Here is a 223,115-nt window from a genome sequence, read left to right as displayed (position 1 = left end):
AATAAACCAAACATACTGCATGTAGTATAAATATCAATGTTGTAATCACACTTGAGAATAAGATAAGAGATAGACTTGTCATTTTCTACAATACTCTCAGATATCAAAATAGTTTCCCTCGGTTGTACGTACAGACGAATGTTTCACGAACAGCTAATCAAATTTTGAAAGAAAATAACATAATTAAAAAATATGACAAGCGCATAAAACATTTTATGCACATACATAGTATTTGCACAGTCTGCTCCCTCCCCACATGAAATATTGATAATGATTGACAAACCTTTTGATCAAAAACTAAAAACAATATCTGAAAATGTCTGTATGACCCAAAATGGTGATGAACTTTACTGAAAATTTTACAAAATTTAAAAATATTTGGACAGCGGATTGAATTTCTGGTAGACCAAGGTGTGTTCAGTCAAATGAATCTTATTATAATTCAAGAAGGGTTGATGGGCACTCTCTATTGAAGATGGACATACAGTGCTTAATTTCAAATGTTAAATTTAACAGGTGTTAGTTTTGTCACTGATACAAATTCATTGTAACTGGAGCTACGTTACATTCAAAGGTTCTCATCTTCGGCAATAAAATGATACGTACACAGCAACTTTGAGAGGATATTGAATTGGGTTTAATATTATTAATATATACACATAATTATCTATCTTGTTCGTCAATGAGAGGAGTGGCATCGCCAGCTGCTGGTGTACTCGTAGGACTGTCCTCTGGCTTGTCTTCAGCTTGTTTTCGACTGGCCCACTGTGCTGCAGCTTTAGCCCAGTCCATAGCCTCTGCTGACTGGGTGGTCCTGCAATTTAATATAAACCAATTTATACTGACATGTGGGCAACCCAGAGAAAATTCTAATTCTGTAAGCTGCTTCAATTTCAAGCAAGACAAATTTTGAATTCTGCAAGCTGCTTCAATTTCAAGCAAGACAAATTTTGAATTCTGCAAAGCTGCTTCAATTGTGAGTGACAAATTTTTAATTCTGCAAACTGGACCAATTTTGAATTCTGTAAGCTGCTTCAATTTGAGTGAGACAAATGTTGAATTATGTAAGCTGCTTTAATTTTGTGTGAGAGAAATTTTGAATTCTGCAAAGCTGCTTCAATTGTGAGTGATAGAAATTGTGAATTCTGCAAACTGGACCAATTTTGAATTCTGCAAGCTGCTTCAATTTCAAGCAAGACAAATTTTGAATTCTGCAAAACTGCTTTAATTGTGAATGACAGAAATTTTGAATTCTGCAAACTGGACCAGTTGTGAATTCTGTAAAAGCTGCTTCAATTTTGTGCGAGTCAATTTTGAATTCTGCAAACTGGACCAATTTTGAATTCTGTTCTTTGTAAGCCGCTTCAATTTTAAACTCCCATGCTGCTTCTATTTCAAGCAAGACCAATTTTTAATTCTACAAGTGCTTTAATTTGTGAGTCAGACAAGTTTTGAATTCAGCAAGTTGCTTCAATTTTCTATAGGACAAATTTTGATTTGTGAGCAACAGAGAAATGGACGATGCATACCTTTGTGGAGTACTTCTGGGTCTTGTAATAGTTTGTACTGGTTGGATGTGTTGCACCGGTTGCACATTGCTAGGTGGTGGGGCAGTAGGAGCGGCAGTATGAGACGGCACATGTGCAGGTGTAGCCCAACTCTGTCTGGGTGTAGGCTGATACTGCGGTGTCTGAATGGGATTTGTCTGTGGCGTAGCCATAGGGTAAGATGGAGTCATCAGAGGCGTGGCGATTGGATTTTGTGGAGTGGCAAATGGCTGTAAAATAAAACCATAAAATAAGATATCAATATATATGTGCCTCCTTAGAGAAAAAAAAATTACAGGATGATAAAACCTTATTGCGAGACAGGTTTATCTCAGGATTAATTAATATTTGTAATTTTATACACTGCTACATTTAAAATTTTCTGTAGTCTTTGTCATGTGACTCGGTGTTCTCATAAATTTAAACCACTGTAGTGGTAAAAATGTACAAACTAATTTACATACATTTGCATATTATTTGCATAATTACAAAAAGAAATTAACCTATGATACTCAATAACACAGTGCACAAAATTAAACAGTAGTGTTACAACTACACATCAATTAGATTTAAAACATCAGCAGAAGCACAGCGGAAATAGCACTGTGGTCAGAAGAATGACTGCGACAGAGCAGACCAGTGTGGTCAGGAGAATGACTGCGACAGAGCAGACCAGTGTGGTCAGGAGAATGACTGTGACAGAGCAGACCAGTGTGGTCAGGAGAATGACTGCGACATAGCAGACCAGTGTGGTCAGGAGAATGACTGCGACAGAGCAGACCAGTGTGGTCAGGAGAATGACTGCGACAGAGCAGACCAGTGTGGTCAGGAGAATGACTGCGACAGAGCAGACCAGTGTGGTCAGGAGAATGACTGCGACAGAGCAGACCAGTGTGGTCAGGAGAATGACTGCGACAGAGCAGACCAGTGTGGTCAGGAGAATGACTGCGACAGAGCAGACCAGTGTGGTCAGGAGAATGACTGCGACAGAGCAGACCAGTGTGGTCAGGAGAATGACTGCGACAGAGCAGACCAGTGTGGTCAGGAGAATGACTGCGACAGAGCAGACCAGTGTGGTCAGGAGAATGACTGCGACAGAGCAGACCAGTGTGGTCAGGAGAATGACTGCGACAGAGCAGACCAGTGTGGTCAGGAGAATGACTGCGACATAGCAGACCAGTGTGGTCAGGAGAATGACTGCGACAGAGCAGACCAGTGTGGTCAGGAGAATGACTGCGACAGAGCAGACCAGTGTGGTCAGGAGAATGACTGCGACAGAGCAGACCAGTGTGGTCAGGAGAATGACTGCGACATAGCAGACCAGTGTGGTCAGGAGAATGACTGTGACAGAGCAGACCAGTATGACAGTAGGGCCATGCTGTCTGTTTGTATCCTTGGGAAATCACTGTGACTGTTCTATAAAACAGGGGTCGAAATAATCTGGTACACACTGCACTATGCACAGATTATAAGCTAGTGCAGGTAAACTCGTAATTGTGCACGCTGTGCATGTAGAAATTAACACAACATTTTCTCATATTCACTAAGCCTAAATTAAATTCAACCAACATTGTAAGACAACTCAAAAAGGAAATTCGTTCGTGATCAATCAAGCCCCCATAAATTTTATTTAAACTTTAAAAGTGGTGCATTTCACAACAAGTTAGTGCAGGTATATTATAATTCAACGTGCACACTGTGCATGCAGGTAAAAAATTGCAATCCATGTAAAACCATATGATTTCACATCTTTCAGTAAACTAAAAGGCTGCATCGAAGTTAGCTTTTCAGCTGTTTTTAAAACTACTTTGCTCATGAGGTGCTTCTAACAAAGACAAGTTGATGCCAAGGTATTGACTGAATAGTATCAGCACAGAATAGTCATCAATTGTGCCACCAAATCTGCTGCAAACAAAGTTTGTTATTAGAAGAGGTTGTGTATATGGAAAATAAATACTCACCTGGTTCCTTACTCCAGAATATGAACCATACTGACTGGTGCCAGCTGTAATCAAGGGTGTCTGATTTGATTGTTGCTGACCTGTCATGTTAGCAATGGCTGAATAGACATGAGGAGGGAATGCACTGATGGCTTTCTGTAAAAGACTGGTGTCCACATCTGTGAAGTAGAATTAATCACATTGTAAACAAATAATCAAAGTAACCAGCACAAGTACATAATAGGCAGTATAATTAAGTGGAGGAAAAAAATAACCAGTTTGATAAAAATGGTCTGAACATGTGTACTTAGCTGTTCAGTTTCAACTTGAAATCAACTAATATTCGCAAAGATTATTACTGTTACAGTATTTGTTCTATTAAAAGTAAATCTCAAATAGAAACACTTAAAATTGCATTTATTGTATGCTGATCACTATTATTTTGACCATGGATATGGCTGTTATTTTCATAAATGTATGCGCCGATTATACATAATTGTACTTCCTTTCTTTCTTTCAAGTTTGTTAGCCTAAAAAAAATGCAAACCTCATTCTCGGAGAACTTACTTGCTAAATTAAAGCTGCTTGCTGGTGTGTTTTCTGTCCTGACAGACATTGGTGTAGCAGATGAAGGTGTTACACCTGAAACAAAACAGTTTAAATTCAAGACATGTGACATACAACAATCGCACTTGGTAACTTACAATGTGATATTGATGACAGACACTCGTTGTCAATAGTGTTACATGATATGGACATACATCATTTACTATTTATTGAGGACACATTTTTATTTTTGGTCCACTTCATGGTTTGGTGACACTATAGAATGAATTATTGTTTAGTAAAATCTTTTACTGGCATTTAGATTCACTATTAGAGCATATTTACTGGGTTTTAAAACAGGAGGGTCGTCACCTGTGCAAGCATGGGAATTGAGTCCCAAGCGACGATAACACAGGCTAAAAACACAAAGGCTCATGGGTAGACCCTTGTTTGTAAACAATGGCAAGCTATGGCCATCTGACACATGCACAGGTGACAACCCCCCTTTTTAAGTTCACTAACTTGGCAGGAAAACAGTTAATTCTATTGTTATGTTCGAATTGATTTAATTTAGCGAATTTTACTTATCGGTGCAGGTTATGTAGCACTCACACATTTGAAGACGCTAGAAGCGAGTAGAAACAGTTATACTATTACTATTACCTGGTATTGGGTCCCTAAAGTGCTCTTTAAACCATTTCAACAGAGAGTTGAGTGATGACTGCATTCGCTGCCTGTATCGAAACCCATCGGGCGTAATCGTCACATACTCCATCCGTGGTTTAACCCTCGGTTGGTAAAAGAGTACAAACTTCCCCGGATATTCCCGTGCCATGGACATAAAATATGGAATCTTGGAAGGAGCTTTTTTCTTTTCAACCATAAGAATTTTACTAAGTATCTCCTTCTTGCCACCTTCTGTGTTTTTGTAATACTTGTGTTGCAGAACGTCACGAGCAAATGATGACATCGGTTGGATGTGTCTGGCGATGATTTCATCCAAATCCTCAAACTCCTGAGTTAAAAAGTAAAAAACAGAAATTGAGCCCACTGAATGTAGAAAACCGCATACGTAATAGTAACCGCACCCCCAATTCCGGCTTCGGGGTTAAAGAGTTCTTAACAAAAATTGAAAAATTGAAAAGTACCTATTACTAACCGCACCCCCAATTCAACAAGACCGTGACTGACTTCATTGTTTCAACCAGCTGTTCCAAAACAGCATTGTTCCTAATCCTATTCATTTGTTTCGACAACATGCCTAAAAATATTCACACCTATTTATTGTTCAGCGGTGATAAGATGTCAGACAGGCAATGAAACTGCTTTTGTTCTGGCGGCGACCTCTGTCAATACTCTTTCTGAATACGTCTGTGTTTCGTAAGTTTTAAACAATGAGCTTTTATCACCGTAAAAGTGTTAAACTGAGCATTGAAGAATAATTTATCTTTCGAAAACAAATAATTACTTAATAAAACGTTTTTTCGAATTTGGCCACAGATAAACAGCTAATTAATGACAAAATGTCGACCATTTCGATCATACTTTGTAAATATACAAGTATCTGATATGCATGGAATGTTAGATCATGAAAAATTGGTTGGTTGTTTCCTAAAACGTGACAAAACTTAGCAGTTTCGTCGAAAGTGGGTGCTAACTTGAGCAAGATGGCGTACCGCGCAATTAATTTATTCAAGTCCCTTTGTTATGTTGAACAGCGTCAACAGTACAATCGGCTCTCTAAACATAGGGCGGGCCTTCATAACAGCATATATTTACTTACGGGATATACATGCCTTCAAGTACAGATATGTTTGCATTACTCTCAGCCTATGGAGAGTGTACCGTTATCAGATTTGTTATAATCAGTTAGCTCTAAGTCAGCACTACCGGATTCGGCCGATACCCCGCCCGGGCGATCTTATGGAGGATTTGATTTTTTTTTAGAAAAATGTGGACCAAAAGATTGCCCGGGCGATGTTATGGCAGATATTACGAAGCCCATCTTGTCTGAAAAAATAACCCTGCGCTGATAAAAATGGTCTCAGAAAATGTTGAGAAAAAATAATGTTTCGCGTTGACCAAATATAATCATTCAACGTATAAATTCAAAGTGTTTTAACACGTTGGTGACAGGTCACATTTTACGTGAACAAGAACATGCACTAAGAAGGAAAAGCAAGCCAAAGTCGAAATGGGGTGCATCATGGACATGACACAACACACGATGCGACAACTGGGTGATCAGTGACATCATTTTGGGGTGCAATTGCACTTCAAGTACTTCTTTGCGAAACTTGCTGCGCGGCGATGCTGACATCAAGTGTATGTTGACCAAAATTTGACTCCAAATCACGCACTGAACTGGCGCGTTATCTTAGCAACCTTTTTCTTTCATGCTCCGCGCGTCGATCTAGTAAACTTATATCCGACGGTACTGTAATTACGCAACTTGTATGCAACTCTGTACTTTGAATATATCAACATCATTTACTTGGTGCACTGCTTTTCTAATTACGCAAATTTGTTTAAAATATTGTACTAGCTCTGAATATTTCAACTTTGTAATGTATTGCTTTCATGATAACTACGCAAAATTCATTTTATCTTTGACTATTGTTAGGGCACTGACCCGGGGTATTGGGTCTGTGAATATTTCAATATTACTGACTTGATAATGCGTTGCATTCGTAATAATTATGCAAACATAAACATGGGCGCATTTAAGTCATTAAAAAGGAAAGTAGTCGGGTGTCTACGGAAAGTCAAGAAAATATTTTAAATACTTGTGATTCATCGATGTTCCAATGGTGAATTATTTTATTCGAAATGAAGTGAATATGTAATATAAACCATACCGTGCGTCATTAAATTTTACTATAATATAATATAATGAACTCTGGGCAGCGCACTTCAATCGCATTATTCACGTACATTTCGACTGAACTCTACTAACCACGTGTTTGAATTACCTGCGGCATTGGGTAATGACCTCCAGAGTTCACGAACTGATATTTGAATTCGGACCACCCAACCCGTCGACAGAAACCGCTATATCCACTGTTTTTTTATCGGTGTCACCACTCTCATCTATCTCCGCCAATTTTGTTTTGAGTTTTTTTATTTCATCGGCGGCATCTTGAAATTCTTGTTCTAATAGTTTTTTAGCAACGTCCAAAACTTTCCGAGTGTTTTCTCTGAATGTGGTTCCAGATATAATAGAGGAGGCGGTAATCCCATATAGCTACGCATTGCGTGACGACCCTTTCCAATGCCACGAGCCGCGATCACCAGCTTACGATTCACATCAAAAGAACGTCCACTCTTTTTTGACGCAGGAAAAATGTCAGTCACGAAGTTACATTTTTTATTCCACTCTGCGGGCTGACTATAATATGAGCCCAGGCCACTTTCATTTAGATATCTTTTAACGGCGTCAGACATTTTTAGGCGGCCATTTTTTTTTCATCTTAGAACTCCTTCCCATGATATATTAGGTTATTAAAACACCGAGAAAAGCTTGAAATACTATAGTGTAATGTTTGTTTGTGCTTCGATCGCGTAACGGACACTACTTATAGATTACACAGGATATAATAAAGCTGGATGGTCAACAAATCAGTATGCAAATTAAATCCTTTGTCTTCAGTCTGTCATTCAACATGATATGTAAATGCATGAAGGACGTGTTCACCTACAACTAAGTTTCCGGGAATAAATTGAAATTACTCAACAAATGCATTGTGCACTGTAAATTCGGACCAAAGATAAAGAAAGTACACAATATAAGGTTGCATAATCCAGGATTTTTAGAAAAAAGTTTTTTTTTTCTAGTTTTTCCCCTCTCGCTACCTTAAGGGATGCTTCAGTGAAAATAAAACCCAGTGAATACTTTTTTTTCCCTATATTTCATATGCAACTCATCAAAAATTAATTCCAGCTAAAATAAAGTATTTTACAGTACCACATAACAGATCCAAATTGAAGATTCCAATTTAACCTTTCTTTTAAAACACTCAGAATTCTCAGAAGAAATAATATTTAATTTATGTTTGTCATTGTAGCAAGACACTGCATTCAAAAATATGATACAGAATATATGAAGATTTCATATGTTGCCGGCACATGGCAGAGCAGCTTCATACACAGCAAGAAAGGGTAGCGCGTGATAGACTTTGATAAACAGTTAGATTAAAGAGGCTGCCTACCTCATTACTAATCCACAGTGACTGTCCCAAACTGAAAGCGTTTTCTTTGCCTTCTTCTCTGACATCAATATGTTGACAAATACCATCGTCTACCTTCCATGTGACTGTCAAATGATCCTGCCCCTGAACCACAATGAAATAAAACAATATTGAATATTGTGAAGATTGTATTCATAGGTAAAAATTGCACAATGAATTAGTATACTTTCACTTCATAAAAAACAGATAACAAATAAAATCACTTTCATTGCATTGAATATTGAAATATGGTTCTTTACATATAGTGCAGAAAAATTTGAGCAAGACTGTCTGGAGCTGAAAACGTTTACATTTTTCTCGACAACGTTTTGTCTATTTTTAAGTATTTTTTTAAATTTGAAATAATTTTTAACCTGTGAAAAACATTGGTGCTCAAAAGGTTAAACTTTTTAACAAATCATTTATGTAACAGCAAATATAAATATCGTACTTAAAGTACTGTAAAATCATTTATTTTTACTGGCATTTAATTTCACTGTTTTAATGATTGAAGCTATTTCACTTGGTTTTAAGTTCACAAACTTGGCAAGGAAACAAGTTTTATTGATATTTCACAAGTTCACATGGATTTAATTTGGCAGATTTTACTTATTAGTGAAAATAGCGAAATTAAAAACCAGTTAATGCATTTACACTACACAGATACACAAGATTACTGAAATTACTAGTTACAGTAAAAAAATAGCTTTGAGAGTTTTTTACCTTGCTACTTGGTCTGACAATGACTTCACCTTGTTCCATGTTCTCCATCATCTTTTCAGTTTGCTTATAATCAATATTATGAAACGACGGATGAACAATAACTCTCTTTACGTAGGCTGTGAAATAATAGAAAGGCTATGAAACGGAAACCCAAAATAAACCAACAGTATGTCGTATCAGGAATACATTATTATCACTTGGATTTAATTTTTGCTGAAGAAATGATTAAGTGGATATACCTTTTTTTCTACATTTCAACTCGTGAAAAATTAGTGAAAATAAATTATATACAAAACACTCAAAGTCTTTTCAGCGAAAATTAATTCCAGCTAAAATAAAGTATTTTACAGTACGCTTTCATTTCAGGGTTGATCAATTTTTGAAGATCTTGCAAGATACAAAAATTCACAAAATTGTGTTGCAATGTTATTTTTTAAAAAGGATGAATGCTCCCAAATGACAAGATCGTAGCTATTTCTAGTTGGCCACAAATTACCAAATTGTAATCACTTCTAGTAGTCTCTAATTAATGGTTCACAGTACCTCGTCTTTGTTGCTTTTTATTGCCGACATCATCTTTGTTCGTGAGTTTCTTTTCGACATCATAGTCGTAATAAATATCTCTGGATGGTATCCATTCACCGTTTCTATCGGCGAGGTCAGAGGATCTACATGTCAGATCTACTTGTAATTTCTCTGTATCTAACTTAGTTACTCTGCAATGTATTGACATACCAATCTAGGAAACAAGGCAACAAAAGCATTATTTTAGCATAAATTCTGTTTTTTGTTTTAATTTTTCGTGCTGTAAATAGTTATTTTCATTCGTGGCACATATGAAAAAGTTAAAATACCTTACAATTGTTGAAGAATTTGGTAAAAGGAAAACCATATTTTATAAACGAAATAAATGTTTGCACCATCAGGAATGACCAACAGCCACATACAATTTGGTTTTTTTGAATGCCTTTCTTCACAACAGTCAACGAGCTGACCTAACACAATTGTACCTTGGGATTCTATTTTGACTCAAAATCCCTAAAAATCAGTCATGTTAGAGGGCATACTAGATACCACAGACTCAACTACAGGTTTTGTACACCCGGAAGAAATTTCAGGCAAATTCAGGGGTTATATTGATTAAGATTCCCGGCTATTTTAGTCAGGATTTATAGGTCGATGCCAAGAGAAAGTTTATTCAAATTTTGTCTGAAACAATGTCATCATGTGGTATTGAATTAGGTCAAAGGTCAAATTTCAAGACTTTTCAAAGCCTGGAAATGTACATTCCAGGATTTCCAGGCTATGTAAAGAACTCTGAATTACTCCAGTTTTGAGATATATTGTATATCTCACCTGTACTCTGTCTTCAGGATTCTTGACATTTTTATCACTAATCATTTTAGTCGGTATAAACCCAGTCACACCATTATCTAATCTTGCTTTGACACCGACGGCTGAACCAGGACATTTATTACCATCAAAGTGACTCCATACCTGCATACAAAATAGATGGAACAATCTTTAAGGAAGAAAGAATTTAAAGTTGTAATGTTGGCAAAATTGAGTGCAATAGCAATGGTACTTGCAAGATATCCTTGCCAATAAGCGAGCAGTTCTGTATACGGTAGTTCAGTTGTGATTGAATTTTCAACATCTTAGGCAGTCACCGAATCATCTGATGGATTCTCTGTTCTCTAACAGTTGAAGACTATATTACAAAACCAATATTCGATTGTGAAGCATTTTCCACTAAGACTAGTCTGAGATGCAAGCCATAGTTGTTTCCCGAATTAGGTCACTCCATTTTGAATTTAAAGGAGAAGCATGCATTTTGACAGATACAATGTAACTGGTTGATGAAAGCAAGATTTTAGCACTTGTCAATCTCAAGGTTTTCAATAAATGGATTTTATAATTACCCTTTGAGTGTCATTTTTCTGCATTTTTTTTTATTTTTGGACATGTTCCCCTATTGGCTATCTTGATTTGTAAAAAACATGGAAACATGTTGGTTTTTTTTGTGAAAGATGAGAAACGTTGACCCACCTCACTAAGCTCAGGGAAGGTATCTTGCAAGCAGAACGGACACTGCCATAAACCCGTTTCATCTATCTTCACGGGGTTGGCCTGATCCAGCTGCTCGCCACGGGGTCGCCTATGCGCTATTCCGGTTACTTTACACAGCACCATCTTCCCTACATAGAATGTTTCAGGAGTCTCTTTCGTCAACATGGCAAATCGTTCTTCTGGAGTAGGAGAGTGAAACGGTACTCGCAAATCTTTGTATCGACAATTCAACTCGGCTCGTATATCATACAATGTGATTCCCTTGTTGCCATAACCCTGGGAGCAAAAAAAAATTAATATCAGGTCAAAACAGATTAATACAGTTTATGTTTAAATAATTATGTCAAGTAATAAAAGAAAATTTGCCTATTTTTGTCATTACCAAACTGATCAAAACCGATTAATAAGATTTATGTTTAATTATGTCACATACATTTTATCAGTATACTGTGACTTCCCCAACTGATTTGAGAAATCCTGCCCTTCATCGTTTACTGCTTTTTGAAAGCACTAACCTGTCTTTCTAATTCCTCTGCAAAAGCATCCAAATCCAAATCTTTTAATTTATCTGGATTTTCCAAAATCTCCTCTAGAGCCCCGGCTGGATTATTCTCTTCTGCAGATTCATCGTACTCCAGTGCATCAACCGCCATTTTCCTGGCCCACTCGTAGGTCTCAGGATGCACACGTGATCCATCCAGGACTTCTATGTACGAATCAGTACTGAGAAAGATAGTAAAGAATCTTGGCTGTTAAGTGACGAATGATCACATTGAAGATCACTATGGCAACAATTCATCATTCTGAAAACTCGGTACAAATATAAAATAATAATTTTATCCTTTTAACAACAAAGTCAGCTTTGGCACATTTTACCAAGTTTTGATCAAGATCTGTGCCCAATGAAAAATTATGTCCATCTGAACAAATACCCAAAAAATGTGGCTTTCAAATACTAACAAACAAGATAAGTTGACACAAACAAAGACAACAATGACTCCCTAAATAATGTAACTGACTATTTCCAGCAAACTAGACTAGTTCGCTTGGAAAAAGCAAACCAAATCAGACCCTTAATGTAACAGTGAGTATTAATCAAAGGCATGTTTGCTATATTTATGTACAGCAAACTAGAGTAATTCCCTAGTTTGGTTGAAAAAAGCAAATCAGAATCTAGATTGGCTCTCTAGTTCATTTGTAAAGGGCAAATCAGACCTTCAAAGGTAACAAAGTGTTTACAGCAAAGTAGAATGACTTCAACTCACCTGTCACCCATAGCATTGGTGTCTATTTTAATGAAGCCAGCACAGTTTATGAATACTTTAGGTCCCATATTGCAAGCTGTCACCAACTGAGTTCGGTTTTCAAGCCTCATGTTGTTAGACTTCAATTGCTGTCAAAGAGAAACATTCTGATTACTATGACAAAAGTCACAAAAACCAAAAACTAGTATTTTAAAAACATTCACTGTACATAAATATAGCAAACAGAGTACCCAAGTGTGTGTGAATTTCTGGTAAGACCAAAAATTGAAGATAAATTTATCTGACATTTTTTGTTGTCTTACACAATATCAATATTCTACTCACTATTATCAGATGATTGATTAGGTGCATGTCATTCCTTGGTGCCAGACCTCATGGAAATTATACAATATGGGAATTGACTTACCCTTAGAAGGTGCATGTCTTTCCTTGGTCCCAGACCTCATGGAAATTATACAATATGGGAATTGACTTACCCTTAGAAGGTGCATGCCTTTCCTTGGTCCCAGACCTCATGGAAATTATACAATATGGGAATTGACTTACCCTTAGAAGGTGCATGCCTTTCCTTGGTCCCAGACCTCATGGAAATTATACAATATGGGAATTGACTTACCCTTAGAAGGTGCATGTCTTTCCTTGGTCCCAGACCTCATGGAAATTATACAATATGGGAATTGACTTACCCTTAGAAGGTGCATGTCTTTCCTTGGTCCCAGACCTCATGGAAATTATACAATATGGGAATTGACTTACCCCTAGAAGGTGCATGCCTTTCCTTGGTCCCAGACCTCATGGAAATTATACACTATAGGAATTGACTTACCCTTAGAAGGTGCATGCCTTTCCTTGGTCCCAGACCTCATGGAAATTATACACTATGGGAATTGACTTACCCTTAAAAGATGCATGCCTTTCCTTGGTCCCAGACCACATACAAACTGTACAAGCTGCTGGGTATGGGGATGATTAATACATTTATTTACATCCAAACCAATCTCATTGACACGGAAGACAAACTCTAAGTAGATGTAGTACAGTAGTTCCTCTTTGGGAACTTCATCCTGTTGGTATGAAAGTGAAGAAACTGATGATATAACTGATCCTAGTTTTGAACTTCACACATTATATTATTATAAAATATAAAAACGTTACCTCCAAACCATTTTTTACCATGTTTATCATACTGATTTGATTCTATTTCATGTTCTACTAACAACACTGGAACGAAAATATAATTTTATAAATTGTGTATGCATGTCTGTTTCATCATACGTATCTTAGAATTAAATTTTGAATGTTTGAAATGTTGAAAAAAAATTGTCATTAATTAACATCGTGTTTGATTCTGTTGCAGCATTTTAGTGAATCAGAAAGGCAGTTTACCACCTGAATAAACTCTTGGGTAAAAAATTAATGCTACAATCATGAATACTGTGTAAACCGATATAGTTTTGCAAAAAGACAAATTTTCATGAATTTTGCGCGACTGTGAAAAGTATGGAATTTTGTAGAGTGAAAATTTGTTTGGGGTCCGATCACACTCTCACATAATTAGTCTTCACAAATGCCAAAATATTCAAGAATTGCGATCATTTTAGCATGTAGCCACAACTTATGTTAGAAATTTACTTATTCTAAAATACCATAGAAATGCAGGCCAACATTCAATTAAAATACTGGCCCGAACATCTTTTTTTTCCCCCCAGGCGACAGTTCTGGACATTGAGTGTCACTGTTGTCTCTCCTGACATTTTTTTTTTATGTGAAAATTGCAAGAGCTAGTGCTGACACATAGTGCATTTTGCCACAGAAGTCATATTCATGTTTGAGACTACGTAACAGGGCTGTGTGGCCATCTCTCTGTCAAATGGAATTTTTTTAATGCGCTATCCTGGCGTCAACCAGGCTCGGTCGAACACAAGCACCTGCGGATTTTAACCAAGGTTCCCCCAAAGTCGCATTCGTTAGTGAATGAATCTCGGCCAGTGGAATTGGCCTTCCCATTGAGTCTGTGGCACACTCACCCAGGGTAGGGGTCGACCCTTTTATGTTCAGCTTATGGTAGGATTTGAACTTGGGTCTGCCGATCATGAGCCTGATGCGACAAGCACTATGCTACCAGTGACCGTGCTACCAGTGCCCTAACATCTGGAACCAGCTACCACAGATTATAAAGGACATTACCACAAGGAAATTATTTAAGTTAAAAATAAAACAAACATTAATTCAATAATCGTTATTTATTATTATTATTTGCTTTTATATGTACAGTTTTAGGTTAATATAAATCACCCTCTAAGACTGTAATTCATTTGTTTCTGAGGAATCAGACTATAGAGTAGTCCACGGCTATTTCTGGTTCCTATTTTACCTATTTGTTTTGGAAATTACAAGTGTACATTAATAGGTGAAATAAATATTTGATTGATTTGTAGAACAGATGATAGGGTGCAAGTTTTCACCACTCTTAATGTATGCAAATATGTAAATGAGCATATAGTTTCCATCAGAACTGTTTGGGTAGCCAATTACAAGATTGTGTCTAATTGGCTACCCAGACCTAACATCTAACAATCAGACCAATCAGAAAGCAGCTTGTTTGTAGACTTTTTTTTCGACATTTCAAATTTCGCCTTGTTCACATGCTTTGAATTAACTTGAACTGTATGGCTTTCAGGAGTTACTATCTAGAATAATCACCTGCATTCGATGAAACTGCAAACACAGAATGTCTTCATCAGAATTGCAGAGTCTTGAAAATTCAACCAATGGGTCTTGTAACCGCCTCGCGATAGACAACGCTTGACGTAAACAGGTTGGATATTCACGAAACTCATTCTATGAACAGAAAAATTATTGAAAAACCTCTTGATTGAAATGCAAACAAAGTATGATAAATTGAACACCATGTGAATCACGAATCTGTCTAAAACTGAATCCCATGTGAAGCACAAACATGTCTAAACTGAATCACATGCAAGTTTCTTCTTCACAAATTTCTAGTCCTATATAAAGTGAACACCTGCAACTTTCATAATCCTTGCATTCAGTTCAAGACAGACTTGCAAAAACTAAAAAGAGTAGCCTAAAAGTGATGAATTTCTCCAATTCAACACTGAATAGGAAGACAACATGACTGATCAATAATTTGTTTGCACAAAATTATATGAGAAATTGTTACATTTTCTTATCATGCATGGCACAGATATAATATGAAGCAAAAATATCAGCAAAGGAATTTCAAGAAAGACGAATTTTTACAGTAGATTTCTGGTCTGTAATTGGTTTATTAGAAGCACACGTCAAACAGAAGTGTATATGACAGACATTTACCAAAGCACTTTGACAGAGGTAATTTTTTTGGTAGATTTGCTGACTCCTTGCAGGGTAGACTTACCTCACATAGTTTGGAGTTACAATAAATAGTAGCTAAATTATTGTCTACCAATTCCACATTAATCGGTGGCAACTGCTCTTCCGATTCCAGTTCTGTCAGACACCGTTTGATGTCCTGAATTAAACCAATAGCTTCCCTGAAACATAAGATAAAAACATTATATATTAGCACATGGCCAACAGCCCTCGACCAATCAGAGTCGCGATAAAGTGTGGTTCTATTTCACTTAGATCAGGGCTGTTATTTCACAAGTTTGATTGCTGTCAAAATGTCATTTGATAGGCTAATACGAATCTTTTCTCGGCCAGTGCTAAGTCGGTTAGATCACGCCCCTGAGTGACTGAGAATTTGAACTCTGGCTCACCTCGGACCGTGATCTAACCTATACTTAAATGACACCAAATGTTAGCAAATTATTTGGTTTATTATATAGGGATGTAGGAGATGTATTTCAAAACATGGTTTTCCAAGCTGGTTTAATTTATATCTAATTCTGTTTAAAACACAAACTAATCGCTATTGCTTCATCAATTTATTGTAACAATTACAAAAAGTTGGGTTTTAGAAAAATTTATGTTTTAATCCTTTGACTGCCAAATGGCAACTTTTGTCATGTTTCACAAAACAAATTTATTTTTCATATTAAAAAAAAAGTTATTGAGAGTTTGAGTACATTCATTCTGAGGGTTATGAGAGAAGGTTTTAGCAGCTAAGTTTTTAGACTGCATCTCTTAGAAACTGATCAAAATGTACAAACCTAGACTCGGCACCAACAGCAATGACATGGGGTTTCTTTTTGCTGATAAAGTCTTTCAATTTCTCCATATCAGCTTCCTTTCCGTCACGTTCTCGTTTCCAGTAACTATTACGTCTCAGCATGATATCTGGCAATCTGATGAAATCCTGGACTTCGCCATCACCATCAATCAAAGCACCAAAAGCTGGTACTTTTCTGTATTAAAACAGTACCATATTATTCATTTTTATTATTAGGAGTGCATCTCACAAGGGTATTTCTATGGTCATAATAATATGAGCTTATTACGAGGATACCTCAAAGTATACATGAAGACAGTACAGCGGAAGTACCGACCGACGCGCAGCTGAGGGCGATGCGACTGCGTACTGTCTGAGTGCATACTTTGTAGTATCCTCGTAATAAACTTATTATACATCTTTGCTTTCCAAGGCTTATGCGCCATATTTGAAATTCGCATTTCCTAATATAGTAGGATGAAAATACCCTTTAATAATGCAAAATTACAGCATGGCCTAACTCATGGCGTTACGGTGACAGATGTATAATAATAAATCTTATTTTAATAATCCAGTAAACAATAAATACAACTTTTAGTTTAAGTGTGATTCTAATAGAGCAAATACTGAACATAACAGAATTCCAGTCACATTTCGTGTCAGACCACTTGAAAATGCTCAAATACTGTAAAATCACTTGGTATTGCGAAAGAAATTTTCCTGGAAAATGCTAAATTTTGTGACTTTTACTGGGGTCCTTAACCCTACGATTGCCATATTTGTTTTCTGCTCAAATTGTGAGTGAACATTTTTACAAATTTTTCTGTAATTTTCTGTTTGATAATTTTGAACAAAATGGTTACAATTTGCAATTGGCTAAAATTATTGATCAAAATTCTCTGGGAAAAAATATGAAAAACAATTATGTGTATGTTTTTTTGTGACGATGGCAAAACAGGAATTTTGTCAGTTACAAACTTTATTAAATCATGAATATTTTTTTGTGGTTAAAACAGTTTACATTATTTTGAACCAATGAGATTCTTGTCGTTACTTACTTATCGTCTGAGTAAGCGATTCCCAAAACTTTTAAACCCATGGGTCCTGGGCCATCCAAAAATTCATCATCATCGTCCATCTGCTGATCAGCCTGATATGGTGCTATCTTGATCCAGTTAAATGCTGTACGTGTTGACGCCTGCAATCGGGAATATGATATATTTTATTACGCTGTACGGTTTCAGAGAAGATCGCTAGATTATCAGACATAGTACAGGTATCTTTGATCACGGTGGTTTCACAGTGCTCAAACTTCCAAAAAAGTTTCTTTTTAATAATGACAATAAAAGATATTGTCCCATAATTATTAATATAAATAATGTTATATTGTTATGCTGTCCAAATTTAAATAAAAAAATTCATCAATTGAGTGGTGAGCGACAGATATATTTAGAAGACAGTTTTAGTTATTATAATATGAATAGCTATAAATCAGGATGAACAAAATGGTGGATTTGATGAAGTACTCAGACTTCAATTTACTGCAGGTTTCAGAGAAGATTAGTTACACAGACATGCGTCAATTGGTTATCTGCTCAGTGGTGTCAGAGAAGCGGTGTAATTTCATGATTTGGAATAGATCAGAATATTACCTTAATAATACAGTCTTTAGACTCTTTTAGTAATTTCCCTCTAAGTTCTTTTTCCATGTGAGGATAGAGGATTTTATTCAGTGCCTTCTCAATGGCTTCAGTTCGTAGTTTGTTCCATTCCTGTACCATGTGACTAAACTCATCACGGTAATAAAGCTGTTTAATTTCATCAAAGTATGTCTGGTATCTGTCAAAGTGAGAATTGTACATATTACATCATCATGTACATGTAATATTAGGAGTGCTACCAGTTTTGAGTTTTCTCAAGTGGTGCCCTTCTATGCTTAATCACATCAGTGTTCTGCCTTGAATACCAACTGTGTGATTGTAACCATGGTGCTCTGAGAAATGCCATGCTTGTCTGACACCGTCACACTCAAAATCATTACCACCTTTTTCACACCTTTACTACTGTCAATGATTTTCGCAGCTGTTGTTCTATGAGAGTTGCCTTTTTTTTTAGCAATGACCAAAGAAAGTCAGGAACAAGCAGCCTGTCGGCTGAGATAGCTCCGCTGTTAGCAATGCACATGGCAATTAAAGAACAGAAGATATCATTAGAAAACGAACAAATCTGAGAGAGGTCCACATGTAGTACCTATATGTATAATATATCAAAGCAATTGGACTTGCGGTTTTAAACAAGAAGTCGAAAATATCACTTTTTACCAAAAATTACAAAAATATTCATCAAAATTAGAGAATTAAAGATATCATTATGAAATGAACAAATCTGAGAGAGGTCCACATGTAGTACCTATATATGTAATATCAAAGCAATTGGACTTGCGGTTTTCAACAAGAAGTCGAAAATATCACTTTTTACCAAAAATTACAAAAATATTCACCAAAATTAGAGAATTAAAGATATCATTACAAAATGAACAAATCTGAGAGAGGTCCACATGTAGTACCTATATATGTAATATCAAAGCAATTGCACTTGCGGTTTTCAACAAGAAGTCGAAAATATCACTTTTTACTAAAAATGACAAAAATATTCACCAAAATTAGAGAATTGAAGATATCATCATGAAATGAACAAATCTGAGAGAGGTCTACCCAAGGTACATATACACCAAGTATCAAAGCATTCAGGCTTGTAGTTTTCAAGAAGAAGTCGAAAAAGTAAAACATTGACACGGACGACGACGGACGACGGACAATCACTCATATGATAAGCTCCGCTCGACAAAGTCGACAGCGGAGCTAAAAAGCTAAATTTATTTGCATAGACATATACTTGTTGTATCTTGTAGTCTATTTACATAAATCACTGATCACACCATAGCCCATGCAATTTATATGCTAATTATTATGCAAATTAGCCACCACCCACGACCACAATTCTGGGGAGAACACTGCACTGTTTACACTTAATCACAGGTGTTCTACACTCAATCACAAGTGTTCTACACTCAATCACAAGTGTTCTACACTCAATCACAAGTGTTCTACACTCAATCACAAGTGTTCTACACTCAATCATAAGTGTTCTACACTCAATCATAAGTGTTCTACACTCAATCATAAGTGTTCTACACTCAATCACAAGTGTTCTACACTCAATCACACGTGTTCTACACTCAATCACACGTGTTCTACACTCAATCACACGTGTTCTACACTCAATCACACGTGTTCTACACTCAATCACACGTGTTCTACACTCAATCACACGTGTTCTACACTCAATCACACATGTTCTACACTCAATCACACATGTTCTACACTCAATCACACATGTTCTAAACTATTCTACTATTTCCATCTACTCACTAAATTCGCAAAAGAATTTTACAAACAAGCAGCCTATCGGCTGAGATAGCTCCGCTGTTAGCAATGCACATTTCAATTAAAGAACTGAAGACATCATTAGAAAATGAACAATATGAATAGTATCAAAGCAATCGGACTTACAGTTTTTAACAAGAAGTCGAAAATATCACTTTTTACCAAAAATTACAAAAATATTCACCAAAATAAATAGAGAATTGAAGATATCATCACAAAACAAACAAATCTGAGAGAGGTCCACATGTAGTACCTATATATGTAATATCAAAGCAATCGGACTTACAGTTTTCAACAAGAAGTCGAAAATATCACTTTTTACCAAAAATGACAAAAATATTCACCAAAATTAGAGAACTGAAGATATCATCACAAAATGAACAAATCTGAGAAAGGTCTACATGTAGTATCTATATATGTAATATCAAAGCAATTGAACTTTTGGTTTTTAACAAGAAGTCGAAAATATCACTTTTTACCAAAAATTACAAAAATATTCACCAAAATAAATAGAGAATTGAAGATATCATCACAAAACAAACAAATCTGAGAGAGGTCCACATGTAGTACCTATATATGTAATATCAAAGCAATCGGACTTACAGTTTTCAACAAGAATTCGAAAATATCACTTTTTACCAAAAATGACAAAAATATTCACCAAAATTAGAGAACTGAAGATATCATCACAAAACGAACAAATCTGAGAAAGGTCTACATGTAGTATCTATATATGTAATATCAAAGCAATTGAACTTTTGGTTTTTAACAAGAAGTCGAAAATATCACTTTTTACCAAAAATTACAAAAATATTCACCAAAATTAGAGAATTGAAGATATCATCACGAAATGAACAAATCTGAGAGAGGTCCAAATGTAGTACCTATATATGTAGTATCAAAGCAATTGAACTTTTGGTTTTTAACAAGAAGTCGAAAATATCACTTTTTACCAAAAATATTCACCAAAATTTGAGAATTAAAGATATCATTACAAAATGAACAAATCTGAGAGAGGTCCACATGTAGTACCTATATATGTAATATCAAAGCAATTGCACTTGCGGTTTTTAACAAGAAGTCGAAAATATCACTTTTTACCAAAAATGACAAAAATATTCACCAAAATTAGAGAATTGAAGATATCAACATGAAATGAACAAACCTAAGAGAGATCTACCCAAGGTACATATACACCAAGTATCAAAGCATTCAAGCTTGTAGTTTTCAAGAAGAAGTCGAAAAAGTAAAACATTGACACGGACGACGACGGACGACGACGACGGACAATCACTCATATGATAAGCTCCGCTCGACAAAGTCGACAGCGGAGCTAAAAATAATTAAAGTTGTTTACAGTAGTTTTTGAATTTCGATTTCATTAAATTAAAAATCTAAAGAGCATAGTCATAGACAATAGGAATCACCATCTCCACATTTCTGTTATATTTATCAAATAATTCTTACCCTGGTTGTTCCTCCATGTCGATACCAATAGTTGTTTTAAGTAACTTATCTTCTTCTGCCAGATGAAGCTTCAAATACTGCTCTCCAGCCAAGTCTCTCACTGGTTTGTTTTTTAAGTATTTCATAAGGAAGCAGTTATGCGATTCATCAATTTCCTGAGGGTCAAAACAAACACACAATTTACAAAATGATAACCAAAGTATGGACGCATCTATCAAAAAAAAACTTTTGATATTTTGTGTTTTTTCACAATCATGTGTGTTCTATGATCAGGTACTGGTGTTCTACCCTCGGGTGCTGGTGTTCTACCCGCGGGTGCTGGTGTTCTACCCGCGGGTGCTGGTGTTCTACCCGCGGGTGCTGATGTTCTACCCTCGGGTACTGGTGTTCTACCCTCGGGTACTGGTGTTCTACCCTCGGGTACTGGTGTTCTACCCTCGGGTACTGGTGTTCTACCCTCAGGTGCTGGTGTTCTACCCTTGGGTGCTGGTGTTCTACCCTTGGGTGCTGGTGTTCTACCCTTGGGTGCTGGTGTTCTACCCGTGGGTACGGGTGTTCTACCCGTGGGTGCTGGTGTTCTACCCTCGGGTGCTGGTGTTCTACCCTCGGGTGCTGGTGTTCTACCCTTGGGTGCTGGTGTTCTACCCTCGGGTGCTGGTGTTCTACCCTCGGGTACGGGTGTTCTACCCTCGGGTACGGGTGTTCTACAGGGTTTGCGCTAGTGTCTCAGCAAGACGAGTCCCACTTACCAAATTTTAAGAAATTGAAATTTGACCCTGGATAACTTTCATAGAGATTGGACCCCAGCTTGCCTGAAAACCTGGGTCCCTCTTCAATAGTTGGAGCCCGGGAAGCAAAATATGGGGTTAACGCAATCTCTGTAATCTACACTCAGGTACTAGAGTTCTGCCCTCGGGTGCTGGTGTTCTACCCTCGGGTGCGGGTGTTCTACCCTCGGGTGCGGGTGTTCTACCCTCGGGTGCGGGTGTTCTACCCTCGGGTGCGGGTGTTCTACCCTCGGGTGCGGGTGTTCTACCCTCGGGTGCGGGTGTTCTACCCTCGGGTGCGGGTGTTCTACCCTCGGGTGCGGGTGTTCTACCCTCGGGTACGGGTGTTCTACCCTCGGGTACGGGTGTTCTACCCTCGGGTGCGGGTGTTCTACCCTCGGGTACGGATGTTCTACCCTCGGGTGCTGGTGTTCTACCTCGGGTGCTGGTGTTCTGCCCTCGGGTACGGGTGTTCTACACTCAGGTACTAGAGTTCTGCCCTTGGGTGCTGGTGTTCTACCCTTGGGTGCTGGTCTTCTACCCTTGGGTGCTGGTGTTCTACCCTCGGGTACGGGTGTTCTACCCTCGGGTACGGGTGTTCTACCCTCGGGTACGGGTGTTCTACCCTCGGGTACTAGAGTTCTGCCCTTGGGTGCTGGTATTCAACACTCAGGTATGAGAGTTCTACGCTCAAGTGAAAGGTTCCATCAAATAAATGACAGAGAAAAATAAAACATAGCGATATCCTAACTTGGTTTCTAGGAAACAATCGTTTTGAGATTTCCTCGTACTCTCCTTTGACAGCTATTTTCAGTATTAGCAACTTCATGTGTCTGAACTCAGCACAGCCACAAATTGCATTAATAACTATTACAGCTATGCTTTATATATTTAATCAAATTTAAATCAGAGATAAAAAGCAATCAGTGAACAAATCCAGCTACAAATCATATTCTTATGGCGCCCTCTGGTGGCCATATCTTCAATTTATTCGGATGGGGTACAATAATTAAAATTATCTGACTATAATTTCCACAATTTCGGCAACACTACAGTTTATTACTTGTATGTTATATGCACACATACAATTCTAATTATGGCGCCCTCTGGTGGCCATACATTCAATTTATTTGGATGGGTACAATAAATAAAATTGTTTATTATAATTTCCACTTTTTGGCAACTCTACAGTTTATTACCTGCATGTTATATGCACACATTTAATTCTAATTTTATTTCTTTTTTTAATTTACCACCAGATACGGGGCATGCTGTAGGCTATAGCCGCTAGCAGTCTTACCTTGATGCCTTTTTTGGTTGGAATGACTGATATTTTGGCTCGTTCATAATAGGTTTGTCTGACACACTGTCTTACCAATGGGTCGTGAGCCAACTGCATGGCTACCATGTAAATAGCTCCTCGTAAGACATTGTCTTCCGTGGGAAATTGTCTGCAATGAATTAAGAAATGCTATGTTTTATTTCTGTATTACAGATTGGATAGTTGGTTTCAACCATCCACAAACCCACTTGTCAATTTAAGCTCTTACACATTTGTTTAATTTCATGATAGACATATCGTTAAGTTTGAACATTTTACTGGGATCTATGGAACAGCGAGCCCAGTGACATTTTGTAAATTTACAGTACTTCCAGACATGGGCGATTGAGAAACTCAGCAGTGCGCCCTCTAACAGGAACGAATTTGTAGATTCTCAAGTAAAAATGGAATCCTCCAAAAATCAAATTTGGTCAGCCTGTTAACTGAAGAAGGATGAGAGGTCTTCAATTATTTGAAATCATTCTGTGGTGGCTCCCAGTGAATTTTGACGACACAAACTAAAATGCCTCTGATTTTTATACTTGTTTATTTTATCAAATCAGTCCATAAGTAAAATACACATATATAAATTTCAAGGTAATCAATATTGTATCTGTCTGAAAAACAGCATACTTCATAAATTTTCGCTATTTTCGCTGAAGGAATGATTCAGTAAAAATAAAATCAAGCAAATATACCTTTTTCCTGTATTTTTTAATTTCAGTGAAAATAAATTTCATACAAAACACCCAAAAAGTCTTTTCAGCGAAAATTGATTCCAGCTAAAACAAAGTAATTCACAGTAACTAACTAGTAAAAATAGACGTAGAGGGCACACTGAAACTCAGTCACAGACTCAATCTGGAAAAAACAGAGGCAGGGAAGAAAACTGACCAGCACAACGTTTAGCACTTCACACACAAACACATCAAGTGAGAAAGATATGTGTAGCAACTTACGAACACAAGTGTTCCTGCGACAATTCACTTGGTTCAGAAGGCCACTGATCTGTATCATGCCTCTGATAATTATCCCGCAAATTCTCGCCAAACTGCTCGGGTGTCAAACCAAATTTTTTGGCAACTCCGTCTGAAAGAGAATATTATCAGCCCATAACAAGATCATCCATGATGGGCTGTGAGATTCTATCACTGTGCTGCCGTAGGCATTATTGTACAGTAAATAATAATTGTAAATGCTAACTTTTTGACATGACTTTGCATAAGTACAAAGCACATGTGCTATGGAGGATATTAATGCTTATCTTAAACAAATTGAAGCAGATCTCTAACAGAAGCACAAATAATGCAACCCAGCAAGCTCAAATAACCCATAACATCGCCAACACTTACCTAGTCCAGCCTGCTCACACAGCCCGTACATTCCTTTCCGGGCAGCTTGCTTAATTTCTTTACTTGTACCACTCACATCCTCAGTCGGCTCTTCCTTGTCTTCAACTACAACCTCTCCATCTTCTCCATCTTCTCCCGCCTCCTCTCGTTTCACTTTCCTCTTCCGCACCTTCTCTGCATTCTGCATTTTGGGAATGTCCCTACCATAGTACAGCAAGAACTGCATGTACACATCTTTCAGCTCCTCGGGAGACTGCACAGCATCAAGCCTTTTTAGCAAATACAATTAAAAGATAAATTTGCTAAAGTGCACTCAATGATACAATAAACAACAAATGTGGGATTTCTTTTCACTGTTTGATATAAATGCCTAGACAGAGCCGTTAATTAGCATATAACTACCTAATTTGCATATTTATTATGGTACTTAACATAATTGTTGCCAAGCACTGTGAAACTACTATGCTTAAGCTTTTTCACCAGACTTTCTCGACCAAATTTGTTGGCATTTTTTTTAGTATTCTTCTGGAAATGAAATCTAATTTCAGAAAGAAAATTTCAGATTTGACTCAAAAAATTGGCTACTTTTGTCCCAATCTTCTAAAGGAAATTGCAAACTATAAACGAACTCAGTTGTAATCAGAGATATTCCAAGGACAAAATCTTGGTGGTTTTCACTGAAGAAATCTCCAGCCCATGAGAAATACGCATTTTGATCTTCACTGGAAAGTTTTGGGACTATTTTATTTCATTCATACTTTTGTAATGATGTTATACCACCCAAAAGCATGTAAAAAGTAGTGCCACTGGCCTAACTACAAAATGGTGGAATAAATAACAGGTCAAATTATTAAAGCTTTGTTAAATTTTTTGGTTCATGTTTTCTCCAGTCAACTTATCGCACTCACAATCAAATCAAAGAAAGCTTAGAAAGAACTCCCATGTGCTGAGAGTATTGGAGACACATTAAATATAATTCGAAATTACTTAGCTGAAAACTAATTATGCAAATCAGAAAATTAATATGACCAGATTTGAGTGTAAAACTAATGAGGTCTGCGCAATGTAACAGAAAATCTATGTCTCCAAGTTTAATTGAAATGTGATTAGAACCAAAAAATTATGAATTATTATGCTTATTAGGGAATTAATATGAACAGATTTTTACCCCAAACTAATTAGGTTTGTACATTGTCCTAGAGCATCTTTGTACTAAGTTTCATTGAAATGGAATAATTAGTACCGTGAAAACTCCAAAATTTCGACCCCTCTAAAAATTCGCCCGGCTATTTATTTGCCGGGTTTCGGTGTTTTATTTACCTCCAAATTTTCGACTCCACTAAAAATTGCCAACTCATTCTTATTCGAAAATTGCGACCAGTTTTAGTTTTCCCCCAAACGAAAAAAAAAAAACGATGTGAGCGTTCAAACGGGACCTTCCTCGAAGGCATGAATCCGGGTTTCTGATTGACTGAGAGATTTTTATTTTATTGGTAACGAAAATATATTCTAAAGAAACGAAGTTTCAAATAAAAACGAACACAAAAATCTCGGCATGCTGAGTTTCTGAATTGTTGATTATTACTGTACTCAGTAGTGATTATAATAATGTACACAAAATAAATGTGTTGAATGGTTATGAAATACAAATAAAAGTCAACTTAGTTTCATAGTAAGCGAATGATTCCGGTCTCGTATAAACGTTTGATGCTGTAGGATATCCACCATGTTCTCTTAGGTCAAATAGGTCAAATCGCTAATTAACCAATCAAAAAGCTGGATGATGCCAACGTGTTCAAATTACCATAGCTTATTTAAATATGTTAATGTTATTGAACGCAATGCGGAAGAGATTGATGTTGTAGTACGATATTTTGGCTTGGATTTTGATGCGAAAACGGCATGATTTTTTTTAAATAAAAAAATTAGTTGTTTTTAAAAAATAAACTGGTCATCTGAAGAATAATTTAACATTGTTCACAGTGATAACAGCTCATTCTCGAAAGGAAGCTTACCCGCTCACGCTAGTCACGATAAAAATCATACACGTGTACTCTTGAATAGACAAACGTCAATGACTACGGTAAAACTTAGACTCTATTTTAGCCGGCAGGATTGATTGAAATGTCCGAAAAATGACGCCAAAATACACCTTAAAAGTCCCATTTTATTTTCTTAAATCCCATTTTATTTTTTAATCCAAGGGCGAATTTACGGCAGAATTTGGTCCCTCAAATAAGGGACACGTGAGCTTTGATTCTAACCGGATACATTGCACTGGGTCGGGGAGATAGTTTGCTAAACTTCCATGCATCTTTTGTCCAATGGGTACCTGTACTTCGAACATTCGCAAGTTTTTCTAGGTAGTGCGAGACAGCTTTGTCTTTTGACCTATTAGTTTTGTGCTGACCTCTTCTCCGCGTCTTGATGTTTTGTTTTGCTTGTCATAATACTCACTGATTGATGACTTTGTTTAGATTTTGAGTTACAACTCGGCCACGACCTTTGCTTTTACCGTGAAACATGAGGAAGTTTACGTCAATTGACGGACATTGCATTTTTTAAAAACTAATGAAGCACACTGTCTATCATCCCCATTTTTTCATTTGCTGATTTCTATTCTGAAAAATTCGACCGTCCGAAAATGCACCTTAATTTTGACTCTAAAAACACGTCACATACCTAACACCAATTATTTAAAACCGGTCGAAATTTTGGAGTTTTTACGGTACTTTAGATATCAGTGTGAAAGCTTAAAATTGGTTAATTATGCAAATTAGGTAATTAATATGTACAGATTTTAACCCACAATTATTCAGGTCTGTCTATTGTCCTACAGCATCCATGTACATTCATTGATATGTGATGTATAGTACCTGAGATATCAGTGTGAAAGTTGGTTAATTATGCAAATTAGGTGATTAATATGCACAAATATTTACCGGAAACTAATTGGGTCTGCATAATTCTAGATTCATTGAAATGTGATGATTAGTACTTTAGATATCAGTAAAAAAGCTGAAAATTAATTATGCAAATTAGGTAATTAATATGCACAATTATTTACCCTAAAACTAATCAGGTCTCTGCATAGTCCTAAAGGATCTATGTACCAAGTTTCATTGAAATGCGATTATTAGTACTTGAGATACCCGTGGAAAAGCTGAAAATTAACTAATTATGCAAATTAGGTGATTAATATGCACAAATATTTATCGAAAACAATCAATCTCTGCATAGTCCTTGAGTATGTAAGTACCAAGTTTCATTGAAATGTAATGCTAACTACTTATATCAAATGCTGAAAATTAATTAATTATGCAAATTAGGTAATTAATATGTACTGATATTACCATAAAAACTATCAGGTCTGTGCAGTGTCGTATGACATCTATGTACCAAGTTTCATTGAAATGTGATGATTAGTACTTGAGATATCAGTGGAAAAACCAAAAATTGACTAATCATTATGCAAATTAGATAATTGGTATCCACGGATTATTACCAAAAACTAATCAAAACCTAGCATTAGTTCAGAGCATCTATGTACCAAGTTTCATCAAAATCCAATGAGTGGTTGTTTAGATATCAGTGGAACAGTCATGGAACCACTAAAAAATAGCTAATCAGTGTTTACTCTAGGACGCGCGATTGCGCGATTCCCCGCCTACTACACTTTGTGCGCCCTTAAAAAAATACTCCAAGGGCGAAAATCGCCCCTTTCTTCACTGCCCATTGAATTCTTTTAATGATGGTCTGTGCGTGTATTGGACTGCGACGCGCCGAGTAGCTTGCTGATACAAATAACAATCATCCTCCCACATATTTCGTTTAAAATTGTGCGTCCTTATATTTGAAAACATTACATTGTAACCTTCTTCGGGTATGCGTACGTAAGTTGGAATAGCCCACATTGAGTTTCTGAAGTGCGTGTGTGACAGGGCGACGCGTTAAGCAACTTGGCGAGGCAACAATAAATTGTTCTTCCCGCTTGTTGCGTGATTTAATTAATTATTTCGCGCGTCAGAATCATTTAAAAAAATATTTATTATTATATGAATTTGCAGCGTTATATGTAAAAAAACACCACTTGATGTGTGTGTCACGTTTAATAAATTACGTCGGGTTTTCGATTCACCCATGGAGCTCATGATGCACCGTTGTTTCACGGTTGACATCTCCGGTGATACCAACAGGAAACTCATCGTGCCAGCGATGATTTCGATTGAAGACCAACTTTAATCATGTTTATTCAAAAATAAACGTAACTACAGGCATATGACAAGAAAAGTGCTTTAACCCTTAACATGCTTCAATTTATCTGACCATAACGTTCCCCCCACTGCATTCTTTTCAAAAAAAATAAGACAGACAGTCACTGTGGATTCAATAATCGTAACTTTTTTATTTGCCATGCAAAAGTCAATAATGTGATATGTAAACATATCTAGAAAAAACAATCTTTCATAATATTGTATTGTTATGACCACTTATAGATTTTGTGGTATACATTTTGGGTATAAAAACAACAGTTTTAGTAAAATTTAAATAAAAATATTATTCTTCTATTATTTAATATTTATAAGTCAGATGGCTATCATTTATCTGAGGAATTTGTTGATATTCTGAAAGTATGCATTTAGAAAAAAAAATTCGGACCATATATACACAAATTAGCATATCATTTGCATATCATTTAGCACCAATGAATGACATTTTATAAAAAAAGACTACCTAAATAAGTCGTTATAGTGAATGAAATAACCAACACTTGGATTTGCAGTTTGTGATCATCAAACAGTTGCCACTCCTTATTGATGTAATTTACACAAATTTGGGACTTTATTTTGATGTAATAATGATTGTTTTTGGTAAAAAAAAATTAAGACAGAAATTATGTAAATGTCCACGAAAAAAAACTCATGGAAGTAAAATATATAAAATATTGAACAGAACTGTAAATATATTATATGAAGAATGTGATATTTTGATAACAAAAATTGCATTGTAATAAATAAATTTGCATATCATTAGCATACCCATTAGCACCAACAACAGCTGTTTTCATCGTTGCGTGCAAGATGACCATTTGCGTAAGCATTTGTCTGCTCAACAATGCAGATAATGTCCTCATCTTTAAGAAATAACTTGACAAAATCTAATGCGGTTGTGTTTTCCGGCAATTGAACATTGAGTCCCGGAACACCGGTGAACGGCGGTACCAAAATGTCGTCGCCACTTGCTTTCGATGACCAACCAAGACGAGTATCGTCGGCAACTTCCACTCCAGAATTTTGAATCTCCCACTCGGTATCATCATTCGGAATATCACCAAAATCGATCTCTTCCGCAGTAAAACCTTCAAATTCGTATTCAGAATCAGAATCTGCAAATATTTCGTCCCATACAGCTTGTATTTCAGGGTCATTGAAATGCAAATTTGGCGTCGCCATTTTGATTGCGTTGCTAGTCAAACATTCAAAGTTAGCGGTCGAGCTATGGAATTTGTACATGCAATTTGCATATTAGGCGGGGAATCCCCGGTTGAGGCAAGAATAACACACACATATACACAGGTCAAAGTTTATTTCATACGTTTTTCGGCTTTATTGATGATGTACTCCACATATACGTCATTCAAAACAACGCAATTTCTCAGAGGGTCGTTTACGATTATTCTCGTACTTCGCTGTGGGATTCAGACGCGCTATTACGAGTATTCTCGTACATCGCGTCTTAAGGGTTAAAACAATGCATGCAGATCGTAACACTTGCTCAGTCAACGCAGATAGCACCCCAGCGCGAAAGACTAAGGCGCCATGTTGTTGAAAGTTTGAAAGTTCATCGCTACCATATATGGGAGCAACAAGTGACCTGATGCGTGAATTCACGTTTTTAATTGGATAACTGCTTGACACGCTGTCAAGCCCGCCAGATCGGCACAGCTCTCTGATGTGCGTAGTTTAGAATTTCCGATTGCAACTAAATTAATTAAACAATGAGCTTGCATTATGTTTGGGGGGGGGGGCGAGTGTGTACCCAGTTTTTTTGGAATTTCCATCTTTGACGTAACTGGGTCACGGTGTTATTTTTTGGCTGATTTGCGTAATTTATACAAAGCTGTATGGAACGAAAGTGTTGTACTGTGAAGTTCTCGCTGAACCCACCCATGCTAGATCACGTCATAACAAATGACTAGTCTGTTTTCACCCGTAAAAAAAATAATTTGAAGAATAGATCGAAACAAATTGGCGTCGTTAACAACGTGAAGAATGAGTTTATCAATAATTTGATAGACAACATAAATGCACGCTTCCCGGAAGACAGTACCAGCGTCATTTCGGCATTCGATGTATTGGCAATGCGTCATCTCTCCTTGTACCCGCCGACCAGATCACGGCAATGAGAAATTGGAGACTGTGATCGCACATTACGGTGTTGATAAAGTAAACAAGGAGGGCCAAGTTTATAAAGCTCTTATCGATCCAGACGAAACCCGGCATGAGTGGTGTTTATTAAAAACACTAGTGATGCAGCAAGCTTACCCTCGTGACAATTTTATTTTACTGTGGAAATTGATAAACACGAATCATAAGGCCACGGTACCAAATTTAATAACTTTGGCAAAGGCAGCTGTTGTTTTGCCTGTGAATACAGCAATCTGTGAGAGGGGATTCTCTGCCCAAAACAAGGTGAAAACGTCCCTCCGAAATCGATTAGAAGAGGCTTCTTTGAATCGTCTGCTCACCATCCTAGTAGAAGGTCCTCTTGCGAAATTTGATGCCAGTGAAGCTCTCAAATTATGGCAAAGCAGAAAATCTAGACGTATTTTCCAGGTTTAGAGAAAATAAAAATAGAATACTAAATACATGTTTCAGCTTTCCCTTTCAGCTTTTTGTGTTTTGGCAATTATTACTACAATTGTTCATGAAACATATTGCACGTTGTGTTGACAGGATTTCTCTGATTGTATGGTAACATGTGCAGAATGTTATTAACATTAAATAAATAACAAATAATGAAATTATTGTGTGGACTATAATTATTATATTTGCAAAATTACATACATTTCAGAACACAAAATGAAGAACATAACAATTGGTAACAAGTGGAGAAAATAATGAACAATTACTGCCAATGTTTTATTAAGAAAATTTATGCTTATTAGAAATTCCCCCCTTGTTACAGAAAATCCCCCTCTATTTTGATCTGAAGGGACGACAATCCCCCTCATAAATACAAAGCTGGAGAAAACACTGGCTAATTATCATGCAAATTAGGTAATTAATATGCACGGATTTTTACCAAAAATTAATCAAATCTGCGCATATGTTCAGAGCATCTATGTACCAAGTTTCATCAAAATCCAATGAGTGGTTCTTTAGATATCAGTGGAACAGTCATAGAACAGCTAAAAATTAGCTAATTATCATGCAAATTAGGTAATTAACGAGCATGGATTTTTACCAAAACCTAATCAAATCTGCGCATTGGCCCAGAGCATCTATGCACCAAGTTTCATCAAAAACCGATGTATGGTTCTTGAGATAACAGTCGGACACACATACACACACACACACACACACACACATACACACATACACATACACACACACTAACTGCAAAGACTCCCATTTTGTGCTTCGCACATGGGAGTCAAAAAAGATATTGGGGCAGAAATATGTGAATCACGATCAATTTGATTGATGATCCTATATCGTAGGAATTCTTACCTTTCCATATCAGTCTCCGTTAAAGGCCTGATGTTATCAGGTAAGCTGGCGTCTACGTCATGAGGTATCAACTCAAACTGGTAATTCTGCATTTTTTCAAACAGTCGCTTCAGATTCAGCTTTCTGTTTCTTAGTTGTGTCCACTACAATGAAATAAAGCACTCCATTATACAGAGAATAATGGAATAACATTGAAAATTTTGTACAACTACAGATGGTCAGCGAGAAAGCCACACTCATGTAGTAGTTAATAGATGTAGCGAAACTTGAGCACACCGCTACATTGTAGAACATGTTGTGGATATGCCATTTCTATTTTAAGAACAAGTAAGATATTTGCTCTATTACTAGCACATACTTAATATAATATTGCATTTTTGATTTCAACATCCAAAATGAGTGCAATGTAAGCTTATGAGTTGATACAAATCAACTGTTACAATGTATGAAACAGCTCAATGTATAACAATTTTATACTGTTGTTAGATTGTACATTTTTATTATTATTGTGCCATGTGTTAGTGCCAGAAATTAAATGTTACTGTTATCTCTTCTAAATTTTTTTATGTGTAAATTGCAAATATATTCACACAATCACACTATACTAATTTCCCATTAGCAAAAACACAATATTCACACTTGCAATAGAAACACAATATATAAAATTATTGTAATTTTTATAAAAACACTGTTAAACACATAGTATGAAATTGTTGGTTTGTGCACTCCAATTAGAACAAATATGCTACTGTAGAAGTACTCATTTTCACTGGTATTTAATTTTACTATTTTGATATTTAATCATATTTTAAAGACATTTTTCAGTGAAACAGGTATTTGTATATGTCTATGTGGATTTAATTAGCAGAAACTAGCAAAAAGTAAAATTCAATGAAAAAGTAATGATTTTACAGTACAGTGCATGTTGACAGTGAAATAAGTGGCTTGAACACATGGAAAATACTATTAGTGGAAATAGCAGGGTTCTCCCAAGAGCATTACAGAATGTGGGTTTCGCTACTCAGTTAAGCTGATAAATAGACAAATTAGAACAAAAACAATACAGGCATACTGCATTATAATGCAAGTTACTGTAAAATGACTAATTTTAACTGGGTTTAAATTTCGCCGATTTACCATTTCAGGGATATTCATTGGGTTTTAAATTCACGGTTTTATCATTTAGATGATGTGTTCTATGCTAAATTTTAAATATTCACTGGGTTTTAATTTAGCGCATTTTCCAGTCAGCGAAATAAGCCAAATTAAAACCCAGTGAATAATTAATCCCTTTACAGTATCAGCTACTTTGAGCATTGACACCCATGGCAGAGATATGGACGTACCTTTTCATCCCAGTGGTATATCTTCCATAAGTCATATATATTTAGTTCAGGCTCTATGTACTCTTTACGATAGAATGCTATAAATGGAACCTGAAATATAATATATTACCATGGTAACTACAGTGAAATGTTTAAATAAGGCTTGACACTCACAAGATGGTGTCTAAAAATGTGTGTTCATTACTATGTACAGTACAGTACTAAGTGGTCGACAAACAACCGTTGAAAACACCATACTTGACAAATTACACAATGTTTTTTGCATCACTTACTTCAAATTGTTGATTTCTTATAAAGTTAAGCGCTTCCTTAATCTTGCTGACAGTACTGGGTCCTTTGCTTTCAAACGTAGAACTAACTTGACTTGTCTCTGAACGTAATGGATCAGACACATCCTAAGTGTGAAAACATTGAACGAGTAAATACTACTGAAGGTAACTGAAGTTATCATTGACAGAGCCTTAGAACCATTACAAAAAACGTCAGTCAGTCACATCAAAATTTAACTGAATATTCAATGATAACATGTGTAAGTTTGAGAGAAATTATTCAAGTTATTCTGGCCACAACGACTTGTAATCATTATATCTTACCAAATTATTTTATTTACAAGCAAGGTAATCAATTATTCACAATAAAACTATTAAATATTTGAAGGAAGGAAAAAATAGAGGTGAAACATTTTACCTGTTGGTACATTGTATAATGTAAATTACTTTATTTTGGTAAATTACTTAATTTTTACTGAAGACATTTTGGCATCTTGTATGAAGTATATTTTCACTGATTTTTGATGAGTAAAATATAGGAATTAAGGTATTTTCACTTGATTTTATTTTTACTGATTCATCTCTGCAGCAAAATAGTGAAAATAAAGTACTAAGAAAGACATAACAGTTCCCAGTGATGCATAATACATACAGTCAAAACTAGTTAGTACGAACTCTGTTACAACAAATTAACTGGGTCCAGTTTGAAAATCCATTATCCCTATGGAAATTGACAACACTTAGAACAAACTTGTTTATTACGAAAACACACTTAATACGAATGGATTTTCTCTGTAACACCTAACATTTCAATCACTCAAACAGCTGCGAAGTTCTTAAAACGAACCGCCAAATACACGGTGTTACGCTTCCGCTGTTGTAAATGGGGGTGAGCTGTGATGAGTAAATTTGGCCATTCACGTGGCATAAAAATCCTTTGTGTACGTGACTTTCGGTGTCTACTCTCAGCGCCTTGCTGCTCAAGTTTTTAATTTTAAGATTCACAATAAAAAAGTTTGAAGCATGGACACTATAAATTCTAGATAATTACTGCGATTACGAGTGAGATGCCAGTTTCCGTCCTGACTTCAAAATGTCAACATCTTGTGTCAAGTCATTGAACACCGGTTATAATGAATAAACTCACCAGGAACCTTGATATTCGCACTAACAAGGTTTGACTGTACTATTGATTTATTCTGACCACAGGCCAATCAGTCATCTGTACACAAGTTACTATTGAATTAAGTACAGCCCCTCTCATGACACTAACCTGCATTGTAATTGGAAGTGTCATGAATGCGTGTTTGTAAATCCATTCCGCTTCATCATCTAGTTCTTCATCTTTAGTCATTCTCACAGGAATCAACCGTAGCTATGGGAAACAAGAATTTATCATTATCTGACTTGACAGTTTTGGTGCTCTTGACAATATCTAAACTCACAACTATAGACCCACGATGTCAGCAATTCATCATAATGCACAAGTGAAAATATTAAGTTCTTGTTCAGTCACTCCAAACATTTCGATGCATTTTGAAATTTTGCACCTGTGAGCATTGCATACATGGAACAGCGAGAGAAAAGACCAACAAACCTGAACAGAATTTATATCACAAAATAAAAGTGAAACAAACATACTAAAAACACAGCATATGTCAAGCCAATGTGGATCATCACAAATATCATCAAAATATCTGTGTTAGAAACACCATTGAGCTGTACCGTGATTAAACATTTATTGATAACAAAACTAAGTTTTCAGAATTTTGGACAAAAATTACTTACATTATCTGGGGCACAAATTACTAATGCAGTTGCTGATGCTAACAGTGACACAGCTCCCGTCAGACAGATAAGACACTGTTACCTTGTTATAATGAACACATTTAGGATGAATTTTCCAATATAATGAACATATTGCATGTCTTCTGATCAAACAAACTCAATGTATAACCATTATAATGAACAATTCACTATAACAATTTTACATCCCCAAAAGAGTTTGTTATAACAAGGTTACAGTGTATCTCTCTTTCATTTCAGTCAAGGTAATAAATGTTATCTAAAACCTTACCTTGAATCTCTCTGGCATGTCAGCCGTCCTGATCTCTTTATCCAAGTCAGTAAAATGTCCTCGTTCTAACTCACTCGGTTCAAATACTTCGTATATACTGAGCTTAGTGGCTTTCTTTTTATCTTTCTTTTTAACTCTCGGCCTTACTTCACTCTCACCCTCCTCCTCTTCCTCATACTGGTCAAAGAGGGGCAGACAAATGAGTAATCATGATGAATTTATAGACATGGCTCCTGCAGATCTCATCATAACATTTTTATGGACTGATTGGTGAATTTAAGAATTAGTAAAGATGTCCCTAAATGGGCAATTAATTATTTCAAAACATACCTAGGTAAACTGGCTTACAATATTTGCTTTATTAGTAGCGTTGAATTATAAAGATTTTTCACTGGGCAAAATAGGTAGATAATACTTTGTAGTATATAATTTTTTAACTATGATTGTGCAAAATACTGCATCTGAGAATTAAAATGACAGACATTTACTCCATATTCAATCGATCTTCAAATATTCTGTTAATTCCCTTACCGCAAAATTAATTATTTGTTTGATTCGACCAGACAAAAGACAACCACTGACAATCAAATCAGGGAATGAGTTTGGAATGTTTTTGCAAAGACTAGCTAAAGAGATAAAAATTAGTTTCACAAAGAACAACCAAGATAACTAAAAATTATAAAATGCATCCGATTTTCAAATCTCTCTATGAATAATAATAAATATCAATCTTGATTTCAAAGTTGTCACTCACATCCTCGTATTCATCTTCCTCACTTTCGTACTCGTCCCCGTATTGATTAAACTCCTCAATGTCAAAATCATCAATACCAAATATATCCTGAGCTTCTTGCAATGCTCTGTAAAACAAACAGAATTAACATACATGTACATACAGCAAGTGGGAGGAAAAAATAATTTTGATGGGCGGTGGTTGTCGCATTGAATATGGATCCACTGAGATGTAAACAATGCAGTGGCTACTGTAAAAGGGTTAATTATTCACTGGATTTTAAATTTGCTTATTTCGCTGTCTGGAAAATGTGCCAAATTAAAACCCAGTGAATATGTAAAATTTAGCATAGAACACATTATCTAAATGGTAAAACCGTGAATTTAAAACCCACTGAATATGCCTGAAATGGTAAATCAGCGAAATTTAAACCCAGTGAAAATTAGTCATTTTACAGTATTTACATCAAATTATAACACGTACTGCAAGACAATCACCATTATTTTGAATTTTCAGCTTACATACTTTTCTTGGTAGCCTAGGTATAAATACATAATGAGTAACAAGAGTAAATTCAAAAAGACCTAATGAAATCAACTCAAAGAGTCTGGTGCACTTCTAAGATTAAGATTGATGGTAAATGCTTCATATCCATTATTAACTAAAACAAGAACCACTAGATCTACTTAGCCCAACCTCAAGATACATAACAGGTAAAATGCGCTAGAGGAAAAAAATTGCTTAGTATGCAATTACTGAATTAGAGACTTGGTTAAAAAAAAATTTCTTGCAGAAAGTTATTTTTGTAGCATCTATACAACAGTGTAAGAATATATCAATGTAAGTTATACACATCATTGAATAAGGTTACTGTTTTTGGGGAAAACATTCCATTTACAATTTAATAATTTCACTGCACCCATCAAAGCAAAAAAAAAAAGATTTTCAAATTACAGACTTACGAATCAGTGTATCTTGGTTTCCTTCTATCTTTTTTCCTTCTGAGTGGCTCTCCATCATCACCTACTATAAAATCATCATCCTCTGTAAAACAAGAAAAGATAGAACACAAATTAAATACAGTAAAATACTTTATTTTGCTGAAGGAATGATTCTATGAAAATAATATGGATGTACCCTTTTTTTCCTATAATTTACATTCAACTCATCAAAAATCGGTGAAAATTAACTCAATACAAAATATCCAAAAAGTCTATTTAGCAAAAATGAATTCCAACTAAAATTAAATATTACTGCCAAGTTCAGGTAAGATTTAATCATCACATGCTGAAGATTGCCATAAGAACCTTGACCAATAGTGTTCCCATGAGAGAAACATGAATTCAAAAATCACATGACTAATGATCAGATAAATAAACATATGGAGGCACTCTCAGATGGTGTCTAAGCTTCACACAAAAACCATTCCTTCAGTTTCATTGGGACAATGTATATGAAATAAGTGATTGTTCAAATTCATGTGAACAGAGGCAGATATGTATCAAACGTCCAGCGTTTTTAATGTTTTATTGTTGCCAATTGTTCTGACATTCCATTTGCTAGTGTTTTAAATAGTGTTCCTAAGAACCTCCATTCCGAATTAAGGTTAATCAACACATTTTGATGAATGTGGGTGGGTTCAAAGTGGAAGTGAAATAGTAACACAGAGCAAACTATTGAAACTTTGGTGTATTCACGAATAGGTCTGTACCCCCTTTTTTATCTTTTGGAAGTGAATCTCCAATAGAAGTTCGATTGTAGGCTGGAACATTGACTTACTGTGATACACAAATATATGCAATGCCGGTACAACACAAAGCAAATATGGCATTAGTCCCAGAGAGTGGTTAGAATCAGAGGAGTACCGGACTCTGCTGTAAATTTTGGGTTTTCAAAAAAATAAAATGGGACCAAGAAATCGCCCAGCAAAAAAAAAAATTGTATCAAGTTTTAGATTAGCTTCTGCAAAAGTTTCTTTCGTCTTGGGTGGTCAAACTGTCGGCATTAAAAGTCAACGTAGGTGGATTTTTCAATGAAAATAGAAGTCCAAAAAAAATATTTGATGATCATTTTTTTTAATTTTGAACACCGAATAAGGGCTCACCAAGTGTGAAATCGCAGAGGGCAGTTTTTTTGATGGGCGAATTTACGGCAGAATAAGGTATATAGCAGGATTAGTGAAATCAAGCCTTACCTGATTCCTCAGATCCTTCTGAGTCAACAAGATCAGCGTACTGTTTGTCTTCCTCGGCTGGCATGGCTGGAGCTATGGAATCCTGCAAGATGATTCACAACAATATTTACACAAACCACAAACAAACATGCAAGTGTATCAACACTCAATAAGCGAACGGGGAGCAACACTACTAATAAATTTAACACGATATGGGCCTTTAAGTGACCATTTTCCAACTGATTGTCACACTGCCATACTTTTTTAAAGTATATTTTGTGAGATCAAAGGTGTTGCTTCAATCTTAATGTTGCATTCCCATTTTGAAAATATGTGAAACATTACTCCTAGAATAATCTAGCTTCCTATTCTGCAGTTAATTTCTCATTACTCATCCACAATAGATATTGTAGATATTGGTGATGGGAAAGTACCTCACAGATTGCAATGTGGGACTGCAATTTTAAAAGTGATTAACCAGTAATATTGTTGCCTGTAGAATATAATAATTTAAGACAGACTAACAAATTGTTGAGTGTTTACATACTATAATGTATTGAAGTTGTCATAATGCTCAATGTACCAGACTCAGCTAGAAAATTTACCAGCCATGCAACAGTCAAACATCAATTACGTAGATTCGAACGCAGAGGATTGGGTAATCATTTTACATTACAGTACAAGACACATGTTTGTCATCACAAAGTATACTCATTTTATTAGACATTATACAACACACTACACAGTTTTTATATTCATATATAAAATTATCTATTGTGCATCACACAATGTCTACGCTATTCAGTAGACCATGGAATGCATGCATAGATAGATAAATGCAAGACGCTATAGACTGTCGCACTGTGATGTCGTACGTTTACATTTCTGCCAACCAGCATGTGAATAGTCGCTCGCTTATCAGCACTATAACCTTGCGATTTGCTGTGACAATGGTGCTCGTAAGCTGTTTAATAAACAGAGACACGTATGTATATTTAGGAGTACCGTAAAATCTGCATTAAAAGTCGCATTTTTAATAGAAGTCGCACCCATTCTTTTTGAACAATTGAGAATCAAAAATTCACCATTTCTCATATGTGTAGATGCTCTAATAGAAGCCGTATCCCTTCCGTTGCATTTTACGATTTTAATAGAAGCCGCAGCTTCTAATACAGATTGCACAGTAACAGCCATGAACTATGTCGCTAATTTATTTCAGATTGTGAATGAATGGTTCTTGCCAACCAGCCACTGCGTATGCACACAAAACTTAAACAAGTGCGACTGCCTATAAAACACCATCATGGCGTCAATACAATTCAGGGGTGACTAGTACTTTGTAATACATTCCCTAAGACACTGACATGACATGTAGTTTTAGTGTACAAACCGGTGGCTGTCTACCGCTGGTGAAATCCTTAGACAACTTCTGGATCTACCACAGTGAGTTTAATTAATTATAAAGAAGATTTTACAGTGTTAGTAGAGGGAACAACGAGAGATTAGTAGAGAAAAGATGAAGTGATCAAAATAGCTTTATGTGAGCTAATCAGAATTGGTGTGGAACTACCATACTCGTCCAGCTTAGCATCCAGTGTACCCAGCTTAAAAAATCATTTTTTTTAAGGGGCTGGGCACTTAATTGCGCAAACCCACCCCTAACTTTTTCACCACCGGACTTTCTCACCCAAATTTGTTGGCACTTTTTTCTTGTATTCTTCAATACGAATGTAAAAATTATCAGGGTATGGCGCAATTTTTTTTTTTCAAATTTTTGAGTGTGTAATATGAATTTAACTCCTTTCACTAATGCAACGGGTCATGTAAAATCATAGAGTAGTTTACTCGTTCAAACTTCATTCATGATAGTCACAATAGAAAAGTAAAACAATGTTAAATGACCGGGTTTCATGATTGATGGTTCAATTTGGTGTTTTGATGGGCGCTAAGCTGAAAGTGACCCCGAAAAAATAAGAGTGGGTGCTTAGTCGAGCATGGGCGCTAACTCAGACAAGTACGATAATAACACTCTTCATGGAAACATAACACTTTTATCTCATACAATGCAGTTTGTAAGTCATAGAAAAGAAAGACAAGAATCACAACAAAGACAGACACAGACTCAAGATCCAAGTGTGTTATTGTAACAATTCCCCCAGTGTATTGATCATCACACGAGATTGCAGAACGACTTTCTTGTTACGGTAAAAACAGCCAAAATTTTGTTATGGAGATGGCTCTGGATGTTATAAAATTAGATCACCTGAATACTGCCTTAAGTTAAAATATTTCTGATTACCAGAACTGTAGATAAACTAACAATAATCAATCATACAAGACACAGCAATAATGAAGTTGACAACGAAGACAACAATCACAACAGACATTATTACCCTTATTCAGTACATCAAAAACAAAAAAAGCAGAAAATCCCCAAAAATGATGTGCGAACTTACCCTCTCTTCATCCTCATCGGCGCCTTCAAACAACTGATTAGCGATGGCCTCTCTATCATCAACTTTCTCATCCATGTCATCCTCGCTTTCGTTCTCGTCACTTGACAGCTGCTTTAACCTTCGAAATTTGTTCTGAAACAAAAAGATTAACATGAATTCGGGTTTCATATGAATAAGAGCATGGGTATGCGAAATCCTTCTCTAGATTACAAAATCTATTTTCAGGATAACAGCTTTCAAGATCTTTATACGAGGAATCTAGCATTTTGAACATCACAGTCCATATTTGTCACCTTTTACATTTCCCATGTTTTTCTTTTTATATTTATTTCAAATTTTATTCCAAGCCAGCTTCAGATAACCATGCAATAACATCTTTCTTCCTACCGAAAATAACATTTTGCAAGTTTTTATGTATTCACTGGTCAGAATGTCTCAATTGTGATTTTAGGCAATTTTACCCCTGACATGGTCAAATTAATGACATACAATCTGAAACAAAATTTAGTCATTTTGGAAAGCACAAACGTCTGCAAAACTCCTACCCTTTTAATTTTAGTTCCCAAATTTTCTTCCAGCAACTCGTAATCTTCATCTTCAAGTTGATCGTCACTGTCATGGTGTCGCCTTTTTCGCTTCCTCTTTCTAATCTCTTCATCAGAAGAATCGGAAGATTCATCTTCATCTTCCTCCACAGGGTCATCATCAATTAGATCTTCTAAGTTCTTATCGAGATCTGAACACAAGAAAATTACAAAATGCATGCCGAGCATCAGTAGCGTAGTGATTGTTGGATCAGACAAAACACAATTCCTACCTCGGACTGAACACAGAAAAGCGAGAAAGTGCCAAAGCCATTGTACTCTGGACAAGTTTGCCTTCTACAAACTAAATGGAGAGGCCAAAGCCACTGGACTCTGTAAGAGTACCACAAACTCACCTTCTCCCTCCTCTTCCTCTTCTTCATCTTCACTGCCTTTGAAGTCATCATCTGATACCTCTGCTTCTTCTTCAAAATATTCCGCGCTCATGTTCGCAGACTTTCAAATGCTTTAATCACAAAAGCACTCTATGAAAGTCACCTGCAAACCAAATGTATAGATAATCTTAATATTGTTCTTTGATACTGCAGTTCAACTATTATTTTGGTATATACAATAAGAAACCACTACACATTGATATCAGTGTATTTAATTTTTCTGACGACGACCCATTCAAATGTACAGTGCGCTGTGAAACCAATTTTAATTTAAAATAAATGATCATCATAATCAAATTTGGTCATCAACATGCGAAACCAAACAATGTAAAAAATGTTGTCTATATTGCATTTCAAAGATACTTTGAAATAAATTTAGTATCATGACGTTGTTGCCACTTGAGAAAGTATAAAGCAGTAACTGATTCATAATTGTTATAGTTGTACTCCCTAGGTGACCCCTCGTGAGGTTGCATCTCAATAAGTCCCTATCCTGGGGGGTTGGAGCTACGTCACAGGACGTTTCACAATGCTAAGACGCGCACCACTGTACCATGCATTTCTATGGGCTTTGCGTGAGCTGCTGTGAAAGGCCGGTCGAAGATCCAGTGAAAATAACTATATTTGAGAAAACAGTACAAACTCAATTTCAAAGTATCCTGAACAACCAAATTTATATATGTTGCACAACGCAGGGCTAATCTTGTTACACTGCTCAGGGGAGTCTTAACAACCATCCCAAAGTACCGTTTTCTGGCTTTTGTTTTCACCGCGATGAATGCCAGGCGGTGAAAATGCCCGGATGTCTGCCCTTGAGAATATAATTGGATGGCTCCCAAACAAATTCTAGGGACTCCCAAATTTTATTTCAAGATTCTATTGGTAAAGATTTTTCATGAACCATTCAAAATCCAAAGCTCTTGTAAATGTTTAGAGGAGATATTTTCTACAGATCCTAAAAAGTGGGAATGCAACTTTAACAACACAATTTTTCTGATCACCCTACATATAATACAACAATCAATGTTCTTCCTGAACGGGGGTATCAGGGATGCATTGCCTAAATTATATTTCAGTGTTCTAATGTGGTAACAAATAATTTAAATTATTTTTCTTTTCCATGATAGTATTAATAGAATAATGCTAATGAAACTGAAAAATTTGGATAATAGCACAATTGTTGCACTTCCTAATGAAAGTCTTTAAAATGCATTCATTATGTCCATGTTTCATAGTAGATAATATTTGGTAATCGTAGTCCTAAGTATCTATTAAAAATAGCTAGACGTTTCAAGCTCTTTATCGATAGCATGTTTTGCTTCGTATTGCCACTTTGCTAACAAAATCCAGGAGAGAACACTGGTGAACAACAATGAGAATAATGTTCATAATTGACATTAATATTATTAAGTAAACACATGCCTCACCCCTTTAAGACAATAAAAGTATCAATTGCTGACAGCTTTTTCAAACTTGCTGCATAAGCACTTCTATGAAACAACGTAACAGTAATTATAAATGGGACAACTTATTTATTATATTGAACCAGACAACAGCAGTAAATTAAACTGACATAAAAACAATTACTTGATTGCTGCAATACTAAATCAAATCTCTACATTTTTAATCCCTTATCCTTCTAGTCCCATGTACTTTTACATTGACTTGGATTGGGGTACTTGTGATGGGTAACAGGCAACAGGAGGAGAGGGGGTTAATGCGAGTTGTTCACATTGGTGAACCAACACTGCCAAATTGAAACTGTCAAAGCAATTAACAATAATTCACACAAAGTGACGACCAATATGCTGGAGAAGCACTGGAGAGGCATGTTCAAGATTAGAGTTATGAGTGATGGGGCCCAAAGGAATTTGTACTGCAAAAAGAGCATAATGTAATGATCAAGAATTTAATTCAAAAGATATCAATGCGTTCTATTTCCATGTTTGAAATTTTAATGTTAAGAAAAATTAATTCTAAAGGTATCTTTGTTTCTCATTTAAGGTAGAGATGCAGTTTATTTGTGAATTTCAATCAAAAATAGTTTTTTTCATTTTTTATATAGATTTTTATCTAAAGAACATTCTGTGAAAATTTGACCAATGAATTCTTATTGGAACACCGTTAAAATTGCTGTTTATTTTCTGGTTAAAATAAAAAAACACTCGCACGTGGCAATGTTTATGTCCAATTGCCTAATTTGCATGAGTAACCAAATAACAAGACCTTTGATTGACAATATGCAAATCGAGATTGTACGGGTAATAGTTCATTCAATTCACGCGCGCATGTGCAATTATTCTCAAATCAGTTCTCGCTCGCTAGCAAACCAAACATTATATTTCCTCAGCGTGTTTTTCCTAATTTTTATCATTACATTATGCGTGGTGTGAAAAGAAAGATAGGTAGAAAGAAGATTCAGATGACTTCTATGTCGGAAGAGGCAAAAGCTACACTGAAGGCATCAGCCCACCGAACGAAAAACATCGATGTGAGCGTCCAAACATGGCTTTCCCTGAAGGCATGAATCCGAGTTTCTGATTGACTGAGAGATTTTATTTTTAAATAATTGTTCTCAAAAAATAAACTGAGCATGTGAAGAATAATTTAACATTGTTTACAGTGATAACTGCTCATTGTCGAAACGAAGCTTACCCATTCACGCTAGTCACGATAAACATCATACTCTTGAATAGGCGTCAATGACTACGGTAAAACTTAGACTCTATTTTAGGCATCAGGAATGATTGAAATGTCCGAAAATGACGCCAAAATACACCTTAAAAGTCCCATTTTATTTTTTTTCTAAATCCCATCCCGAATTTACGGCAGAATCTGGTCCCTCAAATAAGGGATACGTGAGCTTTGATTCTAACCGGATATATTGCACTGGGTCGGGAGATACAAACTTTTGTGTATCTTTTGTCCAATGGGTATTTCGATCATTCGCAAGTTTTGCTAGGTGGTGCGAGACAGCTTTGTTTGCAACCGGACGAACTCTGTTTAATTCAATGAAGCAAACAACTGACAATACTAAAATAAATTGCAGAGGTACGCTAAAATTAATTGAAAACAACCAAATAATTTCAATGAAAAATAAATCACAGAGAGAGGTAACTTGATACAATACGGCACAGTCCTGGTGTTGATGGACTGTGATTACGGTAACAACTCTTTTGACGCGCTGACCGCTTCTCCGCGTCTGATGTTGTTTTTTTTCCTTGTCATAATACTTACTGATTGATGATTTTGTTTTGATTTTTGAGTTTTTTAGCCTGCAACTTGGCCACGACCTTTGCTTTTTCCGTGAAAATGGGTAAGTTTACGTCAATTTGACGGACATTCCATTTTTTTAAACTAACGAACACACTGTTTAGCACTCCTATTTATTTCATTTGCCGATTTCTATTCAGAAAAATTTGACCGCTCGAAAATGCACCTTAATTTTGCACTCTTAAAACATGTCAGATTTCCAACACTAATTATTTAAAACCGGTCGAAATTTTAAAACTTTTACGTTAGGAGCTGGAGCTCTCTTCTTGCAAGCGACCGTCGCCGGTAGTGCAACAGCATGTTTTGTACGTACATCCGTGCGCTGATTGTCTGAGACTGTCTTAGAAAATCCCTGAATAAGGCGTTGCCAAAATCGGAAAAAATAAAAAAATGCCTCCTTAAAAAACGAACAGAATTCAAATATTTCTTTTAACAAATATGTTGCCGTGGGAAAAATGGGATTGGAAACGATGAACAAAACTTCTGTGCCTTGTGTTTCGATTTTAGGATTACGCGATTATTCATTATTGTGCGTTCGCTTCCTGGAGTTGGTTCTCAATACTACATAAAAATCATCAAGGATAAATAATTTAATATCCCACTTTGTACTCTTCACGGTAAACCATAGGCTCTGAAATACTCGTCGATTTTTTATTGAAAATACATCGAAGAGAAGCCATGATGTTTTGATCATGATAAAAGGCCACCTTCCTAGGACCGCCCCCTGTTTAATAATTCATGAGATGACGTCATATTTACTGGGCATTGCCACGTGTTTTTACCGACCCCATCAAAACACTGGTATGACTGACGTGTTTCTGATTTATAAATTCAAGAGCAGTTGTTCTGGTCCAACGATTTTACATAAAATGTCTATGTCTATACGTTAACTTTCAATTTCAATAGTCTAGAAAGTATGACAAAGTATGACAAAGCAGTAATTCCCGGTTTAACGCGCAAATATGCAAATTAGCCTTTTTCTCGTCTTCTATTTTTGGTGAATTCTTGGGTTTTAAATTAAAATAGCTGATAGACGCTTTGGCTATTTGCCTCGAAATTTTCACACATTATTGACAAGGTGTTCCCCCTTCAAAATGCGTCCGGACAGTTTATTACGGCGAGTGGAACAAAAATAAAAAGTCCGCAATTAACATGGATATATAAATTATGCAAAAATAGAAAAGAGTGAACTTTGAGGTCATGCTGTGCGACTTTGAAAGCCGTTAGAGAGATGAGTGGACGCATTTGAATTAGTAGTATACCAAGGTATCCAGTGATGTAATCTTACCCACAAACGAACTTGAAGTTTTTAAGCTAATTTTTTTTAAACCACTTTTGTCCAAAAAAGCATATTTTTGACCCAAAATCAAAAACGCATTCTGGATATTTAAAATAAAGACAAGTTTTACAAAGTTTGTATAATAAGCTTTCAGAAAATATATAACATGTTGGATATATAATACCATCTTCATTGTCTAATTACTCAATTAAAAAGCAAGCCAAATAAACTGCATCTCTACCTTAATCTTGGAATATAATATACAACTGTATATCTTAATTTCTAAGAAGAGTGATCAGTCCACTCACATGAATCAAGACCAAGAAAAGCTAATCATTCTCCCAATCCATACAATTTTGAAAAGATTTTAAAAGCACAGTTCTCCTGACCACTAAGTTCCCGGGTCATTTTTCAAAAAGCTGCTGTCGTATTATTACTGCTCATCTGTCAAGTCAATGTAAAAGTGCATGGGTCTGGCAGGGTAAGGCCATATACATGTACAGTTAAATATCAAACACGTCACCAATTCTTCGATATGGCTGTCCAGTTTCCAGGAATGAGCTGCATGTTTTATCATCATTAGACGCACAGAGAACAAGCAGTGACATAGTATCAATGTAGGGTCAGTTTTTATCATGAAATGGTGTCACAACAACAGTTGATATTATTAGGTATATTTTATTATTAAAGTACGTCATGAACTCACAGCATCATGTGCAAGCCAGTGGTATCGCTGTTAATATAAGCATTGCACAAAAAATCGTGCGGTCGTGGTCTTTTCGCGGCGTAGTAAACGGGATCACGATATTTTCATCAAGCACAACGGAGAATAAAAACATGCGTCTCAAAGAAATCACGCTTTGGGTTGAATTGAACTCTCTTCAAATGCTGATGGTTTACAGCCAGAATTCCATAAACAGAACTACCAAATTATACCTACCTCTGTCGAGCAACACGAGGAACCTAGCGAAAAGTTCCTCTTCCAAAAACTCTTCTTAGTTGCCGACAATTTTAGAGGTATACTATCAAAAACAATCTCGCTGAAAAGCGAGTACAAATCCAAAATGGCGGATCACAGTTTGCGCATGCGTACTTGTGTAACCTAGTATTTGAAGTTGACGTGTGAGGGCGCAGTTGACAATTGCTAAAACTATCAAATGTCGTGGTTATAAATTCAATAAAATGCATAAATAATAGCGAAATATTAGAACTATTAGTGTTGTCGATGATTTGATATTATACCATGCCACCATGTAATGGCGTATAACTACCTAAAGCTAGAAAGTCATTAGCAAATCCAAGACACGTGGTACAAGACAGTCACGATATTGTATCATGATGGGTCTGATAAGTGATAATTGAACTTTTGAAAAATATTTTGAAATCAAAAATTGTTCACGTGATAGTTGACGTAGATTGCCAATCAAAAGTTAAAAAATAATACCATTTTCTTTGGAAATAAAATGTAATATAAATATTGGGTCACCGGAGAAAATTCATGTACAAAACGAAATGAAAATGACATGTTTTGGATGTTATAGTGAATTTTACCTTTTTAGTATCCTCGGGGGCGAAGCTACGTCACAAGACGTTCCACGTTGCTACGACGCGCACCACTGTACATGCATTTCTATGGGCTCTGTGCGCGCTGCTGTGGAACGCCGGTCGAGCCGGTGAAAATTCGAGAAAACAACACAAACTCAACTTTGAAGTAATTCTGAACAACCAAATTTATATATGTTACACACGTAGGGCTAATCTTGTTACACTGTTCAGAGGAGTCTCAACAATCATCCCAAAGTACCGTTTTCTGCGAGTTTTGGGCCTTTGTTTTCACCGCCGCGGATTGCCAGGCGGTGAAAATGCCCGGATGTCCGCCCCGAGGATACCAAGGATATATCTCAATCACCATGATATCTAAAATTGTTTGTCAATCACATACAATGAAAAATCTAGATGTATTAAATAATTTTCCTCATGTATAGTTGGTTTTCGATGGCAAAATGTGTTGTGGTCTGTTTTGAAACGATTAAATATTGACGGGTTCTGGCACGAAACTTAAATTGTTATTGCTTTTGACCTCAAAAAGTTTCCATCCTACAAAAACGATTTTAGATTTTATTTTTTAATGAAGTCAAAAAATCTTGGAGTATTTGTAGTTGTATCCAATTATGGACAGAAATAACCGAAAAAGGGAAAAAACCCAGAAAAAATGGTTTGGAGTGTAAATCTGTGCGTCAAATGAGGTGCATTTGTAAACTCTTTTTCCACCCACCCGACAACCAACTGCTATGCAATACTACTGTCCGATTATCAATTTGTATTTAATGATGAATGTAGTCTGACGCCATGACCAATATTTATCAATTAAGTTTCAGTGGGGGGTAGGGGGGTTTTGAAAAAAAAACTAAAGGAATTAAGTTTTTATCCGACATCGATCTTTTGACGTCGTCCCTAAACATAAGCGCACTTGTCAAACAATCCTACATGGTGGTTACGACATATGTACTGTCAATCAACAAACGCGAAGCGAGGGGTTTTACTAGTATGTGTCGTCACGATTTGTTTAGTTTGGGCATAGTTGAGGGACTATGGTCTAGGCTAATTAAATTGTCCTTGTAAATAAACGTAATAGTCTATGTGTTTACATATGACCACCAACATTCTGGAACGCACATATTACGCGTGGCTTACAACTCTTCGGGATTACGTATAACTATTGCCCAAATAAGGCAAATTCACCTGGAGACTGCGTAGTACGTGCTTCCTGACTGTATATACTCAATAATGGCATAATGCTATACACTCACACCATGGACGTACTAGAAACGTACTCTAGTACGTCCATGCTCACACGTAGTGTAATGGCTATAACGAAAAATGAAACACAGTTGAACATTTACGACTGGACAGAAACGACTTTCGTGCGCACATATGATCTCCATGATTATTTTCGCTGTCATCAATGCCACGACGAATTTTTGGTTTGCAATATGACGGCAAAATGATATTTACCGCGGTCCGGGTGACTCTGATTTACATGTGTCTTGGTCATGTCTCGAGAAAGATTTTCTCACCACGATTACAAAGACACATCATCATTATTATAAACAAAATCCCGTTTTTCAAGCCACTTGTAATAGTATGATTATTTTGCCAATATCTTCTTTCGTAATTGAAATAACCTTGTTGACATATTAATTGAGAGTTTGGACATGAACTCGAGATGGTATCACGTGATCGAGAATTGGCCAATCACAGCACTCAATTTAGATGAGTGATCCTGGGTTATGTACAAGGTACACGTACACAAAACCGTTCGAATTATTTAATCCTCAATAATAATAATAAAAATATATTACGTGTCTTTCTAAATTGCAGACCATTATAGAATATTTTAAATACTCATATTGCGTTATATGCTAAGAATTCAAAGTAGTCTATCTAATATTAAATGTTTGGAAACATGATGAGTGTGGCCACGCGTCTGGCATGTAGGACGCGTTACTGCCGAGTTCTAAAACATAATCTGTGTTTGGCTTTCTGGTGTCACCAGTAATAATATTACAATTTAACTCAATACAGACGACAATGTAAAAACTTCAAGTCGAAAAGCATGGTCATTATTATAGTACATATAGGGCCAACGAGTTGAGAATGAAACACTTTTAAAATATAAAAGAGTGGTCAGTCTACTTTTAGAAATATTATTGTCATAGAAATTGGCCTAAAAGGAAGCTATTGTAATATGGTATCATAAAATAAAATTATTTTGTGTAATGCAGTGACGTAATTTCAAAAATTGAACAATTCCATAGAAGACAGTGTTAAGGAATAATTGCACTTTTCAAACCTCAGATTTTTGATAGAATTCAGGAAAACATAAAATAACCCATTATTCACAATATATGTTTGTTTTTTCAGCCTATGTCACCCGCCCACAATTTAAGATATGGCATAACATGATCTCTGCCATGGGAGCCTATCGCAAAGGCGTTATAATACGAACAAAATGGCCACAATCCACTAAAATACAGTTGTATTTAATTTTGACAAAAATTAAGCCGGTGACCCCAAACTTTTTTAAATTCAATTTCCATATATTACTCTGCGGTACAAGTTATTGCAATTTCGGTATTTGCATTTATGAGAAGGTTTCTGCCTTAACACTATCATAATGTTGTAGTTTCCATGGAAATATGTTCAGTACCGGGCCCGTACTTTGTATTTGCTCTTTGTCATTGAATTTTACGCACTTATACAATTTAGCCGCGTTAATCGTGATAATTCAGAGTAAACAGGCGGGTTTGGCTGCGTTGGGTTACGAGACATGATACTTGAAACCCATTCCACGCGTTAACTTCGATTCTACGTGATATCACGTACAACCAGACGAGAATCGTGACGTCAAGCTACAACTCAGTGAACACCGAGCTCGCAGTCAGATCCATTACCACGTGGATAATATGTTACACGACGTCGGCGTTCAGATTATGAACTACAAGTAAGTACAAACGCATTTTTTGGGGGGGAGCTGATGAGGGCGGATACTAACGAAGCATCTCTATTCGCGCTACGGAGCATCGCGACCGTGGATTGACACGGCGATGTGATGTCGGTTTCGTAACTCGCCATGAACGAGTAGAACTGGATAGCGCACACAGCATTCCAAGAATAGTTGACCCGCAGTCGGAATCTTGAAATAAATATTCGGTCTCGGTGGTCGGTCTAGGCCGAAATACCCGGTTCGATGATCATCGGGACCGCTACATGCAAAGAGGTTAATCAATATTCGACATATCCGCGTGTACAACTGTATTGAATTGCGATTTTACGGGAGGTCCAAGTATATATATATATGACGTAAATCAAAACATACATTTGCTTCATTTGTTCAAAGTTTCCGTCGAATAGACCGTATTTATTTTGGAGGTACCAATGCAGGTTGTTTTCACAACCCTGGTCACTTTTCCTCCCTTCAATTAAATAACTTCACTAATTCTAATATGTATATGATATATAAATTATTTAAATATCATTGTCATTCAATTGGTGGCGCTGTGTTCTCGTAACCCATATGAGGAAACCATATATCACTCAATAAGCACCAATCAGTCTATTAATACGACGGAGTTCAAGCGATGCGTGCCACTGATAGCGGATATTACTTAGTGAAGCAGACTTCTTCATATTTTTTCCCAGGGTGCTCACTCAACACGTTTAATTGTACTTTCCATAGACGCGTTGCGCGTTCCGTTGTACCATCATCACGTTTAAGGGAGACGGCTCTCTTGTATAATAATCCAGTTGGCTCCGCCTTGCCTCGGGAGACACGATGTGAAAATAGGGGCAGTTGAATACATTACTGTTTGTTCGACACAGGTATGCAAAGCATGTTCGTTTCCCGTACGTGTGCATGAGGCGACGTATTGAAGAATGTCATCGCCTGTAACGGGGTTGATGGCCTTTTAAAAAAAGATACCGTGTTAGCTCGCTGATCTCATTGAAATATGGCCCACTAATTGTTTATATGCAGTATGCCGATATATATTAGAAGATTATCGACAAATATTCAATAATTGCAGGGAATATATCGTGCCCGTCGCCAGAGATCCAACGGTCATGCGCAATCCGCCGCATCATGAGGTAAGGTACTTGCCGTCTGATTAACCAAGAAATTAACTTTATCAAAAATCCACATTCGTTCAAATCTTTAATCCAACTGTGAAATCGGGACACTGAAATTTTCTCGGTATAAAGGACTGGTCATTTTTTTTTTGCGATCGTTTTTTTTTTCCGATTCAAGCCTCGCCACCCCAGAGAAAATAAAATGACTCACCCTTGAATATCATTTGGTTAATATGTAAGATTTTGTTGTCGCGGATTGTAACATGATTACATTTATTCACTTGTTGGGGTAGGGATTCTGGATTCAGCCATCATTTCATTAATCCCATGAATCATTACGTCATTGCCCATGTGACGTCAGTAGCATGGGTCCGTACATATCATGCACGCCCTTGTCGCGTGTCGTACTCGATACTACGCTGAGCCACAACGAACACGGTTTAAGGTCAGGGGTCAGATATTTGTTCCAATTCATAGCAGAACGTATTTGCAATGTGTTAACATAAGATGACAGACATTATATTCCCAGACACATATCCGTATTTACGAGAATGAGAAGCAGCTGTATAATGCCCGTGATTTACCGGCGGGTAGCATTTTAATTATTTCCCAGTACTTATTTGAACTCATTGACATTATTTACTTTTATATGCTGTAAAACTTTGAAGTAGCTACATCCCGCCATTTTGTCGAATTTAACACATTGACTAAATTACCTAAAAAGACACGTTTTAACAGTTTGAGCTTCAAAGTCAACTTGTGTCACCAGTTACGAACTACAACCCGTATGTTTTATTTCACACAAATTTTACTCGAGATCTGTAACCAATGGAAAAAAAAGTGTCCATTTCTGGTTAAAAAAATTATCAAGCAATTTCGAAATTTGCGCTAAAATGTTGGCATGAAAAAATATGGCGTTCAAAGGACCTTCTGAGTTTGACTTACTGAATTATATTTTTACACGCATTGTACGCGTCACATGAAATGCGATGTGGCGACTGTTGCGCTCGGGAATATCGTAAAACACGACCCAACATGCGCATGCACTGTGAATTTATAGTACGTAATAGTAATATAAAATACTTTTATATGCGCCAGCTAACAACTATAGTTATTCCAGTTTACCAGATTTTTTTTATTAAAGCGACAACTTTCTCGCCCAAATTTTGCTGCATTTTTTATATTCAATGTTTCTGGAAATGAATCATAATTTTAGAGCCAACAGACACAATTTGAGTAAATTTGCAGTTTTCACTTTTTTGTTCAAATCTTTTGAGGTAAAGTGTAGACTATTAAACGAGACTATTCTGTGAATTGAATTGAATCATTTTGTACTATTGTACAAGAGCATGGCTTATAGTAACAAGAAAATGTTGTTCTGGCATCGAACATAGTAAAAAGAAATGTCAGATCTAACACACTTCGAATTATCCGGTACGCATGCGTATTGTACATTATTGCAGTTTCATGTACATGCATTTCTCAGGCTAAAATGCTGCAATTTAAATATTGCGGAGTTAATGTGCTGCAATGTAATGTAAACAGGACTAGCTTGAGTAAGTAATATTTTATTTAGAACGCCAGTATTTCTAGAACAATATTCACTATGAGATCAATAGGGAATTTTCAGTTTATGTTTTTATCAATGTGTAGCCCACGAAAACCGTGTTAGTTTCTCTTGTCAGTGGCACAGAATGGAATGTAATACAGAGGCGGCGGCACGACATTTTGCATGGGTGGGTGAGATCTTGTGCCGAGGGCGCGACCTTACTAGGTGTCCCTCTTAAAAAATTTGAAATATAGACCCTCAGAAACGCTATTTCCTTAATTTTGAGGGACAGTTGTTGCTGACACAAAGGGTTTCAGCTTGATTTTGGAGGGGCGAAATTTGTTTCGAAGGGGCGAGCCCCCTCTGCTCCCCTGTGCCGCCGCCACTGTAATACCAATATTAACATCAGGTGGGATATATCTGGTCAATTTGTAATTTGATGTTTTTGATTTTTAACTACTGATAGTTTGTTTAAGTTCTGTACACGAGTTTTGCGTGTTTATTACATTTTTCATTTGTTAAATATTCTTATGGAAATAAATTATTTTTTATCATCTGCATACATAATGAAGTCTTAATGATCTGATGGAACATGAACGTTATTTATGTCTAAGATGTTTAATAAGAATCCAAGATAGATCTCTGTGTAACTATATATGTAATACTTCTAGAAGAATTGATCACGTAGTATCAATGTGTAAATGGAGCAAAGGAAAAATCGATGTTTTTACAAAGTACGATTTCCATCGATCGAATTTCAATTTTCAATGTTAATGTTGTCTTTCTTTTTTTCAGTGAACTCGAGCGGACTGACTGACATTAATGGTGTTGCCAAAGGCAATAGCGGGGCTTGTATTAGGAACCGTAGTTGCTGCTGCTAGTCTAGCTGCTGAGTATTATCGTTCACATAGTAGCGGGGACAGTGGAGCTCAAGGCGAGAAAGAAGTTTCTGGCGAGGAAGCAGTGGACGAGAGTTCGCACGAAAGCGACATGAGCACAGAGGAAGGTCGACATGCCTCAAATAGTAGTAGTTTTAGTAGTAATAATAGTGCTGGCGACGTGCCCAGCAAACTAGTTAGTAGTGACGACAACATGGGATCTAAATGTTGTGGTGTTAAAAAAATAAGTAGAGTGGAGCCGAACATTGAAGAACGACAGGGAAGTCGGCGATTCAGCGATTCCCAGCGCCCGAAATCCAAAGCGGGGGCGTCAAAATCTGCAGCAGACGACATCGTCGAGCTGGACAATTTTGCGAACAAGAAAAATAATGAAGAAAATGAAGAATATTCACCACTTTTAGAAGAAAGTGAGGAGCTATCGCGCGGGAGAAAAGCTCACAATCTAACTTCGGACGATAAATTTGAATATTCTAGGCGGGAAAGTGACTCGGGTGCAACGGTCCCTCTGTTGGACGAAGAAGGTACGTCAGCTTCACTCGATAATGGAATAGAAGTAGAAATTGAACGCATAGAAAACAGTGATATTTCAAACTGTGTGATTGACGTGGACGGTCCAAAACCCCGTGAGATTTCCAGAAGTTCGAGTACCACGCACGAGACATGCGACGGGCCTATCACCGATGGCGAATCAAGTGATATACACAATAATAACGGTGCGGGTAATGACGTTATGCGCGATGATGACGACGCTTTTAATCGCCCATCAGAAGAAAGTGCTAGCGACCTGATGGCAAAGCCACAAGGTGCAGAGAACGAAACTGAAATGATATCCGAAGCTGATGACAAAATGTGCGATACGATAATAACTGATAACACATGTCATATGGGAATGAGAAATAATGAAGTTATAGATGTTGCAGCAGGTATGTAATATTATTGTCACCATGGTGATAACCCTATATTATTATCCAAGGTTAAACATCCTCCAAGTTCCAATTTGTTCAGGTTTGGGCGGAGTAAACATGTTAAATTTTATAATTGCACAAATAAGGGGTCGTCCATTTGAGATCTGGGGAGAGGGTTCGAGGAAATTGAATTTTGCAACTATTTTATTCACATATTCTTTACGACATTTTCCTATTTTTTGCATTACGTACTTTTTGTTTTTGTTTCGTTCTTGGTGTGTTTTTTTTTATTTCTGGAATCTCAGGTCAAGCTCAGAGTCTTTCAATGCTTCCTAGATGTTTTTTTTTTTATTTCCAAAATTTCCAGTTCAGTTCAGTCCCCGAATGCGTACGTTGTACTTCCAAACTTGGCGGAAGAGAACACTTTACTATTAAGTAATATGTTTTCTATTGCTTTGTTCTACTAGATCTGAATGAATTGAATCCAATCAGCAACGGAGTAAGTAGGAATACGGAATCTGTAGTCGTATGCGATTCAAACGAAGGTACGACTTGTGAGAGTGAAGGAGTAGAGTCGCCTGTAGGCTCGGGTGTTCTATCTACCAGTTATGCTGAGGGTGATTTGACAGTATCTGGTATGAATGTAGGGCTGGCGCTGTGTATAACTGGTATCAAAAACACGGATGATTCGGTGAATGGTATGGACAAACAAGAAGAGAGCAAAGGTGTGGCGGAAGAACGTGACTTACACACTGTAATAACAGAACGTACAGAACAAGCGTTTATGAGTGTGGCTACTGATAAAAATATTCCCGAGAACGCAAGTGCTGGAGAACTTCTCAACTCTGATTCTCGTGGAAACGATGAAGATGTTACAGATGTGTGCAAAGAAATACGCGACGCGGACGCGGACGGCTTTGGCGGAGAATCACATGGAGACACTCGAAATGATGGAGATGAACAAGAGACGCCGAACACGTTGGAAAAGAAGTGTGCACGTGTTGATGACGTAGACACTACGTCTGAGAATACGTTCTCTGCCATCTCACGGTCTGACATATACGACAACATCCACTTGGAAAGTGTTAGTGAAATCCAGGAAATTAAAAAAAGAGCAACGTCTGAAGACAGCAACACCATATGCACACTAAAAGTCGGGGGAAAGGAAGAAAATGATATAGGTGACGTCAAAATTACGTCAATTGGCGAGAATGAGTCTGGAGCTGATTCATGTTCTGATCACGATAGTGTAACTCAATCAGGAGCAATCAAAACAGGTGCCGATATATCTGAAACCCTCGCCGTTGCCAGGCAACCGCTGATAAACGAGGAGACAGGATTACCGTCAACTGAAGAGAACCTCAGGTTAGGTGAACACGATTTTGAAACTGGATTGAAAGCGCGACCTCAATGTAAAGGTGAAAATTTTGATAAGGGGGGTGATCAACAACAGGACATGAACACTGCTCAACATTTACCTGACGTTGAACATCAGCCTGAAATATTACACCCCTTGAAAGCAGTGCGTGATGTAGAATTCACGTCGCAGCCCAGGCTTACCACATCAAATGAGCATGCGCTGATGACGAAAGATGATCCCAACGAGGATGTACAACCAGAAACAGAAACTGGTCCCAAAAATTACCCAAAACCGGAAACTAATGACAGAGGGCGTAATGTGGTCTCAGGCGCAACTGAAAACACATATCAGTTACGCGATTCTCTGGAGAATACTAATAAGGACGAACCACGTGCCATGGTAACCAGTGATAATGTCACTTTACCCAGTCATGATGCCATAGTAACAACTGGTCACGACATGGTAACTAGTAGTGATGTCACGTTGCCCAGAGGTAATGTCACTACAGACTGTTTTAATCAGCCACAGGTGTTCGATAATGATGATCACGACATTGTCGCTGCTGTGGTCGACCAACAGTCTTCAATTGAACATAGTGATGAAAACGTGAAGCTATTAGACGAAAAAGTAATAGAAAGTTTAACAGATACAGTCGAACCAATGCCCATCGACAATCGTATGTGCGACGGCCACAGTCCAGAACCCATAAACGTAGCCGATAGTGATAGCGACATAAAGTTAGCGCCAGAAATTGGCAAGGTGACTACTAATAGTAACATATCACGTGGACAACTACCCAACGCAAATGACGTAAAAAGCGCAATTTTACTTGACAACGAAGACATAGACGCTGACGCCGATGTATCGATGTCGGATAGTGGCGCTCCCGTTAGCGCGCTGTCAGAGGCGGAGACAAAAACGATAGCTGAGGCTCAAGTCGAATCGCCAACTACAGAAGACACAAAATACAATATCTTAGAAAGTACAAATAATGTAAATGTAACAGTAGATTCAAAAGCGATTGATGATAGCCATGTTATCGGTGAAAAGCAGGACAATTCCGACGAAGGATACAAACGTGACATTTCGCTTGGTAGTACAATTGACGACATCAGCAGCATTAGTACACCTGTATTTGAGAGTGCGCCACCAACTGGTCAATCGTCTCCATACGTACCACCGGACGGCGTAACCAGAACCGAAGAAATTGCGACAGAGGCAATACCAGTTACATCGGAGCAAAATAGTAAAACAGGGGAATCGAGTGAGTTGGTACCCAGCAAGTCCACTGTCAAAACAGAGTGTGTAGAAAATTCTGGCGAGAGCCAAGATCTTCCAAGTAGCACAAATGATGCTGCCCGACCCGGCGATGAAGGAAAGATAATTGATTCTAAAAATAATAATTTACCAATAACGCCCAATGATAAGTGCATTTCGACTAATGAAACTTTAGAAACCCTTAATCGAAACACACATGAGGAAAAAATCGATGATGAAATTCGAGGTTGTACAGGAAATGACCAGATCACAAAAAGTGGTGTGGAAGACGTACAAACTACGGATGCATGTGTAATATTGTCTCCCGACACGGCAGAGCCCTGTGAACGCAATGATGTGATCACCAACGATGAATCTGCGGCCGCTACGTCTGCCCTCGATGTCACAAATACACCGGATACTGTAACGATGCAGGATCATAATAAAAATACACCGACGACTGCCCCAGTTAACGCGGAGAAAAATCCGGCGACGGAAAACAAAACTTTAGAAGAACATGGCAACCGCGTTGTCCGCGACAAAACGTACACTCGCGTATACACTGCCATAGAATCCGCATTTGATGTATCAGGGAGCGACGAGAGTTCCGGTGATACCAATAGAGTTTTGAAAACGCGAATAATAGAACGTAGCACTTCGCTTTTCGGCAAAAATGAGAAAACCGAAGTTGCCAATCGTCTGGTAGATATGCCGACTGAACAACGCGCAGACGATACCATTGAACCAATTCCGTCTGCTCAAATTGACCCGGCAAAACAACGAGCGCCAAAAACTGACGTAGAGGGTGCTAGTACACGAAATCCGGAAGAATATTTGCACATCGCCCGCCAAACTGAATATTCTGATAAGTCTTCGACTAAAGAAAATCAAAATGGCGAGCATGAAAAAGTCCAAGAAACCATAAAAACAATCGTAACAGAAAAGGACGGTGGATCCCCTGTGGAATCTAAACAAGTCGAAATTGAAGTTACAAGTAGAGAAGTGTTTCCAAAGGTCGTTATTACGCCTAATCCCACCGAACTACGAGAGGACGAAAGCGAGACAGAGAGACAACGGGCAAATATCATTGGAAATGAGCCTTCTGAAGACGTTTTAAAGACAATCCCCGCGGTCAGACAAGATTGCCTCAATATCAAAAACGTGGGCAAAGAACGGCGTAGGTCTCTAGAGATTAAAGAAGAGGGTTTTTCGATGGTGGTACTGAGTGCAGATGAGTGCGATGACGTCGATCCAGTACCGAGGAAAGGAGACATTGTGAAACCAGTTACGGTCAGAAATGGTAACAGCTGTAACGAGACTAAACGGAAGTGCCCGAGTGAGATTAATAATTCGGGAATTACAAGAGCAGAAAATAAATGTAGTCCTGAACTTAGCCCAACACATGCCGCGAAACCGGTACTTGAAAATACAAAGGATATCGCCATCATAAAAAAACAACCCGGGCCTGATGTAGATAAAAGACAGAGTCGTTTTTCCCAATTAAACTCGGGAACGCCGGCTAAAGTTGTCGAAACGATCGACGAGGCGGTAATGAGCGATATTGACAAGCCACCGGAGTTCCTAGAATTTGAACTTATCGCGATGGATAGGGACAGTGACTCAGACTTGGAGCGTGTCAAGGGAAACAAAGGTCATGCTACCGTGACGGTTGTCGCGTGTAACAGGGACCAAGAAGAGCCCGAATCGGATACCGCATATATTGCAGAGTTACGTGACTTAATGCCGATACCATCTGGTTACGACAGCGACATCGATTCAAGTCACCAAGAAAAGTGCGAGGACACGTCAAAAAAGCGCCGCCGACGGCGACATTCGATTAAAGAAGTGGGTACGGAGAAACAAATTTCTAAACAAATGTTACCGACCGACGAAGATGAGTTTCCTAAAGATAGGAAAAATTCCAAATCAAGTGCAAAGCAGACTAAAACAGACATACACCAAGTGGGGACAGCGCCGCCAACGTTAAAGAAAACGGAAAATTCGAAGAACGCAAAAGAAAGAAATGAAAAGTCGAAACAAGAAAAAATTATCAAATTGCCAGAAAAGGCTGAAAATGTGTCAACTGATAACAAAGGTGTATTACTAGATACGGAGACAAAGAAGAACCAATCATCAGGAAAAAAGACGAAACAAGAAAAGACGAAAGGACCAGAAGTGGACCATCGAAAGAAAATTGCACCTAAAACCGAACAAATGGAAGATATTGAACCAAGTTTCGGCGACATCAACGAAGTTGAGAACATAACTATTCCGCCCTCTGGTGGTACGGGGCGGAAAGGCAGGAAGCTGGCGAAAGAAGCAAAAGACAAACTTGATGGTATTCTTAAAAAAAGTGACAGTACGAAAAACGCGAAGAAAAAACCGCCAAAAGATGTCGGAAACGCCGTCAGAACATTGGCTCGACTGCAAGCAGAAACCCCCCAAGAAAGCAAAGACCCGACAACTGCGCAGACTCATCCAATGACAACGGATGCCAAGAAAAGGAAAAAGAGAAAAGCGAAAAAATCACCAACATCCGTAAGTGAAACGCCACCTGCGTCAGATGCGAGAGAAGTGAAGAGTGTGAGCGTGGGAGTTCAAGTTGATGACGTCATCAGTAGGAGCAAAGTGGCAGTTCGCGATCGCGGGGTACAGGTGTCGTTAGAAGTGACGGAAGAGGAGGACGACGTCGAGGACACAGCATCTGAAATGAGTGAAGACAGAAGAACAATGAACAGTGTCAGTAAGAGGTAAGCGACTTTCATGAAAAAGTGTTTCTAAAATTTGCTGGGAATGTCATGCAACGAACTCTACGTGGCGATGACTGCCGCGTGTGTGGCTGTCGCCGTATCTATTTTTAATTGAGTCGATACATGTAAACTAATGACTGGGTATTGATGTTACGTCACCCGCTCTGTGATCAAATTATGTATATATTTTTATATACGTTACAACTCTATTTATGGATTTTGTGTCGTGTTTTGTCAGTGGTTTGTTTAACAAAAAAGAGAAACCGAAACTAGAAAACGAAAGTACCGATCCAGTACATTTGTGAAGTGTCCACGTTTATTTTTTTTCCTTTGCAGTGAATCACAGTCCACGGAATGTGGTAATTACGTAACAGAATTCCCTTATCCGGCTGGCAGTATGCCCAGACTTATCGGCAGAAAGGTGAGTACGCCGTAAATACAGGTGTCTATAACTCAACTCGCATTCTGAACAAACACAGCACGTGCATTCACTAGCTTATGTATTGTGTACGTGTCTATAGAACACGGAAGTGTTTTGCTTTTCTTTTCTACGGTGGGTGCCACACGAAGCCTTGATCACAATATGATTTTTCACTTGGCAGCACGTGAAATGGTATTTATTCCGAAAAATGATGAAATATGCTCACAAACTTTGTTTAAATTTATGTTTATTTTTAGGGCAAGAATATCCGCCAGATAGCAAACCGTACTGGCACAGTTATAACCAATCACCCGTCAGATGTCAAAGAGTTTCACCTTATAAGAATCGAAGGTAGGTTGAATAAAGCGAAACTCGTGTTATACTCTTATACACAAATAGGTTCTTGTTGATGCATATAGTCTAGATTTGAAGAACATGAACAAAAACTCAGTACACCCAACGTGGCCAATAATCTTCCCAGTGACTTTCTGCGTTTTGTCAGGCAACTTCTAGAAGTATGAATTTAATTTTTGTGATGTATAAAATGCACGCACACGCGCGCATTCACAGCACTAAAACACCAAATTTACTTTTGTCAAATGGTGAAAAATGTGTTACCACATATGCATATATTAGTACAGTACGAATACACTCCTATTAGATATGCAGATTGACGTACAGACTTGGACGATTACTGTGTTTCAGAGCTAACGATATAACGGTCGCGGTAACGCAAATGTATGCGCCGAGGGCGTTAACAGGGTCTGTTTCATACAAATAAACTCTATCTCTGCGGTCCCAAAACGCACACACACTCACATTGGTCACGTGTTTCAAAACGCATACACTACAAAGAATGGCTACATTGTGTCATCGATTACTCAGTACGTCGACGACGAACGCAAGCAACAACTAAAAATCGACAGTTTCCCCGTCGCTGCTTTTTTAGTATTGCGGAGCACGATCAAAAACAGTTAGTCCGCCCTCCGGATCAAATTTTGATTAGTTTTCAAATCGTATATCTGCTGGTGTGGGTATTTGCTCGTGGACATTAACACGATTTACATTTCACGCTGAGCATGCTCAAAACACCCAAACAGTGAAATTACACGTCAGTGAAAATAACTTATTTTACAATACTCGTACTCGCACGACTGAGGGCAAACACGTACATATAACCACAAATTACAGAGAAGCTGACATTTATTTCATTTTCATCTTTTTTTTATTAGCTGAACACCCAAAGAAGCTCTGGATGGCTATGATGATTATACAGAAAGAACCACGGAGAGACTAGTTACCAAATAAATCCACGTCTCTGTGTTTTATGATCTCTGATAATAACAAGATAATCATCCATTAAAACTAAAAACTGCCATGGTAGATTATATATTCACACGTTAGGTTTAGGAACTTTGAAGAAATTTACAAACTCCAAGCGGTTGATAATTTGTCTGTTGTGTCATTTTCATGTTTGTGGCAACATTTGTCTTAGCCTCGAACGAGGCTGAAGCTTGCACACTTTTGCATTCGAGCATGCGCAATGTAACCGTCTTGGCGTCTTTTTCATTTACATCAAAAATGAAAACAGGTTTTTTTGTCCATTTATATATTTTTGTTGTGTTGAGAATTGAAGATTTGAAGTTCAAATATGTTGCATTTTATATTGAAAATTATTCGAGATTGCAATGTAGTACAGTTGCAATTTGCCACGACTGCGTCTCAAAATCTTGGCGCAAGTTCGTGTATTTGGTTGGAGTTTAGTTTATTCCCGCTGGTGCGTACTATATCAGCGATTGCAGCTTCTTTTGACACGCTCTCTGTAGACTTGTAGCTACTAGTATTTATTGTCCGATGGGTTGCGTACTTGCATAATAATGCTTGATATCTTAATCTACTAAATTTAACCCAAAACACTAGAGAATATTTCTCTCGTATCTTTGATTTAACCAAGGATTTTACTGAAACGTGGGGAGACAAAACCCAGTACTAGATTGAAGTGCAATTAACATTTTGTTATTCCACCTTTAGCGGAGATATAAGTGTAACAATACACAAGCGTTTCCAGAAAATAAATTTGGAGACGTTTAATTAATATACGATTACCCAAGAATGCATTGCTATACGCGGTACGCAATAAGCGTACTGGAAAACATGTCCTGCGACATCCGGGAACTCTCATGAATATAAATGCCTATGAATACATCACGCGATCACGCCGTGAAAGCATGATTTTTTTTCCTCGGGTGTTGAGGAATTGTTCAGTAGAAATACATTTCTCAGTGTCGCCGAAATCTTGCATACGTTATGGTAAAGCAGTAGGAGGGTCGTCACCTGCGCACGCGCGGGAATTGAGTCCCAAGCGACGATAACAACACGCGCTAAAAACACAAAGGCTTATGTTTGTAAACAATGACACGCTATGTCCATCTGGCGCATTCGCGGGTGACGACTCGCCCGCTTTAATTCTATTACATTGTATGGAATTTATGAAAATAATGCCAAATTTAAAATGGTTAATTTGGATTTGTTCTTCAAAATAATTGCTAAGCCAATGTTAACAGTGATTTGATGCTATAGTAATTTCGAAAATGTGGCATTTATCAAACATAACGGATCTCCGAAATTCTGTTCCGGTCGTGCTAACCCTAAATTTACTATGAGCTGAAGTTTATTTCAGTGTCAACAGAACTTGGCAACTTTGTCTAGAAAATCTGAAACTCGCTGCTTTGTGGAATATATGTGTGGCACATGGATTAATTTCTTGAAATTACAAATAACACCTTCCGATAAATAGCATCAGTGGTAGAATGTTTTGTGGCGTCAGAATGGGTGAAGGAAATGTTAATCAAATCGATGACGTTTTGGTTATGTAGTCGCCAGTTACGAATCAATGAAGTAAAATCTTAAAACTGGGGTGTCGTCACCTGCGCATGCGTCAGATGGCCTTAGTGTGTCATTGGTTACAAACAAGCGTCTATCTATGAGGCTTTGCGTTTTTAGAGTGTGTTATCGTCGCTTGGGACTCAGGTGCGCAGGTGACGATCCTCCCGCTTTAAACGTAATCTTAATTGATGACTGATCCAAAAGATATCGACGCTTTTAGCTACCTTCGTATCGCCACGGCTACTAACGAATTTCAGTAATCGTGGTATTGCCCATCCACGTCATAGAAGAGATGCGTCGCTAGAGGGCGCGATTTGTAGGAAAGGTGTGTCCATTGGGGGATATGTACTAGTATGTAGTTTACGCATTCTATTGTCATGTCTTGCCTCATAAATTATTCAAACTCATTAATGAGATCACAAATAATTGACCACCTTCTTGAGCGATGTATTTAGTTCTGTTTGTGCTATAATACTGAAATGGTCTTCAGATAAATGTATGTGGGCTTGTGATCTGCCGATTCGACCGTGAACTGCGCTTCCTAACCCAAATAGGTAAATCGAAATGCAAAATTTGCCAGGATTTGAATGTATCTTTTGATTTTCATTACATTTTCATAATAAATGGCTAATTATGCAGAAATGTTACTCTTAGTGTTTTGAAATGAAAATAAAGTGTTGATGGCGTGCGTGTATTAAAAGAAACTACCAGTTTCTTATCGCTGCGCATGCGTCAGTATGAAAGGTCTACACTTTTGGTTGTTTTTTTATCCAGATGTCACGTAAGGAAATTTTGTTTTGGGATTGAAGTCAACCTAGAGTAAATCTGAGTTTCATTTTGTCTTTGAGAGAAACAATACAACATGAAAATGGTTTAGCTGAAAACGTAGTGGTATTCGTTCATTCAACAAAATACTGAAAAAAATACTCTCTGTACATCTTTAAAACGAGTGCCAAGGACTCCTTGTACCTTATGTGATCGTTTTAATTTGGAGACTATCTTACTATAATGAAAATAACATTACATGTGACTGAATGAGTTTTGGAACAGTATCAATGTGTTGTATAGTACATGGACGGCCTTTGACGCTGCACACAGCCCGCAAGTTGAAATCTGTTGGAGTCCGCGGAAATACAAACCAACTTCTTTCAAATTATTTTGTGACTCTTTCGCTATTCACCTTTCAATGCCGCCGGTACAAGTCAACCTGGGGCTCAGACAGCTACAAGTCTGAGCCTGGGGTGAAAGCTATGTAAAAGGTTTCTTGAATTAGAAAGACTGGGTTAGAGGCTGTCAACACTACCCATCTGTTGCAGCTTGTTTATTTCCATCGGCATTACAGGCGAAACTCGAATACCCGATTTAATACCGCTTGCCGATTGCTTGTACTTAGTGGTCTGGTAGCAACATCGCTAAAACTTAAATCAGAGGTATTTTTTCATGGTTAGGGCGGAAATCCCAGTAGCCATATAGGTAATAGCCATATTGTAAACTCTACACTTTACACACAGGAATCGCGTAAACAGGACACTTTACACATATGAATATAGCAAACTTCACACTTTACATGCATGGATCTTTATTCTACACACTTTACACAATAGAACATTGTAAACTTTACACACAGGAAACTTGTAAACCCCACATTTTACAAACTGCAATATACACACAGGAATTATATAAACTCCTCACTTCACACATAGGAATATTGTAAACTCTACACTTTACACAAAGGAACATTGTAAACTTTATACACAGGAAACTTGTAAACCCCACATTTTACAAACGGGAATATACACACACAGGAATCATATAAACTCCTCACTTACACACAGGAATATTCTAAACTCTCCACTTTATACACAGGAATCGTGTAAACACGACACTTTACACACAGGAATATTCTAAATTCCACACTTTACACACAGGAATCTTGTAAACCCCACATTTTACTCACACAGAAATCCTGTAATCTCCACACCTTCCATATACATGAATAAAGTGAACTGCACATTTTACACACTGAATCTTGTAAACTCCACACTTAACACACATGAAACATATAAACTCCACACGGTAATTTTGTGTTCTCAACAATTTACACACAGGAATATTGTAAACTCCAAACATTACACACAGGAATATTGTGTGATATTGTGTATTCAACATGTTCCTATAGCGACCAAGAATTCAAGAAGCCCAGGTACACGGTACGTCACATATGCTGTGTGTTGTGGCGTAATGCCCACAATACACATCTGACGCATGAATCTGACGTGACCAGATAAAACAGCGCCACCAACAAATATGTTGTTTTCATGCATGACGTCACTACACAAAATGGCGACCTCAAATCAATGGGAAGGTAAGTGATAAGACACGTTGCAAGTTTCCAATTAAGCCGTGTTCAGTCATCGTTAAGGTTTACCTTTTGGGATATAAAGCATCAGCGACTGTGGTGGTATTACCGGGCTTCCTTCCTCATAGTAAAGGGTGGTAGTTGTAATTTGTAAAGCGGTGTTAAAATGGAAATGACAGACGTGTACATGTATGATGTTGTCGGAGACTTCCGGCGCAGCTTTGCAAACTATATTTTGTTTTGTCTATGTTGGTATACACAAACAAACAAATATGTCGCCCCGTCTTGGTTCGTAATACCGGTGATCTAAAGCTATAATATAATTATCGTGGAATTGTGAGACATGGACGGAGTATAATAGTATTAATTAGTTGCTAGTGTTTGTGTAGTCGGTCTGAACAGCCCCTGTATATTATTACTACAACGTGTTACATTAGTGTATTACGTGTCTCTTGCCTGCAGGTTGTTGACTATTTATAGTTTGGGACTTTAAATTATTGTCACTTTCATATTTTCTGCTTAAGTACGCAAAGACGGTTAGTATGATCACAAAAGCAGTGTTGATGTATACAGACTTTTATTTTCAATGGAAAATGCATTCTAATGCGTTCATCAGAACACTCCCTTGTTGAGTACCTGGTTCATTTAGTGCTTCAGGTAATATGGTCTGTGATCTGATCCATGTTTGCACTATGCTGGTCAATTTAAACAAACATTAAAAGTCAAAGACCCATCCTTGGATGACATAAATTACAGTACGCAATTGCTTATAGTAGAGTCATGAACGGTTACAATTGTGTTTTTTTTCTCAGACATGTATTCATTTGCCAAGTTTAATTAAAAGGAACACTAGCAGTATACTGCTATCATCTTGTAAATTTGAAATGAAAAATAATTTGCGTAAATTGCTGTTTTGGGAAGCAGACATGAAAAAAATATTTTAAAGAGAATTGCATTCATTCATGCTATAATGCATCAATAAGCTATAGGAATTTGTAGCAAGCTTGGAAAGCTAATTCCCTAATGACATGTCAATGTCAACATTTGTTCAGTTTATCAGCTAGGCATGTCAAGGCAGTGAATAACAAGGGTGTTGACACATCCCGGAAATTCACTCCACTTCTCCAATGTACCGGGGTACAGATATGCAGTTGTTGTGAAACTGAACTAAACATGTTTTTCAAAACTGTTGAACCAGTGAAAATAACCCAGCACAAACAATCTATCCATTCTAAACTTATTTCAGAAGAGTTTGTTACAAAACAAAAATGTTGTAAGCGTAGCCATGTTTTATTTGGTAATTGTCCTAGTGGATCTTGGATGCTGTTATTTGGGGGGGGTGCAGAAATTTTTTCACTATTTTAATGTTTGCATTCAACTATAATACTGTGATGCATATTTTTTCCCAAAAATACGCTAACGAATAAAGATAAAAATGTATGGCTCAGCAAGTACCAAATCATGTTTACACAAACTTGAAGAAATTCCCACTTAATAGTTTTTATAAAAATGTTTGAGATATTAGTTGATGCAGTCTCTCTGCTTAACTACCGAGTTTGGTAAAGGGAGAAATATGTCACTAGGAGTGGGGGCTTCAGGGTTGGGAAAAAATGTCTAGTCAGAGGAGCCATGAAACTGTAGGATCTGTATGCTGTGCAAGTCAAATACAAAAATTTGGCTGGTATAAAATTGATTTTTCAGCATTGTCAATATTGAATAATTAAAAAATGAAATTGCTTCCCATCCTTTATATATTTTTTAAAGAACGGAGGTCATTGTGTAGCGCCTGTACAAATTTCATATAAACAATGTATAAGCTGAAAATTACAACTATACTTAGTCTGGTGATACAAGCTCCATGGTTGAGACAAGGGTAGTGATTGGTCAGTTCTCACTCTGGTGAAAAGTCACATCATCTAAAGTAACATCCAGACAGCCATCATTGCAGTTTAAGTGTGGCAACAAACCACTTCTCTCACACATTGAATTTGTTCTGCAATTTTGAGTGAAATTTTTATGATATCACTGAAATATAAAGGTGTACATTGCAATGTGGCAGTTTTGTTGCATACTGGGCACACTCTTTTATTCAACTTTTTTTAGCCTGTGATGCATGCCTTTACTTGTACTTGGTTTGGTGCCTGAAACTAAAAGCAACAATACCTTACAAGTTTAATCTTCAAAGCAATATTTTCTGGGTTGTAATTTAATTAAAGTACAATGTAAATATCATTTTCAAAAAATGTAGTTGCACATGACAGAAACAATGCATGCATATATGGGGACTTAGATCTTTGCCAGCCACCCATGTACTCCATATATTGCATGATGACTACAGTATTTTCTCTATTAGAAGTGCGGGGCTTTCACAAAATACCTATTTAGTCCAGTGTACAAAATGCTATCAGAAACACAGTTTCTTTTATGTGTGCCTGTATTAAAGATGTCCTTCTAATAGAGAAAATATGGTACATGTACATGCTCTGTACTTTTCTCTGTTCCTGTTAGAAAATGATACTCTGTAGAAATATCTTGTCTTTATAAAAGTAGATACTTGTTGAATCATTAGTTAGTGCATGTCATGAAATGATGTTCTTGATTTCATTGAATCCGTACCCCAACCTCTTGCCAGATGCAGATTCTATGATTCTATGATTCTATAATTTCTTTATTAATTTTTTAATGAAGATTTGTTTTGTGAAAAATGACATAAAGTTGACATTGCCCTCAAAGGATTGCCAAAAAAATTGCTAAAACTAAAGTTGTAGCAGTTTTTTATTACATTTGGACATAATGGGTAAAAGGTGATAAAAGTTTGGTGTTCAAGGGGTTATAAAAAAAATACTTTATTCATATGGGTCCTCTGCCTCTTTTGGCATTGGCAGGTCCCCAGGAGGCCGTGTTTTAAACCATGGAAACCAAGAATTCAAGTGAATCAGCAGAAAACTTGAAGAAAGAGCCGACTCCAGCCAGTGCTTTGAAGATTATTCAGAATATCAAGACAAACAGTGACACCATGTATGATGAACAGGTGTATGGTGTGTGCCGTCATTTTTCTGCATGTCTTCCAACTAACCTGACCCATTGTTTCCCAGCTACAACAGTGACCTACCATCTATTTATTGACTAATAATGTATTTCTATGTACATGTGTTTCTGTTAAAGTTGTATTGCCGGAAACAATAAAAGGGTTGTTAAAAACCATTTCAATTTTGTGAAACTTTGCCAAAGTTTAAACCCGAAAGTTACAGCATTTCGCGAGTTGTACTGACTGAAACCGGATGTGTTTTGCAAATTTATTATTTTCTTCACTTGACGTCCACACTAAACACAACTGTAGGAAGTCGTGGTACGTAATGTTTAGCGCGTAAGTTATCTTGAATGCAGTGCAGTGGTAACACAAGTAAAAGAATTTATTCTGTTGAATTCATTACATTACACATATCACATGCCCCAAAACCTACAACATTTTGCTGTCAATAACAATTTAACAAAATGAAAAGGTAATCAGGTTAAAGTTGTATTATCGTCAGAACTTAAATGAAAGCCCCTTCTAGTTTGAGGAAATCAAATTTGATAGTTACTGCATTTCTGAGTTTTACTAATCAAAAATTAATGCATTGCCCTGTTTGACTGTTAATGTAAAAGGATTAATTATTCACTGGGTTTTAATTTTGCTTATTTCGCTGACTGGAAAATGCGCTGAATTAAAACCCAGTGAATATGTAAAATTTTGCATAGAATACATTATCTAAATGATAAAACCGTGAATTTAAAACCCACTGAGTATGCCTTAAATGGTAAATCAGCGAAATATAAACCCAGTGAAAATTAGTCTTTTTACAGTATTATTTGTCTTTACTACAGTTAATCCCATTCTATGAGTTTACAATCATGCACCACTGTTTGAATTCTGCATCAGGAGCATGGTAAACACAACTACTAATTTCATGTACAGACAGTAATATTCGACCTTTAAAGCTCAAACTCAAACGCAATGTTAACATTAGTGAAATAATCAAAATTTGAAAGGAGGAGCCTAATGGTTATACAGGAAACATCTTGTGTACATTACGGACTAATCGTAGTGGAAAATGCTTCACTTCAAATATTGATTTTGTAATGTGGTTCATATTTGATTGTCCGACAGAGACTCGCCATGTGATTTTGTGACTAAATTCCGCCCCAAGATGCTAAAAGTTGATGTTCGGTTATTTGATTGTACCTGCGTGTCAAGTATGGTTTTTGGTCAAAAAATGCACCTGTATTAGTTTCATAATCTAAATTCAAGATGGCAATTATTTTAGTGCTAAAAATTTATCAAAATCACGCATTTCTAACATTCCGGAACCTGATCTCAGTTGTTTATACATGTAGACATATTTTATTCAAACCTGGATATGTCCATTGAACTTAATAGATTCGTGATGCAAATAATTCTTGTCCCCCAGATCAGATTCAAAATAACCTACCAGTTCAATATAACATTTTGTAGAATGTCCATTGTTGTTTGCTAACTTGCTTGCATATTTAGCAATGTGATGTACATCAATGTGTATTATACAAGAAAATGAAAGGAACATCTTGTTTGGGTTTGTTTATTATAGAAATGTTTATTATTATTTGGGTTTGTTTATTATAGAAAATTCTTGTGGAATTCTTGAATTTACAAATTTTTTGTGTTCAAATTTGTTTTGTTCTTTTTGCGTAGAGCATTATCAAATAAAATGCAGAGGACACACAATTTTACAAATGCATATATAAATGTAAAATGCATACTGGTATGTGTCACTTATATCAGGTGCTTGAAGCATGACTCCCCAATCCCAAGAATAGACTGATATGTTGATTGAGTGGCGCCCTCGCCAGACGAATGGCATCAGACAGACTGATGCCTCGTCGGCAAGATCAATACTGTGAATTTGCAAAGTTCACGCCTTCTTGCAATGAGTTTCAATGAATATTCATTTTTGTGGTCATAGTAACACTGTCAACCATGAAATTAAGGTACTTGATAAGTAACATCTTCGCCAGCCAAGGGACGTTTTTTTCAGGTCATCCCTCCAAACTAACCCTTCGCAGATTGAACCACACTACAGTGTGTATTTAATGGGTGCCCTTAAAGACAAGTAGGGGATATGCGACAAAAATACCAGCCAATCAGCTATCTTGTATCAAAATACAGTAGAGTAGGGTTTTTTCAAAATGGCGACCCAAGCAGAACAGATCACCCAGTTTTTCAAGATAAAAATCCTCACCCTTGAGGCATTACTAGCTGCGAGGAAGGGAGTGGCAAATCACCAAAAATTGTGCAACAGTTCAACTCGTGAATATTCAGTCGAGTAGAGTTTCTGAGATTTTCTTTCAGAGTTGACAGTTTCATTACTTTAAGACATAAATATTAGTCATTTTGCTGACGAAATATGCCACAAACATCCTGCAATGTTTGCATAAAAAAATGCAGCGTCGGTTTAGAGGGTTTGGCATACGCTTTTACCCAGACTCACAAAATCTGTTCACCCTATTCTGCTCTTTGTCATTGTTTTTTTGCAGCAGGGTAACATTATCCAGTTGAACAGTGGTAGTTTTTTTATTCTTGTTTAGAATTTACTAGATAAGGTTCATGACAAACTCTAGTTTTCTGTTTTGGATTGTTAAGTTATGTGGTGTATCAGTGTTGGCATTGCCGTTTGTAAACTTTTCTCGTCTATGGCATCATAAATTATCACATGCATACATCAGTTAAAACTAAGCTCAAACTACTCTAAAACCTGTCTAAATCGAGATTGTAAACCAAACGCCATTTTTCAGTCCATGTTTCATAGATTTGCTTGTACATGTATTTACAAGACCTCTATAAATCAAAAACCATTTTCTAGTCTCTGCTCTATAGACTTGTTTGTGTAAGCGACCTCTATAAACCAAACATCTCTGTAAACTAAACGTCATTTTCTAGTCCATGGTAAAGGTGTTTAGTAAAATGTGTATAAAAAATATGTTTTGTTGCATGAAAATCACAATTGATTGTGATAACATGGTTACAATGTTAAACAAAAATTCATCATGTTGGCTGAGGGTGTAGATGTGCCCTTAGGCTTATGACCAGGGAAGTATGGTACTATTGGTAATTGAACTATCGGTAATTAAAAATGTTGATATTTTAGTTTTCAGTGTCCAGTATTGCCACAAGATCTCAACTACTCAGAACTATCGGTAGTTTTTTTTTTTTTAATTGATCTATACATTCTCGTAAAGTTTTAGAAATTGCTAATACTTTGTAAATAGATTGCTTACTACTATGTAAGGTCATATACGAGGAAAAACATTGGGGACACTTGCAAACATTTTTAAATGAGCTTATTTTACCCTGACTACCGAATTAATACATGGGACTCTGTATTAGGGAGAAAGTACTCGTTCAATTGTTAGAAGTTCTACATTTTTGGGGATACTGGTATTGAGAAAACAATATAAACAGGAACTACATTTTGAACAACTCGACTGTTTCAATAGTTTGCCCAATGCTAATACATGGGTGATTTGATAGAATGTGTTCTCACAAGAAAGTTCCTGTAATTTATCAACCTTAAAATTAGCAGAAGTGCAACTTCATTTTCGAATTAAAAAACTGACTAAATTTACCAGTAATGTTTACTCAATTACAAACATTCCATTTCCGTAAAAGCCCAGATTTCTTTGTACTGTTTTGATTTTTAAGTTCACAAAACTTGCACTTATTTGTTAAAATTACATGTTTGTTAACCTCAAAATTGTACGGTAGTGCATGTACACGACTAGTTTTGACCATATACAAAGCAGGAATTTTATGTAACTGCAGGCAATTTAGCCTAACAAGGTAGCGTAAATTGCGCTCTCCACGGTGCTCCAAACCCAACGCACCCCTGACAGAACGATGTAGTTTTTCATTTCCTCCGTTGATTTTTTGTTTATACCAATCAAATTGCAGGAATGTGAGATAGTGACAGCCATCAAGGAGTAACCATTCATGGCAGAGTTTATTTCTGCCCAATGTTTATCATGTTGTTGAAAACAGTCTGTGATTTTTGCTGACAAGGCAAACACGGCTTTGATTGACGGTGTTAACATGATCACCAAAATAAATGCTCATTGAAACAAATTGCAATATGGCGTGAACTTTGCGAATTCTCAGTATTGATTGGCGTTAGTGGGGTCTGATGTCGTTTGGTCGATGAGTGCGCCACTCACGCCTACATGTCAGGTTACATGCAATTCCAGTAGAGCAAATATGGTATACCAAAACATGTTCATTTCCATCATCACATCATTATGTACTTTTATAGTACAGTCATTTGTTTCACTATTGAATATGAAATGAATACAAATATATGTATTTAATTTAACTTGTCTATTTCAGAGTTACGAAAACAAGCCAGACAGCTTGAAAATGAACTTGACCTTAAACTGGTATCATTTAGTAAGCTAGGAACGAGTTACAGCCATAAAGACTATAAGAATGATAGGTACAAGTACGTTATCCAATTTGCATGTTGTCGTATTCAACCAGGTATCCACTCAGCTTTGCATGTTATCGTATTGAATCAGGTATCCACTCAGCTTTGCTTGTTATCGTATTGAACCAGGTATCCACTCAACTTCGCAAATCCATTTCTGACAATCCGGAAATACTGTAAACAGTTGTATATTTTCTTGGGGGACGGCAAGAATGTAATTTTGGCGGAAGTCGTTGTGCAGAATTTGGTCCTTCTCCTCGACTTCCATGAACATTTGTTTCGAACAAAATTAAATCTGTTTACAATTTTGCGTTGTTTGTGCGGCGCTTAACATGGGAATGACTTCTGTGGTCGCGAGTCTTTGTGTAGCTTTCAGTGCGGTTGCTTGTTTTTGTGTGGTGCTCAATGTGGTTAGGAATGTTGGTCATTCTGGTAGAAGCATTGCATAAGAAAATATATATATATGTTTCTGGCCACAATGTGTATCAAAATGTTTTGTTTTTAGAAAATCAATTTACTAAAAATGTGTTTTTGACCTATTAAGCTGAGTGACATATCTCTGGGTGTAAGGTATAGATACATGTGCATGCAATGTACAATGTGTTTAAATTAATAAATCTTCACCAGTGTCCTCCCAAATTGAGAAGGTGGGCAGGTACATGTGGGGATTTAACATCTGCCATCAAACCCAATCTTAAGTTCACGTTGCTTGTCATGCAGCTTGCTTTCAAATTTTGTGTACATGCATGGGACCTTGTAAAACTCAGCCCCTGTGATGACCACTGACGTGATGAACACTATACCAGCAGACACTTTTTTTCCCTCGTATATTTTTATATATCAGTGGAAGGTTACAGCAGGCAATGTGTTAATGTTGTCCAGTAAATATTTACTTTGTTATTGTTACCCATGCTTATTTGTCATCTCAACAGCTCTGATACGTCACCGTTGCTTAGTACGTCAAGTAGTGAACGAATGTTTGATACCATGGCGATGGAAATAGAACAGCTCCTAACCAAGGTAAGACAGCTGGTGAGAGATTCATTGAAATATAATTTTTAAAACGCAGTAGTTTTTTAAAAAAGTAGGCAGCTAACTAACTCTCCTCGTCTAGTCCAAAAAGATCATGATGTAGAAACTAAACTTTGATGATATTCGCCAAGGTAGAATACTGTATTTGCTGTATTAGTAGTGTTCATGAAAAATGAGTTTATGGTCAAATTAAGTCATATTTTAACGATCAGCATATCCAGGGTCCATAGCGTTGGGAAAATCTTTTGAAAGTTTTTGGATTTTTTGAGGTCTGGAAAGTCTTTAAATTTCTTCATAATTATTAATTCATTTTAGAAATGCCCATTTTCTCCAGGAAACTACCATATTCTCAGAACTTTGATGAGCTTCGGTGATGATGTTGGCCTGAATTTAAGGGTCAAAATGTCTTAGGGAAAAATGCAAGAAAGTTTTGGAAAATGTCTGGAAAAGTCTTGGAAGTTATTTGGCTCTTGGTGCTATGGACCCTGATATAGTAAATGCTTTTATGTGAGCGTCTTTTGAGATGCGCTTCGAATAGAGAAAAAAATGGTAAAGCTGTATATGCTTCTATTGGAGAGTCGCTTCTAAACTTTTCACCCCCAGTTTCCTCTTTTCATCACAAATTCACAAAATAGTCCAGTTTATAGTCTGCGCTTTCCTTCAGAAGATTGGGACAAAAATAAAGAAATTTTTTGAGTAAAAACTGAAAATTGACTCAAATTTTGTCTATTGGCTCCAAAAATAAGGGTTTATTTCCAGAAATATTGAAGAATAAAAGAAAAAAAGTGTGCAGAAAATTTTGGCGATAAAGTCTAGTGGTGAAAAAGCTAATAGAACAAACTTGGTAATTCTTTGATAAGACACTGGTTCTAATATACATGCTTCCTATACTGTCTTTCAGTTAACTGGTATCAACGATAAAATGGCTGAATACACCAGTAATATGGCAATGTCTACTCCAAGTGCTGCTCTTTTGCACACATTACAAAGACATCGAGATATACTACAAGACTACACCCATGAATTCAACAAAACTAAAGCCAATATCTCCGCATACAAAGAACGAGAAGATCTGCTTGGGTCTGTCCGACGGGAAATTGACACATATAAAAGTTCGTCAGGACTGAACAGAAGAACAGATCTTTATCTCAAGGAAAATGAACACTTGAGGAAGTGAGTATTGTATGGTTTTTATCTCTTGGTTTTATGGTAACTAGGGTATGTAATTAGTACAGAGATGAGAGAATCTATTGTTGGCTGTACCCCTTAGATGTTGACAGTAGCTACGTTCTCGCACGTCTAAAAAACACTGGTGTTTACACTGTTTTTTTGTTGTGCAAATATTAAATAATCTGCTGAATTGTTTGCTCGCGTTCTCACTTAGTAAAAACACCAGTGTTTGAGGTCCTGTCCAACCCCTTTTCAGCTGCTTTCTCTGCAATCACAGCATATACTCTAGCATCCCTAGACGTTTTGTCCATCATTCTTTGAATTTTTGATTCTCTCCATACAGATATCAGTAATCTTGTTTCTTCGTCTGACCAGTTCGACATTCGACCTGTAACGTTTGACACCATCTTGCGTAATGACAAGCATAAATAAGTTGGCGATAGAGGGCATTTGGCCGTCGTATTATGTTCACACGGCACATTGCGTTGTGCAAAAGCCGGTGTGACAACGCCGCTTAGAATCTGGTCCACCCCTTTTACGACGGTGTCAAAAATGCCGATGCCACAACTGCATATTCTGTTCACACACGCATTTTAACAATGTTCTCAAATAAAAGGCGTTGTGACAACGGCTTATTTCGTTCAGTGAGAACACCACTAGTGATACAACATGATTGCTTGTTTGATAAGATTGACATCTGAAAAATTCTAGATTATTTGATATAAACGTCAAATCAAGTTACGGGCAACATATATTTTTGTTTTTGTTGAACATCCACTATACGCGCACCCTTGTACGTGTATAGCTTTCTAATTAGATACTAATCGTTTGTTCCTCGTCTCTCGCGTAGCTCGACCATCTGTATCTTGAAGTAGGAAAGGCATTGACACACAAAGGTGATTTCACCTCAACAATACAAATATAATCTCTAAATACTTCTAAACTGAATATCGGAGAGTGAAATATTATAGCCACTAAAGGTCAAAATAAAAAAGTCAATCGTACGATAAAAATACAATATAACTAAACGGCGACTACATCCACATTTAGTTAATCAAACTTGAATTAACAGTTAACCAAACTTTGAGTTACATGCAACATAATTTTGTTTTTGTTGTTGTATGTTGCCTGTTTGAGTTACTAAACATATACATTCAACAAAAACAAAAATGTACGTTGCTCGTAACTCCAAGTTTGGTTAACTGTTATTTTAACTATGAGTTACAATTTTGGTTTAAAAAATATTGGCATTGCCATTTTTGTAACTCAATGTTTTCATAACTTAAACAATTCAGCATCTCGCATCTGAACTACAAATACTAGTAATTTAGCATCAGTAGATCCCGTGAGCAATGATGATTATTATTATTCTATTTACCGTGTTATCGTAAAAAAGCTCTTGATTTTACAATGTAGCTATAGGTGGGTATAAAAACTGAACATAATTGAAGTGATGTGTGAATTTATAAATTATTTTATTGGGTTTCAATTTCAGTATTTTTGTTAAGTCCATGTCTGTGAATAAGATCAAATATCACAACAGTGACATTAAATACAACTGAAAATTTATGCTTTCACAGTATGTTGAACTGTATTTATGATTATTGTTTCAATGTTATTCTTATTTCAGTACAGAGAGGTTAACAGATGATGCAATTAGGTTAGTATTAAACTTGGTATCTAACTAGTGAACAGGGGGGGGGCAGGTATGTGGAGGGTGCAAATTTTTGTATTCAATTTTGTATTCAATTTGTCTATCATTGATAGCAACTGTGTGTGTGTACAGGGTTGCCAATATGCTCTTGAATGTGAAATTGATTTTGTTTTTTCCTCACTTGATTTGATTTGATTTGATTTTTTTCCTCACTTCCTACTATAGTGTTGCTATGGCTACAAAGGAAAATCTGTCATCACAGAAGTCAACTCTTAAAAAGATATCAAATAGTGTGTCCAACATAGTCAGTATCCTTTTACTATTGTTGTTAGGACATTTTCTGTACTGTGATATTTGTTGTAGTTCAACTTGCAGTCATCTCTGTGTTTTGCAAACTTTATGTGAAGTATGTCAATGCACAGTCTAGTGCAGTGGAGTTTACATATGTGACTACCATGTTTGCTACAATAGAAGCTCATATCTAATAGAAGTCCAGATGACCCAAATATTGCGTTCATTGTATCTTGGATCGGTAAAATATCCCAGTCCTGGAAAAATAATTGTTCTTTATTGATAATTCCTTTTCTTTCTGAATCATGGTAATTTTCACACAAAATTATTTTGACTGGACTATACGAAGTGTATTCATTGCTATTAATTATTCACTACTTGTCATGAAGTTAGGGAACCCGTGAGTGGAACCTTCCCAAAAAGATAAGTAGGCATACATTTTCAAAAATAATACTGCCCGAATTGGGGGGGGGGGGGGTCACTCCTGTGTTAGCATTGCATAAGTCAAATATAAAGCTGTCTTCTCATTGGTTGGCAGCCCTCAATTCATGCTAATTATTAGCATAATCATTACCATAATACCTCGAAAATTGGGTGGGGAGGGGCACCGCAGAATAGACCAATACAAATTCATTCTTAAAACTGAATACTGTAAGAATGGCTAATATTCACTGGGTTTAAATATTGCTGATTTACAATTTCAGGCATAATCTGTGGGTTTTAAATTCACAGTTTTATCATTTAGATAATGTGTTCTATGCTAAATTTTACATATTCACTGGGTTTTAATTTAGCGCATTTTCCAGACAGCGAAATACTGTAAAATGACTAATTTTCACTGGGTTTAAATTTTGCTGATTTACAATTTCAGGCATATTCTGTGGGTTTTAAATTCACGGTTTTATCGTTTAGATAATGTGTTCTATGCTAAATTTTACATATTCACTGGGTTTTAATTTAGCGCATTTTCCAGACAGCGAAATAAGCAAAATTAAAACCCAGTGAATAATTACTAGTAATTCTTTTACAGTATCATATACCACAATAAAACATAAAACTGATTATCATATATTACAATAAAATTGCTTCTTTCATGTACGTAAGCACATGCATGGTAAATCACTATACCAACAAGTACTCTCAGACGCTGTATACTACAACTTCAAACATGCATTTTTTTCCATGCACCTGTTGAAAATTGTGAGCACATGTGTCAAGCAATGCTCTATTTCGATATAACTTTCCTACAATAAAAAATAAGCGTAACTTGTGATTTGTTGTTAAATTCACATGATAACTAATTTTCATGATTTTTTTCTTAACCGTTTCTCACAGACCGTTTTCCAATAATAAACAGTCTAGTGCAACGAATAAACCTACGAAAAAGACGAGACTCCATCATCATCGGAAGTGTTATTGCCGTGTGCATTATTCTTATACTCCTCTATGCCTTACATTGACCTATGTTTTGAGTCGCTGTAGCGTAATGAAACAAATATAATCAGTATGCTTAGTACTTTCTTAGAGGTGGAAACTCATTGTTTTCTAGTACAGTCAAACCTGTGTACATAGTGACAACCCAGGGTCTTCATTACAATGATCTTTATAGACTGGTTGGCATATGTTTTTATGGATCACAAATTTGTACATTTGACATTGTATTTGTCCAAAAAATAACCAGATGGTTCTGCAACTACAAGGCAGAAACTCAAAATCAAATATAATTGATTTGAAAAAATTAAAATTGTTTCATTAACGAAATGCTAATTATTATTTGGGTCTCTGAACAACACTGCTGAGAGGGCGGTCACATAAGACCTTTCTTTCTACATAGGTTGCTTATATGTTATCCTGGGGTACCTTGTAAAGTAAGCACTACCCGGTATGGGCAGATGGGGTTTATATAGAGGTGGTCCAACACAGGTTTGACTGTAGTTGCACTCCCCAACTTGAAACTATCATGAAAAAAAAAGTGTTTCGACTGTGATTGGCATTTGGATTACCTAACAACTGCAATCAACAAGGGAGTTTCATTTTTATATTCCAATGGTAGTGCAACACTATTAGAAGTACTGGGTATATGGTATATAGAGCTTGTTTGCTATTAAGATCACATGATTTAATCACGGGAACTGTTTAAGATTGATGACAGCAGGAATCAAGTGCCGGCTGCCTTGAGATTAGTGCCACCAATTTTCTAGTCGTCAAACTTCTGTTAATTTACACTTTATGACTGTTTAAGTTTTGGGACAGCTGGTATTTATGATGTTGCATGCTTATTTATCATTTTTGGGGGATATTTTTGTGCTATTTAATGTACAAATGTAGGAGGATGAATTTCAAGAAACTATTTCAGATATTAGAATTAATGAGATGGTCAGAAAGTATATTTTTATAAGACCATATTAGGAGAAATATAATGCGCTTTGTGTATGACCTTTGAAAAGGTCAAACATTCTGGTACAATGAAGTTAAAGCAGGGGAGTTGTCACCTGCGCATGCGTCAGATGGCCATAGCGTGTCACTGTTTACAAACAAGCATCTACCCATGAGCCTTTGCGTTTTAGCGTGTGTTATCGTTGCGCTGGTGACGACCCTCTCGCTTTAAACATTGCTTAAAATCTGATATAATTATTGAAATTAGTGTCATTGTAGGACAATATTGCTTGACAGTGCCAGGATGTGTGACCTTTGGGTGTAATACAAATGCCTAATTATGAAGCCAAATATGTTTTGCACCTATCAATGTTTTCCACAAAAGGAAGAAGTGGCAACTGGGGAAATTGACTACAAAATAAAGTCCCTTACTCTGGATTAGACAGTGTTTATGTGCCTGTATACAGACAAATTTAACAACTGAGAATGCTGCAAGACTGTCGGTTTATGCCCTGCCCGTGGATTGTTGATATATTGTCATGTTCCCAGGTGGGGAGTTTGATATGCTGAGAAAAAAAAAAGCGTTATTTCCACTTTTCAGCCTGCACTACCCTCCTATTAGAAAACTATATGTGCGTTACTTTCCCGTCCTTGGTGAGTCTTGGATCTCACGACAGTAAATGCTTTGTTAGTGTAATTTTGCTTGCAAATATTCAAACTTGTTATTGCTTTTGTCATAAACAATCAAGCCCGTGCTTTTTTGTTTAACAGACTAGCAAGTTATTTACATTTCAGTTGAGTATGATTATATTACAGTGGGGCCGTAGATGAATGAGTCCATATATTTCAAGAAGCCTTGCAATTGAGCTTTGTTTGTGTGCAAGTTGTGTCATTAAGAGACCAATACTGTATTTCTCCTATTACAAGCTCTGAGGCATGTACACGCCAAAAGTGGGGCAACTTTATATCTGTAGGTGACGGGAAATTATATTTGGCTAAAAATTATAGAAAAATACATACAGATTTGAAATGTTGTATTAAAATTTTGGCGGAATCAATTCTTAATTTATTTATTTATGCTAACCTTATTACAAGGCGTCCACATACTGTGCTTTACTATATAGAACCAGAGGTACATTACTTGGGGTTTGCAGCGCACATAGTACTGTATGGTGACATTATGTCAAGATCCCATTCAAGTCTTACCTCGTAGATAGCGAGACTGATGCTACGACCTACTGAAATGACATGACATGTACTAGTATCAATGTTCAAGGTTTGTAATAAAACATGTCTCACCACTATCAGTGAAAAAATGTAATACATCGAAAATGTACAGAAAATATAGTTCTCGTAATCAGTCATATCGCAAGCAGCTATTTTAATTACCTGGACCGCCCAGTATCCTAGTTACCTTGGGCATGCGCATTTGCATTGTTCTGAGTTGGGAACACTTATGAGAGAGCGAGATTGAAACAGGATCTTGATATCATGTCGCGCTACTTGCAAACCCCAAGTAATGTACCTCTGATAGAACATAATGTAAAGTTTAATTCTCACTGATTTTTATGGCATTTCGTGAAGATAACATTTCGCAAAAGTCACCAACACCCTATGTCATAGAACACTTGAGAAATTTTCACTGCTACAAATATTCATTGACTCGGAAAACTTCTCTTTTCTGAAATTTAAAGCAGTTTACAGTCCTAACCCCTTGAACACCAAAGTCAACAATCACAAAACAGACTACTATGAATTGTGTTCTATATTTTTTCAAATATTTAAATCAAGAACTGTACTCAATATGAAATTATGTCTATTTGATCCAAAATTATAGAAATATACATGTAAATGTGCAAAAAATTGTACACCAAAATGGCGGAAAATATGGCATTCAAAGGGTATAAACATTTTTCATTCTGACACATTGTCTCAGATTTTGCTCAGTCTGAAAAAATCATTTAAAATAAAAAGAAAATTAGTAATGAACATTTTGACAGTGGGCTGTGGCAAATCGTTTACACAGTTTACACTGCTTTTGTAACACTGTAAATACAAGTCTTAATAATAAATTGTCAGTGGGGGATATTGACAGTACTTACAATGCATAGATAAGCTTTTTTCTACATTTACAGGTGTTGCCGTTTTTGTATTAACATTGACAGCTTGGAAGTATTGGCATACAAGGATTAATTAACTTCAATGTGAAAACAGAATTAGCATCACAATGTGCCAATTATAATTTCGTGGTACACCTGATATTCAATTTGATCATGTTGGTCATGCACAGTCTGTGGTTTATGAATGCTTAAATTCGTACAAATCGAGTTCAGGTTTTTGCAGTATTTTGAATCTTAATATTTTTTGGCCAGGTCGTGGTTTGGTAGACTGATTGTTCAAGAACTATCTAATGACATAACTAGCTGTGAATGAGGATGAAAATGATTTGATGATGTACTCAGACACAGTCCCTCAATAAGAGGACAAAAATACTATGTGATGCTGAAATTTGCACATGGTCTATTGAAACTTTATCTTTCCAGCTTTTCTGTAATTGAACACTTGTATTGCCTTAGGACATGTGTAGCTTACAGGTATATTTTATATATGGACTTTACCAAGAGATGCATTTTAGGTTGTGAATGATATCTCATTTTGCTAGTATCACTTGTCAACTAACAATAAGTTGAAATTTATTGTATAATGCATTTTAGCAGGAGGAAATCTTCTTCGCATTTCTCTTGGTTCATTCCCATCGTCATGGTGCGAAAATTGAAAGTTATTAAAGTTCTACTGAGAGCAAATATTTGTTGACAGCTTGACCAAAAGTCAAATCTGAAAGTTGCAGCATTTTTTAGTTATATTAATCAAAACCTGATATATTACATTTGTTTAAATTGTGCAACTAATCTAGGAAGTACGTAATGTTTAAGGATCACTCGAACACAGTGGTAACATGGTTAAAATCTTGGCTGAATCAAATATTGATTTTGTTTTATTAACTCCATAGTCCATTAGGTGACTTGATGACACCCTAAGATACTAAAAATTCAATCACAACCAATATCATGGAAATGCTCAGTGATGTAATATGCTGTAACTTCTGATGCGAATATCTTGCTAATTATTAATAAAGTACACGTAACAATTTGACAAAGGCTTCAAGCAAAATTTGGCTGACGATACAACTTTTGTATAACCGCTTCACTGTTCAGCATGACTGTTAAATGCCTTGCCCGATTCCAGTGATTCTTGAAAAATGTGAGCACGCGTCTGGAGTTGGCATGGCTTTAACGCTCTAAGTACTTTTTGCATGTTCGAGTCGTTCCATATTAGATATATTCACCTGTATGGAAGATTATTTTTGAGTTTCTGCCTCGTCTTGTGTGCATAATTACCATCTTCAGATTTCACTTGCATGCAACTGGATATATTTGTGCAGCAGGAGACTAAGGTTATGCATGTATAACTGGTGCTTATCATTAGTGTAGAGGTAATGGGTGCTTTGACAGATGGTTTATTGCATGCTAAATAAGGAAGTGGAATCATTGTTGCAATTGAGATTATTTTAGCTGGAATTAATTTTCGCTGAAAAGGCTTTCTGGGTGTTTTTTATGGAATTTATTTTCACTGATATTTGATATTAAAGTTGAATGTAAAATATAGGAAAAAGGTATATTCGCTGGATTTTATTTTCACTGAATCATACCTTCAGAGAAAATAGCGAAAGTTAATTCCAAGCGAAAATAAAGTATTTTACAGTACTGGTACCATCTGATGTTTTGAATAAGAGGTACATCCCCCCAAACAGCATATATGAATATTCTTCCCTGAATACCAATGCTACATTTAGGTGCATGTTGCATCAAAGTAGTATTTCTTATTTGTGAAAGCTCCTCCTCTGTGTTATTTATATTTTATTTTACAAGTTACCAAGAACAATTATGTATCTATTGTATTGTTTTGAGATTCTTAATGTACAGAATAAATTAATGATGGGTATTTATGTCTGTATTTGTCTTGTATGTTAAGCTGGAAATGGACAGTGTTCTCCCTAGAAAAATTGCATCCAGTATCTGGCAATTTGTATAACAATAGAGTATGTCAATGACTTGTATTCTGCTGAATTGGTTCTGTTTATCCAAAATTTAATACTAGTAGTTGGGAACTCCTACTCTAGAATGCTCTGTAGAGAACCCTGATAGACCATATACATGACCCTGTGTTGGCTCTGCCTATTAGCCATGTAACCAGTGCTAACTGAAATCTAATGTGGCTAATGTGATTTATATTTTATTATCCTCAATAACTATATGTAAATTTTGAAATTACAATATCATGCAAAAAAAATATCTACCGGTACTATAAAGCAGAATTAAAATATAATGAGGGACTTTTTAACATGCTTTAAATTTAAATGTTACAACTTTTTTGTGGGCAATGATAACTTTGGCTAATAATATAACTTGCTCGTCACCACAGTGGAAAACCTTCAAAAGGTCTCACATTAGTATTTTCTGAGGGTATGGGGTTCACAATGCAGGTTTTTTCAATTATTTTCCACCAAAATGCAGTTTTTATTGAAGTTCAAGCTGTTGAATCTAGCACATGTATGCTCACAGGGAGCCCAGGAACTATAATCAACTGTAGTACGCAGTCTCTATGAGGGGGGGGGGGGGTATCGGCTGGTATCTAGTGTAAGAAATAGACAAGGGATGAAGGCTCCAGCCAGCTCACATTTTTTAAACTCGAAAAAACAGACGAAAAGAATGAAAAATAAAATCTAAAAAAATGTCAGATGGAGTCAAATGGGCTCCCTGTGGTATGCTATTAAAAATTATTCCCAGAAACTACCCAATGTGTAACATTCAGGGGGTAATGCTCATTGTCCAGTTTATACAGTTTGAGATGTGATCTTGTGGATCAATTGCTTTTACCATATCCATAACCAGGGAGCCCTCTAAGCCAATATAACAGGTCACTGATGCACTGGCGACACCACCACCCCCCTCCCGTGAATCAATGCTCACTCCCTGGTATTTTAAGGTTCGTCTTGTAATTCATGTCTGGTCATGGTATGTTCATTCTGTATCCGGATTTCAGTATACACATATTTACCATTATATTTAAGGGAGGAATTGACTACAATGAAAGGAAGATTGTAGAAAAATTGTACTAATTATTAGTTTCCCTCACTTGTGTTGGTAGTATAACCATCGACCTAAAAACAGTAGTTATTCCCGATGATTTTCCTTTACAAAAGTCGCCATCTCTACTTCTCCAAAGAGTTTGGGAGGATGCATTGCACATATATCTCACTCAAGTAGCTCAGTTGGTCCACTTACTTAGCCCAGAATTCAGTTTTACGTTCATGTAGACTATCTGGTTAGAACCGCTTGTGCGGAAACGAATCCCGTCGAACAACTTCTACAACGAGATTACTGTTCATTTCTATTCTTAATTTAATAATCAGGGGATAGCGCGTACGCAGTCCCCCACTAACATAAATTATGCGCCCGAGTCACCCACATTTGGGGTGATCGCAGGTGTCAGCCCAGCCGGAGTGCAATGGGAAGGCCTCTCCCTGAGGGAACCGCCTCCTTGATCACGGTTAACCCCTACGCCAGGTAAGTATGCTGAACAGTCGGACTCGATGGATACTAGTATGAATTGAAGCACAACTCAATCCCTGGTGAGTCGTGATTAAAAGATCTTTACTTTGCATTGACTATTTATATATTTATTATATATGTCATATGGCCATGCGTCAATATTTCTGACATTTTATGTATGATAAATAATGGAGGTAAATGGTTTTGATTAAACAGAAACAACATATTTCAACAAAATAACTGTTAAATGGCGCCCAAGGCATTCTGGGAAAATTATTACGCAAGTAGTTTTGTGACAGCGCCCTCGCCGCCAGTCGGTTCAGCTCGATTTTTATCTTTGACAGAACCCTATATGCGATTTTTTTCCATTATATTGGTATTCGTATTGATCAGAAAACTATAACTCTGGGTTATAAAAAGGAATATGGCCGCCAGTTTCCAGTATGCAAATGCACTCAAGCGTGAAACATCGCTTCGTAGTGCTCCGCAAAATATTTTTTTCGACAATCTTAACGCCATGTGGTGTGTTATTTTCATGCCGCGCACAAACATGGATATATTCGGGATACAATTTCGATGTTAATTTACAAGTTCGGAGCGATGCCATTATAATTTCCGCGTAAAAGCGACGGGAAACCATGATTCAAACAGTCGTTTTGGCTGTTCAAAATGACTTTCAGTCATGTTTATGTTTTCATTTTAAAAAAGCTTATTAACAAATACATTTAGCATGACAATAAAAAGGGCAATAAATTTGTATGCCTGCTTTATTGATCTTCGAAAGGCCTTTGATAGTGTTTGGCATAATGGCCTGTTTCTTAAACTTCTTAATAATGGTATTACTGGCCACATGTTATAACATTATTAAAACATGTATATATTAAAATTAAGTATAAAGTTAAATGTAAAGAAGGTCTGACAGAACCAGTTAACTCCAATATTGGTGTCAGACAAGGCTGTAATCTCAGTCCAACTCTGTTTAACCTTTTTCTAAATGACCTTCCCAACAGCTTCAATTCCGATTATGATCCTCAAATTCTTGAAAAGCCGCCTGTAAACTCCTTAGAACTGCCTTCTTTCTAGAACAAAGCATGGACTACAATCATGTCTGGATAACTTGTCAGAATATGTTAATAAATGGCAATTAACTGTAAAGCCAGAAAAAACAAAAGTATTAGTTTTTAACAAATCAAACAGATGTCTGAACAATGACACTTTCCTTCAAGAGGAGCAGTGAAATTGTGACAGTCAAAACATTTAATTATGATCTGGGCTTAATAATCAGTGCAAATGGAAAATTTAAAGAAGCTCTAAAGCACCTTAAGAGAGAGGCTAAAAAAACACAGTTTTCTCTCAAACTAAATTAGGCGCATTAAACAGTTTGTCCATCACCTTGTCACTATCACTTTTTAACAAATTAATAAGATCGATTCTTTTTTATGGTAGTGATGTGTGGGGTGACGTGTTCTCATCCAACTCACCAGTTGAGGACATGAGTGATCACTACTGTCGATGTCTTCTTCGAGTCTCTCAAAGAACCCCAATTATGGGAATTTACAGCGAGTTAGGAAGATACCCTTTGGATATATTTATTAAAAATCAATTAATAAAATATTACAACCGCATTCAAAATACTCAAAAAAAGTTTTTTTTTTATAGAAGCTTTTTCAGTTAATAAAAGCCCCAAAACCAAGTGGTATTTGAAAATTACAGACTTGCTGAAGATTATTAAACAGGAATGGAGCAGAGGTATGGCTTTATACGTAAAATTTGAGATCTATGAATAAATTCTGTCGATAAAAACAACTTGTATGTGCTGCGAAATGCCCTAAATATCGGTTATAAAACGGGCTTTGCCTGGCGTCATTTCGTGATAAATTAGCTTCAGCAGAAACAATTATCAAGTCCAACCTCAAACATGAATTTACACCCCGTGATATTCGTGAAAAACAAACTCAGAATTTACATAAAATTTAAATTCAATATCAGTATGGAACCATAGCTCATCAATATCAAAAACTTTAATTTGATAACTGGTCTGTCCAAGTTCCGTCTGAACATGGAGCTAGAAAAGAGAAGGAGTGATGACGCTATTCATAGACCGTCCACGCACTGGCACGCATCCTCCCGCATCGTCCCGACGAGTTCACGAACAGTTTGCGCATAGTTCACGACCCGGTCGCGAAATTTTGTCGTGACCAAAATGTTGAACATTTCAAAATTCTCGTCCCGACATGGCACGCAGTCACGACGGGTTACGCACACTTCACGCTAGTTTACGACTAGTTGGCGCACTGGCACGACTCAATGTCAGCGTGGATTTAGTAATGGATATTTACATTTCTGCGTTGATGAGGATATTGTCATAGTTTTTATATCGACATCAGTGCTATAAGTGGCCATTATTAATTTGGCATTCCACTGACTACGGCAACAATCTATGTGACATATTTCGAGTTTGAGTAGATGTAACCGTGATGTAACACTCACAGATATAATAGTATGGCCAGATCGCATTCTGTACTTTCATTTGAAGTAATATGTTGCCACTAAAGTTTATGATAAATTAGAGGGTGGTGGTCGCCGTGCAGCGCGTCTTCGAATTTGTGTACGTCACTAAGAGTCCCATATCAAACAGAGCGCGGCGCGACAATCGCCGATCTTTAAGCAGATAGGAGATTCCTACACGAGTCACATAAAACAACACTCTATCATCATTATAATAAGATATATTTTTTATTAAAATATAGTTGGACAGCTCCAGCCTCCCGTTTCCCAATTCAGATGTGTGACCTAAGATTGTCCACGCCAGAGACCACGCAAAATGGAGAGTGACGTCAGTCTTTACATTGACATGCCACGTGATTGTGATTACAGCATGGCAAGCAGCTTGGTTCCGTCTTCCAGTTTGTTATCGTCGTGTTGTCATTGACAATATCATCCATGATAAATATCAGTGCATTATGTATATCCACGAGTGCTGCCTTGTACTCCGCCGATGTTTGATTCAGGGGTGAACTCTCTGCTGGATCTGTGTCAATGTTAAATATAAGCGGAAGGCTATGCCATTGTACTGGACCTGTTTTACCACCGCATGCAGCGGCAGGAGCGAAATCCTGACCTGGAATAAATTTGAATTATGATTACCGATATATTACATTATGATTTCAATCTGTAATTTCAATCTATTTGTATTATTCAGTAGTATGCATCATTTATAATTGTAGAGAATGCAAAAACGGACGAAAATCGGTTTATGGAAGAACTTGGCTCCGAGTTAAAGCGGAGGAGCCGTCACCTGCTCATGCGGCAGATGGGCATAGCGTGTCATTGTTTACAAACACACGTCTGCCCATGAGCCTTTGCGTTTTTGGTGTGCGTTGTTATCGTCGATTTGGACTCAATTCTCGCGCGTGCGCAGGTGACCACCCCCCACCCCCCCGCTTTAAAGTTTAAACTTATTTATGTGGTCACGGTTACTAAAAAACCGTGATGTGGAGGAGTAACTAAATATGTAACAGTAATGAAAGTACTATGTGCAATCATACAGTTTAAACAGTGTTTATTTCCTGTGACCCAGGTTTATGGAACCTCAAATATTCCACCCTTTGTTGACTCTTACTGAATGGTTTTATATCCAGAAACATTGTGTATTCATTAACAGGGCATTTGCCTGACTATTTCGGATTAATGCCCTCACAGGTCACTTGCACTATTCGAAGATGCTTTATATTACTCGTGGCCAACATATGTATTGTGAGTGTCTGGGAATGTGAAACCAAATTGAATTTGGTATTTGTAATATAAAAATGTTATGGCGAAATGCAGAACCCAGGAGAGTCATCATGAATTACGTTCACAAAACATAATTCAAGAATCATGTATAGATGTTTGATCCATGAAACGAGAATGTATTGGGCCACCGGTGTTGAGGGACGGTGATAGGGCAAAGCAGGACGTCTATGAAAAGAATCACATTGCAGTGACGTAATGTATTGTAACGTGACGTCATGTGATGTGATGTAATTTGGCGTGACGTCATGTGACGTATTATAGCATGAATATAATCAGACTTCGACAGCGTAGATCGGCAACAAGATGTTGTGTCATGTTGTAAATAACTCTAGAAATCTTGAAAAAGTCTTCCAGTCAGAAGGTTAAATATTGAATAATTTTTCTCACCATTTAAATAAATATTATAAATTCAAGTTGGTACCTGTGAGATATAGCGCCTTGTACCTTCCTACTTGTACAGTATTCAAGTCACCCATGGTACCATATGAGGCACTGTTTGGATGAAATAACGCTTTATACGGGAATATAAACAAATATTACAATTATAAATTGTCAAATTAATTGTTCATTTTGTAGACTAGTAATTAGATTGTTCCTCACTGTCCTCGAACTCAAAACTACACGCACACAATGGTATATTCCTTTAAAAATCCAAAAATTATATCCAATTGATTGAGAAAATGACATTTTATTTTGTTTTATTTCTTGTAATAATTATACGAACAAATAATTCAGGCATTTTCAGTGATGCAAAAAAGTGCAACCGTTACGAAACCTACATAGTCTGATTGACTTTTTGGTCAAAACATATTTGTACACGCAGTTGTCCAGATTTCCCACAATACCTCCACGAGCACGCGTCAGATTACGTCATGGTCGCGCGAGACCACAGGGAGCCCAGGAACTACAACATAATTCGATCAAGCTGCCTCACCCAAGTAGCTGCGACATTACGTTATTAAATTGTAACAACCTTAATTTAGTTACATTAAAGCTTAGTGGCCATCGAAGTCGATACAATAATGTATAGAGAACACACGATATTATCCCACATTCACACATTTAGCTCCGTGTCCAACTGATTTCAAAACGACGAATCCTATCATGTGAAACGCATTCGTGCAGTTTTGTTTTTGTCTTTTCCCAGAAATGTCATTGTTCAGAACGATTATAATGCATTGCAGCAGAATATAACCATTGTTTTTATTCGAGACTGCTCAAACCTACATGTACCCCATATGAGATCGGTCTCCAAGGTGCGTTGTAAATTATGTGAACGTCCGCCAATGCGTGACGTGACGCACAAGTTTGGTGACGCACAAGTTTGGTGACCCCCTCGGCGTTTCCCCAGTTCAATCAAAATCGACGTTATTGGGACACCTCAATGAAAGTCATTGGAATGTTTTTTGAGATCTATAGATGCATCTCTCATGAAATATTATGCGGAATTTAAAAGGCTTGATTTTACATGAGAGACATCACTCAAATTCTTCAAACTACGCGATTTCGACAAATTTGAAACCAGAACAAGCTCAGTGCACAGACGAATGGTTATCAACGCAGTCGCCAAGTCGTCCATCCGCTAGTGATGATCATAGTGCCATCAAACAACGAAATGGTAGCATTGTGAAAAGACTTTTCCGTTCTCAACGATCAGCTTGCGATCATGGCGAAAGATACACAGAAACGCTGCGCTTTGCTGGTGAATGCAAACCGGAGTAAATACTTAATACGAACGGTAAAATAATAGTGTCATGTCATAAGCAAGGCATTTGTGAATATTATAGACAATTTCAATCTTAAACAAAACAGAGCTGACAAATACCGTCCTGGTGCAAAAGTTTCCAACCCAGTCGGAGAGACGGTAAAACAACGTAATGTGGTATTTCCTGAAACCGCACACCGAGACGCTCGTCCACTCGAACATGTCAATGTGACGCCAGTGATAAAAGCTACTCGACATCCAACCGCCACAGTGACCACCGGTGAATGCAGTACATTACCAATACCTATGGTATCTTGGAGCCGTAACTCCCCAAACACATGTACGACTGACATTACGCCTTCACATATAAACTTTCCATACAGCTATCTCACTGCTTCTTATTATCAACCTGGCACTGACTAGTTTCAATATTCACCAGGATACGGAAATATTTTTGACGCATCACAATTCACTTATCCACAAGTACCGTTTCCATTGTTGCCTGGCACATCATACCCGATGGGTTCACCAATGCCCAATGTTGCCCACACATCTCCATCACCATAACTTGCAACTGAAATCCAGCCGGTGACCAAACCAATTACCTCGAGTGTTGCACCCCAGTTGCCACCAGTGCCATCCACTGAACAATAGTAAACTAAAGTCTAAACTTCGTTTAAACTAGTTGCGAACGTTTATCTATAGATACTGATAATAGTGAGTTATTCTTTATATTACATTGACGGTGTATTACTGATCGAGATTTGTTTATATTAAATATAGTTTTTAAATATTCAATTGGGATTTCGCGGTCACATGACTTTCGCGTTCATCCCCTCGTTTAGGCAATTTTTATTTATTTTTCAAGAAATTTTCATCGGGTTTGTCAAGCCACAGACTCCATTGTAGAGCAACTAATTCTGTTGTTGATTTGTATCTATTTCAACAGCATTTAAAGTGCTCTATGTAGCTAGTGAGCATTGTTGCAATTGGATAAGATACCGATCTAGGTTTGTCGGTGAGGCAGCTTGATCGAATTCTGTTGTATAATCAACTGCAGTACGCTGTCTTATGCAAACCAACAATGCTGTTTTTGCACATGGTCAATTCACTCCAGTTATATGTCAGATGGCACATTGCCATGCGATAAATTCATTACTTTTACGGGTTCTATCAGTCTGATGGGATTGATATCATCAATGATATTCCTATGAAGTACAATTACATTCCATATAGTTTCTTTGCACCTACTTTACTTTCTATTCATTCTGAATGGACAGTTGGATGAACATACAATAGCCTAAAAGTAAGGGGGTATATTTGTACAACACCCTGTAACTTTGCATGATATGGGTCTATAATACTGTCTTGTACAATGTTGTAAACACATACTTATTGAAAACAACAAGATATAGTATTTTCAGCAATATGACTACTGCCAAATTGATTGTCGGTGGTGATACCTATCATTTGGGTCTTCCGTCAACACTTATGTGCTTTTGCACCATGAGTTGTTTCATGCACATCTTACCAGGTTTAATCATGACACTCTGTTTACAACACTAATTTACCTCATTATAATGTAAATGTGCATAACCTGTGTTTATTTTCATTGAGAGGATGATTGAATGCACGGTAGTGCTTTCAGCATCCTCTCACCAGTTATTTACAATGTGCCTCAAGATTTAATTGTGGAAAGTCCAATCATTTCCAAAGCATTATCTATTTCAACAATTTTCTTCCTGTTGAACACTCCTCTAAGCAACAGCTTACTCAAATCATTCATTACAATTATATAATCCTTACCACTTACTTGTTTTGTTTTTTTTATTTTCTTCCAGGCGAAATAATTCAACCATCACCTGTATCTTCCATTGGTTAAACTTTTTACTTTATTCTTACTCATTTTTTTTGTGTGTAAACTTGTTGTTTATTGTTGGTGAAATAAAAAATAAAAACTGTATTATTTCCTTGTTCATTACAGACGATTATTTTATTCACAATATTATTACATGGTTGTCTTCCAACTAGTCATGTTAGTGATGTCTAATAGCAACTGGCCAAATTACAATCGAGTGGTGGGTGGGTCACAGTCAAGTACAAATAAGCCATTCACTGCCAAAGAACAAATATAATAATTCTTTCCGATCAAGTACTTTATCCCCCCCTCTTGATTCAAATGACATAACCAAAAGACTTAAGACATCACCCACTTTCTATAACACACAACACCATATTCACATAATTGTTCATACATGTATACATTATCACAGCAAAATCAATTCCATAAATTTACCAATGGCTCAAGCAAATCATTTTCTCATATTAACTATAGCCTCTTTTGTTATCCATTTAATACTTTTGTCTTGTGTTTAAATTGCATAATGTTAGTCCAAAAATATCACCCTTTATTATTTGAACACTCTGGAAAACACAATCCTAAGGTCACTATTATATTGTGCATGTTCCGCTCTGGATACCAGCCGATACCCCCCCCCCTCCCGTTTCGCCGCGTGGTTGCAGATTTTCGATTATCTGTAATTAGCAAAACGAACCATTTACTGATTATATTGTTATTATTGGCAAATGTTTTATTTGGTTATATACTCTTACTGAATGGTGAATATACTGGTCAAGTTTCGTCGACAGTTGTGAATATTGTACGTGTCAGAGTGTATATAATAACATAAAACATTTGCCGAAAATAACGGGATTTTAATTAGTGGGTCTGACACGAACGTGTCTTGTTTCGCTGATTACAGATTTCGATTATCTGTAATTAGCGAAACAAACCATTTACTAATTAAAATCCCATTTTTTCGGCAAAAGTTTTATGTTATTGTATAAACTAATGAAAGCTAAATATACTGGTCAAGTTTCCACCGACAGTTGTAAATGTTGTACGTGTAAGAACTTTGTTTCGCTTATTACAGGTTTGTGATTATCTGTAATTAGTGAAACAAGCCATATACGTATTAAATATTATTTTCGGCAAATATTCTGTAAATATTGAACATATAAAACCCATATTCACTGAATATAGTTCAATTTTTATTATGTGTGTTATCCTGTTTCGTTTCGTTTCTTTGATTACAATAAGCCTTCTCCGTATGCTCATGTTGGAAGTGGCGGGTAAGTCCCAGTGCGAAAGTTAAGGCGGACGTTCGCGGTCTAGTCGGGGCTATGGGTACGCCAATACGGCGCCTAGGGCGGTGTATGAGAGTGGTTGTTGCGAGAGAGGGCCTACAGCGGGCACATCAACCCTGTGAGTTTATTTCTGGGACCTATTGCAGATATTAGCATTTTAAAGGGGGCATATTTGCCTCCCGCGCGGGCCTGCTCTGGTAGGTGAAAAACACCCCGCTTTCCCGCTAAATTTGGAACGCACATGGGGTAGTAACATCATATAGCCAGCTCACATTTTTTAACTCGAAAAAACAGACGAAAAGAATGAAAAATAAAATCTAAAAAAAATACCAGCTTGAAGAATATTAGTTGCTCCTACACATTTCGCCAAAGCCTTACCTACATTTTACCGATATCTGCAGAATAAATCAAGAAAACTACACAAATTGACTCCATTTAGGAATTCCTAACGATTTGCCCGAACGCACGGCACAGTTGGAGGCCTGTTCTGAATTTATCAACAACCAATCACAAAACTGGTTACAAACCACTGACAGTTCACAACACGGTTAGCCTCACTCAATAACAATAGTTTGAAATTACGTTTGCCTGTGCAAATACTTCATTCTTGACAGGCTATACTTACATTTCTACATTTATAAAATAGTACATGATAAAAATAATGCAAATATCCTCAAACAACTTATCGGTGGAAGCATGGAGTTAGAAAAGACCTCCATGGTAGAAGTAAGTAGTTATTCAATTATTTACTTCCGTGACGACGAGGTTAGAGTCACCTGATCAACTTGTTAATTTGTAAACAAGGCATGATCTACGGATACAGTGACCGAAGACACTGAGTAAGTTTATCTATTATTAGACTATCCGAAACGTTGCATAGGACATTAGGGACTCACCAGTTAATCTGGCCTGGGGGGTGCCGGGCAATTATAAGGGGGGGGGCTTTCCATTTTCTGTATATGAAAAGGGGGGCTAACAATTTTTCCAAGAGTGAAGGAGGGGGTGTATAATTTTGTGGGTTTATTCACATATATTGTATAGACGACGGCTGCTGTCATGAACATACTGCAATGAGAAAGAGTTATTGTTTGTTTGTTTTATTGCACAACAATAACTTAATCAAATTAGTATAAAACATTAAACTTCATTTGTAAACAACAGTATAAACCTCTGTAAATAGCATAAAAAACTTACTGCACTTTCCACTGTATGAAGAAAAACAAACCTTTTAAACAAGTTTGTGAAAAGCAAACACACTAATATAACACAAAATATAAAGATAAAATATATTTATATAGTGTAATATTTTGTATGTAAATAAATAAAATATATATAAAAAAGTTTTCATATTTTTTAATAAAACACAACTTTCTGAGGAACTGTAGATATTGAACCTAGGCATCTATTTTTGATCCTCTCCATTCCTATCAATCTCTATCCTCATCGCAAAGAATGTCAGTATCGGCACTATCACCAGGATCATTAGAACCACTTTCACAATTCTCATAACTCTCTCCACTGGAACTATCAGACAGGCACTCATATTTTAACTTCAGTTCTTCATACTTCATCATCTGCTGCTTAGCTGCAGCACAGAAGACATTGCGATGAATGAGGTATTGCAAATATACTGCATCCATCTTTGACAACTTCAAATTGGCTTCAGTTTGATCTGAGATTTCAAAATCTACTGAACCATGTATACCATCAGGGAAACATCTTTGTACAACCTCAGTGGATGTTATCCTTTGTAACAAAGCTGTAACTCCTCTTGCAAAACGATCTCGTTTTCGCTTCTTCGCTTTTCTCCTGTTTTCTTTTCTTAACAAGTCAGTGTTTTATCAAGATCTGCCATGAACTCAGTAGATTGACTGCAGTTCACTCACCATGCTGTCATTGTAAGCCGTCTGTTCAATAGCCCACTGTTTTAGGCGTCTTCCATAACTGGTAAATAAGTCAGAGTAACTTTCCCCAACCAGTGACAAACAGTGAGAGGCCGTACCACTTCTTAAGCGTGCATGAGACCCCATGTGTGAATAGTAATAGTGAAAGAAGACAGCCAAATGATTGGCAGCCGCGTTTCAACATCACGCAGAATTTCAAAAATGGGCTTTTATCTTTGGAGAATACTGAGAGCATCAAAGAATTTTCCTCTAAGTATGCAGTGGAAGAGCAATATGTCATAGACTATTTGCAACATCTTACCACACTAAAGCAAATGAAAACCATTAGGGGAAAAGGTAGAAAGAAACAACAAAAAAAGAAGCAGGAAAAAAGTCATAGTGATTATGACTGGATTTCTTTGGTGTTGAATGGGACACTAAAAACATTGACAGCAGCTGAGTTGGATAAGTACCTGGACCATAATAAGCTACCAAAACAAGGGAACAAACAAGACAAAATGAAAGCAATTACCAGTGATGTAATCAGAAAATCATATAAAGACCAAGCAAAAACACATAAAATCACTGAACATTTACAAACTGTAAACACCAGAATGTACAACACTGACGAAACTGACTCAGAGGACTCTGATGGTGATGATCTCGTTGACAGTGCAGAGGAAATAGAGACTGATGACTTAATAGTTCCTTAAACTGTAGTGACGAGGTCAGGGAGAAGAGCTGGAACCTGGAAGCATGCAACGATTCATTAATGTAAATCTTTATTGTTTAAAAAAAAAATCATGGGGGGGGGGGGCTACCATATTTTGTCTTTTTCTAAGGGGGGACAGCCCAATTTTTAATATACACCTAGGGGGGGACTTGTGATTATTTAACAATAACATGTGAAATTCACCAGCATCCCCTCGGTCAAATTAACTGGTGATTCCCTTATAGCCCTTCGTACAGTGCAGTACAGTACACGCAGCACTGTACGCAGGGCTAGGGACATTTTGCCTTGATCACAGGCGCTAGCTGTTTTTGTTTAATTGCGAAAACAAATAAATGTTAAATGTGATCCAGCACAGGGTTGTGCTTGGTATGGTGTGTGGACTGATATCTATCTCGTTAAGTATATATTTATTAATTAAAAAATATAAACAACTGATTAAAATAAAAAAAGGGACTACAAAACAAAATTGTGTGACAAAATAATGAATCTGAAGCAGTCTAATCCTAAACTCTTCTGGAAACTTTTAGAGGAATTGGGCAATCTTGATGACATAAAGTCTGGTAATGATAGCATTAGTTCAGATTCATGGCTTGAACATTTCAAGAGTTTAAATAGCCAACTCTGTACAGGTGATGATAATTTGCCGAATTACATTAATGGCAATATCAATATAATGGAGAAGTCGAATGAAAATAATCTCAATCTGGATTTTCAGTTTACAAATTGTGAGGTACTAAAACACATTAGGTTACTTAAATCAGGTAAAGCATCTGGTAATGATCGTATTTTAAATGAGATGCTTAAAAATGGTGCAACTTATATTGTTAACTCAATTACTAAACTTTTCAATCTAGTGTTCAAATCAGGAAAATTTCCATCATTGTGGAACTGCAGTACCATTACTCCTATTTTTAAATCTGGTAACCCAGCAGATTGCAACAATTACAGGGGGGTAGCCATTTCCAGTTGCCTATCAAAATTGTACACAATGATTTTAAACAGTAGACTAACTATTTAAAAGAAACTAAGCAAGATAAGGTTAACTAATTTGGTTTTAAGAAAAACCATCGTACCACTGACAATATTTATATCCTAAGGTGTGCAATTACAAAATATGTAAATAAGAAAATTAGAAAGTCTGGTAACTAACTTTTTTCATGTTTTGTGGATTTTTCCAAGGCTTTCGACTCGGATTGGTGTGAAGGTCTACTCTATAAATTACTTCAATTGGGCATAGGTGGAAAATTCTATGCTGCTATCAAGTCAATTTATAAAAATCCACGGTACAATATTAAATTAAACCGAGGAGTAACTCCATATTTTGACTCACACAGAGGAGTGAGACAGGGCTGTAATTTAAGCCTTTTATTATTCAATGTCTTTATGAATGACATTTACGATACTGTAAATCATTTTGACCCAGTAGATTTGAATGGTTATAAATTTAATTGTATTTTATATGCTGATGATCTGCTGTTACTATCTACTAGCCATGAAAGGCTGCAGAAGGGTATTGATGCTATTCAATTGTATTGTCAAAAGTGGAAACTTAAAGTCAATATCAAAAAGTCAAAAATTATGATATTCAATGGTAATGGCAAGAATCGTAATGACAAATTTAAGTTTTTTATAAATGGAACACAACTAGAATGTGTTGATTCTTACAATTACCTTGGCATTATTTTCCAGACTAATGGGAAATTTAATGAAACAACGTCGAGGTTACAAGACAAAGCCCAGAAAGCTTTATTTAAGTTATTTAAAATGCTCTGGGATTCTAATGAGTGTTACTCAGTAAGTCTTACAAGTAAACTGTTTGACTCTTTAGTTAAACCAATTATACTTTATGGTGTGGATGTTTGATAATTGAAAAAGTTCATGTTAAGTTCTGCAAAAGAGTACTTGGGGTTCATAAGAAGGCATCAAATTTGTACAACAGTCATGAAATCATATCAAAGAATGTCATGTAAAAACAAAAAACAATGCAATCATTAATGCAGCATTCGAAGAAAGCAGTGCTTAATACACCCATGACCAATGGTTTACCTTTGTACAAAAGCTGTTGAGAATTACTCAAATGGATAATGTAAAAATCAGTCAAGCAAATTTCCGTGACTTGTTCAAAGAGAAGATGAAGCTTATTTACATTAAATATTGGGGAAAAGATTTAAAGAAGATTGGCCATAATAAGTTAAGCACTTGCAACATATTTAAAAGTAATTATAAGTTAAATAACTATTTGGATGAAATTAAAAACAAGAAACATAGAATAGCTTTAACTAAATACCGTATTTCAGCACACTTTCTATCTATTGAGACAGGCCGTTACCAGGGTACTGATACAGATAATAGAGTATGTAATTTATGTAACAATGATGACTTGGGGAATTAAACACATTATATAATGCACTGTAAACATAATGATATTACTGGGCACAGGGATAAGTTCCTTAAATCATTGTATATTTATGCACCCAATCTACAAAATTGATGTAAGAAAGATTTGTTTGTGCAGATTTTCTCGAATAATGATTAATTTATCTATACCAACTTAGCTAATTTTTTTTTTCAGATATTGAAATTATTTTAGTTTAGTTATAGTTAGTTGTTTTGTATTGTTATATCTTTTTGTTTTTTTGGACTTTACTCAAGCTTTGTATTGTGTACGTTCCAAGTAAAATATCTTGTATATTTGTTTTCATTATCTTATTTACTTATTGACTCTTACACAATCCCCGGAGGGAAAGAAAATGGTCACAAAGTACAAGGAGAAATATATATATATAAAAAACAAAACAAAAACACAATATACTAAAAAAAAAAACAAATAACAAATACAATCACTAAATTACTAAATAAAACAAAATCTCTAAAATACAATCTAATATAAAATTACAAAATTGACAGCAGGCATTAAGATGTCAAGTAAGACCCTGCTTCCTGACTTCAAAGCTTTTACTTATGAACTGTGCTACTGGTATAATAATGTTTTCATTCTGTAACAATTCCATGAATTTTTTCTCTGCAGGTTTATTTTCAAATGCTGGGATCATATCCTTAGCTTTATTGAACAGTTTGGCACGCAACTCATTATATTTGTTGCATTCCAGCAGAAAATGCATTTCATCCTCAATTAGACCTTTGTTACACATGTCACAAACCCTGTTGTTTAGTGGGATTTTTTTATGACGACCCATTTCAATTTTGAGACTATGGTCACTAAGACGGAATTTGGTAAGCACACTACGCAGTTCAAAGTTTTTTAGCTTGACTAAATATGGCTCAAGTTTTAAATCTGATTTGATTAGCCGATATGTTCTTAGTTTGTTTTTCTCATTTGCTTTGGTGCGGTTATCATTATAGACCTCACCTTTCCATCTTGTTAGAAATAAATCCTTGATGCCTAAATCAATTTGTTTCATTTGTGCCGAGGTTAGTTTATCACCGTTGTTAACTGAATGATATAGTTGGATATTGTTTAATAATGATGTCACTTCTAGATACCATTTACTTTTAATGCTTTGGTTAACCACAAAAGCTTCCTTGAGTAACGCATTATTAGAATTCATGGCCCGACTGTAATATTTAATTATTTGTTTTTTTATAAATACGTCTAGGGGGTATCTGCCTAACTCGCTATACATGGCCATAATTGGTGTGTGTTGTGACACCCCCAGTAGATACCGACAATAACTTAATTGAACGTCTTCAATAGGTGATTTAGTGGAGAACTCATCACCCCAAACATCACAACCATAAATGAGGATAGGTCTGATGAGTTTGTCAAAAAGGGAAATTGAAACTTTTATACTTATGTTTTGTATTGAGCCAAGCTTTGCTTTCATTGAAAACAGAGCTTTTTGAGCCTTACGTTTAAGGTTTTTTAGGCCATCCTTAAATTTACCATTGGCACTAATGACTAGTCCCAGATAGTTATAAGATTTAACTGTATCAAGTTCGATACCTCCAAGAAAAAATGTATCATTATTCAAACGTCTGTTTGATTTATTGAAAATTAAAATTTTGGTTTTGTCAGTGTTGACAGAGAGCTTCCACGTTTTAGCATACAATGCCAAACTATCAAGACATGTCTGTAATCCCTGTTTAGTTTTAGAAAGTATCACAATATCATCGGCATAGAGTAGACAGCTGACATGCGAGTTTTCTAAATAAGGAGGATCACAGGTATTAGGATTGAAAATAGTGGGCAGGTCATTTAAAAAAAAAAGATTGAAGAGAGTTGGACTAAGATTACATCCCTGTTTAACACCAATATTGGACTGAAATTGTTTTGTTAAGCCTTCTTTACATTTAACTTTATATTTTACTTTACTGTACATGTTTTTGATAGTTTTATACATTTTTCCAGTTATACCATATTTGATTAATTTTTTGAATAGACCATCATGCCAGACACTGTCAAAGGCCTTTCTAAGGTCAATAAAGCAGGCATATAATTTTTTTGATTTTTTAATATTTGTGTTATTTTGTTTATTGGCGCACTCTGACTTACCACTGTAGAGATATTTATTTACCAGGGTTTTTAGTATGAAAAGATTGTCTGTAGTTCGACAATCATGCCTGAATCCGAACTGTCGACTGGAAAGAATGTTATTAGAGTCTAAAAATGATGTCAGCCTAATATTTAGAATACTATTGAATAACTTGCCAAGACAGCTAGAGATGGCAATTCCCCTGTAGTTGGCCGGGTTATTTTTCGACCCAGATTTGTGGATTGGTACCAACAGGCCAGTGCTCCAAGAATGTGGATAGTTATTTGAACTATAAACAATATTAAAGAGTTTATGTATTGCATCTAATAAGTGATGTTCACCGTATTTTAACAATTCATTGCAAATTCTATCTTCTGCCGAAGCCTTGTTACTTTTAAGAAGTCTAATGGCTTTAGTTATTTCATTTTTTAAGATTGGTCTGTCTAAATAGGGGTTGCTACTTGCACTCTTTTCACTATTCTCCAGTTCATTCGCAATCTCAGAGTTTGATGTACTGCTATCAGTATTAAGTAGGGTCTTAAAGTAAACCAACCAATCACCAGGTTGAACATTCCCGTTATTATTACTGGGGTTCTCGCCATTCATTTCACGAAGAATCTTCCAAAATTTAGATGTGTCTGATTTAGAATTTTCCAATTCTTTGAGTTGTGCAATCATTTTCTGATTACTTTTATGTTTGATTAGTTTTTTATACTGTTTACGGGTTTGAAAGAATTTCCCTCGGATATATGGATCTTGAGGATACTTTTGTAATAAACGTGATAGGCTCCTTAACTCCTTACGAAGGGACCAACAATCCTGGTCAAACCAGTTTTTTTTGTTTACTTTTGCGTTTATTTTTTTTAAGTTTAGGAGTAATTTTCTTTAGACATTTGTCTGCAATATTTGTAATTAAATTTTCAAAATCTGTGACTGCAGTTTCTGACTCATAAATGCTATAAGGTTTGCTCATAAAATTCTTAATTTCATTATTATTTAACTTTTCAAGGTTTGTTTGATAATTGTCCTTAGCCTGTCCTCAATTCAAGACACAGCCTGTGCCCTTGACCTTTATCTTTCTCTGTGGGCATTGTTATAGTATGACTCATCATAGTCCAAAGTATGGGCATTTACACTTTCTCTTAAATATTTTGATGATGTACACGTTTTTAAGACAATTTTAGGAATAAATAGATTATGTACATTATCCTTGTCTGTTGTGGAACTGCTGGCACTATAAATTGTCATGTAGAAATTATTAATATTAATTAACATATTCTTACGGGATTGCCTTTTACTAGTAAAATATTTGAAAATATTCAAGCAAACAAATTATAAGGTATGTGATTCAAATCAATGCATGTGGTTTTATTTCAAGCTGTTGTATGTTGGTCAGTGTAACTAGCATACTTGTTGCCTTGTGTTGAGTAGTGTCAATACAAGGACAATATTTATACACATGTATTGTACAACAAGATTCAACACCGTTTTCATTGGCTACTCTGCAGAGAAACATTTACTAAGATTTGCACAGGGGATTTACACCACATACATGTATCTGATGTTTGTGTTACATTGACCAATATATAAACATCACTGTTATTTTTATTTCTTGTGTTTAATTTTTAACTTTTCTAAATCTAAGTGTTTTTGGTCACTAATTATAATCAATTAAATTTATTGAATGCATTTTTCATGTTATTGTTACTACATAAAATTAATAATAAAGCTATTCAATTCATCACTAAACATATTGTTTAATTTGTTACATGTATAAGTGTCTTATAAGTGCATGTATAGCATGATTGTTTTATTGTGATACATTTGTATATCTACTCATACCAATTCTCCAACACTTTCCCAAACATAAGTTATTTTATCACAAATAGGAAATTCATTTCATTTCAGTTAGTTTTAATATTCGGTATGATTGGACTGGGAAATTTAAAAAGGGGCCTGGAAATCATGTATTTTTACTTCATTCCCATGTGACAACATTTTGTGTATCACTAATTATTAATGAATGGGTGTAAAATTGAAAGGGTGGTCCAGTACATATAGGAAGGGTCATTAAATTTGACAAAAGAATATAAGGGTAAACGTACCCACTACAAATAAATTGGATACATTTTGCATCTTCATTTTGTCTTTTTATTATTCAGCATAGAAACTCTCTAATGTATTAGCCCATTAGATATTGAACTATCACTGCTATTAATTCCAAAAGACCAAGTCAATTATGAAAGTAGGTTAGAATTAACAAATAAAAGGCCAGTGATCATTGCCACATTCATTTGCGAGATTTAAGTTTAAATACTGTAAAATACTTTATTTTCGCTTGGAAGTAATTTTCACCAAAGGAATGATTCAGTGAAAATAAAATCCAGCGAATACATGTATACCTGTTTTCCTATATTTTACATTCAACTTGTCAAAGATCAGTAAAAATAAATTCCATACAAAATACCTCAAAAGTTTTTTGAGCGAATTCCAGCTAAAATAAGATATTTTACAGTACATTGATTTTCACACAATAAAATATTCATTGATTGAAAAATATAAACGCAAGTTTGATCTGAACATGTTATGAATGAAATACCGACTAACTTATTGTTGATGCATTTCAATAATTCCAGCGGTGTACGTAACTTGCACAACACTCAATCATTTTGTTTCATGTGTGTTTCTTATCTTTCAATACATGGCATAACAATGATCACCCCTGAACAAAACTCCTTTTGTCACAAGCTCATTGACTTTATGACATATGGTAGCAGCCCAAATACACCTGTATAGTATTTAAAATACAACATTGTATGTACCAAGCATCTATGAATTTAGATATATTCCCATTTCCATTCAAAACCAAATGATCACAGGAACAGCAAAGGGCACTGGACATTTCTTTGGCAGGTCACAACGTTTTTATCAGTGGTCCAGCTGGCTGTGGTAAAAGCAACATGGTCAAAAATACAAGGAGAATGAAGTTCAGATTGTGTGCCCCTCTGGAGCAGCTTGTAGCGTGTATGATATTGAGAGAGAGGACCAGGCAAGGCCGAAACAGTGCACCACTACTTCGGTATAGGATTGGCTGACAAGTCGTAGATTTCATCATAGAAAATACAAAGGAGACAACATGTGGTAAAATTCAGCAACTCAAGGTCTTGATAATAGATGAGATTTCAATGATGAGTGCCAGAATATTTAATCTTGTATCAAAGCTAGCAATGCATTGCAGGGGTGTCAACCAACCATTTGGTGGAATGCAAGTCATTGGAGTTGGGGATTTCTACCAACTGCCTCCAGTAGCAGACTGTATTGACCCTGGCCAGTATGCCTTTTTGTCACCACTTTTCAAACCAACATTTAGGCACAACGTTCTTCTGCATACTGTATATAGACAGCATCAGGATGACCCAAACTTCCTGGTGAGTACCATTCATTCAAGTCAGATGACAATGGTAATCAAAGGCAACTTGACAAACTTTGCATTGCACAGAAAGAAATCCATGTAAAAATAGGAGCCCCTGTAATGCTACTCAACAACCTACATGGAGGATTAAGCAATGGTTCTATGGGGACATTTGATGGTACAAATGAGAATGGAGATCCCCTGGTTTCTTTGAATAATGGTGTCAATTGCTCTGTTCCAAGGAAAACATGGGCTATAAAGAATGACAAAGGTCGAGTTATTGGAACTTGCTGCCAACATCCCTTAAAGCGAACCTAAATGCGGCCTTAATTTATAGTTGTTTATATTCTAAACTGTATTCGAAATAATATTGCAGTGGTTTAATTGATGCTTGCAATCAAACACCATGGATGCCATTCATGGAGGGGAATAAATAACGAACGAACATATTTAACATCCGGGTACTTTTCAAAGCTATGACGTTTAAGTATCTGATCACATTCGTATACGCCATTGTACATAGCCGTTCATGCTGCCAAGCATTGTGTACTACCAGTATAAACTCAACTTTTATATGCACAATGTGCTTTTTAAAACTTGGGTTAGAGCCTTATGCGTTTGAACCACAGTATTCTGAGAATGAAAGCCCAATTGCGTTAAAGTACCGTACTTCCCCGATCGTAAGTCCCTCTCGAGTATGAAGCCCATCCCTATATTTTTACTTGGTATTGATGGAGTTGAGAGCATTCACGATTATAATATGCGTGTAAAAGGTGTGTTTCAATTCATAATAATCGTGAATGGCATGATAGTTTGTTTCATGCTTTTAGTTTTATGAGAAAACTCGCATTAATTTCAGAGTGCGTGGTGAACGTACACAACGTGGTTCGCATGCTTTCTATTCTGTCATTTACTCAGGATGAACCCCGATGTTGCAATTCTGGAGTAATCCCTATTTCTTTGAGTAGTAGTTTTCGAAAAGCCAAAAATGTGATCGTTAAGTAGTGTACCTGGTTATTGGGCATGGTTTACTTTGAGACTATCATGAAAGGCCTAGGGTTTGAACGATGAGACATGTTGGCGATCGAGAAAGGTGTTTAAATTCTTCCTCCACACTCAGTTTACCCACGATTACTATTAACAGTCAATTATATTTTGGAAATTGCGAATCGCCAGTTTTTAGGGAAAAAAATCATCGTTTTTTCGTTGCAATCAGTGCTACAGATCGCATTTTAACATTGCGGTAATTCACTTCCGCATTGCATTAAAAAATCATCGTCAATAATCGGAAAATTTCATCATTACGACACATCATTTTGATTGGTTAATGAAAGACATGACCTGTTATGTCAAAGGAAGTTGTTCCAGGTCAAATCGTGCTGAAAAACCTCATGGTGGAAAATTGCTTTGTGTTGAGAGTTTGCGTGTGATCGAAAACATACCAAAACGAAGATAATGATAAATGCCTTCGCCACTGTTTCCTCACAGACCCTACCCATTATTTCACCGTAAATTCAGATGGTATGTAAATCGTATTGTAATAAAATGTGTGTGTTTTTTATGAACATGTTTGTTTCTTTATTGTAAAGTGTTGTTCAAATCAATGACGCATTTTTTTCCAAAAATAGGTATTATTTTCCCGAGCCCGGCGTGGTGAACGAATAACTTTTTTTGGATAATTTTTCGTTGTTTACAAGATGGTTACAGTGTTTAACCCCAAAACAAAATCATTTTTTCTGAGTTGGTCCTCGAGTACAAGCTCATCCCTTACTTTTCCATTACGTGTTCATGCCTCCGGGCTTATGATCAGGGAAGTACGGTATACTGTGAAGATTCAGATCAGTCCAGTGTGAGTGATGAGAGTATATCGTCGACGATGCCCCTTGTTCGGATGATAGTTTTATTTCAAATTACATGGAAGTCTGTGAACAATCTGCTTGGTGTTCCTGTGACACTTGTCCCATGATTTGCCAGTGCAGCCCCGTGAATACATGGACGAAAATGTTTCCACCACCACCCTACAAACTCAAGATTGCATACTCCACCATCTAAACTAAATTGAATAATTTGCACGCCGCACAGTGCAGTACTGGAAACAGCATTTATTAGACAGACAAAAAACAAAACAAAATGCCTGTCTCGATCAATCGCACATCCATAATGTTTGTATGTTGATATGCTTGTAAATAACATTAACGTAAAAGTCGAAACAACCAAGACTAGAAGTCAAATCACCAGTCCAGCCAGCTATGGCTCCCTAAGTTGCTTATATTTAATCAGATACTATTTCGTCATCATGCTTTGTTACCTTACCTGTTTATACCTCATGAGGGCATTTTTTTATGGCAAGATGGCGCAAACGGAAGTCCTTCGCAGGTTTATGGTTTCTCATATTTAAATCATAACTCTGAAGATAATCATTTTTTTTAATTTTTTTTTTCAAATTTATAATCAATATACATAACTTGATAAATACAAACACCAAAATAGGCTCTATTTAGTTCCCCTTTAAAGCTGTGCTGGTCAATGACAGCACATAAATCACAAGGTCAGACTCTTAGTAACATAATAGTTCATGCATAAAATGAATTCTGTGCTGGGAAGTTGTATGTAGCACTGTCAGTGTCTCAAACAAAATTCAGACAAAATATTGAACTGAAGGGATTTGTTCCTTGGCGAATGCTGCCTGGTAACAAAGATGTGACATCATTTTATGCTTCCATGGTAAATGAGCAAGAGTTCTTGCCAGAGAGTGTTGCATGCTGCAATGAAGAACTTGCATGTAGCTATGACGTTGATGAGTGTGGAGATGTGAAAGAGAGTAGGACTGATGATGAAGAGGATGCAGACATTGAATCCTTTTATGAGACGACTCAAAATCAGGTTCCTATGATAGATTTAGAGGTTGTCTACACTGAGATGAACATAAGTGGTTCAATTCTTGAAAATCCACCAGGTTTTAATTTTGAATCATTTCCAGATAGTATCAGAGATAACTCTCCATTCAGTGATGAAGTGGAATCACTTTCATGGAAAATTAACCACCTTTTGGATGAGCTTTCTAAGACGCCATCAACATTTAACTTATTTATTAGAATACAGTGGCCGAAGATATATCGTAGTACAAAGCAGAGCATCGAGAAAAGATCAGATTTCACATCCTTTGCTTGAGATTTGCACAAGCTCACAACTGAATATGATTTGACAAATGAAGGTGCAGCTCTCTTTAGGATACCTGTCAATGACTTGAAAGTGGAACATCGCATATTGTTGACTAACATAATGTGGAAAATCAGTGATGTGCAAATGAATTTACTTGCTGACAGAATCACAGATAATAGAGACCAGCTGGCAGAGCCTGTTCTAAATGTCAATGATATGGGAAATGATGGTAAAGGTAAAATAAGATATGTAGGAAGATGGACACTACATAAAGTGTTAGAAGCCTCGCGCCAATACATTAAAAAAAATGTAACATCTAATGATAGAAAGGTCCATGAAAACGTGAAACAGGAATTTGCGAATAAGCAGCTAAATAATCACTTAATTGTTCCTGAATCAATTATAAGAAGAGACAATATACCCAGAGACACTGAATGTCATTGACAGTAGGCAGTTCACAAAACGTGGTCTTATCCATGTAAGTGATGAAGCTTACACATTTGTTATCAAGTTAGAACAAGAACGAATTAAGTTCTTAACTGTTAAAGAACTTGATAAAAATTCAGAAGAGCTCATTTCCAATGCTACTGAGCAAATGATCAACAATGATGAAATATAAGTCATCTTTGCTGGTATATTCACAAACTGCCCAGGAACCACATTCAACACCATGGCTATAAAGATTCTCTTCAAGCGTCTTGTCAAAAGATACATGAGAATGGGAGCAGGACAATTTTTGAAAGACTACAAAAGAGATTTACAACTGAAAAAAACAAAGGCTCATAGAGCAAAGATAGCTGCAAAGAAGGCTGAAGCAAAGGTACCAATAAGTGATTTGAAGCAAGACCGATCAGAAGGCAAGATAAACTCGCATCACCGTTTGCTTGCAATGCTCACTCAGCAACCAGACATCTTCAACAGTACACAATACACCAAAGAGCAGCAGCTCATTTTAGTAGATGTAGATGTAACCCTGGGTTTCTAGCATTTCTTGTTTTGTTACATTCCATCAGTTTGTAGTTTATATTTTTCCTTTCATTTACGCATTATGCAATATTGGAATAAAAACGAACGAACAAACTGTTAATTTTGAACTATGGTGGCGTAATCCCCATTTGCATATAGCTACAGGCAGTGTGAAAGTAGGTCGCCTGCGAGGAGAAGACCGGAGAAGACAGGAGAAGACCTGGATCGTCACCGTCCACAATAAAGATATCGTTGACATAAATTATGCCCGCTATAGTACAAGTGCGGTGTTTGCAGAGTAATGAACTGAATTTGATCGACTTTCTAGCTTTCCAGTGAGGGTTTCTCCGATCATCGACCATTGATTTCTTCAGCTGCGTAATTCTCCGATCGTCGACCATTGATTTCTTCAGCTGCGTAATTCTCCGATCGTCGAGCATTGATGTCGTCTGCTGCGTCATTCTCCGATCATCGACCATTGATTTCGTCTGCGGCGTCTTTCCCAGTGTATTAAACTGTTACAGTCACCACTGCCCATGGGCGAGCGGGTAAGGTTGTGAATCGTGTTTATCTGTCGTAATTCGTCACTGTGATGATAATTCGTCGATTCGGGACTTTTATTTCTGTTAGAGAAAGAACTTTTGTGTGACAATTTAGTGAAAATAAGTTTCCTTATTCAAATGATTTTGCAATTGCAAGACTTAGTCATCGAGCGCTCATAAAAGTAACAAATTTACTGTGTATTTTCGGTAATTTTTATTGATTCTATGAGGCAATAACTTTTGCCTGTGCTGGTCACGCGCACGACTAAATTCGTTGCTGTGACAACCGAAGTGGTCATATATGTCACGTGCAACTTGTGTTCCCGCAAATAACGTTGTGCGTTTCGATATATTTTTTCGACCTGTTGTTAAAATTACGAGAATTTTATCTCCGTCGAACTAAAAGACTTTTGGCTTTGGAACCCTTGGTGATACGTGACCACAGACCATTTCCTATTAATGTTTTGTGTGTACCATTGCTCTACCACTTGTAAAGTGTAGAGTTGACATTGCCCTATAATTTGTAACCATTGTATAAAAATATACTGTTACTGATTTTATTTACAAAGTCAAATAACAGGCTTTGAATTTAGTCAGTGATTTGTTAGATTAATAAGGTTAATGCATTAATATTTCTGAACAGTTGCTTGTTCGATTAATAAGATTAATGCATTAATATTTCTGAACAGTTGCTTGTTAGGTTAATAAGGTTAATGAATTAATATTTCTGAACAGCTGCTTGTTAGGTTAATAAGGTTAATGCATTAATATTTCTGAACAGTTGCTTGTTCGGTTAATAAGGTTAGTGCATTAATATTTCTGAACAGCTGATAGAATTTGTCAGTGACCTGTTAGGTTAATAGGTTTAGTTCTTTAATATTCTGTGTTGTGAGTTATATGCTCATACTGTTTACAGTGGGTATCGTTACTGTATTGTTTTATTGTTGCTATTTTGAATTGATGTCATAAATTTGATAGTGTGAAGATCAGTGTGTTTAATAAACCTGACATAATAAGTTAAACGTAATATATGGTATTGTCACCTCGTATGGATGAGTTGTTTGTGTGACAGTGTGTGTCCCCTATATGGTATATAGTGTTGATAGTGATTATTTATAAGATAGTGGTTTTTTCCCCTATAGAGCTAGTTTGATCTAGTGTAAACAGCGCCCTCATCACTGGTATATGCCGCTTACCAATCCAAATTGTGCAGCATCAGAAGAAGACTCATAATAGAGAAGTTGACTCAACCCGGCCTTATCCACAGCTCAAAATTGATTTTGTTATAATTGTTTTCTCCCTGACCCCGGCCTGACCTTCATCTGAGCTAGCCTGACGAGCCTGGGGCTACACATACAATGTGGCTGGCTCACGTCTGCTGAAGAAGAGTGAGTTAGGAAGACGTCTCAAAGAGAAAATACTTTCTACAGACCATTTACCTAATCCTGGTGTTGTAACAGCATACGAGGCAACTCCAATAGATGTACCTAATCGTTTGTTGATGAGGATACGCAGAATTTAATCAGGTAGAGATAATATTTATGTATACAATATCAAATTTTATTTAACGCTTATAAGAGGTTTACAAAATATGATTTCTACAAATCAGAATACTTTGAATAAAAAAAAAAAATGTTTTAGAAATGGTTGATGTAAGTTCCTGGTGCACCATCAATAAAATAAATACTGCATTTATCAATACCACATATTCAGGCATTTTGTTAGGTATTGAAGCTGGCTTGCATTACCATTTGCATTTTTTTTACATGCAAATTTTATTTCCACTCTTTTCTTTTGTATTGTATTGTATCAGACACTACAGCATAGCATAAATCTTTGTGAATTGGAAGCTCAAAGTGTTTGAAGTCATAGTTATCCGTACATGTAACATACATTATATGATATATCACTTTATCGCCATGTTAAACTAGCATTTCCCTTCTTACTAATTGTCTTTTGCCCAATTAGAATGCTATTTTGTGTTTTGCAGTACTTATCATATGTTGGATTTGTATTTTGACCATTAAATGATCTAACTTGGCAGAAAATGTTCTCAACAACATCCTGATTTATAATCCCCGGCATTATGGATGAACCAGGGAATAGTTGTAACTTGTAACAGACAATTTGCTTAAATCCTAATATTAATGACTGCATGTTGTAGTACAATTTACTGGATACAAATTGTTTAGATTCTTCTGTTTTATGCCAGTCATCCAAGAACGATAGAAACTTACCATCTACCTACATTTCAGATTGCGATGATAATTGTCTAACAATTTAATAGGTACCATTTACACACCGGCAATTGCTGTTAATTATCAGAGACACAAACACACGCGACACATTATAATTTACCTGCATTGTATAAAGCATCTTGTGATCCAATACGTTCTCGGCCGAGTGATTTCTCACTTTAGATTTTGCCGTTAGATTTCAATTTTGTTTGTCGTTTTCTTTCTTGAGTGAAGGATTTTCTTTTAAAGTAATATCTTTTTGTGTTGATACAATTTTCACATAGTCCTGGAGTATTATTTGCTATCAGTAGGCATTTTTCCTTTCTAATGAACAAGGTAGCTTCCTCACCTTCTTTCTGCCAAATATCTGCCTTCCCTAGACTTGGTACAGGTGAACTATTGGAAACTACAAGTTCAAATCCTCTGCAAATAGTGCCAGGCTGTGATAGCCAATCCATCATGACATTGATCTGATGCATAGTTGGCTGTCCTGATCTGAATGACAATGGTAACTTCAAACCAATCTCGTCCAACTTTACAGAGTATGGACCGTGTTTCACATGTACTGAAATCATGCCATTGATGTTTGTTAATTTCACTTCAGTGATGACTCGACAACCATTAACAGTTTCATTATATTTCTTGTTTATGTAAATCCAACAGACAGAATCGTCAGGGGGGTCAACACAACCACAGATCCAACCATTAGGAACGTACGACTTTACACTTTCCCATGTCATAGGTACATGTACATGATCACTTTTGTTGATTTCGGTAAGGTTTATATATACACGATTCTGTACTTTACCAGACAGTCGCGATTCTGTTCTTCGAACAACCCGCACTTGGTTACCCCAAATATCTTTGATAAATTTTCCAATTGATGAACAATTACTTGTACAAGTGGCATCAGTGTTTTTTTTTATCATTTGTATTTTACTACACAGTAGATTTGAACTGGTTTCACTGCCATTTTTGATACAAAAATTCTCCATCAACCTAGAAAGTAAAATGATGGTGATGATTTCTAACAATTTTATAACTTCAAATAACATATTACATACTACACATAGCTACAGATCACAGGGGCCTGACGATCTCTTCGTCTCAATGCATAGACGTCTATGGGACCGAGCGACTATGTCCCGGTACAGGACCTTGTCCTTGCTCAAAATAATAGAAATTATAGAATTAAAACAGTTTAGTAATGTAAAGCAAGCAAATGTTATTAAATTTAATCATCACGCTTCGAAACCACGAAAATCACTAATACTTGTTTCCGGCTGATCAGCTTGCACTATAAGACAAGGGAGGAAACAAAATGTGCACACATTTTTCTAGCTGCCGAAAATCATACCTCAAAATACAAAATACCTTGTCCAAACCAGTTACGAGTGATTATAAGACATTGGACTATCGCAAAATGTTGTCTGATTACATATAAATCATATATTTTTCCAGATTTTACGCATTTATAACGAAATTTGACATTTTTTATTCTCTGTGATACCAGACTTAAGTTGTGTCAATCTGCGCATGCGTTCGCGCCCTCAAACGACAGGACTGCATTTCCTTTCTTTGCTGCCAGAGTTTGAAATTCCGGGACATAGTCCCACGACCCCCATAGACGTCCACGCATTGAGACGAATAGATCGTCAAGCCCCTGTGCTACAGATGGTTTTGCTATATTAAATGCCTTGCCGGATTCCATGGTAACGGGATTTGGGCGTTTATTTATTCATTTGACAATTTTAATGTGCCCAGTAAGAGAACATAAATGTAGAATTGCACCACAACGAAGACGTAGAATAAAGTTACTCACCATAACTTGGTATGAGCGGTGACAAACTTGCATACACTGGGCAACGACATGACAAGTCGTTCGCTGCGTCTTCTTTACGAAGATTTGAGTTGATCATGTGACTGTGACCTCGTCGTCATGGAAGTAAATAATTGAATAACTACTTACTTCTACCGATAAGTTGTTTGAGGATATTTGCGTTAATTTTATCGTTTACTAATTTATAAATGTAGTGATGTAAGTATAGCCTGTCAAGAATGAAGTATTTGCACAGGCAAACGTAATTTCAAACTATAGTTATTGAGCGAGGCTAACCGTGTTGTGACCTGTCAGTGGTTTGTAACCAGTCTTGTGATTGGTTGTTGATAAATTCAGAACAGGCCACGCCTCCAACTGTGTCGTGCGTTCGGGCAAATCGTTAGGAATTCCTAAATGGAGTCAATTTGTGTAGTTTTCTTGATTTATTCTGCAGATATCGGTAAAATGTAGGCAAAGCTTTGGCGAAATTTGAAGGAGCAACTAATATACTTCAAGCTGGTATTTTTTTTTAGATTTTATTTTTTATTCTTTTCGTCTGTTTTTTTGAGTTAAAAAAATGTGAGCTGGCTGCAGCCTTCATCCCTTGTCGATTCATTGTATTTCTTACACTAGATACCACCACAGGGAGCCCAGGAACTATGATCAACTGTACGCACTCCCTATGAGCGCGGGGGGGGGGGGTATCGACTGGTATCTTCTAGTGTAAGAAATAGACAAGGGATGAAGGCTCCAGCCAGCTCACATTTTTTAAACTAAAAAAAACAGACGAAAAAAATAAAAAATAAAATCTAAAAAAAATACCAGGTTGAAGAATATTAGTTGCTCCTTCGAATTTCGCCAAAGCCTTACCTATATTTTACCGATATCTGCAGAATAAATCAAGAAAACTACACAAATTTACTCCATTTAGGAATTCCTAACGGTTAGTCCGAACGCACGACACAGTTGGAGGTGTGGTCTGTTCAGCATTTGTTAACAACCAATCACAATACTGGTTACGAACCAGTTGAGCAAGGCTAACCGAGTCGTGACCTCGATGTGGTTCGTAACCAGTCTTGTGATTGGTTGTTGACAAATGATATTGTAGTCATTATCTAAGCATATTTATATCATGATGTTTAAGAATATTATTATGGAAATAACGATTTCTACTTTTGAAAATACAAATCACAACTATAAAAATTAAGAGACCGATTGCTGGTGAAAAATTTATTTATGGTACGTACCATATATTTATTGCCATTTACCAATGTAAGGTCCCTGACTGCCAGCATACTGACACTTGATTACCCAGGGGCCATTGTCAGCTGCAACAAAAGCACATACATGGGTTGTAGTGATTTGACTAATCAAGAATTCAAGTTGTCGTAGTCAGTCATTTGTTTGTTTTGTTTTCGGGCTTGAACATTCATTATAACAGATGATCTGGTAGGGATGCTGTTACATCTACTTTACATGCCAATGAAAGAAGTCAGTGCCATAAATTCAAATTTAGAAAACGTCACATGATATTCAAATATAATATTAGATTTTCATTGTGAAATTTGACAGTAATAACCAATTTTAATATTTTTAGTTTTACTCATTCCTAGCGGGCCGTTTACCTGCTAGGAACAATGTATATCGCCATATGTAGGCAGTTATATTTACAACTTTTTGTTCTCTTCAAACTAAAGAAATTACATGTTGTTCACACAATTGCGGTGCCGTTATATAATGTAATACCAAAAACACTTCCCTTATAATTTTTTTTTCAATATGAAATTATACACATTCTCTTGCGAGTACACAGTTATAATATTCAGTGAAATATTTTGCATGTAATTATTTAAACTGTAACCATGTTCATTCATGTCAAGGTATGGTTTATTTCGACTCACATGTAAACCAGACCATCGTGTTGTCCTCTTTGCCAATAGCTCGCAGTGTAGACATGTCACCGACAATATTGTCCATTTCACGCAAGGTGTCACCAAAAAATCCGTTGACCGACATATTCGTGAACTTTGACCCATGACCCAGGGGCACGTGCATGTCAGTGAATGCAACATACACGAGGAATGGTTTATCACTATTTTGTCTGCGAACGAACAAAAAACAGAACAATTAGTGGTTTTACGTCATCTGGTATATTTTTTTTTATTTATGTTTACTTTTTAAAACAAATTTCGGATACTCACGTTTGTTTTAAAAAGTTTACTGTTTTCTCAGCATAACTAGCTGAAAGATTCCATAGGTCCAACGGCTGTTCAACTACAGTGTAATTTTCATACAGTGGTAAGGCGTACTCATCATTACTTGTGTACTCTCCGAAACTGTCGTACTCTGTATAAAACGATCGATAGTCGCCGTCAGATTAGTTTTACCCTACAGCAAAGGGGACAATGCATAGCCAATCATAGCCTATCAACTACTCGTATCTGAAGCCTCCGAGACCGACGCACAGTGCAACAAATGTGGACAACGAACACTGGAGGGCGACTAATAAATACAACTGGTCGTTTTATATGGCTACGTATTGGTAAACCTGATAAATACCACGTGATTTATTTATTTTATTTTAAGAACACAGTTTGGCGATTATTTTTTACGCAATGAAATTCCAAAGTGCAAACAAAAAAACCAGCTAAAATGACACAAACGTTAACAAATATAATGACTGGACAATTTAATCATGCGCTTTTTGGTAATATGATGTCTTCATACGCCCCCAATCGAGCATGCGCAGTACCTACCGTCCGTATGTAGTGGTGACCAGTGAAGATCCTTTGGGCATGGATTCCGAGATGGTATGTCCCTACCAGGCACGTCGGTACACCCAGAGCCAGGAATGAGCGGTAGACCAAAATAATAAAATAAAATTAAAATAAGTCCGTGCACATGTCAGAAAGGTATCAATTTTACCTCTGTTGATTGGATGGAAACTCCCATTATTACCAAGATGCCATTTACATGGAATACAAAAGAAACAATAGTGAAACCGGAAGTAAAAATTCATAAATGTACTGCACTAAATACTGTACATCTTTCGGGGAACTCGCGCCTTCTAGAGACGAATTACTTCTATGACGTAAATGAAAGGGAGGCAACATCGTGTTTGATCTGCAGTCGTCCGCCAATGAAATTAAACGTTTTTTAAGAGATTTAGTATATTCTAAATGAATACACAGCTGAACATAATTCTTTTAAATGATGTTGCTTTCTCCTATCAACGCCATTGACATTGTTGCATCACACGACAATTTCGTCGCTAGATGGCGCAATTTCACTCACCTATCATTGCCGTGTTGTAACCAGCATCGTGAAACACCTCGGCAAATGTGGTTTCATTCAGTGGTAGGCCCCCTACGGCAGCATTTGGAACCAGTCGTGTTCTGATGCCAAGGCGACTAGTCAGAAGGGACGCACGTGACGGTGAACAAATAGACGCCGCCGCGTGAAAGTCTGTAAATCTGTGAAATAATGTATTTGATCATAATGACCGAGTTTGGGAGATTAATCGTCACAAAACGAGATGCCAAAGTGACTGACGTATAATCTACCAAACGAGCTCATTATATTCTGTAAAATATTGACCACCTGTTGCAAGTTATTTTCAGTGTGTTTCAGTATTTCTTTCATTCGAATATGGTCTAGGCCATCGTCGCAGCAGTCGGCTATTTTACGAAAAGATCGTTTCAATGATTGTGTTACCAAAAAAATCCTCAACGAAACTTACACAGGAATATACAGGACCTATATTGTGCCTATTGCAAAACAGTTCAACCGACAACCAGTTATTGAGTGAGTTCTATGCGCGTGATTTTACTGTGCTCAAAATTTTATATTTCAAACTTCAAACATGCACACACAAAGTGATTTCTCGAAATGTATATTAATCAGGTAACTTTGCCCTGGTAAAGTTTATTGAAAACATTATGCACAACTTTGAGTAATACTGCTAGAGTACAATATCAACATTACTTGCTATGATCACGTTAGCAAATAAACCTGTGGTTACTTTCAGCAGCTTGCTGGACTCTGATCAAAACATGTCTCAAACTAGCATGTAGGCCATCGGAAAGCATTTTGGCAAATTTTACTGAAGACTGGTTTTTCATTGCTCGTGAATTTTAATTCATGCAAATGTTACGAATTTTTCATCCAGTCGTGTCATGTAACCCCCACCCCCGGCTTCTTTGACTTGGTGAGCTATGACATGAACCAGCACATTTTCTTCTGAGGTTGATGGTTGACCAGGCTGGGTGTGGGTGTAGACTAACGTGACTGGGGACTTAAAGCGCGGTAGTCGTCGCGATGCGCATATGGGTCTCATATAAACAAAGATGGCGACTTTGACTGTTGTGCAGATCAACGAGTACGAACTGAGACGTTTCCAAGCTTTAATTAGTCACCAGCGGTAATCAGTGCAAGTCGCGCCCAGGTCAAACCTCATACTTGTGATTTCCATTTGAAGAGCGCATTGGATTATGGGAAAATCAATGTGTTATCAACACAAATGTCGCACATGCGCAGCGCGACGACTACCGCGCTTTAAACGTCACTCAGCCTGGTCAACCAGCAACCAGCCAATGTGGGCGATCCCTGCAATATGACTCCTGAACCGCGTCTGTACGATAACCCGCAATATTTGTTAAATCGCGAACAGCTTGGCAACATGCGTGCCAAAATTAAATCTCAGATACCATCACCGTGACCTCGGCCATAACCCCATTTTCCCGGGTGCAAACATCCGGGTATTTTCATCGCATGACAACCACAACAGATGGAAACAACGGTCGAAAACTCTCAAAAAACTGTGCTTTAGGCTAGTTGATGAGACTCTCAGCAAGATTGCCCCTACATATGCAACATATATAAATTTGGGTTTGTCTCATAGTTGAGTTTGTGCTGTTTTCTCGCCAACACTTCGACCAGCTTCGTGAGCGTGACCAGCCCTTCGTGAGCGTCATCACAACATAGAACGTTCTGTGACGTAGCTCCGCCCCGAGAATACCACGTGTGACAATATTCCTGTTTCGTCGTCGTCGGTATCACCGCGAACACATTACCTCATTCCGCCTTCAGAGAGCTCATCCAAATTTGGCGTGTCTGAAGCCGTTTTGAGGGGATTCCAGTTCGCACCAAGATCACCCCAAGCCATGTCGTCTGCAAATAAAATAATAAAATTCGGTCTTTCATCGCCGGTGACTAAAGAAACAACGGTAAACAATGTGACAGAAATCAGTGTACTTGTCGGAAGCATCTTCCCCGTTCCGACATGAACACTGGTAAATAGCGTCAAAACAAATACTGCGCTAGCTGTTAAAGTCAGGTGACGAGTCACATGATGACACAAGAGGTCGCTACTATATGCGGGACCAAATCAAAGCAAGATCGTATTGCGAGAAAGGATGACACTCGTTGGAACTCGTGATGTCACAGTGTGAGGTTTGTTCAAATTTTAACAGTAAATAAACAAACGTTCACCTTCAAAAATATAGCAAACATAGTTTAATAAAGTTTATTCTCAATCAATGCAAACCGATGATGCGACTCAGTTCGAGAGCAAAAAGTAGGTGAAAATGATGACTCAGTACAAGTTCCAAGTTCCGTCTACAGCCTTGATGGCACTCTTTATACTGCTGATTGGGTAGAGTTGTGGGCGTGTTTGAAGCTGGCAACCGAGATTTGTTTTAAATGAATACAATAGCTTCCGGGATGGCTCCAGTTGGATCGTGTGCTGTAATAAAAAGTGACAAAGGTTCGATAGTCTATTTTTGAGTGCTGCGGTAAAACAAAACCTAGCAAAGGTTCGACAGTCTGTTGGTGAACAAGACGCTCACCAAAAAACTACAGTATCTTTGCCAGATTTTGGTTTTGTTTTACCACTTACGAACAATGTACTCTCATGTGACCAAAAAGACTACCCCCTTGCCACCTCGAAAACTCGTTCTTAAAATGTTTGGTTGTTTATCGGTTATTCATTGTATTATGTTCTTGTAATTATCACAACTATAACTATATAATCGGATATCAATTGACTGTAATGCATATTTCTACATGTTTGCATTGATGAGGACGTTGTCATAGTTACCGCTATCAATTCGACATTCCACTGACTACGGCACCGTTCAATGTGACACATGCCGAGTTTGTGTAGATGTAACCCTGATGTAACACTCACTGGTATATTAGTATAGTCAGGTCGCATTTTGTCTTTACGTTTGACGTAAATGATACGTGATGAGGTATAATTTTTATTAAAATATAGCGGGTCAGCTTCCCTTCCCCTTCACAATTTAGTACGCAAAATATTAAAATGTTTTACAATTAATTGCTCAAGCGGAACTTAACGCTTCATAAAACTATCTAGTAAAACATATCTGAAGTACGTGACCTAAGATTGTCCACGCAAAATGGAGAGTGGCGTCAGTCTTTACATCGACATGCCACGTGATTAGGATTACAGCATGGCAAGCAGCTTGGTTCCGTCTTCCAGTTTGCTATCGTCGTGTTGTCATTGGCAATATCATCCATGATAAATATCAATGCATTCTGTATATCCACGAGTGCTGCCTTGTACTCCGCTGATGTTTGATTCAGAGGTGAACTCTCTGCTGGGTCCGTGTCAATGTTAAATATAAGCGGAAGGCTATGCCATTGTACTGGACCTGTTTTACCACCGCATGCAGCGGCAGGAGCGAAATCCTGACCTGGAATAAATTTGAATTATGATTACCGATACATTTATCTTATGATTTCAATCTGTAATGTAAATCTATTTGTATCAGTATTATGCATTATTTATAATTATAGAGAATGCAAAAACGGACGAAAATCGGTTTATGGAAGAACTTGGCTCCGATTTAAAGCGGAAAGTCGCCACCTGCGCATGCGGCAGACGGCCATAGCGTGTCGCTGTTTAAAAACAAACGTCTACCCATGAGGCTTTGCGTTTTAACGTGTGTTGTTATCGTCGATTGGGAGTCAATTCTCGCGCGGGCGCAGGAGGCGACCCTCTCACTTTAAAGTTTAAACTTAGCTATGTGATGGAGAAACTGCAACATGTAACAGTAATGAAAGTACTAAGTGCAATCATACAGTTTAAAAGTGTTTATTTACTGTGACCCAGGTTTATGGAACCTCAAATATTTCACCCTTTGTTGACTCTTACCAGGGAGCTGCTCTTACTGAGAGTGTTTTATATTGTGTATTCATTAACAGGGGCCTAACTATTCCAATTGATGTATGCGCACGCTATATAGTTGAGAAGGGTTATGCGCACGCCACATTGGGTCGTATCTGGGAGCTCTCAAATAGGACCTCACGAATACGACCTACTTTACATATTACCCATATTGCATTATACAAAATGGCTGGTAGGTTAGTTGTTAGTTTTTTTCGGTTTCTTCGCAGTGTGTACTCGATGTTTTGCGTTTACCAGTAATCGTACGTTTTCCTGACGCAGTATTTGAACCAATATCGCCTCGCGAGATAGCGATTCAGTTTGCATGTTTATTCATGTTTATGAACGTAGGATTTATTGACATTTATTGGAATATTTATTGGCATCGGACTCGTTGCGTTGACCCGAATCTTCGACAGCTTGTTAAACGGAAGAATAACAAATAGATTTCCATACTCTTCAGGAGTAAAACAGAGCTGTAACTTAAGCCCAACATTATTTAATCGTTTTTATTTTATAAATGCTCTCCAGACATTTTTGCTATGAACACTTGTGACCCTCCAACCAGTCGGAGCCCAGGAACTTTGATCAACTGTACGCAATCCCTATGAGCGGGGGGGGGGGGGGGTTATCGGCTGGTATCTAGTTTAAGAAATAAGGGATGAAGGCTCCAGCCAGCTCATATTTTTTAAACTCGAAATAACAGTCAAACGGAATGAAAAAATAAAATCTAAAAAAAAATACCAGCTTGAAGAATATTGGTTGCTGTTTAAAATTTCAAATTTGATCATAGTTCCTGTGCTCCAACACGGGGGGGGGGGGCTCCTTTTACCAAAACCACCACCCCATACCACTCCTAGCCCAATTTAATTGCGTATGTCCCTTCTAAGAACGCCTATAGTTATCTAGAGGGGGTATAGGGAAGAAGGCTTATTACTGAAACAAACGTACACTAGTACAAGTTCGTACTAAAACAAACACTCAATTCTGTCTCAAACCTCAAAATAAGCATAGCTCTAAACCTATTTGATAAATTGATAGCACCCATCATTAGCTATGGGTGTGAAGTATGGGGAGAGGAAGTCACTAAAAATAGCGATATTATTGAAACTGTTAACTATTCTTTCTTCTGATTACTCCTGAGGGTTAAAAAGAATGCTACTAAGCTTGCAATCTTAGGGGAATTGGGAAGATACCCTCTTGCCATAAAAATTATCACACAAATAATTAAATTCTGGCTCAGATCAAAACTTCCATAGACGCCCAAGTTAATAAAAAGCACCTTTGATGAGGTCAATACAGTAAAAACTAGGTGGACAAGAAATGTCGACAAAATAATCAGTGACAACAATCTTGATAAGGCAATAAAACAACAAATAAAAAAAAAAAACCCACACCAAACCAAGACTATCTCTGCTTTACTGAAAGAAAATTATAAAATAAAATGGAAAGAAGCTCTATTTGATGACAACAGAGCAAATGGTGGAACAAACAAATTGGCAAATTATAGAACATTCAAAACACAGTTTAAAATGGAAAAATGTTTAATAACAATGAGTAATATTAAACTGAGACACTCCCTATGCCAGTTCAGAATCTCTGATCACAAACTTCATATTGAAACTGGCAGGCATTGCAGAACTCCAAGAAATGAAAGGGTCTGTAAACACTGTGCTAAAAAGCAGATTGAAGATGAGATACATTTCCTTATGGACTGCAGTCTGTACAATACACACAGAATTGAATTATTCAAGTACTGTAAGGAAATTATACAAAATTTTAGGAAGTTAAATGAACTAGAAAAATTCAATGCAATCATGAAATATTGTTGAGGAATAAGAACTGCACAATACATACAAAAATGTATGCAAATGAGATGTGAGCAGCTCCACCAAAATTAAAAATATTCTTTCCACCATAATTATGACTCTAATGTGATTTTAATGTGATTTTGTTACCTCTTAATAATATTAGCTAGTGTATTGTATTGTACCGTATAAGTTTATTATGATCTTTTGAGTGTTTGTAATAATATTTAGCTTTATTTAGCATTCTGTGTAGTTGATTAACATTACTGTATCTTAGTGTAGTTTATTTTATTTTATCTTATCTATTTTTATTGTTATATGATCATAGAACAACTCACTGTAGTTCGTTTTAGTGTTGAATAAATAAATTATTTGACAAATTAATTTATTTTTTAATTCAGCTAATCCTTGTTTGAGGTAGTGATGTCTGGGGGCATTGAAGCATGTACTGTTCCAATGTACTATTTAACATCTAGTATGTTAGCTTGTAGCATTTAACTGGTACAATTGTATAAAACCAGTTTAATTCCTCTCCAGGAATTTGACATGTTTCAATAAATGTAAGGTTATCCTGATATTACTTGTTCTAGACCTGAGTGTTTTGGGGTAAATTTTTTTTCTAAGATTGGGGAACACAGCATTAAAGAACTGGGTAATATTCTTTCCACATTAGACGTAAACAAATTTCACTGGCTAACTCAGGTGACTGTGTATTATTGTTGTTGTTAAAACAACACTTCATACCTTTGTAATTTTTAAACATTATTATCTTGGTATAGTAGTGGTTTATACCCCGGTATAAGGAGCAGTATAAATTTGATATCTTAGAACATAACATGTTTCTGTTTTAGCATGTTTGGTCTTATATTGCTTCAGTGATCAAAACATTCAATCCCATTCCTATACACAGACAGAACCTATATTTCAAAACTGTGATTGGAATAAACATCTTTCATGATGTTGAATAGTTCCTTAAAATAAAAGAAAGACAGTGATTGGTGTGCTTACTACAGGCTAATTACTGCAATGTATTTTACAACAACTTTCTTTTGGTAACCATCAGGTGCTACAAATTTTTTCTCAATAATGATCAATGTATGTTTCTAATTTGTGTTTATTGAAAATCAAATTATTTTACTAATAGATGTCATCTCTATTACTTATAATAAATAAAATGTGGCTAATGATTTTTATCAAATTTACCGCTGCATGTACATAAATCAGATTAAATTATTACCAGTAGCTGATTTGGATGGCTGATAGACAGTATGAACCTAATAAAAAGGTCTATGATTTAACAGTAGAACGTATAGTTTCCTTTCTCAAACAAGTGAATTTTTAACCTAATGAATATTTCTATTTAGTATCCACTGGAATTCAAACCAGTGAATGTTTTTTAAATACACAGTGCCCTCTATGGGTTGCTTGGAGAAAGATACAAAATCATTTGAACTACCCCCGGTAATTGAAATTGAAGATTGCATAGCAATTGTTAGTTTTATAGAAGTTCAAGAAAGATTAATGTCTGATAATTGTAAATGTAGTTCCACCTTGTTCAAATTCTACCATTTAAAATCATGAAGTGAAGAATATCATTTTTCAGGCATGCCTTAATATATTGTGTGCACCATAGTTTTGGAATCAGCTGTCCTGAAAATTCATTTATTTAATATTTTAATCATTCATATTGTGAAAGGTGCAGCATTTGAATATTGCATATATAAATACAATACTGTATCTTATTGTTCACATTTGTCCAGCCATCCCTTTGTGCTAGGCAGCATTATTCAATTTTTGAGACTAATTGAATCCCACATCCCAAATGCCTGGGTTGAGATTTCTCATGGAAGGAATATTGTTTTGAAATAGAAAAGTGATTGTGTTTACAAATCATTAACATACCATTGTAGCTATATAAGGGGATTATTAGGTTTGGGCCAATTGATATTTAAGGTAGAGATGCAGTTTACCAGACAGGTATTTTAATTAGTTAATTAGGCAACCAAGATGACCTCCCTTGTCCACATAACTATATATTTTTAGAAAGCTTATTGTATGAATTTTAAAATTTTGTAAGTATTTTTTTTATGGACATTGTAGTTTGAAATATGCACAAAAATGTTTTTTTTTTGGTCAAAAGTGATTTAAAACAAATTCGCTTCTAAACCATGTCTCTGTTTCCTGTCAAAATTGGTTTACGGGTACATCTGTTTACTATGAAGAAAGTTTCGTCTTGAAAACTGTCTACCTGGGCAGCAGCTCAAATTTCACTAATTCAAGTTTATGCATAAATTAACACCCAGGCTAGTTGTCTGTATGATTGTTGTAACACTGTTCAACCAAAAACAATGCCCCTACGGCGTTTTGAAGATAAACACATTGTCAATCATTTGTGAAAATTTCAAAACAAAAGGTCAAAGCGTAAAGTTTATAAGAGACAATTGCTAATTTGTATATTTTATAGTTAAGTAAAAATATATGCTGATTTACATTGCTATTGGATTTAACAGAGTTCCACTATAAAATGCTCGGCACCATCTAAAAAAAAATTGTTATATATATATATCTGTCAGATTTGTTAAATTCGTGTAAAAATATGGAAATTTAGATTTTAAGTGAATATTTTTGTCATTTTTGGTAAAAAATGTTCTTTTCGACAACTAGTTCGAAATCGTAAGTCCAAATGCTTTCATATTTCCAGCAATGATACGTTGGATGGTCAGATTTGTTAAACTGGTGTCAAAATAAGCAAATTTGGATTTTTAGTGAACATTTTTCTCATTTTTGGTAAAAAATGTTATTTTTGACAACTGGTTCAAAACCGTAAGCCCTATTTACAGAGAGCTTTCAACTAAATATAAAACATATTACAGCTTTAAAGTATACTTTGAATATGTAATAGCACAAGTGAGTTAAGTAACTGGTATTTTTGATGAAAAATGCGATGATTATTCTGCTTATATCAGGTCCCTTAAATTGCACACATAATAATTTGGACGGTCATTATAAATAGAACATTGATACAGTCATTAGAAACAACTTTTAGATCTTCTCAGCTTATTTCAGAAGCCACCACATATATGGCACAACAATTGATCTTGCATTCAGCAATGTCTTATGTAAAACTGGAGTACATTTGTAATTGACTCTTTTATACCTGATCATAAGATTATTACTGCACAGATTTATTGAACATTTGTTCTTGGGTGTAACAAAACAATTACATATATGTACAACGTATCAGGAAAGATAACATTTCAAAAACATGACCACAATTTTCAAACAAAAACATATTTTTTTTTTCTCGACTATTTCTCAGGTTTTTGCACATCCATGATTTCTTAAGTTTAGCCTCAATGATGTTTGTCCAATGAAATGCACTATCCTTATGAACACTATAAAAGTTCATAATTGCAACTGCAAGAAACTGCAACTGCAATGTTTTCTAAATGACTGACTATGAATATTACAACCACAATGCCACGTCACTGATTCTTGTTCCATGATAATGAAGACAGCGGACCTATTTCGACCGTCAGGTCGCTTGGTTTTCAGTAGATTAATGATTTATTTCACAGCACAAATCATCACTGTGTACATGGTATGCTATCAAATCACATATGCAATCTATAAACGACAACCATTACAAGTTCTGAATATTAGGGTAACATCCATGTGAAATATAGGAATCTGAGTCTTTGATTTGCACAGAAGATCTGAAGTTTGTGGACTCCTAGTGATACGTTACTCAAAATAGGGAATACTATATAATAGCTTGTGTTGCATGCTCGTTGAATTATGTTTCTTTATTATTTTACCTTTTGATCTTAAAAATTACATTATGTTGTTCCTGATAATAAAATCAACGAAGATCCCATAAATTTGCATGCACAAAGTTTCTTAAAAGTGGGAATAAATATAACCACAGTTTGGCAGTGCCATATTTACAATTAAATAATTGTATTTAATGTATTCATGGTCATTAAAGCGTTGCTGCGCATTCCCTGTAAACAAATGTGTATTTTACACGTATTGTGTATGTCATGAGTTCCATATTGATTAGGACAAGTAGTAGTTTGACCAGTCATTTTCATAAACAGATTAAACAGCAAATACAGTGTTTATGTTAGCAACAAATTTCTTAAGAACATTTCCCATCATTTCCTATGCTACTTGTACTACCAGTACTGCAGAATTTACAGTTGATGGAAAATGTCACTGATATTAAAATATACAATCAATACAGTTTTTCTCTATTGGTGCATTAAAGTTGTTGTCCCCTATTTCTTTTCTCTATTTTTTTTGGAGTATAAAGAAAACTGGTATTTTTTTTTTTACAAAATTGACCATCACGTTAAATGTTTGCAGTTTTCCCCATAGACCACCATGTAAACTGAAAAAGGGTGTATAGTAATGAAACATTTTATTTAGCCATTTCTGAATACAGTCTTGAAAATGTATTGGTCACCCTTAATTTCTGTGCAAATGAATTTATTCACTGATTTCACCTCAAATTTGGTTGTTTTCCAGACTTTTACAAAATTGTTATATAGGCTTGTACATATGACTTACATATGAACATCCATTTGTGATACAGACTTATTTAACATGGACAAACAGTGGCAATTTTAGTGCTAAAAATACATCAAAATTCCCTGTTTTGGCCATTTCAGAAACAGATCTTGGTAATGCATAGACTGATTACATTCAAACTTGGTACAATGAAAACGAATGGGACCTTGATGCACGAGACATGCAGATATAATTAAAAATGGCTTACTGGTGGCCATTTTGTTTTACCAAATACAGTTCCAGGTCTCTATATTGGAAACACTGGAATGGTCAAGTTCAAACTTTATACAAACACCATACAACATGTGCTACTACTTGATTCAAGATTTAGTACTAAAAATGCATTAAACTTATTTAAATTGGCCTTTCTGAACTAATATTGAACCTTGATGCGCGTCCTTTCCTTTTGATTTAACAAATATAATTCTGGTTCCATATCTTGAAAGTACTTGGATAGTTAACCTGAAACTTTAAACATGCACACAACTCGGGATGCATATTTTTTATTCATATTTGTTTTTGATTTGTTTTTTATTTTTAGAATAGTGTGTTTTCTTTTTCTTTTTTTTTTAAATTATAGTTTTTAAATTTCTTTTTGTAAGACCCTTTTTATTCTTCCCTGAGGATTTTATGCATCTAATAAATATTATTAAGATGACTGCAGAAGGCCCCATCTTGGATGGATTTTGTTTTTTATGCAATGACTTAAACTTCATAACCAATGAGGACTGTATAACTTGTTAATAGTATTTTTGGGCAGGCAATACAGTAAAACTTGGGTTTTATCTATTTATAGCAGTTTAATTGTACCACAATAAGTCAAAGGTGACATTGTACACTCTTTGCCCAAAAACAATGTTTCTGGCCAAATTATTTTTTCAAAATTGATGCATTTCTTTACTACCATGGCCAACTACAAAAAAAACCCATTTGACATGTAATCTTTGACTGATGTGCATGGTGATCTGAAACATTATTTTGTTTTGTTGAGCTTAAACTATATATAAATCTTAAAAAACATGGCTAAGAAAACAGAAATTCTGTGGAACCACAGATAAATCATCCTTGTATATATCATGTGTGTTTGACATTCTGAGTGCATGCTTTTCTAGTTTGTATGTTACATTAGTATAGGAAAATGCAGAAAGTATTTGGTGTCCCTTGATGCCCTATTTTCACAGGTTCGTACAGAGTCCTGTCAGGAGCACTAGTGCATATAGAGATAGTCACAGAGTGTTATAATGAAGACATTGCACACTAGACTTGATTAACCTATTTAACAAGTTTATAATTCCATAGTTTGTAATAAAATGTTGAGATGACGATACGATAAGTATCCACCACATTCCAGTATATTACTTACATGCACTGTAGGCAACTTTAATACAATTATGAGGGTATTAGTGACAACTGATTTTCATGGATGTCAGTTCAAATTTAAATAGCTAATTATTGCTACTGCAGAACTGACACTTGCCATATTAGTCATCTAGAAGGCAGCACATTTACAGTTTTCAATTTTTTTGGGAAATTATCTTTACCTACTTAAGATACTTGATGAAATTTGTGGTGCAAATTTTCACTGGCCCCTTAAATTAGTTGCTCATAATTGTGGATGTACAGTTATTTATATTTTGTGGACACAAATCTCAATTGTCAGTTTTGCACCCAATATGTCACACAAATCATATGGACATTCAGAACCAAGTTTATTTAGTATGGAATAACACTGCAACCATTTACAATTATTATAAAACAAATTGTGTTTTATTAGAGAACCTGTATAATATAACTGAGGATGCTGATAAAGAATGCCATATTTTTTCCTTTATACTGTAAAGGGGGTAATTATTCACTGGGTTTTAATTTAGCTTATTTCGCTGACTGGAAAATGCGGTAAATTAAAACCCAGTGAATATGTAAAATTTAGCATAGAACACATTATCTAAATGACGAAACCGTGAATTTAAAACCCACTGAATATGCCTGAAATGGTAAATCAGTGAAATTTAAACCCAGTGAAAATTAGTCATTTTACAGTATTCTTTAGAACAAGCTGTATGGAAACCAACATTACTGCACTGTATACTGGATATAATATAAATTAATACTGGCTAACCTGGAATTATCAACATTGTATAGATGTGGGTGCAACGTCAGGACAGACATTTTGCCAGATTATTTCAGTTTATAATGAAAATATTTTTTTGATAATCATCTTATAAGCTATTTTCATTTGTTAACTTGAGTCTCGAGTCCAGGAAATAATTCCCTTCCCTCGATGGGTTAAATAAAGTGACACTGAAACATTACAATGAAAAGAAATTGTTTCAGATGATATTTAAATGTTTTTCATATTAAAAGTGCTGATAATACCATGAACTAACAAACATTCATTGTCAGCTGGATACACATGAAGCTCCATGCAATACATAACCCCCAAAATAGCTTACTGCGGAAGCACCCAACACTGTTCTGTACACTGTTCTAATACATTTGGAGTTATTGCTATATATCGGTACTGATAGAAAATTGCGTATTTCTAAAGATGCAATACAGTACAATTGATTAACTCATAACAACCTACTGAAGGAGGTTAAAGGTTACAACAACAACCAAAATTACAGAAAAAAAATTAATCAAATTACAATGGCTAATAGTTTAAAGACAACCAAAAACAGACTAAAAACAGAATAAAAGTTAGTAACGGAAATATATAATAAAGTAAAATAAAACACCAAAAAAAAACTATAAACTGAATATAAAAACAAAAACCCAATGAATAGGTGTAAAAAAGAAATAAAAGAAAAAGTCAATGACTAAGTACCAGGGGTAGGTGCTGCTGTCTAATAGCAAAGCTGTATTTCAGATATTGTGCCAGAGGAATTGCTAAGTTATTATTTGACATTATTTTTATGAATTTATTTTCAGGTGTGAGATTAGTAAAGTCAGGAATAATCTTTTCAGCTTCATTGTATAAAACGACCCTCTCTTTACTATATACTGGGCATATTATGAGGAAGTGATGTTCATCTTCAATATCATTTTTATTACACAATTTGCAGATTCTGTCGCTACTTTTGATTCTGTTGTGTCTTTCTTTTTCAATTTCTAAACTGTGATTGCTCAGTCTGAATTTAGTTAGGGTACTTTTCAGTTCTTTATTTTTTAGCTTAATTAAGTAGTTTTCCAAAATGAAGTTTGTTTTAAATTTTTTGTAAGTCCTCAGTTTGTTTTTTGTATTAGTGTTTTGTCTGTTATCATCATTAATTGAGTTAATCCAATGCTTTATAAATACATTTTTTATTTTATCGTATATCCGTGACATTTGTGACGATTTTAGCTCATTATTGTCAATATTTGATAGTGTTGTATTTGTAGATTTAAATACAGTTATTATTATTATGCGTCTTATATCTACTTCAAACAAAAGTAGCCGCTATTCATGATGAGAACTGGAAAACCAACTGTAACTTGGGTAGCTGGTAAACTGACCTAGCTGATGACAAACCACTATCAAAAAAACTTTCGACCCCATGTAGCCACGTACGGCCGTCAGCTATATGAACTGTACTCCGTCTACAAATGTTCATCTGCCGACACGTTATTGGACTTTCCCACCCACGATGACAACCAATAAATCATGTTTGTGACGTCTGGTCTGATTACACCCAGCAGCACAAGCTCTAAATCAGGGTCATATATTGCAGATTTGTATTAGAACAAATAATCGTGCATGGGCATCCTGTCTTCTAAGCTTTGTGAAAGCATAAGGTTTTGAAAGCATTGTGCAAATTTACAACTTTATAGCATTTCACACGTAATGCGCCATATACTGTAAAAGGATCAATTGTTCACCGGGTTTTAATTTGGCTTATTTCGCTGAATGAAAAATGCGCTAAATTAAAACCCAGTGAATATGTAAAATTTAGCATAGAATACATTATCTAAATGACAAAACCGTGAATTTAAAACCCACTTAATATACCTGAAATGGTAAATCAGCGAAATTTAAACCAAGTGAAAATTAGTCATTTTACAGTATGTGTATCGATGTCGCCATGCCAACGTTTCGTTTCGTCCTAGTTGTGATATTTATCTGTAAATGTCAGACCATTGGTCTGAGGTTCATCGCAGACTCTATTTAAAAGGCTGCGGTTGAGATTTCATGTTTATCCGTCGAAAATGGCAGTTACTTATCACACAACAAAAACTTATTAGTTACGACAATATTTTCTTGACATTTTATGGAAACAATTCGTAGTGTGCATAAACCTTAAAGAAACATAATAGACAAAACAGTAAATTTTAATATTACTTGTTCGTGCTGTTTTGCAGCACTGCGAAGGAAAATGAAAGATTACAACAATTAGCACATATGGCTGGAAGTTACATTTGTGTAGACAGGTTTCAACATTTCATCAGATAATACAATTTATATTCAATCATCTAGAACAAACTTTTCCAGAGAACACACGCGCACAAAGATTTTGTGGTCTCGTATTGGGGGGGGGGGGGTCACAGTAATATAAACAAGGATACATTTTGCCGAGATATTCAAATCAGTCGCTATTATGATTTACAGAGGCGGCGACACGAAATATCCCATGGAGGGGCAAGATCTGCTCATCACCCCTCGCTTACTAGGAGAACCCAGGGGCATACACTTCCTTGAATTTTGAAATCTAGACCCTCTACAACCTAAGCTATTTCCTTCATTTTGAGGGGCAAATTGTGCTGGCACAAAAGGTTTCAGCTTGATTTTCGAGTGACGGCATATTTTACATGCCCCTGAAGTGGTTCTCGTTTTTAGAATATTAGAAATAAGTATCGGTCTTATTTCTGATCAAGATAGGTATGAATATCGGTAGTATTTTCCCAATTTGGTGTATTTATGGTTCCGTATATGAGCGAATATCCCCACCTCAGATTCCGGCCTCATATCCCTAGGTAACTGTTTTATTCGAAATAAACAGTGAGGACAGAAATGGTACTTTGGTATAAATATGGGTATAGATTTTGCCACTATCCGGTTATAAAATTGGCCACACTTTTGAGCACTCAGGGGCACTTCCCTACCCAGCTATGTATCAACTGCCCCCCCCCCGCGTGCATGCCCGTGAATGTGGTTATGCAATAGAAAGTAATGTCTACACGTAGGTAGGGTTATTAAAATCGAGAAAACAAAATACGGGTATATTTTTTCCGACATATAAGATAAACGGAAAAGAGGTTATTAATCAATCTTCAAGTTTTACATTTTTGTAATTTCTTCTGTGTATCTCTCCGGCGAACCTACCAGCGAATCTCCGGTAAGGTATACTTAGTAGTACGTGACGTTCAGAATTCCCCCGCCCCTGAATAATCGCGAAGAACAGACTGGCGTGTTAACTGCATAAATATGTATAATTTCCTTCCTGAATACAGAACTTAGTTGATCTAATCGTTAAGGCGTATGATACATTTTGATGTGAGTTAATTTGTAATGAATAGTTCAGCCAAACACTGAATTATATCATGATGGTGGTATGATGAATTATATTTTTTTTCAAAATGATATTTCTGGATTTCATAGAAGTATATTTTCATTTTTTGGCCGGCTAATGTTGGATGTGCAAACCTCATTCGGGAACATGTATATTCGGTGTTTAGAATAAAGATGGGCAAAATGCTAACAGGGCAATCGTTTTTATTGATGTGTTGAAATTACGCCAATAGGGTATGCTTTTGATGTTTTTGTTAATTGAATGTTTTTGTTGTTGTTGTTGTTTTTAAAAAATTGTGTACGTATTTGAAATTTATTTAAAAAGCTGGAGAACCCTTGTATCATCAGAGGGACTGTGCATCATCATAAGAATAGCGGATTTTGCACGGAATAATGTTTACTTTCTCACTTGACTGAACGCTTAAAACCCAGAGTAAAGAATAAACTTTATAAAATAGTCGGATGGTTGGGTGATCTACTAGTATCACATGGATATGTGTAGTATAGTCAGATGTTTGAGGTTATATACTAGTATCACATGGATATGTGTAGTATAGTCAGATGGTTGAGGTGATCTACTAGTATCACATGTATATGTGTAGTTGTAGTCGGATGGTTGAGGTGATATACTAGTATCACATGGATATGTGTAGTTGTAGTCAGATGGTTGAGGTGATCTACTAGTATCACATGTATATGTGTAGTTGTAGTCGGATGGTTGAGGTCATATACTGGTATCACATGAATATGTGTAGTTGTAGTCGGATGGTTGAGGTGATATACTAGTATCACATGGATATGTGTAGTTGTAGTCGGATGGTTGAGGTGATATACTAGTATCACATGGATATGTGTAGTTGTAGTCGGATGGTTGAGGTTATATACTAGTATCACATGGATATGTGTAGTTGTAGTCGGATGGTTGAGGTTATATACTAGTATCACATGGATATGTGTAGTTGTAGTCGGATGGTTGAGGTTATATACTAGTATCACATGGATATGTGTAGTTGTAGTCGGATGGTTGAGATCATATACTAGTATCACATGGATATGTGTAGTTGTAGTCGGATGGTTGAGGTGATACACTAGTATCACATGTATATGTGTAGTGTAGTCGGATGGTTGGGTGATATACTAGTATCACATGTATATGTGTAGTTGTAGTTAGATGGTTGAGGTGATATACTAGTATCACATGTATATGTGTAGTTGTAGTTAGATGGTTGAGGTGATCTACTAGTATCACATGGATATGTGTAGTATAGTCGGATGGTTGAGGTGATCTACTAGTATCACATGGATATGTGTAGTATAGTCGGATGGTTGAGGTGATCTACTAGTATCACATGGATATGTGTAGTGTAGTCGGATGGTTGAGGTGATCTACTAGTATCACATGGATATGTGTAGTATAGTCAGATGGTTGAGGTGATATACTAGTATCACATGGATATGTGTAGTGTAGTCGGATGGTTGAGGTGATGTACTAGTATCACATGGATATGTGTAGTTGTAGTCGGATGGTTGGGTCATATACTAGTATCACATGGATATGTATAGTGTAGTCGGATGGTTGAGTCATATACTAGTATCACATGGATATGTATAGTGTAGTCGGATGGTTGGGTCATATACTAGTATCACATGGATATGTGTATTATATGTACATGCCGGATATTTTGTCTTTTACGCATTGATGAGTCTGTCACAGGGTTCACAAAGAATCACGTGTAACTGCCTCTTAAAAGAAAAATAACATTGCATACTCCGAGGTTAGTATTAAAGCCAATCGGCGAATTTTGCAGGGGCTTATTGCCAGTAGCCCATATTCTCGAAACCGTGGCGAAATGAAACATTAAGCTCAGTGGTTAGTTTACGCATCTTTTAAATGTGTTTTGATTCACAGTGCATTCGGCAATCAACTGCAAGTCAGTTATGTGAATATGAATTGCATTCACTGGCAGCCGTACTAATGAACAAGTTGAAATCGCATTTAACGGTAGAAATATGATAATTCTTAAAACATCTACATTTCTATGAAAGGCCTCAGTACTCTATATTGTTTTAATTTTTATGTAGCCGTTGTTGTATTTTCTGATTTAGTAGTAAGTGCAATGTATATTTCATTAAATGAGTGAAACAAAGACGTGGAATTCATCACCTAAACTGAGTATAATAATTTGTCAAAATAGCAATAGAAAATAATATTTCTTTGGCATTACCCAATCTCATTTAATATACTTATTAGACAACAGAAAGACAGACAATATGCAGGGTTACATCCTTAAATGACGATTCACCGTGAATGGAAGGGGTTCACTGCTAAGTTGAAGCTCCTTGTGTTGGAGAGGTATAGGTACATTCTGCGCTACGGAGTTCTCATTTCAAACTGTTTAAGCCCTCTTTTCAGTGTAATGTAGAACTATGTCTTATTATGACAACACATCTTCATCAAAATGTCGAAATTTGAATATCCATTTTAGTACAATTTACCCAAAATGGAGCCTGAGTTTTAAGACCTTTTCTAATATAAATAAGAAGTGGAGTTTAGAACACCTATTAAAACATACCATCTTACATATTTCGACATTGATTTTGCAAATAAAACATTCGCTTGAATGGTATCATCCCACTGCTGTCATTTGAAATAAAATTTGCACTCTGAGAGAATTTATAAAGCGTTATTAGTGTACTGGAAAATGCCATTCTCTGTAATAGCACGGACTGTGACAAAACGTGAAACCGCGAGTTCTATATAAGTTTGTTGAACGTAAATAATCCCATTACAGCATTAAAACATGAAATTTAGTGCTGATGGTCAATTCAAATAATGGGTCAAATATTTTTTTAGTCTATGAAGACGAATCATGTATATTTTATGTAATAGATTGAGAGTTTCCTGTCACCCAGATTATTTGGAAATCTGTTTTTCAAAGCTAAATTTAGATAGCACCGCAGTTCTATTCAACCCACACATTTATAATTATAAGCAAACGCTGTTTTATTTTAGAATTATCTTGCGAGCATCATTGTTTGTTGTCATCAGAGTACTTCGCTAGGACCTACAGGACTCTATAGTAAACGTGTCGCTCTCCATGACCAACTTCTACAAAGTACCGAAAAATCTAATTGTTGAAAACATCACTACCGGTAAGTTGAAGATTATGAACTGGAACTCGAAGGCCTCAAAACACATTCTGTGCCCAGGAATATAACGGCACACGGCGTTTGAATCAGTCACAGTACCGACCGTTACATCGCGAGTCATCGAATAGTAGCACCGCAAACCAAGGGTCATTCAATAACCAAACACTCCCTTGCTCCCTTGCTCTGTCCGACTGTGTGCGACCCGAGTCCACGTCGCGAGCTCAGTTTCTATTTACGAAATACCAAATATATTGATACTAATGGGCCCGGCAACGTTAAATTATAATGTGCCACAACGCCATTGAACAATCAATACGTCACTTCCTGAGTCCTATTCGTGAGGTCGTATCTGTGAGGTTCTATTCGTGAGGTATATAACGCCCTCACAGGTCACTATTCGAAAATGCTTTATATTACTCGTGGCCAACATATGTACTGTGAGTGTCTGGGAATGTGAAAACCAAATTGAATCTGGGATTTGTAATATCAAAATGTTACGGTGAAATGCAGAACCCAGGAGAGATATCATGAATTACGTTCACAAAACATAATTCAAGAATCATGTATAGATGTTTGGTCCATGAAACGAGAATGTATAGGGCAAAGCAAGACGTCTATGAAAAGAATCACATTGCAGTGACGTAATGTATTGTATTGTAACGTGAAGTGATATGATATGACGTGACGTGACGCCATGTGATGTAATGTAACGTGGCGTCATGTAACGTATTATAGCATGAAGGGAATCAGACTTAGAGATCGTAGATCGGCAACAAAATGTTGTGTTGTAAATAATGCTAGGGATCTTAAAAAACGTCAGAAGGTAAAATATTCAATAATTTTCATACCAATTAAATAAATATTATAAATACAAGTTGGTACATACCTGTGAGATATAGCGCCTTGTACCTTCCTACTCGTACAGTATTCAAGTCACCCATGGTACCAGATGAGGCACTGTTTGGATGAAATAACGCCTTATACGGAAATATAAACAAATATTACAATTATAAATTGTTGTCAAATTAATTGTTAAAAATCCGAACATTATATCGAATTGATTGGGAAAATGACATTTTATTTTATTTCTTGTAATAATTATAAGATCAAAAAATAATTCCGGCATTTCATTATGCAAAAAAGTGCAACCGTTACGAAACCTATATAGTCTGATTGACTTTTTGGTCAAAACATATTTGTACACGTAGTTGTCCAGATTACCCACAATACCTCCACGAACGCGCGTCGGGTTACGTCATGACCGCGCGAGATCACACCATGATCACGCGAGTCATGTATCCTGACAGTTGTGCGACAATAGAGACATTAAGATGCGCATACGAGAACGGAACGAGAACGGACACGTCACTGCTTTGTGCATGACCTCCGCGCGAACCAATGACGTCATCGGTTGCCTGGTCGTTCGGCAGTCGTTTTGAACGTGATCAAGGTGATTCACTCGTAGTTGATTTCCGAGAGCTTTTCTCGTTGTCAATTTTGAATAATTTTCATTGACATTGATAAAACGTTTTATATTAGAGTGTTTTTGAATATTTATGATGAAATAAGAAATATTGGATGCATTTTAGCTGACATTTATACCCAGTGAAAACGCATGACATTGATCTGCTAAAAGAGGATTCGGCAAACAGGCCTAGGACCTCAACAGAGTGGATGGAAATAGTGAGAGCTCTGTCAAATGTCTGTGAACTAACTACTAATTCTGACTCCGGACGTGAAATGACATAACAAATTTTATTAGGTAGTTATTTTCCCCAATGAGAGACGGATTGACATGGTTCTGGTTTCAGTTACGTTCCCGTTGTGGGCGCTTGTACTTAATCGTTTTCTGACACCCGAGAACGTAACGCAAACGCAATTAGAACATCACGTTACGTTCCCGTTACGTACGCAAATCTTAAACTCTCAACTGTATCGTTGAATCATCTGTACTTGGAACAAGAATGGTAATTATACGCAAAAAATAACCATTGATCATGAAATATGCCTTCTACTTACCCTCCCATCATAGATTCGTTTACCACCGAATAACACTTCTGTGATATCTATACCATCAAAATTTCTATTAGCAGGCATGGCAACACCAGCTATGGTTGCTATGGTAGGGAATATGTCCATTGCACTGAGTAAGGAATCCGATACTTGCCCTGGTTTTATACGCCCAGGCCAGTAAACTAACGCCGGTTCACGGTGACCTGCTTCCCACGGGGTCAGCTTCCCGGTGCTTCCACCACCGCCTAGTACATGATGCATGAAGAGAATTACGTAATTGGGTATGATATAATAATTGTAATACAATGACGCGAGTTAAAAGCTATTTTTACGATGAAATATGAGTGTGTTATTTGTATATAAATTATGTATATATTCATTACCATATTGTAGTCATTATCTAAGCATATTTATATCATGATGTTTAAGTATATTATTGTGGAAATAACGATTTCTACTTTTGAAAATACAAATCACAACTATAACAAGCAGCCTATCGGCTGAGATAGCTCCGCTGTTAGCAATGCACATTTCAATTAAAAAATTGAAGACATCATTAGAAAATGAACAATATGAATAGTATCAAAGCAATCGGACTTACAGTTTTTAACAAGAAGTCGAAAATATCACTTTTTACCAAAAATTACAAAAATATTCACCAAAATAAATTAATTAGAGAATTGAAGATATCATCACAAAATGAACAAATATGAGAGAGGTCCACATGTAGTACCTATATATGTAATATCAAAGCAATCGGACTTACAGTTTTCAACAAGAAGTCGAAAATATCACTTTTTACCAAAAATGACAAAAATATTCACCAAACTTAGAGAACTGAAGATATCATCACAAAATGAACAAATCTGAGAAAGGTCTACATGTAGTATCTATATATGTAATATCAAAGCAATTGAACTATTGGTTTTTAACAAGAAGTCGAAAATATCACTTTTTACCAAAAATTACAAAAATATTCACCAAAATTAGAGAATTGAAGATATCATCACAAAATGAACAAATCTGAGAGAGGTCCACATGTAGTACCTATATATGTAATATCAAAGCAATCGAACTTGCGGTTTTTAACAAGAAGTCGAAAATATCACTTTTTACCAAAAATGACAAAAATATTCACCAAAATTAGAGAATTAAAGATATCATTACAAAATGAACAAATCTGAGAGAGGTCCACATGTAGTACCTATATATGTAATATCAAAGCAATTGCACTTGCGGTTTTTAACAAGAAGTCGAAAATATCACTTTTTACCAAAAATGACAAAAATATTCACCAAACTTAGAAAATTGAAGATATCAACATGAAATGAACAAACCTAAGAGAGGTCTACCCAAGGTACATATACACCAAGTATCAAAGCATTCAGGCTTGTAGTTTTCAAGAAGAAGTCGAAAAAGTAAAACATTGACACGGACGACGGACGACGATGACGACGGACAATCACTCATATGATAAGCTCTGCTCGACAAAGTCGACAGCGGAGCTAAAAATTAAGAGACCGATTGCTGGTGAATAATTTATTTATGGTACGTACCATATATTTCTTGCCATTTACCAATGTAAGGTCCCTGACTGCCAGCATACTGACACTTGATTACCCATGGGCCATTGTCAGCTGCAACAAAGGCACGTACATGCGTTGTAGTGATTTGACTATTCAAGAATTCAAGTTGTCGTAGTCAGTCATTTGTTTGTTTTGTTTTCGGGCTTGAACATTCATTATAACAGATGATCTGGTAGGGATGCTGTTACATCTACTTTACACGCCAATGAAAGAAGTCAGTGCCATGAATTCAAATTTAGAAAACGTCACATGATATTCAAATATAATATTAGATTTTCATTTTGAAATTTGACAGTAATAACCAATTTTAATATTTTTAGTTTTACTCAGTCCTAGCGGGCCGTTTACCTGGTAGGAAAAATGTATTTCGCCATATGTAGGCAGTTATATTTACAACTTTTTGTTCTCTTCAAACTAAAGAAATTACATGTTGTACACACAATTGCGGTGCCATTATACACTGCTATGCCAAAAACACTTCCCTTATAAATTATTTTTTTTTCAATATGATCGTATTATACACAATCTCTTGCGAGTACACAGTTATAATATTCAGTGAAATATTTTGCATGTAATTATTTAAACTGTAACCATGTTCATTCATGTCAAGGTATGGTTTATTTCGACTCACATGTAAACCAGACCATCGTGTTGTCCTCTTTGCCAATAGCTCGCAGTGTAGACATGATGTCACCGACAATATTGTCCATTTCATGCAAGGTGTCACCAAAAAATCCGTTGACCGACATATTCGTGAACTTTGACCCATGACCCAGGGGCACGTGCATGTGAGTGAATGCAACATACATGAGGAATGGTTTATCACTATTTTGGCTGCGAACGAACAAAAAACAGAACAATTAGTGGTTTTACGTCATCTGGTATATTTTTTTATTTATGTTTACTTTTTAAAACAAATTTTGGATACTCACGTTTGTTTTAAAAAGTTTACTGTTTTCTCAGCATAACTAGCTGAAAGATTCCATAGGTCCAACGGCTGTTCAACTACAGTGTAATTTTCATACAGTGGTAAAGCGTACTCATCATTACTTGTGTACTCTCCGAAACTGTCGTACTCTGTATAAAACGATCGATAGCCGCCGTCAGATTAGTTTTACCCTACAGCAAAGGGTACAATGCATAGCCAATCATAGCCTATCAACTACTCGTATCTGAAGCCTCCGAGACCGACGCACGGCGCAACAAATGTGGACAACGAACACTGGAGGGCGAATAATAAAAACAACTGATCGTTTTATATGGCTACGAATGGGTAAACCTGATAAATACCACGTGATTTATTTATTTTTATTTTAAGAACACAGTTTGGCGATTATTTTTTACGCAATGAAATTCCAAAGTGCAAACAAAAAAACAGCTAAAATGACACAAACGTTAACAAATATAATGACTGGACAATCTAATCATGCGCTTTTTGGTAATATGATGTCTTCATACGCCCCCAATCGAGCATGCGCAGTACCTACCGTCCGTATGTGGTGGTGACCAGTGAAGATCCTTTGGGCATGGATTCCGAGATGGTATGTCCCTACCAGGCACGTCGGTACACCCAGAGCCAGGACTGAGCGGTAGACCAAAATAATAGTCAAATCCTGTCATGATAAATGGGAAAAAAATCGATAATTATTCTGGAGGATGGCTAGAGATTCAATCTGATTAAGATAGGATCCTAGTTAGAAATTAAACTGAATAAAATAAAAATAAAATAAAAATAAGTCCGTGCACATGTCAGAAAGGTATCAATTTTACCTCTGTTGATTGGATGGAAACTCCCGTTATTACCAAGATGCCATTTACCTGGAATACAAAAGAAACAATAGTGAAACCGGAAGTCAAAATTCATAAATGTACTGCACTAAATACTTCTTTCGGGGGAACTCGCGCCCTCTAGAGACGAATTACTTCTATGACGTAAATGAAAGGGAGGCAACATCGTGTTTGATCTGCAGTCGCCCGCCAATAAAATTAAACGTTTTTTAAGAGATTTAGTATATTCTAAATGAATACACAGCTGAACATAATTGTTTTAAACGATGTTGCTTTCTCCTATCAACGCCATTGACATTGTTGCATCACACGACAATTTCGTCGCTAGATGGCGCAATTCATAGGAAATGTGTCGTTCGCCATATTTCACTCACCTATCATTGCCGTGTTGTAACCAGCATCGTGAAACACCTCGGCAAATGTGGTTTCATTCAGTGGTAGGCCCCCTACGGCAGCATTTGGAACCAGTCGTGTTATTCCGTTTCTGATGCCCAGGCGACTAGTCAGGAGGGACGCACGTGACGGTGAACAAATAGACGCCGCCGCGTGAAAGTCTGTAAATCTGTGAAATAATGTATTTGATCATAATGAACGAGTTTGGGAGATTAATCGTCACAAAACAAGATGCCAAAGTGACTGACGTATAATCTACCAAACGAGCTCATTATATTCTGCAAAATATTGACCACCTGTTGCAAGTAAGTTATTTTCAGTGTGTTTCAGTATTTTTTTAATTCGAATATGGTCTAGGCCATCGTCGAAGCAGTCGGCTATTTTACGAAAAGATCGTTTCAATGATTTTGTTATCAAAAAAATCCTCAACGAAACTTACACAGGAATATACAGGACCTATATTGTGCCTATTGCAAAACAGTTCAACCGACAACCAGTTAGTTAGTTTTTTTTTGCGAAAGTGAATTCTATGCGCGTGATTTTACTGTGCTAAAAAATTTTATATTTCAAACATCAAACATGCACACACAAAGTGATTTCTCGAAATGTATATTGATCAGGTAACTTTGCCCTGGTAAAGTTTATTGAAAACATTATGCACAACTTTGAGTAATACTGCTAGAGTAAAATATCAACATTACTTGCTATGATCACGTTAGCAAATAAACCTGTGGTTACTTTCAGCAGCCTGCTGGACTCTGATCAAAACATGTCTCAAACTAGCATGTAGGCCATCGGAAAGCATTTTGGCAAATTTTACTGAAGACTGGTTTTTCATTGCTCGTGAATTTTAATTCATGCAAATGTTACGAATTTTTCACCCAGTCGTGTCATGTAACCCCCCCCCCCCCCCACCGGCTTCTTTGACTTGGTGAGCTATGACATGAACCAGCACATTTTCTTCTGAGGTTGATGGTTGACCAGGCTGGGTGTGGGTGTAGACTAACGTGACTGGGGACTTAAAACGCGGTAGTCGTCGCGTTGCGCATATGGGTCTCATATAAACAAAGATGGCGACTTTGACTGTTGTGCAGATCAACGAGTACGAACTGAGACGTTTCCAAGCTTTAATTAGTCACCAGCGGTAATCAGTGCAAGTCGCGCCCAGGTCAAACCTCATACTTGTGATTTCCATTTGAAGAGCGCATTGGATTATGGGAAAATCAATGTTTTATAAACGCAAATGTCGCACATGCGCAGCGCGACGACTACCGCGCTTTAAACGTCACTCAGCCTGGTCAACCAGCAACCAGCCAATGTGGGCGATCCCTGCAACATGACTCCTGAACCGCGTCTGTACGATAATCCGCAATATTTGTTAAATCGCGAACAGCTTGGCAATATGCGTGCCAAAATTAAATCTCAAATACCATCACCGTGACCTCGACCATAACCCCATTTTCTCGGGTGCGAACATCCGGGTATTTTCATCGCATGACAACCACAACAGATGAAAACAACGGTCGAAAACTCTCAAAAAACTGTGCTTTAGGCTAGTTGTTGAGACTCTCAGCAAGATTGCCCCTACATATGCAACATATATAAATTTGGGGTTGTCTCATAGTTGAGTTTGTGCTGTTTTCTCGCCAACACTTCGACCAGCTTTTACAGCAGCTCCGAGTCGCCGCGCAGAGCCCTTCGTGAGCGTCATCACAACATAGAACGTTCTGTGACGTAGCTCCGCCCCGAGAATACCACGTGTGACAATATTTCTGTTTTGTCGTCGTCGGTATCACCGCGAACACATTACCTCATTCCGCCTTCAGAGAGCTCATCCAAATTTGGCGTGTCTGAAGCAGTTTTGAGGGGATTCCAGTTCGCACCAAGATCACCCCAAGCCATGTCGTCTGCGAATAAAATAATAAAATTCGGTCTTTCATCGCCGGTGACTAAAGAAACAACGGTAAACAATGTGACAGAAATCAGTGTATTTGTCGGAAGCATCTTCCCCGTTCCGACATGAACACTGGTAAGCAGCGTCAAAACAAATACTGCGCCAGCTGTTAAAGTCAGGTGACATGTCACATGATGACACAAAAGAAGTCGCTACTATATGCGGGACCAAACTGAATCAAAGCAAGATCGTATTGCGAGAAAGGATGACACTCGTTGGAACTCATGATGTCAGTGTGAGGTTTGTTCAAATTTTAACAGTAAATAAACAAACGTTCACCTTCAAAAATATAGCAAACACAGTTTAATAAAGTTTATTCTCAATCAATGCAAACCGATGATGCGACTCAATTCGAGGGCAAAAAGTAGGTGAAAATGATGACTCAGTACAAGTTCCAAGTTCCGTCTACAGCCTTGATGGCACTCTTTATACTGCTGATTGGGTAGAGTTGTGGGCGTGTTTGAAGCTGGCAACCGAGATTTGTTTTAAATGAATACAATAGCTTCCGGGATGGCTCCAGTTGGATCGTGTGCTGTAAAAAAAAGTGACAAAGTTCGATAGTCTATTTTTGAGTGTGCGGTAAAACAAAACCTAGCAAAGGTTCGACAGTCTGTTGGTGAACAAAACGCTCACCAAAAAACTACAGTATCTTTGCCAGATTTTGGTTTTGTGTTACCACATACGAACAATGTACTCTCACGTGAATAACAAGACTACCAACCCCTTGCCACCCGAAAACTATTTCACTCGTTTCTAAATGTGTGGTTGTTTATCGGTTATTCATTGTATTATGTTCTTGTAATTATCACGATTATAATTATTAAATTGGATATCGATTTACTGTAATGCATATTTCTACATGTATGCGTTGATGAGGACGTTGTCATAGTTACCGCTATCAATTACGGCACCATACAATGTGACATATGCTGAGTTTGTGTAGATGTAACCGTGATATAACACCCGCAGATATATTAGTATAGTCAGGTCGCATTTTGTCTTTACGTTTGACGTAAATGCTATCATCGTAATGAGGTATAATTTTTATTAAAATATAGCGGGTCAGCTTCCCTTCCCCTTCACAATTTAGTACACAAAATATTAAAATGTTTTACAATTAATTGCTCAAGCGGAACTTAACGCTTCATAAAACTATCTAGTAAAACATATCTGAAGTACGTGACCTAAGATTGTCCACGCAAAATGGAGAGTGACGTCAGTCTTTACATCGACATGCCACGTGATTAGGATTACAGCATGGTTTGCAGCTCGGTTCAGTGTTCCAGTTTGCTATTGTTGTGTTGTCATTGGCAATATCATCCATGATAAATATCAATGCATTCTGTATATTCCCGAGTGCTGCCTTGTACTCCGCCGATGTTTGATTCAGAGGTGAACTCTCTGCTGGGTCCGTGTCAATGTTAAATATAAGCGGAAGGCTATGCCATTGTACTGGACCTGTCTTACCACCGCATGCAGCGGCAGGAGCGAAATCCTGACCTGGAATAAATTTGAATTATGATTACCGATATATTACATTATGATTTCAATCTGTAATTTAAATATATTTGTATTATTCAGTAGTATGCATCATTTATAATTACAGAGAATGCAAAAACGGACGAAAATCGATTTATGGAAGAACTTGGCTCCGAATTAAAGCGGGGAAGTCGTCACCTGCGCACGAGGCAGACGGTCATAGCTTGTCGTTGTCTACAAACAAACGTCTACCCATGAGCCTTTGTGTTTTAAGCGTGCGTTGTTATAGTCGCTTGGAACAGTACTAAGTGCAATCGTTAAAACGCGGTGGTCGTCGCGCAGCGCGTGTTCGAATTTCATGTAAATAAACAATGTATTTTACACGCGTTGTATACGTCGCTATGTGTCCCATATCGAACAGGACGCGGCGCGACAGTGTTTATTTCCTATTCGAAGATGCTTTATATTACTCGCGGCCAATATATGTACTGTGAAATTGAATCTGGGACTTGTGATATAAAAATGAAATGCAGGACCCCGGAGAAGCATGAATTACGTCCACAAAAATAAAACACACTTCAAGAATTATATTGCAACATTTTCTCAGTGTATGGGTGTTTTGCTCCATGAAACGAGAATATATAGAACAAAGCAGGACATCACATTGCAGTGACGTGCCGTGACGTGACGTAACGTAAGGTGGTGTGACATGATGTGACGTATCATAGCATGCTATAATCGACAAGATCGGCAACAGGGTGTTGTGTCCTGTTGTAAATAACACTAGAAACCTTGAAAATGTCAAAACATAAAATATTTCAATAATTTTCATACATATTAGATACAAGTTGGTACATACCTGTGAGATATAGCGCCTTGTACCTTCCTACTCGTACAGTATTTAAGTCACCCATGGTACCAGACGAGGCACTGTTTGGATGAAATAACGCCTAATACGGAAATACAAATATGAAGATACAGTCATGCTCCGATTATAAATTGATGTCAAATTAACTGTTCATTTGGTAGACTAGTGATTAGGTTGTTCCATGCCGTTATTTAAAGCGCACATAATTTATAGTATATTCCTTTGAAAATCCATTGATTATATCCAAATGATTTCAATCATTAAAGAAAAATTAACCACATTTATTTCTTGTAAAAATTATAAGAGCAAAGAATTCTGGTATTTAATAATGTAAAAAAAGTGCAACTGTTACAAAACCTGCATAGTTCTAAATACACTTTTTGATTAAATCATATTGGTACACCCAGTTGTCCAGGTTACCCGTAATAACGCGAGCACGCGTCATGTTACGTCATAATCGCGCGAGGCTACACAATGATCACGCGAGTCATGTTTCCTGACAGTTGTGCGACTCTGTGTCATTGAATCATCGGTATTTGGGTCAAAAATGGTAATTATACGCAACAATAATTAAAAAAATGACCGTTGATGAAATTATGCCTTAAACTTACCCTCCCATCATAGATTCGTTTACCACCGAATAACACTTCTGTGATATCTATACCATCAAACTTTCTATTAGCAGGCATGGCAACACCAGCTATGGTTGCTATGGTAGGGAATATGTCCATTGCACTGAGTAAAGAATCCGATACTTGCCCTGGTTTTATACGCCCAGGCCAGTAAACTAACGCCGGTTCACGGTGACCTGCTTCCCACGGGGTCAGCTTTCCAGTGCTTCCACCACCTCCTATCATACGAGCGAAAGACGTACATGTAATTGGGTCCGATAGAATAATTCCAATACAATGATGCCATTTGTATACATGTATTTACATTCATTATCATATTTTATTAATTATCAATGCACATTTATATCATAATGATCAGTATATTATTATTTAAATAACGATTTCTTATACTGATGAAAACACAAATAACAACTATGAAAAGACACCGATTTCTGGTGAATAATTTATTTATGATACGTACCATATATTTCTTGCCATTTACCAATGTAAGGTCCCTGACTGCCAGCATATTGGCACTTGATTACCCATGGGCCATTGTCAGCTGCAACAAAAACAGGTACACGCTTTGTAGTGATTTGTTGTTGTTGTAATATTCAGTCATTTGTTTATTTGTTTTGTTTTCGGACTTATGTATTACATAATGTATTCAATTGTTTGCTCCCCTCTATACTAAAAAATAAATATTCTCTTACGAGTACGTCATTATAATATTCAGTGAAATATTTTGCATGTAATTATTTAAACTGTAACCATCATGTTCATCCATGTCAAGCACAGCCCCTCCATCGCATGATAGATGGACTGTGTGTCAAGGTATGGTTTATTTCGACCACTATGCTTCGACTCACAAGTAAACCAGACCATCGTGTTGTCCTCTTTACCAATGGCTCGCAGTGTAGACATGATGTCACCGACAATATTGTCCATTTCTCGCAAGGTGTCACCGAAGAATCCGTTGACCGACATATTCGTGAACTTTGACCCATGACCCAGGGGCACATGCATGTGAGTGAATGCAACATACATGAGGAATGGTTTATCGCTATTTTGGCTGCGAACGAACAAAAAACAGAACAATTAGTGATTTTACGTCATCTGTATACATCATGGTATATTTTTTTTATTTATGTTTACTCTTTCGGATACTCACGTTTGTTTTAAAAAGTTTACTGTTTTCTCAGCATAACTAGCTGAAAGATTCCATAGGTCCAACGGCTGTTCAACTACAGTGTAATTTTCATACAGTGGTAAGGCGTACCCACTATTACCTGTGCAATCTTCGAAACTGTCGTAATCTACATAAAACGATGAATAGTCACCGTCAGATAGATTAGTTTTACCACAGTCCCTCTACACGTACACAGCAAGCGGTACTATACATAATAACCTATCATCTATCTGAAGTCTCCGAGACCGACAACAGAGCGCATCAAATATGAGGTACGATTACGTTCACTTGGGACGAATAATAAATACAACTGATCGTTTTATTTGACCACAAATGCCTAAACCCCATAAATATCACGTGATATTTTGTTAATTATTTTAAGAACACAGTTTGCAACAAAAGTTCAAACAAACAAAAACAGCTAAAACGATACAAATATTAACGAGGACAATGACTGGACAATTCATACATGCGCTATTTTAAATTGGTAATAAGATGCTCCGAGTCGAGCATGCGCAGTACCTACCACTACGGCCCGAAAGCGGCGTCGAGGAGCGGAGATCCTTTGGACATGGATTCCGAGATGGTATGTCCCTTCCAGGCACGTCGGTACACCCAGAGTCAGGACTGAACGGTAGACCAAAATAATAGTCAAATCCTGTCACGATAAATGAAAAAAAAATGATAATTATTCTGAAGGACGGCCAGAGATTCAATCTGAATAAGAAATGTGTTGTTGTTTTTAAAATATCTATTCAATTATATATTTTTCATATATCATATTTTGGGAATCATAAATTATGTTTTGGCAGTGTATTCAAAGTGTTGGTAATCGCGAAAGACCACATTGTGATTGTTGAAATAATACAAAGATATATGTAATAAAAACTGCAAAATAATAAAAAAAATATACGCTGCATAATATATCTTCCTATGCACGTTCGAGACAGTGATCAGCACGAACGCGTGTTTTGATGTGGATGCGACGTGCTCTAAATACAAACTTAAACTTTTTGGATTATTCGTCGTCGACGCGATCCAATCATCAGAGAATTATCTCATGAAACCTTGGCAACATCTCATTCTGTACTCATAGATCTGCGCAACAACCAAAGTCCGTAATTCACATTTTAGAAACATATCAACTATACCTCTGTTGATTGGATGGAAACTCCCATTATTTCCAAGATGCCATTTACCTGGAATACAGGGGAAACAAGAATAAAACCGGAAGTTAAAAAAATGTTCCCGTAAAGGTAAAAAAAAAATACATCTTTCGGAGAATTCGCGCCCTCTAGGGGCAAAGTACTTCTACGACGTAAACGAAAAGGGCAACAACGCTCTGATCTGCGGTCGCGCGTCAATAAAACTAAAGTTTTTTGAGAGATTTACTAGTATATTCTAAATGACAAACGACTATATATCTGAAGATAACTTTTTTGACGACGCTGCTTTCTCCGTTTCACAGGAAGCGTGTATTTCGCCATATTTCACTCACCTATCATTGCCGTGCTGTAACCAGCATCGTGAAGCACCTCGGCAAATGTTGTTTCATTCAGTGGAAGGCCCCCTACGGCGGCTGATGGAACCAGTTGTGTTATTCCGTTTCTGATTCCCAGGCGACCAGTCAGGAGGGACGCACGCGACGGTGAACATATAGACGCCGCCGCGTGGAAGTCTGTAAATCTGTGAAATAATGTAAAAATACAATAAACACGTGGTGCGTGTACATCTGTTCCACCTCAGACTAGTAATACATATATTACAAGTCTGAGGTTTCAGATACTATTAGGGAAATGTACCCGGGGTTGTTCAAAAACTTTCCTGGACAAGTGTAAAAATATGTACCACTAGGTACTTCCACCCACGGTTACTAATTAGTAACCGTATTCGAGACGTCCCAAAACAAGTGTGGCTAGACTGGCTTTTAACAAATAGCTAGTATATTGTATTCGCGATATTTCTAAGGTAGGGTGTGACCTGTAAGGGGGAATTTCTCCCCTAGAATGTTATATTTCCGCCATGACAAAGCGGGAGTATTTTGCACCAAGTTTCGATACTTCCGGGAAAGTGGTATTTTAGCTTCAGAATGACTTCAGCTTTTTACTCACATGAACCACGGTTACTAAAAAAGATGAACATCAAGTGATCGACACAAAAATGAAACAAAATGGTGGACCTTGAAATCTCAAGCAATAGAGGGCGTACACAGCGCGACACGCATCCTTGAGGGATTAGGCAGATTCACACCTTTTAACAATGGCGTTTCCTAACCGTCTTTTTTAGTAACCGTGCATGAACTCAACTTGGAAGAGGTCTGACCGCCATATTCTGGTCTAAAACAAAGTTTTAACAGAAACTACACGAGTATGGCGGATAATGGTACATGTAGCGGATGTCATGCGAAGAGCAGGTTTTTTTTCTACCTTTGTAGAATGTAGACATATTTGAATGCAGTTTTCCCCGAAACACTGGCAACACTCGGCAGCACTGCAAGGGTGATCAATAAGTAGCGCCCTCTAACCACAGGTGTTACCACATTGACACGCAGATCGCCGCAAACCAACCGATATAATGAATAGCGCCACCTGTGTTGACACAATGGTGTTACCACCGATCTTCCCGGAAGTAGGGGTTGGGTGAAGCACGACACCCGCCTTTTTAATGGTGCAAATAGTAGTATGTCAGTCTGTTAATATTCGATAAAAGGAAATCTTATTTTTGTGACGTCGATTTGTATATCCCAAGTACAATATCACGCGTACAAGTTTACGTTACACGCGAAAACGGCATGTGAAACGCCGTATCTTCGACTTCCGGGGAAGTGTATACTGTTGCCGAGCACAGTGTTGAGGGATAGGACTATGTCCCGGGACCGTCACAGTCCAGGTCATATGTGAACGTGTCTAAGTAGCTAGTAACTGGCTGGGGGCTTACAGTGTAAACATCACCCAGGCCAACAATCAATCAGCATTTGAACCTCATTTGTACTCTGTACTCTGCCCCCTTTGTCTATTCGTCGGACACCTTGACAACATATATGCCCAAATCAAATCTCAGTAGCCATAACCGTGACCCAGTTCATGACCCGATATACTACATGTAACGATACTCGTGTTATCGCCGTCAGCGTCACCGCAACCACATTACCTCATTCCGCCTTCAGAGAGCTCATCCAAATTTGGCGTGTCTGAAGCCGTTTTGGGGAGGTTCCAGTTCGCACCAAGATCACCCCAAGCCATGTCGTCTGCGAATAAAATAATAAAATTCGGCCTTTCATCGCCGGTGACTACAGAAACAACGGTAAACAGTGTGACAGCAGTCAGTGTACTTGTCGGAAGCATCTTCCCCGTTCTAATATGGACTGTTGAACAGCGTCAAAATAAAAATTAAAAAAACGCCACCAGCTGTAAAAGTCAGGTGACGACTCACATGATGAGACAGACAATGAGTGGCATTGAAACTACCGGTAGCCACACTCCAAGAGTTGGATACTCATTGGAGTCAAATAATTTAAAAAATAACTAAAAAGACACAAAAAATAAGCCTCCACAGACAACTCAAATCCGACGCCTCTCTTGGAAACTACCTTAGGTAGGCTACAAATTGTAAAAAAAAAGCATTACATATCAATGAATAATTCAACTATTTTTGTTCATAGAGCAGGAAGCCAAGCAAAGTTTTGGGCAGTCAATATTATATTAGTGAAAACAAATGGATTTGAACATTCTTTGCTCTTATGGCTTTTTAAAGACTACGATCTAACAAAGTTAACCAAAATAGATGCATAAACGTTCGTACTTTTGTTCTAAATTAGGGAAGCTAAGTTAAAAAAAAAAATATTCAAAAACCAAAACAATGGATATCATTCTAAGTACACATTTACACATTCTTCCTCGACTGGCTAGTACAGAAATATGACGTCAGAGACCTGGGCAAAACGAAGGGGTAACAATATTTAGCGAACGTTGCCATTTTTTTTATTTTGTGAAGTCTGCGGTCCTTATTTGTTAGAACCTAAAGAAATACGTTCTTTTTTGTCTTGTAATGCTTGCACGGAAATATGTATAGAAAATATTCAGAATGAGAATAAGTATACATATTCTCGCAGTCGGAGCTACTACGTCACGATCCCCCAAACGTTGCCAGGACCAATCACAAACAGGAAAAGACAATGAATTTTCGGTTTAACACCTCTGTTGTTCCCAAGCTAACGAAAAAGTCTTTTGTCTTCTACTGACTTCCTGTTCCGGTCTGTCTGTGAGAATATATACTAAACGTGTATAAACAATGTGTTTATGTTTTAGCAGATGGGCTTAATCCTTCCTCAAAATCACTAGGGGGGGCTCACAATTTGAAAACCGTGTGGATTTAAGGATTTTTAGAACACATGAATGTCACGAGTGAAGAAAAATTAGATCACAAATTTCTTGACGAATGCATCATGTATAAAAGAATTATTAGAAAAAGTATTTCCGAAACAAAAATGTATAAATGTGTAGAAGTTGGTTATTTAGGTACAGACTTCGTGTAAGTTTTTTTTTTTATAAGTTTTCCGCTTAATGCTCGAAGAAACAATTCCGAGATCGTTGAAGGAAAGCATACTTTCAGCGTCCCAGCCAACATTTTCGATATAGTAAGTGCGCCACCATTGGTTAGTCGGCGTCGTCAATAACGAACTTTGAACTTTTGACATCGACGTTTTTTTTGTTCTTAGTCATGTGATGTCGATCAAGATGGCGGACAGCAGGTAAGTAAACTGTGGCATTGTTTTTACGCCGATCACTAAATTTCATCTGCGTAAATCAGATCTGTTTATTGTAAAACGTCCAGTAACCCGACTAAGTATCGGTACAACCATCTAGAATTGTGTGTGGTTTCAAGATTGTCGTAATTTGCACTGTGCCCCGTGTTGTCCAGTCCACAATCGAGCGATTGTTTTATAATATTACGTGCGTGCCGATCCGACGTCATGTTTTATGTAACTGTGAGTTCCACAGTTTTTAAAACCCTAATGTTTGAAATAATTTAGGACAATAATAAAGAGTAATAAGTACCCCATCAGCCGACAATTTGAGATATGGCATGATAACATCTCTGCCATAGGAACCTTTGGTAATAGCGTTATAATACTGTCAAAATGGCCACTATCCACTAAAATACAACCATGATTTTCTTGAAAATTAAGCTGGTGATCCACAACTTTTTTTAAGTCAGTATCCTTATATTGTCCTGAAGTACAATTTATTGCAAAATAATTAAATTCTGGCTATTTTCATTTAAGAGTAGGTTTCTACCTTGACCTGCTTAATACTATAAAAATCATTATTCATTTTGACTATTGTGAGAAATTTGATAAAATTTTATTTATTTTTGTGGGTTATTAAAGACTAAAAGCTCATATTTATCTAGTAATGCTAACTACATGTATGTAAACATGTTGTTTACATAAGTGCATCAAATGTTTCAGTTTACTGACTTTGTGTACTAAATTATAAACTTAACTTGTAAAGTGTTATTTTTTTGCAGACTAGATCCCCAGATATTCTTCATATATGATCACTCTGCTATGAAATGCGAAGAAGACGATTTAAAAGATGCAATAATTTATTTTCATCCACAAAGTGTGAGTATAATAAATTGTTTGTTTTCGGATACAGCTGATAACCTTTTATTCCGTGTCAATTATAGTATATGTTTTGATTCTTTACATCTGTGACAATTTAATCAATCTTAAGGTAGTACTGTAAAATACTTTATTTTGACTGGAATTAATTTTCGCTGAAAAGGCTTTTTGGGTTTTCGCTGATATTTGATGAGTTGAATGTGAAATATAGAAAAAAAGGTATATTCACTGGATTTTATTTTCACTGAATCATCCCTTCAGCGAAAATAGCAAATATAAATTACAGTAACAAAAAAAAAGTTAAAAATTTATATTTGATTTAATCATTCTTCAAAAGTTACTAAGCATGCTACTATAACAACCTATACATCTTCTGAAAGCTTAGATATCTGCAGATATGGTAGTGCATATGCAGTACCATTATTTATCTGATGGCCACGTTCTTCTGGAGTCTTGTTTTTTGTTTTTCATGACAATGTACAAGAATCCTACACTCTAATTTGTTTATTTCTGCTTTATTTTTTCTAATTCAATGTTTGACTTCTTGGCTCTCAAAATATTTTTTTAGTACATCTATGATGGATAATTAGGAATTATTTTAATTTGAATGTTTCTGGTAGTTTCAAATAAAATTTAAAATGTTTGTGTGTTTTAAATCTGCTTGTGTGTGCGACACTATTTCTAAAATTTACCCAATCTCAACTTGGCCACACAGTGTGATTTTGTTCCGTTCATGACTAGTGGCTAATTTTTTAAGTTTATGGATTGTGTGAAGACCACTGATTGAATTGTCTTTAAAATTTAATCATGTTACCAATACATCTGCTTTTAGAAACACACACATTTATTAAAAACAATGTAGGATAGATGCAGTTAGTGACAATTTGGACATGATTTGTAGGTTCATGATAACAGGAACTCTTTCCTCATCTTAATTTTTTTCTTGAAATTGGAATTGTTGAATGACATAATTTTCCCCACCAACATTTTGGTACAATGCTTTGCCTGTTTTATGTATTTTTTCTATCTATTTTTAGCTCCGCTGTCGACTTTGTCGAGCGGAGCTTATCATATAAGTGATTGTCCGTCGTCGTCGTCGTCGTCCGTGTCAATGTTTTACTTTTTCAACTTCTTCTTGAAAACTACAAGCCTGAATGCTTTGATACTTGGTGTATATGTACCTTGGGTAGACCTCTCTTAGGTTTGTTCATTTCATGTTGATATCTTCAATTCTCTAATTTTGGTGAATATTTTTGTCATTTTTGGTAAAAAGTGATATTTTCGACTTCTTGTTAAAAAACGCAAGTGCAATTGCTTTGATATTACATATATAGGTACTAAATGTGGACCTCTCTCAGATTTGTTCATTTTGTAATGATATCTTTAATTCTCTAATTTTGGTGAATATTTTTGACATTTTTGGTAAAAAGTGATATTTTCGACTTCTTGTTAAAAACCACAAGTCCAATTGCTTTGATACTACATATATAGGTACTACATGTGGACCTCTCTCAGATTTGTTCATTTCGTGATGATATCTTCAATTCTCTAATTTTGGTGAATATTTTTGTCATTTTTAGTAAAAAGTGATATTTTCGACTTCTTGTTAAAAATCAATAGTTCGATTGCTTTGATATTACATATATAGGTACTACATGTGGACCTCTCTCAGATTTGTTCATTTTGTGATGATATCTTCAATTCTCTAATTAATTTATTTTGGTGAATATTTTTGTCATTTTTGGTAAAAAGTGATATTTTCGACTTCTTGTTGAAAACTGTAAGTCCGATTGCTTTGATATTACATATATAGGTACTACATGTGGACCTCTCTCAGATTTGTTCATTTTGTGATGATATCATCAATTATCTAATTAATTTATTTTGGTGAATATTTTTGTAATTTTTGGTAAAAAGTGATATTTTCGACTTCTTGTTAAAAACTGTAAGTCCGATTGCTTTGATACTATTCATATTGTTCATTTTCTAATGATGTCTTCAGTTCTTTAATTGAAATGTGCATTGCTAACAGCGGAGCTATCTCAGCCGATAGGCTGCTTGTTTTATAATTTTAAACATATATATATATATATTATATATATATGTATATATATATATATGTATATTGAACTTGAATATGTTATCAGTTAGTATGTAGTCTTAACCTTTACCTACATGTACGTTACTTTATTTATTTGATTAGATATCAGAAGACAAACAGTGTATATTATGCGGCCAACTGATGGGCATGGTCAATTTCATCAAAACGTTGACCAAATCACTACCTTTACTGTATAAATTAAAGCGTATGAAACTAACCACCAGACATCATGAGTTTTACACGCTGGTAAGTATTTTACCTTTGACCACAGTCTGTCTGTCTGACATCTCATCATGAATTATTGTAGTAGGGTCAACAACATTACATGCTTTTTTTTTTGCTTCAAAATAGTATAAGAAACAGAAATAGAAGGAATTTTTTATACCATTGTCAACCCAGAAAATATATAGACGTTTTTAATTTTGTTCTAATTGGTAACAACTATATGCATAATTGCATAAACCATCATCATTTACATATTCATTAACAGTGGAAACGCTCACTGTGTGGTTTCTCTCTCACAGTTCATTCATTATTGAAATAGCTGTGCTTATCACTAGGAAAACTAAATATCTTTACTCCAGTGTAGTCAAATGAGATTTACCGTAATGTTAAATTAAAAATCTAAATTTAAGGGTCCGAGAAATTGCAATTATAATGGAATTCTTACTTCCCGTCAGTTTATATAGTGCACGGTTGGAAATCCATCATTGTTGAAGTAATTGACAATAGGACTGTTTTGACTGACATTGTTCCGTCATGACTACACCACTCTTCTTGTGCAGTCAACCAGTCAGACTAAGGAAGTTAGAAAAGTGTATGTTACCGGTAATATTACTTTGGTTGAACTGTCAATATCACCATATACCACATATTTATAGCTTGTTATTGGTTTCGATGCTTTCTTAATAACACATGCAAGTGCATGTTTTAAGTTTAACAGTTGTCACACCACAATGGGTTCCATATTAAAAGGATTAAGCTTATTTTGATTTTTTAAACCAATTCTGACAGTATAATGCCATAATTTGATTAGAATTTGTGATATATCTGTATACTGTAGATCTAAACTGTTTTCAAGTTTGGTTAACAGCTAAAATGTAGAAAGACATCACAGGAAATGTTACATTTGATGAAGGACTATCGTAAAATCTGAATTTTTAAACTATTGAGAATTGAAAATTCACCATTTCTCTTAGGTTTCAAAACTCCTATGACAAAAATTCCATAAAAGCTTCAGTTTATTAGAAAATTCTTGAAAATAGTTTTTTTTGACTCCCATGTGCGAAGCACAAAATGGGAGTCTTTGCAGTTAGTGTGTCTGTATGTGTGTATGTGTGTATGTGTGTATGTGTGTGTGTATGTGTGTCCGACTGTTCCACTGCTATCTCAAGAACCATACATCGGTTTTTGATGAAACTTGGTGCATAGATGCTCTGGGCCAATGCGCAGATTTGATTAGGTTTTGGTAAAAATCCATGCTCGTTAATTACCTAATTTGCATGATAATTAGCTAATTTTTAGCTGTTCTATGACTGTTCCACTGATATCTAAAGAACCACTCATTGGATTTTGATGAAACTTGGTACATAGATGCTCTGAACATATGCGCAGATTTGATTAATTTTTGGTAAAAATCCGTGCATATTAATTACCTAATTTACATGATAATTAGCTATTTTTTAGTGGTTCCATGACTGTTCCACTGATATCTAAACAACCACTCATTGGATTTTGATGAAACTTGGTACATAGATGCTCTGAACTAATGCTAGGTTTTGATTAGTTTTTGGTAATAATCCGTGGATACTAATTACCTAATTTGCATAATGATTAGTCAATTTTCGGTTTTTCCACTGATATCTCAAGTACTAATCATCACATTTCAAATGAAACTTGGTACATAGATGTCATACGACACTGCACAGACCTGATAGTTTTTATGGTAATATCAGTACATATTAATTACCTAATTTGCATAATTAATTAATTTTCAGCATTTGATATAAGTAGTTAGCATTACATTTCAATGAAACTTGGTACTTACATACTCAAGGACTATGCAGAGATTGATTGTTTTCGATAAATATTTGTGCATATTAATCACCTAATTTGCATAATTAGTTAATTTTCAGCTTTTCCATGGGTATCTCAAGTACTAATCATCGCATTTCAATGAAACTTGGTACATAGATCCTTTAGGACTATGCAGAGACCTGATTAGTTTTAGGGTAAATAATTGTGCATATTAATTACCTAATTTGCATAATTAATTTTCAGCTTTTCTACTGATATCTAAAGTACTAATCATTTACATTTCAATGAATCTAGAATTATGCAGACCCAATTAGTTTCCGGTAAATATTTGTGCATATTAATCACCTAATTTGCATAATTAACCAACTTTCACACTGATATCTCAGGTACTATACATCACATATCAATGAATGTACATGGATGCTGTAGGACAATAGACAGACCTGAATAATTGTGGGTTACAATCTGTACATATTAATTACCTAATTTGCATAATTAACCAATTTTAAGCTTTCACACTGATATCTAAAGTACCGTAAAAACTCCAAAATTTCGACCGGTTTTAAATAATTGGCGTTAGAAATGTGACATGTTTTTAGAGTCGTGGCCGAGTTGTAACTCAAAATCTAAACAAAGTCATCAATCAGTGAGTATTATGACAAGCAAAACAAAACATCAAGACGCGCAGAAGAGGTCAGCACAAAACTAATAGGTCAAAAGACAAAGCTGTCTCGCACTACTTAGGAAAACTTGCGAATGTTCGAAGTACAGGTACCCATTGGACAAAAGATACATGGAAGTTTAGCAAACTATCTCCCCGACCCAGTGCAATGTATCCGGTTAGAATCAAAGCTCACGTGTCCCTTATTTGAGGGACCAAATTCTGCCGTAAATTCGCCCTTGGATTAAAAAATAAAATGGGATTTAAGAAAATAAAATGGGACTTTTAAGGTGTATTTTGGCGTCATTTTTCGGACATTTCAATCAATCCTGCCGGCTAAAATAGAGTCTAAGTTTTACCGTAGTCATTGACGTCTGTCTATTCAAGAGTACACGTGTATGATTTTTATCGTGACTAGCGTGAGCGGGTAAGCTTCCTTTCGAGAATGAGCTGTTATCACTGTGAACAATGTTAAATTATTCTTCAGATGACCAGTTTATTTTTTAAAAACAACTAATTTTTTTATTTAAAAAAAAATCATGCCGTTTTCGCATCAAAATCCAAGCCAAAATATCGTACTACAACATCAATCTCTTCGCATTGCGTTCAATAACATTAACATATTTAAATAAGCTATGGTAATTTGAACACGTTGGCATCATCCAGCTTTTTGATTGGTTAATTAGCGATTTGACCTATTTGACCTAAGAGAACATGGCGGATATCCTACAGCATCAAACGTTTATACGAGACCGGAATCATTCGCTTACGATGAAACTTAGTTGACTTTTATTTGTATTTCATAACCATTCAACAAATTTATTTTGTGTACATTATTATAATCACTACTGAGTACAGTAATAATCAACAATTCAGAAACGCAGCATGCCGAGATTTTTGTGTTCGTTTTTATTTGAAACTTCGTTTATTTAGAATATATTTTCGTTACCAATAAAATAAAAATCTCTCAGTCAATCAGAAACCCGGATTCATGCCTTCGAGGAAGGTCCCGTTTGAACGCTCACATCGGTTTTTTTTTTCGTTTGGGGGGAAACTAAAACTGGTCGCAATTTTCGAATAAGAATGAGTCGGCAATTTTTAGTGGAGTCGAAAATTTGGAGGTAAATAAAACACCGAAACCCGGCAAATAAATAGCCAATCGAATTTTTAGAGGGGTCGAAATTTTGGAGTTTTCACGGTACTAATTATTCCATTTCAATGAAACTTAGTACAAAGATGCTCTAGGACAATGTACAAACCTAATTAGTTTGGGGTAAAAATCTGTTCATATTAATTCCCTAATAAGCATAATAATTCATAATTTTTTGGTTCTAATCACATTTCAATTAAACTTGGAGACATAGATTTTCTGTTACATTGCGCAGACCTCATTAGTTTTACACTCAAATCTGGTCATATTAATTTTCTGATTTGCATAATTAGTTTTCAGCTAAGTAATTTCGAATTATATTTAATGTGTCTCCAATACTCTCGGCACATGGGAGTTCTTTCTAAGCTTTCTTTGATTTATTAATTTTGTTACATTTTTTGTTTAAAAAAGTCATGTTTAAAGTGGATAACTCAGAATATATTGCATGAAGACATTAAAAATATACATTTTGTTTGAGTATTAATGTTACCAGTACTTGGTGTAGTCACAATCGCAGATGATCACCGTCATCACAGCCTTTCAGTTAACAAGCAGTTTAGTTTCGGTCAAGATTTGACCTGAAAAAAATCATTCCCCCACGACACTACAGATGTTGGGCAAGATTATTACTTAGTCGATAAATATCCATCGGTCAGCACATCGATTACGAATTTCCGTGATTGAAAGCTTAGTACAGGGCTTTTTCGTCGCTGGTCCACAGGGTTGCATCGACCATGTGCCTGCCATTATTCTATTACGTGTCGTCATTTAAGTGAACCGCCCTATGGTGTGTAAATTGATATTTTTGATTGGTCGGGCGATTGACCTCGTGTCACATTTTCATTAAACCGGATTCAGTAAAAAACACAGCGTTAAGTGGTCATGTACGTTCTATAAATCTAACCTTGCACACATAATCTTGTACTGATGTGTTTTTTGTCCAAGAAAGACGTTCCCTTTCATTTAACCCCCAGTTAACTCTTCGCGTCCTTGGTATTTGTGAGAGTTAAAAGATTTTTCAAACAAATGACAAGTAACTATATTGATTTGTGTCAAGCTGGGTGACCCGAATTGAAATATCAGTGCATGAACTCTGGATGTCATTGCCCAGTGCCGCACGTAATTCAAACGCGTGGCTATTAGAGTTCAGTCGAAATGTACGTGAATAATGCGATCGAAGTCCGCTGCCCAGAGTTTATTATATTATAGTAAAATTTAATTTGACGTATAGTATGTTTATGTTTGCGTAATTATTATGAATGCAACGCATTATCAAGTCAGTGATATTGAAATATTCACAGACTCAATACCCCGGGTCAGTGCCCTAACAATAGTTAAAAAAAAAATAATTATCATGAAAGCAATACATAACGAAGTACAGAGCCAGTACAATATTGTAAACAAATTTGCGTAATTAGAAAAGCAGTGCACTAAGTAAACGACGTTAAAGTTGATATATTCAAGCCAGTACAGAGTTGCATACAAGCACCGTCCCGTGTTGAGGGACGGTGATACAAGTTGCGTAATTACAGTACCTTAGGATATAATAACAATTTTACTAGTTTGACACGCGGGGCACGAAAGAAAAAAAGGTTGCTATTAAAGGTAACGCGCCAGTTCAGCGCATGACTTGGGGTCAAACTTCGGTCAACACACACTTGATGTCAGCATCGCCGCGCAACAAGTTTCGCAAAAAAGTACTTGAAGTTCAATTGCGTCCCAAAATGATGTCGCTGATCACTCAGTTGTCGCAGCGTGTGTTGTGTCATGTCCATGATGCACCTCATTTCGACTTTGGCTTGCTTTTCCTTCTTAGTGATGCGACCTCTCACCAATGTATTAAAACACTTTGAATTTATACTTTGCATGATTATATTTGGTCAACGCGAAACATTATTTTTTCTAAACATTTTCTGAGACCATTCTTATCAACGCAGGGTTATTTTTCCCGACAAGATGGGCTTCATAATATCTGCCATAACATCGCCCGGGCGATACCTAGAAAAATAAAAAAAGGCAGTGCAGCCAGACGGCTACTTTGTAGCCACGTGTTCATTGTTTTTTTGTTTACAGAGTGACCTTTGCCATTTCACTGTTTCATTTCAAGTGTAACATGGTGCGTGGTCCTTGACGCAGTGCGTGTTCTCTGCCCGACTATACGCCATGAATGTCGCTAGCCACGAGTCTCAGAGGCACTAATAAAACGTCCTGTAATCGTGTTCATTGGAAAACAAAACAAATCACTAATAAATTTATGAAAACAGCTCCTTTTTGAATCGATCAAAAAGTACTCTTTTAATTCGCGCACCAAAAACCAATAATTTCCGTTTTTACGCTATTAATTCGTGCACTATAATTATTAAAAAATAATTATTTTTACTATCGCGAATTAATCGAGTTTTTACGGTAGTTCAATTATTCCAGTAGCGTTAAAAGTCTAAAAATGGTGATCATTATGAAAAGTAGTTGGTGAATTCTGGAGCTTTTGTGAATGGATTACCTATTTGTTTCAACTTTGAATCTGTGTATGCGTCCTACCTGTATCACAAACATGCCTGGCCTTATCACATTTCAACTTCACACATACAACAGACATATGCACTTTTTGTTTCAAGATGACTGATTGGCAGCCATTTTTGTGCTTAAAATTCATCAAAATTTCTGCCATTCAGAAATCAAATAGCAAGGAAACACTAGCTTGATTTGTTTCTGCCTGAATTAACATAATTCTGATGTGTATTCTACAACAGTTAAAATCTTGCATGAATAAAAATATACAATTTATTATCACAACATTTTTTTAAATATCTGCAATGTACAAAATATGTATATCTTTGTCTGTAGGCATTAGCTGGGAATCTAGATGAGCCCGATTCAGCTTTAAGAAACAGAATGGACAAGTTATACTCAATATTTACATTTTACCATGGCTCCATCTCTCAAGTATTACAGGTAAATAAAACACCATTCTGTCCATGTGTAACTTGTCGCTGTTACTGAAAACATTGTGGTATGAAAATAGGTCATGATGTAGAGTAGAAGAATGTACATTTCTTGAAGAAATGAAATATTAAGTTGTACTTTGAGATGGTATCTCGTAAATCGCCTTAATCTTCCTGAGAGACAAAATCGCAAAATTTTGGACCAGTGAAAATTTCTCTGGTGTTCTACGACACGCAGTATCAGCGACATTCGCAAAATTGTGTTATACCATAAAATTCTAAAATCAGGAAAATTTGTGGCATTGAAAATTTAAGTGGTTTACAGTATTATATGACCTGAAAATATTTTTAAAAAAATTATAAAACATTTACTTTATTAACTTGCAAGCTTCTTGGGTACAGTAGTGTGTGTGTTTATTGACTTTTAAGCAGCCAGATAAGATAAAAAATAGGTGAAGGTCACACCTGGAAAAAACATAATAAACATATGAATGAAGTGGGTATTGTTTACCTGACCTGTTGAACCACTGTGCCCTGTTAAGCTACGTCATTGTTCATTTTCATGTCATCGAAATAATCTGAGAATTATTGTTTTGATATTCTATTAGTGAAATATTACTGCAATCCTAGATTGTCAGAGAATTTTCTAAACTACCCATCAGCGATATTTCTCACAGAATTTGTTAATGTTTTTTTTTTTAATGTCAATGTAGTACATTCAAGTGCTATGTGCAAGGAACTTAACACTAAACTATTATTTTTCCCTGACTCTTACAAGAACTTTAAGAAGACCCATTCCCAAGAATAAATAAGCAAAACAAAATAATCAATTACCACCTTTTACATATGCAGAAAAATGATATTAATTAATTTCAGTACAGATTAATATGTATGCTTGAAAGGCGTGGACCGAGTGTTTGTCGCTAAAATTAAATACTGTAAAATACTTTGTTTTTTCGCTTGCAACTAATTTTCGCTGAAGGAATGATTCAGTGACAATAAAATCTAGCGAATATACTTTTTTTCTATATTTTACATTCAACTTGTAAAAAATCCGTGAAAATAAATTTCATACAAAATGCCAAAAAGTCTTTTCAGTGAAAATTAATTCCAGCCAAAATAAAGTATTTTAAAGTAATTTAATTTAATTTAAAGCATGAATTTCTTTTTTATACAATGTTGAAAATATGATCTTTCAGAGAGGAACATAGAGTCAGGATACCCATCAAAATTGTGTATATAGCACATTCTTAAACATAAAAGTACTCACAAAAGAAAACTTCCGTGTATGTTTTGATGTCACTACAATGCTCTGACCTTTTTTTTTCCTATTGTTACGTTTGATTTCACACTTACAGGTAATACAGGATTTCAAGAAGTTTGGAAAATGGTATATTAACCCCATTGCTTTAACAATTTGCTTTGAATTGACACAATTACTCTTAATTGCTTTAATTTCATTAAGAGATAAATATTTGTGAGTCAAGTTAATTTTTATTGCAGCAAACTTTCTATTGGCAGTCTTGAAGACAACGAGTCACATTGACTTCACAGGGATTCTAAGGAGTCACTGTAACTTTCACTGGGATCATAGGGAGTCATTGGTTTTCACTGGGGTTTTAGGGGGTCATATTGACTCTCACTCAAGTTATAGAGAGTCACAGTTACTTTTACTGAGCTAATAGTTTCAATGTAGGCCTAGGGATTCCAGATGACTTCCACTGGGGTCCTAGGGAGTCGCATTGACTTTCACTAGGGTGTAAGTGTATCATATTGGCTTCCACCAGATTCCAAGAAGGTCACAGTGACTTTCATAAAAAGTTGTCTTCCTTTGAATTAGACAAAAAAAAAAAGATTTGGTTCTACACCTGAGATGCTACAAAGAAAAGAATATGCCTTTTTTTTCTTGTTGTTTTTACAATAACTGCTGATCAGAACAAATTATTTCTTCTTTTTTTTTCGCTCTTATCAAATAGTGGCAAAGGTAAAGCAGTTGACAGTTAACTTATCTTCCATTTATCCCTAGCGCTGTGGCGGTATTAAGAAGAAGTTCTTGGCTGAGATGTCCCAAATTTGGGAATGTTACCTGCCCCATGCTAATCACTACGGTTTAGAGCTGGAAACAGTATTTGATCCGCTGCCAACACTACATTTACCAAAGGTATGTAGGCATAGTCTGAGTGTACACTGCATTGTAATAGTGTGTTAATTAGTGAAGATTTCATACTTTATTATTCACAGAGATTTAACTTTGCTGTTTTTCACTGCTAAGTAATATCTGCTAAAAATTAAATTTAATGAACATGTTGAATTACTTAACTTAAAGCGGGGGAGTCATCACCTGCGCATGCGTCAGATGGCCATAGAGTGTCATTGTTTACAAACATGTGTCCACCCATGAGCCTTTGCGTTTTCAGCGTGTGTTGTTATCGTCGCATGGGACTCAATTCCAGCGCATGCTCAGGTGACGACCCTCCCACTTTAAAATCCAGTGACTATACTCAAAATATCAAAATAGTGAAAATAAATAGTTTTACAGTATTGTATTTTGTTAAAATATTATTGAATTGTGTGCAATAATCCAGGGCTACTTTACAAATACCAGCAAATCGGAATATATCTTCATAGTGCTTGTAGCACCTATAAAGACTTGGATGTTTGTGTGGAAATTAATTTTGCTCAAAGCAACCTTCCGCAAAAATAAGATCCACACAAAAATAAAATATTTCAAGTTTTAATATGTGTTCTTATATGTGTATATTTTTCAAATGTTGGTTCAATTTTACTTAAAATTGTCTTATCTTTGGTTACGATAACTCAACAATTTTTGAAAATCTTCTCAATACCATAAACTGTCAACCAAGTTCAATTTCGATGTGACTAGCAAGTGCAATTTTCAAGACAAATTATGGATTAAAATTGTGTTAAACATTGAAATAAATTAAGACAATAATACTGCCGATAATGAGAACCAGATGTTAGTAATATGCTCTTCCAAAGTGTAGAATCTCTCAACAAATCAAGAAAAGTTAGATAAAAATTATGTTGATAAACTATTTGTTATCTGTTGTAGGGATGTGCGTCATTATATTTGAAAGCATCTCACATGTTACAATGTTGTCAGCGTTATCCCGGTGTCATTGCTTGCTGCCTTATTCACAATAACAGGTGAGAACTGTTACACCATTGTCATATGTACCAGTACATCTTGTAAAAATTTATTAAGAAAGATCAATGTTGCAAAAGCTCATTGTTGCACATGATTGCGTTAAAAATGTAACTCAGTGAAAAATTATACTTAGATTCAAAGAAACTAGAGAATACAGGGACAGGTAACTAGGATAAACATCAACAACTAAACTTATATGTGCAACATCTATTGGTGCCTCACATTCTATTTCATAAGCATCTTGGTACATGCAACAAGTCTACAGCTGCCATATCCCACATTGCAATGTCTTTCTGTCTTCTGCAGGTGGTAGTGCATGTAACAATTGTGTGATCTCACCCATGTGTTGTTATAGCGTCCTCATGTGGTAGTATAGCATCCTTATCAGTGGCTCATCCAGAATTTTTATGAAATGAAGACCTCCCTTAAATTATGCTTGCAATTTTCTTTTAAATGGTGCCACTGATCGTTTCTCATTCCAAAACTCGTTTTCATTTATGATTTTCATTCAAATTATGCATGTCTGATGCATTCCTAGTTCATAATAGTCAATAATTTTTTTGAAAACATATTTTTCTCGAGAGTATTCAGTATTTCAGGACCCCACCCTGCTTAGTTGCATTGCTGGGAAATTCACATATTTTTTCCAGGTTATAGATCAGACAATAAAAGACGTTCATGACAGACTTCAGGTTCAGAAAAATTGCGAAATAGGCCACAAATTTTGTATATACCGGTTTGTTGCAAATACTAAGTGGATTTGAGATTCTTTAAAATTACTTCACCGGAGAAAATGTTGACAAATAGTGGCGAGTCCCCAAAAACAGCATTATCTATCAAATTGCATTTATTTTCTTTCAGTGTCCTCTGTACACAGCTGCCTTCAACTCTAGTATCCAGACTTATAATCCTAAAACCAAACCAAAGCAATGTAAGTCAGCATAGTTTTAAACTTGTTTTAATGTTTATTTTGAGCTAGTAAATATTTGCAAGAATGATGTATGATTTAATACAAGTAATTTATCAGAATTTCTCGTCTCTAGTAATATTTCTGTTTTCTCATATCTGTTTATAGCATCCCTCAAAGTCACAAGAAACAGGTAAGTTATTATTTAATGGGAAAATGGTTTTAATGAGATGTGTCAGAAACTGAATATGCAAATGACATGTGCCTGCAGATTAAATATGTTAATGAGTTATCCAAGGTACTTACTAAATATGCTAATGAGGAGTACCTACACACTAAATATGGTAGTGAGCTATGCATGTAAACTGAATATGCTAATGATGTGTACCTGCACACTAATTATGCTAATAAATATGTCTGTATACTAAATATGCTAATGAGGTGTACCTACACACTAATTATGCTAATGACTATGTGTTTATACTAACTATGCTAATGAGGTGTACCTACACACTAATTATGCTAATGACTTTGTCTTTATACTAAATATGCTAATGAGGTGTACCTACACACTAATTATGCTAATGACTTTGTCTTTATACTAAATATGCTAATGAGGTGTACCTACACACTAATTATGCTAATAAATATGTTTGCATACTAAATATGCTAATGAGGTGTACCTACAAACTAATTATGCTAATACTATGTCTGTATATCAATCATAGACCATCTGACCATCTCTTTTTTATTACAGACTTCAGACTGCCATTTGGAGTAAGGATACTATCGGTTTACCTCACTGAAAGTGAATATGCACAGTTCAATCGCCAAAAACAGGATGTGAAGGGAATACGTGTTTGCATGGATACGCCAGATGTCTCAAAATTCAGGCCTGAAATTCAAATCCACTCTGATAAACGAGGCTTTGAGGATTCTTCTCGTGCATCTTTCAACTTATCAGAAAGTAGCGATATTTCGATGCCTTCTGACTTTGAGTCAGACATGTCTGTTAAATATTTAAGATTTTCTACAACAGACAGTGAAACTCCTTCAAGACAAAGCATTGAGTCAAGCATGTCTAATGAGTCCCCATTACCAGTAGATGTGGATCTCCGACCACGTAAAAAAAACAACAAACTAAGCTGTCAGTGTTCAAATAGAGATAGGACTGCTGCCGACGGCAACAACAGATGCCATTGTAGAAAAAAAGGGTTGAAAATGGATTTCTCATCAGAAAATTTAACACATTTAATCAAGACTATTTCGGGAAGTTGGGTACAGGATTTTGCGAAGACCGAGGGAGGGGATGATTATACAAAGTGCAATGGGGATATTTCGGTTGCAGATGGGTGGAAAGTAGGTGATGAAAAGCTACACCAAGGCGCCAGCAACATTGGTCGAATTAACGAGTCGCCAAATGAGAATACGTTTACTCCTCAAAGAAAGGATTCTTGGGACAATATTGAACCTAAGGAAATGTCAAAGTTGAAACTGAATGGAATGACTGCCTCAACGCCCAAAGGTAAACAAAGCAATGCAAATAATGGCGTCCTGCTGTCCAATCAGGTTGGATGTAACGACAAGAATGAGAACGCTGTGAATAATATGAAAATTGAGACTCTTAGTGAGGATACTCCAATTACAAATGTTAGTGACAAGGAAAATAAAAGTGCACTAGACCTCAAACAGGAAAATATGTTGAATTATGCAAAAAAGGATCATATAGCGAATGGAGTTGATGTTATTACGAATTGTAATGAGCATAGTGACGTCAGTGTAAACACTGCCAGTGACTCAAAAGGAGGGATAAAAACCCCAAACGGTTGTGTAATATTGCTGAATGATGTTAATATCGATACTGTTTCGAAACTTGTTGACACTCCCGTACCCCCCATCCATGTGAATACTCACCTTGAGACAAAAGTGGAATCATTTGTCCATACGGATAAAGGTAAAACAATGGAGCACAAGTCAATACAAGATGAAATAACTAGTGTCGATAGATCTCAACATCTGAGGAGGGAAAATGAGAACAGCAGTTCAGAAACAGTTCAAAATGAAGACGAACTGTCGTCAGGGGTGGCTGAAATTAATATCACGGAGAACACTGATGATGGTAATTTACAGTCAAAAGAAAGTGCTGAAAAGAATAAGGTAAGTTTTTTGGAGCATTAGAACTTGGACTTAAGGTTACAGATACTGTGGTACCCATCTTAAAGTTATATCTCCACTTTGCATTACATCCTGTGAACGTCATGAAAAATGATTAAATCAGTTGCCATGGCAACAAATCCTGAAATATTGGATCTCTGAAGCTCGTCTGCACTTCACAAAAGTAATAACCAAATTAAACATAATTTTTATTGTTGTAATAACAGTAAATTATTCAGGGTCACTTTATATTATTTTCTTAAGAACTATAAAACATTTTTGATGCTTACAGGGGTCAGTAAGAGTTTTTCTGCAGATCTTGTAAAGTGAGATACAACTTTAACAAGAAATTCCTCTGTTAAACTGTACAGCTTTAAACCTCTATATACTGAACACTTATGCAAAAAAAAATACCTGGTTGTGGGACAACCACTTTCAATATTTGTGTGGCTTCAGTTTTCTAATAATTTTCATGGATTTTTAACCAAATTACATGTACTATTATATTTGCATTTATCTGGAGGTGTGTGTCAAAGTTTAAAACTGATCTTTTTTTCAGCGAAATGATTAGACTGCACTGAACTGTAAATTAACTTTGATATAAATATTGTGATTTCTCTAAAAAAAAAAATTGATTGTCACATGAACAATCAGTTTCTAAATGTTGTTATCCCATGGCGAAAAGAATTGCCCAGGGCAACCAGGTAACCACCAATTTTGAACCTTGCTTATGTAAATTGAACAGTTTTTCAGACCACGCTATTTGGTGTTCAGTTTACACAGGTGTAACTGTATCGATACAAGTCATAGCTATTAAAAATAATATTTTTATGTCCAATGCAATACAAATTCCATGATAAATGTATATTAATAATTCATATGATGTAAATGCATTTTTCCAGATTCCTGGCTATGTCAACGTGAGTCTGTACGTACAAGGACACTCTAAGATGAGCCTTCTGTGTCTGACTGATAACTCGGTTGTCAAAGATGAAACCATTATACGATCTCTGGTATATATACACTATATTTTTTCTATTTGTAGCGCATGTTTTAATGATCCAGTATATAATATATGCAATATTTTTCATTCTTGTAATGAAATGAATTGAAAGAGAAGTTATAGGGTTCCTCTGTCTGATAAATAATTCAAATAATTTTTCTCCAATATTTCCTGAACTTGTGTATATTATCAATCGATGTATAATCAGTTCAATGTTGGCAAGTGAGGCACTAAAAATGTTAAGATATTGATGAAAATGTGCCTTCAAAATCCACATTGGCTTAAAAGGCAGTGGTCGTTGCAGCGCGTCCTGTGCGATATGGGACTCAATGCAATGTACACAATACATGTATAATACATTGTTAAAATTCAAACGCTTGTTGCGCAACAACCATTTCCGTTTAACTTGATATGTCAAGAATGACTAGACACTCGGATACAAAATTTAAACCTGTCTACTTATAATAAAGCCATTGCTCATAATAAAACAGATGTGTTATACTGTAACACTTCAATATTTATTTAGAGTGAGTGTGTTGTATAAATCATCATCATTTTACTTTTTCCTTCTTATTTTGGTTGGTATTAAATGTTGGTCAATAAACAAGACATTATCAAGTTGAACCCACTTCAAGTGTTGATTCTTTGCCAAAATTGAGTAAAACGTCATGATTTGGAACATATGTTTTATTGTAATATTATAGATAATGATTACTAGTACTTGAATTACTACTGAGTGGCCAGTTGTTTTCTCGGGAATCAGAGTTTTGCTCTATTTTTTAGTTTTATTAGTTGACCTGGGGGCAAAATCTTGGGGTCAAAAATATCATGTGGTGTGAATCAACTATTGTGGAATATTGCAACAGCTGAAATAGAAAATTACGGATATCTGAGCTGCTCATATGATATTTGTTGTTATTTTTTCTCAGTGGAAGTCTGCTCTCTCCCAGTTGGGAGAATTAGAGATACAGGTGAATAATGTACTAGAGCGACAGAAACATACAAAGGTATGTAGTCATCATGTGTAGAAACTGCATCTTCAACTTACTGCCATTGTAAGGGATGAGCCATTTGAAATTTTGAGGTCAAGATGGAAAAAAAAAATTGTAGCCAGATTATATATTCATGAAAACGTATTTTAATCACAAATCTTCAAGACCCATAATTACAATTGGTCCACTTCTAGTTGGCATTAAAAAGACTTGTGATGCAATTGTATTGATATCTACGTAGCAGTGTTTCTTTCGAATTGCTGGGAACTTTTAATGAGATGAGTTCTCAAGAGTTACAGATGTTATAAATGACTTCCTTATTCAGAAAATGTACAATACCCGGTACATTCAGATACTTGTCTCCGTTCACATCGAAAGCAACACCCCACATAGCAATCTACATAGCAATGAACTGTGCTTGTGATGGAAATTTAATCTCATCATTCAGGCATGATTTGTGTTACTGTAAAATACTTTATTTTTGCTTGGAATTAATTTTCACAAACCACTCAAAAAGTCGTTTCAGTGAAAATTAATTCCAGCTAAAATAAAGTATTTTACAGTATTTGTTTTTTCCTTATTTATGACTACATTCAGGAAATGTGGTATAATTATAATAAGTGATCTTATGGACAGATTTACTGCCTGACATTTCGTAGTCCTGTATTTCGTCTTTATGTGACTCAATGTGTTGTGGTGTTGATTGTTAGCCTGAAAATGATAAAATAAGTGAGGGAGTTGTCACCTGCGTATGCGTCAGATGGCCATAGCATGTCAATGTTTACAAACAAACGTGTTGTTATCGTCGCTTGGGACTCAATTCGCATGCGTGCACAGGTGATGACCCTCCTGCTTTAAGTGGGGCACACAGAAATTAACGATTGGGTCAGTGGAGTCAGCTTTATTCTTTCCTGCATGATAAAGTATTTAGTAAGGCTGCAGTATATAGGTATACGTGTCATAAATCATGTTTACTTTCATAGCAGGGCAGAGCTAGAAAGTATAACTACCTGAGATTTGACACTGAGGAGAGAACACTCACAGGTAAGACTGTCAACCTTTTAATATACAAATGCTTTCCCAACTCAGAAAAATTAAGTTGTAATACCGGTAATATCATTAGTTTATGATTTTTACTTTGTAAGTTTTTCATGTATATGAGGATAACATCATAGTTCTGTCCAAAAAATATTAATTAAAGTTTATCAGAATCATAATTTGATCAATCTTTGAGATTGATTGGTAAATAGCTGGATATTGCGGCTGTATAGAAATTAACATAGTGAGTTCATTGTGTCAGGAGCCATGTTGGTTACAGAGTTACATGTGTGTGGTACCAGCTGGGATAGGATTGAAACCACTGATCTGATAAGTGGACTAGCTCTCTGGTCCATAGCAGAAATTGTCGTTATTATGATTTCATTGTTTTGTTTTAGGTAATCAACTTGAACCTGTATCCAGTAGCGACCATGCATTATGTGAAGTCTCTCAATTGATACACGAAGATTTTGCCATGTCAGAAACCACTACAGATGTCACCCTAAGGTAGACATACCCTCATGTGTTAAATTGTACGATGATATACCAGGATGAAAAAATGTATTAGGGCAAACTGTCTTTCAATATTGTCCTCGTTGTCAACAATTTTTTGTGTAACATAAGTGTCAGTCGTTTTATCAGTTTTATCATCTTCTTTCGTTTCAGAAATTGTTTTACCACAGTGTATGGCAAGCACACTTTGTCTCACGAAACCTACTTCCAACCGAAGGACATTATCCGCCCAAGTCGAGGTGCTCCATCAGCTCAAGACCCAGCCCTTTTATTAGAGCCCACAGCACACCAGAAACTACAAAAGGACTACAATATTAGATTACTGTAGTCATATTATGACTTTCCTGTGTGTTTCATTGGTCACTGGCTCATAGGACGGCGTGCCGTGGCATTCCCCACCGACTGTCAGCTGAAGAACGCCACCATGGAGGAACAAAATGAATCGTCATTTACGTAATATTTCTACGCTACAGAGGGTGCTATATTTGATGTTTGTTTGTCAACCATTTCTTAACTCCACACCTACTGATTTATAATTTATAAACTGCGGCAATCACATCTCTGTGTATTTTTCTTTACAACCAAACATTTTTATGCCAGTACTTCAGTCCTTACCTCATAAACCCCTCATTTTTTTTTGGGGGGGAGACAAATTTGCATGAATTTCGTGATTCTGAGATCTAATGGCAGAATGCAGTTAGCATAAAGAACATACTCACTTTTGACTCCATTGAAACAAATATTTCGCCTTTAGCAGCCATTTTGAAATTTTTCTCTGATTTTTGAAAAGTTAATTATAAAGAATGGCTCCACAAAGAAATGTTTTAGAAAAAAAAAATGTGCCTTTGATGTTTTTGTTGACCCTTTGAATCTATTCTGATCTAGAAATGTGTTACTATAGCAACTGTAGGGGACATGAGTGACATTTGAACTGATACTGAGTATCTTTCATATATGTCTGTTTTATAAATTCATTCAAAAATATTGGCTGGTTTCCTACCATTTTATTTACTTTTTTTTTTTTTAAATAAGACTGTTATTTAATATGCGATACCTAAATATGCATGCATGGAGTGTGATTTTTATATGCTGTAAAAACATATTTCTTAGTTCATTTACATAATTTATTTAAATCTGTATAACATTTTAATTAAATAGGATGTCCCTGTGTCTAGAAAATATAAGAATAGTACAATTTAAACTTGCTGTTCTTGTTATATGTTTGATGTATGTTGGATAGAAACAGTGATTCATAATAATGTGTTGTTGCAATACAGTAGTAAATTATAATAATATACAAGTATACTGGTATATGTGAAGAGGCTACATGGGGGGGGGGCTATAAAAAGGCGGTGGCTTGTAAAGAACTAGTGCATTTACTAAAGAGTCTCAAATCATCAGGGAATTGTTCTTGTTTGGGGGGGGGGGGGTTTCAGTTGTTTCATTTTTATTTCTTACTGTGCAATTGTTCATCAAAAATAGCAACATCAGAAAGACACCAAACCGTAATGAAGCGTATTTTTTTTTAAGAATTATGCAAGGTAGTGAATAATCAGTGAAATGTATTACAGTTATTTCCAGTGTGTTTAAACTTTCAGTTCCTTGCCAATGTAGACTGTGACTCTGCCATGAGCACCTTGGCGAGAACTCCTGTGTCCAGCAGTATAATAACAAATATCACTGAGGGGAGCATAACAAAGGCAGAGACTGGAAATCAAGTCTACAGTGTGACGCTATGATGATGTCTGGTTGTATAATTTTGGATATTGGCCTGAGACAAAATTGGAAACAGATGATTCCTCTAAAAAGAATCGTCTGTGATATTTGAAAAAACTCACATTATATTTCATTCAGGGACCAGGTAAAATGGTCTCATATTATAAGGCAATGATCACCGCCTACTTTGAAATTTTGTAGACATAAACAATCTGACCCCCACCTTGCTATGTGTAGTATGGGACCAGCATCGAATGCACCTGGTCTCAATGACGCACGCCCTTCAAATAAGAAAATAATGTTCATTGAATACCTACTGCAAAGAAACCCAACACTTTTAAAAATATTAAGACACGTGTTTAATTTTCAGTACTATGATTGTGCAGAATAGATGTTTACACATTCTTTTGTGTTTTAATGTTTTTTACTTTAAAATATACTTGTATGTTGATACATGGTAATAAAATCAATTGAAGTATAATTAATGCATTGTGTGATATTATTCATAATAATTAAGTATTTAGTTTTTTTTCATCCAACGTATTATATACAGTTTGCTGTGAAAACAACATTTTTATTTTACGACAAATCATAATCATTAGTTGGTTTAATAGGAGCCACGGTTTTGTATCAACACGCACTTTTAAAAAGTATATATTTTCGTCCATAGTGCCCTACTAAGGGTGTAATTTTGTAAGAAGTTTAATATTCCATGTATCTCTTCAGCTCAACTCCAGAGTCAATGTAATTTGATTAAATTGTTAGGCATGTGACCTTTATTTTGTGCTTCCCTGCATGGACTAGGGTATTATATTTTATCCAACCTGTTGATGAATGTTGTATTGTGGTAGGTAAAGCATTAGGGAATGGAAGCAATACAATGACATCAGTTCATGGTTTGGTTTAATCACAGTCTTATAATCTTTAAGCCAATGTTGGGTTCTATCCTAATTGTGAGGGAATGTTACCATTCCGTTCTTTGGACGAACAGTGGTATTTGTAGCATATAAATTACAGAAATGCATGTTGTGATTCGTTATTGCGAAGAAATCAGAATATATTATCTGCTAGTTTGTATATTTCACGTTTTGCATGGTCTGCTGATGTATTATTTTTTTGCCTAGCTCTACAAAAATAGGATGTGTGGTGGTGCTTGGATGCTAATGAAAACTGACCAGCAGGGCATTTCTTTGAAGTTCTCAATTTTCCAGAGACAATCACTCATTTCCTCCAGCCTTTAACTTGTTTTTATACTCTGTGGGTGGGACATTGACATAGTTGAATAAAATACCCCTTCAATTTCAAATCTTGTAAAGTGAAAAAAAAAAAATTGCATAATTGACAGTAAATGAATTGTGCTGAGAATATTCTAGGCATATTTAAAATTAATTCAAAATTTAAGGTTAGCCTTTCAAAAATCCAAAATCAAGCTTAAACCCTTTGTGTGAGCAAAATTTGCCCCTCAAAATGCAGGAAATAGCGTTTCAGAAGGTCTAGATTTCAACTTTTTTAAGGGGAGCATGCCCCAGACCCCCTAGTGAGGGCGCGCCTTCGGCGCAACTTTGGTGAGCAGATCTTGCCCCCCCCCCCCCCATGCAAAATTTCCTGCCGTCGCCTCTGGATTTGTATAACTTAAATATAAATCGCCAGGATAAATCGAAATATCAGATTTGTTTACACAGACGTGAACGTACAGATTGAGCGGCAACAATCCTAACTGATAATGATAATATATTCTGATTTTAACGAACCTACAGGGACCCCGGATGTAACTCCGCGTCAGGTATTCTATTCATATAGTATTAGTCGTATATTTTGTAAATTTGATTTGAAACAATACAGTAAATTGCAACTAATTCCGAAATATTCTAGTTTATGTAAAAGTATGAATGACTAACTGAGTCAAACGAATTCTAACTACATGAAAATGGGACTTGGACTTGGACTTGGACAACCGCCATAGAGGGCGTCAACTCAAAGTTATTCTCTGAATCCGATTTCACAGGAAGTTACGTTAGTTTTCCGGGAAATGAAAACAAAAAGTTGAATTTACATTTCTGTACGTGCTGTTGAAATCGTCAAATAACAAAGCAGAAATGTTTGACGCGCTATTTAACCAGAATTAAGCAGCAACGGCCCAGCCCGACCCCACCTAGCTGTATGTTAGGATATGTGAACAATCTTCTAAATTACTGCGTCCGAAATCGGTTTGGCTATAGACCTTACACTTTGCTTATGTTTTCTAAGGTCCATGGTTTGGCCAACTTCCAACATTTTCTCAAACTACAATTAATGTTGTTTGCGGGCTTTCTACTTATTAAGTAAGAGTGAAATAATTATTACTTTTTTTTGTTAGTTTAAAAATACATTTTTTTACTCAGTGCGAATACAGTAGTTATAAATGTAGCGAAGTGTGAATATTCCGAGTATATATATATAATTCGCCAGGAATATCGATAGACAAAGTATTAGGTTTTATATATATAACAAAAAAGTACTAAAATACTAGAAATATAAATAGTAATTCGTTATTATTTGTATAAATGTAAGTACGTTACTCACACTTAGCCGGCTTAACTGTACGGCGCATACGTGACATGAAATATTTACAGTGTGTATACTCATGGAAGGCAGTACTGCATGCCATGGTATAATCAAATTTACAAACGGCGAATGAGTCATTTGTAATCTATTTTTAGCCACACTACGTCGAAAAAACGATGACACAAACGAGACCATGCATTTGTATAATCCTGTTTAAAATAGCATAAACTAATCTTATAAATATTATCTATAAAAGTACGCACGGTGCAGACACCCTGTTCAGTGGAGTGATCTGTTGGCACCGCGTATGCAACGCACAACGACTACCAAATCATAATAATTCCCGATAACACTTGCCATCAATATTTAAACACTATTCGTCCATACTGTATTATTCCCCGATGCCAGGACAAATCTGTAAGTACATTTTGTTTATATATATGTTTGTACATGTTTTAAAATATAAATTACAGCGCCCAGTCGTGGCTCGGCATTGTGTTCGTCGTGGAATATATTGTTATATAGCGTTATTTTGCTGTTACAACAAGGTTGAGGGCATCCCTATTTATTTTCGTCAAATAAAACTTTATACAATTAATAGGTAGATGGAAATATTGGACAAGCTTTCAGTAGAGGTAAAAACTATAGGGACTGATAAATATAATTTAGATTATACTGGTATATTGTTTTAGTCACTACCTTTATAACGAATTTCTTGATATAATGAACATATTGCACATCTCCCACTCATAACAAATCCAATGTATTATGTGATTCGTTATAGTGAACACTTCGCTATAACAAACTCATTGTATATGCCCTCAAAAGAGGTCGTTATAACGAAGTTACAGTGAGGGTGATCGTACTCCTTGGTAATATAGAGGGTTAAAGAATATTTATAAAACCCGTGAACACGTGCTCTCGGTGCAACAAAAAACATTCCATTCGCCATTATATCAATCAATCAATCAACTATTTGTTTTACCTAATATTGTATCTTTGTAATTTACAAAACAACAGAAACTAGGTATGGAAATCAGAAATAGCCGATGCTAATCTAGTCTGATTATATATATTTATAAATTTCACAATTTCAAACTCTAATGAGAAATTTCTATTGGCCGATTAAATAAAATTGGAACATCTTCAAATTACGTCGTTGTGCACCGTGCTCTTTGATTGGCTTGTTTGATTCAACTACCATTGAAATTTATAAATATTAATAAAGATGAACGGAATGCCTTTGTTGCGCCGAGAGTATAATGTAAGCCAATATTAATAACCAAAATAGGGAGTGTGAATATACTCTTTCAGTATTACACTTTTATATACGCTTTAATTACTTGTCTGTATTCAAAAAATGACACAATGCATTTTATTATACAAACAACAGTCGCAACGATCTTTGTCGCGTATCGGGGCATCGGTGAGTCACTAGCGGATTCGTTCTTGTTCGGACGGTTTCATTTTATTTTATTCTCAATTTTATTTTATCTAACATCTATAGGAAATCTGAGTCAAACGTACGATACCTGACAAATAATATTACACAGAATAACAGTGCTCGAAACGTATTGTTTTAATATTGAATCATTTTAAATTATATGCTTACGTCGCCTAGTGACGTCAAATTCACTGTTGCTGTGATTGGTCTGGCGGAGTTTATTCAATTGTTTTTGTTCCTGAATATTCTTTAAAATTTAGATCATAACCACATCTGTGTGCAACCTAAAATTAGTGTATGTATAACCAGGATATGTTAATTTGCTCGAAGTTTATTAATTAAAAGTTAAGGAACGCAGCACATTGTGGGAGGGAGTTTCCACCAGTAATATTTTTTCTTAGCCTTAAACTTGGGACTCATTTCCTGTGTTGTATTCTGCGAATTGCAATATTTATATAAGCAATCTTATCATCAATACAATGTAAACCTTCATTCCACTTCATAGATGACCAACTTTCAACTTGAATGTGACGCATAGTACAAATATTGAAGGTCGTTTTAGTTTACTGACCGTGGCGTAAACTTGAAGTATGACCCACGGAAGTGTTTGCCCCGGTCACGCTCTACTTAAGATTTTACCTGATTGGGTATCCAACCTTAACATCTAACAGTCAGACCAATCAGAGAGAAGCTTGTTTGTTTGTTTGTTTGTTTACATCGAATCTTCAATACGTATAAGCTGGGATGTTGTTCAGTACAGTCACGGTTACGGTCTTCTAGTAACCGTGTTACAGGGTGGTGTGGTTAATTATTTTGACATAGAAATATTAATAGAGCTAGTGGAATACCGGATAGTTTCTTGGCTATTTTCGCGAACGGAGCCAGTATCAACGGAAATGACTACTTAAATCTGAGTGTATTGATAGACCATGGCATTTAAATACTATGTACACGTAGAAATATAAAACCAAAGGAATGCCAGCACAATAGTTTATGCCGTCCACATCAGAATATATTTTAACTATTGATATATACTCAACGAAGTGGTCGTCTTAAGGAAAAATATAGTATTTGTCCCCTTATTATTTTTACGCGCTTGGGGGAATTTAAGGGGAATTCGTACTCAATTGTATACACAAAGTTTAATAACAAAGACATATTTACAAAATTATCCCAAAATTTCAGCAGAATTTTCAGTTTATGCAGAAAGGAAATGAATCTCCCGGGCTTATTCTTTTGGCATCCCATGGAAGAGGGCGGTTACGGGGTTACTCCCATAGTATGCGCCGCTGTTTTGGCCCCAATTTTCACGGTCAGGCCGATTTTATGACCTCCAATTTGATGAATTTCGGCCATTTTTAGGCAAATCAGGTGAGTACCTGAGTATATAGTATATAACTTTTATCAGGAACACATCACAAAAAGTCAATATAGAGGGGTTTTATTTTTATTTTCATTTGAATCACAATTTACTGCGCACACATTTTAACATATAATACATGGTTAGAGGTTAATGTCAAAATGTAGTGTATTACAGTTGGCGAAAAATATTTTACATACACCTAACTCCCGCACCTTTGCAACATTCTCAGATACTTTCCTACTTTCCTAGATCTTACGACAAAATCGTACGCGAATCGTACGTGAATCGAACCGTACGCTGTTTTCACAATCGTTAGCAAACAAATTAATACCGTCACGAATACGTGAAAGCCCGTCAGCGGCGGATCCAGAGGGGGGGGGGGGGTCAAGGGGGCCATGGCCCCCTCCAAACGCATGAAAATGCATCTGGATTACGCATAGCATCGTTCGAATCGCACGGTCCCGTGTATTCGACCTAAAGGCCTGGACCCCCCCCAATACATTTTGATGGATCCGCCCCTGAAGCCCGTCCACCCCACCCAGGACCAAAGGGTAATCGCACCAGCTGATCTATGTACATATCCGAACGAACAAATGGAGTACACATGGGTTGCAGAAAATCATACTAATAAATATCATCATCAAGTCTATGGAGAAATAATATTGCTATAAACGCTGGAAATCACGTGGTTTTACCGGTGATGCGGTTCGAATATTAATTCGAATTTTGTATTGCTGTTGAAATACCCATGCGAAAAACACGTTACATTAAAATCTCATGATGTCATGTTTATCTGTTTCCTTATATGGGCATATAGTTTCCTAATAAGGATATAATAACAAACTTTGGTCACATGCAAGAGGTGTCAAAGTTCACCTGGAGACTATTGTGGTTTTGGTTGAGAAATGTACGACGTCGTCGCGAAAATCTGGATTATTTCGACGTAAATGTAGTCACTACCGTGCGTACAGTGTGTTACCACGATGTTTAGTTTATCGGAGGACTTTTCGAAGGCGTGGGAAAGCCAATTTCCTGGTAAAAATCCACCCGATGCGTCGTTCTTGACAGCGGGTGCTAATAGAGGCAGAACCAAGGCTGTGTTGTGTGACGAACAACAAAAGGTATCAGACAGAATCAATGAGCTGAAATGGGAATTACAGCAGCAGGAGTTCCTTAAAGACTGGATCGATAATCAGATAGAATCGATCGATAATTTTAAGAGAGATATTGCTTCTATAAAATATGCCGGTACAAATGGATCGTTCGCTGGACCCAGAACAAATGCCACACGTGGAACGCTACAACAGCAATCTTCACTGGACGACATGGTAAGTTCACGACCAATCGTCGTCGACATCGACCCCCGACGTCAAACTTTTGGCTCCACGCGAGAGCGGCCCGAAATTCACCCCTACGAAACAATTGACGATTTTTTACCCCCAAAACGCGTGGTTACAAAGGGAAATAATGAATCCAGGTCGGTCGTGTTGGCAGATCGAAACCAGGAACGGCCACCATCCGTTATGGGTGGGGCAGAGATACCTGTCTACGCTATGCCACAGAAACGGCCTAAGCCGAAGTTAAAACCCAAACCAGACACCATCCGTCGACCAGGTGGAAGTGGTATAGTCAAAATTCAGAAAAAAGAAGGCGTTGAAGACGAGAGGTACAGTACTGTGCCAGACAGACAGTGTTCGTCGTTTGCCCCACGATCTGGCGGATCGAGGATTGCAGACAAGAGTAATTCCCCTGAATTCAAGAGTTCAACGAAACGAGGCGTAGACGAGTTGCCCGATCCACCAAGTCCCATTAAAAATGAGGACAGTGGCATAACATACATGAACTTGGACAAGTATAGAGCAGAGGCTAAGGTTGAAACTCATTTGCAGCAGGTCGATGCGAATACTTATTACGAAAAAGAAAACCCTGCGTATGATTCCGCTGATGTCACACACAAGGAAGTAATGCCTGACGGAGACGTGTTGTATGAAACTGTAGGTGGAGTGAAAACACCTCCAACAGTTCAATCTTCTGTCCGTTTTGGGTTGGAGGCTAATCTGGATTCCCTTGGGAGTGACGTCAAGGAGAATGACCGTTCTGAATCCCCTCCTTTGTATCAAGGGTCCGAGTCGGACTCCAGTAACGACGACTCTGTTTTCCCCATGGCGCATGAAGGTGGGTATAACTTAAGAAGTTTGCAGGAATTGGTGTGGTTTGATAAGTGTGGTTGGGTTTTCATGTGTATTGTTTTTTTCTGCAGTATATGTGTACTTTGCTCATTCTTCTATGTCAGTGTATATTATGTTATAATATCCTCGAGTACTGCTGTTTGTATTTGTCCTCTGCGAAACTGACCAGTCCTCCCACCACAAATCGGTCATGTGGGGGAGAAATGAAAATAAAGGATGCCAACTGACATGACTGTACTGGTGCTTATCCTATCCAAGCAGCTAAAAAAACAAATGTTGGCACAATGCCCTACTCAATGCTTGTTTATCATTTTAGCATATCATAAACTTAACCAAAGAATTTTGCATCTACAATATTTGTACACTCTCCCAGGTTTGACAAAGTGGTCTGGGCTGAAGTTTCATTATAATGGAAATTTAAACTTGAAATATGATTTGGCTATTTCACATAAGTATATGATTATTTAGGTTGGGAATGGGATATTATGTGATTGACAAGAAGTAGGATAAACTCGTATATACTTAAAGTGCCTGTGTAAAGCCCACCCTCACATTTCCCATTTTAGATCTGTGTCCCACTGAAATGGGTAGTTATTGATTTTTTTGCTGAAAATGATTACTCGTATCTAAGTAAATTGGGGATATTTCTCGTGTTGTAGCCACGCCCACCTATCGTGAAACGGACGACTATTTCCTGGATTTCTGACTCTTGCCGAAAGTGCGCCACCAAATGACAAAATGTGAGAGGAAGTCATACCCCTGAGCCGTAATAACACTGGTCGTTCAGTATACTTTTAAACGATATACATTTTTCGGTCGGCGTTTTTTCTTTTTTTTGTCTATTTTTTTTTTTTTTTTGAGAGAGAGTTTTTAGATGTTGTGTTGTGGGCAGTTGCAGTGAAACGTATAGTCATAGTGTATGTATTCACACGTTTCTAATCGATCCGAAGGTGCGACACCACTTAACCTTAGATTTTTTTTTGGGGGGGGGGGGGGAACTGTCCTCGTCCATGAAAAAAACGACTAAGCTTAAAGAGAAACGCCGAAAGAAATAGATTCCGGACCAGCCCATGATCACCGAGATGGATTTCAGAAGAGAGAGAGAGACGTCCGGCAAGTGTTTCAAATCAGTTGACTTTTTATAGAGACCATTTAGTCCCTGTTAAGTAAAAGGTAGCAATAATTTTGACAGTGACACGAAAACGAAGCGTCGGACAAACAGGAAATTACACAGCCCTTACACACTGCTAACTGTTTTCATTTTCGATGGCTAAAAGTTTCTGAATTGTTTGGTGATTGGTGTTGAATGTCGAATTCACACCTCTGTTCTTTTTTACCTCCATGCTTGCAGCTTGATCTGCGTAATAATTTATGAAATAAGAATCCGGGCTTGGTCAATGTGTTTCCACCAAATAAAGTTTTAATACAATGTTATAATTATGACAATCACGCCATGGATCACGCTAACTCGAATCCACTCTGAATTTATCTGTATGTGTGTCGATCTCGATTATTTTTGTTATCCAATTAAACGCCGCTTTTAACGCACTTGCCCTCGCCGTGACCCGACGCGTTCACCTATTTCAACAAAATGTCAATTTATTTCCATGCGGCTGTAATTTATTTAGTAACTGTGATTTGTTGTTTTTTAAATTATTTTATAGTGATCACTACAGTCTAATGTTCAGAATGTCAAAATATGTTCTCTTTTATTTCAATTTTGAAAGTTTTACTCAGACGATCGATGAAATAAAACAGTGTAGTGACGTGCCTAGTAACCTGCTAAATAACAAGATAATTCCGACGTCAAATTCTATTTTGTCCAGCGACAGTGTACAAACGTGCGTCGGTGACGATCACGGTGACCAGCTACACCAGAACGGACATATTTTGCATCTAACTCAACCCCATGCAACAAAAATTGATACTATGTGTTCATTATGGTCCATTCTTCCTCGACGAACAAGTACATAAGTGACAATATAGTCAAAGACGAGAAAACTGCACAAGAAATTTGCCTTATTTACACGTATCGGCAATGCAAGCTGCCATGCGACTTCCCCTTCTGACGTCACAAGGGGAATTTCTGTATGCAAATAAGAAGCTAATGAGGAGCCTCGTTTTAAAATACACAAAAATAAAGTTGCCGTAGATTGAGTTTAAAACACATTTTTTCACTTAAAAAAATAATTCATGCTTAGAAACATAAAAAAATAATAATATTTATGTATCAATGGATAATTTTAGGCGTGAAAATAGCAGCCATTTCACAGGCACTTTAAGTATTTAATGTTGTGTCTACAAAAGCATTAATAAACAAGCATTATTGAAGAGCTACAGTGCAACAGAGGGGATGTGGCTTCTATTAGAGCATCTACACATATGAAAAATGGTAAATTTTTGGGTCTGAATTGTTCAAAAAGAATGGGTGCGACTTATATTAGGGATGCGTCTTCTAATACAGATTTTACGGTAATTAAATTTAACACATGGCGATGTTCAATATCATCATACTTTAAGGCCTGAAATAAAAAAAAATATTTTTTTTTTGTTAAGCTGATAATAATAGAAATAATAGTACAATGTGATGTATTGGTCTATAGAGGGACTGTGATTGGTGTGAAACTGACATGTTTTTTCCAGTTTAAAGTGTGAGTGCAAGTGACAGTTTCATGTTCAAGGTGAAGACACCACAGTAATAAATTCCTGACTTCTATGTCAATAAATCCCACAATGGCTAGTGTGTTTTGACGAACAAGAGTTTTTTGAAAACTATGCAGCCAGTAATAAAATAAATAATAAATGTGACTCCAAATATTATATGTCAACAATGTGTGGGTGCATGTAGTCATATATACAAAAATATGAATTCAACATTAATCTTATATATAATCGTTATTCGTATATATAATCTGCAAACTAAACACAGAATATTCTGAAGTTTAGTTTGGTTATAATGAATCATTTTTATATTTTCTGTAGTTTTTGAATACTAGATTTAGTGTATCTGCTTTATTATTAGCACATGCAATACTGTAAACTACTTTCGCTGAAGGGATGATCCAGTAATAATAAAATACAGCGAATATACTTTTTTTTTTCTGTATTTTACATTCAACTCATAGTCAGTTGGCATGTGATAAGAAAATAAATGCAATTACTTTACTCATATTTACTACGTAAAGGCTGCCATCTTGAATACGGCATGAAACTAAATAAGAGACAAGTTAAGTGCGTTTTTCAGATCAGGAAATCAGGAATGAATCAGGAAAAAACAACACTTTCACAGCCGAATGATTCATTTAAAGGGGCACTTCCAGTTAAGCCTAATCTCACAATAAAATTTACTTTCTGGATTAAAATTACAATGGATAACAAAAGATAGATTAATAAAGACAATAAAACAATAGTGTCCCATGATTCTTTGGTGCAATCCCTGGGCTTCCTCTTTAAGCAGCATTTGGCTGAAATTGTACAATACAGCAGCCAATCAGTGACTGCCTTACAGTCACATGACAATTTCAGATTCAAGAACCCTGGAAAGTGTTCTATGTTCTTCATGTAATTAGGTGTTCATATGCAGGGGAATTTTCTATACAAAAACAACCTATTTGGCTAAATTTTGGCAAACTAACATACAGAAGCAGTAAAAACTATACTTTCTTATTATTCACTTCATGAAATTTACCAAGAAAAACTTCCTTGCTGCATCTGTCTTGTAGCACTATATTTTAAAATAATTTTTAGAGCAAGTATAAAAATATTTATTGAATTTATGTTTGACTTGAATACTGAACCAAATTTCCCTTATACCTGTCAATAAAATGAGTCAATAAAATGACTCACAAGTTTCCTCTTGTGGTGAGGAGTTTGAAGCGAGAATAAAGGAAGGACCTTGTTCCAGATTTAGCATGATAAAGAAAAATAATTATACTGTTTTTTCTGTGAGTGGGTTTGGTTACTTGTTTTCTAAAAGTAGCAAGTACCACAGACATATCATTTTTCAAAGTCATCAGTTCATTGTACAGTGTTATTGTTCTTTAAAGGAAGTTAGAGCTAAATTCAAATTGTGTGTCTATTGAGCGTGTTTACTGAGCATATCACTTTGCATTGTGGGAAATAGACTAATATTGTCACATAGGAAATTTAGGTATTGATCATTCCCCGTAATGTATGTATCATGTTATAATGTTAAAAACTGAGCATTACATAATACGATTACTTATTCGTGAAGACATTTAAATCGGACAACAAATACTAAAATAACAACAAACATACTTCTAACTACCGTAGAGATAAACTTGCCTGGAATTCACAGCAGATTACTAAAAAGTCGCGACAAAGTAATACACTTTTCGTTGACGTTGTCTGTGCATATTGTTCACTTTTGATTCCAGTGTCATGCAGTGAACAGTGTTCTATGGTTATGTTAGGTTTATTTTTATTAAAACCTCATAATCGCGCTATTAGACCGCTGGCGTTTGAGAAAATGATGTTTAAATTTTCAGTTCATGTCTGAAAGCCTCATAAAGGGACTTTTTAGAAATAATATTGACATTAAAGCAATTTTAACACCTGCCACTGAACGAGGTAATTAGAAATCAAATCTCTGTTATTGAAACATTATATTTTATAGAGTGTCTATCGGGAATCGCATAATTGAATTTACAATTGACGACACTTAAAAAAATTACTTATATATCGTAATGTTATCTTTTTCTCAAATTTTGAGGTCTGCGCTGATAGGTGGAAGCAAAGCTTATTTATTTATACTAGTCGACTAAATTTGTTTTATTTGCTTCTGTTTATGACAGCAGGGGAGATAGTGACAACCTAATGTCATGTTTCTTGACGCCTATCGCATGCTATTGTTATGTGCATATGAGCTTAGAAAAACAAAACAAAAGAGTATTGTTGTCTTTGGAATATTAAAATTAAACTTTGTGTGCGACATTTATTATATTTTCGCATGGTACATTGTTAGGTGCTATATTAAACTCTATCAATGGAGTAGGAATGGTGACTTACCGTATATATATTGGAGACGATGTTATGTTGACAATGTATTGTAATATTGGAGAGCACAAAAGACATTGTTTATAAAATGCTGCAGTCTGACTTTCCTTTCAAGGTCATGATATTCACCACCAGACTTTCTCTCCCAAATTTGTCTGCACCTTTTCTTATATTTCGGAATATTTCTGAAAATGAACCCTATTTTTGGAGGCAACTGAAAAAATTTGAGTCAATTTTTAGTTTTTACTCAAAATTTGACTATTTTTGTCTCAATCTTCAGAAGGAAAGTGCAGACTATAACTATTTTGGACTATTTTGTAATTTGTGATGAAAAGAGGGAAACTGGTGATGTGAAAGTTGAGGTTCATCAATACAGCCGGGCAATACTTTGTACTATATAATTTCTTGGCAACAAAAAGAATTTTCCCAAAAATTTGAAATTTAACGAAAGGATGATGATCAGTCTGGATTTTGAAAATTTTTTTTTATCATGGTTAAAAAGTAGATATCAAGTAAAAATAAAAATAATATGTCTTTGAGTTAGAACATAGACCTTAGAAAGCAATGTTCTCTGAGGTCTATGGTTAGGATATGTCATTGACCACTTTAAAATGTATATATTTCAATTTTAATATTTTCCCTAGAAATGAATACGTTAATGGAAAATATTTGTTAATATTGTATATAAATACATCTGTATGTCCACTTCTAAGGCATAGCATGTGAACAACTTTTATCAATAAGGAAATAATCAATCATCATTCTTACATTGACTGCCAAACAATAGCAGTACAATAACAGACACAACATGTTATAAATATTAATGTTAATAATTGAATTCTTTATACTGAATTAATTTTTAACATTTTTTGCGAATATTTTGAATCCGACTTTTTGATCTAATTTTTTTTTTTTTTAAATTGGTGATCATCACTTATGCAATCAATTGCTGAAAGCTTCCAGAGAAATCCAAAATGAATGGAAAGAAAATGGCAGCAGCAGACGATACACCCTTGCAGTGCCATAATTTTTCCCATCCAAATTTTGGTCAAAATTTTTCTATAATTTTATTTGGTAATTTTTGAGATTTTGGAGAAAAAAGTTAGATTTTTTTTTTTTTTGAATGGTGACAAAAATGGGCCTCACTTTAATTTACATCAAATTCTTCTCATCATCAAAATTTCTGTAACTCCAATTTTTATTTCATTTTCTATACTCTAAAACATGTTGTTTTTTTTTGGCTAGCATGTTATTTTAGCTGATCTGTAAATTTGCAAACTGAGGATGTAGCTGATTTAAAAAAATAAAGTATAATCTCACAATGAGATTGTTGAGCTGAAATAACATTCCAATAATTTGTCCATTAAGCCAAATAAAAATGCGTAAAATTTGGCACCAACATTTTGGTAGGAAGAATTGTGGGATAAAAAAGATTATTAGGATGAACTGACATTGATGAAAGTATGACAAGGTCTTGAATTCTGTCTAAAAGAAGCAAACCTCCTTAACATACAATACAGTATCGATTTCTTGATTTCAGTTTTGTAATTTGATCTTTTTTTTCCATCCTTCTTTTTGTATCATTATGTATATATCCTTCCCCCTCTCGCTGTGATGTTAATACAGTTTTGAAAAAAATTAAACTAATTTAAATAAATACCGTTATGCACTTGTTTAAATTTAGGGTTGGGTTGGCAAACCACTTCTTGAGCTCCTTGGTCTTGTTGCCATGGTTACCAGCTAACTATATTAGTGGATGTGTATTTGAAAGTTGACATACTTCATCCTAGTACTTTTTATTTTCCATAAATACAACAATTTAACATACCGGTAAATTTATTTACAAAGTTGTGGGTAGGATATAATGTAACTGTTAATCAAGTCAAGTTCACTGTATATTTTATTTATAACAATCGCTTTAATATTATAGCTTAATATTCCGTTCACTTGTGCAATTCATTCGTAGGCTTTGTTGATTTACTGTTATTACTTGTTATTGTTTTTAAAGTTTCTAAAATTAGCGCCGATAGACCAGTGTCGTATATCACTAATGTTGTCAGTTTGAGTGTATGTTTACTGATTTTGTGATGACATTCTGTTCGCAGCAGACTTATTAGTTGTGTTTGCGCACACAGCTCCTTAGCGTGGGCTCAGAGGTCAAAAACGTTAGCCTGTGCTAAGAAAACGTGCATGAACGCTTAGCACAAGTTAAATATGACCCATTTTCAAGTTCCGGTCTCCACCCTTAACACAGGCTAACAAAGTGTGCATGAACACTTGTCTCAGGCTAAGTGCCCATAACGCCATTGTATTCAATGTTCATTTGGAAGTTTTACTAATTATATTTATGACTATTTATGTCAGTCTGACATTTCTGACATGCCAATCAACACAAGCACATTCAGCGACACTAAAAAAACGTAATGTCGGTGAGACTCCATAATACCGTACTTCCTGTTATTCTGCAATTTGCACTTTCTGAATTTGCGTTGTTGTTTTATAACCAGCTTAATAATCTTAAATCTATTAGCGATGCTTCACACATTTTCATAAGTTTAATTGATAGTTTGTTTTCTCCTCTCTTCAAATTTGGCAATCAGTGATCATTACTTTAAATTCACCCTATTAGTGATAATACATGTAAAACCACCAATGTATTGGTATGGGAATTACAGTACTGTAAAACCATTTATTGTCACTGACATTTAATTTCACTATTTTGATGTTTTGAACATATTCACTGTGTTTTAATCTCATGAATTTGTCAAGCAAAACAATGAGTTTATTGTTATTTTACATGTTCACATAGATTTAATTTTGCAGATTTGATTTATCAGCAAAAATAGCGAAATTAAAACCCAGTGAATAATTAATGCATTTACAGTACGTTGCACTGAACCCAATATCAAACACAAGAAATTGTTACGGCTGTGATGCTTGTGGAAGTCTAAAAAAAAATTCTAGAATTAATTATCTATTCCATAGATACAGAATGTATTATTAGTATTAGAGATACTAAAGTAGATAAAACAAGTTGATATACCGATAATATACATGTACCAGTAGTATGAAAATGTCACAGTTGTCATGTGTAGCGTAGGGTAAAATTTTGTGTCAAACAATGACATGGTGCGTCGAACAAACATGACATGGCACGACAAACGAACATGGCATGATACGACAAACGAACATGACATGACAACGACAGATGGGGATTTTAAAACTAAATGTTAAACCATGCGATAATAAATGTTATCTTCATAATAATTTTTTTTTTATTTCATATTTATATATTTTTATCTGACAATAATTATATAATTTTTTTTCTGACGTTTATCAACGAATATATAGTCTATTTTATTGTCAGTCATTTGTTATTCTACCAGTAATCTGTGGAATCTAAACAAGAGTGGTATGTTTGATCCAGTTCAGTTGTTTACATACATGGGGGAGGTTGTGACCTTTATAGATAACCTATTAATGGCGTGGAGCGGAGCGGTAATGTACCGGTAAATGTGTCATTGACAATGTTTTGATTTTTTGAATTTTATCTCTGGCTGTTCATTGGTCAGTGACCGGATGCTGTTTCTGCAAATACACATTACCGTTAACTTCACTTTAGTACGTTCACGACTGTCACCATGTCTAGAAAACGTCAAGCGCTTATGACTTTAGATGTGAATCGAAACATCCCTAATGGTGTGTGTTTTTCTCGAGGTAAATTTCGTCGCTCACATCGACTAAGGCGTTCTCTCCCTTCTGCTTTTTGTAAAGGTTTACCAAAGAAAATAGGTTTATTGAGTGCCGATGCCGGAGATGCCTGTTCTATCGACAGTACCAGATCAGCTGGAACTGGTTCTTCACTTGACTCGATATCAATCGTAAGTATATACCTCGTGTACCATCATCAATTTTATGCAACGTTATTTCTAACGGAAATAATTTTCATTCAAATTTTTACTTTCTCTGAAACTGTCAGCCATCTTAAATTTTAATGTATTCAAATATGGTAATCATTATGCAATAAGCTAAATTATTAATTTTATTTTCATGAAATACTGAAATCATGATATACACATATATTTTGTGAATTTTTATATATAAAAAATATGACCAACATCAGTAGAATACTGTAGAATACTTTATTTTCGCTGGAATTAATTTTCACTGAAAAGGCTTTTTGGGTGTTTTGTATGGAATTTATTTTCACTGATTTTTGATGAGTGTAATGTGAAATATAGAAAAAAATAGTATATTCGCTGGATTTTATTTTCATGGAATCATCCCTTCAGCGAAAATAGCAAAAATAAAGTATTCTACAGTACTGCATTTTCTCGTTTTAATAATGGAACATTGAGGTACAAGTACCGGTAGATGACGGGTGACCAAAGTTGTGAGAACATTTTAAACTTAAAAGTGTTTGCGACTTTAAAAGTAAATGCATGTACACTGACATTATGACATGAATCACGTCAACACTTCACTATTGTTCAATAGTTGTGTGTACGTGTAAAATACGGTATACTCTAAAGGTTTGGAGACTTCCTTATACATTTGTATTCTATTGAAAATTACCCATCCATGCAAAACTTGTGACAAGATATTTTGTTCATTTATGCATTTCTTGGAATTGTCTTGTGTAAAATGACTTAACCTTGTCACCACCAGTTCCCTCTTTTCCTCACAAATTCACAAAATAGTCCCCTTTATAGTAAACTTTTCTTAAGAAGATTGGGACAAAAATAGCCAATTTTTTTGTGAGTAAAAACTGAAAATTTACTCAAAGACTCAAATTTTGTTTGTTAGCTCCAAAATTAGAGTTCATTTCCAGAAATATTTTAGAATATAAACAAAAAACTGTTAAATAATTTGGGTGAGAATGTCTGGTGGTATGAAATGTTTATTATGCAAACAGGGTTGTTACAGTGAATTCATTTCTAATTCATAAGTTGTCATTTGTGTTTCCTTGTTGTTTTTTTTCACATGAAAGCAAAAAACCAGAGACAAAAAAAATATACCGGTAAATCAATGAAATGTTTCATGTTTAGCGAGAAGCCTTAATTTTAAATAAAAATACTACTTTGGTACAGCAAGATTATTAGGGTTAGTTTGAAGGTTGGTGGTCATCGTGCCGCGTCCTGCCCGATATGGGACTCATATCGACGTATACAACGCGTGTAAAATACCTTGTTTGTTTACATTAAATTTGAACATGTGCTGCGCAGCGACCACCACCCATTAAGAAGTACTATTAATAAGGTACATTATCAATAAGGATGTTCCAAGTATTGACATAAAATATGGAAAACAAGATAGTTTATAATGTATAATAATGTATTTACCTTTTGAGTAAAAGTTGCTGCATTTGGTCCCAATAATTATGCTATACATTTTTAATTTTTTACTAAATGCACATCAAATTGTTGACAAACTAAAAAAAAAATAAAGAAAAAAATTAAGGCTTATTTTGTGAATGGTGACTACAATTGACTTTGACATTCGCAGGATTCGTGTACAGTGGTATTATAGCATAATGATATAGGCATATAAAATTGGATCATTTCCTGCTCACTGTGAGATCTTGTGTTATGTGTGAAGTCAAACATAGCGTCGTTGTGGCGGGATATTTCTGAGCTTAATATTGTGCTATACGCATTTGATAATGGTCAAATTTGATGAGGTAAAGATACAATGAAAAAGATATTCAAGTTCAAAGTGAAATTATTCTATTTTTGTGGCAGATTTTTGATCTGTTTCTTTCATGCATTATGCAAGATCTTGGTAGGAAACGCCATGAAATGCTGATCATAAAGTCTAAAAGTTTGATGCCACGGAATCTACAGCGAAGTGGCTGTACAGTTGTTTGCAGTGCACGAGGTAGTCCAGTTTCTAGGACGTGCTGCTTTTGAATTTATTTTAAATATGAAACAGTTGCTTCTCAAATATTTAAATGATCTCAAGGAAGTGAAAACTACAATGAAAATAGGAAGTTGATGCGTGAATTTAAATGTCTGGTGTCATACCAAGGAATCAAAAATAACTTGTCTTGTGTGCTGACGGACAGATTATGGTATTTGCCTGATATTTTATTTTTGCACTTTTGACTAGCAATGTATTTGTTGTATCTTGTGAATACAAGTATGCATCCATAGCAACGAGCTCAGTATATCTGTATTGTTATTGAAGAGAAGTATTGTGGGGTGCAGCAATTCACAAACCAAATTATTGAGAGTTGATCTGTTTTTGATTGAGCGAAAAGCAATATCCAAATGGTGGTTGTTTATTGTTTCATTTTTTACAGAGGAATTTTTGATTATAATCAACAAATATTTGGATATGCTAATAATATACATAATTTAAGCTTTTATCAAATATTAATTGATATGAGTACATATTACCTGATGGTGGATAAATGAAAAAATTAATTTAATCTTATGTTTGTTTGTTTTTCCCCCCCAAGGAATTCAATGAAGCAAATAGTTCGAGTATGTATTCTCTACCGGTGGACATGAGGAAGCTTGTGGTAGAAGGCATTCTGGAAAGTGATCAAGCGTATTTGGAATGCCTGGATACTCTTCAAGATGTGAGATATTATACTATGTTATTATACATCTGTCGCCTTAACGCCATAAGTTATAGCATGCGGTAATTTTGCGGTATTTTACGGGTTATTTTCATCATACCATATAGAGAAATGCGAATTCCAAATATGGAATGATTACGCGCATAAGCGTCCTCTAATAATGAAAACAAACATGGCTGCCACCAGGGTTTGACCGAACTCCATGCAAAGAAGTTCGCTGATTCTGTTTTAAACTTTTTGGATTTCGGCATTCCCATGATGTATCCTTCGAAGATATAATAATAAGGTAATTACAAAGATACCTCAAAGTATGCACCGTCCTCCGCTGCGCGTTTGTTGATACTGCCGCAGTACTGTCTTCGTGCATACTTTGAGGTATTCTCGTAATAACCTCATACTATTCTTGCACATGTTTGTAAAAAGGATATTGACTTGAAAAAAGTTGTGGGTCACCAGCTTAATTTTCGAGAAGTTGTATTTAGAAGAAAGTTTCCAATTTGTCAGCATTATAACACAGTTATCATAGGTTTTTATGGCAGAGATATTATGTCATATCTCAAATTGTAGACTGGTGACATAGGCTGAGAAAAAATCATATATTGTAAATGATGGGGTAATTTTTGTTCTCTTCAATTACTTTTTAAAATCTGAGTTTTAAAAAAGTGTTAACATTGTGCTCCAGCGATTTTTTTAAAAATATTAGAACAAGTTTCTCAAAGTATGTCACTGTAACACACAATAGAATGCTATTTTATGGTGCCATGGAACAATAGCTTCATGATTTTACATGCCCCAATAAATATTGTCATGTGATTTATGACCAACTTTTTCCAAAATTATGAGTAGGCTTCTACTTTAAAGGTCTATTGTCTCCTTTATTTTGTTGAAAAAATGTGAAGCAAATTGGAACCTGAATCAAAGTTTTGGTAATTGTTCAACTTAATGCCCAGGGTACTCAGCTTAAAAAATCTTGATTTTAGTATTAGATGGGTGCTTAGTTGAGCATCCTCTCTTGAATGACAATTTCCGTTCATGAGCCAGAATGCAAAATAGAATTGCACAATGAGTTGCATCGTCATTGCTTTTTGTGACATTTTTACAATGAGGAAACAGAAATGCTCACAAAAATATGCTCATTTTATTACAATATTGTTTACATACCATCAGTGTAGGAAATTCCTGCCCGTCCGCATGCCCGAGACGGGTAACTTTCGTATCGGACTGGTTGAATTTCAAACTTCCCTGTCCGGTGGTCTGGTAACATGTTACCACATTCTTCCGCCGAAATTAAAATAAAAACAAGCTACCATTCTTTATATGTGCTCTAAACATTTTAAACAGAAACGTGATCAGCCAAAACTATGAAAATATTGCATTGCCGTCTCACATCGCGACTTGCCGACACGCATTCTCAACCCACAACACGGAATCCATTGACTTATTAACATAATAATAGGTACGTGACCTCGAGTCAGGTCCTATCTCCCATGGTGCAGTGAGACTTCCGGTGACCCCTGACCAGTTCTATCGTTGCGTAGTTTGTTTACAAAGTTTTCATTTCGCGTACATGTATCGTGTTTGGGGGATAGACCCTCCAACAAAGAAACAGAAGTCGAGCATCGATAGAATTGCAGCAAATAAGGAGTATGACCAGTCAAAACGTACTCGCAAAATAGTTCCAAGCTGGAAGACGGTGTTCAAAGAATGGCTGGTCACCGATGACACCGGTAATCATACGGTGTATTGTCGTATCTGCCGGGCTATTTACGGGCCGTTATCAAATCGCAAAATACCAGACAAACTCTGTAAGTACGGAAAGGGATGTACCAACTTAAAACATGATGCCCTTACATGCCATGAAATGTCGATTGGTCATAAACAAGCCAAATCGATATTCGAAGCAAAGAATGCTCCACCACCAAAGCAACTTCCTGCTGATAGAATCATCGAAATGTTGAATGGTAAAAGTGTTGACAGGTTAGACAAGCTATTCCGAGGCTGTAACAGATGGTAATGCTCATTTGGTAGCTGGATTAAATTCTGACTATGGTTCAGATTTTTCTGATCTAGCCGAGAGCAACAGTGACACAGACATCTGATATATCATGTTCTGAATATGCATGTTCTCTACAGCTACTTTGTTGTTAAAATAAACCGTGCATAGTATATTGTATACAACTTGTGTTTATTTGTGTGTGTGTGTGCGAAAATAATTGAAAAAATGTGCGGGACTGGTAACATTTTAGCAGGGCTTGTAACTTTTGAAAGTTACCAGCCCTGATGTCTGGTATGTAATCTGGACAAATTTCCTACACTGATACCATCTGATTTTTTGGGTCTGTGGGGGAAAATCATCTAATGTGATGAGATACCATGATCGCCACACTTTAATATTAATTAATGAGTCCATAGTACTAGGACATTATTATCACTAGTACCGTACTGTAAAATGACAAATTTTCACTGGGTTTAAATTTCGCTGATTTATCATTTTAAGCATATTTAGCGGGTTTTAAATTCACGGTTTTCATCATTTAGATAATGTTATCTATGCTAAATTTTACATATTCACTGGGTTTTAATTTTCAATCAGCGATATAAGCAAAATTAAAACCAAGTGAATAATTAACCCTTTTACAGTATTGGTACATCACTCTTTATAAAATTTGTCCTTTTTCTTCCCATGATAGTATATGAGAGTGTTGTTGGCTTCTTCCACGACTTCCCAGCCAGCAATGTCTAATGCCGATTACCAGGTCATTTTCTTCGGAATTGAAGAGCTCTACAGGCTCAGCACAGAATTTTATAATGCCTTGAAGGAAAGAGTGGATAACTGGAATGAATCACAAATAGTAGGAGATCTATTTCTAGAGTCGGTAAGTTTCATCACTTGCTCGAGTCAATCTCTTTAATGTCTGTGTGTCTATGTTTTGTAAATCTATACATAATTGCTATGTTCACACGACAGCATTTTATCGGAGCCCTACTGCTCGAGCCAGCAAAAATGGCTGTGCATACGAGTTTGGCTCGAGCCAAGTTCGGCTCCACTAAACCATCTGGCTTGAACTCTGATAGAGTTGAGCCCCGATATGGCCGGACCGTGTATACGCATCGGGGCGCAACTATCTGAGCCCAAATAACGCTTTCAATCGTCTTCTTCAAGTAACCTCTCATTTTAATTAAGGCAAAGACAACATCGTTCGTAATTTCACATGATTTTCGACTTGACGAAGAGGTATGTGCACTAATATCTATTTGGCAGAGTAAAGAAATACTGCAATGGGAAACAGAAAAAATGGCGTACAAAATTATGCGGCAAAAACTTGAAAGAACGACTGAACAATCTCCTGTTAATCGGTGGGAGGAGCAGTAGTTTGGCTCCGATAGAATGCTGCCATGTGAACGTGGCAAATATTCACTTCAAAGTTGATACAACACGACAAATAAAATTGATTTAATATTCAGTCTAAACATAATCGCTAATGCTATTTATGGAATCACCATTGTTTCAGATTTATTTAACACACTGTTGGCTGAAAGCCTCTACAGATAGCCAAAATAAATGGAAATAAAATATGTGATGTGATAAAACTTGAAAATAGTTTGGATTTGTACATTGTTTATACGATGTACATATATTCTGGTTAGGAATCAGATGGCACCATGTAACCAAATATTGTGTCAATTTAAGGATACGCATGCTTTCTACAGTTATACAGTTATGTATAATGTTATTAACATTTTAACAATTGAATAGATGCCAGCATAATAGCAATACATATCATTTTGTCAATGTTTTGCGGTGCATCTTAATTTAAGGCCAGACTTTTATTATCCCTTGTTTCGCGAACCCGCCGAATGAACTGGAGCCAAAAATGAAATAAAAATAAAATTTTACTTCAGCATAATTTCTCGCGCCCGCCGAATTGTAAGTGGAAAAAATTACTAAAAAAAAAATTATTTTTATCTTCATTTTTTTTTCGCCCGCCGCATACCAAATTCAAGTTGCATTTTCATGGGAGTATTATGATCAAAGTACCGAAGTCTCGCACAGATGAGAAACAAGATTATACATGGAATAAAATGTTATTTCATTTCTTCTCTTCGATCAATGATCTCACTTGCAATTCTTTGAGAATCACACAAATCTAATGGAAAAAAAAAAATTGCCTTATAAAAACTCGAGAAACAAAGAATAAAAAAAGTCTGGCCTAATTAGGTTTCACATTACATTGTAAAAATATCTTAGGATAGAATATTTATGTATCATGGGGTGGGGGGGGGGGGGCATGTACTGGTATATCATAAATTGAGTCCTTGCCTTTTTAGCAAACAAAATCAGTACTTCTTTATTTGCAACTTGTTCTAGTGGAGAGTTCATGTTAGCTCAAACTTTGACCCAGGGTCAACCACAGGGCAAACAAAAAGTGTGTTGATAGTCGATATTGGGAAAAGTATTCTGCTCAGCCAAACTGGTCTATCATAAAAGACTTTTCAGGAAGAAGTTGCATCAGCATGCAAAAATGCTAATCCCAACTCTATTCTCAAATTGGTAAAAAGAAGTAGAATCTTTGTTAATTTGGTTAAATTAATATTACTATTACCGGTAATTAACTATTCTTAACCTTTGACCATAGTAAACTTTTGTCACTTTTTATGAAATTAAACCAGTTCAAAACATGTAGCCAATCGAAAATTATACCAATTTGGTCAAAAATTATTAAAACATTGTAGAAAAATACTCCATCTTCATATCATGTAAGTTTGAAATCAATATGTTTTATCCTCATAAATAAACAAAGCTCTGAATTGCAGCTATATTAGTAGTTATCAAGCTATAATTTCAATACACATAAATTCAATCGTATATATTGCCTGTAAATTACTTTGTTTAATAGTCAGTATTATCTTTTGACATTTAGCTTGTCAAGTACATGTACATGTATATTGATAAAAACAAATATTAAAATAAATTTCAAAATTAAAAAGTCAATTACCCGGTAATAGCATATTGAATCCAAAAAATGAATAAGAACATGTGGTTTTTACAATAAAATGGCCGTCAATCAGCCAACCTCATGTTACATGTTTAGTGCAAAAACAAAAATTATTATCACACATACAAAAATTATCCTCGTACTACATTCAAACAAAATCAATCAGCGCATGTCTGTGAAACTAGAGTTCGTGTGAACGCACACACAAACGTTGATCTGTACACATGTATGTATAAACAATGATAGATTTTATGAAATGCTGTCGGTGTCATTGGACGAAGGTTAAATACAATTATTCATCTTTCTGTTCAGTCACGTAGACTATCGATTTATGGGGAGTACTTCAACAACTATGGTAAAGCTATGGAGACTGTGTACAAGTGTCGTAACGAAAGCGAAGATTTCCAGAAGGTCACCTTGAACATCCCAAAACCATCTTCGAAAGAAAATAATGTGTCCCTGGAAGGTGGGTAGATATTCGTAACAAAATGGCAGTATTAGAAATTTCAAAAAAATTGTGATTTTAACCAGCCCTGCCAGAGATTTACTAGCCCTGTATTATTTTTTTCAAATACTTCTATTCCATTTCAAAGAACGCACACAAAATTACTTTGTTTAATGCAAAAAAACTTGACTACAATGGTCTGAGTGATTCTAGTGTCTTTGTTTATCATCGTTTTCATCCCAATTTGAGTAGTCTGATTTATCCAGTCAGAGTGAGAATTGAATTCCCTTTGATTGTTTGTAAATCTCGTTCTGCCTAGTTGTTTTCTTTGACAGCATGATTTTTTTCGCCTTGTTTTTTTGTTGTTATACACCTAATTTTTGTTTCGTTTGTTTCTATGCAAGTTTTTATTTTTACCAGCCCAGCTTGAAAGTTACTCTTCTCGGTGGTGTACGAGCGGGCAGTAATTTCAAACATTAAATACATGCTCTAGTTGATATGACGTTAGCCTGGTTAACATCTCATAGTTTCATAGGGTCTTCTCCAATATTCTGGAAATGTTGCATAAAAAAATCACAAAAAATGGGATGAACACACTATCGTTTCTGTGGCAACTATCAATTGGTACAGCCCATGCGGAGAGCATATGACTGCCATCCATTGTTTGGGAAATTAGCATATTCAGATTAGCAGTGTGCTATATTTATCAGCCTATCAAGTCATGGTCATCTATTGTTTGGAAAATTAGCATATTCAGATTAGCAGCGTGCTATATTTATCAACCAATCAACATCATGATCGATCAGCCTATGACTGTGGAAGTCCATAAAACAATAGAAATGTAACCAGGCTAATACAACGTCTTGTGGTGATGACAATTCAACACTGTTATTGTTGGTGGATGTTGACTGCTTTCCTCATTTGTTTTTCCACAGGCTTGCTGTACAAACCTTTACAAAGAGTCACAAAAATGACTTTAACATTAGCTGTAAGTATTATGAGTTTCTCATAAGAATACAGCAAAGCACTCATGGCAGGCAATACAGTGATTGCATATGTGTTGGTTGATGCAATCCTGTGCTGCCTGAATGCATACTTTGCAGTATTCTTGTGATAACCTACTTGTACTAAAAATAGAGATAATAGCCCAAAATGTCTGAAACTAATTTTTTAAAATTTGTATATCAATGAGGTGTTGCTGCATCAATTAAATGTTTGGATGGATGTGAACATTTGGAAACACGTTCAGATGTAGTTTAAGTCAAATATTAAATGAGGCAGTGAACTATATCAACCCTTCAACTGTTTGACTATTAAACGATGTAATGTCAATTGACAGCCGCTAAGATCTTGTTAAAAGTGAGAATACATGTTTTTTCCTCTCAAGTAATGTTCATCATTGCATCATTTGTACATAGGTCAGGGGAGGGGTGAACACAATTAATTGGTGGGAGAAAATAAAAAACTATCTGGGCGGCGTTATGATTTTTTGTTCTCTCGCTCTAAACATGACACCAACGGTCTTTTGCATCGAAAGTCAATTGAGTGTTATTTATTTTTTCAAGTTAAAGTTTCTCAAAATTGTTTTTCGTTGATTTCTAGGATTTATTGAAACACACGCCACAGGACAGTGCAGATTATAAAGACATTGAAGAGGCTCTGAAAATATCCGAAGACTTCTTATATCAAGTCAACGAACCTGCAAAACTGAAAGCTAAATATAAAAACAAAAACAAGAGACCTTCCAAGAGTAAAAAAGTAATTTTAAATCATTTACTATTTTCTATCATTTTACTGTCAGAAATATTTTCCTGACATTCTGCATACAAGTCAACATACATGTAAGCTATGCAAGTCTATTTGGTCCAAAATTATTGAAAAAATTGAATACAAATATAAAAAAACTATTTGAGTGGACAAACTATGGTGCCCAAACTTTGTTTGACTGTTTTGGGCTGTATGAGATCACCTGACATATTGAGTCCCACCGCATGATGGTTATTGAACTCTGAACTTGTGAATGAAGAATTTCATCAAATGTCAGCGATAATGATAAAGAAAATTACTGCACATACTTCCGAACCAGCAAATTACAATTTCAACTTGTCATTTTCTTATATCACAGAGGAGAAAGTTCCTGAAAGAAAATTACATAGTAGAATTGCCGGAACATAACAACCGGAAACTACGTGCAATCTTCCTTTATTCTGATCTCATACTTTGTGCCAAACAAAAGTCTTCCGGAGGGTAAGTTTCAGTTCATTTTATTTTTGTGCATAATTGAGAGCGAAAATGGTAATACTTCATGTTTTAGAAATATTCAGTTATCTCGGAAGTGTTTGGTTTTCATTAGTGTTGATTATGTTTCCATGTTTATCGTTCATGTAGTAAAAATCTCTAAAACGTCATGGCTTCCTGATGCAACCATGGTTGCTAAGAAACGTACAGGGATGATTCAGTGAAAATAAAATCCAGCGAATATACCTTTTTTCCCTATATTTTATATTCAACTTTCCAAAAATCAGTGAAAATAAATTCCATACAAAACACTCAAAAAGTCTTTTCAGTGAAAATTAATTCCAGTTAAATAAAAGTATTTCACAGTATTTGTATTTGTAGGATTATCTTTGCTGTATTATAGATTTGTGAAAGTCTTATTTGGACAGGGGTCAATAGTAGTGTTCAAGCTACACTAAGTACCGATAGGAGCTAATATTTAAATTAATTTTGTATCTCATATTCCAATTGTGTTAACGCATGGGAGGAAACAATAGTTTGTATGGCCTAAGGAACGCGGGCTAAGGAACGCCCAGGAGTATAACAATCTAAAGTTATTTTAATTATGATTACTCAGTTCAGTAACTAGGAAGGTATACATGTTAGTTCTATGGTTATACAACAATACCACAGCAAATTCAGAAAGTGCAGATTGCAGAATAACAGGGAGTATCATAAAATCTGTATTAGAAGCTGCATCCCTAATAGAAGTTGCACCCATTCTTTTTGAATAATTGAGAACCAAAAATTCACCATTACTCATATGTGTAGATGCTCTAATAGAATCCGCATCCCTTCTGTTGCATTGTACCATTTTAATAGAAGCCGCAGCTTCTAATACAAATTTTACATTATCACATTTTCTCATCGTTGTTTCATTTTTTTCTCGAGAACAATATCTATAGATGTGCTTGTTTTGATTGTCATGTTGGAAATGGCATACCAAAATGAATAGTTCTGAATATAATTAGTAAATCTTTGAAATGAACATTGAATACAATGGCGTTTTGGGTTCTTAGCCTGAGCTATAAGCGTTCATGCACACTTTGTTAGCCAGTTCTAAGTTTATTGTTATTATACAACATATAAAAATAGTTATGACATTGAGATGGTGGAAATAGTATGTAAATTATTAAAACAATGGTGTGGTCGAATTCTTTTTTTCTCAGATGTGCGTTGGAGTGTCGACTTTGTCGAGCGGAGCTTATCATATGAGTGATTGTCTGTCAACGTCCGTTGTCCGTGTCAACTTTTTACATTTTCAACTTCTTTTTTGAAAACTACATTTCTTATTGCTTTGATACTTGGTGTATATGTACCTTGGGCAGACCTCTCTTAGATTTGTTAATTTTGTGATAATATCTTCAATTCTCTAATTTTGATGAATATTTTTGTAATTTTTGGCAAAAAGTGATATTTTCAACTTCTTGTTGAAAACAGCTGCACCCCCAGGATACAACACTAATGCATGTCTATAACACATTCACTCCCACAGTATTTGTGTCCTATTTGAGCAGAAATGGAACAGCATACAAATTTGAGAAGATTCTTTTCATTTATTTACTGAAACGAGCTCGTCAATTAATGGGCGCCAAGTCATCTAAATAAAACAAGAAATTAGATTGAACTACATAAATTTATGCATGTTGTCTAATAGTTTTGTCACTAAATCATGAAACTTTTATAGATTACTGAAACTGTTTGAGGATCAGTAATATGATTTAATTTCTTGTTAAATTTTTTTTCAGAAAATAATTTTGTATGTTACAAAAATACATTACCGTACTTATCCGGGTAAGAGCCCATGCCTGGGCCCACTCCCCACTTTTGACACAATAAAGAAGTTGAGGTCATATCTTTTTCTACACAAAAAATAACAAAAAAATTATTTTCTATTCGTTGACTGTGGTTGTATTTAATAGTTGACTTTCTTGAAGTCTGTCGTGATGCTTATAAAAATTCTTTAAATATACCGGTAATTGTTAATTGGGTAAAACAAGGGGTGTACGCAAAATAGCTGTGACAGCTTTCTGCCTTCAGGGCAGCGCGTTCACCGCTGATTTTTTTCAGAATCATAACAGTCAGCAAGTCTATAAAAATATATATTAAAGCAGAAACGGTAGTTCTCTTTTTGAAATATGTCGTGGTCCTAAAAAGGGCCGGCCGTTTAGTTTGTGCTTCCTTAGAAACGATTCAAGCAAATAGTACAAGAAGAGCCGCTAAGCAAGTCTCGCACTCGTTCGGCTTTAGCGTCGTCGACAATGAAACCAATGTTGCAATATTGTAGCAACCCGTACCTGGGAAAGTGGTTGAAATCACGTTATTTTGGCTTTATAAAATATTGGGTAGCAGCTTGCGAATCCATAACTGGGGCCAGCAATTTTGCAATGTCACGCCGAAGACTGCCAACTTTTTTACCATCTTTTATCACCGCTATTGCATTTCTGTCATGAAAACTAAAGTACTAATTATTCCATTTCAATGAAACTTAGTACAAAGATGCTCTAGGACAATGTACAAACCTAATTAGTTTGGGGTAAAAATCTGTTCATATTAATTCCCTAATAAGCATAATAATTCATAATTTTTTGGTTCTAATCACATTTCAATTAAACTTGGAAACATAGATTTTCTGTTACATTGCGCAGACCTCATTAGTTTTACACTCAAATCTGTTCATATTAATTTTCTGATTTGCATAATTAGTTTTCAGCTAAGTAATTTCGAATTATATTTAATGTGTCTCCAATACTCTCAGCACATGGGAGTTCTTTCTAAGCTTTCTTTGATTATTATTTCTGGTTTATTTGTCACATTGTAAGCAATAAATTAATTTTGTTTAACTTCTAATGTTGCATATTGTTCATGCATTTCCGTTGCATGTTTTCATTTGCCGTTCTAATTTTTGTTTTTTTGCCGGGGATCCTGGCAAACGCCCAGCCAAATACTCTCTCTGTCTGTTAATGTGCGCCTTCTCGGACCATAAATTTATGTAAGCTGCCATTTTCTTTATCAATGATATTGGACCCCCCCCCCCAATCACACTAAATCTGAAGGGGCTCCTAAAATTGATTTCAGGATTCAGTTGGATAAGAATTCTCATAAACTGATGACACTTACTGGGGTCAGTGAGAGGTTTTCTACAGATCATACTGAGTAGGAATGTAAATTTAAACACAATAGATTTTGTCCCTGTCCTCGTTATAAGGCTAAGTTCTTATTTCTATTTCCTGCTTTCCTTTCGCTTCCATTTATAGTAAGGTAAACAACCAAGAACCAAGAAATGTGACGTATTGTTTACGCTGTCATGCTCACCTAACGCTCCATTGTTGTATTCACTTCTTTGTCAAAAGTTACCTGGATATAGTTTTATCTGCATACCTCATACGTCATTCTGTTTATATTCAGGCACGCCCAGACTTTATTTCTATTCAGTGAACCTGTTCAGATCTTCACAAGTATACACATGACTTCTTATTACACCCAAAGTTTAAACACTGTAATTTTTCATGTCAATATTTAGTTTCAGCATTTTTATGTGTTCTTTTATCATCACAGGGTAATTTTGGGGTAGCTTATAATATTTCTTTTTGGTGTCCAAAGGGTTGCCAACATCTGAGAAAGGTCATGTGAGGTCAAACATAGGTCATTTAAGGACAATCTCCCAATGTGCTATGTAAGAAAAAAGGGGGAAAATTGCTTGCATAGTATTAGTATATTAGTATATTATTATAACATAATCTGTGGTATCCCAAAGGTCAAACTTAGCTCATGTAAGGTCAAATAAAGTTATAATTAAGACTTGTCAAAATATTGTCAAAATATTTCTTTTCTGTCCTTAGAAAGTGAAAATTTTGTTGTGTTGTTTTTTTCTTATAATCTGTTTCGCTAAAATGTTTGGTGTGAATGAATAAAAAACAGTAATCTAACAAGTTTTATCGCTTTCGGAAAAATTGCAGTTCATATATAAAGACCCACCGTCATGAGACATCCATGTTTGATATGGGTCCCATGCATCATGTTTATAACATGTGTAAATTGCATTGTTTGTTTGACTGGCAAACAAATCTGAACAACAATTTTGACGCTTTAAGTGACTGCCTGTCATTGTCATCTTTCTGGTGAAACTTTATACTGTAAAATACTTTATTTTAGCTGGAATTAATTTTCGCTAACTTTTTGGGTGTTCTGAATGGAATTTTCACTGATTTCTGGCGAGTTGAATGTAAAACATAGGGAAAATGGTATATTCACTGGATTTTATTTTCACTGAATCATTCCTTCGGCGAAAATAGCAAAAATAAATTCTATGCAAAAATAAAGTATTTTACAGTATTTGAAATTAAAAGTGCCTTCAAAATAGGGTGCCAGATGCATCTTTTTTTAATGCCAAAAAACACAATTGTTCCTAAAACAACATATTTTTTTCGTGTAACATCATTTAGCCTTGACAATGCTAGAACTGAAGATAATCTGAAATATTTTTCTAATATTCCACTTCATCTTTTTGGGCAGCATACAGTATTTCAAATGACAATGTAATGTAAATTGTATGTAATAAATCATTGACTTTGTTAACCCATCAGTACCATAACACCCTACAGTACTGTAAAAGACTTTATTTTAGCTGGAATTTATTTTCGCTGAGAAGATTTTTTGAGTGTTTAGTATGGAATTTATTTTCACAGATTTTTGACGAGTTAAAGCTAAAATGTAAGAAAAAAAGTATATTCGCTGGATTTTATTTTCACTGAATCATTCCTTCAGTGACAATAACGAGAATTAATTTCAAGCAAAAATAAAGTATTTTACAGTATTTCAAATGACAATGTACAATAATGTAAAAATAATTGTAATAAATCATTATCTTTATTAACCAAACAGTACCGTAACATTTTTGTTGTTGGATTGGTCGAGTTTCTAATTGCATCAAGTTTTTACTTGTACAAAATTAGCTTTATTATGATGGTTTCACTTCCTTGTGCGTAGGAAGCGTCTTGTAGATCAAATCTATTCATCCATGCATCAGTACCCTTGGTTACTTGTTGCCAGGTTGCATGATTGTCTGTGTGTCTGTACATTAGGTCATGTAGGATTTTAAAGTTGTATCCTTGCACGTTTAAAAAGCACAGCACCCTCTATTGAGAAGGTGAATAAACCTGTACCATTTGTACACTGTCAAATTTTTTAGACAAAACATTTTCTTTTTTTTTGCTAAAATATTCAATGGCGCTTTACAGGTTTATTCACTTTCTCAACAAAGGACAATGTGAAGTGTTGAAAGTAGTGAAAAAAAAAATATTGGCCTGCTTGCTTACCCAAAACATTAATTTTATTTTGGCCTTACCTGTGTATCATTGGAGGCTGATTCTTCAACAAACATGTATTTTTTATTTGAATGTTGGTTTCTGTCCAGAAACAAGATTGTTCATTTGGCCAATTTGGCAACACGTGCTGTTTTAGTTTAATTCAGTAGCAATTTCTAAAGAAATATGTTTAATTGGTGAATTTTATAAGCAATTTTTGTATTTACTGTAATGCACATTTTTTCAATCTTGTTGTCTCTATGATGATTACTCGAAAACACAATTTTCGAGTTTTTGTGTCTGTGTGTGTATCTGTGTGCATGTGCGTGTGTATGTGTATATCAGATTTTAATGAAACTTGGTACAAAGATGCTCTGGGATAATGCACAGATCTGATTAGTTTTTGGTTGAAATCCATGCATATTAATTACCTAATTTGCATGATAATTAACACTTTCAGCAAACAGTTTTTTCTAAGCTTTCTTTGATTTATTATGTAATTTTATTATTATGTAATGATTTATGTCCATGATAGTCTTTTTAGCAGAGTTGTTAGGAGTTTAACTCATTTTACTGTCAATAATTTTAATCATGCAGTCAGTTTTCTTTATGTTATAACTAATTAGAATTATTTGTTTTTGTTAATGTCATGTAATTCTTGGACAGTCTTAATTTGAAAAGCTGTTGGGGGTCAACTTAAATAAATATAAGAATTTATCATAAAAACTATAATAATCAATTTGTTTGCAGGGTGTTTTCCGGTCAGAAAGGTTACTATCAGTGTAAGTGGTATTTGCCGTTGCGGAATCTTTCACTGAATCCAAACGACGAGAATGCACAAGGTAACTATGGCAGAGCTTAAAATAGAAACAGGAATTATGTTCATGATTTATTACATTTCCTGACTTTGTGAAGGTAGGTTAAAAACTGAGCAAAATAAGAATTGGTCACCAACCTTATTTTCTTGTTTTGAATAAAAATTGGTAAAATCAAATCACATTTGTTGCTGGTTGTTTGAACAACATTTTTGTGAACATGTATTCCAATATTATTTTGATAACGAGTGAACTCAACCAATTGTCGTTGGCCGACAGGGGTGTCGTCGAATATAATAAACCAAAATTATGTAAGTCAGCTAATAGTTGTCAGTGAGAATGAAATATGTTTGTGCACAGTTGATCGACTTTTTCAAAACTGTCGACTGACTAGTATCGACAATCAGACGTGTAATTTTGCCCTAACTCAGGTCACCAAGAATCTTAATCGAAACTTCTCAATCTGGATTATTCCGAAAAATCTCAAATCTGTTTTTTTTTTCCATTCGCTTCAAAGCTACTCCTTCATTGCCACTTACCAGTGAAAAAGAAATTGAAGTACTGCGTTCCAAAATCGCGGAGGTCAAGTCAATGATAAGACAGGAACAAAATTTAGCAGAGAAGGACAAGGTAAGAACTCTAGAACGTTAAAGCGACTCCAGTCACTCTGTCCAATATACAGGAACCCTGCTCTCCAAAATTGTGGTTGCCAAATCTTTGATACAACAATTACAAGATACAGTGGAGAAAGGCAATATTAGTGGTTGATGATGAGCGGTGGTACAACGAATGTTTTTGCTCATTATTATCATATCTCACTGTTGTTACGCGTGATGTGATTGGTTGAGACTCGGTCACATGACATTGAATAAAATGCTGGCTCTGGCATCATCTATATTATGCTCATGACCACCATTCCTTGTACAGGCAACAAATCGTGATATTGCCCTCACAAACATGTGTTATTATTTAAATGCTGTGGGTGGTGATCATTGCTTAGCGTGTGTTCAAATTTTTTGTCAACAAATAAACAAAATAATGTATTTTACGTAAGTTACGCATGTTGCTATTGGACCCCCACCAAACAATACTGTAAAATCTGTATTAGAAACGGCAGCTTCTATTAAAATGGTACAATGCAACAGAGGGGATGCGGCTTCTATTAGAGCATCTACACATATGAGAAATGATGAATTTTTGGTTCTCAATTCTTCAAAAAGAATGGAAGCGACTTCTATTAGAGATGCGGTTTTTAATACCGATTTTACGGTATATGCTGTGACGACTAGCGACCAATGAGGTTTCATGACAAGGATTGCGTCACATTGAGAACAGTTCGTGCCATAACAATGACTTCTTTCTATTATTCAGAAAGCTAGAAATGCACAGAAGAGCATTGCCAAATATCGAAAGACTCTCATGGAATATGTAAGTATAGAAATTAATTGGTGTTTTGGGATTTTATGGTACATATTTGGCTATAGGCATGACTTGACAAAGGCTGCAGTGACAGTTACCTGGATGCTCCTTTTCTGCCACTTTTTAAAACCCAGATTTTTGAAATAGTTTGAGAACAGCAATAAGTATCCCATCATTCACAATATATAATTTTGGAGCCTGTGTAACCGGGCTACAATTTGAGATATGGCATAACATCCCCGCCATAGGAACCTATAGTAAAAGCGTTATAATTCTGTCAAAATAGCCACTATCCACTAAAATACAACCATCATTTTCTCAAAAATTAATCTGGTTTGAACTCATTAGTAGGCTTCTACCTTATGTCAACTTCAAAACTTACAACTCAAATTCATAAAGCTGTTTAGTGTAAGAAATTTAAAAAATCTCCAACAGCTGAAATGACCACCATCGTAGGACACTATGAAAATCATAATTATTTAAATGTTACGGTCACCAACGGCCACCAATAGATTGCATCTGTGTTTTACCAAACTTGGTTGACACTGGAATTGTGCATGATAAATTATAGGTAGATGATCACACATCCCTGTTGTACAGTCCCAAATACGGAATGAGGTTTCTGTTGCAACATATACTATATGTCAGCACTTGCAATTTGCATACAAAAAATAGTTCGGAGGGACAACAGTGATATTTTGTGTTTTGTGTTATCTGTCACAAAAAATAATAAAAATAAAAATTGAGTGTTTGATATATTTCCCACAATTCATTGCATCATATATATTACATAATTGTCTCATACTAGAATGTAGCTTTAATCGATTGAATGCTGAGGTCAATGTTTGTAACCATTGGCAAAGTAAGGCAACATAATTTTTTCCAAAATTTGAAAAAGATCTGAACCCAATAGAAAATTGTGTTTATTTATCCCAAAATAAACAAAAACAAAATATAGCAAATTCATAACAATGTGCAAATTGTTGCATCAAAGTTTTGGTGGAAAAAATGGTATTAAAAGGTTCATCAGCCCACCTGAATATTTTCTGTTAGCAATATAATTTTACTTATTTTCTGCTTTACTTTATTAACCCAGGAGGACCAAATGTCACTGATATCTCCAAACCTACCATTGAGACTCTATGATAAAAAAGAAGGAAAGGTACGTAGAAGAGGCAGCAGGTGCAATCCCAATATGTGGTTATTCTACAAATGCAGTTTTTGTGTTCTTTATAATAATTGAACATCAATGTGGCTGCTAGGCGTGCATTAAAATTTTGTTTAAATAAGTAATTGCATTTTACATTCACACGTTCATACACGTGAAATCAAACGTGAAAACAGGACAACACTGGGGTCAATTCTACAAACGTGAAAGTATTTCTAGTATATTTCCACGCTTAATAATGTGCTATACATATTTGATGATGCTCAATTTTGATAAAGTACGGTAATTGTATCTCAATGTTTTTGTGGCAGTCCTTGGTTGCATGAATCACACAGCAAATTGAAAATCACTTATTGAGCACAAACTGTATGCTATTGCAGACACAAAAAAATGTTTTAGTTATTAAAATATTTGTTTTTATTCATTTTGATTATTCACAGAGGCTTTCAGCTGGCAATGTGTTAATACTGTAAAAGAATTAATTATTCACTGAGTTTATTTCAGTGACTGGAAAATGCGCTAAATTAAAACCCAGTGAATATGTAAAATTTAGTATAGAACACATTATCTAAATGATAAAACCGTGAATTTAAAACCCACTGAATATGCGTGAAATGGTAAATCAGTGAAATTTAAACCCAGTGAAAATTAGTCATTTTACAGTAAGATGCAACTCGTCGCATTAATCTTTCGCCAGTTGATCACCATATATGGATTCTTGGCTGTGTTTAGATTCTAAATTCACTATGTCTTGCTTTTTGTAGACGCGTACTCTACTAATGGCTTCTGATTACGAAAGATCTGAATGGCGAGAAGCAATAGCGACTGCAAAAAGAAACGATGTCACGATCAATGATTTGGTACTAACTGAATTTGAAATCCAGACGTTGTTGTCCAAATCTTCTAAGGTGAGTAAACTTGCGATTCGGGAATCTTTTTTTTTTCTTTGGTTAACTGAGTTTTTGAGAATCTCACACACTTTAGATTAGATTTGTGTTAGGATATAAAAGCTGCACATGTCTGTAATGTTATAATTCTAAATTGTAAAATCTGATTGCTTTGATATTATACTTAAAGGTACCTCAGGTGGACCTCTCTCAGATTTGTTCATTTTCTGATGATATCTTCAGTTCTCTAATTTAGATAAATAGCTTTGTATTTTTTGGTAAAAAGTGATATTTTTGACTTCTTGTTTAAAACTGCAAGTCTGATTGCTTTGATATTATACATATAGGTACCTTGGGTAGACCTCTCTCAGATTTGTTTGTTTTCTAATGATATCTTTTGTTTCTCTAATTGAAATATACATTGCTAACAGCGAAGCTATCTCAGCCGAGAGCCTACTTGATACTTCTTACCAGGGTAGTAAACCCACTTGCAACAAGCTATTTATTACTTCACTTTCTTTAGGCACCCATAACTTGAGAAATGCCTTTTCAGGAGAATAAAAGAATATGACCTTTGATATGCTTGTGACACTTTTGATTCATTTCCAATACTTTTGTTGATGTGATGCCATGTGAGAATAAAACGATGTGTGTAGGTCACACCTGACATTGATCACATGGTGCACTGTTAATGAAATCTGAAATGTTGACTTCACACTGGTTGTTGCTGAAATGACATAGGTATTCCTGGCTACCATGCCATTCTAGTGTTTCTGTTTACTTACCTGAGCTGTCATTTATTTAACTCTTCTTCATTGTAACATTAAAAATTCTTTTTTTTTCCAGCCTGTGAAGCCTGATGATGGGTCACCTCTGATGAAAGATGGTGAGTTTCATTATCAGTATATGTTTATTACATCATAAGGCATGTTTCGCATCATCAATTCATGTGCATTACATCATAAGGCATGTTTTGCATCATCAATTCATGTGCATTACATCATAAGCGATGTTTTGCATCATCTATTCATGTTCATTACATCATTAGGCATATTTCGCATCATCAATTCATGTGCATTACATCATAAGGCATGTTTTGCATCATCAATTCATGTGCATTACATCATAAGGCATGTTTTGCATCATCAATTCATGGGCATTACATCATATGGCATGTTTAGCATCATCAATTCATGTGCATTACATCATAAGGCATGTTTCGCATCATCAATTCATGTGCATTGCATCTTAAGGCATGTTTTGCATCATCAGTTTATGTGCATTGCATCATAAGGCATGTTTTGCATCATCAATTCATGTGTATTACATCATCAGGCATGTTTCGCATCATCAATTCATGTGCATTGCATCATAAGGTATGTTTTGCATCATCAGTTTATGTGCATTGCATCATAAGGCACATTTTACATCATCAGTTCATGTGCATCTTTATCAGTTTTATTGATTTATTCAAAATATACATTATATGTGCATGTAATTAACTTCCAATTTTATTATATATCATTATTTTTCTTGTGTACATATTTGTTATCTTCATTTTCAATTTATCTGCAATATAAAAGAATTATTTACTATCTCATCATCTCTACAGAGGAAGACGCATTGACTGGTATTCTCAGATTCACGGTTCATACTGCCCAAGGATTTGAAATCCCAGGAGGTGTGTATATACTGTTATTATTTTGTACACAAACTTCTTCAATGCCAGATATTCTTTCATCAGAATTTTTATGCCTATTATTTCACATTTTCTGTAACTTCAAGAATAATTTGTAAACCACTTTAATTTGGTAAGCGACAGTATTCAGTGAATATTTAGAGGAAAAATCACAATATTTGTAGCAGTGAACATTTCACAAGCTCCTTAAACAGCTATCCCAGTGACTTTTGTCAAATTTTTTTTTTGTGATGCCTTACCTGTAATATGGATTCGCCTAGAGTAGGCATGGTCACAAGTTGGCGTCAGTGATATTGGAAAGCCAACAGTTTTAATAGTCAAAACCCAAGCAGTTAGCCAATTCGCTAGCAAATTTTTAAAATTGGCTGCCCAAATACATGTACTTCTGAGACTTGCTGTAAGTCGTACATTTTGGGTGACAAATTCATCAACAATAACGAACATGAATGTTTGCACTTCAACAAATATAAATAGTATGTGGCATTGTCTGATGTCATGTTGTTTCTTTCCCCAGAGTATTATTGCTGTTTAGAAGTGGATTCCTACAGTCATTTTTATTTGATAGCCAAGACGTATCCCAGCATTCAAGGCGAGGAACCAACCTGGCACCAGGTATGTATACTCCCCAGTATGGTCAATTCTCAATTCTGTTTTTCGAAAATGTCTCTAGGAATCTGTTTAGTGGACACAAATTGATTTCTGTGATTCAAAAACTTCCCTAAGAACCAGTTTAGTGGACAAAAATTGGTATGCAAGAATGATCACAAAGTCTTGGAACAAATTAAAAAAAAATTAGGGTGTTGCCATAGAAACAATAATATTGCTATCTGAAGAATTACCTTACAAGTATTAATGTTGGTGCTTTAGTATGGTTTTAATATAAAATAATACACAATTCCCAATACCATTAAAATCCAATTACTAATTACTAACTCAGAGTTGAGAGTTCCAACTGATAATGTTTATGACAAAAAATTAATAACTGCAAAAGTCTTCTTTAGTAACTGCATTTTAGTTCAAGACATTAAATATGAAATCAATTCAATAAAAAAAAAACAGTGTGATTCGGCATCATTGCATTTACAGAGCGAGGTGTTAACGCTGAACAAGTGATAAAATCTTCCATTATGGAATTAACTGTGTGCATACACTTTTACCAGTTTATCCTTTATTGTACTAATAATCCAGCTGTGACTCTGACCTATGGGGGGGGGGGAGTGTTAGCCTTTCGTCTAGCAACCTTCATATGGAGAACGCCATCTTGAGTTTTTTTTAGAGGAATCTGTGTCGTAATACTCATGAATGTGGCATGTAACCAAAAGGTGCACCCTCGTGAAAATGGTTTGAACCAGTTCTAATCACGTGATCTCAAGACGTACATTGCAAACCAGTCAGCAACTTAGCTGGCAATGTTGTTGTTGTCGTATTCGGAGTAATATGGCGGTGACGATAATCTTGAATTTTCAGTTGAATGAAAAATAGTTTTGATTGTAATTTATTATTCTAGGAATTTGAATCTGAAATAGATGGTGCTGAAAAATTAAGAATTTTGTGTTATCGTAAACAGCGAGGTGAGGATCAGCTTGTTGGCAGGGGAACATTTGAGGTGAGTTCACGTCTCCATCTCTCTACCATACTACAACTTTGGTAACCATGGTGACCAAGTATTTGTGTTGCTCTTTATTACTTTAGCATTTGTGTCGTTGCTAGTATAACCAAGTCAGTTTCAAAATAAAGTGTCTAATTGTCATATGTCGCATCCATGTTGCGTGTTCTGTAATTTTGCGCTACCGTAAAATCTGCATTAGAAGCCGCATGCATAGAAGTCGCACACATTCTTTTTGAACAGTTGAGAACCAAAAATTCATCATTTCACATATGTGTAGATGCTCTACTAGACGCCTCATCCCCTCTGTTGCACTGTACCATTTTAATATAAACTTCAGCTTCTAATACAGATTTTACAGTAAATTTTGAAAAATTTGAGGAGTCTGTATAGTAGTATGTTTATACCAGGTAAATGATAAAAGCAATTTTCAACAAATATTATTGGCATAAAATATTGAGAGTTTACAACAGAGTGGCTGACTGAGCCGAGATAAATTGTGCATTATGACACATGTCTACTGTCATTTGCAGATCAACGCATACTGTATTTGCTTTATCACCGTAGTAAATGACATGTGCGTCTCTGATAAAGAAAAGTTATATATTCTAAATTATAAATTCTCTGTTTCTCGTTTCATGGAAATTTAAAAATGAGGCGGCGAGGCGTTTTTTTTTTTTTTTTGAATACTGAGCTAAAATGGGGGAAATGTGAGACAAGTGCAAGTACAAGGGCATTTTGGAATGCTTAGAAGGAAAAAACATCCGAGGCGCATAGTTCAAAATGATGCTCGCGGAAACGAGAAACAGAGATATTTTTTTTCTCAGCCTTATTGATCCAGCATGCAATAAATGCAGTTCTTGGTTTATGTGCATTTCTATTGCAAATGTGCTTCTAATAGAGCAAATATGGTAAATGTCATTATTGTACTGTACTTTCTTTCTGTCAGTATTTCTACCCCAAGTATTGTCCTACACTATTGATGTTTGCGAGGAGATTAACCGCTCAAACTGACTTGCTTGAAATAGCGATTATCAAATTAAATCAATAATTCCGGTAGTTGGTTTTTAATAAATTCTGAATTTAACTTTTCCTCAGTTGACAGAGTTACAAAAGAACAAAGAGAAAAATGTAACAATTGATATGGACAAGGTAAGAAATTTTATCTTAAAAATGATTGATTCATCTGTAAAAGTTTGACAGCAGTTTAAATCAAACCCTAAAAAATTGTTCATTGTATAGAGGTATTTTATATCTAAGTAAGTATTTGGAACAGACTTGGAAATGTTGTTTGGTTTAGCGAGGTGTTCAGTTTACAGAGCAATGACTTCATATAATACAAAGTGTAAATGTAAACTATCAAATTTAGTATTCAACAGTTGATGTTTGACGATATTTTCTTTTTTTTTAAGCATGTAACGATGTCGATCTCCTTGAGCTATGACTCTCTTGGTCGTCAAACAATGAAAAGACCAAAGTCTAAAAGACCCACAGGCGTGTTTGGTGTACCCATAAATAGAGTAACACACAGAGAACGCACTAAAATACCCGAAATTGTTACAATATGCACAGCGGAGATTGAAAGAAGAGGTGAGATCTTTTTTTATATGGTCAAATTAATTATCTATTCTGCAAAAAAATAAAAAATTCTGGTTAAGTTTTTTTTTATTAAAAAGTTGTGGTGAAAGTCATCAAGAGAGGGCGCTGTGCAGAGGTGACACAAGTGAAAAGCTTTTTTTATGGTATCTCAGTATTATCATTTCTTTTTTGTAACGATTGATTGTTCACTTTTGGTTTGTTTTGTATTGAATACATAAGCTGTACACAAATACATTTTGTTGCAAATATTTGCAATTTTTGCATATATATCACTTATAGATTTTGAGTGATAATTTTAAATATTGGTGATTATTGAAATTTTCTGTTTTGATCAGGTCTGTTTCTTCAAAATTGACAATAGGCTGAACAAGTTTTAGACCACAAAAATACAGAAAGTTTGAAAAAATCTTGTACGAAATTTGTGCTGAGATTCTGTGCAAACATTAAATTTTGAGATTTGTGCACATAAATGTTGTAAATGTAGACTACCAGTATAAACAGGACTATTTTGTGATGAAAAATGAGAACTGGTGGTGGAAAAGTACAATGTAGTTAATTTATATCAATTTGATTTTTTTTTTTTTCACACAGGTATGTCTGAGCTGGGAATATATAGGATATCAGGTGTGAATGCAGATATAAATAAAATAAAGAAATCTTTTGAAAATGGTGAGTCTTGAGTGCAGAGATGTTTGTAGAAAAGTCGTCACTAATGTCAGACCAGATTACGGTAGCTGTCTGAGTATAAACCCCTCTGGGGAAACTGCAAATTGACGAAAATTAAGGGGAGGGAATATAAATTGGATAATTTATGCTAATTTATTCATAAACAAATCGTTGTGTTTACACGAGTGTTTTCACCGACTACCATCGTCCAAATTAACTTTAGGATCGGCCGTTACGCCCCAGGGTCACTAATTACTCTTGGGTGCGTTTACTAAGTGGAACAGCATTATAATCTTATATCCGAAAAATGACTTGTTTTAAAATACTGTAAATTTGGAGTGGGGCTTTTATACTCAAGCAGGGGTTTATACTCGGACAACTACGGTACATCAAACTTGGGCTAAAAAATAGATTGATACATGGTCTGCATTGGGTACAGATGCATGGCAAACGTCTTTGTTGCTTGCAATTGTGCCTTGTAATGGGATCTTTTCACCACCAGACTTACTCGCTCAAATTATTCTGCACTTGTTTCTTATATTCTTCAATATTTCTGGAAATGAACTCTAATTTTGGTGCCAACAGACAAAATTAGAGCAATTTTCGGTTTTTACTCAAAAAATTGGGCTATTTTTGTCCCAGTCTTCTGAAGGAAAATGCAGACTATAAAGGGGACTATTTTGTCAATTTGTGATGAAAAGAGGGAACTGGTGGTGAAAAGGATAAAACATAACCTGCTGCCATTTCTACACAACTGAAGATAATTTAAGCTGCTGATCTGTGCAGATTAGCATGAGATGTCCGCTTTGGCGCTGTGTCGCTTATTTCTCCTGTGTGCATTTCGTGATTGAACATCAAACAAAAACAAGAAGTAGTTTTGGCTCCAATTACAATGTGCATATATTATATATTCATAATGTTTTTCTTTTGTGTTGTCTAGGTAGCAAGAGTGTTCGCACATTGGTTGGTGAAGCAGACATTCATGCTGTTGCATGCGTTGCAAAGTTATATTTTCGTGAATTGCCAGAGCCGTTATTTACCGATAATCTTTATAACAATTTTGTAGAAGGACTTGGTAAGTGTGAATAACAATTGCGTGTCGTATTTGCCACGCAGTGTTTTGCTCGATATTGGTCTCATGTGACATATACAATGCACATAAAATTCTAAATTTGAGCACTTGCTGCACGAAGGCTGTAGCTTGAACTTGTTCCACGTTATGTTGCATCCTGAATGGTTCAGAGTGAAAAATCTTGTCCTATTTGATGTATTTTCAATCATTTCTTTGCCAATTTTTGACGAAATGAACATTTGCTACAGATCTTGATCACAAGTTTCCAAAATATATACAAAAGTAATTATGTAGCGTTATTTTACGAAACATGACAAAATTTCGAATGTCACAGTTTTTTGCGTACATGATATGGCTAGGTCTGCTTTTTAAACAAAATGTTTTTATTTTCTGTAGCTCTATCAGACCCGAGTGCACGAGAGAAGTGCATGATGTCATTATTATATTCATTACCGGAACCCAATCTCAGTACTGTGTTGCATCTGATAAACCATTTACGAAGGTGAGTTATAAACTTTTGTTGTGATGCAGATTGTCCGTTCCTTCCGTCTTCTTTCACCACAAGAAAAAAACAAAAAAACATTCATATTTATAAAAGACAAATTCAAAAGCAAATGCTGTTTAATTGCAATTCTGTGCATATTAAGTAGCTCATTTGCATATGATTAGCTTGTCTTACTTGTGATATGCATGAGTGTAGTGTATTTGTTACATATTCATCGACACAAGGGACACAGGCCTGAGTGGAGGTTTAATATGCGAATGAATGCATGACAAGAGTGCATCTGACTTTAATACAATACTTATCGGTACAAAAAAATAACATTTTACATACTGAAGATATTGCAGGTGGACAATGTTATCCTGCATAATTATCTTATGATTATTTATGACTTGAATGTGACAAGGTTTGAAAAATGTCCATTGATATTGAATTCCTGGTAGATCAAAGGACAAAATGTTGGCCTTTGAGATTGGAGTTGCGAGTTCGAACCCAAAAAAGCAGGGCATTATCTATATAATGACCCACACTGGGACAGTCAATCAGAGAATGTCCCACGAGAGTAAGATCTTGTACAGTGTTGTTATTGTTTCATTGTCAGTTTTTCATAATGCTACTTTGTATTTCTAGGTTGTCCGAACACCAATCAGAAAACAAGATGAGTCTTCATAATCTGGCAACTGTGTTTGGTCCCAATCTTATGCGCCCAGCTGTGAGGAAACCTGATGAAGAGATCGGAATAAATGCATCGCTTATTCTTGAAGCTACTTCGTTTACAGACGTCATGTCGCAAGTTGGCGTATTCTTTTACTATCTAGAGGGGAGGCCACCAGAATCTCCTCAACAGACACATTTCTGAGTGTGTGGTGTTCCAGGTGCATTACATTTCTATGATTTTATTTTTTTTCTTCTTATTCTTGACATAGAAGTAAAACTTTCTTCTTCAGTTTTCTGTCTTCTTGTAGATGACAGGCGACTAATTTTTAATTGATAGTTAATTGATTAATTATTTTATACTTTTGTTTTTAAGTAATTTTCAAAGCACATTTGCATATTTTGTGCATAAATCCAATGCTCCAAAGAGAGTTTTTAAACTAGAATGTATTGACCACTGCTACTTAAGGTACACAAAAAACTTAATATAAAAAAAATAAATAAATAAACAATTTATTCATTACTTGGACAATAGAAATATGGCTGGTCCATATTCTGACCAGCCAGTTACAATCAGTCAGCCAATCAGAAGTGCATGAAGAGTCACATGACTTAACCACAGACTCTATTTTATTGTGTACTGATATGAAGCAGTCACTGCTAAACAGTGTGACAACTGGTATGTGAGATGATGAGACGTGACATGCTATCAGTCATGTGACTAGATGAGTCATGTGACAAGCTGTCAGTCAAGTGATTTGATCAGAGACAAGTGGTAATCAGGGGGTTCGGTTTTGGAGTTCTCGATAGTCACGGCAGTTTATTTACATCATCAATTAAAAACTTTAGTCGCCGCATGAAAAAAAATTTGTCTTTCTCCTAATATAAAAAGTAACAGTCATAACTATTTAATTTGATCAACACTATTTCTTGTCTTTCTTATTATTATAGATTTTAAAATAGTTTTATGTTGTGAATTTTACTGGCTGTTATATGTTGTAATTATTTTGTTTGTAAATTGCACTTTTATAATAATGCGTTGAACTGTAATTTTATTGTATTCGGATTTTGTGCATTCAGATATTTAATTGTGAAACATTAGAATTTTAATGAAATGCTTAATTAAACTGACATTCACCAGCTGATACATTCTCATGAATATTCATGAGATGTTGGGACCATTTGTGAACACAGCTGATACATTCTCATGAATATTCATGAGATGGTGGGATATGTGTGAACACAGCTGATACATTCTCATGAATATTCATGAGATGTTGGGGCCATTTGTGAACACAGCTGATACATTCTCATGAATATTCATGAGATGTTGGGCCATTTGTGAACACAGCTGATACATTCTCATGAATATTCATGAGATGTTGGGCAATTTGTGAATACAGCTGATACATTCTCATGAATATTCATGATATGTTAGGACCATTTGTAAACATAGCTGATACATTTTCATGAATATTCATCATGTGAACACAACTGCTATATGTATTCATGAAATGGTGAGACATACTAGTTTCGATCATGGAATATTCATGGGACTGCTGATGCATTCTCATGAATATTCATGAGTATAACCAGTGTATTACCATGAATAATATTACTACTTGTTCATTCAAACTGTTCTACTTAATACACATTACAATATTTAGTTTTTGGGATTTTTTTAAGATATACCAGTATTTTTATGTAAACAATTTCAGCCTTGTTTTTTTGTCAAGATATTTGAGTTTGAAGTCCAAACTTTGAGATACAAAAAGCAATATTTAAACAGAATCATGATCTGCATTTATATGCTATTGATTAATATCTAACAAAGTAGTTAATAATAAATAATAATATTTATGATAAATTCACTGCTCAGTTTAAATTTTTGATTTTGTAACATTTTATATTTCAATCAAGTTTGTCATTAATTACTGTTACTGATCAATGGTAATGTTAACAGATAATTGGTATTTTGTCACAGGCAGCTTAGGAAATGAAAGTATGTTGGCCTTTCATAGGGGTATATATAGAAACTTCTTGGGCACTCATAGGAATATATAGGGTTGTATATTGACACTACATAGGGCCATATATTGACACTACATAGGGCAATATATTGACACTACATAGGGTTGTATATTGATACTACATAGGGTTGTATATTGACACTACATAGGGTTGTATATTGATACTACATAGGGTTGTATATTGACACTACATAGGGCAATATATTGACACTACATAGGGTTGTATATTGACACTACATAGGGCCATATATTGATACTACATAGGGTTGTATATTGACACTACATAGGGCCATATATTGACACTACATAGGGTTGTATATTGACACTACATAGGGCAATATATTGACACTACATAGGGTTGTATATTGACACTACATAGGGCAATATATTGACACTACATAGGGTTGTATATTGATACTACATAGGGCCATATATCGACACTACATAGGGCCATATATTGACACTACATAGAGTTGTATATATTGGCACTACTTAGGGCAATATATTAACACTACATAGGGTTCAATTTAAAGTAGGGGCATTGTGTCCAGTATCATAGTTTCCAAATATGGTATTTTCTATAAATATATGGTAGTCACAGACAGTCATGGTCTCTAAAATTGACTTTGTATCTAGATGCCTGGGGTCAGGGGTCGAAGTAAGGCCCTTCCCTGTGACAATCAGTCAAAGAATATCCCGCAATGATAAAGATTTAAATCTTGTGGAACATGGATGTATATCATGGGGATATATATTGGCTCTACATTGGGGTATATGAGAGTATCATGTATTGGCACTATTTTAAAGTATATCCGGCAATACATCACTTTACACTACCTTTTGATATATATATATAGATACCCCTTGTATGATAAACACTAGTGACATCATTTACTTGTAGTACATAGGTATATTCATAGACAGTATATCGATGTATATTCAGACAGAGCACATGTTTTTATCATCACGTAACCTAGAAGTATATACCGATTTGGCAAATGTAATCTTTTTGTTTAAAGGAAGGAAGGAGGGTTGAAGGAGATTATGATTATGATTACAAACAGAAATTTTGTTCGCTCTTGCAAAATTGTGTTTCAGGATGGTCTAATGATAAACGAAATACTGTAAAGCACTTTATTTACTCTTGTAACTAATTTTTGCTATTTTCGCTTAAGGAATGATTCAGTGAAAATAACATCCACCGAATATAACTTTTTTCCTATATTTTACATTCAACTTGTCAAAAATCAATGAAAATAAATTCCATACAAAACATCCAAAAAGCCTTTTCAGCGAAAATTAATTCCAACTAAAATAAAGTATTTTACAGTATTGCAAAAAATATTGTGTAAGATGCTTTCTATGTATTGTTTATGTGACAAAATAAACTTTTTTTTTTTTAATTAGATAACTGGACAATGAATAAGACCAGACTTCTTACCTAGCATTCATTTCAGTCATAATATTTTTTGTTATTGATTTTGGGTGAATCATACTGATTGTCAGTAACTAGGTGTTATATCGTGTACTTAATGATACTCCGCTCACTGATTTGTGTCATGTGAAGCTCATTGAATTGTATTCTGATTGGTTACTACTACTACTGTACTGCCCTCTATAGTTTGCAGCATGTGATGCTTGTATGATTTGCTCCTAGATAATGTACTTGTACGCTCTAGTGTTTCAGTGAAAACTTCAGTCTTAAACTTCCGTTTAAGAAATATGTGAAATGTCAATTTCATTACAATTCCATAATGAGTTCAAATGATATTTAGCTATAAATTATGATATATTAAAAGCAGATACCCTGTCATAACTTTCTAACCCATTTTATTTTGAGATTACTAGAGGGTTTTATCCCCATACAAAATAAATTATCTATAATGTAACAAACCTTTGAAGAAAAATAAAGCCCCCTAACTCAATGTTTATTTTTAATTTATGAGGCTCACTTGACTTCTTATTCTGCAGATATTTTCCCACTTCTCATCCACAGTTTCAACATTTGATGGTATATAAATTTGTCAGGAGATGATGGTTCCTCACAGTTTGCAAAGTGA

General features: G+C 35.9%; 9 protein-coding genes and 1 non-coding gene across 14 annotated transcripts; 4 read left to right on the top strand and 6 right to left on the bottom strand.

Annotated features, from left to right (window-relative positions):
• Window positions 1-614: 614 nt before the first annotated feature.
• LOC100376052 (transcription elongation factor SPT6-like) lies at window positions 615-48,237 on the bottom strand. Its single transcript, XM_085491150.1, has 34 exons — window positions 48,085-48,237; window positions 42,554-42,695; window positions 42,159-42,349; window positions 41,614-41,745; window positions 39,179-39,260; window positions 37,947-38,028; window positions 37,006-37,111; window positions 36,252-36,428; window positions 35,448-35,549; window positions 34,178-34,300; window positions 33,906-33,995; window positions 32,560-32,702; window positions 24,827-25,095; window positions 24,434-24,563; window positions 23,454-23,604; window positions 21,387-21,541; window positions 18,126-18,312; window positions 17,532-17,671; window positions 16,475-16,669; window positions 15,718-15,853; window positions 15,021-15,158; window positions 13,214-13,381; window positions 12,318-12,445; window positions 11,568-11,775; window positions 11,032-11,328; window positions 10,339-10,479; window positions 9,526-9,721; window positions 8,983-9,098; window positions 8,242-8,364; window positions 4,697-5,048; window positions 4,055-4,129; window positions 3,509-3,666; window positions 1,530-1,777; window positions 615-814 (listed from the first exon to the last, which is right to left on the bottom strand). The coding sequence occupies exons 2-34, from the start codon at window positions 42,642-42,644 to the stop codon at window positions 664-666; spliced, it is 5,181 nt and encodes a 1,726-aa protein (XP_085347276.1). The 5' UTR covers window positions 42,645-42,695; window positions 48,085-48,237; the 3' UTR covers window positions 615-663.
• A 4,032-nt stretch (window positions 48,238-52,269) lies between these two features.
• Window positions 52,270-65,548, top strand: LOC102807873 (uncharacterized). The gene is made up of 8 exons (XM_085491149.1): window positions 52,270-52,526; window positions 52,730-52,790; window positions 55,117-56,143; window positions 56,593-61,492; window positions 61,829-61,913; window positions 62,171-62,264; window positions 63,146-64,195; window positions 64,952-65,548. The coding sequence occupies exons 3-7, from the start codon at window positions 55,144-55,146 to the stop codon at window positions 63,208-63,210; spliced, it is 6,144 nt and encodes a 2,047-aa protein (XP_085347275.1). The 5' UTR covers window positions 52,270-52,526; window positions 52,730-52,790; window positions 55,117-55,143; the 3' UTR covers window positions 63,211-64,195; window positions 64,952-65,548.
• A 1,551-nt stretch (window positions 65,549-67,099) lies between these two features.
• LOC102807763 (Golgi SNAP receptor complex member 1-like) lies at window positions 67,100-82,232 on the top strand. Of its 4 annotated transcripts, none has more exons than XM_085491146.1 (8): window positions 67,130-67,164; window positions 70,044-70,196; window positions 74,555-74,660; window positions 75,584-75,671; window positions 76,585-76,856; window positions 78,484-78,513; window positions 78,733-78,815; window positions 80,134-82,232. In XM_085491146.1, the coding sequence occupies exons 2-8, from the start codon at window positions 70,070-70,072 to the stop codon at window positions 80,256-80,258; spliced, it is 831 nt and encodes a 276-aa protein (XP_085347272.1). In that variant the 5' UTR covers window positions 67,130-67,164; window positions 70,044-70,069; the 3' UTR covers window positions 80,259-82,232. The 4 variants fall into 4 exon arrangements, with proteins under 4 accessions (XP_085347274.1, XP_085347273.1, XP_085347272.1 ...); XM_085491145.1 differs by having other exon boundaries at window positions 74,555-74,666; XM_085491148.1 differs by lacking the exon at window positions 70,044-70,196 and having other exon boundaries at window positions 67,100-67,164.
• Window positions 82,233-86,644: 4,412 nt separating this feature from the next.
• LOC144354084 (U1 spliceosomal RNA) lies at window positions 86,645-86,809 on the bottom strand. The gene has a single exon (XR_013420941.1). It is a non-coding gene; the product is annotated as a U1 spliceosomal RNA (small nuclear RNA).
• Window positions 86,810-89,503: 2,694 nt separating this feature from the next.
• Window positions 89,504-114,809, bottom strand: LOC146733712 (uncharacterized). The gene is made up of 3 exons (XM_085491144.1): window positions 114,684-114,809; window positions 113,211-113,860; window positions 89,504-89,907 (listed from the first exon to the last, which is right to left on the bottom strand). The coding sequence occupies exons 1-3, from the start codon at window positions 114,731-114,733 to the stop codon at window positions 89,624-89,626; spliced, it is 984 nt and encodes a 327-aa protein (XP_085347270.1). The 5' UTR covers window positions 114,734-114,809; the 3' UTR covers window positions 89,504-89,623.
• Window positions 114,810-115,895: 1,086 nt separating this feature from the next.
• Window positions 115,896-119,844, bottom strand: LOC146733711 (arylsulfatase G-like). The gene is made up of 5 exons (XM_085490910.1): window positions 119,753-119,844; window positions 117,975-118,153; window positions 116,882-117,026; window positions 116,582-116,781; window positions 115,896-116,008 (listed from the first exon to the last, which is right to left on the bottom strand). The coding sequence occupies exons 1-5, from the start codon at window positions 119,842-119,844 to the stop codon at window positions 115,935-115,937; spliced, it is 690 nt and encodes a 229-aa protein (XP_085347036.1). The 3' UTR covers window positions 115,896-115,934.
• A 1,049-nt stretch (window positions 119,845-120,893) lies between these two features.
• LOC102807530 (arylsulfatase G-like) lies at window positions 120,894-144,847 on the bottom strand. Its single transcript, XM_085490909.1, has 10 exons — window positions 144,475-144,847; window positions 142,646-142,833; window positions 142,254-142,301; window positions 141,971-142,096; window positions 141,416-141,560; window positions 141,115-141,317; window positions 140,454-140,534; window positions 138,904-139,142; window positions 137,771-137,861; window positions 120,894-121,396 (listed from the first exon to the last, which is right to left on the bottom strand). Exons 1-10 carry the CDS (start codon window positions 144,666-144,668, stop codon window positions 121,113-121,115), a joined length of 1,599 nt encoding a protein of 532 aa, XP_085347035.1. The 5' UTR covers window positions 144,669-144,847; the 3' UTR covers window positions 120,894-121,112.
• Window positions 144,848-145,611: 764 nt separating this feature from the next.
• On the bottom strand, window positions 145,612-152,115 carry LOC100376017 (arylsulfatase G-like). The gene is made up of 10 exons (XM_006817862.3): window positions 151,916-152,115; window positions 150,264-150,451; window positions 149,917-149,964; window positions 149,292-149,423; window positions 148,748-148,892; window positions 148,446-148,648; window positions 148,058-148,138; window positions 147,577-147,815; window positions 146,957-147,047; window positions 145,612-146,118 (listed from the first exon to the last, which is right to left on the bottom strand). Exons 1-10 carry the CDS (start codon window positions 152,107-152,109, stop codon window positions 145,835-145,837), a joined length of 1,605 nt encoding a protein of 534 aa, XP_006817925.1. The 5' UTR covers window positions 152,110-152,115; the 3' UTR covers window positions 145,612-145,834.
• A 1,371-nt stretch (window positions 152,116-153,486) lies between these two features.
• Window positions 153,487-175,259, top strand: LOC102807271 (uncharacterized). 2 transcript variants are annotated; one of them, XM_085491142.1, is made up of 14 exons: window positions 153,487-153,515; window positions 154,295-154,391; window positions 156,595-156,738; window positions 163,185-163,292; window positions 165,309-165,443; window positions 166,356-166,450; window positions 167,313-167,382; window positions 167,527-167,551; window positions 168,116-169,515; window positions 170,415-170,525; window positions 171,445-171,522; window positions 172,494-172,551; window positions 172,944-173,052; window positions 173,212-175,259. In XM_085491142.1, exons 1-14 carry the CDS (start codon window positions 153,490-153,492, stop codon window positions 173,384-173,386), a joined length of 2,631 nt encoding a protein of 876 aa, XP_085347268.1. In that variant the 5' UTR covers window positions 153,487-153,489; the 3' UTR covers window positions 173,387-175,259. The 2 variants fall into 2 exon arrangements, with proteins under 2 accessions (XP_085347268.1, XP_085347267.1); XM_085491141.1 differs by having other exon boundaries at window positions 172,491-172,551.
• Window positions 175,260-180,983: 5,724 nt separating this feature from the next.
• LOC100375872 (active breakpoint cluster region-related protein-like) lies at window positions 180,984-219,892 on the top strand. The gene is made up of 23 exons (XM_002735806.3): window positions 180,984-182,300; window positions 191,105-191,211; window positions 193,791-193,913; window positions 196,604-196,789; window positions 199,223-199,376; window positions 200,291-200,343; window positions 200,958-201,113; window positions 201,481-201,602; window positions 207,689-207,780; window positions 208,271-208,383; window positions 209,125-209,181; window positions 210,269-210,334; window positions 211,105-211,248; window positions 212,074-212,113; window positions 212,840-212,908; window positions 213,441-213,538; window positions 214,434-214,532; window positions 215,631-215,684; window positions 215,945-216,122; window positions 216,723-216,800; window positions 217,738-217,872; window positions 218,266-218,371; window positions 219,002-219,892. Exons 1-23 carry the CDS (start codon window positions 181,109-181,111, stop codon window positions 219,228-219,230), a joined length of 3,651 nt encoding a protein of 1,216 aa, XP_002735852.2. The 5' UTR covers window positions 180,984-181,108; the 3' UTR covers window positions 219,231-219,892.
• The last annotated feature ends 3,223 nt before the right edge of the window (window positions 219,893-223,115 follow it).

This window comes from Saccoglossus kowalevskii, chromosome 16 (assembly GCF_978046115.1).
Source record: "Saccoglossus kowalevskii chromosome 16, keSacKowa6.1, whole genome shotgun sequence".
Classification (NCBI taxonomy): Eukaryota; Metazoa; Hemichordata; class Enteropneusta; family Harrimaniidae; genus Saccoglossus; species Saccoglossus kowalevskii.
This window is presented reverse-complemented; position numbering and strand designations above follow the sequence as displayed.

Bases quoted from the DNA above. Each gene is read 5' to 3' on its own strand.
- LOC146733712 (XM_085491144.1), bottom strand. From the start codon at position 114,733: ATGTCGTTGCCCAGTGTATGCAAGTTTGTCACCGCTCATACCAAGTTA. The intron at 113,861-114,683 runs GTGAGTAACTTT...TTTACTTTCTAG, and splicing joins ACCGCTCATACCAAGTTATG to GTTGATGGAGAATTTTTGTA. The intron at 89,908-113,210 runs GTGAGGAAGCTA...AATTTATTCCAG, and splicing joins AGATATTTGGCAGAAAGAAG to GTCAGGATTTCGCTCCTGCC.
- LOC100376052 (XM_085491150.1), bottom strand. From the start codon at position 42,644: ATGAGCGCGGAATATTTTGAAGAAGAAGCAGAGGTATCAGATGATGAC. The intron at 15,854-16,474 runs GTTTGTACATTT...CTTATGTTTCAG, and splicing joins GCTGTTGGTGCCGAGTCTAG to GGAAGCTATTGGTTTAATTC. The intron at 11,329-11,567 runs GTTAGTGCTTTC...TTTTGCTCCCAG, and splicing joins CAGAGGAATTAGAAAGACAG to GGTTATGGCAACAAGGGAAT.
- LOC102807530 (XM_085490909.1), bottom strand. From the start codon at position 144,668: ATGCTTCCGACAAATACACTGATTTCTGTCACATTGTTTACCGTTGTT. The intron at 142,834-144,474 runs GTAATGTGTTCG...ATTATTTCACAG, and splicing joins CTCTCTGAAGGCGGAATGAG to ATTTACAGACTTTCACGCGG. The intron at 141,561-141,970 runs GTAGGTACTGCG...CGTTTTATACAG, and splicing joins GTCACCACCACATACGGACG to AGTACGACAGTTTCGGAGAG.
- LOC102807271 (XM_085491141.1), top strand. From the start codon at position 153,490: ATGTCGATCAAGATGGCGGACAGCAG. The intron at 163,293-165,308 runs GTAAATAAAACA...ATTTATCCCTAG, and splicing joins CCATCTCTCAAGTATTACAG to CGCTGTGGCGGTATTAAGAA. The intron at 171,523-172,490 runs GTATGTAGTCAT...TTACTTTCATAG, and splicing joins AGCGACAGAAACATACAAAG to CAGGGCAGAGCTAGAAAGTA.
- LOC102807763 (XM_085491145.1), top strand. From the start codon at position 70,070: ATGGAAACCAAGAATTCAAGTGAATCAGCAGAAAACTTGAAGAAAGAG. The intron at 70,197-74,554 runs GTGTGTGCCGTC...TGTCTATTTCAG, and splicing joins GTATGATGAACAGGTGTATG to AGTTACGAAAACAAGCCAGA. The intron at 78,816-80,133 runs GTATCCTTTTAC...CGTTTCTCACAG, and splicing joins TAGTGTGTCCAACATAGTCA to ACCGTTTTCCAATAATAAAC.
- LOC146733711 (XM_085490910.1), bottom strand. From the start codon at position 119,844: ATGGCTTGGGGTGATCTTGGTGCGAACTGGAATCCCCTCAAAACGGCT. The intron at 118,154-119,752 runs GTAATGTGTTCG...ATTATTTCACAG, and splicing joins CTCTCTGAAGGCGGAATGAG to ATTTACAGACTTTCACGCGG. The intron at 117,027-117,974 runs GTGAGTGAAATT...CGTTTTATACAG, and splicing joins TTACAACACGGCAATGATAG to AGTACGACAGTTTCGGAGAG.
- LOC100376017 (XM_006817862.3), bottom strand. From the start codon at position 152,109: ATGCTTCCGACAAGTACACTGACTGCTGTCACACTGTTTACCGTTGTT. The intron at 148,649-148,747 runs GTGAGTATCCGA...GTTCGTTCGCAG, and splicing joins GTAAACTTTTTAAAACAAAC to CCAAAATAGCGATAAACCAT. The intron at 146,119-146,956 runs GTATGTACCAAC...AATTTATTCCAG, and splicing joins CAAGGCGCTATATCTCACAG to GTCAGGATTTCGCTCCTGCC.
- LOC102807873 (XM_085491149.1), top strand. From the start codon at position 55,144: ATGGTGTTGCCAAAGGCAATAGCGGGGCTTGTATTAGGAACCGTAGTT. The intron at 61,914-62,170 runs GTGAGTACGCCG...GTTTATTTTTAG, and splicing joins CCAGACTTATCGGCAGAAAG to GGCAAGAATATCCGCCAGAT. The intron at 62,265-63,145 runs GTAGGTTGAATA...TTTTTTTATTAG, and splicing joins TCACCTTATAAGAATCGAAG to CTGAACACCCAAAGAAGCTC.
- LOC100375872 (XM_002735806.3), top strand. From the start codon at position 181,109: ATGTTTAGTTTATCGGAGGACTTTTCGAAGGCGTGGGAAAGCCAATTT. The intron at 207,781-208,270 runs GTAACTATGGCA...TTCGCTTCAAAG, and splicing joins AAACGACGAGAATGCACAAG to CTACTCCTTCATTGCCACTT. The intron at 212,909-213,440 runs GTGTGTATATAC...TTCTTTCCCCAG, and splicing joins AGGATTTGAAATCCCAGGAG to AGTATTATTGCTGTTTAGAA.